Source organism: Phalacrocorax aristotelis, chromosome 2 (genome assembly GCF_949628215.1).
Source record: "Phalacrocorax aristotelis chromosome 2, bGulAri2.1, whole genome shotgun sequence".
Lineage (NCBI taxonomy): Eukaryota > Metazoa > Chordata > Aves > Suliformes > Phalacrocoracidae > Phalacrocorax > Phalacrocorax aristotelis.
This window is the reverse complement of record NC_134277.1, coordinates 35406893-35695250: the sequence shown is the minus strand read 5'-3', so window position 1 is coordinate 35695250 and position 288358 is coordinate 35406893. Positions and strand designations below refer to the sequence as shown.

General features: G+C 42.3%; 2 protein-coding genes across 3 annotated transcripts; one reads left to right on the top strand and one right to left on the bottom strand.

Moving 5' to 3' along the window:
* Nucleotides 1-6857: 6857 nt before the first annotated feature.
* On the bottom strand, nucleotides 6858-10177 carry IL6 (interleukin 6). Its single transcript, XM_075083018.1, is given in 4 exon segments — nucleotides 6858-7049; nucleotides 9312-9458; nucleotides 9697-9906; nucleotides 9908-10177. Coding segments are annotated over 4 exon segments (819 nt in total).
* Nucleotides 10178-101906: 91729 nt separating this feature from the next.
* Nucleotides 101907-262974, top strand: RAPGEF5 (Rap guanine nucleotide exchange factor 5). Of its 2 annotated transcripts, XM_075083017.1 has the most exons (26): nucleotides 101907-102202; nucleotides 130829-130879; nucleotides 132036-132142; nucleotides 133158-133279; nucleotides 134634-134802; nucleotides 140370-140436; nucleotides 147997-148045; nucleotides 163872-163948; nucleotides 169686-169811; nucleotides 196370-196476; nucleotides 196815-196903; nucleotides 225798-225876; nucleotides 227978-228122; nucleotides 229827-229924; nucleotides 230679-230709; nucleotides 231661-231739; nucleotides 234797-234946; nucleotides 237614-237711; nucleotides 239492-239614; nucleotides 240838-241016; nucleotides 244344-244434; nucleotides 246830-246880; nucleotides 247992-248079; nucleotides 251334-251398; nucleotides 255852-255906; nucleotides 259246-262974. In XM_075083017.1, the coding sequence occupies exons 1-26, from the start codon at nucleotides 101999-102001 to the stop codon at nucleotides 259362-259364; spliced, it is 2619 nt and encodes an 872-aa protein (XP_074939118.1). In that variant the 5' UTR covers nucleotides 101907-101998; the 3' UTR covers nucleotides 259365-262974. The 2 variants fall into 2 exon arrangements, with proteins under 2 accessions (XP_074939118.1, XP_074939117.1); XM_075083016.1 differs by lacking the exon at nucleotides 169686-169811 and having other exon boundaries at nucleotides 101928-102202.
* The last annotated feature ends 25384 nt before the right edge of the window (nucleotides 262975-288358 follow it).

Genomic DNA, 288358 nt, shown 5'->3' with positions numbered 1-288358 from the left:
GCCCAGGTTGGGAGGCTGTGGCTGGAGCCTGTTGTACCTGGTGACAGACACTTGCGCAAGGGGCCGAGGGGAATGTTTCCACCTGGACCAGTCTGAAGAAGTTCAAAAGTTGCCGTGGGACTTGGCTCACTGCTGCTTGCCAAAAATGAAGGCATCTTGAGGATTTTAATGCCAGAAAAATACCCTGTTGTCCGTCTTGAGTGACCTGCAGTCCCATGCCCATGCTCCTTTCACGTCAGGAAGATGTTTCTCCTTGTCATAAGGTGCTGGTTGGCCCCTCAGCCTCCGCCTGCGAGAGTGGCAATGGCAGCAACAGCTTTTGTTTGGTCACCGCGGAGGGTGTCTGAACAAGGGTCCTTAGCCCAGGGCTGAGGAAATGGGCTGTTTCTCATCCTCCAGCCAGACTGTGTGTCTTGCAAAGTGTCAGGAGGTTATGATGGGCAAGGAGCAACATGGTGTCCTGTCTTCTGAGTATCTTGTTCACTGGCACACTGACTGCGACAGCTGGTGATAGTTTTCCCATTCAGGTGTAATTTCTCTATTTCCTATCATTTCTATATTTTTCTTAAAATTGCTTTGCCCCGCATTGTATCTAGCTGGAGTTGGAAGATCAGTTATGACCAAGTACCATTGGGTAATCATGGTGGGCAGCAACTCTTCAGCCCTTGGCTGTGACAGCCCCTGTAGAAAAGCATCTTCTGCAAGCTTGGCTCTGAGGAGCTGCCCTCGGGTGTGGGCATGGCAAACAGTGCAAAGGGGGGCAAAGATGTTGGTCTAAAGAGAGGGAGGAAGGAGGGAAGGAAGTTAGGGTTCTGAAAAGAGAATAAAGACAAGGAGGCCAGTCAGAAGAAGAATATGGAGTAGGAAAAAGGGGATGAGGGTTTTAGAGGTGAAAGTCAAGAAGTGAGAAAAACACAGTCGTGGGCGTGAGCAAAGGAGCTGCGGAGCCGTGTGATACTTGGTGTGTGATTCTGAGGGAGTCTTGTGAGTTTGGTGGGTTTGGTGGGTTTCTTGGTCTTGGTGTGTGGACTGGATATCTCCTGGAAGTAGGATGTGAAAAATTGTGCCTTTTAGTCACTAAATGTGAGAATAATAATAATTATAGTAATAATAATAATAGTAATTTAAAAAATACATCTGGCTTTCAGTATAAATTTGTTCTTAATAAGTTAATCTACAAAGGTACCTACCCTTTTGCTCCAAAAAGTTTTCAAGGACTGGCCAATTGCGAGCTAAAAATGAAGCTGATAGGAACTTTGGAACAAGTATTTAATTCTGCTACAAATCCCAGGTGTAGAGATGGCTGGTATAACGTCACTGTACTGTATCTCATCCCAGTTATAAAACAGGAGATATGTGCTTTTTTTTCTTCACTTAATTCATCAGCAAAACTCATGTTAACTTAACCCTATAGCTTTCAAACATGAACACTCTGCAAACCAAAGCAATGTTCATAATTTTGTCACAACAGGCCCCTGTGCTGGCAACATATAAAACCTGTCCTTTGCTTCTTTGTACAACTGTCTTACAAAAAGGCTATAGATGACAAAGTGCTTCTTAAGATGTACTTGTGTTGTGTTGTAGGTGAAGCAGGGATCTAATACATTAGTTGTTACAAGGAAAAATTGCTAAAACTATATACCCTGGATATTTTTGGAAACATCTTGCCACAAACTTGGAATTTAAGCTATGATGATACTGCTGATATATTTGGAAATAAAAGCTCATTACATCTGGTCACACCACAGGAGTAGAGACCACATCCTGGTTAAATGTCATATGACTAATTTAATTTTTACAAATGACTACCTAATTGCAATTTCTAAATACTTTTCCATGATGATGTGCAGTGCAATAGCTGTTTCTTGGTCAAGCTTGTGGGTTACATGCACTGTTGCGTGTGTTAATTCAGGGCAAAGCAGAGGGGATGCTTATCTGCCAAGTGGAAAAGGGTATTTGCTCTTTTACTTTATTCTGATTAAGAATTCAATTACAAGTTTCTATCAAAAATAAGAAATTAGAGCAACTGCAGAGCAGGGAGCAGTTATTGGCCTGGGAAGTGAGATAAGCCCACATTTCCTGTTATGTTCCAATTCTGTTTCTCAGGATCCACTTTATTCTCAAAGGCACTCTCCCAAATGGTGCAATTTGTGACAGTGCAACCTGAAAGCAGTCCTATACATCTGCCTTCATCCCAAATTGTCACTCTTGTAACAAATGCCATTTTATTTTACACCCCTGTCCCAGGTCACCGTGCTATATGATTAGGAGGGGTATAGGTCTTACAATCTGAGGGACATCTTTGACCTTTATTGTTACTTAACATGCTAATGTGGGATCCACACGCGTAATCAATATATCATCAGTTTCCCCTTTACATATCTTCCCCAGCTGTTCCCAAATTTCCACTAAGAAGTGGAAGAGGAGACAAAGACTATTGCTGTGCAGTAGTGACAGCGTGGTAGGGAGTTTTTGTCTTTTGAGCTGAGGACGGGACTTTGAGCTTTCCCAAAGTGATTTTACTGTTGTGTGTGTTTCAGCTCTAAGTGGTTCTCTCTGGTAATAAAACTGTTACTATAATTTGCTTATACATCATACTGCTCCTTTTTGTGTGGTAGAGAATGTAGAACTGTATCTATTAATAAAGTTCAAAGGGATAAAGAAACAACTAATCATACATATATTTGCTGTTACGAAAATCAGTCAGAATTCTGCACTCCTTACAGGTAAAATGGGATAAAATCTTAAAGATACTGTGTTAGGTAAGCACTGTCTGCTAGAAATAAATACGGCAGAGCAAATCTAATCTCAGTTTTCTGAATTTGAATATTAATGTTTAATTTCTTTAAAATAGATTTTTCTCATTAAAGATTGAATCTTCTTAGATTCGGGTCACTGAATAGAAATTCAGATTGTAGTATTTCTGTAATGTGTAATCTGATGAGACCACCAAAGTCAGCAAAAGCACAAAGGAAGTATTCTGAAAGTATGGCGAGATTTGGTTAAATATGTTTAGATTACAGAAATTAGTGGATTTTCTTAAGAGCTCAGGGAGGAAATGGTATTTCAGTGTTGGAGCCTGCAGAGGTTGCATTTTCTGGGGGTAAGGGGATGGGTTCTGGTTTTCCTCTTATTAGGAAGAGGAAAGAAATTCACTGAGAGAGATCAGAAATTTTTATCTAATCATTTGACTCAAGAAGCAAGGGTTTACAGAAAGCTTCCCACCCAATATCACAAGGTTTGCAGCAATATATATATATTGCTATTTGGCAGCACTTCTTGACTGTAGGATCTGACTTTGAGGTGTACTGTTTTATACTTGCCTTTCTGCCATTTTGTCTTTTAAATTGAATGCGGAAAAGATTATTAGCCACAAATAAGAGTGGCAAACTTAGGGAGAAGTTTCCCCTTGAGCTAAGCTGACCTAATGGCTCATTACTGCTGAGAAGCGATCCTGCTCCCCTGGCTTCACTGCTGGTGTTAACTCCTCCATCTCTTGTAGCATCAGCTTTTGCTAACCTTACTTGCCATCAGACATTAATAAAGTCTGTGAAGGTATTAGAGATGGAGACAGCTTCTTTCAACAGCTGTTCTTTCTGCCAAAATTTAGCGTTTACATCAGTACATAGGCTTACTGGGTAGCGGATGGTACTGCAACCTAGGAAGTGGGTCAGACTGAAATGTTTGGGGTTTTCTTAAGTTTCTTACACATCTGATGAAAAAGTATGGTTAAAAAATAGAAAAATGATACTTCAGAGACTGTCACTGCAAAAGAATTTAAGTAATTCTGCATTACAGATTAGTATTAGGTTGCATTCTGTCTTTACTTTTTTTCTCTTGTCTAGCATGATAGTGTCACATCCTCAGCACTGAGGAATATTTTGTTTAACACTGTCTCTTAATACTGTGGGCTTTTTCTTACATACTGTAGACTGTATGCATGCTTTTTAACATAGCTTTACCATCTCTCTGCATTGGGAAAGCAAATTCAGGATAAAGGAAGTTAGTAATTTGAGCATTCTGAAATCTCTGTATGAGGTTAAAAAGGAGGGATGCAGTGCAAACATGGGGAAGGGGTACTGGGACCTGCGGGGAGAGGCTGGTCTTGTACAGCAACAGCGAAAATGCTTCTTTGCTGGGTAGTTTCCTAGTTTTTATAGGCAATTATTAGCAGGTCTTTTTGTTTTGGGGGATGTTTTTGCCTTGCTAGGGGAGTTAGCTGTCAGTTAGGAGGAGCTCTGTTCAATGGAAGTGTTGAAGTATTTCATTGGAGCTAAAAGTAGCACAGTTACTTTTGAGGATCGATTTATGAGAGTTAGGAGCACTCATTTTTACTGTGCTGGTTTTTTATGTGTTTGTGCTCATCTGCCAACTAAAATAAATGTCTATGTGTGTTTATTGATGTAAAATACTTTCTGCACAGCAAAGTGGAAAAAGGCCGATAAGTTGGTTAGTTTGAGAGGCTCCATAACATGCTCAGCGGTGTTTGGTTCTCCTCTGACTTCCATGTGAATTCCCCACTGTGAGTCTTCATGTGCCACAGACACCAGCGTGTGTAGATTTCAGCAAGTGGTGCTCATCCTGGGGACAGTCCCTGAGGTTGGCACAGTGACAGCAAAACGATGGCCAGCAAGGTGGCTGCTGCATTGAAGTGCCCTGAGAATTGCAGGTGGCTGTGGAGGAGCCACAGGTAAAATAATGGCAGCTCAGTGGCGGCGTCAGTGATGCCCATCACCGCAGGAAGGTCTTGAAGTTGACCTCCCCTCCCGGCAAGCTGGTTATCTTTCGCTTGGGTTCTGCATCCTAATATGTATTAGCATTTATGTCTTTACTGGAATGGTGGACAGCCTGGGGTAGCCACCAGCTGAGGGGTGCTGGTGGGAAGTGTGGACGCTTGTCTATCAATTGCCCAAGATTTCAGTACCCTGTACCTTAGATGCCTTCTGGGATTCAAGGATGAAATCGGCATGAGCTTGTTTAGCTGAAGTGTGCATAGTAACTAATGGTGATCTCAGGCAAGCACCCACTATTGGGAGAGGTGAGACCAGAAGATGCCTCTCTTTTTGGTCTTTCTTTCCTTCTTTTCCCTGCCCTGCTCTGTTCTCACATAGTGATAGTAAAGTCCTTAAAAGCTCCAACGCACATTTGGGTCTCACAGCTATTATGGACGTAATAAGGGTCTCTAGTACGTCTAATGGACATAACAGAATGGCCTCTAACCAAATGGTCGCTAAGAAAGTCTCTGAAAATGTCAGACCAGGCCTTCCTAATGTCTCCTAGAGCACATGCCAGGACAGCTAAAGCAGGATCTTATGTGTTGTGAGAAAAACCCCATTCACCACAGGCATCTGGAAAGCGACCACCTTGAGGCCTCCTCATTCCTTCTTAAGATGTTGCACAACTCAAGATGTTGGTTTTACCATATTGGGCAAAGCTGTGCTTATGTTGTTTTGAGCGTCTGAGATGCAGGCTCTGGGTGGACTGGTCACTGTTTTGGCATCCCCAGCGGCAGAATGCCTTGCAGATGATCAGATTGCTTAGAGGAAGAGGAGAATTTACTGACATCCTTACCCACATTCCAGGGCTTGCCTTTCATCTCTACCACCGTGCTGCTCAAAGGTAATTAATGTTCCAGCTCTTGTAGGGACAAAGCTTGAGGCGCTCCTTCCGCTTGCATCCCTCATGGGTGCTGGAAATTCCTCTGAGCTTGGGTATGCAAGGTAACTGCACAGCCACAGTCAAGGAGATGATGCAGCTGAGGAACGTGTCAGCGGTTTGGTACTTGGGCTTAAGGATGTGTTGGGTTTTTTTCTTTTCTCTCTACAGTATTCAAGAATTTGCATTCATATTATGTGGCTTGTCCATGCTAGTGGAATATAAGTGACAAAAGAGAAATGGATTAGATCGTCGACAGTCATTGTCACCTTAGCAGCAATACGTTGATTTATATCACTTCAAGAAAGAACTTCAGGGGTTTGGGGTTTTTTTTTCTGCTTCTTGGGGGAGGTGGGAGAGGTTTAATGGAACTTGGAAAATTCCCTTGGATGACAGCAATAAGACTAATCAGATTACAATGTTGTATCTTACCATTTTATTCATTCAAAAGACTGTTTGACTTGTTAGCATCTGCTTAAAAGCAATTACAATTTTACGGAGCCTTTATTAAATATAGGGGACTCATTGTTCATTTGTTTCTCAAGAGCAATGATGCTTTATCGTATTCATTCTGAAGAGCCATGTTCAGTGCATCTGGTTCCGTTCTATCCCATTTTAAGAATTATATGTTGATCAAGCTGTCTGTGTATGTGTGTATGTATGCGCTATGTAGATAACTGACGTAATTATACAGGTAAAATTTAAATTCTTGAAAGTGGTTATGTTGATAATTGCTAGTATTAAAAATTGGATATTTCAGAGTTCCTTAGTCCTATTTGAAGTTCAAACAGGTTAAACGTTTTTTAAAATCAGCTTTTATTTGTTTAAAAAATATAAATAAGTCATAAATACCATCTTAAATATTTTAAAAGCATAAGTTAAACAACAGTTTTTCTGGCTTCTGAAAATGTTGGGGTTTTTTTATGAATACATATTAAATAAGTTCATATTCTGAAGAATAACATTAGAAAGGAAATAAAACAGGTAATTTGTTTAAATTATTTCTAAATATTGAACATATAAATAGGAAACATTCAAAACAAATATTTTAAATATAATAAATAGGTTCCTAGATGGAAATAAGAATATATATCTATAAAAATGCAAACCATTGTTACTATTTCTGGTTCTTAAAACAGAACAACACTGTCGTCTGCCACCTGACAGATTTGTAACAAAGGATTGTGCCTGAATTAAAACATTCAGACACTGAAACTCCTGGTATTTTTCAAATAGCGGACGGCCCTCACGGTTTTCTCCATAAATGAAGTAAAATCTCGGAGGATGAGGTGGGTGGTGATTTTCTCTATCCAGGTCTTATTGGACTTCAGCTTTGCGTGGAGGGATTCCTGGGTAGCTGAGTCTGGGATGATCACTTCACTGGGGTTTATCACCTGTGAAATAGACAATATTGAGGTGCCCCAGTTAAAACACTGTAGCCGAGCTTGTTGGAGAGCATCAGTTTATGTGTAGAACACACTCCTGATCAGCAGCGTATCCACCTGTTCTGCGCTGCTGCTGACGGAGCTCCCTGGGACCTGCGCTTCCCTACGGCCCCGCTTCTGCAGCGGGGTTTGAGGTGCCCTGATACCTGCTACGATTGCTGCAGAAGAATCAAAGGGGCTCGTCTGATCTATACGTTTTTTTTCTGGTTTGAATGCAACAGCTGGCGCCACTGCACCGAGAAGATCGATGCACCTCTCCTGCTATCTGCTGACTCCGTGGTTAGTTGGGAAAGCTGCTGAACATGGTTCGTCCTAACCTGTACCGGCTGCTACATCCTGAGTCAGAAGTTAATTAGATGACATCGGAGTACTCTCATATTTTGTAGTGCATTAAAAGTTTCCAAAGATGTCAAACCTGTTTAGCTGCTTACTTATTACTTTCCAGGCATTTAGGCACGTGGGAGACTGTCACCAGCTTTCACTGATATGTGGGATCTTAACAGCAAGATGAGTAAAAGGAGCTATGTACCTACTGCTGACTGACAGCGCTGGGCACCCGTTACACTAATGCCTTTTAAGAACTTGTCCCGTGAAGTGACTTCTGAATATGGGAGCAGCTCTAGATGATTTGGGGTCTAGAAGTCTAACAGTAAAGTATCTGCTTCATTCTGAGTTTATGATCTCTCCTACCTCTTAACAAGTCACAAAAGCATGTGCACCTCCTTCTGGAACTTTTTTTTTTTGTGAAATTCAGCAAGATATGAATATTCTCTCTGTCCAGACTACTCAGAATTGGATTCTCATCACACACCCAGTTCCTGGTGTATCCAGCTCCTTGCTGCATGCTGTAAAGGTTTAAGGTTTGCATCTGGATATCCAGACAGGCATTGTGCTGATGGATCTACCTGACCACCAGTGACAGATTCTGTCCTTGCTCTCCTTGCCTTAAAGAAAAATTTCCAACCTGAACATAAAGACTCCTCTTTCTCTCTCTCTCTCTCTCTCTCTCTCTCTCTCTCTCTCTCTCTCTCTCAACCTCTAGTTTCTGCAAGTACAGGTTTTGCTTTTGATCACTGTGTTAATTCTGCCTGTTCCATTACCTCTGTCCTACTGATTTTTCCAAAAAAGCTACTCTCCCCCAGTTAAGAAATGAACTTTTGGCAAACTAGTATATCAAGTTGTAGCCAATAGTCAGTTGGTGTCTTATGACAGGACTATTCTTCTTAGCTAGCACAGTGTGAAAAAAGCAGTTCAGCTCCCTTTCACTTAAAGAATGATGGACATAAATAAATACGTTAGGAAGGGTATGGCAAACATACAATGGGCTTTGCAGATGCCAAAAAACACCCTGAAGGAACTAATGCTCTGAGATTTCTGCAGTCCTTACTCACCTGGCAAATAGTTTCCCTGATGACAAAGGAAGTATTCATGTTAAGGGTTATTAACATGAGCAAGAACTGCAGGAATGAAGTGAATTTTTCAAGTGTCATCTTCCAAAGCTCTCCAAATCATAGAAAATGAATTTGTCAGAAACGAATAGCATTTAGTTTACCCAGTCAAAAGAGAACTGGGTATTTGTAAAGAAGGAAGATATTTTTCATGATTACAAGCAAAATGTGTCATTTCCAATAGGCAGCACCTTTTATTTAGTCAAGTTATTAACTTATGGTCTGAATTAAACTGTCTTCCTTGATTTTTAAGTTACTGATATCTCAATATACTATACAGCTTGGCTTAAAAGTTTGTTTTGGAGAGTTTTAAAGATTAATAATACTGTAAAAATGTATTTGCTTTTATTTATGTAGCTTTTTTTTTTTTTAAAAAAAGTTACTTATTTCTACTTCTCAGGGGTTGCAATGCTAGAAAGCTTGGACCGAACCGCAGTGCCACAATTAGGAACAAGCACCCTGAGAGATCTTATTTCTAGTATAGCATTAATATATTTGTTCTTAAAACACATGTAATTGTTGGTTTGGAAATTAGAAATAACAATAGAAAGTAAGAAGAGGACTTGTCTCTTAAGAAAAGAAAACAAAACCGTGTAAAACGTGGAAGTTGTAAGGGTAAGTATCTGAGCATAAGGAACCATCACCTGTTCCTGCTGAGAAGTGAAAGTGGGAGATGTTCGACTTTGCATAGCACCCTATTTCTCTGCCTACACATCAGTGCTAAGCCATAACCATTATCGGAGGGAATTTAAAACAAACTCACCATCTGTCTTATGGTATGTGCCAGGTGCTCCGTACCAGAGCACAGCGATTTGACATTTTGCTTTTCACTAGTAAAAGTTTCTTGTACGTATTTAAGGTATGTCTCAAAGGTATAAAGCCCGCTGGAGATTTTCCTCAAGCATTTATCCTGAAATGAGAGAAAGGTGAGAAGGTCACTTACAGCTCGGAAATGCCCCTCGGTGGCAATATTGCACGTACAGTGCAGGTAGGCGGATGATGCTTATAGGGGGAGCGGAGGTCTGTGCCATGCTGAAGCCAGCTGGAGCCGGCACAGTTCTTTAGGTCGGCTGCCGCAGTTTTTTGGAGCAGGCAAAAATTGCCCGAGGTATATAGGATTAAGAGCAGAAAGGAGAGCGGTTCCTTGCCTCATCAAAGCCGGCGAGCAGACACCCATCTTGCTCTGTCACTTTGGGGAGGTTGAGGTTGTTCTGGATGAGCATTTCAATGCTGTTCTCGCAGACGGTGAACTTCTCGCACATCTGGGGAGAGACACCGAGAACTTTCGTCGCACCTTGGCCGGAGGCGGCAGCCTCCCCGGGCCGGGTGTGCGTCCGCGGGAGCCCCCCGGGCCGCCCCCGTACCCACCTCCTCCTGCAGCTGGGCCGCCCGGGCGTGCAGCAGCTGGGCCAGCCGCAGGGAGTCGGGCAGCGCCGCCCGCCGCACCGCCGCCTCCTCCAGCTCGGCCTCCCCGGAGGAGTCGGCGGCGGGCAGCGGGGCGGCGGCGGCCAGCGGCAGCAGCAGCAGCAGCAGCGGCAGGGCGGCGGCGGCGGCGGCGCGGAGGGCGGGCGGGCGGCGGCGGCCCCCGGCGCGCTCACGGTCACCGTCGCAGCCCTGGGGAAACTTCATGGTGCGGCTTCTCGGCTGTGGCCCCGGCCTTTTCTCCTCGGCGCGGCTGGCGGGTTGAATGAGCTCCGGGCATCCCTGAACGTGTATTTATCGAGAGGGGGCTTCGAGATTATTCATGGCCCGGGAAAATCCGGCATGAGAACATGGGGGTGTGCACGGCGGGCTTGACACAGCGTTCGTCCCGTCCGAGCGCGGCGGGATTGTGAAACGGGGCCGGGGGGGGGGGGGGGGGGGCATGAAGTCATCGTGCTCCTGCACCGGGGCTCCCCGAGGGCAGGGCAAACACCACCCCCCCCCCCCCGCCTCACCTGGGCCGGGGTCGGAGCCTCTGCGCCTGCCAGCTCCAGCTGCGCAGAAAGTCACGGAAATCCTACATACGTACATACCTATGCACCTACACACCTCGTGTATTTTCATATGTCTTAATATATTTTGATATTTTACAGTCTTACAGCTTTCTAAATTTTGTGTTATGTATATTTATCTCTATATTTCAGCTATTGTTATTGTTTATCTGTGTGAAACTAAACCCGCCTGTTTAGCTGCTGGGCACGTAACTCCTGAGTTACCTCTCTCCCTGTGAACTGCCTACGGGTGGGATGAAACACATCGCTTTAAACGCACAGGGGATGGACCAAAGCCAGCTCCATCAGCTCTGACAGTAGGGTGGCCGCAGGAAATGCCACGCTGTTCCCCGTTATCTGCCGCCTTATCTCTTTCTGCCGGCCTGGGAGGTGTGGCAGGAATTTTAACCTTTCTGCGGAGGGACTCTCCACCCTCTGGGCAAGTGTGCCCCTTTGGCTCAAGCATATAGAGTGTGGACTGAGTGAAACCGTGCAAGGCATGCTGACACTGAGCTTCTGGAATATCTTGAACTGATTTTGGCCAAACGGACTGTTTCATGAAATCAGTGCCGTTTTCTCATGTAAGGAAGACTAGAGAAAGACCTGATTCTGCTTCGAGAGGTCTTGACAAGAGAGTGCAGAGTGGGGAGGACAGAACATGGGGCATAAGAGAGACAACAGAGAGATGATACATCTTGGGTGTCCTCATTTGGACTCTCCCATTTACAAAAAGAACAGATGCTGCTAATTCTCCTTCTAAGAACAGCCTGGATAGAGAGCCTCAGGAAAGAAGCAGGGTACCGCTGTGTTTTTATTTAAAGGCCCATTCTGCTGGTAACAGAAAGGCAGCTGCAGTAGTTTTGCCCAGCGGAGATATGTTAGTGCTGAAACACAAGTGTGAGAGAGCAATTTTCAACAGCAGCAATCCACCTCTGCCCAGTTCCCTGAGCGTGGCAGAGGGAAGCCATCTTCTGTAACGTTACCTGTCCTTTACCAAGTCTGTGGCGTTAGGCATAAGAATAATGTGTACCACTAACGGAATGTTTGACTAGTATCAAACTGAAAGATTGATTGCAAGGTGCCAACGGATTCAAACAGCCAGATCAGATGAGCTCAGTTGCTCCAGACAAGCCCAGTTTGCCTTCTGATAACCATCAGGGGCAGATACAGCAGGGATGGGAACTGCTGCCTCCCTCTCTCTCCATTCGTGGTAGCACATGTACATGTCTAGGAGAGGAATTTCCTTCCACTGCCAGGCGGCTCGCAGGCTGTTCACTGCAGACAGCCAAACTCTTCCTTTACCTGACCCAAATGAAAATACCGACTATTCCTAAAATTGCCAAAACTTGGTAGAAGACTACATAGAATAATATATTTTCAGCGGGCATTCTGTAAGTTAGTCGTGTTTGTAGCTCTGTAATTTTTAGGTTTGTAACCTTGTTTTATGAGGTAATTTTAACCTTATTTTATGTCCTTTTCACATTGTGTCATGGAAATATCTGTTCCTTAGCAATTTCCAGAGAACCTTTTCTTTGCTGATCACTGTTGTACGGGGATCAGCCTTGTTGATGTGTGCAGTTATATCTTCAGAGTAAAATAAAAGCAATTTTCAACTGTTGTTCCTCATCTAAAAGCTTCTAAGCCTTCAGTTATTATTGTTTCCCTTTGTATTTTGGGGTTTTGTTTACTCTTTTACAAAAATGATTGTCCGTGTGACTTTTCAGAAGTACAAAGTATACTTACATGCTCCAGTGGAAGTTGCTCATTAATGCCTTAGAAACTCAGTTTGATAATCTAGGACAAAGTGTAGCATTCAAGGGAAGTTGAAGCTCAAATTTACACAATAGCATTAAAATACTTCTGCCATTACTCTAGGCAGTTTCTTATGGAAAACCACTTTCTTAATTGGGACTGCACATAATAGAAATACTTTGTGCTGGTCTATCTATAATGATGTTTAAAGGGGGAGGGCTTAAAGTGGGTTAATTAATCCGCACTGGACTACAGTGAGCAACACCGATTCATCAGTAGCCGTGTTGTTCAAAATGTAGCAAGCTCTGAACAAACAGCACTTGCTCATGAGTTAGCTACAGGTCAGAAGATTTACCTGTTGGTACTTTATAATGCATGACTAGTATTACTGAGACTCTAAGGTATACTTTCTGGATACAGATTAATTGATTTCCTGCATAGCATCTTTGTAATACTGCAGTTTACTGTTCGTGAATCCTTTTATTGCTATTCTTCATTTCACTGTACAGGTTAATTCTTTTTTACTTGTCATTTATACTATAAAGCAGGTGGCTGCATCCTGACATACAAAACCTTCCTAAGGTGGGATTTCAGAAATTCTCAGTGTTTATCCAACTTTTTCTCCTTTCTGAGCAATGGACATTGCTGCTATACAGTTCTGTGGGAGCAGAGGGGCCAGTTCTGAATGTTGTTGTAAAAAATCCTCTCAGACACATGAAGATTACTCCCAATTACAGTCGAGGGTGAGTTTATAGCCAGGGAGCCGATCCAGAATCATCCCGTGTGTCAAAGTCTGTTTTCTAGGATCAGTATAGCAACTCACACACCCATTCCAGAATGTTTCTTCTAGGATTGCTCTGCCAGCAAGCAAGCCCACGCCACTTTTGCTCCTGATAACCTGGGAGATTTGCAGACAGGAGGCTCTTTCCAGGAGAGGTGGGTGACACCAGCATGGAAATGCTACTGCCACTGAAGAATTCAAGACTGCAGAGCCATCATGGTAAAAGCTTGTCACCTCTCTTCTGTCAGCCATCAGGTGTGTGTCTGAACAACTCACCTATTCTAGACCTCGATTCATTTAAGAATCTTTATATTGAGCGTTCACTGACATTACAGGGTCTGTAAATGTTTACGTGCCTCTCCTCTACATTTTCTGGAGTTTTCATGGTACAAAGCATTAATAGTATCTTCTTCAACAGTCTCCATCAAAAATCCCAAGCTTCAAAAACTGGAGTTTTTTTGTTGCCCATGCATTTTCAAATAAATGGTCACCACTGGCTCCACTAAGAACTTGAATGTGTGAGTGTTAAACCAAGCTGCCCTGTGCTTTATTTGAAGTGAACAGGTTGAACAGGTCATTAATATACTGTGTTCACATTTCTTATAAGCAAACATTGCTTTGAGAAGCTGCAAGTCACCGAAGAGTGACTGTGCACTTGACTAACGGCCCTTTGCTTTTGTGGCTTTGCAAGTTCTTTGGTCCTCTGTTGGTTGTTTGCCAGGCAACTGTAGAGCTGTTTGGGGATTTTTTGGTGAAAACTCTGGGTATTGCTCATTTTTCTTCCCTAAAGGCAGACTTGCATAATTTTTAAACAAGACTAGGCTGTGTAGTAATAGACTTGATTTTTTTTTCTTGATTGTTTCATATGCAAATACCATGAATTTCCATCATCAGAAGTTTAGAGGAAAAATTTTTAGTTAGCTTTAAATTATGTTCTGATTTTCAGCTTTATCTACTTAATCTTGAGAGGATAAATCATGCCATGGTCTTCTCTAGTCAACTTCCAGGCTGGCAGGTATGCAGTCCTAGATGAAAGAGGCTCTGGAGATAGCTGCCTTGGGGAATATCTGAATGCTACAGGTCACTTTAAATAGACACATCTTCTTCAAATCAAAACAATTGCGGGCATTTGAACTCCGGAATGGGAATTCAGCAAACCTAGATTTGCACTAGGAGCACTTTGCTGCTGAGGCTGCACTGATAAATGGCATCAGGAAACAATTCCACAAACTTTTCTCATGGAAGGAGGGTAGCTCTTGCTTTGTCTCCACCAGAGCACAGTGTGCCTGATGTGGTGGTTGATGCCTCCTCGCAGGGCTGCATGAGGCCAGAGCAGAGAACTGGCTGAGTTAGAAATACCCCAGCGGCTTTTTGTCTTTCACAAGCATGATACCTGCACGTTAACTATATTTGGCTTGTTTGTGATCATCACTCACTATGTCAACACCCTGTTTTGACAAGGATCCCATTTTGTGAGTTTTGTGTTTGAAGTTACTGTTGGGCTGTGCTTCTATAAAAAATCTCTGTCCCCCTTTAAAAAATAAATGGACTGTAAATTCCACTTGTGTTTAAGGAACTTCTTGGTTCCCTTTGAGCTCTCTTCTAAGCGTGAAAGATGAAAATTGAAAGAAGTTGCATGACAAAGGAGCAAAGGAGAAGAGGGATGTTTTTCAGTCACCAGGAAGATGATGAAGCTGAAAAGAGAACACAGTGAGGAGCCTGAGTATATAGGAGGTATGGAATGGTATAAATGTTTACCTTTATTGTTTGCTCTTTTTAACATAGAATGTTGGATGTAGATTGTGTTTTACAAAGCATTCAAAAGGCAAGCTGTCTCTTTGAGGAGCTTGCTCAGTGCCAAAGGAAACCAAAGGGGTGTCAATGTTTATCCATAAAGTAATCACACTTGTCCAGTTCAGTAACCATGGGATCTATTTCACTCTTATATAAAAGTTCGACGTGTTGCTCAATGAGACACCTGTAGATTTTAATGTGTTCACCCTCATTCATGGCTAGTTTTTTGGTGCCCATAAGCTCTTTATCAGACTATTGTCTTGTTCAGCCATGACATTTGGTCATGCATCCTTGTTCTGCTTTTCCTGGTGGTTGCCTTTCCATGACATTGTAAATTACCTTCACATAACCCAAATCACTTAATATTTATGTATTTTTTCCTGGATAGCAGCAGTTTCTTTCTGCACGGAGAACAGAAGTTGGGTGGTATCAGTGGTTATTTTTGCCACTGTATGCAAAATTATGCAAGAGAGTACTTCTCATGCTTTGGAGAGCTTTATTTCTACATCTGAGCTTAGAATAGGGAAATATAGCTGAGTGTGGGTAGCTGTAATTTATATCCCATCTGAGGATAATGAGGCATGTAGACTGTCCAGCTGGAGGGCTAACTTTTACATATGCTGTAGTGTGGTAGCACTCCTTATCAGGGCCACTGATAAAAGTATTGTAACTCCATTGCCAGAATCAGATGCAAGGCTTCAGTATGTTCCTTTAGGGAGATAACATTTCATTAGTAGTTTATGTGTTGGAAATTTTTCTTGGGAGATGTTTAACTAGGAAACCAAAATGCACTAGTACTGGGTGAGTTTTAGCACACTCCTTTATTGTTCTAAACTGAATTTGTGACAGAGAACCTACTTACTATACTGGAAGCCCTTTCTAATTACATGCCAGCATACTATAATAGGATTAATAGGTTTTGCTGGGTCTGTAGTGTTCACTCTTTCCACACTGCTGTTATTGAAGCAAAAGTATCCTGGGGGCCAGGCTGGCTATAAGGACTTTGATCCCATCACCAGAGTATTCAAGTGGTTGAGGTCCAGCTAGATTTTTCCTTCAGATGGCCAATTCAATGGTGTGGTGCTTTTTGTTTAGATTGCTAAACCAGGATGTGGGAGATGTTGAATCATATCCCTTCCCTATCTAAAGGGATTATGAACCCAGATTTGCCACTTTACAGGAAAGTACCCCAACTCCTAAGACCGATCTTGGCCAAGATGTTTTCCAATCCCTTCTCTTAAAGTGAACCATTTTTTTTGTCAGAAGCTCAGGACTCCACATGCCACCTCGGTGGGCTGACCTGGATTCCAGGTGGTATTTGCCCAAATACGTAGTACAAGCAATTCAGCCTTTGGGCAGAAATAGAAAGAGATTTCCAGGGAGTGCTCTGACCTCAGAGCTGTTGGGTAAGCCTGGGCAGGGGTGAGGGCCTCGCTTCCTTCCTGCGCTGCCTTTTGGGAAGAAGAGCTGGTCTGTATGGTGAAACCCAGGAGGGTTGGGTGTCAGATCCTCCCCGGCAAAGGGTCCTGGCTGCCCAGGAGAGACGCCTGCTTTCTTGGAGGGGGAAAGTTCCTCTCCCTGGAGTTTCTTAAAGGCTGGTGCAAGGTCTTTTGCAACAAACCAGCTCTCGCTTACCCCTTCCTCAGCAGGGGCTTTGCCCGTGCCTGGCAGGGGAACACCACAGCTCTGCCTGCCCTAGTCGGGCGCTGCTCACTGTGAAGTCCCCAGATAACACTCATCCGAAACGCAGAATGTATTCCATTTCCCCTGCTAATGTTAAAAATACATGTGAAACCAAACGTTAAAAATAAAAACCAGAAGCACTGTGGTTGAACCGCTCTTACCCGAAAAACCCCCGTCTTTTCCCTATGCCTGCAGCTACATGCGACAATGGGAATTCTGGTTTGGAGAGGGAACACGCTGGGTGTCTCCCTTTGTACTTTAGCTCTGCAGCATCAAGCATCACTCCCTGCCGCTCTTACTTTGATCTTCTTCATTGTTATGTATAAATGCTCAAATCTTGGCATTTCTGTGGTCTACTTTTTTCTGATACTACTTGTCTGGTCTTGTCGGGATGAAGCGCTTAGCTTTCAAAACATGTCTATGATGTGAAATGCAGCAAAGTGTATTCCTTTATTCCCCGTGAATACAGTAACTATTGGCAAACATGAACAGAGAGCAAAGATTTGGTCAGAATTACAGGCACTTTTAAGAAAGGATAAATTAAACTTTTGTGTTTCATTTCACAATATTTTCATTATGTGTTTGTAATAGTCTATGCAAAATTTCAGGTGTGAAGTTGCATATTTTATATATATTGTAAAATTGCTACTTTCTAAATTTTATTTTCTACTAATTTTTTTTTAAAAGACTTTTTTTGAAGACATATAGAAGACATTCCTTGGAGACTGCTATGCAGTTATCAGCTATGTGCTATGTCTCCCATTTAGCCTGGGTTTCACGTGCCTATTTAGTGAAATCTGCTGCTTTCTGCCTGACATTTAGCATGTGATTCCACAACTGTTATGAGCTGATATCAATGTGGGAAAGATGCTCCGAAAAAAAGCGTCACTGCCAGTCCGTAGTCTGACTTCTGCCACTAGTCACTTTTTCTCACCACCTCCCATGTGTGTCAGGTCTGGCATTTGACCAGCTGTGTCAGACTTGGGAGAAGATCTACTTGGAAACTAAGACACCAAAGGAATTTCATAAAAAGTTCTCATCTGTTCTGTGATCTGAGTCACTACGTGTCTGCCCAAACACTTGTGTCAGTATGATGGAGCCAGCTGCAATGCCTGACTCCTAGGACTCTACCAATAACAAATAATGAAATTCACTGTGGCTTTGTGTTAAACATTAAAAATGTAATGTCAAAATAACATTCACCTCTCACATCTCCAAAGCAGCACATATTCTTGAAACGAGATTCAAAAAAGAGGAAGTTTTAAGACATTTATGTGTGCATCACTTCTTATTAACAGACAAAGCTAGTAGCTAAATTCAGTTTGAATTCGTGAGGACTTTTGTCTCCCCACCTGCTTTCAGCTCCAGATTATGTTTTGGACATATTTGTTATTCCCTGAATGGTCTTTGTGGCCAGCCCTACCCCCTTGTCCATGGAAAGCCATTGCACATGTTCTATGCTGTTGTAATTCCACCGATATTGACAGGATGCCTCTTGCCTGGCGAAAGACCAAAGAGAGTCAAGCTGAAGAGTTTTGCAGCCACAGACCTCTGTCAGTGCATACTTTGCCACCTGAATAGGTAAGTCCACAGCTGACTCTTTTTTCTACTAAGCAATGTGATGGGGTTGCAAGTCCCTTTAGACTGCAAATTTCGTGAGCTCCTAACCTCTGGAAAGCAGAGCTTTTGAAGGGAGCTCTGGTGTGTGGACAGATGGTATAGAGCCAGAGCTTCCAGTGTTCTTGGGTCTACTGAGAACCCCTGCAGAATCAAAAGCCTGCAAACAGTCAGCAAAACAAAGCTGATGTTTTCTGGCTTCTGACAATGGCAAGAAATGCTTGGGAGGCTCCTTTATAATTTCTAGAATTCCATTACTTTTTGTTTCATGTTTCATGGCTTCATTATTGTGTCCATATTGGGCAAATTTTGGTATAATGATTCAGAGAACTGGTCACAGGAGTAATGAAAAGAACTGCTTCTCAAAAGGGAAAGATCAGCGTCACAGAGAGGGAAAGCTGTTTTAAAACTTTCTCAATAGTATGGTAAAATTACTGTAAAAGGGCAAACTCAATGGCAACTTTTCTGCTGAGTTAATTATGAATCTGGGATGTCAATGAAAACAAGAAGGGCTTCTTTAAATACGTCAGCAGTAAAAGGAAGACTGGGGATACAGTGGGCCCACTGCTGAACAAGGTTGGGGCCCTGGTGACACAGGATGCAGAGAAGGTGGAGTTACCGAATGCCTTCTTTGCTTTACTGCCAAGGCTGGCCATCAGGCATCCCAGCCCTCAGAAGAGGGAGAGAAAATCTGGAGAAAGGAAGACTTCCCCTTGGTTGAGGAGGATTGGGTCAGAGATCACCTAGGCAAACTGGATCCTTGAAAATCCATGGGCCCTGATGGGATGCACCCATGAGTGCTGAAGGAGCTGGTGGATGTTCTTGCCAAGCCACTCTCCATCATCTTTGAAAGGTCATGGAGGACAGGAGAGGTGCTGAGGACTGGAGGAACGCAAATGTCACTACAATCTTCAAAAAGGGCAAGAAGGAGGACCCAGGAAATTATAGGTCAGTCAGCCTCACCTCCATCCCCAGAAAGGTGATGGAGCAGTTCTTCCTGGAGGTCACCTCCAGGCACGTAGAGGAAAAGCAGGTTATCAGAAGTAGTCGACATGGATTCACCAAGGGAAGATCATGCTTGACCAACCTGATAGCCTCCTACAACTGCGTGACTGGTTGGGGCAATGAAGGGAGAGCAGTGGGTGTTGTCTATCTCGACTTCAGTAAGGCATTTGACACTGTCTCCCACAGCATCCTCATAGACAAGCTTAGGAAGTGTGGGTTAGATGAGAGGACAGTGAGATGGATAGAGAACTGGCTCAATAATAGTACTCAGAGGGTTGTGATCAGTGGAGCAGAGTCTGGATGGAGGACCATAACTAGCAGTGTTCCCCAGGGGTCTGTGCTGGGTCCAGTCCTGTTCAACACATTCATCAATGACGTGGATGATGGGATAAAGTGTAACCTCAGCAAGTTCGCCGATGATACCAAGCCGGGAGGAGTGGCTGATACACCAGAAGGCTGTGCTGCCATCCAGCGAGACCTGGACAGGCTGGAGAGCTGGGCCGAGGGGAGCCTGATGAAATTCAACAAGAGCAAGTGCAAGGTCCTGCACCTGGGGAGGAACCACCCCACGCACCAGTACAGGCTGGGGGCTGAACTACTGGAAAGCGGCTCTGTTGAGAAGGACCTGGGAGTGCTGGTGGACAACAAGATGACCGTGAGCCAGCAATGTGCCCTTGTGGCCAAGAAGGCCAACAGTATCCTGGGATGCATTAAAAGGAGTGTGGCCAGCAGGTCGAGGGAGGTTATCCTCCCCCTCTACTCTGACCTAGTGAGACCGCATTTGGAGTACTGTGTCCAGTTTTGGGCTCCCCAGCTTAAGAAGGATGTGGAACTCCTTGAGCAAGTCCAGCGGAGAGCTACAAAGATGATCAGGGGACTGGAGCATCTCCCATATGAGGAAAGGCTGAGAGATCTGGGTTTGTTTAGCCTGGAGAAGAGAAGACTGAGGGGGATTTCATCAATACCTATAAATATCTAAAGGGTGGGTGTCAGGATGATGGGACTAGGCTCTTTTTGGTGGTGCCCAATGACAGGACAAGGGGCGATGGGCTCAAGCTGGAACACAGGAAGTTCCACCTCAGGATGAGAAAAAACTTCTTTCCTGTGAGGGTGACAGAGCAGTGGAACAGGCTGCCCAGGGAGGTTGTGGACTCTCCTTCCCTGGAAACATTCAAAACCCGCCTGGACGTGGTCCTGTGCCCCCTGCTCTAGGTGTGCCTGCTCAAGCAGAAGGGTTGGACAAGATGATCTCCAGAGGTCCCTTCCAACCCCTACCATTCTGTGATTCTGGCACTGCCTTACATGTAAAAGGAAAGACATACAAATAGATAAAATGGGAAATGGCTTCTACCATCCCTCCTAATTTCTGTACAATTTTTCACCTTCTGAGCCTCAGCTCCTTCTCGTCAAGCTCTGAGAAAACTTTTTGAAAAGTAGTACCATCAGAACAAAGGCTAGCACAGTAAGAAATATATCTAACTTTTTGAGCTACCACAAGGAAGTAGATGACTCAGATCATATCAGAAAAGGCGGAACTACTGGTTCCAAACATTAGACGACACCTGCTTTGCCATTGACGTGGGACACTCTTTGCCAGAAGACGAAGTCACTCTGCCTGTTCTGCCACTTACTCCTTTGAGTTAGCTCCTTACACGCTAGTAGTCTTGATATAGTCTGGAGTAACAAGAAGAGTGTAATGATTAAATGTCACAAAGTAGACAACGGGACCATGATGTTTCATAATTCCAAATTGAAGTCCGAGGTTTTCTGGAGTGACAAGCATTTTGTTTTGAAATAGATTTTCTGTGCCACTTGCCAGAAGTGATACCTTTTTAAAAAGGTTTTAAAATAGGTGATTTTTTTTTCAATTTGAAAAAATGTTGACGCATACTTAATTGGTTCAGTAAGGGCCTTTTCCTGAATAGCTCCTCCTGACATCTGTAGGAATCTGTAATCCCACAGTGCAATGTCTCTTTATACTCCTGAAGCTTGCTATTAATTCCCTACTGATATGTATCCTCCAAACCCACACTGCACTTAGGTTCTTATTCACCAAAATGTCTTTTCCCCCAAATCAGCTTTTGCCTAGGATGTTCCTTCGTGCATATGTGGTAGGCTTGCTTTTTGTGTTAATACAGCATCACACTATAACATAGAGACAATTTCAGGTAGACCTGACTTTGACCTGGACTGAAAAATCCATGGGATGCCATTTCCTTGGTTAGCATCAGACAATAATTGTTCTTCCTGGTTAAGCACTGGCAAAGTCCTTTGCAGCAGCTTGTGCAGGTGTTCATTCTACTTCTGCTCTCTCCTGTTTTATTTTTCTCTTTTGCCTCCACTTTAACACTTCTAACCTGCCATTCTCAAGCAAGAGTTTATTAAGAAGAAAAAGGTCACATGAAAAGCATCCTTATGTTACACTACAGCAAACCACAGCTATTCTGCAGCCTTACAAAAGAAATATCAGTAACAGTTTTGCATCACCTTTATTTTCTTCCCTTTAGTAATCTGGAATGGTTTTAGTAAATCAGAAGTTATTTACATGAAATAGAAAATATTCTTTGTTAGCTGGGAATGCTCTAAAAAATCAGGAGTGTCTCCAAATTGCAGGACAGCTGTGATAGCTGCTCAGCTTTCTTGTATTGACCAGAAAGAGATTTAGAAATGAGAGTCTTGGATGGGGTTTTTCTTTTTGTGCTAAAATTGGGCACATTTGAAGAGGTGGCTATTTACAAATTTACTGTAGATTAGGTGTCATAGAACAGATCATTACAGGGGACCATCGGCTCATGATGTCCCTTGCTCTGGAGCTTGGTAGCAATGCTGCGTGGATGACGTTATACCTCAAACGTAAATGCGCGGGGCCAGGGATTGGGGCCTGCCTGAGTAATGCTGCGGGGCCTGGTCAGCACCGAGCGCTGCCGCGAAGCAGATAGTGAGGAAGCCACAGTGACAAACTTTCTGAACCACAGCTCCCATCATCCTCAGTGACACAGCTGTCCTCTTCGTGATTGCAGAAAAGGAGCATAATTCCTCAGCGATACCCCGTACCTATACTATAGACAGCATTTATACTACGGTCTGATACAGTCAGTTGTATTCTATGTCAGCTGTACTGACAGTGACAGGAGCAAGGGGAAGCTGGAGCTGCTTAGCCATCCGGGGGCATTCCCACCCCTGTGGTTCAAGGTCCCTCTAGCTGATTCATAGCAAAGCTGCCAAAAACTCAACATGGTGTTTTACAGACCCAGAAAGAGGAGGAATTGGGTTGTCTCCCTGCTGTGGGACAGACAGCAACTATGATCCACTTTGTAGTGGAGAAACTCTGGTAAAGGGACGGTCTCTAATGTAAATTTTAGCCTTGGCTCTGAAAGGAGCCACGCAATGGCCTCGGGCACTTCATATGGCCTGGAATTGTTCTTGAATGTTCACCAAAACCTCACGTTGTGAATGCTAGCTTGAGATATTTAAGCGTCTCCCAGTGCATTTCTATTTCTCTAGCTCCTTTCACAGCGTTGTCTTAGATGTGGAAGATCTGGAAATAGGTCCTTAGCCCCATGAAACAGAAGAGGATGTCCGCTGGACCAGGGCTGTGCTATGACACAGCTTTTTTTTTAAGGTATGTTGCCTGAAGCCTTTAACTTCAGTGCACATTTCTCAGCCATGTGGAAATGGCAGATGTAGTTACCTTTCTCTCGGGCAGAATTTTATGCAATGTGGCAGAAATATGTTAAATGTTTCCTCAAAATAAATGAATGCTTTACAGACCACAGAATCACAGAATCACAGAATGGTAGGGGTTGGAAGGGACCTCTGGAGATCATCTTGTCCAACCCTTCTGCTTGAGCAGGCACACCTAGAGCAGGGGGCACAGGACCACGTCCAGGCGGGTTTTGAATGTTTCCAGGGAAGGAGAGTCCACAACCTCCCTGGGCAGCCTGTTCCACTGCTCTGTCACCCTCACAGGAAAGAAGTTTTTTCTCATCCTGAGGTGGAACTTCCTGTGTTCCAGCTTGAGCCCATCGCCCCTTGTCCTGTCATTGGGCACCACCAAAAAGAGCCTAGTCCCATCATCCTGACACCCACCCTTTAGATATTTATAGGTATTGATGAAATCCCCCTCAGTCTTCTCTTCTCCAGGCTAAACAAACCCAGATCTCTCAGCCTTTCCTCATATGGGAGATGCTCCAGTCCCCTGATCATCTTTGTAGCTCTCCGCTGGACTTGCTCAAGGAGTTCCACATCCTTCTTAAGCTGGGGAGCCCAAAACTGGACACAGTACTCCAAATGCGGTCTCACTAGGTCAGAGTAGAGGGGGAGGATAACCTCCCTCGACCTGCTGGCCACACTCCTTTTAATGCATCCCAGGATACTGTTGGCCTTCTTGGCCACAAGGGCACATTGCTGGCTCACGGTCATCTTGTTGTCCACCAGCACTCCCAGGTCCTTCTCAACAGAGCCGCTTTCCAGTAGTTCAGCCCCCAGCCTGTACTGGTGCGTGGGGTGGTTCCTCCCCAGGTGCAGGACCTTGCACTTGCTCTTGTTGAGCTTCATCAGGTTCCCCTCGGTCCAGCTCTCCAGCCTGTCCAGGTCTCGCTGGATGGCAGCACAGCCTTCTGGTGTATCAGCCTCTCCTCCCGGCTTGGTATCATCGGCGAACTTGCTGAGGTTACACTTTATCCCATCATCCACATCATTGATGAATGTGTTGAACAGGACTGGACCCAGCACAGACCCCTGGGGAACACTGCTAGTTATGGTCCTCCATCCAGACTCTGCTCCACTGATCACAACCCTCTGAGTACTATTATTGAGCCAGTTCTCTATCCATCTCACTGTCCTCTCATCTAACCCACACTTCCTAAGCTTGTCTATGAGGATGCTGTGGGAGACAGTGTCAAATGCCTTACTGAAGTCGAGATAGACAACACCCACTGCTCTCCCTTCATTGCCCCAACCAGTCACGCAGTTGTAGGAGGCTATCAGGTTGGTCAAGCATGATCTTCCCTTGGTGAATCCATGTCGACTACTTCTGATAACCAGATGAGCAAGAGAGCACCAGGAGAAAAAGACGTGATATCCTGGCATAAAACATCATGCTTAGGCATAGTAAATAGGCGGTTTTACGTAAATAATGTAGTCTTATCCTATTACAAATTACCATTCACATTCGTATGGTTTGTGTCATTTCTCTCTACTGGCTTCTAACTTTCCAGTCTTCTGCATTTTATTCATTACAGTTAGTTTACAGTACTATAAATCTGATTTTTGACAATTCATACCATGTAGGTACCATTTTTCCTAACTAAATAGCAGTGCCCACAAAATTTAGCTTTTAAGCTTAGTGTTCTTACCACTGAGCTGCAACAGAAGGTTGGCGTTATTGTTGGTCGTGTTTTTTTTCCTGTGTGATGTTTTGGAGTTTTTTTAAATGACGGTTTTGTAAGGGACTGAGCAGATGAAAGAGTTATGTCTGGTTTAAATTGCTAGGATGAAATTACAGAATTTCCACTCAACATGTGGTAGGAAGTTTACAGTATGTTTTGAGCAGAAGAGGATCAGGGATTTTATTCACGACTGTATTTGAACTTAGAAAGTGAAACTATCTAAATATCACTTTAAAAATTGTTTAAAAGCCTGTTTCTACATGTCAATTTCTTAAAGATTACAGGAGAAGAGGTTTTCTTGTATAGGCATCTCTTGTACCAAGGGATTTTTGCCACTTCAAGAAGTGTCCAAGAAGAGTTCAAGAAAATTGGGAGGAGGCCAACAAAATCAGTTTTTTTTTATATTTCCCATATTGCAAAACTATTTTAGCTACGGGTACTATAACAGCAGTGCTGGTAACTTTTGCTGGGAATGCTGATTGGAAAGGATAACAACTGGAATAAACAGAGATGTCTCAACAAAGAAAGAGATTAGAAGGAAATGGAAATCTTGCCTATTGGTACCTAACTCCTCATCCATGATTTCTTCCCTTCTCCTCACTGTTTTCCCTGCTAGTAACTCCAGAAGTGAAACTACTATGGCAGCACTTCGGATCCCCATGACCTAACAGATAAGCTCTGACAATAGAGATATAGTGGAAGAATTTACTGCCTCCGCAGCTATGAACATACTGCCAGCTATCGCTCAGTTTGTCTCTTTTTGCACATTTCTGCGATGACCATAAGTAATTTTGGATCTCAGGTGTGTCATCATTTTTCTGCCCCTTCTGCTGTTTACGGTACAGTGAATCTGGCATTTTTCCAGAAAACTCCTGAATTTTTGTGAAACAAAATGTGCCTATGAATTTCGGAGGGACTAGTACATGGAAGCACAGCCCTGGTGTCAAGTGTTGTTATTTTCAAACCCCTCAGATGAGGACAATAACACTCATGTGAAGAAGAGCAAACCTGGGCCCTTTAGCTAAGAAGGTGGGAGAGAAGGTGACCCAGGTAGTCTTATGCAGTTGGCTGCAATGGTATGCAAAGCTCTCGAGAACATTTTGAATGAAAGGGCAAATAGAGGTTAGGAGGTGAACAGGATAAAATGAAACAAGACTTTACAGTGTTGGATTGTGTCAGCCCAACAGACTCTTTGAGAAGCTATTTCCTACACAAAGGAAACATGTTTCCTTCCTGGGAATTCACTTAAGCCTTTTCATGGTGTCTTGTCCAATGCAGTGATGAGGGAGCTGTGAGAAAACAGGGATTACGTGTGCACAGAGCTGGCTAAAAGGGAGAGAGCACTGCTGAGTGTTAATAAGTATGTGGCGAGGAAGAAATTAATGAGCTGGGTGCTGTGATGGAGCGAATATGCTGAATGGAAATAACTGTGGAAGGGAAGGACCCTGGTGTACCCAGTGGATGTGCTGCTAATGTGGTTTTAGAGTCGTCTGGTAAGGTATATCCAGCAGAAAAGAGGGAAGCTCATTTAAATTTTGCTCAAGCCTGTGATTGCCTATGGTAAAGATGGACTGAGACTGAAGGGTGCCCAGAGTGGTCAGAGGGATGGAGAGCTTTGTGTTGGAAAAGAGCTGGGAAGTGGACGATGTGTTTAGTTTACCAAAACAAAGTCTCAGAGGGGACCAAGACTGCTTCCTATCAGCAGCGTAAATACCAGTGAACACATGGGACTAACCTAGCTGTGAATAGAGATGTGTGTTGCAAATAAGAAAGTGCTTCCTAACCTTGGAACAAATTTCCTAACCAGAGAAGTTTCCCAGTGGGATTAGTCAAGCACCGGCACAGGTTCCCAGAGGCTGTTGAATCTCCATCCTTGAAGATGTGCAAAGCTTGACTGGACAAGACACTGAGCAACTTGATCCCATTTTGAACTGGATGTTTAAGTGAGGGGGTGGCCTACATGACCTCCAGAGGTGCCTTCCACCGGAATGATCCCATCCTCTATTAGAACGAAAAAGCTGCCAGGTGCCTTTCACAGCACATTACTGGAAATGCAAAAGGAATGAAAGAAAAAGTCCTCAAAACCCAAAATGCTGTTAAGGCAGGCCTTTACAACAGGATTATTTTGTACATGTAAGTGGTAGGCCGGAAAGAGACCTGAGGACCAGAGTGTTCTTTCCAGGCTGTAAGCCTTACAGGGAAAAACATGCAAGGGCAAGATGGGAGATGTCTTGTCATCTCTTCTAGTATTGGGTCTCACAGCTTAGCAGCAGCAATGATACCTTCTCAGCATTTTTTGATACAGAGGAACTTCGCGAATTGTTTATCGGTTGTCTTTATCACTCCTTTTCTCAGTATAGTTTTCACAAGATTCAGGGTATTTTGCAGGAGAGCTGAGAATGGCCAAGTAGTGAATAAAAAGAGATGCTGAGGATTGGGGAAAAAAACCCTTGTTTTTCAGTGAAAAATAGTACAGCTGAGGCAGAATGAGTATATAGAAAAGGAGTGGGAGGAAAAGGAAAGAATCAAAAGAGAATTAAAAGGAAGAAGGAGAAAGAGGAAAAAGTCCAGATTTGCTAAAACAATTGGCAAAATTGAATTGGCAGGTCCAATGGCACAGCCCCTCCTAAATCATTAGAAAGTGAGATGAAGTGGAAAAGGAAAATTCACATGGCTTTTATTTATGAATCATGGAATTACAGAGCTTGCAAAAGATGGGGCACTAGCCTTGGCAGAGTCAGCAACAATTTGACTCATCCCTCTCTCCCTAACTCCTTATCTTCCCCAGTGAGCCTACATGGATTTGTAGGACCATCTATAGGGGAAAGAGGCAATTGATTCACCAGGCCCATCCATCCCTGAGTCTATCAGGAAAGATCACTTTCTTATTTGTAACTCAGTTTTCTGCCAATGTCATTCCGCTGAAATAAAGGCAGGCAATTTGGCCCTTGGTCTAACAGACCTACTATTAACACAGAAACACATGTGTAAGGACTGGGCTGATATTTTACTGAGCTCAATAGTAATTTTTTTTACATTGAAGTAACAGGCAAAAAGTATACAGGGGGAAAACAGAGTAACTCAAAAGATATTTTCATGTGAAAGGTTTTCTTATTCACTGTTTTCATTTGTATAGGAAAAATTACATATGCTCATGGTAGTCTGTAGATTGAGCTACAACTGTCGTTCCTGATGCTAAAGAGGTACGCAATGAGTTGTGTGATTTCCAGGACTAATGCTTAGCTTGCCCTAAGCTATGTATCTAAAATATAAGTATAAACCTTAATTGAGTCATGATGTAGTTCTCCTGGTATGGCCAATGGGATGCACCCTAAAAAGCTGCAAGTCTTGGTGTCTATATACCTGCAAGGTGCAAAATAGCTAAATGTGCAAGATGTACAATTCTGCATCCTCTCCCTGCAGCTTCTTTCTGACTTTGCACGTGGATGGATGCACTGCTTCAGCCTTGCACAGAGAGCCAGGGCACAGCTTTCTGTCTCCTGGTATCCTGCAATCTGCCACCTCTCAGGTGACCATCTCCATTGCATGGGTGGCTCTGCGTGACCCAGATGTTCAGCTCTGATGATGTCTTTATATTGCAGACATTTCCTGTCAGGACATGTTCATGTTGTCTTTCTCACCACAGTTATAGTTAGTGAGATTTATAGTCTGAGTGGCTAAAAATTTGCTTTGCATCCTCTTCTGAACCCTCCGGTCTTTGAGGATCACTTCTTGAATACATCCTTGATACTACCCCCTCCAATATCTCCTTTCAGCTTTAGGAGCACTCAGTTGCAAATGGTCCCTTGATCTATCTCCTGCAGTGTGGTCTCTGTGTCTGTCTCCTGCTTTGGATCCCAAAGACCTTCCCTTATCTGGTCCACCTTTCCCAGGTGGACTGGCTGTCCTCCACCCCCACACCCTCTGGCTGTGGCTTGTCTGCCTTAGTGGAGGATGCAACGTAGCTTGAAGACAGTGCTGCTGCAGGACCCCCGAAAACCAGTGAAAGGAAAGCTGTACTAGCTCTGGGATACCAAAGACTTCTGCAGTGGCTTGAATTCAGTGCTGGACCTGACTACCACTGCCTTGCAAAGATCAATGCCACCTCAGGAGATAAGGGTCATCCTGGTGCATGGTCCTCTATGGAGAGGAAGAGAGAGGAAGATGTTTGGTCTGAACTTGGTGTGCGTGGAGGTAAAAGGGAGGGGAGTGACTGGGGATTGGGTTGGAAGTGAGCCCACAGGGACAGGGGGAGGTTTTGTCCAAACACTATACGGAGAGTCAGCCATAGGCAGCATCACCAGCCTCATGTGGGGTACACAGTGGATGGATCTCAGGGATCTCAGACACACCTAACAAGTGGGGATAATTATTACACATGGCAGTTGTGTTCCTGACATGCATTCACTGTTGGGAGAGGCCAACATTGCTTCGGAAGGAGAGATCTGAATACTGAGGGAAAGAGAAGAATGAATGAAATGAATCAATAGCAGGCTGTGTCTCTGCTAGTGAAGATGCCAGAAGCTGCCAGAGGGTGTCCCTGAGCAAGGAGACTCAGGCCTCTATGTCGTTCAGTTATCAGAATATACCCGGTCCCAAGGCAGGCTAAGGAAAATATCACTCTCCAAAACAGTTTTTGGGCATGGTTTGCGGGGTTGGACCAACCAATGACCACTCCTAATAGGCAGTTTGTGAGCACCCATCCTGTTTTGGAAGGTGAGATGGTTTAATAATGTGAATACGGTCTTCAATGCCTGCGAATGGCTTTATTCACATTTAATTAACTAATACAGTTGTAGCATTAGATGTTTGGTAAAGTTTCTGGCACCTAAATTAGAGTGAGCAAATCCTGACCAAACTGCCTGAGAAATGGAGAAGTTATTGAGCTAATCTACTGCATTTGGCAATGGCTTGACTTGTTTGGCTCCTACCTTGTAATCACCTCAGACCAGATCTGTACCACCTTTGCCATGCGCTGCCACAGTCTTTCTTTGTTTTGCTGACCAGACGTGGCACTTCACAGCAGCCAAAGGGTGCAGTGTAGCAAGGACCTGTAGCCTAGGCACAGAACTGGAAGGCACAGTCCAGGTTTGCAACCCAGCGCAGAGACCTGCCCTTCTCATGCCACTCAGCACAAACCTGGTCACTTCACCTAATCCCATGCTTGCACTGGAGAAGTCAAAGTCTTCATTAGCATTGTTGGAGAAGCACCACCGGTGCGTGGTAGGTCAGGTCAGTCCTTTCTTCTCCCTTCACCAGCTCTCAGGGGAAGGACTGTTGGTCATGAGGGACGCAGGACAGCCTCCCTGCACAAGAAGGTAGCGGATGGTGTGAAGCTTGAAATGTTGGGAGCATTTGGCTACTCAGGGTCTTTTCAGGAGAGTCTGGTCTGAGATGGCACGTAGTGAACAAAGTCTTTACCAAAATCCCCTTGTAAAAGGGGGCCAGTCGAGGATGCACTGCCAGGTGTGGAAGTTTGAATGGGTGTTTCGGCTTCTAGGTCAGGTTTTACTGCTGTGTTTTCTGGATGACAGGCATTATAACAGAAGCACCAGTCACTTCAGTGTAATTATCTGGATTGTAAGCATAGGCTCCAGTAAGCACAGTCTCCATAGCCTTGAGGTCAGGAAAGCTTGTGCTTCAGTTAGCCTCTATTCAAGACAACAATTGAATGCACACAGAAGTTAATATGTATGCCTAAGATCCATTGAAATTGAATCCATACTTTAAATTTTTTCTTGATCCTGCTTTGTCCAGTCACTGTTTCATTTATTACCTCATGATATCGTTGTCCCCAGACTAAGCTAGAATTACAGCCCTGTAATTTAGGGACCAGACTTTACACCCGAATGCCTAAAAATATCAAAATAGCTATTATAAACCCAAGTTACACAACTTGACTTTGCACCTCCGCTACACACAGTGAAGGAGCAACAGAAAAAAAGATGAAAGAAAAATTGTTAGATGTGTTTGCCCTCCAGCTGGACTATGTTCTTGTAAAAGCAATAATGTACGTCAAAGTGATCTAAACAGAGCAATCAGCAAAGGAAGTTAAAACTGTCATCTTTGACATAGAATACCACTCAATAAGAATGCAGAACAGCTGTAAGCTAAATGAACCACCTAATACTTAATTTTTAATGTTGTCCTTTATACAGACTTCACAATAGTGTTACTTGCCTATGGCTCTTGTCTGGTAATTAAATGGTTAGTGCTGGTAAAAGATTTCTGCCATTTAAAAGCATATTTTTCATATTCTCTTGAAAAACAAACAGGATAAACTGTAACTGGTAACTGCTCTTGGAATGTGAATCGCTTTCTAAGTCTTCTGAGAAAAGAAGATGCAATTTCCAGGCCCCAGCCCTAGAAAAGCAAAAACCGAAACTAACTCGCTTGCATTTTACATGCATGTTTTAAGAGAAGAAGTTTTACTTATTATTCTTTCCATTTCATCTGGAAATATAAGTTAGTGCATACTTTAAAAATGAAATGAAAAAAAGAAAAGACAAAACCCCTCCAAACTATTCAATCACGCCCTATTCTTGCTTTGACCTGGCTGCTTGCTTAGTTAGAGAAAAGAAGAACTTGGCAAGTGAAGAAGGTAAAGTTTTCCCATTCTAAAATGCTTTATCTTTTAGCTTTCTTCTATTTTTGCTATAATTTCAGGCAAGTTTACAAGAACTATTTCCTGGACTTTCTTTGCGTTGCTAAAACATGTCCCTCCACCCCTCACCCCTCAAAAAAGACCTGCTTCATGCTCTGCATTGAATGGCTCTTACCTTGAAAGGATTTTCATTGCCTTCTCCTTTGACTTGATGCTGCAAATAACATATAGGAGCCATGGAGCAAGTCAGCTAAGGAACTGCTCTCTTTACTACTGCTCCAGAATGGAAAGAAAAATACCCTCCCCATCCCTTATGACAAAATGGCCGTGGAAGTGTAGGCTGCTGCACCAGCCTGGGTGCCGGCGTGTGCGGTGCTGCCAAAGGAGCTGCCAGGGGAGGACTGAGCCTAGAGACGGGAAGAGCGAGAGGATCCTCACCTCTTTTCTCCCCCCTCCACTCAAGCCTCCCCAGACAAACTCACCACCTTTCTGCTCTCTTTCCCAGCCTCCTGAAGAAGGGAACTCAGCTAATACTATTTGTCCTCTTCTGTTCTGTACCCAAGGTAGTTTCACAGCATGAATCTTATCAAGAGGGTACAGTAGCAGCATTGCCACTCTCACACACCATGAATTAAGCAAACATTCCAGAGAGCAAGAGGTTAAATATATAATATTTGTTTCTTCCTCCATTTGCTTTACTGGGTATGAGCCTCTGGGGTGTATTTAGTTTTTTTCAAACTCCTATGTCTCAAAACAAGGCTTGACAATTGCTTTGTTATTATTATTGTCATTATTATTGTTATAATATATAAAAATCCAGTCCACCTTAAAGACTCTAAGGCTATTATGGCTCTAATAAGCATACCATCCATACTGGAACTCTTAATAAAGTACTGGGAGCTCATGAGGCTTTAAAGAGAATGAGACTGTAAAGAAATGTTTGCCCTTAGCATGCTTGTAGTCATTCTCCCTGAAGGTAAGTTGCCTAAGGAGGAAAATACAAGGTAACCAGATTTGTTATTTTATCTCAATATGCAATATGCAGGGAACATTACTGGCACAGCAAATTTAAACACCCTGTTAAGCAAGCATAAAGACTTCAGGCCACCCTTCAACTGAGGAAACATCTTTGCTAGTGTCAGTCTAGTATAGCTGGGTTTTGCTCCATAAAATCTCAAACAGTTCTCTTTCTGCCATTCACAGTATTAATGCAAGGTAAGGATTAATGAAAGTTATAGAACTTACAAGAATTGAAAATTCCTCAAGAAAATTATAATTTTGCTTCTCGGGTGCATTCAGGGTCTTCTGCGTGTGAGGGAGTCTGGGATTCTCCATTCGGTAATGTTACTAGTGTGTTTGGGAATTAGTAAACAAGTTGGTAGAGATTTTCAAAAGCATAAATAACAGCAATGGGGTCATTTCCCATGGGTGTTACAACTCATCTTGACCAAATTTCTGAACCCAGGGTGCTTCCTGTGGCTCTTCTCTGGGCTGCTGTCCAGGCTGATGCGGTAGTCCTGGTGGTAAGAGCCCTGGTCACCTTAGGGCACTCTCCTTGGCACAACCTCATAAACCTCACAGATGAGGAGACAAGAGACTTACCCAAGGGTGTGGGTGATCTGCCTTCAGGAGGAGACTAGGAGCTGACTGTGAGCCTAAACTCACCAGGGTTTGTTTTTTTTACACCTGAGCATTATGGCTTGCTGCTTTGCTTTTGTGCCCTTCTGCTTGTGTCCTTCCCCCACTGGACCACAAATTCATTCTCTGGGCACTGCTACCATGGTTAGGGAAGACCTTAAAGGATTGACACTCACATCAAATTGTGAAATAAAAGACTAGAGCTGTTTGGGACATCTGGTATAACTTCAGCTCCTTGTCACCCTGTTGCAGCCCAGAAGCCTCTGAGATGGTTTGCCAGTCTTTTCTTCCAGCCTGGCATGTTTTCCAGGGTGCATCAGTGAGCCTGTGATGATATACTACATACACCAGCCTTAGGTGACAGAGAGGAACTACACAGAGATGTGAATTTCGAACTATGTAGCAAACAAAACTCTGTGTGAAGGTGTTAAAGGTTTTTTTCTCTCTCCTTGATATTTTCTTGCAGTTCATTTTAGGGAGCAGTGTTGTACCTTTGGATGAAAGTAAAGGAATCGCAATGCGAGTGGGTCAGTAGACTGATTAATAGTCTTGTAGGTTTTTTTTTTTAACTGAATTTTGATCTGCATTCAACCTAACAGAAAGCCCCCAACAAACAGAAACACCTGATGACATGGATTTCAGCTGAGTTTCCAGGTCTGGTTCATGCCTCTGCTGCTGATGGAAGGGGGGCAAAAGAGAGGGGGAACAAGATGAACAGAGATGGGAATAAGGAATGTGGGACTGGATGGATTATTGATACCTTTTTTTTTAGGCACAGACCCTTCCTTAACACATGGTAAGCTATAGCCTCTGTTTTAGTTAGTGCTGAAGAGAGGGCTACTTTTCAGAGTGGACTCCTAAAAGAAGATACAGGCAGCTTTGAGCTTGCTTGCACAGCTGTCCCCAGGAGAGACACCAGTGAAGTCATGGTGGTCCTTGGATGACCTCTGGCAGCCTGGGTTGGAAACTGTGCAGCTTAGACAGGACAGAAACCAGGGCCTGAGCCAGGAGCCTGACCTGGCTACGCCTGCGGGTGTGCAGTCATGCCTAATGATTGCAAAGTTGAATTTAACTCACTCCTTTAATTTCAGCTGTAAGGTCTGGTGACGCTTCCCACAGCCATTTTCTTGGCTCATCCTCTGGCAGTGGCCCAACACCAACAGTGTATTCTAACACGTCGCCAGGATTTGTCAGCAGAAATTTAGGGAGAAAACCCACAAGCATTGCTCATTTTAGTCTTTCAGAGGATGTCAAAGTGCTGAGCAATAAGACCTAAAAGAGAAGAACAGAAACGAGGAAAGAGTGATTGTTCACCATGACTGATGAAAATAACATTGCAGATCCCAGCTTGAGTTTCATGGACTTGTAGTAAACCCATTAATCCATCCAGTAAATAAAAAAACCTCACAGTTTTGCATATTGCACTATTTTAGATTCATGAGAGCACCACTTTGTCTTCACCAAATCCTGCCTTTTCATGCTGTCTGCCACAAAAATGATCCGGAAACAGCTTGTAATTACCCAGGTCTCTGTGGTGACTAGGTCATGTAATCACACCTGTAATCACTGTCACTGTGTATCACCTTTCTCTTGTGATACACAGCTTTTGTGATGCTCTTTAATTTTGTTTAGGTTTTATTTAGGCTACTTATTTTATTTAGGTTTCATTTCCTCTTCACCTGCTGCCCATTGTCTGTATCTTGGGTTATAAAATCTGGGGGGTGAAGTCAGCTTCCTGGTGAGTTGTAGGCTGCCACCGACTGTGAGATTTACTTCTGGTATGGGTCTCCAGACTTTCACGTAACATCAAACAGTGAGAATAAAAACAATATGTGGGTCCATCTGAAGGGTTTAGGGAAAACTAATGTTTCCTAAAAGTGGGCAGGACAGCCTAAAAATCTGAAGAACTCCTTTAACTCATGCTCTGAGTTAGTACTCAGATACCATTCATTGCTCTGCATCACCATTTAAGTAAATCAACAGGAGAGAGAAAATGCATAGCATCCTATCCTTGCAGTGTCTTTCCTGGGGATGAAACTTATTCCTGTCTTCTTCTGACTCCATGAGATGAAAGGTCAAGTTAGGTGACCACCTTGGAAACACACTTTATCGCTACAGTTCCCTTGTGGTGGTTCTCAGAAAAGCTGACACAGTAACTATTACAAAGTATATCCTCTTTTCTGAGGGATCTTTCCCTAAAAACACCATAGTGTATAGGGCTTTGGTGGTACGAAGTTTTCTTCCTCATATTTTTTTTCCTGTGGAAAAGCTGGTGATCTAGGTCTATGTTACTATGAATTTAGGCTACTGTATATACCAGAGGGCTCATCTGTAGTTCACCATCCTGTTTTGCTAGGACCACAGGGCAGGAGCTGCCGCAGAAAGATCAGTGCCGAAAAGCACTTCACAAAAAGGGGAATCATGTTGTCTGTACCTCTATTGGTGCTGTGCTTTTTATGGGGTTTTTCTTCAACGTGAACTGCTGTGGTAGCAAAGTGCTTGTAGTACTCCTGCTGCCTTTGCTGCTTTTACTGTATGTTGCAACAGCTTGCACAGCCAGTTTCCATGCAGTGTCACATGTTAAATCAGTCTTGATATCCGCAGACAAGATTTCTAGTGCCTAAAGCTCAGCTGCAACCGAGCTGGGACAGGAATCTGGGTCCTGAGCTGTGTTTTCTCATTTGAGCATTATGAAGTACTTTGGACTTGTAACACCTCTGGGCTCACCTCACTTCAACTGCAGAGTAAAGCCACTAAGGATCACACCGACCTCCAGAGGCACGGAGCTAGACGCACCTATTTGCAGCAGTAGCAAACAGTGTGTTCTGAAGCAGGTCAGATTCAAAAGCAAACCATGAGGCCGAAATCCTGCTTTTAATAAACCAGGTGCCAATATGGGGCAGTGATTTATTTTTTTATTTATCACATATTTCAGAGAGAAAAGCATTGTTTTTTTAGTTTGTTTTTTTTTTTTTGGCTAAGATTCTGTAGAATGCTCATCCAGCAAAATCTGTGATCTTGCCTATAATAAGTTTACATAGCTAATGCCTCAGCACATCAGCATGCGTTAGGCACCTGAAGGTAGCACAGCTTGGGCAAACATTGCAGTATGGAGGCCTGTGTTTGTGGAAGGTGTTGTCACTTCTGACACTGGAGGGGGAAAACAAAGGTGCTTTCAGTTAGAGCCTTGTGGCCAGGGCTTGATTAAAAGTTTAAAAAATGCAGAGCAGTACAAGTAGAACATCATGGGTATTGAAAAATAAGGGTTCCTATACACGTTGGAGAGCTGTCATAATTTAGCCATACTTGAAACACAATCCCTAATTTCCTTTGTATAAAGCTGGTGTCACAACAGCCCTTCTGTCATATTTATCTCATCCCCCTGCTCTCCCAGCCTGTGGGTCCTGAGACAAGAAACAGCTGTCACAACACTGCTGCAAACAGAAGGTTAGGATGAAAGGATGTTTGTATGTGAGCCAAATCTACTGTATCTGAGGTCTGGAGTAAAGTTAGCTGGTCAGGAAGGTGGGGGGATGTGGACAAAATTTGGCAATTCTTGTTGTGAAATTTCCAAATATCCTAAACGTGGACAGAAGAAGAAACAGATTTGATTTAACTTCCCCGCCCCACCCCCCCACCCCCCCACCCCCCCCGATTAACTGCCCTTGCCAAACATTGGACGTCAGAGGCAATAACTTCAAAGCAATGAATTAGTGTAAGATGTCATTGGAAGAGGTGTGTTGAATGATCAGAACTTCCCCGGGCAGCCTGATGTTGCAGCAAGATGTGCTGCTGCTGCTGCAGAGGCTCGCAGAGCTCTGCACAAAGCGCTGCTGCTGCTTTCACATCCTGTTGTGTTTCAGGAAACCTCTCTCAGTCTCACTGAAAGTGAATGAAGTGGTTTCATTCTCATTACTTTGCAGCTGTCTACATTTTGTTTCATTTCAGGGGAAAAAGGGAAGGTGAAGGGCCATCCCTTGAATCAGAAACCAGATGTACCTGCTGAGAACAAAACAGAGAAAACACCAGCCTTCCAGCTGGCTGAAATGCTGGAGGCGCTTGCTGTATTTCCAGGGAAGCCAGTGAAAAGGAAAAAGGGAATGTTATCTCCTTATCTCCCTTCCCAGTTTCCTAAGCTCTATGATCTGATTTTTCACAGGCTGAAGACGACTCACTGAATAACTGACCCAAAGGTGTTTACTGCCTCTAGAGAGCTGTGGCTGGTCAGTATAACAGCAAGCCCGCTAAAGGGAAAATGCAAGAGAACATGGCCGTGACTTCTCCCAGAGTGAAAGCAAGAGCCGTTCAACACTTTCCAGGATTGTGCAGGGTCCTCTCTCGCTTCCTTTTTCTGTGAAGGGGACTGGGGTGCCCGGCTGACTCTGTGTCTGCTAGCTGTAGCAATATTACAATAATTAATCAAACCAGCAGTCCCTAGTAGATTTACTACAGCCATTCCCTTCACTGGACAGGCAGAGAATTCAAAATGCAAGCTGTCTTGTCTGAAGACACCTAATGAATTAGTATCAAAGCCCACATGAAAGACCTTGAGGCCAAATGCTAATTTCAGATGCCCACATTACCAGTTTTATACATCTTCAAAAGTACTTAACTGATGTTTTGCATGCACATGTCTTTGCTGATAGTTCAAGCCATGTGACAATTTTAATTTATATGTCTAACCTTAGAATTAAAAGTAAGAAAATCTCAGGCCTGGAGGTTAATCACAAAATGCAATGAACCTGAACCCAAGGGTAATTTGCTGCCTGTTTTCTAGAGATGGTGTTTCAATGACCGGGGTTTCTTAAAGAAATAACCATACCCTTGATGCTTCATCTGCTGAATGTGAATATGCAGGTTTTCCCTCTGGTATTATAGGCTAAGAGAGACCCCAGCCAGCTCTAATCAGCAAAGCAGCAGAGGACATTGCAATTACGTAGCAGGTTTTTCTCAGCATTACTCAGAGTGGGACTCATTACAGTTGGACTCTATACAAAAACACTCTTCTTAATATTCACAGCACTCTGTTATAATTGACCAACAGGTGTTTGGAGTTCACACACATATTCGTTAGGATTGTGACAGGCATTTTGTCATAGCACTAAATGTTATGCTCCATTCTACCAGCTTCAGGGTTTGCCACAAGCCACACTTCCTCCCTATAGCTTTTAAAAGATACTGATTTTTCTGAATTTTCTCTGTTAACATAGATTGTATCTCAAACAAGTGGGGTTTCAATAAGTTTCCAGGTCTTGCAGGCTAGAACAGAGTGGAGATGGCACTCTCTGAAAGAAGTTGTAGGAGTTAGAGTTGGAAGATACTTAGCCTATACTGCAGCTCGCAAGTACCATCACATTCCTCTCTACAGTTGTGTATTCAGAGGTCTGCCAGTGCAAGTCTAATCTTTCTTTTTTTTAATGTTTGTTTTGCAGCAATGTCACAGGGTCATAGACACCCGCCAAAACTGGACAAGACCCTACAAGCGTTTTGGGTTTGATTAGAAGAACGTGGAACATGGCTGTTTCCTATGAGAGCGGCTGATTGCTTCATCCCAGTGTCACTTCTTCCAGCCTCCCTCCTACCTCCTTACCATGTACCATGCTAGGTAACCACAGCTTTTCAGACTGGTTTTGGGGCTTTGGGCCTTCCAGCAAGGAAAGTTGTTCTATCTCTTAATCTTTTCCCTGAAGCTGTCATCTTTCTTAATTTCCCTGTACATCCAGGAGTGGCTCACATTAGCACTGGCTAGCGTCGTGGCGCGCTGCTAGACTTTGCTGCTGAAACAATGACATTTCTGTCCTTATGGGTAATTCTCACTGAGAAGAAATCTGGCTGCTTCTTCTTCTTGGCCAACAACAAGGGTTAACTGAAAAATAAATTTGGTAAAGCATATTCTGGGGCAAGAGGGCTGGGAAAGTGCTGGTTCCCCAGCATTGGGCAGTGGTATGAAACGCCCCCAGTTCTCACATCATCTTGGTGACACTCGCCAGGGTTTTGACAGCTCTGCATACCTGCATACGCCAGCAGCAGAAATTTCTGAGTGAAAGTATGGCTCACTGCCATCTCTTTGGCTGTTGCTGGATTTCCTTGAAGTCAGTGAGATCACAGCCTCTAAACGCTGCAGCTTCCCAGCAGCATGCTGGAGGAAAGGACCTGGTCACTAAGTCTTTTATAATGTTTGGCTTCATGTCAGTTGAAATGAAAAACAAATTACATACACCAACATCCTCTCTGAAATAGGATGACCTTTTCCTGCAATGGTCTGAAAGCTGCGTACTCTTGTCACATCTCCCTGTTTGACTGCTGCGTTTGTTTTTCAGTAGTGATGGGGACTGTGTCTCAGTGTCCATAAGAGTATCCTGTACACACAGCTTGGGTGCAGCTCTTGCTTTTTACCTGTTCTGACTCTGAAATGAAGTTGTGCAGAACTCAATGCACAGGAAATTGTAACTGTTCTGTAGAGGTCTAGGTTTTGTATTAGGTTAATTATTTCAAAGAATACATCTCTGGCAATCTGAACTTCAGTTTTGAAAATCTCATGGTATCCCTTTCAGTGAACCCTAACCCTCAGAAACATGTTTTCAATAGCACCCTAAATTATTCTGGAGTCACCCTCTCAGGAAAGCCTTTCTCACTTTTCTGGAAATGACACCTTTGAATACTCTTCTGGAAATGGTGATCTAGTGGAAGGGTTACGTTACTGGGTCACTGGATTGTCCCCCAACAAGCAAGTCTTTCCACTTCTGAATGTGTTGTGGTGTTTCTCTAGAATAAGTCAGACTCAGGTATTTCTACTCAATGTAGTGGACATTAAGATGGCTGGCTATTTTTGGCACACAGAAAGCAGGTGGGTATTTCTGTGAGCAGATAGGAAGTGATTAAGTTGCTCCACCGGAGCTGTAGTGGAACAAATCATGCATCAAGGCAGCATGGGGCCTGGAAAGGCCCCAAGCATTCCTAGTGTCTTCATCCCATGTAAGTCTTACAGAGACAAGAGAAAGCTCCCTGATCAAGTTCAGTGGCTACCTTAGTCCCTTCCCACACGCACTGTATTTTTTCCAACCTTCTTTTTTCTTGTGTAGCAGAATCAAATCGCAGCAATTAGTGTCTCTTTGACTGCCAAAGGTTTACAGGGGTAGTGGATGCTCTCTCTGATTTCCTACCTTTCCCTGGCCTTTACCGCACTGGGCAGTACTGGCAGCAGGGGAAATATGTGTGCGTGAATGCATTATTCCTTTTTGGCTGGCTCATCACAGTATTTTGGCTTCTAATCAGGCTGAATAATACAGTTGTGTTCTGGCTCTTTATTATTATTCTCTCTTCTACTACCCTGAACATTGATGTAACTGCAACAAGTTGTTGTCTTGAGCTACCTCTTGTTCTGCCATGATTCATGTGCTAATGGGTGTTCTGCTCGGACCATGCTGGCTGTGTCAGGCTGTGAAGACAGATGTGAGCTATTTCCCAGGAATGGCTTAGTGCGCTTCTAAAAGATCTGCATGTACTATCTGTTAGCAGCCTGACTCACCCATTTCTTTGGCCAGCAGAAAAACTCCATGGCTTTTGGAAAATGAAAACTTGATAAATGTCTCCTTCGTTTAGAAGGAGAAAAATCAAAACTCATTGACAGTTGGTGGGTGATATTGTTGCCAATCCCATTACAGTGAGATAAAATAGTACAAGGATCACTCTTGGGCTGACTGTGGAAAAAATAATGACAAGAGAATAAAGCGCATTTGCAACATGAACTACAGTATTAGTCATCTACAAGCATGCTGTGTGCGTGCCTGTTCTGGAAGGGGAGTTCAGCACTTTTTGCAGGGAAATGAGAGGGCTGAGAACGCTATGTGTTCACATTGTAATCTGGGGTCAGGCCTGGACAGTACCAGACCAACCCTCTTTGACCTCTACTTAGCAGGGGTAAAAGCTCAGGTATAGCAGGATATAGCTATCTAAAATATCAACCTTACCTTGTTGGATTTAGGGTCTTACTCTTGCCCTATATCTTATGTCAAAAAAAAGCTGCTAGAACAGAATGGCAATACCGTATGTGTTCTTTCCATTGGGTTTGGAATGGAGAAGCACATGACAACATCCCCTTTGTGGGATTTTACAGTTGATCTTTGGCACTAACTGTATTTTGTATTGACATTCATGGACAAAATAAAGGGACACTAAATGTGCTGAACACTAAACTGTCTGTGGAAGATTGCCATGCAGAAAGGTTACCGAGACCAGCAGCCATCTTCATGTATAGCCTCCACAAGTTTAATTTATTCCTCTGCTACAGAGCTAGGCAAATGGTCCTCGCAAGCAGTTCAGTTTCAGTTTCCCCACCAAACGTGTGTATTTTCTCCAGAGTGTATGGCTCATCCTACATCTCCTGGGAAGGCAGGGGAGCTATCTTGTGGGCAGCCACAAGATACTCCCATACCTGCTCTCCGTTGGCTCTGCAATGCCTCTGCCCCAAGAGGAGGCCACGGGGAGCCGGGGGAGGTGGCGGCAATGGGGCTGGGGCTTGGGGGAAGGATGAAGAAGGCAGCAGTAGACGAAGGACATTTGCCCCAGTTTGGGGAAATGGTAAAGCACCTGCAAGGTGGTAAGTTTCTTAGCTGTAACGGAGTTGTACTAAGTTGCTTTTTAGGACCATCTGGAGTACAAGGAACATAAAATGATCTCTGATATAATGCGAAAACAACTATCCCCAAATGAGTTACTTGGTTTGGAAAATTACTTCTTTTTTGGCAGTGGAAAACTGCTTGGAGGAACATTAGAAAAAAAAATTATCAGCCTTTCAGAATATTTTGCATTTCCTAGGAATGGCATGGGTTTTTTTGATCAACGGACTAGGATTTTTAAAATAGCAACATAGACTCCTACTGCCTTTCTAACAGCTAATCAGTAGTTTTATGCCAGGATGAATTTTTTTTATCAAACTGACATGAGGTCCTCTATGGCTGCTCAGTGATAACTACCTAGGAAGTCCTAAGAATGAACTGAATTTCCTGAGTCATATTTAAATAGCAGAACTCACTGTGGATCAAAACAGTTGAAACATTTTTCTTACCTTAAGATATTAAAGTTATTTTTACTCTTTTACATTGCACAATATTGCTACAAAACCTGCCTAGCAATTTTTTAGAAAGAGGCTTCTTTCTAAAAATGTGCTTTAAATATCTTGTGAATTCTCTGGCTGCTAATTTCGACGAGCAAGATTCATACTTGTGCAAAATCATGCTTTGCAGTCCAGCATTAGGTTCCGCATTTAATAGATCTCTTGTTCTTCCTTCTGCTCCAACACCCACAAAAATCCTATGATGACTCCTGAATAAGATGCCCTGGCTGATAGACCATATTAAGCAGGTGAGATACTGTATATAGGAAATGCAACCTCCAGTTTATATTTTGAAAAACGTTTTGTGTGTTCGTTAGGGCTTGTCTAATATTCTCTTAATAGCCATTTTAGGTATATTGTAATGATCTTGAGTTTAATCTCTAAAACTCGTATTAACTCTGCTCTGACTGTATTAAGGAAATTATTTTGGAAGCACAGACAGAGGAGAAGGGGTGAATTCAGCTGTGATTTGAGAAAGTGTGGTAGCTGGTTAGTCTGGGAAGTTATGCAGAGATCGGTTTAAGATAGACATGACGACTGTGAATTGTGGTGTTTGTTACCTATGTTCTCACATTAGGGCATGCGTTACTGGGCTTGTTCATCAAATTGTAAAATTAATAGCTTGCGTAATCTATGCAATTTGTTCTTTTTAAATTGCTTCCCTTTGAGTCTTGATGATAGTGTGTTCCAGTAAATCAACAGCAGAGATTTTTTTTCCTTCCTGGTATTTGTCTGAAGCTTCAAATAATGTTGTTTTAGCCCTTACAAATTGAGAGCAACCAATAGTAGTTGGACACATCTCTCATTTCAAAGTTGGCAGAAAACCCTGTGAAATCCCACACGCATACCTCTGCCAAGTGGAGAGGGAAAACAGAATGAGGGAAGGAGAGCCACTGCTATACTGTAGAGCTGGCTGGTTGGAGGTGCGTCAGCAGAATGACTCTCACTTGACACAATCAAGTAGGAGACAGTGGGGGCCATGTACAAATAATTAGTTTTATTTCTCCTCAGGGCTTTATTCACTGCTGGAAATGATATGTAAAACGGAAGAAGCAGATTAGGAATGAGGTCTAGGGATTGTTTGGGGACACTGTTTGCAATTCTGTTCGCACTATAACCACCTTCACCGGAAGAGAGGTCCCCAAGGGTTGATTTGCTTTTGCAGAATGGCCTTAACCCTTTTAAAAACAATGAAACGACTTTGAAAACGTCTTTTTTTTTTTTCTTTTTTTTCATATCTTCTTGTTTTGGCTTAGTCCTCAGAGTATTTTAAAATGTAACCTTCCCTCAAGTATTTTATAATAACTTAGGGACTAATCATACACTGCATGTTAAGGATACAGCAGCCGCCTTCCAAAGTTTAGGATGCCAAATGAAGGTGTTCAAAATTAATCCCTCGCAGTCAAAACCTAAACTTAATATTGAGAGACATGCTTAGTTCAAAGTGAAAAATCATAAAATCATAGCATTATTTAGGTTGGAAAAGACCTTTAAGATTATTGAGTCCAATGGTAAAACTAACACTGCCAAGTCCACCACTAATCCATGTCCCTAAGCACCACGTCTACACATCTTTTAAATACCTCTAGGGATGGTGACTCAACAACTTCCCTGGCCAGCCTGTTCCAATGCTTGACAACCTTTTCACTGAATAAATTTTTCCTAGTACCCAGTCTAACTGCCCCCCTTTCCCTGCCCTGGCACAACTTGAGGCTGTTTCCTCTTGTCCTATCACTTGTTACTTGGGAAAAGAGACCAACACCCACCTCACTACAACCTCCTTTCAGGTAGTTGTAGAGAGCAATGAGGTCTCCCCTCAGCCTTGTCTTCTCCAGGCTAAACAACCCCAGTTCCATGAGCTGCTCCTCATAAGGCTTGTGCTCCAGACCCTTCACCAGCTTTGTTTCTCTTCTTTGGACACACTCCAGTACCTCAATGTCCTTTTTGTACTGAGGGGTGCATAACTGAACACAATATTCAAGGTGTGGCCTCACCAGTGCCAAGTACAGGGGCACGATCACTGCCCTACTCCTGCTGGCCACACTATCCCTGATACAAGCCAGGATGCTGTTGGCCTTCTTGGCCACCTGGGCACACTGCTGGCTCACATTCAGCCAGCTGTCTGCCAATACCCCCAGGTACTTTTCACCAGCCAGCTCTCCAGCCACTCTTTCCCAAGCCTGGAGCGTTGCATGGGGATATTGTGGCCCAAGCGCAGGACCCGGCACTTGGCCTTGTTGACCCTTGTACAATTGGCCTTGGCCCATCAGTCCAGCCTATCCAGATGTCTCTGCAGAGCCTTCACACCCTCAAGCAGATCAGCACTTCTCCTGACTTGGTGTCATCTGCAAACTTACTGAGGGTGCATTCGACCTCCTTGTCCAGATCGTTGATAAAGATATAAAACAGAACTGGCCCCAACACTGAGCCCTGGGAAACACTTCTTGTGACCAGCCACCCATTGGATTTCACTCCATTCACCACAACTCTTTGGGCCTGGCCATCAGCCAGTTTTTCATCCAGCCAAAGGTATGCCCGTCCATGCTGAGAGCAGCTGGTTTCTCCAGGAGGATGCTGTGGGAAACGGTGTCAAAGGTTTTACTAAAGTCCAGGTAGACAACATCCACAGAGCTGTGTTCAGACAATTGAAACAAGCTCTGATGAGAACACCTGCCCTGGAACTGCCAGACCTGTCTAAAATCTTTGAACTTTTCACTTATGAGCAGCGAGGAGTGGCATTAGGGGTCCTGGCACAGTTTCTAGGAGGACAATGAAGACCAGTAGCATATTTCTAGCATTGGAACTGAAGGAAAAAGTTTAATATCTAATTCTAAGATTCTAAGTATGTTTTTGGAGTTGTACATGCCCATGGAGCCATCTGGAAAGAAAGTGGACTATTATCAGCACAAGGCACAAATGCAAGAATTACTAGAGAGCATCCAAAAACCAATGGCAGTTGCAATAATACATTGCAAAGCCCACCGAACAGAAAAGACCCCACCAGAAATAGATAATCATTTGGCAGATAAAGCTGCCAAAGTTGATGCAGAAACTGGCATCTTGGCATTATTACTAGAAAAAGAAACAACTCTACCTAAGACACCACATCAATATGATAAAAAAGATGCCAAATCAGTAAAGACCTTACAGGTATAGGAACAAATGGATGGGTGGGCTATTACACCCACAGGGCACAAAGTAATCCCACCCTTATTAATGAAAGAAATTGCTAGGCAAGAACATAATGAAGTACATTGGGGAACGGAAAATTTAGTAAAGCATCTTCTGAAAATAGGGCAATGACAGAAATTACAGAAAGATGTGAAATTTGTTGTAAAAATAACTCAAATACTAGTAATAGATTGATTTTCAGAGTAACCAAAGGAAGAAATTCCCCAGGGGATTATTGGAAAATCAGTTGCACAGAACTACCTAGAAAAGGATACAGGTACATCTTGGTTTTAACTGACAATTTTACTGGATGGCCAGAGGCTTTTCCCTGTCGCATCAATAAGGCTAGAGAAGTAACTAAAGTTTTGTTAGAAGAAATTATTTCAAGATTTGTTATTCCTCTAGGGATGTCATCAGACCAGGGACCACATTTTGTTGATGAAGTTATAAAACAACCGAGTAAAATTTTAGATATGAAATGGGATTTACACACACCGTACAGGCCTCAGTCAAGTGGAAAGGCAGAAAGAATGAACTACACTCTTAAATCCCAAATTGGGAAAATATGCCAAGAAACGTCAATGACCTGGGCACAAGCTTTGCCTTTGGCGTTACTAAGAATTAGGACACAGCCTCAGTGTAAAAATAGCTTGAGTGCCTATGAATTGCTCTATGGGAGACCATATCAGGCCCTTATATACCAGGGGCCATAATTATTATAGGGGTTATAAAACAGCAAGTCAGCATAGTTAAACAAATACAGGAGGATGACACATCTTTAGGGTTTGAAGAAATTTGGTGCAAATTAACCTCGTGATTGCCCAGTTGGTCCCGGTTAAAGAAATTGTTTTTGTTGATTGTTTTCATCATAGCTGTATGTATAATTTCCTGTGTAATGATACTGTGTTGTAACTGTTGCTCCACCCTTTGCTGGAAAAAAATAAAAAACTAACATGATGAATGTTGTAGCTTGCTGGCTACAAACCCTCAAAAAAAAAGGAGAGATTGATACCTGATACCAACTTCAAGATGAACATATGGTCCCCTCTAACTGGAGCAACATAGCTAAGTTTGAAATACTTGGAATACTTTGCAAATAAGATAGTCTTAGAATTTGCTATATGTGATTAGATGGAAAGAAGTCTGGAGACACTGTATCTCTGAGTAGAATAAATAAGGGAAATGTACTAGAATAAGCTAGTTTAGTATCAGTAAGAATTGTGTAACCAAACCAAAAACAAACTGAGCATGCCCAAAGACTGAGTTCCACCAGCAGACATGAGGGGGAAGACTATCGACGACCACCAGAGGACCCTGGGAGACCACCAATGAACATGAATGCGCATGCGTTAGGGACATTTGTGTATATTAATGAGTTCCAAGAATAGTATGAATTTGATAATAATTTCCTAGAAATCTAATGAATATGTGTATTTTGATTGATTATAACCCCTGTAGTAGAGCAACTCGGTGCGCACACTAGGTGGCCTGATCCCCTGCGCGCCTGGTGCCATAATAAAGAATGCCTGCTTTGTAAACCTACCAACTGAGTTTTAGAGGGTTCTTATATTTGCCAACTTATGGGATCATGTAGATGAAGTATTTCAAGACGTTTACGTTGTGCAAAGGAAATGCTGTGCCATGAAAATGTTCTTGAGACCCAGAGCTTGGGATCTTGCCCTTCCCTTATCCCCAGAACCAGGCATCTCATCAGAGAAGGTCAGATTAGTTAGCTGTGATTTGCCTTTGGACAATCTAGGCTGACTTCTCCTAATCACCTTCATATTCTCCGTGTGGCTGGAAATTATTTCCAGGAAGATTTGCTCCATAACCTTCCCTGGACGTAAGACAAAGCTGATTAGCCTACATTTCCCTGGGTTAATCTTCTTGAAGATAGCTGTGATGTGTTTTTAGAAAACATCAGGCATCTCCCTCAATCACAATGACCTTCCAACGATGATAGAGAGGGGATGCGCAATAACTACCTCAGGACTTTCAGCTGCATTCTATCTGTCCTGTGGACTTGTATCTATCCAAGTGGCTCCAGTACTCCTTAATTGTACCTTTCTCAACTGTAAGCAACTTTTCTCTTTGCTGGGGGCCTGAGTGTATAATAGGCTGTAATTGCCTTGACCACTCTCACCTGGGACCTTGACCCACACACCCACTGACCATGGGGCCAGGAGCTCTCTTAAGCTCAGCCTCAGGCCATAAGTCCCTTCCTGAGCTATGCTGCAGCTATAGGACGTGTGTTCAGTCCTGTTTCCTGGTCATCATGAGCAATTATTTGGATTTCATGTGTTGACCTTGGATCTGACTTGTTACTTTGTATTTGCCTGATGGTTGCTGGGACCTGTTGCTGTCAGTGCTCCTGCTCAGGGGCTGTGGGACCCTGCCCCAGTGGTAAGATCCCTGCCTGTGCTGTCCTTACCTGTGGCTCATCCTCCCTGGTGGAGCAGCCTTCTCCTTGTTTCCTGCTGACTTGCTCCCACAGGCTAGGCTAGTGGGATCAGGGAAATGGGAGGTGAGATGGCAGACTTTACTGTTGAAACTGAAGGCCAGAAAGAAAAGTATTGACTGTTTCAGCCTACTCCATGTCTTTTGTCACTAGGTTCCCTGCCCCAATACATAGCAGGGCTGTGTCTTCATCAGATCTCCTTTTGCTGCCAGTGTGTTTATAGAAGTCCTTGCTGACCAATGTAGTGTCTACATGTTCCAACCTAGCTGAGCTGTGGCCTTCCCAGCTTCACTCCTGCAAATTCAAGAAAAATTCTTATATTCCTCCTGGGTAGCCTGTCTCTGCTTCTACCTTCTGTGTGCTTTCCTTTTGCATTTGAGCTCAGCCAGGGGCTGTCCGACTTCTCCATGGGCCCTTTTTGTCATGTGTGGTTCCTGCATATTAGAATGGGCTTTACTTAGTTCAGAATTCTCCTTAACTCTCATCAAGGTTAATTGGGGACTTCTGAGTCATTTAATTGCAAGCCAAATATGTTTCCAGGCTTTCCTACAAAGTAAATGTCCCTTGCTAAGCAGAAACTGGAACAGCTGAGACTTCAGTTCACCGTAAAAGATATTGTGAGGTGGTAAAGGAACTAGTGGTGGACAGAAATACGAATGCAAAATCATACTGTGTACTTTCAGTGTGAATCCCATGGTTAAAATGCTAGTCTTGCTCAGTACTGTCTCTTCTGATCTTCAAGCAGAGCTGCAATATATGTTCTTATATGCCGAGAATGTCCTAGGTTTTCAGTCATTTCAGTCCACTCATCCTCTAACACAAAACTAAATGTCTGCTAGCCATAGTGCCAGTTCCTGTCATGCCATTGTAGGCCAGGATAGCTCTCCAGAGCACAGCTGAGGATGGCAGGAGCTTGAGCAGAGTTGCATGGGTCCCTGCTGCCTGACTCTGCAGGTGGTAGCGGTAGCCAGCTAGGATGCTTGGGATGCAGCTGGGTAGTGGCTCCTCTGCATGCCAAGTCCCTGCTAGGGCTGTACCATGCTCACTGCAGAGCAAAAGCTTCAAACCCTCTTCTCCCTGGTATGGTCCTGCTACCTGGTACAGCTGCTGTAGCTCACCCTCGCTCTTTGCTCGCCCTGCCTGTGGACTGTGGCAGTGTACTGTTAACAAAAGCTTTGCCAAAAGCTTGTTAAATTCTATTAACTGATGAAGCAGCAGGGTTGCTGATCTCTAGTAGCTTTATACAAATCCTAGCCCATAATCAAGTTTTTATATAAACCTTTATAGGAGGAGCCTTAATTTGGAAAGATATGAGGTGACATTGATTTCCTGCCCACCTCCTGTTGCAGTGGAGACCCCCCAGTTCTGAACACACAGCCTGACCCAGTCTTAGGGGGAAAAAAACCCATATTGTACAGCAGTGTATATATACCACCACATCTTCTCAACAGGAGTATTCTGACATCAAAGAAAACTACTGGTTACAGAAAATGCAGCCAAACCCCTTTGGTGGCATGGGAGTGACGGCAGTGCATGATGTGCTCAGCTGCATTCAGAGGAGGGAACTGGGGAAATGGCTGATTTCCCACATTTGCTTTATAACAGCTTATGGGCACAGTGCAGGCTAGTGACTCATGTCTACATAATGATATTATTAGGGTTTGCTGGACAATGCCTTGGGTGTCAGTTAGGTAGAACTGGGAATACTAAGAAGTTGTATCAGGCCAAATTTGCATGCAGATGGTAGATGATAAAGCAACTGGGAATAAGGACAAAAAGGCCCTAACTTCAAAGAAATAATGTCAAAAAGATGGTTTAGTTTGCCTGTGATCTCCACAAAAATATTTTTCATTTGATATTAGCCCAATTTGTGTGAATAACAGCTAATTATGGAAAAAATAAAGGATGAAAAAAAAATTCACATAATCTATTAAATCCCCTGAGAACTTATTTTTTTAAAGAGCTAATATGTACTTAATGGAGGGGCTAAAAATATAGCTGCATGTAATTATGGCAGGAAAAAATTCCCAAAGCTGAACTGCAGAGCTTCCCCAAAATGATAGTCAGTAAGGTATCCTTAGGGGGACAGAGGAGAGCAGGTTTTACATTACATCCTTCACATGCCTTACGACAGAACCCTTCCAGCCCCACTCCTCATGGGGCCATAGGATCTCTTTTAATCCCAGCCATCAAGGTAAGAGGATCCCTCTATCAGCCCCCGAGCAGATGGCTGGTGCAGCCAGCGTTTCCACTTACTGTCAGCATCAACTCTCCATGGCAGCTCCTTTCCAGCCCCACCATACCTGGAGCTCCAGGCTTTTTCTGTCTTTTCCCAGCTCTGAAGCTCGGTGGTACCATAGTGAAGCCCCCCCAGCATTTATCAGAGCAGCAAGTCTTTCAATTATTTGTTTGGGAACTTGCTTTTTGAAGTATGTTTCTTATGCCTCAATCTAGAAATAGGGTTTTTTAATTTAAAAAAAATAAATCTTGAAGTCAGCTTATTTCTAATTTTAAGTTTGGGTGTGGTTTTTTGGTGTTTTTTTTGTTTTGTTTTTTAAATTACAGAGAATTTCCCTGTGTTTGTGAAGCTGCATCCCTGTGCTTCCCTGTCCGGGGCCGGGGGAAGATGGGGCGCAGCGGGCACTAGGTGGAGCCAGCCGTCCGTCCGCGCCTGCTGCCCCTGCATCCCGCTCTCCCTGCGGCAGCGCATGGGGCTCTCCCTGGAAAAACCCACCGTGGGAGCCTCCCCTGCCTTCCAGAGTCAATAATGCCTTTTGAGCTAGCGGTTTATTTCTCCGGCAGCCGAAGAGATTGAAAGAGAAGACGAAGTTTAGTTTAATTAAAACCGGAGCATGCCACCTATTGCTTAAGGTAAACAAAGATAATAAACATTTATGTTTCAGGAAAGCAGATAGTGAGGTTATGGTAAGGAGATGGGAATATAAATATTAAATAGTTATAAATAATACTTTAAACAGTATTATTTAAGTACTAGTCGCTACTTAAAACACCAGCCCACGATGACCAAAACTTTCATGAGTGTGTGATGAATTGAGTTACTCAGCCAAACATTCCCCAGGGTTTGAGTTTTCACAGGACTGTTCAGTGGTGTAGAATAATTTGGCCTCTTTAAAGTATTTAAGGTCAGAAACCAGAATCACTCATCTTACTGGAAGAGGTTATCTGAGGTGATTAGTTGGGCATGAGCCTTCCCAGAGTGAACAGCGAGCAAGGCAGCTCTTCGGTCCCATACTGAAACACAGATGGGCGTTGGAAATCGTTCTCTTGAAAGACAAAATCTAGGCCAAAATTTATAACTGTATCTGTACTAATAGAGTATACCAATAGATATTAAAAGTAACTATACTAATAGATAGAGGGAAAAAGAGTTAAAGGAGGTTGAAAGAAACCTTCTGGTTTAATTCAAAAGCTTTTTTTTTGTCCATTTATCTTCCAATGAATGGCATATAAGCAATGGAGGAGGGGGAAAAACCTGAGAAGTTTTACTTGACAAAAATGCCAAGTAGAGTGCATTAACAGAGACCAACAGAAAGGCACTGAGTGCAAATTACACTAGCCAGAGATAAGTTCAAAGTTCTGGATTTTCAGCTATGCCCTTTGGTCAAATGTGGAGTCATTTATGGTCAGAGCTGGTGCTTTATTCTGCTGAGCGCTCTGAGGTGCTGAGCTCCCTGCTTTACCTTCAGCTAGGAGAAGTTACTGGAGCTCATGCGGGGGAAAGAAAGGACATTCATATACTAGAGTATTAAAAAATTCTATATAAAATGCTACTTCTGTGTTAAAATTAATGGAAAACTCCAGAAACATTGAAGATGCTGTTGGAAATGCATCTCGCTTGTTCTTACTGTGGCTGGATGGCATCACCCCTGTCTGGTGGTTTGGCTCAGCCACTGTGGGAGTCCTGTGTCGGCAGGGCTGGATGGCAAGCGTAGGCTGGCGGCAACTTCGAATTCAGAGGGGAGATTCAGCCACCCAAGCTACACATCCAACTTGGTATTGCAGGAAATCCCACTTTCGCATTTTCTGTAGTCAAAACTTTGTTTTTTATTAAAAAGTTGGGTTTTTAAAAATTGTGCCCTGGAACGTTACCTGATATTTTTTTAGGAAAAAAATTATTTCCTAGAAATAATAGCAATTACTAGTAAAAAGTTAAAATCTTTCAACTATCCATGAAAAAAGTTTTAACAAAATTTCTGGCTAGTGTATGATTCAACTGCTTTTTCAAAAAAACTTGGTTAATATGACTAGCATATATTATTAACTGTTATCTGTGTTTTACAAAATCAAACACGACGCGTTCTTTGCAGACAAATTCAGAAAGCATTTCCTTTAGACAAGACAATATTTCTTGCTTACGTGAATTTTTAAAGTAGAGAAATCAATTTAATCATCTTCTAACTGCAGTTACTTAAAGGTTTTTTGACCAAAAATAACTATGTGGAGGTGACACTTTGTAAAAATTATCAATGTAAAGGACACCTTTCAAGAAAGTTGTACAATGATCTGTCTTTTCATTTTCAGCGTTTTATGGCTCTAAGAATCTCAAGTGTACTTAGTGCTAGCTTTGTGTGTCTCGCTGTTACGATAAAGTGAAATCCTGACACTTATTCTTTGGTATAATGGAGAAGAAATGGATGGCAAAAACTTGCAGTTTTTACTTACTGTACCCAGATTAAATTGCCTGCCCCTTAATCGAATTACATCTCATATAGTTTATTTATATACCTTATTTACATAGATAATTCAATGCAAAATCATGGGGAAACACAAAATGATTTTTTTAAAGTTAGCTAAAATTAAAACAGTCCATATTTACAGTAACACAGATGATGTATTTGAATTTAAATTGGCAGAGTACAAAACGACTACCCGATTATTAGACATTATTGCTAAATTAATATAGGAAAGATGAAGTGATTGATACCTCTGGGAGACTGGCTAGGAGTGTGCAAAGCAGACAGCAAAGCTGGAGAGGAGGCCACAGGTCCTTGGCTAATCCAGGGCAAGGCTGCATTGCTATAATAGAGCTATAAGGTGACTGCTACCGACTGTAGCTGATCCATTGGTTCCAGATATGCTCAACAATCAGTATGTAGATATGCTAATTTACAGTATATTACTCAAACTAAAGGATGTTTCTATGCTCCACTAATAGTTCCAAAAGATTAATATTTTCTAGCTAGCAGAACAGACAAAGCCAGACCCCAAGTGGTGGAGAAGGTTTATTTTTATGTAGCTTTGATTATGTTCTTTAACAAATCTGCATTAATTCAAAATGGTGTGTAATCCACCAGGACCAGATTTTAATACCATATGTGCCAAGGCAAAAACATTGTGGTAGGACACAAGCCAGATCAGGCAGAAACTATGTGATGAATATAGAAAAGAAACTAAGGTAGGCTGGAAAGCTGAAGTGAGCCCCAGATAGGGACTTAAGGGAATGCTTTAACTGGCAATTTGCAATTGGAGCACGGGAAATGCCAGAATGTAACAATTTAATGTAATGTTACATAGTATACAAATCAGTTAATGTATTATATTGCAGATCATAATTATGCAATATTATGATACCAATTTTATGCATTATAATATTTTGTAATATTTATGTAATTATATAATTACAGCAAATTATGTTACATACTATACTAATACATAAATCATTAAGACCCTAAAGCACATGGAGCAGTGCTGCAAAATTCTTTTTCCTTACTCATGGGCTTCTTGGAATATTTGGGTGATGCTTATGTAATGGGACCAAAATCAATATATTGTCACTTCTTCTCACAGTTCTTGCTTGTTTCTCATCAGCTGCTGCTTATCTCTGGCTACATTTAGCACTAGATATACATAAAAGAATGATCTGCAGCTGCCATCTAAGGCCAATAGTTAGTTTCAATGACAAAGCCTCACACTTATATTTACAGTCCTGAGCTCCCACCACACAGCTGGCTCTAAACGGCTGAAATGGCATGAGGAACTAGAGGCATGTCTTCTGCACAGCTGGTAAACCCTCAGCTCTTGGCTCCTAGCATGCCTCCTGCTAAGGAAGGTATGCTTTGCTCCAGGCACTTTTAGAATGTGTGAATCACTTTTACAGTATGCCTTACATGCAAAATTACTATTTAAATCTAAGATGGCTTATTAGTAAAATTGTTCAATAAACACCGCTGCAAAATTCATTCCATACACTGGGAGCTTTTAAGTCTAATGTGCCACATCATGTGCTGTGCGCCTCCAGTGGAATACAAATACAGGCAGTTGGTCTCTTTTTCAGTAGTGTTGGCCAAGTCATTATAACATCACTGTTGTTGTCCTAAGTTCTCAGCAACCAGTCAGTGCAGTTTCCCACCTGCAGACCCCTGCTGGCCCCTCAGATTTCTGGAGAAAATGCAGGTGGAAGGTTACAGCCCTCAGAAATGCTTCTTTGGTGCTTTGTGGTAGGGGTGAGGTCCTTGGTCAGATCCTTCTAGCATGTTCACTCCCAGTGTTTGTCATTGACATAATTTGCTTACCATAAATGTTTTTAAGGTTATATTTTGGGCTATTTCAGGAAAGTGTTAATTTTTTTACATTTTTTTTCTTACATGTAATAAATTAGTTGGAGATTGTTTCAGTAGGAAAACCAAATATTTCTGCTTTGTCCATGTTTTCAATGTTCTTTCAACTAATTTAATTCTTAAAGGTCAGAAGCTCCAAGGATGTGTGATTAGTGCTAGAACTCATTCTGATGTTGATAATGATAATATTAGGAGTAGATTAAGATTTAGGTCAGCTACCTCACTGATGGTCACTGTGATATGATAGGAAGTTGCCATATTCCCAGGACAGAAAGTCCAAGGACTATGTTCAGAAAACTTAAACTCTACTAGCTTTGTGAACCTAGTATTTCCTACTGGCTAGATGCCTCTGTCCTTGGATCAAAGTAAAAAAGCAATGAAAATATGAAAACAAGGTCCTATGGGCTTCCTCTGGGGAGGCAGAACTCAGAACTGCCAAACTCTGTGAACTGCATTTAAACCAACAGAACTATTAAGGTAATCCAGACACCTCCACAGAGACTTCCTCTGCAATAACCTTCTGGTTCATGGCTTGTTTGATTTCTACTGGCTGAGTTTTGATATTTCTTTGACAGGTTCTGTGAGTTGCATTCTAGCCTTGTTTGGCTGGTGGTGATGAACACTAATGCCAGGGAGCCTGGGAGAGCACGAGGGAGGTGAAAAGAGTCAAACTGTAAATGATCCTTGTTAACTCTGCCTCTACAGAGGGAGTGCACACAAAGGAAGAAGAATGAGTCTGAAGAGATTAAAACTAACATAATTTGTGAAGGTAATCCATGTCTGACCTATATGTCACTGTCTTGCTTTCTAGTCTTTATGTGTCCTCATATAGCTTCTGCCAACATACCGTACTTCCAGTCTTAAGATGTAGATACTGCTTGGTCAAGTTGTTTGGCAGCTATTGCATTTCTGACTGACTGCTGTGTTTATGGTCGTGTGTCCTGCAGGTTGCTACTGCTGTGTAATTCACCTGTGTAAGGCAAGCAAAGAAGAGAACAAATTATTTCAGGATGTCATGAAAACTAAACTGTAAATAGCATTGGCGAAACATCTTTAGAACACTGAGATTTTGCAGTAAAGTGTATAGAAAGACTGGTCTTGGAAAATTGAGGCTTGACTTTGATTGGAATTAAATGAGCAATTTTATGCTGCTGGGGTATGGGCAATGGCTATTAATTATTCAGTTGATCCGTTTCAGAGTGCTTTGATCCTTGCAGAAGGAGTTGCCGTAGTAAGGCTTCAGCCATCTATGCATTGGATATTTACGATATTCTGTTGTGTCGGGTGGTTCTGGTTGCACCACTGAATACTGATTTCTTAGGGATATTGCTGCTTCAGCTGCATCCAGGAAAGAGAGCGCCAGACAGCAGTCCTTTATCTCTTGGTTCAATTTCCTTGATTACCTCTCTTCTCCTTTCAGAACAGTAATGCATTGATGATGCTTTGGCTGAATGACTTGTATTTGAAACCCGTCTTTATTATTTTGTTGTTAAAGAACATCAGCAGTTGCTGTGTTGAAACCTGTCAATCTTCCATCACAGTCACAATGTCGCAATGCAATCCAGCAGTTCCCATGGCCTCATCCAAAATGTGTGATTTGTTTAACACTGTAGTCATGCAAGCAGGCCAGCATAGAATGACTATGTATAGTCTTCCACCACAGCCATGATGGAGGGAAAAAGAGAAAAACAGAAACAACTCTTCCCTTAGTGAGGCAGCAGTTCATAAATGAAGATGATTTCCTGGATGACCAGGTTGCCTCCTTTCCACCAAAAGCAACACTTGTTGGAAGGAGCTGTCACAGATTTGTGGATGAGATTAGTAGAGTTGGTGACAGCAGTCTGGCCATGGGACTGGAAATACTGATGCCAAGATAATGGCAACTCATAAATTAAGAGAATAAATTAACGGGAACTTCATGCACTGAACTGACAAGGAAACATTTAAGTGCATGTTTCCTGACTTTTCACATGAGGACCCAGCCCATGGAGCTTGCTATGTGGTGGGGCAACCAAATCCAGACTTCTTTCCCATTCTCTGATTATATCTTTTTACTCATAAAGACAGTATCTTACCTACTCTCACTCCCTCCAACTCCCTAAAATTGTTTCTCATTACTTGCTGTTGGGAAGACAGATAGAAAAAAAAATTAATTGTAACTCACAAAGTACTAAATTAAGGTCAAGGAAATACTGCTGTGAAGATTGGAGGCATCATTGACGTCGTTTATTTTAACTTCTTTTTGAAATAAGGTCCCCCAGTTTCAGGGGAGAACTCAAGATGGCTGAACGTAACATTAATAGCATACAACAGAACCATTGCCTGAATGGGAACAACATGTGCCTGGTTGTGGAGTTTTGAATATGCCCAAATTTTCCAGAACTGAAATGTCCTCATTAAGCTACTTTTTTTGAGAAGTAGCTCATAGCCTATTCATAGATCCTGCAAACTTTCATGTGTCAGTTACTCCTTCATGATGCCAAAAGCAAGCAGGCCTCCTCCCTGTCTGGAGTTGTTCAGCAATAGCAATGGAATTTCATCTGGCCTGTACGGAATGATGGCACCTTAAGTGTTGTCTGCGGTAGTTACGCACTGTGGGCTAAAATCTCTTCTACAGTATGTAAATGTAATCTAAAAAATGCTTCCTTCTAATATTCTTCTAATAGAAAAAAAGATGCAGACTTTGGAGGGAGAGTTAATATTTTTCTAAGACTAGTGGATGGAGTTGAGAGAATTAAGAGAGAAGGTTTCAGGCAGATACACAAAAGGTTCTTAATCTTGACAGCATCCGTGAGAGGAAGGAGATATGAGTGTCACGGAGAACAATGCTGAATTGGAGCCTACAGTGGAAACAGACACTGCCCTCTTTGAACAAAAAGGGATGAGGTCCTCTGACTGCAAAAAGCCAGATTGAAATGCCATTGTGTTGGGCGGGGGAATGTACTGGTTATGGGATGGATTGTTGTATTTAATTTTCAGCTGGATCAGCTTTTCAGCCTAGTCCACTGCAGATAGTAGTGCTGGCAGCAGAGGCGACTGCAGCACCTGGGAACAGGAGAGTCCAACTCTCCTTTCATGGTGGTGCCAGTTTAAGTCGGCTTAAGGAGCTTGTGAGCCTGTGATGGCATGGTTCTGATGGTCACAGGCAAGCTAATGCTGTATAAAGTGTTGCATATATTATGCCAAATCGTTTTAGTATCTGAAAGCATATGATGGCCAGCCCTCTACCAAATTGTAATAGTATACTTAACTTCAGCAAGGTAGTTAATGAGATAGGCCATGAAAATAATTGTTTATCTTTATTTTCTAAATTTCTTTTTGAACTCTCATGCAGAGGGGGCAATCAGTTTAATCTGGTATTGTTTTTTACAGGAGTAAAGGTGTCTGAGAAGGGCTGAAAAAAAAACCCCACTAACTTTCACCCTATGCTTTGATAAACTAATTCAAGTGAAAACACCATTTGGAGGTCAAACATAAGAACTGGCTGACATTTTCTGACTGCCTCAGAAAACCCAAAATGGCAGTTCAGGATGTGTGGGTTGTTTTTTGCTTTGGAGGTGAGTTATGTAGAAATGCTGAGAAATGTCCATTATTCTATTTTGAAGGGGTAGGAAGAATTGCTGCAGTCAGAAAAAATTATGCAGGGGCCTTCAGGAATATCCTACCCTGTCTGTACTTCTGGTACGTTTTGCCTGTATGTTATCTGTTACTTATTGTGCTTTTGTTCTTATTACAGCATTTCCTACTGAATTCATCCTAGACTATAGAAGTTATTTAGCCCCATAACCACAGGTTTTAGGGATGTTTTTAGATATCATTAGCCTATACTAATGACTACTTTCAAGGTAAACATAAAATTATTGTAGTTGGCTGAATAGCCTTTGGGGAGTCCATTATAGAGGTTTTTTGCTTACAACTGGTGTTCTATGTTTTAATAACCAGGGCAGGCTGATCTGTAAGAGTCTGGTAATTTTTTTGTTATTGAAGGGTTTTTAAACCACAATTCTGATATAATTAATTATTCACTTGAGATGACATTAGAATAAATTAATATTAAAATATTTAACTGTAGAACAAAGTTTGGAAATTTAGAGATTGATCACCCGAGATACAATGTTGGTGCTTCATTAGCTGTGGTTCTCTGTTTCCAGGGTGAGGAACTTCTGTTTTACCTCATTAGCAATTTTTTTTCTTTAATGCTGACTGGACTGTATTCAGGTTGTGCTGTGTACAGTCTATTTAATAATGGTTCCTATTGATAACCTGATGTGCATGTGCAAACTGGAATACTCTTCACCTGAAAAAAATATAGCAATCTAGAATTTTATAAAAAAAACCAAAACACAATAAAATCTTCACATGGCTTGATTTTTCTCCTTGCTAGAAGCTGAGATTTCCAGGACATTTCAAGGTGTGTTGGTGAAGTTGTTGATTCCAATACAAGAAAAGATGCTTTGCAAAAACTAAGATTTTTGTGGTTAGCCTAAAATTCAGGAGTAGTGGCACTAATGGAGTGAGAGGAATGACATCTTTGCTAACAAGGCCAAATTTTTTAGCTGCCTTTGGTGTCAGCCTCATCTCATATGCAGAGAGAGGAGGTTTCTCAGCTTCCCTAGAAGCTTAGCCCATCCTGAATAAATAACCGGTGCCATAGCCAGCCCACCTTGTCCACAGCTCTGTGGCTGGGTAGAGAAATCCCTTCTCTCCTGGGGACAACATGCTCCACTCCAGGAACAGCCTGCAGTGGTGGAGCTGGGGCAGGGGACAGGCAGAGGGAACAGGTGCTGATGGCTCAGCAGATGGCTTGAAGTCCTTAATCTCAGTAATAATACTAATACAACCATATGGTCCAGAGCTGTAGGAGAAGCCATTTTTCTAATAGTAGGCAATATCCAGAGTTTAGCTGGGAGGAAAAAAAGACAAGCTTTCAAGCAGTTAAGCCCTTTGCCACGTGCAGTGTTGAGGAAGACCTGTGTAGCTATTCTGAACCATTCACATGTTGACAAGTACAAATCAATCAGCCCACTAAAAATTATTATGCTTTTTGTGCAGAAATCTTGCCCTCCAGCTGAACTAGGCAATGTTAATCCCATAGATGGCTGTCAAGTGGATGGGATTTAGTGCAGACCTCAAAGGAAAGCACCCTGCTCCTGGGGCATGCGAGCTGGATGGGAGTTTCAGCATCAGCACATGGGAAGTGAGAGAGTCCCGGGGGAGATGCGGTGCCCTAATGCTTTCAGGACTGGTGTCACCTCAGCCAGACACCAGCAGGAGGAGACAGGGGAGAACCAGAGCCCCTCAGCAGTGGGCTGAGAGCTGCAGAGGGCAGGGGTTATCACCATGGAAGTGGCTTAGCTATCCTGCATCATAGTAGGGGTGCAGTGTGCTCATCCTGCAAAGTTGCTCTTGTAGCTCTTGGAATTTCCCTTTATTCTTAGTTTAGGACCACAGACATAAATCTGAGCCTGGCTTTCTTCCCAAAAGGATGTTTGTAGGGGCTTTCCTCTGGAAAATCTTCTGCTTCCCCCTGCTATTCCTCCCTGGCCCAGGGCCTGCAGCCATGATGCAATGCAACCTTTCTGGGGTGCTGGGGCTAAATCTGCCAGGTCTGCAGGTGTAAACCCAAATGCAGGACCATGAAACACAGTGGCTAGCAAACGGAGGAGGGGAGGAGGCGGCGGCAGAGGAAAGTGTCTGCCACTTCCATGTGAGGCCACCTGGAGCTGTGGACCTGGCCTGGCAAAGGCAGTTGCACTTACCATCTCCTGCCCACAGGCAGAGGCAGTGGCATCTCCTTCAGCTTGGGGAGGTAAAACAGGCATACAGAGCTATAGCTTTGTATTCCTCTGCCTCAGTTTTTGCGGTTTTGGACCAGTTTGTTTGTGATTGCATGTGATGCCAGCTTGATCTTTGTTCCTTATGTACTTTTCAAAAATTTAGGTTACAAAAAATACGCCTACCTGTGGTTTTAAAAAGTCCTTTCTGCTAGGAGTTGTCACTCATTGTATTTATGCTGTATTTGCTGCCTTTAAAGCCTCAGCAGAGAAGCATAAGGTTTTGCATTTGCAGCTGTGTCGTGTTAATTCATAGATAGCTTTAAAATGAACCCAGTGGAATTAAATGCAGGCAGAAGACTGAGTGACTTCTGTTGATGCATAGATGTCAAAGCGGTGTAGGTGTCATTGAATGGGCCTGATTTTGCTTGTGTGGGCCCTGCTGGGTTCATGATGCAGTAAGATACAGTGCATGCTGTGACTGAGGCCTGTTTTAGCTTCTTCTTGATGTGAGATATTTAGGATGTTCAAATCCATAAACATAACAGCATGTGCCCTCGAAATGTTCACAGAATGTTCCCATGGCCTTTCTAGCGTCCTGGAAAGTGTGATGTGCAGCTGAGGCAAACATGGCAGGCCAGGAAAGTTTGTAGGTTAGCGGTTTGTGTGGTACGAAGGGTTAAGATAGAGGGGAAAGCTCCCCCCTTTTCCAGGCATGTAGCCTCAGATCTCACGCTGTGAGGAAATAAACCTTCCTGGGAAATGTAGTCTCATGGGAAGAGTCTTCTGCTCCACAAAACTTCCTGGTCAAAGGGGAACAGAACTGAGGCTTTGGTACTAGCTACTGCCTAAGAAATATAGTTTGATGCTGTCTTGGTGGAGTCTTATCACCCAGACATTAAAAAAACCCAACATTTTAAAATTAGATTTAACAACTTCTGGTTTTCTCTCTCTTTCTCCACTGGAGAAAGTTTCCTATTCCCAGCCATTGCTTAAGCCCATGCAGAATTATCTGGGGGATTAACAAATGCAGAGTACGCAGCAGGATTTAGAGGAGACGCCCACGGGAGGAGGAAGACTGCTGAGATGAATATTTCCAGGAGACAAATTATGTAAAACCCTCTGCTTTCATGAGGGAAATCTAGCACTGGTTGCACAGGCATGGTGGTGGAGAGATCACAGGAGTAGAGGGATTGAACCAGGTTCAAACTGTGCAGCCAAAAGAAAGCTTGCTGATGGGGAGGAGGGAGCCTTCAGATCCTTCCAGCACCCTCAAGTCTTCACATATGTTCCCTATCAACCCCCTGCATGAACAGGATGTGGTCAATACACTCTGCATGCACTTAACTTCCTTGGGTACCCAGCAGGCTAATTGATTCAAATACTCTGCTATTCCACAGCCCTGTGCCAGAGAAAAGGTTTTTTATCCCTTAAATGTGATGGCAACAAACTTTGGAGCCATCTCCCATGTGCCCCTTCTGTGCCATGGCCTTATCAAAAGTTCATGGGTAACATTTCTTTGGGAGGTGTGTTTAAAAAAAGTTGGCAGTGCGTTACTGCCTAATTGTTTAAACTGGTGAAACAAAGAAGTTAAAAGTCAAAGCTGAGGGACTCTCAAACAGCTGCAGGTGTTTCCTTCTGACAGACTGCTGTTTTGTTTCTTCCTTAAATTTATGCTAGCTGGCAGAACTAATATCTATAAAATAAAAATCCAGTTGGTTCCTACCTTTTTCTTCCCCCCCTGCCCCATACTCTGTCTGTCACAGCTTTTCACAGGTCCATCGCACTGCACCCACGTTTCCTGAGCTGGGTGCTGCTACTAACCAAAATCCCAGAGGGCAGAACATGCTGTTAAAGGGAAGGAACACCCTGGAAAAGCTGCAGCTGAATGCTTTTTTCTGCTGCCTCTTGAGATGTGTAGCTGAAGTATATTGCTATCCCCCTCCTGTCTAACTGAAATATTGAGAGCATTTTGGAATTTGGCCAATTTAAAAGCTTTGATACCCTTTTCCGCAACTTCTGTTGGCAAACGTGAGAGGGCTTCACAGCTTCTCAGGACTTGGATTGTACCTTGCCAGCATCTCTAGGGAGTGGAGCAGAAAAACCAAGTTTGGCGTAGGACATGGAAAAGAAGGATCATGCAGCTCATTGCAAGACGGTTGCTGCAGAGGAGCAAAGTGTCTGTGCTGAGCTGCTTTCCCACACTCAGAGAGGAGCATTAAGCAGAGCTCCCACTGGAGTGACAGTGACATTTTTAACAGGTACTTAGGCAGAGTCAGGTGCTTGTTAGTGGGCTTGTTATCTGCCATGAAGAGGTGTCAGAGCAGTTAATATAGCTTACGGGGGGAGGTAAGGCTATAGGTATGCTGAGCAACATACCCTTCTGCCTGCAGAGAGTATCTTACCTATTTGTAGTAATTTGCTTTCTACATTAAAGATTATACATATGATGTTGGGATTGGATACTAAAATAATTGTGTTCTAGGTTACAAAAATGAAGTGTTGGCATAATAGCTAACTACTTCAGCCACAAGAAAACCTGGAAATATTTTTTGTCTCATGCTGATGCTGTGAGTGTAATACTTTCTTCTTGACCAGAACGGGCCCAGTCTTATCTAATGATAGACTAAATCCATGGGACGCCCCAGAGAGGCTGCTGCTTAGCAGGTGCCGGTCTGGATTGTGGGGGAACTTAGCTGCCTTCCTGTGTGAACACAACACTAAAAAATTCTCTGGGACTGCTGGTGGAGCATCAGCCAAGAGAAGCATCACAGCACATGGAAAGGCAATTGCTAAGGATTGCCGGCAGAGCCTGGAAATCAGCGTGCACAGGGAAGGCTTGAGGCACATAAAGGTGCATGCTTGTGTAGAGTCAGAGACATTGGTGTGCAACGGAAGGCTGTTGGAAAAGCCTAAAGGCAGTGGTCAGAAAAGCAATCATTTTGCACAGGGGCTTGTCTGAAATAGCATCCAAGTTGCTTTGTCAAATCTGGGATGGAATTATCTTAGCAAAACTTTTATTTTTTTTCTCTAAGTGGATTAGTTGTTGTTTGGGGTTTTTTTAAGTAATAAAGCTCAGGAAAGAAAAAACAAACAACAACCAAACAAAAAACCCCAAACAAACAAACCAACAAAAAAAACCCAAATCCAACAGTGGAAGAAACTCACCTAACATTTCTTTCTTTCCTTTTTCTCCTAAATCTGAGAATGCTGAGTTCTGGGCCATTCCTAGGGCTTCTAAGTTTCATCTCATCCAAGATAATATGAGCACAGATGATGACGTTGGTCTTAATCTAAATTCTTCATAAGGTTTCAATGTATTTTATTGTTGCTTGTTTTGATATCAATATATATTTTTTAAACCATACTGAAGGAAGATAACTGCTTTAATTACTTGGTGAAAACCTCTGTTGAGGTTGTGAGAACTTTAAGTCCTGAAGGATCATGTTTGTATGCTGTAAGTCCTATGGATCAAACAATTGCTTAAACTGTGGACATTTTTTATTGCAAGATAAAGGCTTATGCTTTTCTGAACCTTGGGACTGTTTCCACCTGTATCTCCGGGCTGAGAAGGATCTCTGTAAACATTGCTCTACTGCAGGACATAAATCAGCCTTTTAACCTTGGGCTTTCAGAGGATTAATTTATAGTGGCATTGGCATTGCTGGAGACATGTCTACTCAGGAGCTGGACACTGCTTTCAGGTCCTCTGTCCATGGGAAACAGTGTGCTCTGTTCCTCCGCTGTAAGCAGGTTAATGTACTCGCTTTAACAACTGATTTATAGTTTAATTATTAATAATTTTTGTTTCCTATTGTTACTTTTCCAGTTAAGAGACACTATTACAGGTAAAGCCTGGTCATTGTACAGAAAGCATTCAGCTGGGAATCTGCACAAGGTCACTAAGTGTGTTTGCGTGTGTACTTTTAAAGGAATTAAAGCTAAATTGAGCCACGTATGTGGAAAACAATGTAGAAAAAGTGTATTCTGCAGTGGTCTTTTCCAAGAACAGTATTTAACAGCAAACAACAAAGGGCACAAGACATGGTTACTTCGTGACCTCGCAGAGGATATGATACTGTTATTCTCTCATCGTGCAAAGAAAACGATGAGGGCTGCTCATCAGGCCCTCCTGGGCTCAGTGTTTGCTGGTATCCCCAGCCATCCTTGTCTCTTGCTGGAAGCTCAGCTTGCACATTCCTGGTGCAGGGCCAGAGCCAGCCCAGGGCACGGAGAAAAGAAGCAGCTCTCTGGGGCTGCCAGGGGCAGTTCTGCCCTTGCCTCTTGCTGCAGAAGGGGTTGGTCTGGGAGAGAAAGGCTGGCTTTTTTTACCCATGCTTCGGAGGTGCTCAAGGGCTGGGGTGTTTTGGTACCCAGGCTGGCCACTGCCTTCCTACAAGATGTGCGTTGCCAAATACAGTTGGCTCTCCTCTTCATCTCATTTTGCCACAGAAACTGCTTAAATTTTTGGCTATTTTCTTTATTATTTTACTAAGGAGTGGTGCCCCATAATGAGCATGGTGGCATCCACAGCTCTTCCTTTCTTCTTGTCCTTGATTATCTCCTTGTGGTGTCTAATTATGAAAAGAACTGCAGGAGATCAAGCCATACAGTAATTAAACCCATGCTAAGGATTAAATGAAAGTGTTTAACCCTATTTGAATGTGCTATTCTAAATTTCATGAGGTGAACTCTTTATTTGGGAAGGAAACTTCCTGCGCTTTGCTGAAGCAAATGATAAATATCCTGGACTTTTGGGTTGTGTAAGAATAGCAAGGACTTGGATCCTGGATTACATAAAGCAAGTAAGTCTAGGAAAACATTTTCACCACATTTTTGATGGTTCTAATATCTACTAGACCTATTTTGTTAAACTATATTTAAAAATACATTTGTCATAACTTGCTTATCAAGATGCACGTCACGTGCATCATCATGCTGATCAGCCCGAAACAGAGCAGTTTCTCAGCTGATAATCTGCTGTGCCACAAGAAGGGCAGGTTAGAAGTCAAGAATCCAGGGATTAAATCACGGTCCCTTTGAAATTGATAGGCATCTTGCTGATCACTTTGGGTTCTGCTCCGTTTTGCTGTTTCACGTGGATTCTGTTCTTGATTCTTATCAGTGACTTGCTGTGGGACTTCAGGAAGTTATTTAAATCTTCTAGTCTTTTACCTTCTCCAGCAGTATTTCACAGCATTTTGTATTATATGTATCATAGTAAGAACAACATGTAAATACATTAGCTATATGTGTAATATAAAAAAAAATTATGATGACCAAACATCCGTCTGTGATCACTCTCCTGACACTGATTTTCTGTTCAGGATTGTGGGTAGGAAAGGCCAAAGGTATTTCCTACATTGGGAAATATAATTTGGACAGGAGGACATTTTCCATTCTGTGGATAATTTTCTGAACTCTTCTTTCCATAAGTTCTGTGGGCAAAATTCCTTTCAAGGTCAGCAGCAGGGCTGTGTGGGTAGAGCCTAAGGACTTCATTTAGCGCTTCATGCACATTGCAGGGTGCTGATGGGAAAGGTTTGCAAACGAAGATCTATAGCAGCATGTTTTCTCCAGGTGGTGTAGGACACAGCAACACTGGTGCAAAGAACAGCAGCTGTGTTATTCCCTAAGAAGTGCAAATCTCACTTATTTCTCCAGTTGTACTTCTTACATCTAAAATAATCCATCTGCTGCCTGTAGTGGAAAGGAGCATCCCCTTTCTCCTTCACACCATCTTTGGCTGAATGCCACACTGCTTCCCCAACCAGGCATCTAGTGATCATGTCCTTGCTTGGTAAGTTGATTGGTGTGATGGGAAATGGAGCCACCAAAACTGATATGAGTGTGGTGGAGAGCAGGACCGTCCCAGTGGAGCATGACATTTAACTGTGACATGAAATCATCCTCCCAGCATTATGGTAAAATTCAGTGTCTTTTTGGTTTTTTTAAGGTACCGGTGTGCCTAAAAGGAAGCTGAACACTTTAATACCTTCAGCTATATCTGTGCTGCTAGAGGCATCTGCCCCCAGAAGCAGTACCATGTTCCCATGTGAAAGCGTGTGAAGAGGCTCACCAGGGGATATGTCTGGGCCTCACATGGTCACCCTGATGAGCAAATAAAATGAGCCATGTCCTGGCCATCCCAAGGGGATGCTGCACAGCTGATGGATGAGCTCTTTCTATCAAGATCAAGGTAGCCTTGACCATCTTCTTTCTTAAGAATAGTCACGACATCGTAGTGTCCCCTGAAGTAAGCCTGGGCATTGCCTGGGAGACACAACTGGGCCAGGGAACCTGCTGAAAATTCAACAGTATGGGCAGTGTTCAAGTTCATGTCCTGGCCCTGTTTAGCTCCCTAGTATCTGTGTTCCTTCACAACATAAGGTGTCGTTATTTTGCAGGACCTTTGCAGTTCAGAGAGCCTGAGTGCACGCTGCATCACAGCCTGCCAGATGCTGTTTTGGTAGCATGATGCCTGATTTTATGGTTTGTGTATTCTGTGAAGTGGCAAATAGGCAACTGTGGGGTGTTTTCAGGTTGCAAAGCCAGCTACGGTAGTGTTGGAAGATCGACATAGGAGGAAGGAGCCAAATTTGTAATGATTTCTGTCATGCTTTCAGCCTGTGAGATCATTGTTGTCAGGTGGACTGAGGCAGCTTTTGATGCATTTGAGGTGTGGGTGATCAGGGGATTGAGGGAAGGAGCTAGGAAATTACATTATTTGCAGCATAGGTGCCCCTAGTTTTGTGTTGGTGGGTCTTGCTGTGCCCTGGGATCCTGGAATGGATGCAAAGTGCTGTGTAGGTACAAGGCAACAGGGGTGAGGGCAGCAAGACTGCAGGGGAAGCGGGGAGAAGGAGCTTGCTCTGTGAGCTGCTGCAAGGCCCCAGGGCTGCCTGTGGCCATCTGCTTGCACACGACCCATTCAGCTCTCTTTGTTTAAACTGAGCCAGAGCAGCATCAGTGCCCCCCTTTTCTGCCAGGCCCTGCAGGTGCTGCTCCACAACCTGAACCGGAGAAAAAAGTGTACATTTACGGAAAGTCCTTTTCCCTCCCTTTCCTTTCCCTTTTAAGGCTCTTGGCCAAGTTGTGTGATTCTTATCTGGTCTCTGCAGAGCCTTTAAGTGAGGTCATTCAGGAAGTTTAATTAATCCTGTACAATTGTCACTACATCCTTGGCTGTGCATTGTAGTAGCGCCCAGCCCACTACCACAATGCATCTTACGACAGCTGAACATCTGTTTAAAAATTGATTGCCAAGAAGAAGTACTTGCTAAGCCTAGTTTTTCCTCCGGCTGTATGTATGCAGTTCAACACAATATTGTATAATGCTGTTAAGAGGAAAAACAGAATTTCCCCCTGCACTTGGGATCAACTGGCAAAACAAACTAAAATTATCTGGGAAATGCCAGTTCTGAAACATCAGTGGCAAAGAAATGGACCAGCCTATGTGTGTCCCACCAGGCTTACTTCCCAGGCCGGTACCATCCAGGGTGCTGGGTTGTGAATTGACACCGTGTTAGATGGGATTTGTTGGGATGCTGGGGTGGATTCACTGGTGCCTAAAGTCTGCAATTGCTGCTGCTCCCCCACCTCAGTTTTGGGACCTTGCACGTCCCCAAGGGTGTGTGCTCTTCCACTCCTTACCCTCTTGGACTGCAGTGAAGGACTTCCCAGCCTCCCAAGACAACCTTTAAAAAAATGATACTCTGGAAGAGGAAGAAAATGAGAAAGAGAATGATAATGAAGGAGCGAGGAGGAATTGCAAGTCCTTTGCAGGGAAGAAAGAGAACGATAGCTGCTGGGAGAGGAAGGGAGCAGGGGGTGTGGGCACCAGAAGAAATATGGGGTAAGCAACACCCGACGCCATAGGGGCAGAGTAAATATGATGGGGAATGTAGAAGGCACAATGTCATGATGTGCCTTTATATGACAGAATAGTAAAGTGTCCTTGGAAACTTTTAATCTGTTGTCTTCCTTTATTTGCTCTTTTCCCTCTGAGTTTCCTCCAAACATCTTAGTGGTGCAAGAATATGAAGAAGCCTGGGGTAAAATCCTACCAGGAGTTGCATTTTGTAATGGTAGGCAAGTATTGAGGCCCAAAACGGCCCAGCTTGTCTTTCAGGGAGAAGCAAATCTTGTCCCTGCTCCCACAGGCAGGAGACCTAATCTACTGTGCCCCAGAGCCTGCTCACCTGGGATAACTGCTCCTGGTTGAAAAAGGTGGAGGTGGGTTGGTGTGGTCCCCTTGTCCCCAGCACATACCTGTGCTGCACCTGCCCTGATGTCCCCTGCCCCCTCTCTGGCATGGCGGGCTGTTGCAGCTTGCATAGGAGTGGTCTGACATGAAAACTGTCTAATTTGGCATCTGTGATGAATAATGGATGGAGAGAGTTAACGTAGGAAAAGAAAGACTTTGAGTCTCCTGAGGTAATAAATGGGAAGCATGGATTCTCAAACGGTCCAGCCTTTTGGTTCAGTAATGAAATCTAGTTTTCATAGTTTGGCCTTTTTGAGTTATCTGACTGGTTTCACTCTTTGCATCTGTTCAGAAAAAAAAAAATTATTTATTTAAGGTTTTGCAGAGTGATTACACAGTTGGATGGACAGAGAGGTGTATTTACATGCAGGCAGAGCCTTCAGGATTATTAATCCTGGGATACTAACACTTAACTCTGCAGGGCCAGTCTTTTCTATGGGTTTATCTTGAAATAAATTCTTGCCCAGATATCAGATTGTCCTTTTCTGGGGTTATTAAAGTTAACACTGTATATTAATTACATTTTCTTAGTTTATGCTTTTGTCTTGCAAATATAGGCAAGTTCTAAGCAGTAAACAGTTGACATAACCTGCAGTATATAAAGGTATAATCTATAATTATGATGAGATAATATATATAATTATATATATAACTGTGTCATCTCTGAGGAACTGAGATCTGTACTGACTTCACACACAGAAAGAAGCCTGCCATGCATTGTCCGAACAGAAATGTCAGGGGGTTGAGCTTTCCGAACATGTCTGTGTACAGATGTTAAATGGATGGCACAGGTGGTGTCCTCCTTAGATGAATAGCACAGCTGGTTTCTCTACAGCATAGGGTCAAAACTGTGAGGCCAGGAACCACTAGACTACCAGTGACAGATATTTGCTGGCAGGAGGTTCCTCTCTGTTCCCACCCTTACAGCCCCTCTCTGAAGGACAAAACCAAACCCAAAGGCCATCATCCCTCCTAGGGATGCCTTACTTCTTTTGGACTTCAGGCATCCTGCTGTACAGGTATCCTGCTGTATAGGTATATCCCAACTTTCTGCCTAAGAAACATGTGAAGGCCAATTTAAGGGAGAGTATAAATATTAAGGAGGACTAGAGGTGATATCTAACACTATCTTTCTAGGATAATTTATATTTATTGATTTCTAGACAGTATTTTCCTGCCTCAACACAGTCCTCTCAAGCACACTTATGGGACTGCATGTTTTGCATTTTAGGGTGTTTATCCATCTTATTTTTTGACACTGGCACAGATGTGTCTAACTCTGATTTTTGTGCAGAACCGTTAGGAGCCAGCATAGGCTGGGCATGTGTCTTTCATAGCTTAATAACTCCCCTGTTGTCCATACCTCTATTCTGTAGTACTTCTGCCATTTTCATGTTTTGTGTGTCTCAGAGCTGCCTGAGCTTGCTTCCTTCTCAGAGTATCTTGTACAGTTTTATGGCTTGTGTGAAAATTGTAGGCAAGAGAAAAACTGCTTTTTTTCCTACCTTGCATTTGTATAAGAAAAGTTTGTTTCATCTGCTTTGGGGTAGCGTTTAAAGTCAGGAGGAGACGGCAGATGGTGAAAGCAGTGCTTTTAAAGTTTAAAGGCCAAATCCTGCCCTGATCTTATACCTTGTCTTTATTCAGATCTCACAGCTGAAGCCAAAGGGAATTGTATTGGCACAGTCAAATACAGAATATGCCCCACTATACCTGAAATAACAGCTGGCACTGATACACACAATACTATATTTCTTCAAAGAGCTTACCAAACATTAACTAATTAATCCGATAGTGCTTTTATTTAATGAGGTCTGAGTACCAGCATGCTCACGGAAGAAGTCTGTTCCCTAAGCACTGCTCTCTGAAGAATACCGCCTTTTGTTTTAAGTGTCACATGCAATAGTATTTTATTGATTACTGTTTTTCTCCTACAGTGCCGTAGGGTTTTCACGTAGCAACACGCTGGAGAACCAGCTTTACCTTGCATTGTGTTAGGTGCCATGACCTGCAGTTTGCTAGTACTTTACATTTCCATTTAAATGGTGCTTAAAACTCTATGAATTCTCACAGAAATGAGAAAAAGAACTAAGAAAACCATCAGTCCTAGGAAAGGTATCTTGTCTCCTGTTTCAGTTTGGTTCGGTTTGCTGCAATGTGTCAGGTATTTTAGCATGGTGGCTCGGAAGCTTTGACTCTGGGATGAATCTTTTGTCTCCCCTGGGTGCTGTCTAGGCCTGTGAGGTTTGTTCCTCTTCTCGGCACACAGCCCTTGCTTGACACTGAGAACAACCCCCCAAGGCTGCCTGCAGCACTTCGGGGCTCAGCAACCTTATCACCCCGCTGATTGACAGTGTCTGAACAATCCTTGGCCCTGGCCAGGATGAGGCAGCTGTCTGGGGCGAGGGGAAACGGCCACGGCCCGTGGTGGGGTGCCTGCTGGTGTCTGCCCGACCTCGGGGCCAGCTTCACATCCTGCTCTGGGCGATGGTTTCACAGCTGGGCGAGGGGCGGATGTGTCGCATTCAGCAGGAAAGGCGGCTTGGTAGGCATCCGTTTTTACGGATCGCTTAGAGTCACATTTTTATCTGTGCATGCAGAGCTGCGGTTATCAGCTGTCGCCTCCAAATAACTTGGGAACAAGACAGATTTGAGGCTTTCACCAGACAAGTTAAATCGTGCATCAGATTGGTTGGGATTCTGCTCATTTAACAGCCAAGGTTTGGTTTATGGGGTTGCAGTGCCACTGACATGCCTCGTGATTTATAGTTACAAAAGACTGTTCAACTGCTAAGCTTTTTAAAAGCTTTATAAATGTGTAATATAGGGAAGTTTGATTAAAAATATGTTTCTGGAGCAAACGGCATCATATACTCTGTATATTAGCTAATTGTATTTTTTTCTTATTTCTCCTAGCCTCCTGTATCATGAATTCTCTAGCAGGCTTCTTCCTCCTTTATCAAATGTGTTATCAGGTCTTGTTTTGGCTGAGCAGTTATATTTTCATACAAAGGTTTTGCTGTTTGTCCCCAGTGCCTTAGCACTACTGTTTACAGGATGCAACAGGTCCTACATTCTCTCCCTAATCCTTTTTGCTTGCTTTACGCTGAATTTTTACTGACTAGAGGTGGCTGGTTAACAGTCACGTATACCAGAAATTTCTACTTACCTATATCATACTTAATGCACCCCTGTCATGTTCCCCAAACTGCCCTTTATATGTTCTCAAGGCCATAGCTCAAAGCAGAGACATGGAAAGAAAGGGATTTCTGTCCATTTCCCTCTTCTCTGAATTGTCCGGTGTTGGGGGTGTGTGTGTGGCGTGACAGGAGTGGGCTCATGGATCAAAGATGTCAGTGCTGGGACCCCTGCACCTCCACTGAAAGCAATTTGCCCTTTTACTCCAAAGCAGGGTTAGGGTTAGTCTGGTTCTTCAGATGAATGCAACCAGTCATTCATTTGGGCTTTTGCATTCTCAGCAAGGCCTTAAAGTACGTTTTCCATTCTGCACACCTGGATCACAGCACCTAGTTAAGTTTCCTCTGAAAGCAACCTAGTCTGTGCCCACCAAAGCATCCCCCCTGCCCCACCCCACCCCGCCCGAACACCACTGAGATGTGCCCTGTGAGGACGAACGTGGGGCTGCATGGCTGCTCTGTGCTACGAGTGCAGTCTGAAACGCAGACATGCAGATCCAGCCTAGGCAGCCTAAATAATATTGGATTTGTGCTGAACACAAGCAGCAGATTTTGTCAGGCTGAGGATAAAGCTGGCCTGAAATCACCAACCCATTTCTGCTGGACTACATCTGCCAGCTAGCCAGGCTGCCATTTCCCTTCTCGTAAAGGCTTCTTTATTGAGTGTGAAGTGCATGTATTAGGCATATGACATTTCCAAATGAATATTTGAAGAGAAACCAGGGGAACTAGAAGAAACACTGGGCTGGCTTCTTGCATGTACTGGAGAGCCATACCTCCTGCTTCTTCAAACCATGGGGACAGCCTCTGACTACAGGGCAGCATTTCCCTTGTGAACACCCCTTTCCCCTTTCCTCTTTTCCAGAATGGTGTGTTGGGCACAAAAATTGCCTAAGCCACTTAGCAGAAATGCAGCAGCTCCTCCATCACTGGGGGCTGTGAGTCCTTCTTCATCTCTGTGTTGGTGGCCTTGAAAAGTCTGAAGACAGCCCCAGTCTTACACTCCATGTCGGAGGCCTGACCTGCCTTGGGAAGGAAATAATCACAGTCTGTTCTGCCCTTGTCCGGTTTGGAGCCAAAGATGTCACTTCATCACAAAAGCAGAGAGGAAGAGGAAGGGGGGTTGACCTCACCCAGACGCAAGCAGAGAGCACAAAGGGGACAAAACCATTGGGGACAAGCTCAGCTGCTCTGGGAACTTCCCTTTCCCGGCCTTTCTGAAGGCGTCATCAGTATCTCCAACCAACCAAGCAATCTTCTATCTGATGCCTCTTGTCCATGTCCACTTACTTGCCCAGTCTGGCCCAGTCCCCTCTCTCCTCGCACAGCCTTCCCTTGGACACCCAGACCCACGCAATGTACCTCTCTGGCTCCCTCCCCACTGCTCCACTTTCGTGTCCTGGCACCGGCTGTCTTTGCTGCCTTCCCCTGTGCACGCCAGCCTTTGCTGCGCCTGCTGCTGCTCTGCCCAAGTACAGTTCAGGGTCTCCCCTTGGGTAGCAGTTTTGGATCTGACGGAGTCTTGGGCTAGTCATGAGTCCGTCCATCCATTTTTCATTGGAAGGTGGAAGCTTTCTTGGGGAAGGGCTGCTATAACACAGCCTGTATCACACATACATTATTGGACATAAGACAACTCCCAAGGAATCCAGATGTTCTGTGTTTTTTTTTTGACTATTAAGTAATGAATGAAAACTCAGCTTAAAACATTCAATTTTTAAGAACTTCCGATCTCTCTTGATGTAGGCAAAAAAAAAAAATAAATTGTAAAGGCTTGGTTTTGGCAAAAATAATAACAGAATAATGCATTCTACATGCAAAGGAATGAGAAACAAATAATAGGTGAGCTAGAGACGTGTACGTGCTGTAGCTGTAAAGACAAGCATCCCTTTGGATATTTGCTGCCTATTTTATGCCCGTGGATTTCCCTGTTTTCTTGATTCTGTTAACCTCCCAGGGTGTATGAACATTGGCAGGCTATCAGGTGTGTAAATACCAGGAGATGAGATCAGTTTTAACTGGGGAAACTAGGAGTGGGAAGTGAAATTACCCTTTTCTTTTCCCCCCCCCCCTACAATAGCGAAAAGGTTTGGGCCTTGTTTTACTGGAACTAATTAGCTTAGGTAATTAGAGACTGGTTTCGGTTTGTCCTGCTTGTACATTAGTCATCTGGTGGGAATAAAAGCAGAGAGCCCAGGGAGCAGAAAGACTTATCAAATTCTTTTATAATATCTCAATTGGCTTGTCTTTAACACATGGTGTGCAAAAAGGTATGACAGCAAAAGTATGATGAAGTATGGTCAAGACTCAGCAGTCATCTGCAAATTGCAGTTACTAAATCTTTCGTAGTAGAGGGTTTGGCTTCAGTAAATACTAAGATAAATTCAGGTACAGCTTCCAAGGTGTTTTTATACTGTGAGATCAGCTACCATAACTTGCAACGTTACAGCTGGTTTTTTTTCTCTTCCTCCATCCCTTCCTTACTGCAGAGGAAAATTTTTTTTGAAGTCTTAGGACATGGTGCTTCAAAGCAAAATTATAACCTCTAACATAAAGTTCCTGCAACTTGATTATCCCTGTGTCTTCTCAAGGTGATGAATTCTAACGCTATCGTCACTTAAAAGGCAATAAAAAATAATAATGAGCTGTCAGTCTCATCAGCTTTTTTAGACAAGTGATGAGGTAAATTGCAGGGTGAAGCAGTTAAAAGTTGGAGTAAAAATACATTCATTACCTTTTTGAAATCAGTGCATATTTCAGAAATGTTCAGCAACAGGCAGTGTACTTTGGACGGAGCACTCTGCTGATAGATTTCTAAACCTACTGAACTGGAATTTAAATGTGAATATGCATGTGTTAAGATCTAATAGGTGTCTCTAATAGCTAGAAAGGAACTGGTAATGCTCATCCTCAAATATCACAAAAAACCTAATCTGTATTTTCCCAAATACTGATCCAGACCCTCTGCGTGGTTTGATGATCATCAGGGGAGACTTCATCCTCTTGTAAGAGGTGGTGGAGGATGTTAAATGAAAGTATTGTAATGCCTTCATACATCAGCAAAGTACCTACAAAAATATTTTGAAAATAAGAAACCTTTTGTAAGCTAAACCTATTGCTATCAATATGTACTTCGAGGCTGCTGTTTCACTATTTTGATTTCCATTCCAACTTTTCCATTCCAACTTTTCCATTTAAATTATGTCAAAAGATGAAATTTTATATGGCCTTTCTCCTGGCCATTTCTCCCTCTCCTTCACCTCACCTAACCTTCATGGAAGAATAGGTATCTGGAGATCAGGAAGCTTGTATTTTGCTTCCAATTTCATTTAATGCTATGCTTAATGATGTCGAAAATTCACAGAACCTCTAGAGATCTCTTGGGTTCCAGGCTCTACATTTACAGTTTGCATGAAGGTAAAATTTTGTGGGAAATGCTCAGGAAAATGAGGTATTTTCTCTGCCATAGAAAATACCTTCCTCTGATAGCTGCAGAATCCTTGATTAGTCTTTGTCTTTCACATCCTTTTTAGGGATGTTATCTGTGCCTGGGTTGTGTATTTGTAGCAGGCTCCAGCGAGTGATTTATTTCCTACCAATTGTCAAAGAGGAAGGGTTATATCAAGACACTGATTGCTGAACTGTCCTGATTGCTTCGTTACTGGTGTTTTGGTGAGAGCTTCGAGAGGAAGCCAGGGTACTGGTAGCCTCAGGATTGACACTCTCTGAACACGGTGAAAAAGATAGGGCCGGGGGGGAAAGAGGGATTTTCTTGCAGCGCAATAGGAATTGGGCAGTTCCCCTGGCAAGAAACTGGTGTTGAAGGCAAGTTTGCAGCATCTGAAGGGTCTGTGTCCTTGAGACCGGGAGGCCAGAACTCACTCTCAGCTCCGTCCTCAGACCAAGCTGTGCAATGCTAGCGAAAGGCTTGAAGGAGATGCAAAGCAGAAAGCTCCCTTGCAAACTCTGCTCTCTCCGGCCAGCTGCATCCATAACAATTTTTTACCAGCTGGGTGACTGTGGGCTTGGCATTAGAACTCAGGAGACCATAGCAGAAGGTTCAGGTTGCGATCACCTCCATGGTGCTTCACCCTGGAGATGTTTAGTGCAACTGAGCTTTTGGGTGCTGTAAAATATCTCTGGAAGCCAGTGTCCCTGTTACCCAGGAAAAGGTTACCTCCTTAAGAAGCATGGCTTGAGCCCCGCTGCAGTACTGCAGGTAGGGAGAGAGAATGGTTTTGTGGGGCCTGAGGGCTGTGCCAACACAAATTGTGCCCACTGAAGGATGAGGAGAGCTTCCCTGTTTATCGCCAGCCTGGATGAGTGCATGGGGTATTTTACCTGCCATCTGCTGAATGTGGGAATCTCTGTTCCAACAGCTCTGTGTTCACATGCTGGTGGCTTAAAATCTGCTTCCCCGCATAGGGCTGAGTTTCCCCTCAGCATGCATGGTCTGGAAATAAAAAAGCAACCAGATACCAATTTTATTCTTTACTTCTATGAAATTAACTACACAGATTTCTAGACATTCTCCAGGGCTAAATTCTCAAGCTAAACCCAGCCAGTTTGGGAGACCAGGGAATGTGTGGGCAGGACTAAGCATGGGGTCAGAAGGGAGGGTCTCCTTCTTGGGTCTGGAGAGGTGGGAGAAGAGCTAACAAGTGTAATGATGGTGGAATGGTTCCCACGACATGGTCAGCCATGGAGGGAAGAGGAGCCTGCTGGGCTTTTGATATCTATTTTGGGAGCTAGCTGTAATTTTACCGGCCTTCAGCATAGCCCAGGCTCCTGTCTTGAACGATCTGTTCCTTCACAACAGGAGGAAGCGATTGCTTTGACTGCTGTAAAAAAATATATCTGGTGCAAAGTATTTTGGAGGTAGCATTTTGATTAGAGACAACCAAAATGGATGAACTGGTTTAAAAATGAAAGTGGCGGATGTAGGTGTAATTACTTCTCCCTTTTCTTTGATGTGAAGATATTTAAATGTATATCTCATCCAGCTGGAACTGACCTGGGGACGTTCAGATGAGGGTTACTAATGTAGTGCTGCCTCTTTTAAGTCTAGCAATACCTGTAGTGACACAGCCATGGCTCAGCATCAGCATTCTCTCTTTAAACACGCCTGTTTTCAGGTATTTATGTAACTGCTGCTGGAATTTCCTCCTGACTGGTTGACGCTTGTCAGATCTGTTGAAACCGTTTCAGCAAATCAGGAGAAAAAATGTTTTCTGTTGCCTAGAATGGAAAAGTCTTTTTTAAGTCTTTTTTTTTGTTGTTTGTTTAAGAGGAAAACTGAGAACCGTTATGACTGAAAAGGTTGCCCAGAGAAGCTGTGGAATCTCTGTCACTGATGGTTTTTAAGACCTGGATGGGCAAAACCGTAAGAAACCTCAACAGGAGGCTGTCTAGGTGCCTCCCAAGGTCTCTTCCAGCCTCAGTGGTTCTGTAATTTATGAACTGTGAATCTTGGCCATTGATGGCAATGTGCTTTCGCAAACTTATTTTAAAAATACAGCACTGGGGATAATGATGCCTGCTCCAGATTGGCAGTATGCAAATGCTTGAGGTGAGATGGGATATTTATTTGCAACGTCCACTCCCTGTTGAAAGGAGCTGGGTCTTGATGGCAGTGCTGTACATCTGTCAAAGAAATCCCACCATGCTGTTTACTGTGAGTACATAGTGCACATGTACATTGCAGTACACCTCTACAATACAGACTCATAAAGCATGCTCTTAGGAGAGTAATGTTCCTTTAGGCATTATCTGAGCTCATACCAATTTGATAAACTCTGTGAGATCTTCTCCCCATCCCTCCAGCAGAGCCTGCAGAGTGCCACAGAAGTGGCCGGGAAATTTTCTCAATGGGCAAAGTTCTACTTTTTCAGAAGTGTGTCCGTGTTTGCCACGATTCAATTTGTCAAAAGCTGTAATAAACACTAAATGGCATGGTGGCTATTTACTAGGTAGTATGCAGAGTGAGATAGTGAAAGCCACGCACACAAAAGGAGAAGGCTGCTGTTCAAGCCAGTATATAGCTGCATATGTACCAAGTGTCAATGCTGAGGTTAGTGGTTTGGCGTCAAATCTTAGTTACCTCATCTCCCTCTCAAACACCTTCCTCCCAGAGTGATGTTTGACTGTCCACCAGGAATAAGTAGTATGGAGGAAAAGCTTGTGTTTCTCTGTGCCCATGTTCCCATTGCAGGGTATCCTACTGGCTTCTTGGCTCCAGCTTCTTTGGAAAGGTGTCATCTTTCTAGTGATGGCTGCCACCTGCTAGTGATTGCTGCTGGAACAGTTGCTCTCCGAGCACCCCTGCAACCAAGATTTCATTTTGATGCATGTTCCTGCCATGTCTGCCTATGATTAAAGCTGAGCAGCCAGTTAGAGCACCAGCAAAAGCCGGTGAATGCCAGTGCTGTAATATTCATTTGCCTGCATTAAATAATACAATAATTTTGGATAGGTGAACCTTCTCCCGTTTACTTGACACAGCATCAGTATTGGCTCAGTTCTGCTGTTGTCACCTTCCAATGTGATTCTGTGCCATGAGAAATTATGCAGTCAGGTCCGCAGAGTATGGCCTCAGCAACAGATATTTGCAAGACTGGGTCCAAACTAAACTATATAAATTCTCTTCTGTTTCTTCACTTCCTCTCTCAAACGCCTTTCCCACCACTACTTCTTCCTATGTGTACCTTTATTAAGACAGCCAATGTTTTCTCCCATATTGTGGTGTTCTAATATTTCTTTATTCTATTCTGGTTCTTATGCCACCCACATCAGTATGGTGTCTAACTATCACATACAGATCTGAGGGGAAAAGATCGGAAAAAAAAAAAAGAGAGAAACAGCCCTGCTAATTAACATTCCTCTAGTGATGGAAGGGAGAGAAATTGTTCTGTTAGCATTCAATTTTTGAAAAGCACTCAGTGTAAAGGTTTTGGGAGGAACTTTCTAAATACTTTGCTTAATAAAGTGGCAATTATGTGAAAATGAGAATAGACAATGATTGCAGAGACAATGGAAAGTGATTTCTGGAAAAAAATAACAACCTACTGTGCAAACTCAAGTCCTCTAACATCAAAGAGAGAATGGCATCGATGCAGCATTGATAAACTACACTCAAGGAAGGTAAAATACTAGGTAATGGTCATCTGCTAGTCACTGTAGATTAAAAGATACATTTTTGTTGTCTTTTGAAGTTGGAACAGAAAAAAAGAGGTTTTACTGAACAAGATTATAGGAAAGGACATTCCAGATAGTGAGCCCTTAATCTGGTAGATATGGAAATCAAAAGACATATGGGGGGCTATCCATCTATCTGCCTATATGTATGGTAGTCATTACTCAGCTCTGCAGTTGGAGTTTGGGGTAAATTGGCATGAGAAGATGAGAATGGAGGATGACTGTGGGAAGCAGCTATGGCATGTAGCTGCCCAAAATGCTATCCAAAATCCGCCAACAAAGGCAGTTCTTCGTTGTTAATTTTCAGAGAAGGAAATGAGATTGCAGTGATTGGATAGTAGCCGGTAACCATGTAGACGAGATTAAAACAAATTGTAATTCAAGATATTCAGTGCCATTTCTAATGGCTTTTCTTGTGTCTTATTGTAATATTTCAAATAAACATAGACAGAAAAAAAGGGAGAAAACATCTTTTTTCTCAATACAAACTTCTCCTACAACTCCTACAATTATCAGCAGCAAAACAAATATTTCAGTAGCACCTACAAAGCATGAATAAACTTTGATCTTAGCTCTGTATTTCAGTACAGCCTTCACAAGAACATCCAGTACTGATACACTTTACCATTTACTTCTGAACACAGAGAAACAGGCTAAAATAAAATAGGATACAGAATGTATAAAGACAGCACAGGCAGAAATATAGCATACTGCAACACGATGTTGAAAATATTTTTATCGTAGCTCTACCTCTAGGTCTTAAAAAAAACACCAAACCCTCTAGTGCATTTTTTCCCTTAAATTTGTATTTAAAAAACTGATTAGAGTCAATGACTTCTGGTTCAGACAAAAGGAACTGGAAGAGAAAAACCACCATACATAAAAGAATATGGGGTATTACCTTTTCAGTTTTAATAAACTCACTGGCAGCTGCAAGAAGCAATGACAAAAAATTATTCTAAGTGCAATTTATATCTCATATCTGATGCCAGGTAAAAACAAAGCCACAATTGAGACAGTAAAACACGCCAGGTTAAAGTATAAGGAAATGAGGGCTTTTCCCTGCTCTATCCTTGAGTCTATAACTGGAGTTTATACCTAAATGATACAATGAATGGTGCATTAGAGGTAGCACGGGTATTTAGAAAACTCAGAAACATGTAGGGAAGAATTCCACACTGGAAGTGTACAGTAAAGCAAGATCTGACTGAACAGAGCCAGGCTTGCCTGCACAGAGATAAAAACAAATATTTGGATGATGGTACTGCAGCTTTTGCATTATTAAACATACCTACCATTTAGAAAAAAAATATCTCTTCTACATTGGAGGAGTCTGTTCTTCCTAGGGAATCCAGCTGAGATTACTTCAATGTCTTCCTTGAATCTTGTTAGGGCAGATTTTTCTGTTACTATTGTTTGCAGTGAGCATGGGATGTTATGCTGTGGAGGGGGTAGATGTATCCTTTGAAGCCTCCTTTTTTGTTGTTTTTAGGCTTGAGGGGGTTGCTTTGAAGACTGGTGCTAATACGTCTCTGAGCACGCACCCTCGTGAGCTGCATTGATCCAAGTTAGTCTTGCCTGGGCTATATGAATGTCAACAACTTAAGAAAAGAATGAAGCAATTCTTTCAACCCTCAGACCTCTGCACAAGGGTAAGGAACTGCAGAGATGCCTCCTATGGTATAGAAGATATTGTGCAAGAGGGAGGATTTGGGGGAACAAGGTAGTACTTGTAATATCCTCTGCCTCATGGTTAGTGGAGGGGACCTGTGCTGGCAACAAAGTGGCTGGAGAGAAGCAAGACAGCTGAGTAAGAAAAGAGCATGCCTGACATCAGAGAATCCACGTCTCCGTGGCTGGGCAAATTGGTGCATGTCCATGAACTATCTCATGTCAAAATCCCCACGTGTCATTGAGCATGAGATGAGTACACTGGAGGGCTGAGGGAAGGCCAGGGAGCGCTCATCTGAGGAAGACAGTCGTACCTTCCCAGGGGCACTTCCACGTGCTCCCTGTAGGAGAGTGCTGGCATGCAGCTGCGTCCCTGGGCAACCCAGTGATGTTGACCTTGGCTACCCTGGCTGGCTTACTTCCCACCTTGGCTTGAGATTTGGATTGCTTAACTATCCCCATGCTACCACATGCCTGCTGCAGGTCAGGCGACATAGTGTGGGCATAAGAACTCTACAGGGACTATGTATAGGGGCCTTATGGATCTCAAGAGCTCCATGTTTTCTACCCTTACAGGCCTGTAGGGACCTTCAGGTCCTGTGGTCCATGAGGAGACAGCATAAAAGCACTAACACCAATTCTCTTTCCCTTCTGTATTTCATCCCCCGCATATCCAGCCCAAACACCAGGTGCAGCAGGGAGCACTCTGCCCTAACTGCAGAATTATTTCCTTCTGCCATTAAAAGAAATTTTAATGCACAGCAAGCTCCATTGAAGTGCAAGTGAAGGGCCCATTTCATAAAAGATTTAGGCACTGTCTCGGTGCATACTTTTGATTTGTACAGCAGGGAGCTTGCACTTGGGAAGAAAAAGGGTTGGGGGTAGGACTTTGCTTTAAATGACAGCTTTTTTTTTTTCTCATTCATTTTGAATTCAAAAGCCCAAATATATTTTCTCTCTCTCTAGCCTTGATTTATGACCTTATAAAAATGAGATAGAATCAGCCCAGAAAGAAACAAAGGTTAGGTCTTCCCAGAGCCTGAAGCCTTTGTGTAAGTCCCTGAAGAGCAGCTGTGCAAATTACATTTGCTGCTATCAGATGAAGTGGAGACAGAGAGTAGTTTTTCTAGCAGGATCTGGACAAGATTCCATTTTATTTTGTCATTTTGAATGCAGGTTTGATTTTGTTTGCTGGTAATCACCGCCTTTAATGTTACCTTGCTAAAAATGGCCATTGCAGGAGAACTTACATCAATATGATATCAGTACAAGCAGAAAGAGAAACATCCTGTTTATGTGAATGTCCCTAACAAAAGGAGTCAAGATCTAAACAGATAGAAGAGAATGCCGGTAACCATGAAACAAGCTACATGCCAGATGTTAGTCATGTTGCTTAGAGCACTACTAGAAGTTGATCAGATATTATGTTGATGAGTGCAGCTTGTGAACCTGTAGAGAAGGAAAGCAGTAGCTGTCATTTGCATGATTAAAGGCTCATGTCGTACTTCTACATTAAATTATAAATAATTTCATTTTACCTGATTGTATTAATTAAAAGGTTACATTTTAAGGCATTCACTTTTCTTTCTTTACAAATTCATACAAAGCATTTTAAAGAGTCACAGAATCACAAAAAAATTTAGGATGAAAGGGACTTCTGGGGGTTGTCTGATCCTAGCTCCAGCTCAGAGCAGGACCAGGTTCAAAGTTATATCAAGTTGTTCAGAGCCTTGTCTAGTTAATTTTGGGTATCTTTATGGAGACCACACATTTTTTCCAGACAACATCTTCCACCGCTTAACCACCTTCACAGTGCAGTTGTTTTCCTTCCATGTGGCCAGAAATTCCCTTAATGAAACTTGTGTCTATTGCCTCTTCTCCCTTTGCTGTGCACCTCTGAAAAGAATCTGGCCCCATCTTCTCTGCAATCCCTCAAAGGCCCTGGCAGGCTGCTCTTAGGTCCCATGGAAGCCGTCTCTTTTCCAGTCTGAGCAATGCCCATTCCCTTGGCCTTGCCTCACTGGGCAAGTGCTCCAGCCTTAATCATCTTGCTGACCCTCTGCTCAGCTCACTCCAGTTTTTGATCTCATTGCTGTACAGGGAGATGTATAACTGGACACAGTGGCTCCACAAACACCAAGGAGAAAAAACTGTTTTCATTCCACATGCTGACTATATTGGTTTGATCTGTGCATTTGCTGAGAGTGCCCTCCATCCCACCATCCGGATTGCTGATGAAGATATTTAACAGTGCCAGCATAGGTATCACATTCATAACCAGATGTTAATTATATTGACTGTTGAACATTGTCTTTTGAACCCGATGGTCCAGCTTCTCATCCATCTTGTATCAGTTATTTCTGAACTACACATAAATTCTGCTGCTGCTTCTCTCTCCTATGATGGAGATAATTTGGAGCAGAATATTCAGGACTTGCAGAATTTAACCAGCTGTCTGAATAAAATTAAATTCTGATTATTCAGCCTGCTTTCCATTGTGAGACTCTTTCGAAAGTAGCTGTGTTTCTCAAAGACTGATAGGAGTTTATTTTTCTTGTTTAAATCTCCTTTGGGTTTCCAGAAATCTTTGAGGAAGTGGAGTGTGGGAAAGACTAAGGCCTAAAGTGAAGGGACTGAAGCCAAGACAGCAAAGTATGGATTTGTACAGGGATAGGGCCTGTATTGTCACAAATATATTTGTAGCTAGTAGTTGTGTGGTCTAAATGAAAAAATTTTATTCTGTGAACCCCAAATTTAAAAAACAGTGTTTCATGGGAGCTTTTGGAATGTCAGTTTTCTGTTTCAAGTAGCTTTATAACTTTCTGAAACTGCTGAGAGCTGAGGTGGACCACATGCTTCCAAGGTTCACAGTTCATGACATGGTGAGATTTCACTGTTTTGACCAGCCCAAGGTAATGGATGTGTCTTATGCCTCACTGCTCGAAGCAGCATTGATGGGTAGTTCTTAATCCCTGTTTTTTAATGTACTGTGATCTCATAATAATGAACAGCTCTTTGGGCTCTTTATTGCCTGGCATGTAACAGTGGAAATTTCCAAACTATACCAAGGTGACAGTTAAGCCTGTACTAAGACGTGGTGAGGACCGTAAGTTGTAGTAGCCACATTGCATCCTATTGACTGTTTGAGGGTGCGGGCACCTTCATGGTGGTTTAAACTAACACATTTTACTTTGTAATTGGGGCATGCCAAGAACATGCACATAGTCAGTTACTGTGATTCAGCTAATGGACTGCCTGTGCCATGGGAACTCGGTTGTTTTTAACCTAGTGCCTCTGTCCATACCATTTTTTATATAAAGCTTTGCCCTGGACAGCCTTTAATAAAAATGCTTATCATGGAGATTAATTGATGCTAATGACATAACCTGGGTTGATGCATATGTAAAAGGTAGTGTGTTTATATATTCTGTAGACAGTTTGTAGGGCCAGTAACGGGTAGACTGCTCAATGATTTAGAGATATCACTGCAAAAGTTACTTTCTTAATACGATTGCAGATGTGTATAGAGGTGTGTATATGAATTTATATAAAGGGACATGCCAAAAAGAGCCAAGGAAGAGTAAAAAAAATTTAAGACACTTTGAGGTGCATATGTTGTGTGCGTACATCTGTGCATTACCAGTGTGCTTATTGCACATTTTTCTCAGAAACTTCAGCCTCAAGAGCAAAGGTAAGGTGACATTGTAGTCCATCATGCTTTTCTAAATGTCTGTCAATGGGGTGTTAGATTTTAACTCTTTGCCCTCTTCAGATTCTTTTGAATACAAACCAGTTCCTGGTTGGGCTGTTTAAAATATGCATTAAAAAGTCACATTCATTTTGGTGATTCATTTGTAAAACTTCAGGTGAAGGAAAGAACAGCCTGTAAAGATTTTCCACCAAGGAAGTTTATGTGACGGGTTAGAAAACTATTTCCTGTATCGACCAAAGCCTTCTGCATGGCTGAGTGCGAAAATTGCAGCAGGCACACTGCGCTGAATCCTGCACTGGCGTTTTACTACTGCCCCTATATTCACTAGAGCAGGCAAATGCAGAACACCGTGAACTGGGTTTTTGAAATGTAGAATTCAATCTTTCAGAAAGCAAAACACCACCAACAAAAGACAGTGATTTTGCTTTATGCCACCTAGGAGCAGAGAGTGAGCATAGGCTCAATCATTCAGAAAGCCAAGGCAGCCCCGCATTGTTCTGCTCCTGATTTTGTCAGTGAGATGTGAAACAGTCATATTGTCGTTGATACAGAAAAAAATTAAGTCGTCTATCCATAATGACCTTGAGGGCCTGCTCTGCTGCTGAAATAGTCTGTCCAGTCTGTTGTTTCTTCTCCTGAGCCTCATGCTGAAATAAGACAGGAGAATGACGAGGGTGTGGGATGAGGGGACACAGTCATTGCCAGCAGCGTGGGAGTCTCAGCAGCTTTTGAGTGCCTCCTGGGCCCCTGCCTACACCAGCACAAACCAGTGTTGCACGGCTGTGAGAAGAGAGAGGCATCACATTTCTGGAGAGCAGCCTGTAGAGTTGCCCCAAAGTTGTATAGCATTGGATATGCTGGAAAACGGCTACAAAGAAGAACACAGCCTGAGTTTTATGACTGAAGGACTAGCCACTGAAGTCAGTAGATGGTGAACATGAGGCAAATCTTTTGTAATGCTGAATTTTGCCGTGGGACAGGAGAAAAGAAATGAAGCATGGGGAGATATGTTTGTTTTTGTCCAGAACTCCTGGTTATTTGTTTACACCTTATCAGAAATAAAAGAGAAACTCCAGTAAAAGCAAATCAAATGAAGCCACTTGAAACATTTGCCTTGGAGGACAAGTTGTCGGAGAAATAGGGAAGACGGTTGTGATGATTCCAAATGTTCCATGAAATGAACAATACTCAGGAAATCAGAGAAGCTGGAATCCCTCACACAGATGCGTGCCAGAGACAAAAGCATTGTTATAACAGCTGAAATCTGTTTCTACAGGCCCCACTGAGTGGGGCATAAGTATGTACTTAAGCATATCCCAAGCCAGCAAGGCACAGAAGGGTGGGCTGAAGTTCCAGCTGTGCTGCTGATTGCGTGTTGCAGTGTTACCATTCTCACTACATCCACAAACAGATTTGCTCTGCTTCAATGTTCCTCTGCTATATCAAAAGTAATTATGTGAAGGTGACAAACCTGAACTTGAACATGGCTCTAGGTTATCTTAAACTAACGAAGGCAAAGACAGATATTCACACTGTCTGATTCTATGCATCTATTTAAGTGCCCTGAGAGATGTACTAGTATCCATATCTTTTCCTTTGGACATGCACAGAAGTTGGGCTCTCAGCCTTACCTGTTCTGAATCACATTTTAATTAGGTGACTCAAATGCTTGTTATAAATGTCTTTCTAAAGAGCAAAGTTTTAACTGTGAGCATCATAATGCGTTGGAATCCATTTCAAAAGTAATTTCAATTTGTCAACACTTGCAGTCTTTCAGCTGAGCGTGGATGTTCGTAAATACATATGTTCGCCCTCCGCTTATGTGGGGTTCTTACACTGCAAACTGCCTTGCACATTCTCGCAATGTGCTGAGCAAATTGAGTCATGTCCATGGTCATGTGTGCTCCTCCTGAGCACCCCTCTCCTGATGAAAAGGTAAGTACCTGCACGAGGTGTGCACAGGTTGATGACATGTTACATCAGGTGGCCGAACTGCAGGAGCTGAGGCAGAGATAGACAGGTGGTTTCAGAATCATGTTCCTGTGGCAGACACCTCAGAGAATGAGGCACTGTGGACCCTGGTGACTCACGGAAGCAGGATTCCACATCAGCCTGCACCTTCCACCATCACAATCAGAAACAGATATGAAGACTTAACGACCGACGACACCCATGAGCAAGGTCTGCAAAGTCCCCTGCAAGGGGAAACCATACCAGCAACATACAGTGGACATTGTAAAAAGAAACGACAAGTGCTTGTGGTGGGTGACTCTCTGTTGAAGGGTACTGAGGCACCCATCTGCTGACCTGACAGGGAGTCACAAGAGGTATGCTGCCTTCCAGGAGCCAAGGTTTGAGACGTGGCCAAGAGGGTGCCACAACTTATCAGTAGAACAGACTACTATCCACTACTACTATTTCATGTAGGCATGAATGACACTGAGAGCCATAACCTGGGTAAAATCAAGGAAGACTTTGGAGCCCTGGGGGAGCAAGTGAAAAACATTGGTGCCCAAATGATCTTCTTTTCCATTTTGGGAAAAGGAGGGAAGGGAGCAGCCAGAAACAGGCGCATAATGTATATCAACTCCTGACTACGTGGCTGGTGCCGCCATGAGGGGTTTGGCTTTTATGACAGCGGGGTGTTCTTCAATGACTACAACATGCTATGGAGGGATGGAATCCACCTGTCTAAAAGGTGTAAGGGAATCTTCAGCAGTAAGCTGGCTAACTTGGTGAGGTGGGCTTTAAACTGAAAGACTTGGGGGGTGGGATCGGTTGCGAAAATGCTCACACCAGCATGTCCAACGGGGGAGTAAGTCAGGCCAAGCAGTGTGGTGGCAAATGTTCCTTAGCTGTCTCCCAAGAGGTGAAACAGAAGAGTAATCACCTCAAGTGTATGTATACAAGTGCACACATTCTAGGTAACAAACAGGAGGAAGTGGAGCTCCGCGCCCACTCAGAAAGGTATGACATCATAGGAGTAACTGAAACATGGTGGGACAACTCAGATGACTGTGGGATCACAATGGACAGTTACAGGCTCTTTCATAAGGACAAGCAGGGTAGAAAAGGTGGAGGAGTTGCACTGTACATTAAGGAAAACCTTGAATGTATCGAAGTCAACTACAGTGATTGCAACTGCTCCTATCGAATGCCTCTGGGTTAAAGTCAAAGGGGTCATCTGCAAGCAGGACCTCACAGTGGGCATCTGCTATCGACCTCCTAAACACAATGATGATGCCGCTGAAGCGATACTTGGGGCACTAAAGCAAGATCCTGGCCAACAGACCCTTGTCCTGATGGGCGACTTCAACTACCCAGACATCTGCTAGAAGAAAAATCCGGCAGCTCGCATGTCATCCACCAAGTTCCCGGAATGTATAGAGGATTGTTTCCTGATACAAATGTTAGATGTGCCAACCAGGAATGAGGCACTGCTGGACTTGCTATTCACAAACCGAGAAAACCTGCTCTGTAATAGCTCGGTTAGTGATAGCCTTGACTGCAGTGACTACAATATTGTGGAGTTCGGGATCCTGCTGAGTGTGCTGAAGGTCAGCTCTAAGACAAGGGTTCTGGATTTTAGAAGAGCAAACTTCAGTTCACTCAGGACTCAATTGGGAGGAATTAGATGGGAAGCTTCCATGGAAGACAAAGAAGCTAGTGAGTGCTGGGAGTTCTTCAAGAACTCTCTATTGGAAGCACAAAGCCAATTTATCCCCTACAAAGGAAAGGGAAGTAAGCAGAGCAAGAGGCCCCCTTGGCTCAACCGTGACCTCCTGGGTCTACTCAAATCCAAAAGGGAAGCACACCAGAGATGGAGAAGTGGAGCATTATCCATCAAGAGCTACAAAGGCATTACCAGAGCATGCAAAGATGCAGTTAGAAAAGCAAAAGCCCAGCTCAAATTGAAACTGGCTGTAGATGTCAAAAATAACAAGAAAGGGTTCTTCAGGTATGTCAACCATAAGCAGAAAAAGAAGGAAGACATAGGCCCACTGTTAAATGGAAAAGGAGAATCAATCACCAACAGTGCTGAAAAGGCAGAGGTCCTCAACACTTTCTTCACCTCTGTCTTTATCAGCACTGTAGGGTCCCAGGCTTTGGGAACGAAATTGCCGATTGATCCAAACACCAAACCACCATCAGTGAAGGAAGAGTTAGTACATGAATTACTACAGGAGCTTGACCCCTACAAATCAATGGGCCCTGACGCCATCCACCCGAGGGTGTTGACAGAGCTGGCTGACATCATTGCAAGGCCACTCTCCATAATCTTTGAGAAGTCACAGAGAACAGGGGATGTCCCAGAGGACTGGAGGAAGGCAAATGTTACCCCTAGCTACAAGAAGGGCTCGAGGGAGGATCCAGGTAACTATAGGCCCATCGCTCTTACTTCAGTCCCTGGGAAAGCTATGGAACGAATCCTCCTGGAGGCCATCACAAGTCAAATGAAGCACGTGATTGGGAAAAGCCAACATGGCTTCACTTAGGGCAGATCGTGCTTGACAAACCTGGTGGCCTATGACCGAGTGACTTGCCTGGTTGACATGGGGCGGGTGGTGGACATTGTCTACCTGGACTTCTCCAAGGCCTTTGATACAGTCCCCCACAGTCTCCTCCTGGAGAAATTGATGCGTTATGGCCTAGACAAGTGGTCTGTACAGCGCGTGGGGAACTGGCTGACAGGCCGCACCCAAAGGGTGGTGGTAAATAGCTCCTTTTCCAAGTGGCAACCTGTCACTAGTGGAGTCCCCCCCAGGGATCAACATTGGGCCCAATGTTATTCAATATCTTTATAAGTGGTCTGGATAACGGGATCAAGTGTAGCCTGATGAAGTTTGCAGGTGACACCAAATTCATTGGGGAAGTAGACACCCCAGAAGGGGGAGCTGCTCTGCAGGGAGACCTGGATAGGCTGGAAGAGTGGGCCAGCAAGAACCTTATGAAGTGCAACAAGAACAAGTGTAAGGTCATGCACCTGGGAGAACATAATCTGGGAGTGCAGCACAGACTGGGATCCACCTGGCTGGAGAGCAGCTCTGTGGAAAGGGACCTGGGGGTCCTGGTGGACAGAAAGCTCAACATGAGCGAACAGTGTGCTGCTGCGGCCAAGAAGGCCAACAGGATGCTGGGTTGCATCAAAAAGGGCATCACCAGCAGAGAGAAAGAAGTCATTATCCCACTCTACTCAGCGCTTGTCAGGCCACACCTGGAGTACTGTGTACAGTTCTGGTCCCCGCTATACAAAAAGGATGTGGACAGGCTGGAAGGGGTGCAGAGAAGGGCCGCCAAGATGATCAAAGGACTGGGAAGCTGCCATACAAGGATAGGCTGGGAGAACTGGGTTTGTTCAGCCTTGAGAAAAGGAGGCTCAGAGGGGATCTCATCACCATGTGCCAGTACTTAAGGGGCAGCTACAAAGAAGATGGAGACTCCATTTTTAAAAGGAGTCACATGGAGAGGACAAGGGGGAATGGACACAAGTTGCTCTTCGAGAGATTCCAATTGGACACAAGCGGAAAATTTTTCACATTGAGGAGAGTCAACCATTGGAATAATCTCCCCAGGAAAGTGGTTAACCTGGACACGTTGGACACCTTCAGGAGTCGTCTGGTCACGGTGCTGGGCCATCTTGTTTAGACTGCGCTCTTCCTAGAAAGGTTGGACTAGATGATCCCTGAGGTCCCTTCCAACCTGGGATTCTGTGATTCTGTGACTGCGTGCAAAAGGGTGGCTTCTTGTGGTAGCAAAGTTTGGCATGCTTGTGATAGCCTGCATTTCTGAGAAGATACTTGGCAGTATTTTACAGTAATTGCAATTTCCTGCCAACATATACTGGATGCTATAGTCAGATGAGGGATGATCATGAGGGATGATCAAGGCATGATTTACTAAAACCAGATTCTAATCTACCAGGGACAGCCAGGAATGACTGTTAGACGATGTTATGCACGGTCTTGATTTCAGAAAGGTCATACAAGTGACTTTCCAAGTAACAACTTGGACCTTAAGTCCTGGTTTTCCAACAGCTATATTGAGTGATTGCTTGTAGATGTTGAAAAAGAGCTGTGTGAAAGTTTGTGATAAAGCTGCAGTTTTCGCTCATTACTTTTTGAGTGCCCTGCTGCAGAAAGAGGTCAGACCATTTCATATTGTTACCCTGGACCTTGTGTTTCCTCTCAGGAAAAGGAACCGCATCCCCGAGACAGCATGAAATGCTTTAGGCAGTTCCAGGGGAGTGAATAAGGTTGTTTTCTGTCTAGCCACTGACTAGAGAAGATTTTGCATCTACTAAAGTGCTTTTGCATCCGAGTCCTGGATCTGAATACAGACATTAAGCTTCAATTATACAAGGCTACACTTCATCTTTGGTTATTTTATTTGTGAGCTTACTTAGGAATAGAGAGGACAAGTGTTGACCATAGTCAATAGCAGGCTGTTGTTACCCATGCATTTGAGACACTTTGAATGCCAAATTGTGTCTTTGAAGACGAGAGCCTTCTCCTGTGGGTTCCGTGTCAGCTATTTTTGTCAAGTGGCACCTGCTTACCATGATGGAGGAAAAGCAACTGTTGTATTCAGAGCTCTTCGTTCCTGCCCCCTCCTCAGCATGTAAAACTTTGTGCCGGTTGAAGGTAATGGGCACTGGCAGCCTTGGTGAACTGCTGGGTACAGTGGTCTTCTTTTACGGTGCCTTGCATTTCTGGTGCTTGTTCGATCACAAGATCTATCTGTTCAGAACTGATTAAAGCATCTGTGAATCACAGGAAGGCTTGGGGTGAGATTTGGCAGCATCAGTGGAGGGAAGTGGGCAGGAAGGTTTTGTGGGAGTGTGGGACAGCCTCAGCTTTTATTTTCTGCCACTTGGCACTCATGTTTCATGCCTCTGACAGGGGAACACATGCGGTGCCAGAAAGCTAGGGAGGCATGTGTGGGTGATAGGAAGACAGGGCCATATGGTAGTCAGTGTGCTGACTGTCAGTGGTGTCAGTAGTAATATCCCACAAGCCCCTCACGTTTTCCTCCAGGGAAGAGGACATTTGCATTTTAGCAAACCTTGGTGGTTGTTGAAGTATCTGTAGTCAAGTCAGAGGCTCTGGACTTACAGCTGGTGTCCTAATGAAATGATGGTCTGTCAATGCGATGGTTGTGATGTCCATAATATTGATAGCTGGGCTGGCAGGCAGCACCTGACTAGCTACTTGGCCAGACATTATCCGCTGCTTCTCTCCCCCGTTGTGCTTACTCACTGCGAGCAGCTGGAAAACGTGGTGAGTCCAACCAGCATCCTCAGACTAAGCACTGTTTATTCATCCACAGCAACACAGCCTCCAGAGAACAGGTTGAATAACAAATGGCCTGTTTGTATATGCCGTTTCTGAAAGTTAGTGTTTTCCCTATAACTTAGCTAGGACAAAGGTTTCAGACCCAGAGATTGTTTTGCAGACCCTACCAAACAGATTTACAGTCAGGTATATATCATTTTCTTGTGATGCACCAAAAGATAAAGCCTGTTTATTTAATGAAGGCATGTAATTGATATCCAACACAATGAACATGTAAGGCATGTATAGTATGTTTACCTGAGAGGTTCGTTAACATTGGCTGAAGTTATTCAAACACTTTTTTTTTTTTTGCATAAACAAGCCAACAACTGATATACTGATAAACTGCCAGTCACAGGTATTGTGCAATGTATACGAGATCAATACACTCTTGTTAGATATAACAAACTTCTTTGCATATGGATTTGTATTATGGAATGCTAAGTGACAGCGGATTTTGGACTTTGCAAAGAAAAAAGATAAATAAACCAGCAATATAGATGGATTCTGCTCTTAACATAAATCTGTGCAGCTTTTGGTAAGAATTTAATGACAGGTGGAGCAGGCCTATAAAGTCCACTTTTTAAATTCCTTGTACTGTATGTGATCAATCTGCATTGCTATGGATAATGTAAATGTTCCCTCCTGGCTTAGTTACATTTTATGCCCATTTTGCAGAAGCGTGAATGAAAACCCAGTGCAAAATTTAGGTGTCTGCAGTGCAGCTGCCTAGCTTTCAGCTGCTAGCCTTAATTCACTTTATAGTCAGTGGAGAAAAAATATAATTTTTATGACATGTTTCATCCAAAACACAGTGATTGAATCCAAATCTACAAACTCCCATTTTTCTCTATTGCAGGAAAGAGGGGGCTGGTTGATCGGTTAACATGTAGGTAACTGTAGATAAACAAAACCCAAAGGTAAAGAATCTATGTGAGAAATGTGTTTCATTCCACTTTTGTCCACTTTGAAATGCATTTATTTGGTCTTTAATGAGATCCGGTGTGCTTTGAAGTTCTCAGAGTAAGAAGTTCTCAGGCATCCTCCAAATTGGCTCAGTTTTTTCAGTGGAGCTCACAGGACAAATTGTCTGATTTTACATGATCCATTTAGTTGTAATAACTTCCCATTCAAAGAGCATTCTCACTTGCCGAAATAGAATTTTTCATTAATTAATCAGTATCAGTACTTACCGACTGGCAGCACCAGTGAAGGCTAATAGGAAGATGTTCTTAGTTTGTAATACAAGTCTAATATAAGCTTAGAGGGACTTACTATATTTCATCCTATTTTCATCAGCCTTCTCCAGCCACTTACATTCCCCTTTTCCCAGGTGCCTTTTATTATCTTGTTGAAAAAGTGTGGGAAGGGAGACAACTGAACCTTTCAAACATTCACAAGAGATATTTAGTCTCCTTTTCTAACAAGTCAGAAGCACAAAACAATACTAGAAATAGAGTCACTGCAAGCCAGTAGAAGTAGCTTACTAGTCCATTAGTTTATTATTATCAGAAAGCTGCCTAGGTCTTAATGAAAAAGGAAGTCAGCCTCCCTGAGATAAATGCAGTTTGGCAAGAATTGGGAAGCAGAAACTCAAATATATGATTAAGTATTTTTCTGTTTCCTTCTTTAATATCTGTTGAGGTTTTTTTTAGAATTGCTGCTGAGGACGATGTTTAGAAATAAGTGCCTAGCCATAAACATCTGACTATGTTGAGGCAGTCACATATAAGGTTGGGGCAATGATGTATGTCTTTATTATTACCTTAAAGGTTTGACTGTTAATTGCAATGTGGGATGCTGGGCTGGCTTTCAAGTTATGTTCTTCACAAATTGTGCTGCAAATGAGTAAAAATACTGGAAGAAAAGGGAAGAATTGCTATTGTCTAACCACAACAGTCTAGGCAGGCTGCCATAAGAGTATTACTGAAGCTCTAATTCAAAAATTAGTCTCAGCTACGAATGTATGAGTTTAGCCAAGTCCTCTAGTTGGCAGAATGTCTGTCTTAGATTTCCTTTGATACATGCTGTTGTTTGGGCTGTTAGCTTAATACATCATTAGATACTTTAGGAATTGCTTGTCTGTAAGTTAATATGTTCAATACCAACTTGTTAATTAGATTAATTTGGTTTGGCATTTTGTTAGAAATAGCGTAACGTTTATCTGACCTTATAATTTTATTTCATTACAGTTACAGATATAACATTGTTATACATGGTAGTGTACCCAAGTCTCAGAAAACACTGTAAATGTCTTGCAGGCAGAGTACAAAAAAGGTCTTTTTCCAGGGCTTCAGTGAGGGGGAACAGTTTTTTCTCATGGGCAAGGAAAATTCATCTTACGCCTTTCTCATGCATAGGTCCAGAAGAATGCTGTGCACTTTCTGGGACCCTTCTCCGGCAGGTTTTGCATAGCTGCTGATGCAACTTGTCAGGGGACTGGAACATGGGTGACATGGGTGTCCTGCTTTACAGTGCTGGGTGCTCCCAGGTGACCTAAACACATTTCAGACAGCTAAATGCATGCACACCGCAGAGCTAGTACTGTTCTCTCATACAAGTACACCTGGCAAGATCAAAAATCATAAACATTTTCCATCTCTAGAGGTAGCCAAGGGTCTCACTGAAACCCACCCCTTTTTACAAGCCAGCATCCATCACCTTCCATGGATGGTGTCTACTGGACCCACCAGTTTACACCCTACAGTAAACTGGTCTGCTCTCCCAATTTCTTTAACTCCCCAACTCCTGTTGCCTTTCAGAAGTCTCCAGGGATGTCTGTAAGCAGTTAGAGGAGGCTGAAGGGGGAAGAGATTGGGGTAGGCAGGACACAGCCAATTTCTTCTATCCTCCAGGTGTGCTGGTTATCTCAGCACAGGGAAAGCTGTTTTGGTGAGCCCTCTCCTTCCCTGCCCCTGCTGTCTACTAGTTCCTTGAACGGGTCATTACGAAAATAATGCCAAGATTGCTTTGATCATGTCTTTCCACAGACCCTTTGAACAGTTGTCCCAGAGGACAACTGAACAGCCTGGAATCCCAGGAGGGCTGCTGGAGTGAGACTTGAGAGCTCATCAAGCTGTAACTGTGGACACAGAGTTGAAAATGCCCTTGTGTCGGTCCATTCAAAAGCCATTTACTAGATCATAGTCACATGTTCACTTCAAGAGCATTTGGCCTTCCTGCAGTGACAGATGTGGAAGACAACATCTCTCCCTGGCCTTTGGCTTATGCCAGAAGACTTGCTGGAGTGACCCCTCCCTGCTCTACCAATGCCCAAAAGTAGAGGACAAACCCATCTGGATTTCTCTACAGCCTTATTACCTCTGCTGGTGCTAATCTGGCTGTACTTGACTACCTCTGCCAGGAGGAGATGTTATCCTTAACAAAACCAGAGAAACCTATCTAGTCACTGAGCAAACCCTGCACCATCCCTTGTACAGCGGAGACTCTCTTCTGAACCCCTGATCAGACGCGATTTTCTCTTCCAGTCATCTGCCTCGCAGTTCCTGTTCAACAGCTGTGGTGCTTTTATTCAGCAGGACAAATCAGGCACATTTAAAACAAAACAAAAGCCAGAACACAATACAAACAAACCAAATTAAAGAAAATGTTTTAAAGCATTTCATTACTCACAAGATGTTGTGAGATGGTTTTATGTTTAAAATGGTAATATTATTTCTGGCAATCGGTGTCATGCTATTCTTTTGTTGATTTTTCCAACCTCTCAAGAAATTGGAATGAAAATATTTTACTGGGTTTACTATCCCTGGGAAAAGCTTGTCAACATGGATCCAGGTTCATGCTGAAAACTCAAAATATTTGGCATGTGGTTTTGTATTTTCCCTTCATCAAAGAGAATATGTGGGGCTAAGGCCTGTTCCCATGGAGGAAGCAAGAGATACTGACGCTGTACTTAAAACAAAAGGTGACCTTGCACAATTGTGTGCATATATATGCAAATATCTCTTTTTGCAAATGGTACTATAATCATATTAGAAAGCCATTACTGTTACATTATAGTAGCTTGGTCATATGAAAGCTGAGTGGATGCTGTAGGGATGTATATGCTATAGAAACTTGTATGGGTGTGTATATATATCACAGTTCTGTAGTGGTTCTGTGAGCAGGGGGATCAATGAAGCCTGATTTTCTATGGATTTGTGTCTTGAGGTTGAGACCCTATCTGGATTTTATAAGGTCTCATATGAAATGCTGCACTTTTTACCTTGGTGAAGCATTAACCACAGCTTTTAACTGGCTGCCTATTTTCAGAATACTTTTAAAGACTTAATAGTTTTTGGATTTCAATACCTCTGTCAAATGTGCTTGACAAGCTTAAGTGTTTGAAGTTACACAGAGAGGTCTCGGATGTACAAAGCGGGAGTACAGTGTCTTAAACCCAGTTTCTACAAAATCAGGCTAAAGCATCCTCACACTTACACATATGGAGAAGAAACATAAAATATGAATTAAAACAGAAAACATGAATTTAAACATAAATACAGAATTTAACAGCTAAGAAAGAAATGATAATTATGCAGAATAACCATCAATCACACAGGGGAGATTTTCCATTGACTTTCAGCGAGAATTTAGCACCTAAATCCAATTTGTCTCTTTCAAAATTTCTTACACAATCTCTTCTGTACATGTATATGTACAGAACATGTATATGTTCTCACACTGAACATTTAAAAAAAAAAAATCATGCATATGCCCATGTGCCTGGTGGAAAAGGAACTTGAATTTTGGTTGCAGCTGTCAGAAAAACTTCCTGATTCCATGGGTCCATTTATGTGTTTCTTTTTTAATTTTTAATTAAAAGATATTGATTTGTCATTTTGAGATTCGTGTTTAGTTAAAGAAAGAAAGAAAAAAAAAGAAATACTGAACAAACTCCACTGAAGATCTTACTGGCTTTGGAGTTTAATTTTGGCCGGTAAGAGAAAGAGCAATAGCTCAATGACAACATTGTTTTGACAGAAAAGGCCAGACATGAGACCTTTAAGAGTTTTAATTTCCCTGAGGGGTCATAAGGTCCCCTGCTTCCAAGTATCTTAAAAAGACAAATCAAACTGAAGAGTTGAGTCGGGTTCATTAGCTCTGGCAAATCACAATTGCCACAGCAAATGCATTCTTCCTTGGATTTGTATTAAAGCGAAAGTTTTGCCAAGCACCAAACAATGCTTTTGGCTGTATTTACATTAGTTTTGCCCCTGTCGTCATGGCCCAGTGAGTCTTAAAAAGGACCAAATGACAAAAGGAAATGCAAAAAGAGATCCATCTAGGATTACAAACCTCCCCCTAAATACACCCCCCTCCCACCCATCCTCTGACCAGTGCCCCAGTTCCGCTTCAGACAACAGCAGGAGCAAAACCAGCGGCTCAGGATGCTCCTGAGCTCTGTCATCTCTGAGTGCTGCAGAGTCAAGAGCAGGGACCATGTCCTGATTCCCTGGCAGGACATGGGCTGAGCGGCCCATTTGAAAATGCCTTGATTTTTGAAGCCTGGAAGAGGTGCTGGGGGCAGAGGGGCAGGTGGCTGTTGGCATGACGCAGGGGCAGAAAGGGTCAGTGCTAAGGTGAAGATGTTCACAGGCCATCAACAGAATACTGGGGGTTGAATTAATAAAGGTGGCTTCAGCCATTCCAGCTGAGTCACACAAATCATGAAACTACTTGAAATATTTCACCTACTCATATATCTCCTTTATCTTTCACCTCTTCCCTCTTTTTTGTAGTTATTCTTCTGTTCCACTGTCTTTCAAGTCACACCCCGCGCTGATCTCCTGCTTCCCTGTGCCCTGTTCCCATTTTGGTATCTTTCTGCTACATTTTGCAGGCCTTTCACATCTCGGGAATGCTGCAAGCAGTGCTTCTGAGCTTAAGTCACTGAATATTTGTTCTGTGTGATGACACAGTACTAAACCAGCTGGAAATTTTTCTTGCAAAAAGAAAAAGATGTGAGAAACTAAATCAATGACTTAAAAAAAAAAGTATGCGTGACCCACATATATCCTCTGGATGTATGTGGCACTGATAATCAATTTACACTATTTATAGCTGCAGCCAGTTGGTGATCTCCAACATTTAAAATGCAACTGAGATCCCACTCTTTGATCAGGTGGAAGGGAGCTAACAATTCAAAAGCCTAAAGCCAGTAATTCAGTCAAAGAGCCGATCCCTAGCAGCTCTGAGGGTGAACAGATTGGTTTTGTTTTGAAGTTGGATGAACCGAAGATGACTTTCCAAAGCAGAAGAAGGTGAGAGCTGCCCAGACTTCTGCAGTGTGTGTCTCCAGCCACAACATGGTGCTTGGATGGTCACCTGAGACATTTGCGTTGTGGCTAAAGTGACAAGGGGCATGCATGTCCCTTCTCGGAACTGGGGAAATGTGCCCCAAAACTCCTTTGAAACACCAAAGCAGCAGGATGAAGCAAAGCTTTCCCCCAGCCCTTCTAATTTACTGCATGTGGCGCATTTAAAGCCAGAAATAAAAATCTGCCAGGCCAGTCTATCCCATGTCAGGGGCCTGAGAACTGGCAGGGTCTCAGAGCATGACAGAGACAGTCTGTGATTTGTATGCGTTGGGCCTGGAGTAACATTTGGCAAAGTTTGCAGGATACGATTCTTGTGAGAGCACAGGGTAAGTGCTGCAGAAGGGGACCTCCTTTGAGGTTCATCCAGATGTGGTACAGGGAGACCGGCAGCGCACAGCTTGCCTCCTCCTGCATGGGAGAAGAGGTATTATGAAGAAAAACCTGCTTGCTTGCTTCCTGAAGAGATGGGATGAAATAAATCCTTTCAGTTTCTGAAAGCGTAGAAAAGCATCGCCCTGCTCCCCGTCCCCACTCCAGCAGGACTGCCTGGGGAAGGGGAAGTGATGTTTGACTGGTTGTACAGCAGGTGTTGGTGCTTTGGAAAAAACGTGCTTTCTTCTGACCGCCTTCTGCCAGGTCAGGGAGAGCAAATATTCAAAAAGGACTGCTGCAAGCAGCTGGCTTGGGATCGCTGCCTGTTGATGGCTTCCTCACATCTGGCTCCTGCACCCCAGTACTCCCCAGATCTGCCCCTGCACTACCTATCTTTTCTTCATGCAGGGAAATCCAAAGCGGCATCTATCAGTTATTCCGAAAGTAAAGAACTCCTAATACTTTAAGTCCAAAATGAGCGTTTATTATGCTTTGTCAGGAAATGTCTGATGCCAGATAACTTTTTTTTGCAATGATATACTTAAAAACTGATATGAAACACATACAGGCATGAAACAACTTGTATTGGTTTTACTGCATTTCTTTTGATTGTGCTACACCACATAAGAAAAACAAACACATTCAGAAAAGCAGACACTCCCAGGCCCCACATCTATAAAGTTGCAGTAAAGTTGCTTAGGTCTCCAGACTCCATCCTGTACCCATTTAAACATACGTTTCCTATACTTTTAAACATACGTGTTCCTATATTTAGATGAAGTCTCTTGCAAGCGAGAGAATAAACCCTTGTCCAGACTCTACACTGGCAAGCATATGCAAACCTAGATTTCTTGGTAGAAGCACCGGAGGGAGTTATCTCCTTGGATTTGCTTTATATCGGAACAAATTAAAAGTATATAGTCTGGAGAACTAGAAGTTCCCCTGTGCCTGCACATGGTCAGTGGATCTGATATCCCTTCTGCATTACTGCTGGTGCCTGAAAAGGGCAGGAATCTGCAGTCAGCTGGAGGCCAAACCTGCCGTGAATAGGGACCCCGTTCCTGTAGAGCCTCGCTCTCCCTTCAGAGATGGTTCACTGAAAGCAAGATACTCTGCCCACAACATTTTGGGTGGAACAAACGGTTGTTTTTTTTTAATAAAAGTGTTTTGCCAACCACTTTCTGACCAGATCTAATTTTGCTCTCCTCCCCGCCCCCTTCCTGTGAGGAAAAAGAACAGGTATCAGGCTCATTCACCAAGCTTAACCTTCTGTGACTTCACAAAAAACAACCAATGTAAGAATTTTAAACAATTCCTATCACTATCTTCCTCCAAACTGGAATGATCCAAACTATAACTAGAAAGACCTAACTACTACCTACTCCATTTTCTTGACAATTGTTAGTCCAAATTATGTTATCTGGCAGCTGATTATTTTTAAACACACTGCAGAGCTTATTTATTTCTCTTTCAACACTGTTCACAAATTATACTTACCTTGCTCTGTTAAAAAAACAAACAAGAAATTCTGAGCACTGGCATAATTTTACCCTTTCTTAACATAACCAAAGTACTTCTGGTTAAACCCCAGCCTGTGATACAAAGTCACGCTTTACTGAGTTGTCTTACTGCTGTTCGTATTGTAGCAGCGCCCAAAGACTCGGACAAAGAACATGGTCCTTTTGTAAAGCCCGTAGACTAAGGATCCATTATTCTTTTGGGTGCAGATATACCTTTCCTCATAATTACATCCTGAGCTGTGACAAAGTGGCTGCCAGGCAACACAGCTGTCAAAACCACATTGCAGGGCAGTCGGAGAGCACAAATCAAGTGAAATAATGGAGATGTTTGGGACACGAGGCATTGCACAGAACAGCCAGTGCTCTTCGTGTTCCTCATGTCTGATTATGCAGCGTAGCCTTGGCTAAAGCATCTTTGTGGCATAATCCCACTTGCCCTTGCAAAAGGGCTGGTGGTGATGTTGCCAACATGGGCCCACATGTCTCCCTGGTGTTTTGGGGTTGAGGGGTCTGCAGCACACTTTTCCTCTGAGTTAGGACTGTCACATTCCCATCACTTTTGTGTCTTTTGTGTCAGCAATAGGCATCATGCGATTGGCCATATCGTTCCACTAAAACAGCTGATTCTTAACACTTGACTTTTCAGATTTGGCTCATGTAATGGGCAATGATTGTTGGTACCAGCAGGAAGGATGTGGCTGGAGCAAACCCTGTGCTTTTCACGGGTACCTGGGTTGGGCCCAGCTTGCGCTGCTCATGAAGTCATGCGTACAGGATGCAGTTAGGCTGATTTAATGACAGATGACTGCTGAAAGGAGCAGTTCTGCTTTCCCTCACTTCCAGCCTTCCTCACTTCCTCACTTACGGCCTTCCTCGATCCTGCGGCTGTGTGGTCACAAGGCAGATCAATTCAGCTGCCTGGCCAATGGAAAATCAATTATTTTTTGAGGTGTTATTTTTCCACCAGTTTGATCAGCTGACTAACGTCAGATGGTTACCAGATCCCACGTAAGGGGTGTGAAGGGAGTACATTTCCATGGCTCGTAGGCAGGATCACCATTTTGCAACAGCCTGCTGTCAGGTCAGTGTAGCTGAAACGCCAGGCTACTGCTGCTACATTCAGGGGACAGATAACCCAATGTCACACTGATGCTGGAAGGGCCCATTCTGCATTTTGGCACCCCGCCACAGATTGGGCGCCTATGCCACCTCCCTCTCACTGAGGGTGCCTCTGTGATTCCAGAGAAGTTGGTTTAGGGAGGATATCAGTGAGGAAAAATTTGTTCACTTTTTTGCAAGGTTAGTTTCACGGTGAAGCCAGTTGCCTGCAGGGCTGGATGAGTACTAGGGTCAGTCCCTGAAACCAACGGCACCTCTTGGTTGAGACAGGGTGACAGCTTTCCAAAATGTGCCTGTGAGATTGGCTTAACTTAAAATGTCATTTACCAAGACATTTAGGCACTGGTGAATTTAATCGGGAAGAGCAGGCCAGCCTTATCTGTAGCTTGAGGCAGAAGATGTATGTCAGGGGAGACACACCTTACATCCAGTTCTCTGATTCAAACAGATGAGATGAGTCTGGCAGAGAGGAACCAATGCCTGCACCACTGAGGTAGAAAAGCCAGACTCCAGGGACTAAAGGCCCCCGTAATTCAAGGTACTTAATTCTAGACAAGTGCCTTGTCCTTCTTCCTTACCTAAAGAGTAAATCCTTACATAAAGAGTAAAGGAACTGGTTTCTGGCATTGAGGGTTCACTTCCAGGGATTACCAGAATGACTGGAAGCAAGTCATTCACCTGAGATGAACTGCTCAGGGTCAATGCTGATAGGGAGAACAAAACACCTCACTGTGTCAAGAATCTGCTGGGAAGGGCGCACGGAAGCTCTTCTCCCCGTTGAGCCATAAACAAGCCCTGGGGATCACAGGGTGTCGCGGGCAGGGGGGGACCCTGGGAAGCCCCCAGCCCAGGCAGCCTCAGCTCGGGGACTCTTCCAGCCTGGCCTTGGCAACCCCCAGGCGCGGGCAGAGGCCGCCCAGCCCCCGGAGGAGCCTGACCTCCTCTCGCCTCAGCTCCGACCCGCCGCCTCTTTCCCGCGTTCCCCCGCGGGTGCGGGGTCCGTGCTGGGCGCAGCCCACCGGCAGAGGTGGGGACAGCGCTCGGGCGGCGGTCCCCGAGCGCAAAGGAGTTAACAGGACTTTCTGCCTCTTCCCGCCCGCGCCTCCTCCACCCTCCTCATTACCTGCACTTTATCACTGCCGGAGCCGCGGGGCGGGAGAGGTGGAGGGGCCGGCGGGGCTTCCTGCGCCGCCCGGGGCTGCCCGCGGCGGCGGGGCCGCGGCGTGCGGGGGCCGGGGAAGGTGTGCGAGCGGTGTGTGCGAGCGCCCGCCGCCCTCTGCCTCCTGCCTGCGTGTGCTGCCTGCTGCCTGCCTGCCTGCCTGTGGGTGGGAGCGGGGCTGGGGCGACGCGAGGGGAAGGCGGGCGGGCAGAGCGGGCGAGCGCGTGTGCGCGCCGCAGCCCGGCAGGGATGCGGCATGGCCGTGGGCTCCGTGAAGATGCCGTCGCCGTGTGAGGGCGCGGAGCTGGCCCGCAGCTGGAGTCCCGGCGGCGGAGCCCACGAGCCGCCGCCGCCGCCGGTGCAGCTGCGGCAGAAGCTGCGGGAGCTGCCGGCGCTGCTGCGGAGCGGGCTGACCCTGCGGAGGAAGAGCGCTGCTGCCGCCGCCGCCGCCGGCGGCCGGGTGAGTAAGGAGTGAGTGAGCCGGCGGGCGGCCCGGGGCAGCGCCCCCCCCCCGCTCCGGGGCCGCCCCCGCCCTGCCCGCCCGGCGGCGGTGCCCGGGGCAGGCGGAGCGACTCCGGCCGGGCCGCGGTGGAGGGGGGGGTGGGGGGGGCGGGCCGCGGGGTCCCGGCGCAGGCCCCCCGCGGGGGGCGGCACCTCGGCGGCACCAGGGGCGGGGGTGCCCGCAGGCCGGCCCCGGGCTCGGCCCGCCTCTGCCACCTCCGGTAAAAAATGAAATCCCAGGCCGGGTGAGCAGGCGTCCCCCTCCCCGTGTCTGGGTTCCTCCTGTGGCTCCGCTCATCCCTCCTTTCCTCCCCTCCATGTGGCAGAACTTGTGTGGGCCAATGCATGCTCTCGTCTGTCAGGAGATGCTGCGCAGGTGTGCTCCGACGCTTGTGCCAACGCGTGTTAAAGCCGTGAGCTTCAACGTGCACCCATGTCTTTGAAGCTAAGAGGCCTTTCTGGGCGTGCTGTAACCCCCAGTCTTGCGGGCCTCCAGAGACTGAGGCTGTGGGGTCACGCGGGTGTCGTGGAGATCCCTAGCCAAATTCACTCAGGTTCACTCATTTTTGGAAAGGGTGATGGCACAGGGGTGGTTTGGTAGGAAGCAGCACCCTGGCAAAGCACGGTGTGATGCTGCTGCAGCTGGGAACGGCAGTGGTGAGCGGCTGCTCATGCCTTCAATGTCTCCCAGTTGTGACTGGAGCCATATCCTGGGGGTGGGACTGCTGTCAGGTCGTGGCAAAATTTACTTGCAGGCCAAAACTGGACTGACACCCATCATCTGAGTAGTTGAAATGAAGGAGCTGGGTTCACCTACGTGGAGTTGGGTTTGTCTACGTGGAGAATCAAGCGAGCTGCCTTGTGGTTTTGGTGCACTGGTAAATGCCTGTGTAGGGAGTCAGTGCGGAGCAATCAGCATGATGTGTATTTGTACCCTCATCAACTTTGCAGTACTTTACCCGTGTAAATGAATGAATTCTCTGCACGGGGAAGTTCTGGTTAAATACAGTAGGGTGTGAATTTAAAACCAAACTTCCTGGGTGAATGGTCCGTTCTAAGATACGTGTGCAAAGAAGATAAACAGGATTTAGTATATGAATTTACAGCAGAAGAGCTATTTCTGAGTAACGTTTTGATTCAAAGTTCTGTTCTAGATAAGCTTATTTCCTCAAGTGAACTTAACCCACTGAATAAAGACTAGTCTGTATGGAGGTGCCTAATGATTTTTATTGTTCAGGTGAAATTGTAATCCACTTGACAAGTGTCCATAAGAAAACAGACCTAAGAGGATTCATACGATTTAAAATAGCCAAGTCCTGCTCTGCCCTAACAGAATGTTTACAACAGATATTTATCTCCCAGTGAAGATGAGGCCTTTTCTGAATTTAGTTTAATTTGTTCCACTTTAAAAGCATACTAGAAGTGTGCTTTGGAGTTCCGCTCCAAAGAAGTGGAGTAAGTGAGGAGTGTGGAGGTAAGAAGCAGTGCAAAACCGCTGCCGGTGACGATGCTGGTTTGTAGGCGGGTCTGAAGTACTGTTCTAGCACAACAAATTCATGATGATTCAGGGAGACACCATGCAGAGCAGGCTCAGGTTTATCCTCACGGTTATTCCTCGCTGCTGCTGAAAGCATTTGACAAGTGAGTGGTACAACAGTTACTCTGTAAATGTTTGGAGTGGGTGAATTAACACCTGGGTGAGAAGCCTGGGTAGCTCCTGGGTCATGCAGCTCAGTTGTGCTTGCTGAAGCCTTGGTCCCGTCTTGCTTCATGCAGTCCCAGCTGAGGCTCTGCCTGTCTTTACTGATGTGCCGCACTACGGCCCAGCAAACGCAGCGTGACAGATTTAGTGGCAATGTCATCTTCGGCTTCGCCTTCCAATTCCCTGTGGGTCATCCTGCAAAGTTTTTCTTGAACTGTCCATCCTGGTAGGAAGAAGTCTGGAGGGAGGATGGTGAGTTTGTAAGTTTGGAGTCAATGCAGCAGATCTTGTGGGTGATGCTGCGCGGAGATCCTGTATGGCTCCAGCAAGACCTTCTGGCTGGTCACCTGGTCCTGTGTGGAGAATGGGACTGCTGTGCTCTGCTGCCTCTGGGTTTGCAGGGATTCTCCTGCAGCTGGAATTATTCAGCAGTGCAGGTGCCTAGTGGGGTGTTCTGAGGCGCAAGTCATGCTAGGAGTCCAGTAGTGGTGTTAATGTCACTTGTTCCCTTTGGAAACAAAGTGGACGCTTGGGGTGAATGGAGGGTCTCTCCCACATGTGCGATTATCCAGGGAGCAGTCTGGCTCGGTTAGTAGTGCCCCGTGTTGATTCCTGTCCACTCCGTGCATGTGCCTTTTTCCCCCAGAAATGGAATTTTAGGGGCATGACCCTTTTCACATATTTCTATTTAATGTGGCAAATAACTTCAACCCTGAAAATGACAGTATTTGGGGGAGAGAGAAGGGTTATGTTAGAATAATGAAATGCAGCGTTTTTTTATACTTTCCCTTTTAACATGACTCTTAAATTTAAAAAAGCCTTAAAATAAGGTTGGAGGAAGGTTGATATGAAATGTTCACATTTCACATGTTCACATGTTCACAAATATGAAACACTCATTCCTTTGTTTCACCTCAACAAAACATTTCAAGTTAAACCAAAGTTAATTTTTGGAGGGTTTTGTTTGCTTATGAAATCTCCATTCCCTCTATTCCTTTGTAAAAAAAATTTAGTCTGATCTTCCTCTCCAGTGACTTTTGCTTTGTGCTTTTTTGTTTGTTCAAATGCCAAGCCAAGAGTCTTATTTGTCCAGCTGGTTTCATCAGGAATGTTGCTCACTTAGGTGAGCTGTTTTCAAGTAAATGTTGACCAGCTGAAATTCTGGCTTGTTTAATTTCCTAGAAAAATATTATGACCCCTGAGCAGGGGGCTTGTCTCTGATGCTGACTTGCTGAGAGACTGCCTGCAGTGCATTTTGCTTCCTCATCTATAAACCAGGGGTAATCTGTGTGCATGCATGATTGGGGACTATGGATAATAAAATATAACGCGTTAAGGGTGTTATAATTGTTTTAAGGATGTACTTCACTGCATGCTGTTCAAATACTTCCTGTGGTGTGGCGGGGAGGAAAGCATTGCATAGTAGAGCGTAGTATACAAAAAATGGAATAAATTCTGAAAACCAGTACAGGGTGGAATAATTTTTTTTAAATTGGTTTGGGCTTCTCAGTCCTTGGCCCTTGGCACTAGACTGTTTGATATCAGATAAAACTAACCTCCACTTCCAAGCCCAATGTTGTTTTTTTTTTTTTTTAAAGCTCCTGAACTTTGAACTGGATGCTGGCCTTGTCCCTGATGGTGGTTTTTCTTAAATTCAGTCTTAGGGCAGGTGCAGCACAGATGTCTGAGACGGCACTGGGGGTTAAGCTGCAGTTGCACAGTAAGCTGTGAGGTGTGGGTTTTACTCCTCATCATCTGCTCGGTGCTTCTTTGTTTCTGCTGGATAAAGCAGCAGAAAATGTTCCAATCTTTTGCTGTGGTAGTTGTGTGTGTATCTGTGTGTGTGTGTCAGAGCTTGTGCAGAGGCAGAGGAGGGATCTGTTGTGGTGGATTGCTGTACCCTGTGGAACTGTTCCCCTCTGCCATGTGCTTTATCAAAATCTTTGGAAAGTGGGACCTTTCTGTTTCCTAGTTTGCCTCCTTGAGGTATGTTAAGTGCACATGTATTAGGCATGAGTATTTTCGTTATGAAGTATCTTTGCTGTTCTTCCTGGTGCTTGCCAAAGATGCCTTTCTTTTCTCCCCTTTTTCTTGTAATTAGTGGTGAAATACGGGTCCCTGCCCCTGGAAGCAACAGGAACAGCAGTGGCAAGGTCCTGCACGCACATCAGTGCAGCAGTCACTCCATCATGCCAAAAATCCTTTTCACAACGCTCAGTTGGACTCAATGGAGCTAATGCCCCTCCTGAGTGCCTCCTGGGAGAGCAGGTGAAGCTCTGAGAAGTTGGAGGAGGAATTACTTTGCACACATACACAGACACATAGACATTTTTAATGACCTTCTCTGCTTTGTAGGTTCACAAAGTACCGTTGTTATACGTGAGCATGGATGTTGCTCTTTGCCACAGTAGTGGAGCTGGAAAACCTTTTGGACATCATGGTGTCAAACCCTATTACTCTGATATTATGAAAGATCTTGATGGCCTGTACCAACCTTCACCATGGGACATGCCTTTGGCTTGCTGGAGGTTGAAGAGATACCATGACTATTTTCTTTTCTGAGACTCTGTAATGACTTGTGCGGTTTCTAGAGGTTTTTGGCCAGACAAATGTTCTCAGACTGTCTTTTCCTTAGCTCTGTTTTGAGTGGCAACTTTGCTGTATGTGTATGTCAGGGTGTAAACTGACTGTAGGATTATAGGTAGAAAATAAATCATGGGAGTTAAGATATGGACACTAAAAGTTTACATGATTTCAGAGTGAGACTGGAGAAGTTCATAGAAGAGAAATATATTGAACATACATAATCCTCATCAGGCACAGAAGGTTCCTGAGCTGAAAATAGCTGGAGGGTTGGAGCATATTAGAGATATCTATCATATATTCTGGCAGTGGCAGTTGTCATGCTGTTGGAGACAACTTTTGTTTGGCACAGGGAAAAAAATAAAATTATATGCAATCTGTTTTAATTAAACGAAGCATCCGAACCTCTCAATCTATGTTTTGCTGAATTTTTATTCATTTCATGTAAGAAGCTTTCAGTTGCTTATGTCATTCAAGTTACTTTCCTCTACTCAGTTAATCCTGGGATAGGGGAAGCCATAGTGTTGTAGATGAGGTTTTGCCAGGACATTAGAAGTTCCTTGCTGGAAATACTCAGAATTTCCAGTGCTTCTTTCCATGGCTACATTATGTTGGTGGCTAATAGATACATTTTGTTTGAGCCGAGCATATAGATCTACCTTTTAGTCAGGTAATCTTCCTGCCAACGGCTGACGTTTATAGCAGTCTGTATTCTTGTTGGCAGCTCCTCATCCTAGTAGTGCCTGAATGACCTTGTCTTTCATGCTGCTGGATTATGCTTTTTTCCTAATATTCTAGTCCTCGAAGTCACCTCATCTTCCTGTAGACCATTCTGTTTACATTTGTTGTGACAATGCCATCAACATGTTTCATTAGGACCTTTATGTTCATTTGACCAGTGTTGGTAAAGACAAGAGAAGAAAAAAGTCAAGAGAACAATTGCTCTGGTACCTTTGTTTATATATACTATAGAGGCTTTAATTTTGGTGTTTCTCCTGCATTAAAAAGATGCAGCGTTGTGTTATGTAGATGCTGTACTGGCTGAAATCAGCGCACAAAAATGCTGGATTGGCTCAGTGAAACAAAAGTTTTGCTGTCAGAAGTATTATCAAAGTAGGCTGATTGATATTGGTGGCATTTTGCTTTAAAGCCTGCTGTAGAGGTTCTACTCAGTAACTTAATACTGCCATCACTTTGGCAGTTATTATGTGACTAGAAATAGTCGTGGTAAGTAGTCTTGAATTTTTCCTATTGTAATCAGGCTTATTATGTATTCCTGTTAAATGTATTTGATTAAGATAATTGTCTTTCACAGTATCCTTTAACTTGTCAGGTCTGTGACTGGTGACACATGAAATGTTGAGTAATGAGTAAAATGGCTTAGCGACAGTGACCACGGTAGGTGATGGGGAATTTCATTGTCTCTTGTGTTTATTTGCATAATAATTTGTTTCATAGTCAGTGTTCAGTGAATTACTAAATTGAGAATACTTAATTAGCCCATGTGTTATGACATCTGAGAAATTATGCCTGGGTTTGATTAACTACAGTTGAATGAAATGGAAGGCTAAGGCTAACCCATTCTTCTGCCCTAGGAAGTAACCTAATAACTTTTGCAGAATGCAGAGTTATTTTTCTCCCGAGGCTGGGGATTAGTCTGATTGCCAGGGTGATGCCCACTGCCTGTGGTCTTACGCTGGCACTGGGTGTGAGGCTGGCAATGCCTGGACTGACATCTCAGCTGCTTGCTAGCGTCCCTGGGAAAGCCCAGGTGCAACACTAGCAGGTGCTGCTGGCAACGCATGGGGAAGAGGTGCCATCATGTGGCTCGTGCTCATGGAAGCTGCATAAAATAGACATCGACCCTGTGACACAGAAAATGCAGTAACTTGCTCTAAGCTATGGGACAGGTTCTGCGTTTCCTTTGTCTATTTTGGCCAGAGTGTATCCTGATAAATCCCGCTTTGACCTACAGTCAGCTGCTATGAAACATGGTCTTGTCTTTAACCCCTTGCCCACACTGCAAACGAAGCTGAAAACTTGAGTTAATTTTGCCCACTCTCAGTCTTTAAATGCTGCTTTTCTTGTGTTAGAAATAACACCTTCATTTAGGGACTCCGAAAGAAAATATCGATCAGCCCTGCACGTTTTTGTAATTCTGGTTGAACAAGAATCTCACTACTTTCACTTTTGGCTTTGCTCCTATTTCTAAGGGACATAGCCTGCAGAGCCTCAGATGTGGTGCTGCCTTGTGTGGCTTGGAAACCTATCAAGGAAATCTACGTAGGAAATAATATCAACGCCATTGTAATTAAAAGGAATGTATCTCAGTATTTGCAAAATTTCTGCTAGTGTTACATCTTGATCAAAGGCTCAATTTAAAGGTGAGCTGATTGTCCCCTTAGTTGCGTATTTAAAGTGGAATAAACAAAATTCACTTTGTGGAATTGTATATATAAATTTGCTTGGTTGCAAACCTGCATTATTGGTTAATTCACGCTAGATTTCCCAGCCGCTAGGATGAATGAACAAGCGCTGCACTGTACAATTATGACAGACTCCTTTAAGGTTTGTATTCAGCTGTTGCTACTCATGTGGCCCCAGTGGTGTGAATTCCATTTGTGCCATGAGGAAATTGCAAAACAAGCTGTGCATTTTTATGCTGATGAAAACGCTGAAAATAGGAGGCAATAGGTTTTTAAAGGCAAGCAGGATATGCCATCTTTTCAACTTAATTAATGGAAAGTTATTGTAGTAAAACAGATGTTTTATCCTAAATATGTAACAATTAATTCACATATGGGAAAGGAAGTTGCTTTTTCTTTATACTTATACTATGTAACTTATTGACTATAACTTTATAGCGATAACTGAATAAGCAAGCTATATAGTACAGCTGAAGTGCTCCTGTCCACCCATGGTTTCTGACCTCTCCCCAGGCGGGTTCTGGGTGTAACATCCAGTGCATGAAGCGATGGGGTTCAGCAAACTGACTTTTGGTCTGGCTCTGTTCAACTACTCAAGATCCCAGATGGGTCTCACAGCGATCCTGTGCCTGATCACCAGGCACCCAGGTCTGGTCACACAGTTGTATCTTTGGGAAGTGAGCCATCTTCTATTAGGCGTCCATGTTAATGCTTAGAAAAAGAGCCTTAGTGTTGGTTGGGGCTCAGTATGGAGCTGCAGGACTGAAAATAAAATGGGATGCCTTTTAATTCTGGACAGAGTGAGAGTGCTCTGTTCTTCTGTAGACTCTCAGGGCTGGCTTAGCTGGGCCATCTGTACATTGCTGTGCTCTTTGTGCACAAATTCTGAAACCTCTTTTTCCCCAAGTCAAGCTGCCTGGCAGATCCCGTAGGATACATCTACATGCATCCATTTCAGTGGAATATTTTAGGTTGCTTTTCGGTATCTGCTGTATAAACTCCATCCATATGACACCTTTTGATTTAAACATTTTTCATTATGTCTGTGCTTTTGGCAAAAGTTTAAGGATAAAAATGAAGTCATTGGGCTGTAAAGTTGAAAGCCATGGAAGCAGGATCTGGATATTTTCAAGTTCCAGGTGTAAAAGGCAGTAGCTATTCATAACTGACACGATGTCTTTTATCTCAGTTAACTTATGGTTTGACTTGGGTTAGTCTGACCTTGTAAAATGATCTGCTTATGGCTGTTGTATTAAGCTAGGGTAAATTATTAGTATTTAAATACTATTGTATACAGTTCATTCTGATTAATTCCTTTTTCACAAGATATTTTCCTGGAGAGGACACAGCAGGCTAACTGATTAAAAGTCAAGATACTTTTTATACTGCAAAAAGAAAATATTCTGCTGATTGAGAGGAAGAAAACTCTTCAGTCTATATAAATACCAGTAGAGCTGTATTCATAGTATCAGTAATCATTTTTTGCCTTCAGTTTTAGAACTGAATTAAACCATTAAATCTTAAAATGATGGATGATTTTTTGTTTGCCTTTTTTAAAAGATTAATTGTGAAGAATGCAACTTTCTTTTTCTCCTTGATTTAGGGGGTGTGGGGGGTGTGTGTCACATTTCTTTCCTTGCTTCCTGGAACGCATACCTAAGTATTTATATGGCTGAGATACACATGGGCTACGTGAGCAGTAAGGAAAGAAATAGTTAAGAGGCTCTCCAACAGTCTTGTTGCTTAATTATGGAGTAGGTTTTATATGCGTGTGCTTTATTGTGATCTGCTTGTAACTTTTCCCGCAGCTGGCCCTTCTGAGCATCTCTGCAGGTTGCGTGTCAGCATCATCACTGGGACTAGCCCCAAGCAAGGGCCTGTGGCTGCTTGCAGTGATACTACAGGCCAAAGCAATGTATGTCAAACCATGCCCTTCATGTTACAGTAGATGGTATGCCATCTGCAGGGCAGTACTCAGGAGCAGTAAGCCAGAGAAGTCCTGCATTTTAGATTAAGTTGTGTCATGTCCGTCCCATCCATCGTTGTGTGTGTCCCCCCCCAAAAAAAACAAAAACAAAAAAACCCCACAACCAAACAAAAAGGAAAACCAACCAAAAAAAAACCCTCCAACAGAAAATTGAGGTCCAGACCACTTGTGAGCATCAAGAATTTATGATGTTGCCTGGGGTAAGGAGCGGGAGGGAGAGCAGGTGTTTGGGTTTTATTTGTGTTGTGTTTTTTTTTTTTTTTTTTTTTTTAAGATGATAAGCACTTCATTGTGGTTTTCTGGCCAAGTTCTGGCCGAGAGATTTAGACTCAGTGATCCTAAACCACTTTGTAATTTCAGATGCATGTGGTAATCATTTGCTGTCATAGACTGCTACTGCACACTGTCAAGCAGATGCTCCATTTCATCCCATAGGTGAATGCGCTTCAGTGATGCATAAATTGATTTTTAAAATATGGAAAGAAGGGGAGAAAAACAAAGCACACGCATGTTTAGCTCTGAAAGTCGCAAAGCTGTTGTTTACTGGATGGCAGAAAGAATGAGCTAAAAGAATCCCTTAGATATGGTCTGGGTCCCAGCTTGTGTACAATCCAGCGCTTTGTTGCGGTTTGTCGTTTCTGCAGTGCCCGAAGCCTCTTGGCAGTGAAAGCAAATCTGGGGGTGTGGGCTGCGAGTCTGCTGCTGAATCTGTGTTGCAGGACGAACTGAGATTTGTGGTGTTTGTTAAGGAAGGCCAAACTCATGGGAGAGGCAAGTTTTAAAGGAACAAAAGTGGAATCTAGTAGTTAGCTGCTAAAGAAGAAAGGTGAGGACGCAGCACATCCCAAGCTTAAGTGTGTTTTGGCTTAAGAAGGATAAATTGAAACATCTGTCAGTGCTAGTATGGGCTTACGCAGGGGAATTCTCTGAAGTAGTCTTCCTCAGCATTTGGTGGGAAAAAAATTAGTTAGGATAAAAAATTCTGATAATCCTGCTAGATTAATTGAAAACTTAACCAGATTTTAACTTCTGTTCACAAAGAATGGCATAATCATGTCCAAAAATGAAACACGGATACTTAAAAAACTTACACCACGCATGCCGGCACACACACACCTAAGACGGCATGTCACTCGAAGACTGTTTACAAATGATTAGCAGACCCATTCTTTTTATTCCTCAGTATCCACATGTATGAAAGAGATTGATAAAACTGGTCAGCCTGTTAGAGCATAGTTATTCATAAATATTGTCTTTCTAATTGTCTTTGACAGCAATTGCTGGAATAAAATACATAAAATGCCAAAATAATAATGGTAGTTAAATTGATGCCTCTTTATTTATATTTTCATTATTGTGTTGAAGGATACAAAGAGGAACATTCAGCAGATATTTAATTTCTTGTTTTATCTCATTAAACAGACAGTCTCCAAACAAACGAGTTTCAGATTAGTTTTACCAAAGCTATTTATCTAATTATGGCTTTTACTGCACTTGAATGAATGGCTGCAAATCAATAGGTCTCTTAGGTTGCCAGGACATGCATTAAAACTGGTGAGCCTCCAAGCTCACCATTTTTTTTCCATTGAGGTATCTGTCCTCAGTTTGTACAGTATATGCATAAACTGAGAATTTATCTGAAGTCCTGTTTAAAAAGTCCCATTTTTGAGTTGATAATTTGCAATTCATTGCGGCAATAAATATTTACATTATACTAGTAGAGGTTTTATTAAGAAAAAAACAAAAACATTTTTTCAGGGGAAGCTAATGTAGATACAAATCATGTTGTAGTGGGTCAAGATTATGGTTCATCTAGTCCTATATCTATAAGTTTTAAGCCTGATCTAACAGGTAACTGTTTTAGCCACAGATATAAAGTTTCTTGTGCTTTCAAGAGAGTGTGTGGGCAAATGTTGTATAGTCTGCCTTCCACTCTTTTTTTTTTTTTTCTGGTTTCAAATAGCCAGAGATACCTTATACTCTGATGCTTGGAGATTGTTACCATCAATCATTGCAGTTATAGCTTTTCATGTTGTTCATATACAAATACAGCCTTTTAATGATTCTGGCTAGTATTTTGGCTTCAGACTAATTTTGGAACTCACGTTTACAGAGCTTGTGTGTGGGGCTTGGTGATAATGACTTTACAAGAGAAGGAAAAATATGTTTTGGTTTATTCTGTTGTTAATGAAAGCATTCCTTTTTGATCAGTTTTGAATATCCCACCTTTAATTTCAGTGACCCTTCTGTTGTTCTTACGAGGCAGGGAACTTCCATCTTCTGTACAGTTAGTTTTTATGTATTCTTTTATACAGCTGTTTTTTAAAGCAAGCAATCCCAGTCTCTCTAGATGACTCTTTCCATGCTGTAATAATTTTTTTTACCTTGTTTTGAACTCTATCTGGTTTTGCAGTGTCCCTTTGAACTTGTGATGGCTTGTGCCGAATGTAATATTCTAGATGAGACTGCACTGCTGATTTATATAAATCATGCAATTTCCTCCCTCTCTCCATCATGTAGGCTTTTCATCCTAGCAATTTGCTATCTTTTTAGAGTTCCAGGTGGAACAGATTAGTTCTTCACTGAAATGTCTTCACAGCCATTCAGGTTGCTTTCTTTAAGTTGATGTAGTTAATTTAAAACCATGTTAAGTTGTCAGCATTTTTTCCTTCCAATGGGTGTTACTTTGCATTTGGCATGGATAAACATAGTTTAACATGGAGTTGTCCACACACCTACCTTGACTAGGTCCATCTGAAGTTGTTATAGATTTCTGATTATGACTAACCAAAATCGTATATGGAAAATTTGCTTGTCTTGATACTGACGTCACAAATATGTTTTATTAAACAGCAATCAGCCTAGGATATAACATTGGGACATCTTCGTATTTTCGTTGTCTTAATGGGAATAGCCTGTTTAACCCTCTTCTTGTCCTTCATCACTTTGCTATTGCTTGATCATTTACAGAGTTTTTCCTCTCCGAGAAAGACTGCGTTAGCTTCTTTAGAGGAGTTCTGTGTGTTAGGGTGAGTCTGTGCTATGTCTGTTGAAGTTGGAGGTACAACTGTAGAGTATTGCTGCGTAGATGGTCTCTGAAAATACAAGAAAACCAGCTAAAACCATGTCAGTCTTGACCTTGTTACAGCATACTGTGTCAAAGGCTTTCCTGTTCTTGTAAGAAATATAAGAATAATCCTGACTGGTGAAGCTCCTGTTCAGTAGGTGGGCATTGTTTGGAAAGCTCTACACAGACTAGTCACCAACAGCTTTGTCAAATAATCTCTGAGCAGGGCTCTGCAACAGTATCACTTGGCTCTGCCACTACCAGTTTTTTATTTAAAAACAGCAGTGATAGAGTATGTTTGTTAAGAAGTAGCTACCTGTCCAATACATCAAAGAAGAAAGAGCAGGGAGGGAAAGAGAGTCTTTTGTTCTTATTTATTTATTTATTTTAATTTAAAAAAAATATTTCTGCTTATGCAACTTTACAGCAGAACTGCTGCTAGGAACAAAACTTATCTACAGGCATATCACCAAAGATTTTTGAAGAATGTCACATTACAGACAACTGCTCTCTGATTTTGTAAAGCTCTTTATTAAAGACAGGGACAGAAAATGTCCCTGTAGTGGACTTCTGTGTTTAAACACCAAAGTGTAGCTAGCAGAGCAACACTACCGTTAAATCAAAGTTGTGGTCTTATTAAAAACCGTTAAAAAATTCAAACTTATGCTCTTTGAGAATCCATTTATTGTGACTGTAGAAAAGGACTATTTCAGTTGCTTATTAATAGCAAAGCATGTTACAGGAAATTTATGGCAGGTTGGTGGGAGTGGGTAAGGCAACATTACATTCTTCCATTCTGTAAATAAAAATAATTCCAAAGAAGCTATCCAGGGACAATAATATTTTTTTTTTTAATAAACCTGAGTTGAAAACTGTCCCCTCCCACTGAAGACCTAATGGTAAATTTTGTGAGACCTCCCAAACTAGAAACCTGATTTTTGATTTTTTAATTTGAGTTGGGTAAGAAAACAGATTGAATCTTCATCCCTTGCTTTAGCATTTCTTGGTGTTATCTGACTTTTAGAAACAAAGCCAAATACTGAGGGTCTGTGAGTCATCTTCTTTTCAGACTGAGCCAACTCCAGTTTCAGTATGTGTATGCTTGTTTCCTTATACTGTGACTTTTTGCCTCCTAAGTTAGTCATTGTTATCTCTTGGCACAAGTGGAGAAGCTAAAAACATCAACAAGCATGAGGCACGCTAGAAACATGCAAACAAACCTCCAATGTAATCTTCCAAACCCCAGAGCATTCCCGTTGCCATTGCTTTGCTGTCCATGAACCCATCTGATCTTTTGATCATATCCTGGTGGAGGGAGCAGGGAGGTCAATTCCAAGGCAAGGGTTTACTGTCGAGGATGGGTGTCCTAGAGGCCCTGTCCAGCTAATCTCTGCTCGTGTGGCCAGTGCCCACAAGACATTATGTCATTGCATAGATAAAAGGCAGCATATATGTTAGAGGTGAAAAAACTTCTGTTAACCTTTTTGCAAGCTTTGCTTTTTGAAAGTCTCTGTGTATCTGTGTACCAAGAAGGTGGTGAAAGTCTGCTTAATTTTGCTACAGTTATTTTTGGCACTTGAGAGGTGACCAAATAGATATGTTACCCCATAGGCTTAGGCTGGCTTAGGTGAAATTGGTGAAGCCTATGTGGTTGGTTTGTGGTAGTGGTTCCACTGAGACAAGGGCTGTTTTGAAGTAATCTCTAAAAAGCTGGCATTGGAAAGGATGGAGCAGTAAGCAAGTTGATTGGGGTGAGAATCAGCTGGTTTTTGGAGACAGTGTATCTCAAAATGAAGGTCTCTTACTGTAAGTGGCAATTTGCCATCAATCTGCCCTAGTGCCAGAGTTCAACTGATGGTTCGGGTGTCCCTGCTGCAGAATGGGTTATCAAGCACAAGGGGCTTTTGAGATTGTCATGGCAAAGGGGTTGGAAGAGTCTGAACAGGTATTACCTACTTTGATAGGGCATCCAGGCTGGCCTAGGCTTCCTTGGTGAATTGATGAGGGCAGACTGAGCATCACAGCGGACTGCTAGGAGGTCACCGACATCTTGCTCTCCGTTAGTGTTTATAGAAACACAGGTGGAGTATCTCTGCTACTGTCTGACAGATCAGTCACTGCAGTGAGGAATACTGCAGTATATTAATCTTTTAGATAATTTTTCTTCCCTGATTTCAGCCTAAATTCTCTAATTACTTACCATCTTCCATGGGCATATTGCTTGAACCAACTTTTAAAGGCAGCAGTTCCCCATCTCTCCCCCGCTTTCCTTGCTCTCTCCTGCCTCCTGCTTTGTGTAGGTCAGAAAACATTTGCTGACTGAAAACTATATTTATTACTGACTTTTAAATCTGGGTGGGTTGGTAACCAGGATACAGTGGGCAAGTGGAAGGAGGATAACAGCATGTTGAAGTGATCAGTGTTGCAAGCATTGTCTATGATGCAGAATATTAAAGAGGAAGAAAGTTAATTCTCTTTGCCCCTCGACCTGAAAAAATGTGGTCAGTCTTCACCTCGGGTGCTTTTTTTCCCATGGGACAAAACAGCCCTTCAAGGATCTTGGGGTGAAGACTCAGTCTGGTGAAGCAGAAGAAGGTAGCTCAGTTCTACGTTGCTGCTTTATGTGGATATGTACTGGAGGATCTTGGAAGAGCACTGGACAGTGGTGTGTCTGGTAGGGCAAGGAGAATGCAGCTCTAAGCACAGGGAATGTGTGAGCTGCTGCTCAGTCTGATGGTCAGGTGTACCTCAAATGTACTTCTCTTAGCACCGGCTGCCAGGCCTGACAGTCCTCAGGTGGTGGAAATGTGACCCTGTAGAAAGTCAGTGGTGTGTGAGTCCTTTCCTCTGATTGTACTACGGCATCAGCAGACCATTCTGCTGGCTCTTGGAGGTTTGAGGATATGCTCAGCTGTACTTCGGCTGTGAGTAATGCAGAGGCTATTCTACTTTTCTTTTACACGCCCTGGTTCCCACAACTGATAAGCGTGCTTATGTTCACATTGTGTTTTTCTGCTTCTCTCTTATGTGTTCTAATGAGTATTTCCTTAAAAAGTTATAGTGCTACCACTGCTGTCTTCAGTGAGGGATAAAATACTCGTCTGAGTGCAGTCTATGGTTTTTGCCTCATGTACGTTTGAAACAGCCTTAGAAAGTTCATCCACCATTATGGCTGAACACTTAGCATGAGCTTCTGACATACATTTTCTGGACTATCTCCATACCCAGTGGATGTCTGGCCCATTACACAGTACGATAAGTAAGCCCTCAACAGTTCCTCTGGAGGAGTAATCTTCCTTACAGCACCTGATGTACACAGATCTTGTTGAAATCACGCAGAACTCAGTCTCTTTGTCAAGACGCATCTGACACAGGCATGTATGTTCAACTTCGTAACACACAATTCATCTCAGATCCCTGCAGTGCTGTAATACTACGGACTTCTTTTTTTCCACTGCACAAGTTTTTCATGCTAATTTAGACTCTAGTACTATTTTTTTTCTAATGTGCTTTGGAATACGGGAATGAGATTGACTAGGATATAGACATCATATGGTGGGACTTCTGTTGGGATGCAGAACTAGATAATAGTTGCAAATGCAATTAAAGGTTAATTAATTCAGATAATTTAATCAGATGTAAAAATAGAAAAATCTAATCCTTTGGCTCTCAAATTGTGGCTTTTTTTCCCTGTTTAAGGAATAGTACATTTCTTGTAAAGGGAAAAAAAAAATGTGTCTTTATATTGGTTTAAAAGACTTCTAATGCATATAAGGAATGAAGCAAAGGGATAAAAACTTTATGCTTTAAATACCAGGTCTAGTTTTGCTGGAGGGTCTTTTTTTGAGGGCTGGGAAGTGACAAGGATTAATGACCTCATGTGGGACAAGAGACTGATGTGGGACCAACTGAAGGAAGGTTGATTGGTTGGTTGGTTGGTTTGTTTATTTCGTTAGTTAGGCTGCCTAAAATAGTTTTTTCAACTATACTTTATCAATAGAAAGTTTAGTGCAACACAGTTTAATATTTCCCTTTTCTATGAATTTGAGTAGGGTATCATCACAGAGGGAGTTAATCTCACAAGAGTAGCTTGTCAAATTTTGTGGCTTTTTGCTTAAACTGACTTTGGTTGAACATCTGATTCTAAGCCTGAGGAGAGGTGCAGGGATCACCTGTGCAGGCCTTGTCTGATCTCAGCCATCCTGTCTTGAAAATAAATTATGAATGTGGAGAACCTTTATAAGGACCAGTACTATTCATGATGTTTTCAAATGTCTCTTGCTGGAGCAAGGTCCTACCCTTCAAAACTGTAGATCAAAATGAGAAAACTCCCTGGTACCAGCTGGAAAATACCAAGAGAGAAAGAAATCCTCAGCCCTCACACAGAGGAATCAAACTTCCACAGCAGTAGGAAAAAGGACTTGTAGACTTAACTGAGTTTAGATGGGGTAAATCTACAGCAGATAAATTCAGAATAATGCAGCATAGACATGATGTGACATATCCATCTGCTTTAATAGTAACTGTGTTCACACAATTGTTACGAATAAAGAATGGAAATAAAGATATATATCTGAAGAAAGGCAGGTAATTAAAATTAAAGGTGAAGAATTTCAGTAAAGAAATCTGCCTCTTTAGGGCAGAAGTCTTGCTTAACTTCAAAGGCTGTGGTGTTCTTTTCTTGAACCTATGTCCACAAGGGAGGTTCCCATCTAAAGATGCCTGAACTGTTTCTATGACATTATGGCAGTGCACATCTTTTACTTTCTTAATAGCTTGATCTGCATAAAGTATGTCATTTATATTATTTGGTTAGGATGTTATCTTACTAAGTAAGACTTCTATCTGTTAGATACTTGGCACTTGAGCTGTTTTCCCATGTCCAAAAATTTACAAGACTCATCTGTGTCTGGCATCTGTGATATTTTCTGATTCTGTAACTTCTCAGTCTAGTGAAAGCTAAATTTACCTAAGCTGTTTTAGTGGTTGTTTGTATATGTTAAACTCCTGTTTGTATTCTAATCCTATTCCATATCTAATGGTTATTGCTCACTACCTTGCATGTTACTCTGTGCTCAGTCATCAGGATTGAACGATAGACGTGCAGGGGTTTCTGGCACACCGGCAGAGACTTCTGAACTGCCTTGTTTTTCTAAGACCCTCCCTATCTCAGAGGTAACAAACCTCCCTTTGCAGATGGAGTGCACTTCAGTTTTCATTTGTTCCTGCTTCAACAGCCAGACCAAAGGTTTTCAAGCACAAAAAAGATGTTATCAGGGTTAGTGTGATCCCGTTCTGCAGGCTGTTTGAAGGTGTTGGTAGTGGAGCTCCAAGTAGTGCTGAGGCTCTGCTGAGAGCAGGTGAGGAGTTCTTGGATCTACTTTGCTGAGGAATTGCTTGTGTGATCAAGGGAACAATTTTTTTCTTTCCTTGAATATTGAGTGCCTTTTAAGCTCTCGGTACAGTGAGGCCTTGACTGCTTCATGAAACTAAAATAGTTAAACTTCAATTTTTTTTTTTTTCTATAAAAAAGTAAATTACAGCTCTTCTTCTGGAAGTGGTTAAGAACTCCCACTATTCAGTCCGTAGTAGGTTGGCACCGGCTTGTGCCAAGAGCTACTGTCAATGAACTTAATAGTGTTCCCAAGAGAGCACGTAACGGAGTGCTGCCAACACAAACAACGGTGCTGTGGATTCTCAAACTGTTAAGGCTGTAATGCAAGCTTCTTTAAACAGAGCTTGTTCACCTAGCTTGGAGGCTGCTCCTGCTGTCTGGAACCTCAGAAGCAAGAAAAGCACAAGTCAGCAGTTTATGATTTGCTTTGTTTTAAATGTGCTATAGGTATTTGAACTTAGAGTGGGGCTACCCTGGCTATATGGCTTGCATGCTTCTAGCCCTTAGCTGATATCTGGTCTTTTCCAGTAAGTCTCAAAGTGCTTTGCAGAGCAGAGTGGTCATCATTGTTCCTATTGTGCCAGAAGGGAAATGACTTGCTGAAGGTTGCGACCACACCAGGTTCAGGACTAAAACTAAGGTACAGTGAACAGACTGGTGTTTGTTCCGTGTGTCAGTTGGTCTCTGCAAAATCAGAAAATCAGTTTCTCAGAAAGAAAGTGTAAAGAATTTCAACATCTTGCACTTGAAAAGAGTAACTGTGCTCTAATTCTAGGAATAAGGTTTGAGAAATTACTGGATGACCTACCTTTTGTGCAGACAGTGGTAAAAGTGGAGCTCTCTGAGAGCAAGGACATTAAAGAAAAGGGGCATTAAAAACATACCTTTGCACACTTGTAAAGCAATTAATGGACTATTTGTGTGCAGCTCCTGCAAAAAAAAAAAAAGTTGCCAGAAATATAGGCATTTTTCAAACAGTAAACTAAACTGATGCAATTTACTGCAAGGTATTCTCATAAATCATAATCAAAGCATTGAATTTTAAGTTTGTCTTTTTGTACTTGAAACACTAAATATACTTTTGTTATTGAAATCTATAAAACTGGTTCTTTATTTGCAAATCGCTTCTGAATAGATTAAGATTTGAATGGATTTTCTTGTTCAATAATATATATACTTTGTATTGACATTTTTAGCTACTTATTGTCAGCATCATTCACAGGCTATTTGCTGAATATTTGCTAATATTTGAAATTTTGTTCCTGCCATCTGTGTTCACTGAAATAGTTGCAGCAATATTGGATATTTTTTCCCTTCTGCTGCTTGTTACAATTCTTGTGGCAGAGGTGAGCATCCTTTCAGGAGGGTCATGGGGACAGCTCACAAGAAGGCTTCTGAGCCTGTACTGGCTGTACCAGTATTATCTGCAGTAATGTTGACAGCAGAGGTACCTCAGCTCCTCAGCAGTTGAGACCTGGCACGTTGGGTAATATGATGGGGAGAAGTTTTGGTGAAAGGCTAACATGAAAATGTGGGGTTTTAAGAGCTTTAAGAGCCTTCTTTAAACACAGGATACATCTATGCTCTGCAGCTTCGCAGACTTTTTTTCCCATGCCTGATGCAGCTGGTTGGAGGAGCCGGATTGTGTCTGGGAATGATGGAGCAGGAGAGAATTACGGAATAATTTGGGTTTGAAGGGACCTCCTGGAGGTTGTCTGATCCAGCTCCTGGTCTGAGCAGGGCTAACTTCAAAGCCAGAGCAGTTGTGCAGGGTCTTGTCTGGTCAAGTTCTGAAAACTCTGGGAAGGAGACTGCACAGCCTGGGCATTAGTTCTTGTGCTTGACACACAATTTCCCTGTGAAATTCAGTTTTACTAATGCATGCTCGTGCATCAAGCTACTTGGCTTGCAGAATGTCTTTGCCAAGTTGATGTGCCATCCTGCTTGCTTTTTTTTTTTATTTGGAAATGTGTTGTGAGAAGGTATTTTGCTGGCAACACAAGAAATGTGCCAACAGGGGTGCTTTGAAAAGCTTTTAATGAAGCAGACACTCCGCATTTTCCTACTCCTGATCTCTCTTTTCACTGTTTTGTTGATGTCTTCATTTAGATCTATCAGAAGAGAAATGGCAACCTGTCACTGGGAACATCTTTTTAATTATAGTGTGAAATATCCAGTGCGCATTCTTTTGAAAGCTCCAAATAATATATTATTAAATTAAGACTTGCATCATTAGAAATATTAATTGTTGCATAAAATTTTAATAATCACTAAAAAAACCCACCCACCTGCTCTTGTGTGCTACCCTCCAGATCAAAACCAAACCAGATGCTGATGGCCAGGAACACAATGGTATATCACAAAGACCATCTACTGTATTTATTAGGTGCTGAGTTTTAAAGATAAATAAATGCAGAGGTATTGTTACATTTTTACTGTGACAGTCTGTACAGTGCCTATGTTGTACTGAAAAAAAAAAGGAGGATTCTGCTTTCCTGTGAAATGTTGCTGACAGCCAGGAAGCTTTTAAGGTAGCATTAGGAAAGGTACGGCTGAAATGGCAAACTAGAGCACAAATGTTGCAGTAAAGTTAGGTTAATGACGGAACACGAATAGTCAATTAAGTGTATGCTGCATGTTTTTGTTACATAAAGCGTGATAAAAAGCAGTAAAATTCTGTTTCTTTCCTCTTCATATTTAATGACCTCTCATAGCAAACATTATATTAGCATGAGTTTAAAATGTCCATAACGTTTTTGTAAAAAAGAGAATACTTGTTTAAGCTCTGTTTCTATATTGTAAACTATGGCTGTAGCCCATGCAGTCTACAATTGATCTATGGATTTAAATGAGATGGGATTTCTGGTTCACTTAAACTGATGCACTTATGTGGAGGTGGGAGGTGAAGTTCCTCATTACTGACACCTTTGAATTTTGTCTGGTCACTTTTTTGTGGGCCTTGTTAACTTCATTTTTATGTTGACAGAGCAGAGACACTGAGGATTTATGCCATCATTCCTTGGATAGTTTTAATTCAGCATAAATAAGTGCTTCCTCTGAGCACAGCTGTCCCTTCCTGCCTCCCTCCACATTCCACTGTTTTTGCCTGTGCCCCTGCTGCCCGCTTTGCTAGCGATCATGTTTGTATGGCTCCCCAGGGACCTGGTGGAGGGAAATAATCTGGGTTAAAATGAATTGGTGTTTAATGAGACAGTTTGATGCTATCAGTCCTTCAGCTTGGTTCAGGACGTGGCTTCACAGACACGTGTGGAAGCACAAAGCAGAAGGGTGGTGCGGCTGGGAAGGCGAAGCAGGAGGTGTAGGGAGGACACCACCTGCTTGTCAGCAGCCTCCTTTTACAGTACTTTATTCTAGTTGTGGAAATGCATCATCAGCAGGAAAGTGGCTGTCTCCTTTTTTCCTAAGAAAGATAAAGTTTCTCTAACCCAGGCATCCCTGTCTGCCAATTCACCACTCCTCCCTTTCTCCCGAACTGAGTTGGCTTCTTCCATGTCAGGGTACTGCAGCTTTATTTGAGGCACAGGATACAGACAGAGGAGGTTCAGGCCTGAGTTGGTGCCTTCCTGAAGCTGGATTTATCCAGGGCTTTTCTGCCATGGTAGGACTGGGAAGAGGGAGGAGAGCAACCACCCAGTCCTGCCATGTTGCTTTCTGTGATACTCTTTTCTACTCTTAACTTCTTTTGGATAAAGAAAAGGCCATTGCAAACAAAATCCACTTTTGCACACTAAATAATGCTCCTTGTTAAGCTATGGAGACTTCCAAAATGGCTGGCTTATGCCAGATTAACTAAAAAAGAATTTTGTTTGAAGCATAACCCCATTCAGCCATATTTAGTTTGGTAAGGTACTGGAAGATACAGAAGTATTTCTAAACATATTGCTTTCCTGACTGTTGTAATCTCAGAAATAAGTCTTTAAACATAAAGAGCGCTGCTTTTCTTTATAAAAAGCAACCCTTTTCTTCACAGATCCCTTTTTCTTTTTTTGGGGGTGGTGAGAATGAACCACGAGTTGTTATTTCACAAAAGGGAAGCCCACTTGTTCAGATTCATTGCATGTTCTTTTTATACAGACAACAGGTGAGAATACACTTTTCCGTTTCCTTTCACTAATGACCCATCTGGGTTTCACCAGAAAGAGACCAGGCTCACCTGGGAACCCTGCATTGCAAGCTCTGCTGAATCCAGATTTATCTTTTTACAGCTTTTGACCTTTTTATGCTACACCTAAGTATATGAGGTTTAAGATGATCAGGGGAAGATCTTTCCCTTATAAAGAAGATCCTTTATAAGGACTTTTATATTTAATCTTAAATGAATATTAATGGAGAGAACTGTTCCATTGGTTGTTCTTTGTTACCCATGAATTCTGACAGCAGGTTTCAAGAGGAGCAGTGGGGGGAGGTAGTTTGTTATGAATATTATTTGGCAAAAAGTCAGGCCTATTCTATGGTTTCATATGAATGATATCTGCTGAAAGTCAGCTAGCTTCCCAACCAACTCTGCTTGCTGTGCCTTAGCAACCACAAGGGAAAATCTGCTGCCACATGGAAACGGATTGGGATTCATGACAACACTCCCTATATCCAGCCACCCTCAAACAGCGGTAGCATTTCAGCTAGTAAGCACAGCACCCATGTCTTATTTCTGCTTAAAACTCCTGTAATTTAGACAGCAGCAAGCGATGACAAATACAAAAAATTCAAAGGCAGCAAGGTGATAAGCTAAATTGTTCAGTAATTTTCTCTCCCTTCCCCCATGCCTTGCCTGGCATGAGCAAGGTCTGGGAATAAATGAGTATTTACTCCTGCAGAAATTGCTGCCTTCTTGTGTTGCAGGTTGAGGAGGGTGTGTCGGGCAGGTACAGCCCAGCTTTGTTCCAGGATTCATGTTCAGATCAGTGCTGGAGTGGAAACTCTCTAATTACTATAGCTGCTGGCTTTTACCAACTCTGGCAAATCTTTTTGAAGGAAAAACGCACAGGGTTCCATCAGTTGTAACAGTTGCAGTAGTTTCTATTGCTGTTACGGCATTATCATTGTCATGGTTCCTAATGAGAGAAAGAAATCTGTCTAGGAAAAAAAATAATTACTTTTTGATTTGTGCATGGAGTGGGAGAGAAGCTGGAGGGAAATTAAGTAAATACCCCTGGTGGATTTTTTTTTTTTTAATTTTTCCTGAGCCGCAGTGTGGTTGGAGTTGAATGATTAGTAAAGAGAGAAAAGCACAAACAGGTGATTGTTTTTGAGAGTGAATTTCGATTCAGCTTTATCTGTGATCGTTTTCCATACGCTGCCTCTCATGGTTGGAACGTGAGAAGTTTCCAGCACAAATACTTGTGAAAGTGTATTTTAGGCTTGGATGCTTAAATGCTTGTTGGAAATCTGTCTGAATATATAATTTCCTTTGTGGTCACATTAGCCAATTTAGGATTCAGGTGTTGAGTAGTTGCAGAAATCCCCCTGTCGGTGAATAGAAACAATCTCATTACCAGGTATCTGTGCTACACCATGTGCATTTCAAAATGAGATTTTTTTTTTCCAGGCTATTTATATTTAGGGAATAAGCCCTGATAGAGTGCAACACTGAAGCGTTTGCTTAATTTTAAATATACTGAGTAATCCAATTAGGAATGCACAAGCGCTATACTGAATTCATTAGGGACATAGCGTTAGTGCCCTGCAACTATGAACAATTGTTTTCTTATTTTGAACACAAAATAGTTCCTAGAACTGCTCAGCAGTGTGGAGTTGATCATGGGCATGTTTGCAAATTAAGCCCTGATCAAACAGACAAATATTGATTAGTGTGTTGTAAACTGAAAACAGATAAAGTTTGATTGTGCATTGCAAACTCTTATTGTGGCATTATGCTTAGTTTTTGGTAATGCAACTAGTTAAAAACCTAGTTATTTGAAAAACCTGAAGTGGGAGCTTAAAGAATTTGCTGGGGGGGAAGAGCCCGAATTCTGTCTTTTTTCTTTTAGTTTTAATAGAAATCCCGCTGTAAACGATTTAGAAAAAGAAATAATCTTGATTAACAAAAAAAAATTCTTCCCTATTTTTGCCAAAGATTATTTTTTTCTTTCTAACTGCACAGCAATATCAGAAGCCCTTAGAAGAAAGGCAAAACACTTGTGTCCCCTATTTGAAATGATTATTTTCCTACAATTTCTATGGCCTCTTCTGTAGCGTTACAGCGTGACTTCTAGTGCAGACAGGTTGCTGGCTGCTACCACTGTACTAAATCCCAGCTGAGGAAAGCACTTGAACTGGAACTCCAAGCACTCTTGCTTTGTTTCTTTCTGAGCATGATGGTGATTAAATTGCTAGCAGATGTATGGAGCATTGCTGATGCTACCGCAACTGCAGTGCTGGCAATGGCAGAAATATCAGCAGTTGTTGGAACAGCTTGGGCAGGAGGCAAAGCACAAGCAACTTGTAGGCAAGTCATCCTCTGAAGTTGAGATGAGGCCAAAGCAAAATCCTAGATCTAAAAATGAGGAGAAAATTCAAATGTCTCTCTAAAAGGTGTGACTGAAAGCATGCTCTACAGTACCTTTAGCCCTTGGTTAGAACATAAACCAGGTTGTAGTAAATGTATAGGGACTTGCTATATTGGAACTGAGTAAGAACTAAGCATCTTACAGTAAGATACAGCTTGATTTTTCCAATGAAGACCAAAATGTGCCTTCATTAGACATTTTACTTGTGTAGTATGTCATGGGGGAGTTCCATTCCAAACTTCTCAAAAATCAGTTTGTGCTCATATTTTAATATATTATCATCAATATCTTTGCCTGCTTAGCTTTAAATAATGACAGATTCTCAACTTGTTAAAAATAATTGTCCAGTTGAAGCAATACTAATTTAAACCCAGATATAGACCTTGCATAGTAGTATCAGTCGTTGAATTAGCTACTGCTTTTAGAAATCTAGCTGGAATATTTGATTCTTTGGCTAATAATTCCATGAGCTGGTCATATGGATTGTAAAGAAGTTTTTTTTGTTGTGGTTGTTTTAAATGACTTGCTGGTCACTTTATTCTAATTCTTCTGTTCTTTTAACACAATTGCTCTACTCCCTGCATTTCTATTGGTTTAAATACATACCACAGCAAACTCCTTTATGATTTTTCCCAATTGCAGACTAAATTATTGGTGGTTTATTCAGATTTGGATCCTACCAGTCCTATTCCAGAACCTTCTGGGCCACCTGTCCCAACTGTCCTCTCCTGTCACATGCAAGTTGTGTCCCCAAGCTAGGATGCCATCCCTGTGCCACGTTGCTGATCGCAGAGCCCAAGGCACCAGCTCCCTGGCTGTTTTTTTTTTCCTGCATCCCCAGCAGGGAAGCTGAAGCCAGCTATGCGCACCTACTCATGTACAATGGGAGAGCCCTCCTGGAGGACACCCAGTGCTCTGGATCTGTTCCACGTGTGGTCTTCTGTCCTGGGATCATATGTGCTGCCACATCCTCATCTCTTCCCTAACACGTGGTTTGGCAAAGCTTCTCTTCCAGCTGGTGAAGGGGGACGCTGGGGTGGTGGTGCCTGGAAAGCGGTACTTGGCATGGGCAGCAATAGCTGTTCCAAGATAGTTTTCATGAGAAATGAGTTGTTTGCCTGATGGCTAATGAATTTACTTTAAAAGAACATTTTGGCTCATTCTAAGAGTTATTTGCAAATGTATTTTGAATTGGGGGTGTGTGTGTCAAAATAATTTTGGAGGAGCAGCCCATATTTACCAAATACCTTCAGCGAGGAGTGGTGCTTTTCCCCACACAGCAGCCCGAATGCTGGGGTTGTCAAAGCCTGGACGCCCGACCCACTCCCTCTTCTTCCTCTCTCTGGAAGAGGGCTGCCCAGTTTGTCCCCAACAGCCAGAGTCGAGTCTGCTGAACAGAGGTGTGCTCAGTAGCACAAGACTAAGGGATTTTGTGCTATTTATTGAGACAAGTTTTTAAAAAAAAAAAAAAAAAAAGGAAGGAAAAGAAAAGAGAATCTAGCTTGGTAGCTAGGACATAGACTCCTAAAATTTGATATGAATCTCAGCCTAACTGCAGTGAGTGTTTCAACATTACACAGGCTGCACTAGCATCAACAGGAAAGATAATTTTTTTTTCTATTCTAGAATGCCACTTCCACTTTTTTTTATTTTCTCCTATGCAATTGCCATTTTCTTATATTTGTAGAAGTTTCCTTTGTGTAGGTTCCTGCATAGCAGGCTAAATGTACTCTCCTGGGCTCTCCATTGTCTTATGCTATCCAAGCTGATATGGTTTCAGGCTGCCACCAACAGAAGCTGTTGTCCTGTCTTCCCTTCTCTCATTTCAGGGCTGTGAATTGCTTCTTTCTCCCCTGCACCAGAGCTAGCACTGTGTGGTTTGAAGATAAACCAGAAGATCCTTTTTTTTTTCTTCCACTAGTTTTCAGCCTCAGTCACCTTTTGCAGACTTCTTGGAATTCCTTCCTAATATCGAATCTAAATCTACCCTCTTTCAGTTTAAAACCATTACTCCTCATCCTATCACTACATTCCCTGATAAAGAGTTCCTCCCCATCTTTCCTGTAGGCCCTCTTTAAGTACTGGAAGGCTGCTCTAAGGTCTCCTCTGAGCCTTCTCTTCTCCAGGCTGAATGACTCCAACTCTCACAGCCTGTTGTCATAGGGGAGGAACTCCAGCCCTTGATCATCTTCGTGGCCCTCCTCTGGACCCACTTGAGCAGGTCTACATCTTTCTTATGCTGGAGGCCCCAGAGCTGGATTCAGTACCCCAGGTGGGGTCTCACCAGAGCTGAGCAGAGGGGGAGAATCGCCTCCGTCATCCTGCTGGCCACACTTGATTTGATGCAGCCCAGGGTGCAATTGGCTTTTTGCACTGTGCCAGCTCATATTCAGTTTTTCATCCACCAGTACCCCCAAGTCCTTCTATGCAGGGCTGCTGTCAGTCCACTCATCACCCAGCCTGTATCTATGTTTGGGATTGCCCTGACCCGGGTGCAGGACTTTACACTTGGCCTTGTTGAACTTCATGAGGTTTGCATGGGCCTACCTCTCAAGCCTGTCAAGATCCTTCTGAGTGGCATCCCGTTCTTCTAGAGTATCAGTTATACCACTCAGGTTGGTGTCGTCTGCAAACTTACTGAGGGTGCACTCAATCCCATTGTCCATGTCCCCGACAAAGATGTTAAATAATACTGGTCCCAGACCCCTGAGGAATGCCACTTGTCACTGATCTCCACCTGGACATCAAGCTGTTGACTGTAATTCTTTGACTGCGACCATCCAGCCAATTCCTTATCCACCGAGTGATCTATCTGTCAAATCTATGTGCTTCCATTTTAGACACAAGGACGTGTGTGGGACAGTATGAAATGCTTTGTACAAGTCCAGCTAAATGACATCAGTCACTCATCCCTTATCCACCAATGCTATAATCTCATTGTAGAAGGCCACCAAATTTGTCCTTTTTGTTGAGTTTGGTCTTATGCTGTCATGTAACTGTACCCTGCAGTAGCAGTATTTTCTCTGGCTGAGGCTTAGCCATCTTCTGAATGGTGGGGACTGGGCCAGTATAATGTCAGGGGCTGCAGTTCCCACCGGTATTGCTGGAATTAGCTCGCTGATGATAACGTTATTGCCAGCCTGGGAGTGGAGTGAGAAGGGGGAAAATCAATGTATGAGCTTTGACCATGCTGCTGCAGTGAGTGAGGCTTGCTGAATGAAAGACTTGGACAGAAACCAAGTGAAGTGGTGGTATGTAGGGCTGCTGCAGAATTGAGGTGTTAGTGGCATGCCAGCTAGGAGGAGTAAGTAGGATCTGAGGCAATGTTGCACTCTTATGGCATCTTTGTTGGGTATAGAAGAGGGGAATTAAGCTTTTATGTTACAGTATTTCCATATGGAGCTAGTGTTACCCATGAAACTACACTAACATTTGTGATGAGCATGGAAGGGTAAACAGCATTAGATGCTTCTGTGGTTCCTTGTCACTTCCGTTTCTAAAAATACAGTAACAAGAATATAAGGGGGGGAAAAAGCAGGTGGCATTACTGAAATATGGATTCTGTAATTCTTACAGGGTATGAAGGATGGTTTTTTTTTATGATTACAATATACCAACTGTGCACTGGATCCTTCTCAAAGTCAAGGAATTAATTATGCTGCCTACAAGTCGGAATATGTGAGGGAGCACCACACAGTCCTCCCATTGTGCTGCCAGTGCACCTGCACAACATCTTCTGTTCTGCTTCCAGACTTCTTTTAGGCAATGTTTATTTTTGTCTTGTGTGGCTTGTAGTAAGGCAGAAGTTGCTGGTAAGCATCGGAGTAGACAACGTCTTGTCTTTTAACACTGGCAAGATATGGAAGTATCATGGTGACTAAAGGTGGGGTAACCTGACTCTTGTAGAGGTGTTTATCCTGTCTCTGTTTGCTTTCCAGAGTTCTTGTTCATTATTTATTTTATAACTAGATCCCCAATCTTTATTTATCAGCGATAAGGTTTTGGCATTTGCATTTCTCTGCTGTGAAGAGTTATGTGTCATTTTCCTTTCTACCTCCTCAAATATGAATCCTCTCTAATTTCATGAGTGATTGGTTATTCTCATGTTACATAAAACAGAGCACAGAAAGTCTGTCTTTTCTCTGTGCCATTTCATTGTTTTGTGTAATTGCATTACGTCTCCTGTAATCTCTTCTTTGTAAGGTAAATAGTCACAGTCTTTTCTGTCTCTTCTCATATTAAAATTTATCCAAATCCTTTATTATTCCTGCTACTATTATTGTCTGATTGCCCTTTAACACTGGAGGATCCAATTTTTGAGATGCTGTCACCAGTGCAGCATGTGGCACAGCAGAGATAATGCTGATCTACATTAGAGCAATGTTACCTCCCTGCTAAACACCATTTTATTCCTCATTTATCCTAATATTTTTTTAACTATGGTTAAGAATTTAATTTAGAAGAGTGGTCTTCCTTGAGAAGTGTTCTGTGACCTTGAGGTGTCTTTATTGAATTGATAAAGTTTGCTTTAAGAGGTCTTAGAGCATGTGTAATTACATTTTCTCCCTCTAACACAAGCTGCTTTTAATGTTGAGCTCATCATGGTACTGTCTTTTCACGTAACTTTTTTTAGGTCTATCTTGAAATTCTTCACTGTCATATCTGGTCTCTCCTCACCCAAATAATTGTGTGTTTTCTACAGACTTTGCCACCTCATTGTTCATCTTCTTTTCCAGATCAAGAATAAATATAGTAAGCAGCACAGATGTGAAAAAAAAAATTGTTTGGAGACTTTAGTTAGACTACTCAGATGATTTGATAAATTCTTTTAGTTTTGTTCTGTTTTGTTTGGTTGTTTGTTTTTTTTTAAACAAAAGCTCTACCAAATTCTCTTACAGACCCTGTCCAGAAGAATTTCAAATCCATATTTGGAAGCTCCTTCGAACAAGGTACTTGTCAAGCTTCTTTTTTAATTCCATTTCATTAAACAACATATTAAGAATCTTTTTGCTTTTGTTCAACCTGTTAATCATTGCTCTGAAAATACTTGTGAATGTGGCCTGCAGTTAAATCCAGTTAACAAGTTATAATTTATGTGTGTTAGAAATTGTCTACTTCTGTTACTGAATTTGTAAGCTGAATTGTTGTGAATTCTGATGTGCACTTGCTTCCCAACCATTGAAATGATTGCTACTGTTCAGCTTGCTTTTGCAATATTTGAGAGCTGTTTTTGCATCTCACAAGACTTTCCTGTCTCAGGACTATTTTATGTTCCTTGACAGATTCCTAAACATAGGAAACAAGCAAACAAAAAAAGGTGAAACCACAGCATTGTTTTTCTTTCAAGTTAGTTATTCGTGTTACTGATGTGTTTTGTTGGGACAGTGAGGAAACATCACAACAGAAGCCTGAGTTAAATTCATCAGTAACAAGTGGTATACGGAGTCCAGGTGGAACATGGTTTTATGGAAAATGGAGTCGGGTCTTGTTTTGATAGACATATCTGCAGCCTTGAGGTGCAAAGTAGAAATCAGGTGTGGGGGAAGTCAGAGGGGTGTTCGTTCTGAGTGACCACATCCTTCTGGCAAGGTATGGATGAAACGACCTGTAGCTATCATAGGATTACCTCCAAAGTTTCTAAACAAAAAGAAAAAAAAAAAAGCCTATGAAATGGTGTTTCCATGTGTATGTTAGACTTGTATTAAATTATTAAACCCAAATACATATGGAATAATGCTTAATTTTAATGGTATTTGTGCAGTTTTGCAATGGTTAATATAGCCTTTTTGCTTTGCTAGGATAACACTTGTTTTCATTTGAACTTGTCTGTTGTTCAAAGGTAAAGCTGACAGATAGTAAAACCTCTGCTTTTCTATGGCAGCAAATGTAAAAGTAGTCCAGCTCATGGGGGCATCTGCAACCCAGGATACAACTGGGTATTGCAGAAGTTGGGGTGCATTTCCTATGAGGCTTTGACTGCTTGCTTGTCATTTAGCTGGGGGGAAGGCATTGCTCAGAGGGAGGGAGCGGACAGTGGCAAGGCAATTTACTACAGCAGGAGTAAATCCCTGTTTGTCACAGTTTTCAATTTCTCTTTTCATTCAGATTTATGGAGAAAGTTCTTCCTGTGCTGGGAGAGCTCTCAGGAATATTTTTACTCTACAAGCACCTGACCTGATTAAAGACAGGGTATACCTTACTGGCATTTGCAGGTAATCTGAGATCATTCATTTTAATCAACTGGACGGGCTTTATTTGCATTTGTCTCTGGCCTGATTTGACAAGAGAGTAAATCCTGAGAGTGAGATCTTGTGTGTTACTAAGAATAGAAAATATTAATTAAAAAAAAAATCTTTAAAATCTCATGTATTTTAATATCTTTCCTTATGTTACTTTGTCAGTTGTCAGAAAGCAGCGGTGGCCGGATTGTATGTCTGTTAATTTAATTGCTTATGATTTCATATACAATGTGATTGTCTGTTATTTTGTTGAAAAGAAAGAGTATTAAATTCAGCCCTGGTCTGGAGTTATAAAAGAGATTAATTGGATTCCTAAGATTTAGTTACACAGTGATTTTTGCATGTAATTTGTGGAATATTTTTGTAATGAAGCGATTTTCTATTTGTGTTGCATTACAGCATAAATACTTCCTCCTATCTTCAAATATGCCAAAATGTGCAGACCTCTATTATAGCACTATTCATTCGTATCTGTATTTAAGAAAAAGCCACAAGTTCTTTTTTTTTTAAGATTTAAAAAGATAAGAAGATAATGTGAAAGATGAAGTCCATCCTAGAGCAGCGCTTAAGATCTTACACATATATTGTGTAGCTGCATTGCTTATGCCTATGCTCAGAAAGGAAATAAAATCCTGAGGCTAAAAGCTGGATTTTATTTAGCTCTTGTACATCTTTGGATGACTGTCTGTGTGCAGCACAAGCTGATAAAAATATTATGTATTGTAAAATGTGCCACATGAGTTAGGTATGTAACGGAACTTATCTAACAGGAGTTCCCTTGTTGTAACTAGTGTCGTCCCTTGACACTTGCCAGAATAATTTCTTCCCTTGAAATGAATAAGATTACAAAAATTAGTGATTGAGACAAAGGGTTTGCCCTGCTGAACAAAAGGATTAACTTTTAATAGCTTAAGAAATAGCTCTGTATTATAAAAGAGCATTTTTAACATTCCTGTAGTGCAAGAAATGATGTTTTGCTTATTTTCAGGAGGAGCTGTGTTGGATCGGAACTGGTAGACTGGCTTTTGGAGCAGTGCCCTTTTGTTAAGTGCAGATCTACAGCAGTTGGAGTGTGGCAGCTCCTCCTGGATATGGGCATTATATTATCAGGTCAGTTGTGATAGTACTACTAGTGTGAGGAAGGCTATCGGTTTCTTCTTCATAGCATAAGATGCATGTTTTTGATGGGAGGGGAAGGAGGGAAAGGAAAAAAATGCAGACTGGTGCATTTTTCTTGACAGATGTTTATTTTACTATCTCTTTGGTAGGGTCACCTCCGTGACCTTTCATTTCATAAATACCAAAGATGAATCTCTCTTTTTTAGGCAATTCCTTCCTTTTGCTTTTGCAAATGTAATTGCCTGTTGCCAAGTTGCAGACAGCGTGCGTGTCTTTTCCAGCCTATTTTTTTTCTTCTGAAGCTCTTTTAGGTTTTTCACAAGACAGCAGCTGCTTAGTCAGTGCAGATCATGGCTTTGCCAGATGTCTTCTCTAGCTGTTAGTGATTTTTCCCTTCCTCTCTCTGTTTTTCATAGTTTTAGATTACAACAGACAGAGAGGATTCAGATCCTTGAGACGGTGGTGATGCCAGGTTCTATCTGGCTGTCCTCACCTTCCCCACCAAATTCAGGGGTTTGGTCCAGCTAATGTGGTTGGCAATAATAACACTGGTAACCAACCTCTGGAAATCTGATGGACTTTACTTTGTAGCTCAGACTACTACTTGGTAGCTCAACTCGGAGCGTACCCCGCCCTGGGGTTTGTGCTAGACACTTAACTTTCCCCCTTGTGAAAAGGTGAGGCATTATGGAAGGCTTCTGCTTATGTACACTGACAGTATACCTAAAGGTTTTTTTCTGCTTCAGTTGCACTGACAGTATGTCTGATCATGCAGCCTCAACAAGGGCTGAATGACTCTTTTGGCTTTGGACCTCATCCTTGGATGCCAGTTCAATCCTGGTTATGCCAGGGAAGATGACAGCTGTTGTACTGGCACATCATCTTACCCAGGTCTAGACTACAAATCCAGTAGCTCTGAACTTGAGGAGAAGCTGGGATTAGAATGGGATGCATCTCCATTATTGAAATTTGCTTACTAGTGCCTGGCCATTAGTGAGAACAGATTAGAAGTTAATAGAAGTCAAGGCTCAGAAATCTGATAAGTGGAAGGTTTTTATCCCCTAATTCTGAACAGATTCCAAAATTGATTAAATACTCAGCAGTCTTAATGCTTGAATTTCAGGAGCCTGGAGATCTTAAAATTGAGGGTTTGGGGTTGTCCTGTTTAGGTGCACTGAGTTAATATGAGAGGGCAGGATTGCTTCTATGCTGAGTTTGTGAGCCTTTTGCCCTGTGTGGTGGTGCAACTCAGCATTAGTCAGGTGCAATACAGAATGTGGTGGGGAGACAGAACCTTTACATGGTGAAGGTTTAAAGTCTATCTAATGTTGTTTTTTTCTAACAGTGGACAGACAACTCTATTTTCGAGACACTTATGCTTTCTACCAGTTCTCAGCGGATGAATGTACCTACCTTTTCTGTGAATTTGAGAAAGAAGAAGGATGGAAGAATGGAGTAAAGCTTCTGCTTCAACTACTGCCATTGTCTCCTCCCAGGATTGACATGTGTAATCTGTAAGTGTGCGTATACAGCTGTTTGAAACTTCTGCTCACTCCTTTGTAAGTGGGTGGCTTATAATGACACTGTTTCCACCCAAATCACTGTGCAAATGAACCAGCTTTCTTTTCAGGGTTGACAAGCTTTGTAGAGGTGGGCTTTTCATCTGACAAAGTCAGCGTGGGTAGATAATGGAAGGCACTCGACTTGGGGTTTTTGTTGTATTGTAGTTCTTATGCACTAGCTTGCTGACTCTGGTGACTCTGGCTTGCTATGCTACCTGAGCAAATGGCTTTATTATTTTTTTGGTCTCCTCTTACATTTGGAGGTTTGGAATGAATTTGGCAGCAGGCGCGGTGTCGCGGTGTGGAGCTAATTGACTAGCAGATCAGATGCCCTTGTGCTGTGTCAGGATCAGCTATCAGATGGATAGAGAGGATGGGTAGAAATGTCGTGGCTTCAGTCTTCAGATTTTAGTTTGCTACTTACTGCATGTTTGCCAGAGCTCTGTAGTCTCATGTTATTATTCCTTTTTCAGAATATGCCTTTTAAGAGTTTTGCTTCCTATATGTGTCCTCTTTCACCTGACTATTGGATGTTATCATACCCTCTGCACTGATACAGCTGTGCTCTAAACGTTGCCTATTGAGAGCAGCTAGAAGAAAACCATAGTTATTTGTGGCACAGTGAGAAGCTAAAATATAGGAAAAAGGTGTCAGTGAGAGGTCTGGAGGCTCGTGACCCCTCATGCCTTAGCAAATCTGCAGGAGCTGGCCTGGACAGACAAGTTGGGTTAAATCCTTTCATTGTCCTTAGCATGATGAGTCCTCAAACCTGATACTTACATTGTGGAGAACTATTACTCTGCAGTACTAGGATTTATTCTCTTTGGTGTCAAAGACAAAACTTTCTTCTATAATTACTTTCCTTCTCTACATATTAGATTTCAAAAACACTTTCTCTCAAATAAATGACCAACGGAAGTATTTTAAAGGAGCACAAAGCAAAAAGTCCCTGTAAGCTGTCTCAAGCCCAGCTTCTTAAATTCAGACACGTTGAGCTGGTAGACAAAGATCTCAGTAATTTCTCTACATGGCTCAGGGCAGAAACTTGATTCCTTCCCCTGTTGCTGACTGCCCTCACCAACTAGAAATTGGGAGTTCTGAAGTGGGGATTCCCTTGAAAATGCATTTATTTGGTCAGCCTGAGTGAGTGTAGCCAGGTGACAAGGACCCCAAACTAGCTAGAGCAGGGGACTGAATGTGATCATCTAAGCAGATTACTTATGTGAGAGAACACCTTTGGATATTTTTGCAAATAAGAAATACTTGTCTTCTAGCCTACTCTGGTGCTAAGCAGTTTGGCTATCCCTTAGTATCAGGGTGGTTTCATCTTGATTTCAGTGGGAATTGGGCTTTTCCTCATTATCTCTGCAAATCAGGCCACTTTTCATGGTTCATGACTACTTGAACGAAGGCTTTGAATCAAAAGCAGATAGGTCATATTGATGTGTTACGTGAAGGAGGCTGGGTAGGAAAATGGATTGAAGACTTCTTAGGTTCAAGTTAAAAATGCATCCTGCATGCTAACCTTGGCCGGAGAGTGCCACTATTTTACAGTCTGCTTTGCAGTTTTATCATTCCAGTGCAACTGTCACTTCTAGCGGAGGATGATCCCTGTCATATGAATGGAACGATTATTCATTAATGTACATTTCCAGCTCCTTCCTGCTCACATTATTCAAATTTTAGTTGAAGCTGGATTCCTTTTGGGAATATTGTCACTGAAGAATTATTTTCTGGAGGTTTTACCTGTCAGATTGTGAGGGTGCTTTTTGAAAAAAAATATATATTGAAGGAATCAAATTTTAAATAATGGTATATGCTCGAGGGATTGTGATATTAAAGGGAAAGGAGGCTTTTCGAGGTTCAAAATTCTCCATGCTTGATGCAAATAATACACTGCTAAAACACAATCTGAAAGGGAACAGATGTGATGAGGTGTTTGTTAAAGTTATCTGACCAGGTTAATTAAACCCATATATTCTTTTTCATGAAGAAAGGGGGCAATTCTAAAAAGTCTTCCCTGCAGTGAGTGTTTCTTTTCTTAAATATATAAGCTCTTTTGTATACCATTAGAATCATAGTCTTTCTTGTAATTTAATATTTTTATGTTTATTTTTCTTAGTTTTTCTCATAGTCTGCATTAATTCTGTATGTACACCAGGTTAGAGAAAGTCTTACCTTATTAATTAGATTCCTTGCTTTTGATGAAATCAGAAGCAACTGCCTACTTGTCCGATGTTGCCTTCTGCTGCATGTCTCCTGGTGGTCCCAGGAGCCAGAGGGGCTCTGTCTCCTCCGCAGATGGTGGGCAGCAGCCTTGCACTTGCCTGGACTTCTGGGTCCATCAGTGGGTCTCTATGGAGCACCATGGATCTGCTCTCCCAGGAGAAGTCAGTAGACCTGAGCAGACAGTAGCAGCTCTGGGGACCTTCTTCTGCAGTTCTTGGGGAAAACCCTATTAAATAAACGTGGCCCAGTCTCGACTTGCTGTACAGATTTTTTGATGGATTGTATTTGTTTCTGGTCAGTATTAGCAGTGTTTCCAAATAACACCATAGTAAGTTCTACACAGAACGCTATCTTCAGAAGCCTGAGATGTGCTTACGGTTCCTGAATAAATGCTTCCTGCTGCATTTTGACCGTGGCAAATTCCCTACATTAAACATAACATTGGTGGGAGTCTATCGTGGAAAACAAGATGGGACATGGCAGATTTTTAGCAGCTCACACTAAATTGAAGGTGTATGTTATGTGTATTCCACAGGACCGAGCCCCTGTAAATGTTGTCCAATGGGATGGGACTGATGCAGAGGCCTCTTGGGGTCATTAAACACACTATGTTAATCACAGCCAATTCTACCTGAATAGAAAAGAAGTGAATATTGCAATAGCCTGGGAACAAAAGATCTGTATTGAAAGCTGTGCCGTGGACTTCCTTACAGCCTTGAGCAATCATTTAGGCTCTCATCCAATGCCTCCTGAATTGTTTTCCAGTGACTGCAATGGCTTTGTATCAGGTGTTTAATCTTTGTGTGATTCTATTTCCTTCTTTATAAATGGGGGTGTTTATAACAACATCTAATTCCCAGAGCCACTGGGTAGATTCAATGAACATTTCAAGAATGCATTGGGTACCTTAGACTATTGAACTGTATCCCATAATATTTTTTTAATTACTTGAAAAGATAGTAACGGTTTTTTTTTTCTTTATCTCATGTTGCTTGTTATTTTCTTCTCAGAAGCGTTACACTATGTTCTGTATCTTCTGTCCTGAAATAATTTACATTTTATTAATTTCAGAAAAGTAACCATTCTTAAAAGTAATTTGTTTTGAATGCAAATAGCCAGGGTGGGATATTCATTTAGTTACTGCCTTATGGAGTCCCTGGGAAGCTTTTGTAAAAATCAAGCAGCTCTCAGGTATCCATGGGTCTTTTATTGGCATTGTAGGTGGATTGTAAAGCCAGCGTAGAGACATATGTAATGGCTCTACATTGGCCAGCTGAGGTCCAGGCTGAAGGGCCATGGATGTATCATATTCTTTCCTCCGTCAGTGGGTTGGGAAGCACTGTAGTTGCTTTCATGTGGTGTACAGTAATAATTATGCTGGACCTGACTTGCCTGCATGCAGATCTAGGGCAAGCATCCCTGCATCTCACTCTGCTTAACACACTGCTGACCCCATGGACCACAGAGCTGCATAAGCATTAGGCTTGTTTGCCTGGGCTTTGTAGCTCCTGTTTGGTACCAGCCCTACTCGGTCTTAGCTGACCCCTTTTGAAAAAAATAAGGTGATATCTGTCCTGAATCGGTTCCTCAGTATCCATTATGTCTTACTTTTTTTCCATTAGCCTGGATATCATACTCTTCCTTTCTGATTCTGGAGAGCTGACTATAATTTTTAGTATATTGTTGGTTTCAGGAGTACTCGATGCTCATATGCAGATGAATACTGGGAATATTTTAAAATAGAAGATGAAGTGATAAAGGTCCAAGATGGAAATAGCTATGCTATATGCTGTTCTGGCTTTATTGATTGCATCTGTGGCTGTGTCTACCAAGCTGCTATCTTTCGTCTCCAGTTTAGAAGAATCAGGTCCTAGCCTGGTTCTGAGAGATCAGAAGAGATCAGATGTGTAGGGAAACGTAGATATCTAAAATGGTCAATTATTTTAACCTCATTCCAAATTATAAAGAGAAAGACTCAGTAAATCAGTCTTTGTAAATGAAACTACATTCATTTATTTCTTTTGGGCTGTTTATAACACATAAAATGTTAAATCACATTTTTCTTTGAATAGGAAAGGCAGTTGTGAAAATAATTGCGATTTCTAATATGAATTACCATTTTGGTTTGAAATTGCTTGCCCCAGGATGAATGCATGTGTCATTCCGTGCTTTCTGACCCAAATTTTTTAATCAGGGAAAGAAATTTTTGGACATGGGATGTAGAATCACAATATACCAGCTGCATATTCCAGACATGTTGTCAGCTCTCTCCCTAAACACATTAAGGTATATGAGCAATTAAATAATTTTGTCAAAGACAGAAGCTTCTACTAATACCTGGGATTTATGTTTATTACAGCAGCTGGAGTTTTGCGTATCTGCTCGGTTTGCTGGCATGCCGCACTTCTTCAATACCATGAAAAGTAAAGATCTCAAGGGAATTTTCTTGTTTTTCTGCTCATAGTAATAACCCTATTATATTGGTATCTTTTTTCTGATTATCAATAAACCTGCCAGAAGGCTTGCAGATGTTTTGGTTATGGGAATTAGACTGTTTTAAAGAAAAACACAGTCCTAACCCATGCTGTCCACAGCAGCTTTTGCGTGGCATTTTCCACATGGGCCAGACTTCTGTGACAGTTACCAGAAGGGTTCTTCCTGCACTGCCCTGCTTTTGCAAAGACTCATTAGGTGTCTCTGTCTTGTGAGTAACTGTCAAGACAACCTAACAGTGTTCTTGGCCGTTGCTTTAGTTTGCTAATTTATGGCTTCTTACATGTATTATTTTCATTTTCACCTATTTTTTTTAAAATATCAAACTTCACGTATCACATAAAGATTTTGATGTTGTCTGCTTTTATCTATGTGAGCTTGCATTTCCTGGGTGGTGTTCCACACCTTAGCAAAGCTGGGTGGTGGGCAGATGGAAAACTCTTTGCTCTGTTGGAGTATGTTTTTAGCAGAACAAAATATGCATTCAGATAAGCAACTCTGAGCTACAAGGGTCCTGCATTCTTCAGTTCTTCATGATATTTTTATAGCTGAAGAATTCTCTCACTGTTTTACATTAGTCCAATCAAAAGACTTCTTGACAGCAAGGGGCAAAGGGGTGTACTCTGTTGTTACTGACACAATTAATTATTGACATGTCGCAGTCATCATTTTGATGTGGAATCTCAAAAGCCCTTTTACATTAGTGCCTGTGGCTACACAGTTCCTTGCTTTCAAGGAATCAAAAGATGTTGAAACAGAATGAAAGAAATAATAAAATCTTATTTTTATTTTTTAAGGCCTGATCAAAAAATAGAAGATACGGCAGAAACCAATGCTGAAATTCTCGCTCGTCTCACTTCTGCGGTAAGGTCACTGCATCAAAGTTTGTATTGATCATGTCTGAAATGTTGTCGTGTTTTGGATCCTTTCAAATTGAAGACTTAGTGAACAGGTGTTTGTAATGCAAAGTACTTTTTTGTCTCTGAAAGGAGGAGGCTTTACTGAGGTCTTAGTGTGCAATTCCAAAGCGGTTAAAACCAGATGGATTAAAACCAAACAGACAGGACTTCAGAAGGTTAAGCTAGATTCACTTGATCTAATGTAATCTGTACGATGGTACAGAGTGCACCCTCAGCAACGTTGCATATGATGCAAAGCTGGGAGGAATGGTTGATACACCAGATGGGTGTGCTGCCATTCAGAGGGACCTTGACAGGTTGAAGAGATGGGTCAGCAGGAATCTCACAAAGCTCAACAAAGGGCAATGCAAGGTCCTGCATCTGGGAGAAATAACTTCATGCACCTCTACAGCCTGGGAACTGACTGACTGAAAAGCAGCTTTGCAGAAAAGGACCTGTGGGTCCTGGTGGACAGCAGGTTGAACATGAGTCAGAAACATGCCCTTGTGGCAAAGAAAGCCAGCTGCTTCCTGGGCTGCATTAGTAAGAGTGTTACCCTCAGGCTAAGGGAGGTGATCGTTCCCCTCTACTCAGCAGTGATGTGACACATCTGGAGTATTGGGTCCAGTTCTGAACTCCCAGTACAAGAGGTACATGGTCGTACAGGCACATATGCGAATGACCCTGAAGATGATCAGGAGAGTAGAGTATCTGACTTACAAGGAGAGGCTCCAAGAACTGGGAGTTGAGCTTGGAGAACAGAAGGCTATGGGAAGACGTTATCGATGTGTATAAATACATGATGGAAGGGAATAAAGGAGACAGAGCCAGGCTTTTCTTGGTGACAGGATAAGAACCAGTGGCACAAACTGAAATTCAAAAATTCTACTTAAATATAAGAAAAAAACTTATTTACCATGAGGGTGATCAAACAGGAGAACAGGTTACCTGGGGAGGTGGTGGAGTCTCTATGCTTGGAGATGTTCAGAACTCAGCTGGACATGGACCTGAGCAACCTGCTCTAGCTGACCCTGCTTTTCAGCAGGGGTTTGGATCAGATGACCTCCAGAGGTGCCTTCCTACCTCAACTATTCTGTGAATGTATGGTTCTGTGAACATCACACCTAAATCATGGTATCAGCAAAACATGGAATTATCCTAGTTCTGTTTCGGATATGAGAAAGTACGGAGATGAAAGTGAACCAAGCAGGGTGAAGTTGTAATGAAAAAGACATGAGGATAAGAGCTATTTGAAGTAAAATGAATAAAGTACTATGTTGAAATTGCTGAAAAATGGAAGGGAAGGAGAATTCATGCTATCTTTTGTAAAGACGTCTTTACAAAAGACATTTTATATCGTGTTTGGAAAGCCAGTGGTTCTGCATGCTCAATCTTATCCAAAAATAATATAAAATGTATGACATTAGAAACTGTGTTTTAGAATAAGACATTGTGTTTTAAAATTGGGGTGTTTTTTTTATTTTGTCAGTACTCAAATTCCTTGTTTTCGCTACCTTTTTTCCTAACTGGTAATGAAAGAACCCAGAACCTCAGTATCCTCCATTTTTAGTTTGTAGAGAGAAAAAAAAACAGAAAAACATCAAATACTTTTTGCAAAGTTATATCTCTTTATAAACCCACAAAACTATCAACTTTATAAAATGTTGCCAATATCCCTCAAACCTTCACCCCTCAAAGGAAGCACTCAATAAAACAAAGTGACTTTCTGAGTTTAAGAACTGGATCTAACTGTTGCTGGATACACTTGAGTAAAATGCATATCCTTAAATATGTGAGGAATTGACAGTGAGTTCAAAAAGCTTCACATCTAGCTTGCAAGGTCAAACCTTTGAACTACATCCTGCATGATTCCAGCAGCAGGGCACACGGACAGTGGTGGTTTGGTGTTTTGTTTTTTTTTTTAAATGTACCATTTTATTGCTGTAGCTAACTAGTGAAAGAAAAATTAGGCAGTTGTATCTCCAGATGGCCTGAGATTGCCATGGTGGTGTCAAAAAGACTGATCTTTTCTCCTGCATTTTCTGATTTTCCACAAAACTGCGTAGGCTCTCTGTAACAATTTTCTAGTCTAACCCTGGAGAAAAGACATAAGACCAGAGCAAAATACTCCAAATATTAACATCTGTATATGAACTTCTCCCTCTTATCCTTGCAGAATATTGCTTTTCCTCCATACAGTAGACTAGGACTGTGAGTTTATGGAGAGCCTTTAAGTGTCCCAAGGGAATTTGAACCCTCAGCTTGCACCACTCTGCAGAGGGCTGGACTCGCCAGGATACAGCGTCTCTTTTTTAATTTTTTTTTTTTTCCTGCCAGCCTCACAATTTGTATGGAAAAGAGTCCTGTGAGCAAGAGCTGGGAACTAAAAGTGAAGGTATTAGCCGTGACTGGAAATGTGTACGCACTGTCTTGCTTTTTGGCTCACTGAATGTTTACATATTTTTGTACAGAATCAAACAAGTCTTTCTTGAAGAATTCGTAATTCAGAATCCTGTTCACAATATTCTTCAGACCAGTGTTTCAGAACTGGAGAAAACAAACCCAAACCAAACCTTACTTCCGGCCCAGCACTAAAGCAGTCAGGGATTAGAGTTTACTTTTTTTGTACATTTCTAGGTTTGGAGGTTCAAATCCCATTGGTGTTGATAGTACCACCCTCTCTTCTGCTTTTCTTTTTGCTTTTCTTGTAATGGAATAAAACATTCTGTGTCAGGTCAGAGGGATAATTCTGCATCAGCTTTTCTTTTTTTGGGGATTAAATTCCCAAATTTTCAAACCTAAACTGGCTGTGAAGATCCAGCCCAAGTAACGTCGGAGGAATCTGTTCCGAAAGCACAGGAAAAACTGTAAGCGTGCATGCATGTAAAGTCTAATGATATATTTCTGTAACTCTATAAAAGCTATTGTTGTTGCAGAGGGTGGAACTCACCTCACCTAAATATAATTGGCCATAAGGCAGGCATCTACGTCTGAGCTAGCTTCCCCAGGCAGTCCTGAGAGCCAGGGAGCAGAAACAAGCACTTTTAGGATGCTGAATGAATGATTCATTTTGAAAGTCTACTTTAGGGAAAAACAGTCATACCTTAGGCTCTGCTGGTAAGGTATGCACTCTCTATGAAGGGTTTATAGAGTGACTAGCACAAACACAGGCATCTGTACAAGTTTGATGAATTCCTCTCTCCACCTCTTTTTCTTTACTGTAGCCTGACTTTCTTTGTTGGTCTTTCTCTTATAACTTATTCCCTACTGCTTTTTGTTACCAGGTGTTGCTTCTCTTGTAGAGTTCTACTTTTCACATTCAGTGCACGATTTGTGACTAGTTAGGGAAACGTACTCTTGGTTTTAAACAATGGTTATGGAGATTGTAGAATAAAATAGCAACAGCTGTGGTGAATGATGCCAAGGCAGAAGGGCAGTGGGGAAATACTACAGAGGCTTCTTTATCATCTTAACTTGTGCATAATGTATGGAATACACCTCTTTTAAGAGCAGAGTCAGATACAAAAGATAAGAAACTACCTTGTTGGGTGTCTCACTTTTTCTGTATGCTTTATTCTATGATGGAAGAAGCAGAGTCAGTCAAGATAATTGAATGGAGCCTATTGAATTATATGTTCATATCATATGCGCCATTACGACGAGGCACTGACAACACCATCAAACTTAAATTGTAAAGGCAGCTGACATGCAAGCAGTGCAAAGTGCCATTTGAAATATGTTTGCATCAGATAATCTTTTTGGTCATTAATTTTTAAGAAAATGCAATGATTACTGCTGGGTTTAAAGAAGCATTCTGGAGCTGTCATGCATCCAATGTCATGTCCTAAAGAGCAGCTTCATATTCAATGTCTTGTCTGCTAAAACCGGAGCACAGTGGGATGGCTATGAGTGTTTCCATTGCAAAGCTCTTACCTTACTTTGTGATGGACAGAAGAGAATATCAGATGTTAATGCAGTGTATCTGGGAAATACAGTTTTCTGGTACTACTTTTATTTGGAGTCCATCAAACAATCATTACTTAAGATGCAGAAATATGATCTAGAGTCTTTTATTTTTTAAAACCCTCCTGTTTAGAGCTTTTTGTTGCAGGATTACACTTTGAAGTTCTGTAAGGATTGCCACTTTGCGTCTAGGTCTGAAGTCCTATTTGGCACATTGGTATCTAGAATACTGTTTCACAGAAGACTACTATAGGTACAAAAAAGAGAGGGTAAAAAAGTAGATGTGGTATGCATCGTCTACTAGATGCACAACTCTGCCTTCTATGAAAAAATGTCCAGATTCATGGATAAGAAAAGAACAGTAGTTGTCATTTACTTTTGAAAAATCTCTACCTCTGTCCTTTGAAGATGAGAAAAGTCACTATATAAATATGACATTTGTATTTAATCAAGCAGAAGTATATGTGGGTACCACTCTCTGCACACTCTTGCTCTTTCACACTGCAAAAAGAAAACTTATTAAGATGTGGTAACATACCAGCAACACACTCGAAATGTTCTCTTTCAGACTTCCATAATGTTTCTGTAAAAACTGTGTGGTAAGCTGGCCTTTAAACTGCATCAGTTTTGACATCTGAAAAGCTACTCAAAATGGGATACTATTTAGATGGCATTAGCTTTGTAGTGGCAAGCTATACGTATAAACCAATTTTTTGTATTTAATATCTCAATTTATTGTGGTAGGCATAACTCTTGTTTGAACGTGTATTTTACTTTGAGTCCACATTATTATCTTCAATGTGATGTGCAGCTATCGATTTTGTCAAACAGGCAGTAACTGAAATCCTATTAGGAAGAAGTATGATAATGTGTAGCACGTGTGCAGTGAGGAATGAATGCTGTACACCGATTTCCATCAGTGTAGTGATGCATAGGAATTGCACGTCCAGCAGAGATGTCGGGTACATTTACGTTAAAATAGAGAAAAGCATATAGATTATAAAACCTGGGGACACCAGGCAAATCCAGCAGGATGCTCAGCAGTACCAATTCTTTGTGATCTGATTGAGTCTTATGAGAGGGGGCTCAGACCGTAAGGATGAAACCCATCGATGAAGGAATGTTTGCTTAATATTAAGACTAGAGGAACATCTTTTTTTTTTCTCCTGCTTTATCTGAACAATTTTGCTCAGATTAAGTAATATGCCACTTGTATTCCTGGTACAGAGAAAACAATTAGATATTTTCCATAACATAGACAAAACACAGAAAAACAGCCTTTTTATTGCCTGCGATGTTAGCACTGTCTTTCAAGCTTGAAAAGTGTCACCTTCTAAGCAAAACTGATACTGCAAATACAACCGCAGGATGCCACAATGTGGCTTTTTCTTCTGAGAAGATGGGCTTTTCTTTAGAGTCAGAGATCTACATTTTTCAATTGTTTGATTTGGTTTATTGGTATGTTTACAACTGTCACAGACTGTAGTGTCTCCTAAGGCTCATCTTGAGATAACGTATTTATTAAATGCTAAAAGATAAAGATGATACATCAGTGCACTGCTTTTTACTGTCAGTAACCTGAGAAAATAGACCAGGATTGGGACATCGACATTGGTACCTCCTGCTAAGTTTAATGATGGGAGAGGGTCTGACCAGTTTAGCCATCAAGAGTCGTGGTGATGTAATTCATAAATATCTTGGGCTTTTATTGAGAATCCTACTCTAACTCTGGATAGCTTGTATTTATTATATCTAGAGTATATTAATTGCTGCAAGCAAGCAAGCACACAAGTTGTTTTTTCACAGAACTGTTCTTTCCCATCTTACTTGCAGTTTATGCTTACATTAACCATGATTAACGGTTCTCTAGACATGGGAATGAGTGTACAGGAAGGAAGGAAGGGAAGGTAATACTGCCAGCTTGCACAATTGTGCTGGAAACAGGATGACGTTTAAGAAAACTGTGGCACTGCCTTAATATTTTCCTGCTTGGAGTGGCAGAAAACTCTGTCCCTCTCAGTGGGGCAGCATCAAGGAGTAGAAAAGATCCTTCTACCTTGCAAGGACAGCAAAAAAAATGGTCTCTGGTCCTTTACCACAAGGGAAGGAAAGATGCAAGCAGAGGAAGGATGTGGCCTCTGGTATGACTGCCTTTTGCCACACGTAGAATGTACTGCTGGGTGGCTGCTGAGTATCTGGCCAGCGGATGCTGGAGTTACCATTGTACTGAGATGTCCTCAGTGATTTTGTCTTTCTGCTCAGACCAATATAACATTAACTATTCTTGTTTCACTTTTTCAAACTTTTCTTCAGAGTTGTGAGAGTGGGATGCTGACAGTTGTTAGTAATGGTGTTACTTTGGAGATCCTTCATGGGCTTTGTGCCGTATTCCATATTCATACCACATGTCTTGTGAATGGTGTTCTCAGACACTGGATGTGACAACTCCCACTGCAGAATAGCCTTGAGCTCTGCATAGGCCTGTTAGACAAGATGGCTAGCATGCAGTGCAGGAAAGTTTCTACAGAGAGGTAAGACAATCCCTAGAAAACCAGTTGGAAAGTCCCATCATATTTTTTTTTTCTAAAGACAGGCTGTCTTGGGAAAATTAGGGAATTGGAAGAAGCTGAGGGGTGTACAGAAGATTCTGAGAGAGTAGATGGGGCAGAGAAAGGGAAGAACTGAGGTGTATGCAGGGGAGAGTGTCTGGGGAGCTGTATGGCAAGTGCAGGGCACTTGAAGCAGCTGCAATGGGACAGACAATGGCAGTGAGGAAACATGAAGCATAAAAATAATGCATAATACAGAATTTTACTGATAGGAAAAGACCTATGGAGAGAAGTGGGTGTAGAGTTGAAGTGGCTAAAGGGACAGTAGCTGGTCATGTAGAGATTATAGGGAAAATACAAAGGATGCAGAGATGAGAGGCTGAGGAAGAGAGCTGGCTAGCATGGCAAGGCTGTTTCATCACAGACTAGTGAGATAGCCTGTAAATCTGGAAATCAGATAGCTCTTACTTTTGCATGTTCATCTCAAGCTAAATTTTGGTCCTGAAAGGCTCAGCTGTGCTATTAAGAGAGGTTGTTTCCTCCTGAAAGCTCCAAAAAGCAAATGCCAATTATATAAGGGAACCTCAGCCAAACCTCAGTATGGAAGAACTTGCTGGCATCACACAATAAATCCAGCATTACAGTATGCTCAGCAGAGGCAAAATAAACGTTTAACAAGGAAAGGAAGAGGCTTCGAGTGTGTGCTTGTGAAAGAGATATGCTGTGCAAATAAATTACAAGTTGGGCTACTGAATTGCCCTCTCCCTAAGGAATGTGCAGTATTTACATGAAATTAAGGTGAAAAAAAAAATTGTTTTTACAGAATTCCCAGCTGAAAATGAAATAGATTTGCTAGGAAAAGTGACTGTAGTTTCAAAACCAAGTACCTGCATAATTCCATGTGCAGTTGACTGCTCCAAAGGATTGATAGCTGGTATCTAACCAGGGTTGCATTTTGTTTTGTTTGACTGTGCTAGTAACTATAACCATCCTTTCCTTTCCTTGTATTTTAGGTACAGAGAGAACTGGCTGCTGTCATTGCCTTGAAAGCAAGGAAGTCAGGTGAGTCAGGCTGGGCTTTAGAGGGGCTTTTGTAATGCTGTTCCCTTTTGTCATTTATTGAAATATTTGAATTGTCATTGCTGTCTTCTTAACATGGGGAAGCAAAGATAGCAGACCTCGCTCCTCTCTCACTGGAGAATCTGTGTATATAGCACAGTGCAATTACTGTCAAGCTTCGCTTCCCCTAGCTCGTCACGTCTAATGACCTAGCTGATAAAATCGGAGTGTTACAGTTGGATGTGAACTTGGGTCTCTTTCTGGCCAAAATCACTGCTTTCTCTGGGCTTGCACTTTATAAGAGAAGCTTATGTCTTTATTTGACTTACATTTAAGACAAGTAAGTTGATAATTTTCCTATGTTTTCTTTTATGGCCCAGTATCTCATGCCATCTTTGCTGTGTTTTACCTGCCCAGTCAGGTGCATTTCTTTATGCTAAATCAAAAGGACAACGTCATGAATGAAGACGTTCTTTCCTGGAGACTTGTCTGTACATCCGTATAGTTATAGAGGCAAGTCCCTGTTATCAGGGTAGTAGAAGGGGAAAGGCAAATGGATAATAGAAAGTGTCTAGCAGTGTAAGCTTTTACAGCAAATGCTGGCGACACAGTGCAAAGGCACTGAAATATGTGGTCATCTCAGCCCTGTCAGGGTTTGGTAGCACAGCCTCTTTCAGAAGGTATCTGCGTTGCTGAGCTGGAGTGGAAGCAAGAGAGCTGTATTTTCTGCGCACTGCGCAGGAACTAACAAGACCTACTTGGCCAGACCTGGCTCTATACAGGGTTAACTCTCTGGTGTCTTCACGTGCAGTGCAGTTCATCTGCAGCAAGGGCAAACTGAGAGTTGAATGTATTTCTAGAGTAAAACAGAGGTGGTGTTGTCTTAAATTATTGGCATGTTCCCAAAGCCATAGAGGTCTTTGGGAGCATTTTCACTGAGCATTTCTTGTGATCTTCAGCAATTTTGCTAGAAACTGAGGTTACAGATCTTGCACTTTTTGAGCTGCTTTCTGACCTGTTAATAATATTGCGTCATAATATCTGTACCTGTCTCTCTGTGGCTTGCAACTACAGCACAGAAATTATTACACACAACACACACACTACACACAACACGGTATCTTAAGCTGCAGGCACCAAGACGATGTGGCTGGCATACCTGCAAATATTTTCTTGTGAAAATGTAAGTATTACAAAAATATTGTAGACACAGTTTGATGCATTTTTGTCTGGAAATAGAAGTACCCATAGGTTATATCCACAGTCATCTGTAAATGTAATCTGCAGAAAATAAACACAAATTCAAGTGTGAATTCAGACCTAAATTGCTTCTGTGTAATAGCTTTGCTTCTGAAACTGCTGTATTAGTATACAGTGTTAACACCCCTCAGCTGCTTGCCCTTACCCGGTATCACCCCCATCCCACCTGAATTATAATGGCTGAACATGGAAATGATTCTGCTCTGGTTCAGCGCAGAGAAAAACAGGCTGTTTTAAGGAAGGGCTCAAGGTAACCTTTTGTTTTGCTGTAAAATGAGCTAAGAGCATGGTGCAGTGTACTGTTTTACTTAGTGCTTATATACAGTTCTAAGAAATTTCTTTCCCAGCTTCTCAGCAGTTGTATTGGCAAATATTACTACTGCTACTGGTAATAAATAAAAACCTCCATTCTCCAAAAGAGTTGATTTTAACCTGAATTAGCCTCTCATTTCCTTTCAGTGGATGGCTACATAAACAATTTTGTCAGTAGAAGGTGAGATGGGGCTTGGATTAGGAATGAGCTGCAGGAGATGAAAATGGGAAAGAAGGATAACTCTTGGACTCTCCTTTATACTAATGTAATTGCAACCCACATTGAGCAGGTTAGAAATAGTTTAGTTAAAAAATCACAAAGCTCCCTATAGAGCTTTGAAGTGCTGACCAGCCTTTCCTAATACATTAATGTAAACACTTAAAATATCAGTTTAGATCTGAACAAAAGATACCTCTCTAGTCAGTTTAACTAGTGCATGCTTGTTGTTGAAATTTGCATTTCTTTATGCCTCATCTTGGACAACTGTAAAAAATGGCTACATGATCAGGCATAACTGTAAGGTCTAATTTAAGTTAATGCCTTTACTACAGTAGGAGCAGAGTAAATTAGGGTGGTTGATTATTATGCTTTTTTATTTTATTGCTGATGCTTAAATTCACAGCGTAGCAGTTACTGTTGGCAATCAAGCTACGGTATGCTGTGCCTGGCGAAGTGAAGCATATTTCAGAGAAAGTACTTCTGGAGCTAAAAGCCACAATATCTTTCAAAGATAATGTTCCTCTAACCCTCTCCAAGACTCTGTATAATTCCAGGAAATAAACCAACAAAGATCAGACAAAGAGCTTATTTTGGCATGAAAAGAGTGGAACATGGCTATTGGGCCAGCTGCCCTGGGTGGCTTCCAGGCTGGTGTGAACGGCGTGGGTGTCTGGCTCATCCACCCTGGGATTCACGAGTTTGGAGCGCAGGCGATGGGCACAGTCCTAACCTGCTGGCTGGGACCGGCCTGCAGTGGATAATGGGTTCATTAACCAAAAGCTTTCCTAGAGATCGGCAGCCCAAAAGCCAAAGCTGCTGTGCAGAAGTTCCTGCACTGTTTTTGATGCTTTGGTGGTTTTTAAATTACACCATTTCAAAATATTTCCTCTAGATAGCTGGTTAGCGCTAACTAGCTAAAACAAGGCGGGGAGGGGGGAAGAGTATTCTTGCTTAATGCAAGGACTGTGTAATTTGTTCCTGAATTACTTTAATTTCTGGATATACCTCTGCCCTTAGAGAGGCACTTCACAGTGATTTAATTGTGCTAGAAAAACTGTCTGATTAAAGCTTTCATGTTACATGCCTAGGACTGTTCTAGTAATTACCGGGTTGTATTGCATGGGAAGTGCTATACAAGCCCACAAACACCACAGGTCCCTCTGCAAGATGTGAAGAGGGTCCAACTAGGATGGTTTGCTATGCTTGGAGGGGGGAAATATTGCCTTTGGTTACCTGGGTGAAACGGTTTATTTTTGTTTAAATGAAGCTTGGGTTTGCTACCTAGTATATGTATACAAGAAGTAGTAATTACAACTATTTCAGTTCTTGGGCCAGAATGGCTGCCTCAGAGATTTAAACACTGTATCTACTGACAAAATGCTTTGAAAACCAGGGTAGAGACCTGAGCCTGCTGTGGGGTAGGGCAGAGTATCAAATTCTTGCTAGTACAGGATCTGACTTGATGGAGAATGTCAGCTACCAGAAAATAAAAAGTCAGTAGGGTGTGGGGGAGAATGCCTTTCCCCAAGAGGTGGTGTTCTGGTTTTATTGTGGGGTAAAATAATATGAGAAACACATAAAACTGACAGATGGCTGAAGGAAAAATGCAGAACCTGAAAAATGAAAACCTTCTGTGCTGTGGAAAAAAAGCTCTGTTTTCATATTTCAGATGTGTACTGCAAGTATACCATTCTGATAGCAAGGCATAAGCTGTTAGAGGGGTACTTGAGAGCCCTCATGCAGAGGGACCTCAGCATTTTCAGCTTCTTCACATATAAAACTAAAAAAAGGGTAAAATTAACGTCTGTAATCCTGAAGCTTTGACGGACCTCAGTAACACTGTTGACTAGAAAGCACGTTTATGTTTCATTAGAATAAAGCTCTCATGATAAAGGTGACCTAAGAGGAGCACTTCTCTGTGGCTTATAAAAATGCATTAAAATTGTTCTTGCTTAACCTTAGAAATAAATATATTAAATGCTGTCTTCCTTGGTTTGGTAAAAGGTCTTGGGGAAGCAAGTAACTGATGGCTTCCACAAATGTGCTGAAACATAACAGAAATGCAGCCTCCCATCTGAAGGTTTACAGGGGTTGGCATTTATCTCAATTGCTTGTCATGGCTCATGACATGTTTCTTATGTGTTAGAGGTGGTAGCTAAAACAAGGATAAAAGCAGCAAATAGCCTAAGGCTGGAGGCTTTAGCTGGTGGCGTAACTATACAGGTACATCTGAACTGATCAAAATCTGTCAGGTAGATGCTCTGAACTGGTGGTGATCCCATCCACAAACAAGATGCCTTGCATCTCTGTGCATGAACCTAGCTGCACCCCATGGCATCATTGAGCAAATTCCTTTAACTTTATGTATAAAGGAATTTCTATAACTTTATTCATGCAAAGGGCCATTAGTAAAAGCATGGCTCTGGTCTTTGGGTTTCTGAATACAGGGGCTAATTAAGACAATAGCTGACAGAGTATCAGTGATGTGGGAAGAGGGTGACTGCAGCTTCTCCCCAGGCATTGCCGGAGCAGCGGCAGGGCTGTGGATGCTTCTCCCTCCCACTGGGAAGGGCAGGGCAGCCACAAAAGCCCTGGCACTTGTGTGTGGTTTTGCTCCCTCGTAAGAAAGATATTCATGTTTCCACAATATAGTTAGATACTTTTTAGTCATGCCATTCTTAAATTGACAAGTTCTATTAATTTTTTTTAAATGGGTCATTTACATTTTACTTATAATAAATATGACTTTTGCAACATATTAACTTTTTATATTTGAGATCTTCTGGATTACCTCTGCCCTATTCTGACATATACGTATCCATATCCACCCTTCCCCTTTTCTTTTGTATTGCTTCTGTCAGGACTTAACTGCCTATGGGATTTGCCTAGTATTTATATTTTAGGGCAGACATTTCAATATTAAACAGTCATTGGGGCTTGAGCTTTGTGGACGTGAATGAAAAACAAGCTGTGAACAGCTATTCCTCTTCTCAGCCACCGCGCCACCTCTACAGCACTGCTGTCAGAGCTGATTGCATGACTTGACTCGAACACACTCCAGGCAATGTCAGCCCCGTTAAAAACATGAGAACAGCCAGGCTGGGTCAGGTTAAAAGTCCATCCAGCTCTGATCCTACTGTGAGTGATGAGTAGGGGGATGCTTAGAGCAGAGAAACAGAGCAAGTACAAACAGTCCTTCTGATGTGCATACTCAGCATCTACCAGTCTGTGCTAGAGGGATTTTGCTGTACCCACGCTGTTGTGTTAGGCAGCCCTTGGTGGGCCTTTTCTTCATTAATTTATCAAATTGCTTTTTCAGCCTGCTTATACTCCTGACCTTCATGTGAAAGTGTATTTGTTCTTGTTTGTTTTAAACACATTCCCTCACTCTGTTGTAATACAGTTCTTTGGTGACAGAAAGTGGTGAATAATCCATTCCTAGTTCATTGTCATACTATTCAGGACCTTGTGCACCTCTGTCATACCTCTGTGAGTTGTGACATTTCCAGACTTAATCGCTAGTCATTCCTCATATCAAATCTATTCCATTAAATCTCATCATCTTTGCCACATCTACTATATTACTTTTGAGATGGGGCAGCCAGAGCAGCATGCAGTACTGCAGCAGCACGTGCTGGAGTTGGCACAAAGTGAGGGTGGCAGCTTCTTATCAGGGTGGGGAGGTGGAGGGATGTGGGAAGGAGCCCAGTAAGACCCTTTTGGCAGCATTAAGCTGTTTTATCAGCTTAGTTAACTCAGGAAGCTGCATCTTTTACCATTCAGACCTTTTCCCCAAGTAGCACAGATCCTTGTGAGACTTCTTGGTAACTTTACTCCACAATAATTAGCAAAAACATTGTCATTTGGTGCTCCATGAATGCCCTATGTTATGTCCTTAGTTTTATTTACTTGTGTAGTTTTTATATAGACCATGAAAATCACTGTGAATTCAAATTAGATTTGTGCACATACTTGAAAAATGAGGTTACAAATACATGATCAAAGGTCATTCAAGAATGGAGCAATTCAGTATTGTGCTTAAATCTTGAACCTATTAAGTACCTTTTGAATTTACAGATTTTGAAACAAGCAGATATACAATATCTCTGGTGTAAAATATGTGCGGTTTATTATAGCTCTTTTTATGCCACTGAAAAAGGGCATAAAGAGGGATGAAAAACTTGCTCCTGTTTACAGAATAAAGTGGCATTCATGTGCCAGGCAGGTGTGCAGAAAAATTGAGAAAGTCTGAAGGGTGTGAAAAGGTTATATCAGTAGGATCTTACTGCTTTTCTATGTCCCCTTATGTCTCTTTTCAGTGGGTTTATTTACTTGACTTGAGTAAGACCTTGTTTCATTACAACTTTTAATTCTTCCAACCATCCACTTCTTTAAAACAAGGGTCAAACTTAGCAAAATGTGTGGAATAAGAGTTATACTGCAAGTGTTACTAATAGCATTCATCCTGGAGAAATGGCTGCTCAAAGTAAAGGTGCAGGAGTGTCATGCTTCTGGTAGGTCTCAGTAACTTCATCTTTACTTTTTCTCAGCCAGTTGAAACACATTCAAAATAAAAATTGCACCTGAAAACATGCCTAGGAATATTTTAAAAGTTATGTTGTGCGCTTTAAGGATTTCATGCCTTGAAGTAAGGGAGGTAATCATGTTGCCTTCTTTAAGTGATCCTTTTTAAACACTTTATGCCTTATTGAAAGGAATGCCCACGCCTAGGGACCAATGTCTTGTTGCATCCCTTGGGATTCTTCCATTACTCCTGAGATCATTCATACCAAGAAACAGGCAGTGCTTCAGAAGGGTATGATCAGACCCCTTCTAGCCCTAGGGAATGGCGCTCATTGTATGGCTGGTTGGGAACACTGCACAACACACATAATCAGAGCTCTGCTGTGCTGTGGCTGAATCGGTGACCACCTGCTTTGAGCCCACCGTGGGCAATGATGGGGGTGGGAAGTGGCCTGGGCAACATCAGTGAACAGACTACAGAGTTACGCTCACCAGCCTTAGTGTATTCAACGGCTGGTGTAAAGCTGAATGGACTCTGAGTCTGGAAAAAGAAGGAAAAGGGCTCTAAAGAGCTCTCTGGTGGAATTACGTTGAGAGAGATTTTGGCAGCTCATGGTCTGGTTTTTGCAGTTGTTGCAGAACTTCAGGTGTAGTTCTTTCTGTGTGATCTATAAGGCACTTGTATAGAAGAAATGAGCAATGCAGGAGAGCTGTGTAGGTGACAGATGTTTTGCACATATGCAAAAAGATATTGTACGGTAAGGTTGGAAAGACAGCAATTGTGCAAAAAAAAACCAAACCAATTCCCAGGTGAATGTTTTGTTTCCAGTGCTTTGGGAGAGTCATTTACAGAGGGTTCACAGAATTTATTTATTCAGTCTCGTCTTTGTTTCCTGCTTCTTTCCTGGCCGTGGCCAGAGGATGTTTCCATGGAATAGGGAGCAGTGTTTCATTTTGCACCAGCCTGCTCAGCGACTGCCCGTACCTCCTTGTTTGATCATTTCTCAGCAGTCATTTTCCCTGTGCCTGCTGATCATGTAATGGGCCCTTCTCCACCCTTCCAACATCTTGTTTCAGGCAACACTGCTACAGATACCTTCACTGCTACTTGGTTTTTTTAAAATTTGAAATACCATGCACATAAGAATGAATGTCTAAAAGCACTGGGTAAAAGTTAAAGCTTTCTGCGTTCAGCTGTTGAATGGTTTTCTTTGAGCTGCTGTTGCTACAAAGAACATTGCTTTTCTGTGTTCCTGTAGTGAACCTACAGCGTCTGCAACTCATTTTCCACTTTTCTCCTTGATAAAAAATTATACGAGTTCATATATTCGCAAAATCGGGGTAAAATGTGGCTTTTCCTTTGTATGTACCACAAAGTGCCAGGCATTGAAAACCAAACCTCCCCTGGCCACATGAATCACATGAATCCCTTGTTTAGCCAGAGGTGTTTTACAAATTATGTTCTTCTAATGCACCACCACCTTGGATGAAATATGGGCCTTCAAACCTAGATGAAAGGCTTCAGTTCTGATAAACAGAACGTCCTAACAAAATCAGTTGTACAATACTGTGGAAGGAATAGCAGCAAAGGCTCCTGGCCATTATCAGACTGAGTTGGGAAACAGCAGTGGGTTTATTTGGTACGCTCATTTTTTAATTTAGAATGGCTATATAATATAGACAGGCCTGAGTCTCGTTTAAACTGAGTTTTGTCCTTCCTGTGGTCATGCAGATGCAGTGGAAAGGAGCGGTGCCTCAATGGTATGTGGATCAGCAGGACCAAATCTACATCTGTTAGCCTCCTTTCTTACCACACTGGCTTTGCTCTGTTTAGATTGTGGATTCCTACCCTTGCTGTTATCTGTTCCTTTTGATAAACTCTGCAATGAGAGGAAATGTTTTTGCATCATTTTTGGGAGTCCTGTTTCCTATTTGAGATCTGAGAAATGGCTTGTAGCACTAGGACCCTTGGGAACTTATTTTTCTACGTGGAAACTAGATCAGCATAATGAGTACCCTCTGTGCAAATTCAATATTAGTTCTACACCTAAGGTCAAGCAGAAGTTAATGACCATTTTTTACATACAGAAATCAGTTACGAAACCAACATTACATTTCATGCTTTTGTCATTTTCAAATGAAATAAAATGCTGGAGTAATTTATATTAAATTGATTTAAACTACAAAGCATAAATATAATGAATTCCAGATTAGTCTTTGAGAGAAAATGGCATCATTGTCACTTGTGCAGTAGTTCATTTCCCCATTCACCTTTATTCCATCCCGTGCTTGCTGTGCTTTTTTAGATACAAAGGTGCTGAACAATGCTGTAAACGGGAGCCTGTCTTTAATAATTTTTGCATTTTCTTTGTTTCTTTAATTAGCTGATTTACTCAGCTGATTGCACAGCTGTCTGGGCAACACCCCCGAGGGGCCTGCCAACTGTTTCAGAGATACGTAGTGTACTCAGTGAAGGGAAATCTGTACAATAATTTGCATATATATATGCAGAAATAGTGGAAAGGAATAAGAAAGCTCAAAGGCAATTTTTGTATTGCTAATAAAAGGAAACATGTTAAGGATGAGCTTAAAGAGCTTTCTTTTTTCAGTAATTTCTGGGAAAAGATTACAGTTTCATGGTAAATAAGGAACCAATTCTCAGTTGGAGGGTTTTATTCCTGGCATTATCACTGCCTCTTATACGTAGCTTTTGGGGATTTCAGAGGTATTCAGTGATTGTTGGTTTTTCCCCTTTAATTTGGAAATAGGACTTGGAAAATACAGGAGTATGCATGAGGACCTGGTCTGGCTTAAAATGGTCCCCAAATCTGAGGTTGGTAAAGCATTTACTTGCTGCTCATCTTCCTTTCCACTGCTCAGCGCTAGTGCCTTATGTAAGCTAGAGGATTTGGTGTTTAGTTTCCCCAGTGGTATCAGTATGAGCTATTCATTTTTTTCCCACTCTGATAAATTAATAAGCATCAGCAAACATTATAGCACTGTCAAACAGCTCAGAGCTGCCATAGTAACCAGCCTCTCTAGAGCTTGCTGTATACCCTCCACAAAGAATAACAAGAGATACCACAAGCTCCATTGTTCAAAATAACAATAAAGTTTTCAAAAATCATGAAATTAGCTTAGAATTATGTGATTATTTTTTAAAATGCTTTTTTGCTGTTTGTTTCATGCTAGCAACTTCCTTTGGAAAAAAAAAAAAAAAAACAAAACAGAAAAGAAACATGCCTCTCAAAAAACTTGGGATATAAGAAGAATGCTAGAAGTTGTGAGCTTTCCAGCAGCTGACGATAAATCAACTGGTGCAGGCTGCTGGCAATTCTGAGCACTGGAGCCTTCCCTTGGGGAATATTCTTGTAGATTCCTGAGGTCTTTTCAACAGTGATGGTTTGACGGGGACAGAACAACAGGCTATAACCATCCTGCAGGGATGAGACAGTGAAAATCTGTTGGCTTGTCAAATAAACAAAGTTCTGTGGTGAAGAGCCTACTTCTGAACAACTTCCAAGGTGGTATCCTATCTGTAGAGGGCACGTAGGTGCCTTTTGCTTACTGGCTAGAGAAAAGAGATGCATATATGAATTTTGATCACACAGTACTGAAAGACTGAAATCTTACAAAGGGCAGAGTGGTTTGATGTTCTAGGATGTTAGCACGTTAAAGAACAATACTAGATAATAAATGAACACCCTCATTTGGAAGGAACATGAAAACATGAGGGACGTAGCCCAAGGGGTGACTGACCTTTGCATGGTGAGCACAACTGCCTCTGGAGCAGCTGTGGGGACAGTGAACTCCTGGCCGTGCACAGGCTGGGCCACTGAGCCTGGCAGTGTTTGCGCAGCTGGAGTCCCGTGCGCTCAGCAAGTTCGGTCTTGGGAGCAGCCCAGGGCAGTGCAGAGGCAAACTATGTGTCTGCCAAGGGCAGCGTTTATGGGCTCCCCATCCCCAAAAGGCAGGCAATTCTGGTCCTGCAGTTGGACTTCACAGCAAGGGTGGAAGCTGGAGTTGTGTGGCACAAGGGGGTCTGGGAGCAACACCGGCTTGCAGGGTGCCCTGTCCGCTGCTCTACCTGCTGCCTGGGGGCTCTGTTCTCGATCAAGTCATCAAACCCAGCCAGGTTAAAAGTAATCCTTTGCCAATCCACAAACCCCAGATGCTTTACAGTAGTACAGAGAGGGAATAGCAAATACAGGGGGTGCAGGACAGGCAGCAGTGATGGGGAGCTAAGCTCGCTTTGTATCCTAGAATGGCCGTGTGGGTGCCACCCAGAGCGAGTTGTGTGTCCCTGCCTGCTGTTCGGCAGGAAAATGGTTAACTGTGATGGCAGTCCTCTCTTAAGCATTTAAATAATTAGCTTTCAAAGTTAACACTCTATTAAGCCAAAGGGAGGAAGTTCACACCTCTCCTGGTGTTATTGTTCCAGTCTGGCTGGCTGCAGCAGCAGAATGACGCTAGTGGCTCGGTTTGTGTTGGGAAGGTTATCTTTGCAGCCAGGAGTAGAAAGAAGAAACTTCATTTATAGAAAAGGAAGAAAGCACAATACAGCAAAGCCTCTGGGAAGATTGCAAGGCAGCGGGTTCCAGGAGTTGGTTTATGTATAGATTAATTTTTCAACTGTCCTTGCCACTTTCAGTTGGGTAAAAGATTCTGCTATTTTGAATAGGACAAAGTATTAAAATGAAATAATTTGCATTGTATTATGTGACTTTTAAAAATCTTACTCATCAAAAAAATTAATTTACCTTCAGTTTGGGGCCATACAGAACAGCTTATTGTGGAGGTGCTGCTCTGTGGGTAACGGTGACACCTTTGGCAGGATTCTTCCATAGGCAGGAGAAGGTGCATAGTGCTGCAGGTGGCTGTTGTGACCCTCGCTATGTGCCAGTCTGTCTAGCTAAGGTGAGCCGTTTAGCATGCTCTATGCTGGTGAGAAAGCCAGATCCCATCCAATGGCTTAAATCTACTTTAAACTTTGTAGTGTGGCAGTCAGAGCAGGGGAGCACTGTTGGTCAGTAATAGTGACACAAAGGATGCGCTTGGTTTCAGCGTGAGCGATGGTTACGTTCTCTTTCCCTTCACCCCCACCCTATGTGATGGCTGATTCTGCTGAGATAGCTAGTACAAAATGATATAATTTTGTTTTTTATTTCTTTGTTATTTTTTCTACTGATTTAATAAGCTGAAATGGGATTACTAAAGGACAAGACTCTCCCCCACAAGAATTCTCTGTTCCAACATTAGTTCATAGAAGAATCTGCTAGCAAAATCTCAGCTCTGGCCCGTGGGGGCACAAAGAACTCAGATCAGATGATGGCCCTTGTGATCCTTAAGTGACCATAAAAAAAACCCAACATCCTGAACTCCCTAGGCTAATTTGCAAATGGACACATTTGAACTGCACATTAGCAAGCTAATGCTCGTTTAACATCTTTTTTCTTACATTCAGGATGATCTCTCCTCCAAAGGAGGAAAAATGCTGCAAGTACAAAAAGGAATTAGTCACTATATATTTGTTTGCGTTTTTTTTTTCTGTCACAGGTCTCAAGCCTGAATCCAAACATAACATTAAATAGACACATATAGATCAGGGTAAACCACCTTTGCCTTTCCCTGGTGTTGCTGCTTTGTGAAACGTGCTGCGGTATTTGTACCAAGGAGAAAAGCTGGGTTTATGCTAGCAGAGAAGGAAGTGTTTGGCCCAGCTCCAAAGTTCACAACTTTTTTGTGTGTACATGTTACAATTTCAGGGAACTGTCCCAGAATCAACACTCGCCTGGGAAATACTTTCCCATCCCACCCTAACCTTCCGCTCACTTTTCCTACAGTTGAATTTGCAACGTGAAGCCTTTTCATTAAAAAATGAAAGACCAACTGACAGTAGGTGGGAAATTATCCTTGAGTTCTTTTTATTTTGTGATAGAACTTGTATTGCATGCACAAGAGTCCATGAAGGCAGCACCTGGGCCAATTCAAGGGGTGTCTGTGTGTTGTCAAGGGGTTAGGAGGCACACTGTGTATAGAAATACAGCAATTGGTTGCTTCTCTGTGTGTGATGACCCCTGTGACCGTAAATTTCTGAATGCACTGGAATATTTTGAGATTTGTGTGTTTTCTGTATTTTATAGACAAAACACATAGTCATATTTTCATACAGAAACCAAGAAAATATAATTAAGGGTTGTTATTTGTCCGTGTGGCCACTTTAGCCTTCAAGGGTCTACAATCTTGAGATGGTAGGATTCCCTGGGTATTGCTCCCTGGGTGTAGTTAAAGGGGTTGAAATTGTGGCTAGTTCTTATGTGTTTGGATAAGAGGCAGAGAGGACACAAAAATCAAGTTTATGATGGAAATTTCATGAAAAGGGCTGGTTGCTCCCTCTCTCCCAAGAGGGCTGCGAGAACGTCAGTGTGAGGTCTGGGATTTTTTCTTTTCCTTTAAGAAAATATTTACTGGTTCTTTTCTACATTCCTTACACAGTCTAAACAACATTGAAGCCAAGGAGAGCTGGGTTTGGATTATGAACTTTTTCAGCTTTTTTACAGTTGAGCTGTGAAATTGCTCATAAAAACAGCTTTTTTTTTTTAAGTTGTTCACTTAAAGTATGTCTAAACCGAGGTTGATTTCTCATCATCTTTAAACTTGCTCATGCTAAAATTCTTCAACACCAAGTATATCTGGATCCATTGGGATTGTGGACGCATACCCTCTTTCTCTTTGTGCTAGGTAAACCATGCTACTGCCCTCAGCCCAGGGTGTTTGCTGCTTGTCACTAGCAGCTCCCCAGCCAGATACTGTCCCTTCGCTAATCTGCCAGCCCAGCCAGGATAGCAACAGCGTGCTGCTCCTTGATGGTCCACCTGTTTACTTTGGTTGAAGATGCTCTGGGGTGCTCACCCTGGCACCAGGCAGCGAATGGGACACTTGTAATAGAGGCTGGTGACAAGAAGCCAGTTGGCAGCCACTAACCTTTTCCCCTGGCACATCTGTTTGCAGAGCGCCCATCTGCTCAGACTTGTTGGAAAAGCTGGCTGGATCAATGTAAATCATTTAAATCTGGACCTGTGGCCTTGTTACTAGCGAGGTGCCACTCCTTTAAATGCCATGATTAATAGCCAGTGTCTGTGGGGATATTTTGCCCATCAGTGGCTACGGCAAATTGATTTTAGGAGAAATCACAAAATTGAAAGGAGAGCTGAGGAAATGTTGTGTTTCTGCTAACACAGCCACAGACTTAAATGATTTGCAATTGCTCAAACAACCATTTTTTAGCATTCATTAATGCCTTCTGTCGTTGCAACGTTCTCAGCTCATGCTGTTTGTCCTGAATGCTTTGTGTCCCCTGCCGCGTCAGTGGGTAGAACAGGGTCATGCAGGTGTGGGAGTGTGCAGGAGGGTGAGGCAGCTCTTGGGGAGGAAGGCTGGGAGGCAGGTTACAAGGGAAGGGACTGCACGGAACCCTCAGCCTGGTTGGATGGAGTAGGTTGCCTTGGGAAACCCTGACCTGCCCTAGGAAAGCAGGGGCCATGCGGGCTCTTGAGGCAATCACTCTGGTTGCTGCTTCGTTGGGACCTGGGCCAGAGATATGCCACAATGTCCCGAGCGTGTTTTGGCTTTGCCTACCTTTAAATGCTGCTGTGATTTAACCCCCATTATACATGCTTTCTGTTCTAGCTATAGATTGATGCTGCGTTTTCAGCATTCATCTTGAATTTCAGAGGTTGGCCGATAAAGTGATGTCAGCAAACCCACTAGTGAAAATTTATACCAGACCTCTGTTTTCCTTTGATAATGGATTAAAAAAGATCCCTGAATGAAACAAACTATATTGACAAAATGACTTTGGTTTTCCCCTTTTATAATTACATTTTTTTTGATAGCATAACTGTGAGGGAGGAAAGAAGAATTATACCCTATATGGCATAGCAGTATCAGCAGAAATCCTGCAGTATGAAGAAAATAAATCCCTATGCTTTATTTTAAAGGTCAAGAACAGCATAAAGTTACTTTTCTTTTAAGTTGCTGGATGCTGCCTAAAGGTTAGGCTGTTCTTTGTGTGCAGCAGACCCAGAGCACCCACGCAGACACACCAGGCTCCTGGCTCACGTTACATGTATAGCTCAGCCATGGTAACCTGGTTGTATGTCTAAAGATTCAGGCTGAGTTTTGAGGAGAGCTTAGGTGAGGGTGGCTGATCATGGCAGTACTGCTACCTCTACAGTCGATCTGTTCATCAGTCAAATCCTGGGCTGCCTCAGCTCACAGACATAGCTTTAAGGCAAAACAGAACTGGTGATCCTTGTCTGAAAATACAGTGCTGTAAGCTGCGGCAGTTCAGGTGCAGCCTGACAACCAGCCCTGGTACTCAGCAGTGAAGGAGAGAGGAGGTTGACAGGAGGAAGCACACAGGCTGAATCCTCCTGCCCATCCATCAGAGCCATGAGCCTGGTGTTGTTCAGGAAATGGATTTGCCAGGTCTACTGCTCCAAGGACCCTTTTGTTTTCACAACTGCTATGGCTACACTGGCAAATCATTTGATGTGTACACAAGATCGATACTTGAGTGTGGTGCTTGCAAGTAAATGAGTACGGTGTAAGGTAAAGTCACTTCTCATGTGTTTCATCAGGTCTGACCCTCCTAACCTGCCATGTGTCACATTTCAGAATGGCTGAGGGAGGGCTTAATGTCCCACTGAAATACAGCGGGTAGGGGTGTTGACTGGAAGGGAATCTTGGGTTATAGCTAGTAAAACTACCTATAGATATAGCTGTTTGCAATACGGAAGTCTGATGTGTGTCTTCAAAAGTGGTCCTTGTTTCTTTAGCTAGGTAAACTTATAACTCTGGTTTCCCCCCATCCAAAGCTTACATATTTGATCCAAACCTTTTTTTCTTTAAAGTCTGGAAAAACTCGTTGGTGCTAAACAATGATAATTGAGTTAAGTTACTGGTTTCTCTTACTGTGCCAGCAGTAAATAACCTCCAATAGAACATCTTCTGCTACCATTCATTTCCAGAGATGACTTCCATGGTTAGTGGTGGTGTTTAAGACTGAGGTCACTTTGCTTGCAAAGAATTTTCCAAGGCTAATGTTAGGGATAAATCTGCTTATTTTGTTTAGTCTGAATTGACCTTCTGCAATATAATGAAAATAAAGAGGTATCTGATTTTTTTATTCTTTGAGTCATCAGATCTTGTTATAATGTATGGAAAAGTGGAGTTTCCTTAAATGTCACCATTTCGTCAGGATTAACAGTAGCAAGAATGTAACTATTTAGTACTGCATTTTACTGCCTACCCTAGTTAGGATTTGTCCAAACCCAATAAGGTATACCTTACAGGTTTTGTCCAAAACCACTTGATGAATTAACTAGAAAGCTAAACTTGGGATGAGGTTTCTTGAATGGTCATCCTATTTGATCTGAGCTGGGCAATGCTGCTTTGCTGCTGCTTGTGATTTGAACCTGCCTGCTTCCAATACATTCTCTCTTATTTTAGCAATTCATCAAAATGAAGAAAACAGCAGTCAAGAAATAAGAGGACTAGAAGAGCTCAAGGACACCTCTGATACTCAGGTAAATGTGCAAGATTAATGGCATCTCAGGGACTTTTTCAGATCTACAAGTTGAAGGATCTGCTTTCAATAGCTCTGGGAAATGGATTTTCCTCGATGTTCTGCACAGGGAGCCTGTAGGAAGGAGAAAGTCTGCTGGATCTTGTCTTACTTGACTATTTAGAATAAGATTGATGATTACCCTGGGAATTAATCCCATGATGTTGAAATCGGACAGCATTCTTAAACTATCTCCCTGCTCTTTTTAGATAATACACATAGCATGTACCAGATGTGAAAATAAAATGAGATGTTTTAGGAGGCAAGGGCATGTGACATTTTGATTGGATTTTAATCACTGTAAGTAGACATGCAATGAAATAAGGATATTTATTAGTCACTTGAGTGTAAGCAACAACCTTTTTCTTTCCTTCCCTAACAGGCCTCATTTACAACTAAAGCATATTTCTAGATATTGCTCAGCAGAAACTTAACTGCATTTTGGAATATTTTTATTGTGGAATTGCTTACCCTTTTTAACTCTAATTAATTTTAATTTAATTTTAATACCCTTTTTAATTAATTTTTAATTAAAAATTTATTTTTTAATTCTGAAACTTTTTTTATTAATGTCCAGTTTGTTCAATCATTCAGTTTGTGCATTCAAACTGTGCAAGTGTAACTATCTTTCTCATTATATGGGTACTGATTATTGCTTTTAATTTAAAATTGATTCTTCCCAGTCTTGACCGGTTTTTTTTCTTCTATTCCTCTTGAAAATCCTATGTTTCCCACCAGTTGCCACCTTTTCTCCTTCCTACATACGCAACATGCAGTTCCTGTCTCTAATTTATCCCCTAACACCTTGCCCTCTAAAAAGCTGTGTGCGAGAAAGCAGGATTTGCATTGGTGTCTGTGGACAAGCCCAGCTGAAGGGGTACAAGCCATGTAGCCAAGTTAGCAGTACCTATATCTTTCTAAAGGTAGGGGCTGTCTTGACCACATTGAGCCCAGGAGGGGCTGTAGGCAGCTCTGACAGCAGACCTGGGCCATGGCAGACACGTGGAGAATGCAGGCAGAAGAGTTGGGGACCGCGCAGATATGCCTACTGCATCAGTGTGTACATGGGCTTTTCTAGCACACTCTGAAGAGTAATGCTTGAGCAAGATGTTCAGAAATAGCCTGCTCTTTTCTTAATTGCACACAATTTCAAATCTATTTTAAAAAAAGTGTAGTAGGAGCCCTAATGTGTGAAAATTTAGTTACCTGACTTTGATTCCTAATTCACATCAGTGTGAGGTTGAGGATCAGTCTTCTAGAGCTCAGCTGCGCATTATGGAGCTATAGAAAACACCCAGGGGGAAATGCTGACCTCACTGCACAAAAAAATCTGCCTTTCTGTTTTCTTTTTTTGGGTTTCTTATATGCTCAGTTCTACTTGATTGTTGTAGTTATTATTTATTGAAAATGTTTGTTCACATTTATGTCAGAGATGTAAAAAGAAAGACTACAACGTGTGCTTAAAGTTCCTAATGCGCCAGCTAATAAGATTACATGGGCAGATTATAAAAAACCCAGCAGAACTGATTATTGGGATATTGATTTGCTCAGCTTTTGTTTGGCTGGAAACCAGCTTCTAAAATTTGAAATAATTTGAAACACATTTAAAATTAAACGATGATTAAGTAAGCAGTTAACAAAAGTGTTCAAGTGCCCAACTGGGAGGAGAGCAGGGGCGTTATCAAAGCAGCTGTTGCTCCAGTTTGTTCGTCAGCACCATAAAAATGACATCCTGCAAACACTGAATGCAGTTTGGTTTAAGGGTGTGAATGATTTTTTTTTTTTTTTTTTTTGCTTTAGTGAGACTCTGCATGTGGCTGGAGCAAAGCAAATGATCTTTTGAGGCAGTGGCGTATGGTTTTAAGTTTTCAGATTGATCAAAGGTGAAGCCTGTAATAATTATGTTGTTTTCACCAGACATAGACGGAGACAGAGGTACAGTGGAAAAAAACCAAACCACCACAAACCTCTTCTGTTAGCAGGATTGAAGGGTGTGGTGCCCGATCTAAACACTGCTCTGCAGTGTGGAGGCTTGACTTACATTGGAGTTAGTTGACAAGACTGGTAAAAGTGTGGAAAAAATTCAGTTTTTAAAAGTGAGCGCACTGTAAACAATGTCAATAATGTAAATAAGAAATCCCATCCTGTCTGCCTAGGGCAGTCTTAATTCACCTCCATGTCACTGCTAGCATATTTATTTATGGCCTTTGCAGAGGAAATACTTTCCAATGGATGTGCCGAAACAGAAAATGTGCTGTCAGCATCTTTGCTTTTCCAGCCTCAGTAGTGACTAATTTATTTTTCTTCCCATTAGACTTTTTTATTTCATTTCAAATATTGCATAAACACCTTTAATTATAGTAATTTTGTGCCATGAATGGTAGTAAAGTCTTACTATAAAGCTCCTACGTTCTTTTATCATTCATTAAATTAAAGCCAGTTAAAATATGCAGCTTTGTGATTTTCACCTTCACATAAGTTAGTACTTGTATCTCTGTTGGTGCACATGATTTAGAGGACTAAGCACCAACATTTGGGCATGTGGGATTTTGGAGGGTGTGTGCCTGCACAAAATACAAATCGAAATTGCACTTTGCAAGTAGGGCAGCTTACCTTTTACCCTTTTGCCTAACAGCTTCAAAGGCATTGCTTGAAAATTAAATTTATATTGACAAGTGAAAATGACCAGTAATAAGAGACTCTTAACAATATCTTCCCAACTAGCTTTTAGAAGCTGTCATCAATTAATTAGTTAGTTGACCTGGATGCTTTCTTATAAGGATTTAGCAGAAAGGATTATAGTGGAAAGTCAGCATAATTGAGAAAATCAGAATTAAAAGTAAGGGAGTCGTACTTTTTTTCTTAGTTATGAAAAAGCATGTTTAACCTTTTGTATTTCAAGTGCATTCTTTATTCCCAGAGGTAAGCATGTACACTTAACTTGATCATACCTTAGCCCTCTCAGAAAATTTTTAGTTGACCTTTAATCCTCTGGAAACCCAATAAAATAAATATTTTTTTCATGTTCTCTGTAATTCTTTAAGTTAAAGAATAGTTGGGGAGGAGGGGACATGTTAAAATGTAAGATTTCTTCTTAGTGGTTATTTGAAACAGGACAATATGACTCTTCAATGAAATCGACAGTTTGAATCCAGATGGTATTCTTGCCAGGCTTGTATCTAGAGTTACTTTTTCCCTGGGGTGCTCATCAGTGCAGAAAACAATAGTATGCTCTATCTGAACACAGGGTGAGGGGGGAAAGAGAGCGAGGCCCATGTGTTCAGAAAGTTGTCTTTCTCCAGTATGTTTCTTCCACTTGAACATGCTGAAACCGGTTGGTTCCCCCCCAGAGTGAAACCCCCCTCCCTCAGCTTAAAAAAATAGTGGTTTTAACCATTGGGCTTTGCTTCATACACAAGATCAATAAATATTTGTTCAGCAGAGTGAACACTTTATTTCTGTCAATGTCCATCTTACATTTGAAGTACAGGGACTTGTAATCTTCTATGCCACTCATAGGTCATGGTCTGACTTGGCTGGGCACAACATGAAGGTGGGAAAAGTTCCTCCACAGTAGTTAGATCCCAGATCCAGAGAGGCTGTTAATCTTTATAGTCCTATAAGCCTGATTAGTCCCAGAGCCCTAACAGGCCATAACCCTTTGAGTTGTCCTTAGCCTACAAGCCTGGGGGGATTGCTGCACCCAGATGTTATACTCTCTGCTAGAAGCATCCGGAAGCCATGAAATAAGCAGGTTTGGCTCTAGCTGATGTCCTCAAGCCATCAAAGTGTCGTGAAGCACAGACATCTCACCTCAGCCAAATTTGTGACAATTGCCTACATTTCCTGTGTAAATTACTGGAAAAAAGGATGAATTTTAGGAAACAACTCATCTGACTGTTTTTAAATGTCTATTGTAGAGTAAAAAAAAAAATTTAAGTACCTCTTTTTCTCTACTGATTATAAAGAGAGCCAGGACAACTAGTTCATTATATTCTTCCGTATTTGATAAAATCAGTCTCAGTCCTGATCTGCAGGTGATAACAGTGTGTTAGAACTGGTTTATAAATCTATGTCCTTGATTTAGAAGATCAGGAGCTAATCTCATAGAAAATATAAGGATCTTCAGGTTAAGCACTGCAATTCCTTGTTTTCTTGGTGGATTCGTGACCTTCGAACCAGCGTGTAGGTTCCTTATGTGGGAAAGCTGCGTGCCTCAGGAGGCCGGGGACTTAGCATAGGACATGCACAGCACAGGCTGTGTCTGAAATTCTTTCCTTCTTCAGAGCACAAGTGCCTGATGCAGGCTTGTGAGGAGATGCCTTCATCCAGACTGGAGGAACGTAGGCACGTAAAAATTTCTTTCAAATAACTTGCTAAGGATGACTCTTCGGATTTGGTCGTGGAACCTATTTTTTTTCTGTCAGCGTTAAAGCACTTACTCAGAAAGTGCATTTGTTACCCTCCTCAGCTGAAGAAACCTTAACCCACATTTTCCTCTTTCTTGGAGAAAAGAGCAGACTGTAGGATGATTTGGGTGGGCACTCTTACACCTTCAGCTGTCATGGGCAGGGGTTTCTCAAGGCCGAAGGAGTGAAGCCTGCATGGCACTACGGGTTAGTGATCAAGGCATCCCTGGCTTGACTCACTAGAAGTTTTATGTATTTTGGAGTAGATAACAATTCAGTTAGACTCCAGATGAACAGTAGGAAGAAAAGGGTGGAGGAAGTGAGGGAAAAAGGTTTATTTGCAGATTGTCTTTAAAGTCATGTGGTGGTACAGTATCCACGCCACATGCTTGGCCCTCCCAGGGCATATGCTGTTCCCATCAGGAAACATCTGGGCTAATAAAAGCTGTGCAGTATCACCAAGCCAGGACTCAGTTATGCAGAGGCTGTGTCCATGACCAAATTATGGACAGTGATGTTAGTCACTGACTTTGCAGGGAGCAATTTAGCCCTCATCGGCTAACTTTGTGATGGGTCTGGTATGTCTGTGTGTAAGCGTGAATCTGTCTTTATATATATGGCATTGTTATAACACAACCAGTGCTGAATGTTGTGACAGAACACTATCAGCATAGCTTGAATAACTGGCAGAATATTAGTCAAAAAAATAGTTCTAACATAGTTTTTAAAGCAAGCCTCATTTTTTTTCCCTAAACAAAATCAGGAGATATTGCTTCGTTATTTACAGAATAAATAAATGTGGCGCAACTGTCTTCTGACTCTTGTGGCTTGCATACGTGAAAAATGGTTGGAGCTGGAGCAGGGGGAGTTGTAGCCTGTTATTTTTAGGAGTGCCTTGTGTTGCGCTTCATTCTTTTTCCAGGGCTGTTCCTGGCTAACTTTCCCATGAGTTTTTAACCTCTTGCTCTTGTTCTCTTATGTAACAGGAAACAGGCTGACAGGAACAAATAAAACACAGCGTATCTGATAGTCACACTCAGAGGAGCCGTTGATTTAGTTAGCCCTGCCTTCATTCCTCCAAAGTAGATACATTTGGAGATTTGGATGTGCCTCAGCTCCTCTCCAGTTGTCTCCCAGGAAGCAGAGACTTGTTTGTGTTCAGCAAGTGGCACCGAAGTACTGCAAATATGAGAAAACTGAAGTGTTTCTTTTAAGGTTTAAATTTGTGGCGGTGTCATGTCCTGGGACTGTGGATTTAAGTATCTGTTTGCTCTTTCTCCCACCCTTAAGGCAGGGGTTTTGTGCAAGCTTCAGGGAAGAGATGACATCGGACGGATTGAGCTGGTCCAGAAGCTGGCGAGAGAAAACTGCCAGTTTTTGCAGGCGGACAGAAAACCACCGGAGAAGGCAGAGCAAGTAAAGACATTTCTTGTTTGGGTTTTTTGTTTCTTTCTGGTAGGGGAGGGAGATTTAGGTCACAAAACTGAAATAGCAAAGCTGATGGTCAGAATCCAGGGCACACATTAGTCATGGAGCTGTAGCTGCTCTCCTCTGGCATTTACGTTTCTCTGAAGTGCGTTCAGTTCAATAGTTGTCAACACACTTAAGTTATTATGTTGTCATTAGCTGTCAGTTACTGTACTAATATCTTACAACCATGGGAAGTAGCAGATGATTTCAGGATGCTTTCTACCAAATTGTTGTTAGTGATTATGAATTATTTGGTTTTTAGGGTGTATTTAAATAATGTATAAGGTATATAAGTGCTTCATGGACTTAGTTTCAATTGTCTTAAAATTACTTTGCTGCTGGTATATTTGGATGCAAGTATTGGCTGGAGCTTTTCAGAGTGAATTAAAAAGAATGGTCTGGGTACAGAATTCAGCAGTTTCTTTTAAAAATTTGTGTTTTCAACCAAAGGTTACACTGAAGAAAGCATTATGTTTAATGCTTCTGAAAGCACTTACTCAGTTGTTAATAACTGAATTGAAAATGCACTAAAACTTGACTGCTCTGCTTATAGCACAATATATCCTAATTTTGTTCTCCTGGTAAAGATTTCTATTCTGATTGCATATTCATCTAAAGGTGCCCAGGATAATAACTGCAAGAAACAAGAAAAATCCCACCTAGTCCTCATGTGTCTTCTTATAATGTATATGTAATTTATTCCATTTTCTGCTCACTGGACAGTAGAAAAAAGGCATGTGCTTTAGAAAAGAAATACTTTTCAGCTCATCAGCAAGCTCATTCCTACTGAAGTAAGGCTGCACAAAAGAAAAGAGAAAGATGAAATCTTATTTCAGAGCTTCATGCTGTTCTGTTCAGCAGCATATAAAGTCTAGTCTGGTGTGGTTAAATATGTAATTGTATCAGTAGGTGTGCACGAGGGAGGAGGATAATTAGCCAGGCTCAGATCCCTGAGATTGAATTGTTCCTCTGCTGATCCGCTAGCCATGGACATCTGGCAGGATTTCCATATATCTTTAAACTGTATCAACAAAGCACAATTAAAAGTTTAGGTGCTTAAGTAAAGAAGATTTTAAGCCAGGGAAGGTTTGTAATTGTGTTTCAGGATTTGGAAGACAGATTACAGATGCTGTGGGCGTAGGGGAGAGGGGAATGTCAGGACTGATGCTCCAAAAATTCAGTGGATATTTTTGCTGCTTAATCTGGTCATTGCAAAGGGTGATGTGGTGTCAGCTGCAGCTCTGTAGCTGCGCAGATTACAGTACAGTTCCAAAAATGGAAAGGAAAACTGCTCAGCTTTTCTTCTCCTTTGAAAAGTATGGTACTTAGCAATTGCTGCCTTTTAGGAGATGAGTGACTTCAGTGTAGCAGGAGCTAGAGCAAACTGCTCATACCCATACTGAGTGGTACAATGCAGCAGTTACTGCTCTTGGGCATGGATATGCCTTTAGACCTAGGAGGTGGCAGGAAAGAGGCATGTCGCCTGAGAGACTGCAGAAGCACAGGTTATTCCTCATGTGCCCTTTATATCTGGGCAGGGTGTGTCTTACAGCTAGTGCTGGCAATAACGTTATGGTGTGCTCCCCCCACCTTGTTCTGCACATTGCTGGTTGTTGTAGGGTGGGGGGTGATGTGGCTCTTCCCTACAGTTCAGGCAGCCCATGCCCAGATGTAAGAGAGACCTGCAGTCCTCAGTGCGGGTGTATTTGCTAATCCTCCAACCAGTCTACTGATTTCAGTAGGAATAGTCACCAAGGAGGCATTACTGGACATGGGCAAGGTATGTCGCAGGGTTCTCAGTTTAGCTGACTCAGGTAATTTACTTTCACTGGAAAAAAACACACTTTGCTGTGGTGGGGGCGGTGGGTTGCATACGTTCAGGAAGATGTGAGCTTCCATCCCTTCCTCTCCCTCCCTTGTGGCCCGAGAGCTGCTCTGGCGCATGTGCAGGTGGCAGGATCTGGCTGGCTGGGCAGGGTTCGCTGCTCCGGGCAGCTGTTCCCTCTCTTCTCTGAGGAGAAAAGTAGCAGGCTGGATTGCAGTGAGTAATGCTCAGATGCAGGCTTTCAGACCTTCCCGTCTCATCCTGCTGCTACAGAAGTGATGGCAGATTCATTGGCATCGGCTTACTGCCCAGTCCCTTGTGCTCACTGTAAATGTTAGAGGAACAACGTGTTCAGGGTGTGGTGTCCTTACAAAATGATAAGTAGCGTGTCCATCTTTTGGTTTTTTTTTAGTTTTAAAAGCATAGCTTACTCTTACATGACTTTCTTAGAAACACAGGGTAATGGGCACTTGATGTAGCCAGTAAAATGGAGCAGCTCTGCGTGTTCTCCACAGGAACCTCATTTCTCAGCAAGTATCCCTGTGCTAAAGCTTTCACCAGCTTTCCCTCCTGGGGAGCTCAAACTGCGCTTTCACAGATGATCTGCCTTCCTCAAAGGGATGGCCTTCGGTCTGTAAATGAGACGTATGAACACCCTGCCAGGCTCCTCTCTTTGCCTTTCAAGAGCCAGCTATCTGGGCTGGCCTCCTGGCGCCCACATCAAAGCAGAAATGGTGGTGGTTGGCGGGGCTGTGCATTTCAGTCAGCCTGGGTCAGTGTTGCTGTTCAAAGCTGGGGGCTTTGTAGCCCTACTGGAAGTAAAACTGCTCTTCCCAAGATGGCCAAAGTGAATTTTTGCCCAAAGTGGAGTTCTGGTTTGTTTGTCTAAGAATATGCAAAAAGAAAAAGCAACCTGAACACAGGTTAGAATTGTGCATATGCATACTTCTGATCTACGTGTGCTACGTCCCACCCGTGCAAAAATGTCAGGGCAATGGAGTGGTGGCTCCCCTGTTGCTACCTCCCCACTGTGTTTCTAAAGCAGGTCTCTTCACCCTAGAACCTCACTTGGTTTTCCAGCATTAACAGCAAACACAAATGTAGTATGACTGGGTTTTGCCGATTCTTGTACTTTGTTTTGAAGGAAGAGCTCTCAGCTTAAGTGAAGAATTGAGTACCCAATGAACCCAATAGCTTTTTTCTTACACAGCGAGGGAGGTGTGGAGCTGCCTGGGGAAATGACCCTCTCTCTGTCTGTAGCATTTTGAACGTGATGGGGAGCAGTAACGGTGCTCACAGACTTGTAGAGGAAAACAAAACCTAAATTATAGTGATTTTTTTCCCTATTCCCACTTGCTAATGTGTTAGAATAAGGTTCTTAATTAAGGCACTGAACCTACCATATGTGTTAGGTTTCCTAAAACTTCAGTTTTGCTAATGAGTAGAAAGTAAATAGTAGTAAATAAGCTTCTAAATAGGCAGGTAAGATTCTTCTCTGTGCTCTTGCATTCCTACAACGAGATTCAACGTATTGATAAATAAATAAAATGAAATGGTTATCTAAAATGCACTGAAATTATTTTAATATCAAATGTGGGCTAGAGTGAAAACAACTATGCAAGCTTGCAGTTCTAATTTTATCATTACAGGCAAACCACACTCATGAGCCTAGGGAAATGTAAAACTTGGCATTTGTATTTTTGTGTTATTAAAATATTTCCTTCCCTTAAAACAATTGCTTTGACAGACAACAGATTAAAAATCTATATTGAAATATTAAACTATAATATGAGCCTGCTTTTCTGAGAAGTTTGCTTACTGTTAGCATTAATTATAATATAGAAAGCAAGCTCTGCATGTAAAGCCATTTGAAGTAATTTGTCATAACTTTTTTTGCTCAAGCATACTTTTGAGCCATTTGCACTAAATCGTATTTTTTTGGAACTCCATTTAAGCAACTACAGGCTCAATTAAATAATGCCTTTGTAATAGATGCGATACTGTTTGTACAGTATTTCCAGTTATTATTTCAATGAAGCATTGCACTGATTGAGAAAATCACGTCTGTTTATAGCGTCATTGTCTTAGCAAAATCATAAAAGTGCTTTTCACCTTAGCAACGTGAGGAAAATATTCTTTAGATTATGCTACTGTTTTCATAGTCAGATCAACTGAATAAGGTTTCTACAGATTGACACTAATGTTCAAAGGAAATTTAAGATTTTCTGTGTGTTCATTAGAGAACTAAACAGTATGAATTCATTTCTTCAACTATGTAAATTATATTCTAGGCTGGGGCTCTTCCAGTACTTCCATGCATCAGTGGGGAGGGGAATGTTTCCTAAATCCACATCTACAGATTAATGTGTATATTCATTAGAGTTACATACTGTTTAAAAGTATATGAGTGCATACAGCGTGAATGTATTGATTCTGTGACTTAGCCAGTTCAAGATGAAAGATTTATATTGTAGAGGGACAGGTATGTTTTCAGAAGGACAACAGATACTGAAGAACAGTTTTGTTAATTTACTGGGTACTAACTTGTGTGATCAGTGGTCTCATTAAGAAGACAGATGATTTGCTCATTGGAGCAGGTTAGTGGTTGGGCTGAAGCTGTTAAAAGGCTTACAAAAGAAGATTAACGATTTAGAGCCTCAGGTTGTATAGATTACTCACGACTGAGGAATTTCTTGAGGAAATTCCAGCCATGACACGTCAAGGTTATTTTAGGGTGCACGTACCTGTCCAGCTGGGCGCCTGCAAGGAGACAAAAATGAATGTCAGGACATGTCCAGAGCTGCAGTTTTTGTTAACTTGACAAAGCTATGGCCTTGCGCTGATGTACTGTTGAATTGACGGTCAGTAATCAGGCCTCCGATGGAAAAATACTCTTTAAAACGATGACGTCAAATGACATCTGAATGCAGTCAGTGACTAAAATCTGTGTTTTACTTTTTTAAAAAAGTCATCGCTGCTTTTGTTGTATCTGCCCTAGCTGGGACAGACCTAGGTAGCTTTTACTGCTTTTGGCTTTGGGATGCTATTCTGCATCTCTTGCAGAACTGTGGATCAAGTGGACTTAACAACTATAGCACAGTCAAAGTTTTTGCAGAAACTTTCATGGCTTGGATAGCCATGAGATGGTATAGATGTCTGAAGTCATTGAAACAGAATCGATTTAGCACATCAGCACAGGAGTTTGCTATTTCCCTTCCTACCTCTTAGATCTGCCAGTGTTAGCAGAGAGCACTGTACCAGGGTAAGATGATAGTTTGCAATTTCTGCTTAGTCTTCAACTACAAGCCAATGAAAAAAATGAGTCTATCAGTGAGGTTGTCAGTTTATAGCTCTGTGTTGAGTAAGAGTAAATAATGAAGAGGTAGGTACATGCTTGCTGTGGGGGTAACGTGAAGTTCAAGTCTCTGGTCTGAATCAGGAGGAACAAGGACTTGAATCTAGTTCTGTCATGTTCTGAAGAGAGTGTCCTATTCCAGACGGTCAGTCTTTCATCTGCTGGAATGAATGCATAGCCCCAGGTGATCACCTGTTCTTCATAAGCCAACCTCTTTATCTTTTGAGAAGAAAAGACTTCTGCAGGTCCTAGGACTTTTTCAGTGCAGAACAGGCATCTTTTTGAAATGGAAAAAGTTTGTCAGAGATAAGGATCCCCCTGCGCAGATGTAGGACTGCTTTGGCTGCTAGGAAAAGCCTTGTTTGTGTCTCGTGACACTTTTGTTAAAATAATAAGAAAAGTATTTTTATTTACTGTATACTTTTAAGAGTGCTTACTATTCCTTTTGTTGAGTCTATTTAATGTGGCCAGAGTTTTGGAGGAGAATGTCTTCTTGCCAGGAGTGCAAAATAACGGTGAGATTATATGGTCCTCCTTCCTGTAAGAATAAAGCACTTGAGAGGAGTCATGCTTATGCTCACATGTTGTGAGCGCAATATAGGAACATGTTGAGTGGGAAGCTCACTCTTTTCCTTTGAGTTGTTATATATTCCCATAATACTTTCTTTCCTCCAGATGCTTGGCCTAGTGTTAAAAGAAAAGAAAGCCTAATTTGCTCCTCTTTGATTTATTCTGTAACATTAAACTACTTTGTATAGAAGGAAATTCCACGGGCACATTTTGCATGCTGGGCTTTCTTTGGTGTGGAACAGTGACTCATTCTTGTGTGGGACAATACCGTAGCTACTGGGCTGAAAGGGGTAAAAAGGGCACGTGGCACTTAGCAGGCTAAAACCTGGGAGCCAGAACATTGAATTTTTTTTTTTGACTCTGTCAGTTATTTAACATGTAACCTCCTTCAAATCACGTTACTTCTCTGCACCTTTGTTTACCCAGATATAAAATGGGGTCTTAAACATGTAGGACCTTGAAGGGGTGCTATAAAACCTGCAGTCGTTAATGAATGTTGATTAATTGCTTTGGGATCCTTGAGAGGTGGTTTGGAGATCCCAGCAAGCTGGAAGTGGGTTGGACTTTGAACTGCTGAGGGCGAGGGGGGCATATTTTTAAAAAACACGAGCAGACTTGTGGCAAGGCCAAGCAGCTGCAGTCACTTTGCAGTCTTTGGGTCCTCGGCCATCGCTTCCACAGCGGTGTCGTTGGCAGCATCCCTGCCCCAACTGCTTGTCCCCGTCCCTGGGGTGCCCCATGTTGTGCTGCTCTGTGAAGACACACAGGGAAAAATCCAGCTGAAAAAGGAAATAAATACACCTTTCTTGTGGGGTTATTTTCCAGCTGGATCAGTTTCCCTCATGGTATAGGGATATATGGGTATGGGGTAGGAACAAGACGTAGTGTCAGGGCTGACCCTTGCTGGCGAAAGCTATTCTGCTGATGACAGTGAAACACAGCCTTCCTCCTTTATTCCCCAAAGCCTTGTGACTTACCAAATCCAGAAACTGCGCGGGATCAAATTAAATGTTCTTGTGTTTTTTTGGTTGGTATAATTTTGATCTAGATCCTGTGCTTCACCATGTGGCTTCATGAAGGCTTACATACACAAAGAAGGGGGTGAATGATGAGTGGGGGTCAGCATCCAGGAGCAGGGAGAGGACAGGATGCTCTTTTTTTGTGGACAGTGGAACTACACAGTTCCTGGTAGCACCAACACTGAAAACATTGTTCCTTGGTTCTGCCTTCTGCCCCATTTATCAATGTGAAAAAGCAGAGAAACCCTCCAAAAGCTTTCATCAGCAGGTTGTCACTGCCCTCTACTTCTGTGTTTCTCTGCAGATTTTGAACCACTTACCTGTTTATGTTTCTAGACTGTCCAAAGGCTTACATAAAATAAATCTATCGCTTTCTCCCTTTAGAGAAGTAGAAATTACCAGTTTATGAATTCCAAGCACCTGCTCTAATGTTTTCTAGCTTTAAATTTACACCTCTGTCCCTCTCTTTGTACGATCAATACATTTTATGACATTCTGAACTTTCTTTTCTCCATTTTTCTGGTTTATGACATTGATAAACTCCCAGTTATGCTGATAATACAGTGCCTGTATCCTGCCATCTACTTCTGTGCAGTTACTTCTGTGCTTGTGCTGATAACTCTGAATACCAGAAGTGCCTGGATCTCTCTGTCAAGTTAGGGACTTTGTTATCTAAATTCATGAAGATTAAAAAGAAAAGTTGATAATGCTTTGAATATGCACCATGCAAACTTAAGTCAGAAATTCCAAGCAGTTTCTGAAATACAGGAGAAGTAATTTTGTCCTTCACCTTTTGTGGTGCAGATCTTTTAAGTCATTCATTGTTTTACTAGATTTTTCTCCTGGAATTGAAACCAATCAAGGACATCTGGCTTTGGCTCATAATGTGGGCCTGGCTAAGAGGACATAGCCTAGATAACTGGAAAACTTTGTTGATAAGCCAGAAGCCGATGGCTGTCCACCACATCATCCTCTTTGGAAGTTGTCTGAGATTTGGTAGCCTGTTCAGAGATCAGAGTCATGTAAAAAGGATTCAGTGCTTCAGGTCTCCCTTTTTTTTTCTTATTTTTTTCTCCTATGCTCCCGAGTAAGTTCAGGAAGAATCTTCAGTTTCATTGAAGTGGAGATTTGAGCCATTAATGCATAAGATACATGGCTGGTGTCATTAAACAGGGGAATGTGTTTCTACATGTCAAGCTTTGCTCCTGTTTGCACCGGAGCAAATTCTGTAGTAAGATCTGCACTCTATGCTAAGGTCAGTGTGCTTCCAGTGGCAGGATGCTCTGGAGTCAGTGAGGATGCCTTTGATTTCAGGTGCTGCTGTGCTGGCACTACAACCCTCCCCAACTGCCAGAGCAACCTAGCTTTCTTCAGAGATCTGACAGCCTGTATCAGGACCTCACTGGAATAAATGCCACCAGCATTCGTTGTCATTTGTTCTGCAGGCAGACTCTGGAGACCACCTGGAGCATCATGGTGTGAAGACTCAGCCTTTCCCTTACATTCAGCTGCCTGCCCTGTACCAGAGTCAGTCTATCTGCACTGAGGGCTTTTTGGAAAACGGGCAGCTGTGAAGTGTCTATCTCTGCCTACATTACTGAAGTCACCTCCACAGCAAGAAAGGAAGAACAAATTGACTTTGTATTTTTTTGCAGGCTTCTTTTTTTTCCATGATTTATTTTAATCATGAGACATCCCTTAAATCTCCAAATGTCCTTTTGCTATGGCCATTCTGTTGCTCACCCTGCCTGCATTTTAAAGCTTAATTCAGCTCCTGCTGATGTTAATAGGTATTTTTTGGTGAAAGCAGGGTATAGCCCTTAGGGTCCAATGTTTCTGTTGCACCGTAGCCTTGAAGGTGGTGGCACTTTGCAAGATGTGCTTGACACATGGTCACCTGTGGAGAATGCTGATTTGGTAGCAGTTAATACACCACTTGCATTCATTTTTCCTGGTTGTATGTGGCAGCTCAAAGAGCAAAGGAATGAAAGCCCAGGCGATTAGTGGTATTCTTGCTGACTGTCTTCCTCTAAATCAAAGCAGGTATTCCCCTCTCCTTCCTCGATTAGTGTTCCTACCGCTGTGTGCAGCACCTACTATATTCTAATTCACAGCACGTGAAAATGAGGTCTCAAGTGCATATGCATGGATTTCATTTTAACTACCCAGTGAAAAGTTTTAATTAGATGTTTCATGTGGAAACATGAAACAGGGTTTGAAATTAGCAATGACCTTGCGGCTTTCCTTGAATATATTTTGTGGTACCATGTGGCAGGCAGTTCCCAGCTTTTTTTGTCAGTGGCTGGAACGTGCACATCTGAGCTGGGAGCGCCAGCAGTTGCTCATTGCAGGAAAAAGTACTTTAGCCTCATTTGGTGACTGGGAATATAATAGAATGACCTAACTCAGGAAGATCATGAATAGCAGCTGGTATTTCCTGTAACAGCTTGCTGGAGATCAAACCTTAGATGGATTTCCAAACTCTGAACTAGGGTAAGCCCTGAATAGGGGGTGATGCTGAACTACACAGCCTTGTTTGATCAAAGGAAAGGCACGTAGCTCACATCCCTTGTTGGTTGTGCTGTGCATCAGCTCTGTCCCCTGCCAGCCTGGCTGACACTGCTGTCTTACCTGGAGTGGCTGGACTCAGAGCACCATTCCTTAATTCATCTCCATTTTCTCTGGGAGGTGAGGGGAGTAGACCTGTGCATGCTCTATCAGGAGCAGTGTTTCTACTTAGCCCAGTGCTGAGAGGAACAAAGGAGAACCTGCACTTTTGGTGGAGTAGGAGACAAGCACAGAATGTGAATATGCATCATGTTTTTGCTTTGCAATACCACAGTCTCATCCCTTTTTAGAGGCATCGATATTTATCACATGAATACAGTATCAGCGTAGGCCTTTTTGCCAGATACTTTCGGCGTTGCAAGCAGGGGATTATTCACCACAGGAACCTTTAAAACTTATATGTGGATACAACTACAGCAGTTACATTGATTTAGTGTTTGCAAAATACGCTGTTTGGCCATATTTAGCAGGTTAATAGAAAGAATTGATGTGGTCAGGGTCAGGGGAGAAGACAATAATCAGAGCTGGCTGGAGAGAAGAGGCCAGAATTTCAGTTGTCACAGGCAAAGCCTGGTTGTTCAAGTTAAAAACCAGACACATTCAGGCCTGGATTTCCTTGTGTAGATGGTACATGGCTGGAAAGTGTGCCGACACTCAGTGTTGTCTCCTCATGCGTGAAACCTGAATCTTTTCAGTGGCATCAACACATTGATTCAGTCTGTCTAGATAATCTGTCAGTCTGTACAAAGTACCTATAGCGAGCTCATCATTGGGCTATATTGATTTCTTTTTGGTTTCCTAGATTTTATGAACTTGTGTAAAAGAAGCACATGGCTTCTAAACAAAACTCCCTTTGCAGTGAGTTCTTTACTCCTCTTCCCCACAGGGGCAGAAGCAGTAAATTAAGCCTGAGCCTGCCTGCTTTATCATTGCCATTGCATGTTTTTCCAGAGTATTTTGAGCAGTGCCCAGTGCCCCACTGGGAACCATCAAATCCTGCACATTGCAGGTGATGGCATCCTGCATCTGGGGCCTTTCTCAGGATTTCACCAAGGATATGGCAGAATCCTCCTCCGAGAAACTTGGGGTGCTGGTGGTCCCCCAGTTCTCATTCTGTGGAGATACGTGCCTTTGTGCTTGTGCTGTATGGTTTTATTTACTCATTCATTAAACAGACTGCAAACCATGCTAAAAGCGAAGCTGATTGCTTACAAGGGCTACTTATGGAACCTTTTTTCACAGTGTAAAAATAACCAGTCATTTATGCACAGTCTCAGTTGGTAACATAAAGAAGCTGCTTTCTCCTGGTGACCCATCTGTTCTGACACTCCTCTCCTCCTCCTCTCTTCAGATTGCATCAGGTTTTCATCTAGCAGTTTCCTTTCAATATCCTTTTCAGTTCTTCAGACCAAAACCTGAATTCCAGGCATCCCATCTAAGACCTGTACAAACTTCTGTGCCCCTACCTCGGGGATGTCAGGGCTGTGAATGTCACCTTTCCCCTGCTTTTCATGCAGTGCCTGCTGATGGAAAAAGTGATGGACACAGGCTGTCTCTTCACTGGGTTATCTTGCACGTAACTCTTTGTAGGTACCATAGCTGCCTCCCTGTAGAGGAAGGGTGGGTGGTGGAGTTCAGGTGTCAGACGGGGCCTTGGGAGCTCCTTGTCCTGTGCGGGCTTCCTCTGAGACCTTGGGCTAATGACTGAACAACTCTGTGTCCCAGATCCTCATTTGTATGTGGAAGTGCTGCCTCCCTGGTTTGAGGAGCATTGCGAACTTAGGCTTTCAGGGTGCTCTCCCACACGGATGTGGTGTTTGAGTGGTTAGGGTATACTGGCTAGCTGAAGGGTGCTATCAATAGGTTAAAGCAGCTTCCCTTTTAAAGTCTGAACGGATTGCTTCAGGTAACAGATTTTTAATGTGGAACCCCCAAATCAGGTACTTTAATGTTTGGTTGATTTTTGGTTTTGTTTGGGTTTAATTTCATTTTAGACATTTCCTTGTACCAACGCAGGAACTAAAGAAACAGGTTCCAATTTTACAACAGAGCTGTGGGTATCTGTGCTAATTTTTGTGGGATCTGCAGCCATCCGTAGAACGGAGTTACTCTGTTCTTGCACTGGGTGGCCGTATGCTCCCTGTAATTCGTCTGTTCTCGCTCTCCCACCCTCAGCTGTCACAGACACACATATATACATACAGATATGACTGTCTCTTCCCTAGTGCAAAACTTACTTTTGTACTAAGTAGGGAAAAAGGCTACAATTCCACTACACCATTTTCCTTTTCAGCTGCTGTAGCAATGCAGTTAAATTGTGTTTAATATTTACTAATTAATCAATTGACACGCGCTGTTTTCATTGCAGTGACATGTAAATAGTAATTATTTGCATTAGACAAAAGCTATACAATAAATACTGCATATAACTGTTGTTTTAAAATGCTATCAGTTTTTAATTTGTGTGATGTTCAGTATGTATTAAGGATCCTCTAAGAATAGAAACAGTGAAAAAAAATTAGCAATGTACTGATTTAATTATGGTAGAAATTCATGTCTTACCTGCTGTAAGAAGAAATAAAGGTTTAGCATTCCAGCAGAAATGTCAACAAGCTGTAAAAGTTGCTTGACCATTATAATGTGAAAATTAACTATAAAATCATAAGAATTTGCAATTTTCCTTGTAATTCATTAATGCTGCGGTTTCCAGTATCCCAGTGCTCTCGTGAATGGAAAAGGTCTGCATCAAATGGTCGGGCGCCCAGCCTACTTAAAAAAAATCCGATTGATTAAGATCTAATAATACTTCCCATTCTGGGGATTCTTCATTTGGGCAATTTTGCTAATGCAGCATGACATGTAATATCAATATGCCCATATAAGTTTTGCTTTTATAACAAATAATTTGTTCCAATCCTTTTCACTTTTTCCCCCTCTGATTTGCTGTGCACACGTTAAGTGCTTGCTACAGCAAAACTTGTTCGCTTTCCTACCTTAGACAATATATTTAATGAACTTTATCAGCATTGCATTGTTAAGGGCAAGGATCTAGGAGGTAGCTCTAAATAGACTAGGGCTTTTAAGAAAATTAAAACCCCAAAGAGTTGCTTCATCATGGGAAATCACTGCCAAACGTCGTGTGAGCTCTTGCTTTCCTGGCACACACAATGTAGAGAAACATTTTCATTTTTAGCATCTTAACATTCAGCTTTTTTACTTCTATGACTTTACCACTTTTTAGTGTATGAATATTTTCCATTAAAATGTATTGTTATGAATTTGCTTATATTGAAGTAACGATTGAGATAATATAGAGATATACATAATTAGAGGCTTATATCATGCTGTACAGAAACATCTTAATCAGATCAAATAAAAAACTGCATTTTATTTTCAGCATAGTCTAATTTTTAATAAGCTAAAGCTTAAATCTGATGAATTGGCAATGATTTTGTGATTTGATATTCAGAAAGAATGCATCCTGAATACCAAATGAATGAAAGTTACTGAGGACTATCATTGCTGCGTTTTTTATTTTGACCTTGAAAACTGGGTTAGTTTAGTATTTTCCACATTGCTGACCTTGAAACACAATAATTGGAAAAACAGTGCAGAAGGTTAGCAGTGCTTTTACTTCAGTTATCATGGGGGAACAGTTTGAAGTTTATGGGGGTGGAGGGGAATTGTCTTCAAGATCTCCAGATAGCCTGAAAGTTCTGGTGATGACAGCACTTTAAATTATCATTATCCTAAAAATGTCGTCATGTGCCAGTGAAGCCTCACATAGCTAAAAGGAAAGGTGACTGGGGAATGGGTTTAAGTAATGTCAGGAGGATGGAGATGCCTGAGAAGCTGCTAACCAAACCCTTTGGTTGCTGTGCAAACACATCCTCCTGCATCATGGATATGTGTCCTCACAAAATATCCTCAGGCGCAGCATTGTTTTGGTAGGTCAGGTGAGTAACTATGTGTAAAGATTATACTTCTTATGTCAGTAAATGCTCATGAGCCTAAGGTCTTGTCCCTCTCTTTGCTGGTTGTTAACAGCCAGCCACTGTACCAGTGCTGAATAAGGGTAGATAAAGAAACACGCTTTGCATAGGGAGAGTTTCTTTTGGAATAGATAGAGGTATAAGACAGAAACAACAGGGGTTTTTTGTTTTTACTGAGTGGGTAGTTAACACTGTAAAATGCACATTCATTACTTACACTGGGGAAAAAAAAAATCCTAACAATCTTCAGGAACATTAGACTGTGATCACTTGCATTTTAAGGGAACAGAGGAAAATGTAAGCAACTTCTGCCTAGGATCATCTGAAAATTATAATTCATTTTATGAAAAATCTAATAAAAACCTCATATTTTAGATACCCAGGATTTTAAAGACTTTTTTTCCCCGTCAAATCATTGTGGTCTCTGTGTTTCTGATTGCCGTCTCCTAATCCTTCAATGCCTATGTTGAAATTCGAGGCATCGTAAGGCACAAGTCCTCCTGACCTAGTGCTGTGGTTATGATGATGCATAAAATAAATCATTGCAATTACTGAGGCAGTCTCAAGCACTTAGTAACTCAGGCAATTGCTTCTTGAAACATGACTGAACTGAAGAAAGGATCATTAGTTATTTCCCTGGAGTACTTGGTATTGTAACCCTCTCCACAGGGTTCTATTAGGGACTTAAGACCTGGCCATTTGTTCACACACCTCATTTTATCTTTCCTTTACTCAAACGCTCTGTGACAGCTGATAAATTCCAGAGCATGTCTCTCTTTCACCTACAGCATCTCCTTACCTGTCAAAGTTCAGGTCAAATAGCAAATGACCAACCAGGTGGGAATGAACAGCCCAGCAATGACAAAGTAAACAGGTTTAAGAAGTCATTACCGGAAGGACTTAAGAGATAGGGTGACTTTCTAAGACATATGACATAAAAATAATTTCCTGAGTAAGGAGGAAGTTGGTTAGATGAGATCTCAAGGTTATACACAAATAGAGTATAAAGCTGTAGAAAACTATATAACTTGTATAAAGCTATGAAGGTCAGGAAGGAATCAAAGCCAGAAATGGGGGAAGGGAGGTCAGGATCTGAGATACATGAGATACATCATAGGTGTTGGCAGTGTCTGAGTAGTCTGTACTATGCTGTCTGATGGTAATGGGATGTGGTGTGAGGAGAAGAATGGGATCAGGAGAAGATATATGCCAGTGGACATTTGTATCCTCAAGTGGAGCCCTTGTTGGCTGACGAAACCACTGTGCGTACAGTGTGGTATCAGAAGCTGGCAAGTGACATCATGGTGTGGCTCACTATCTCTCCCTATAGATAACACCACTTCTGGTTGCTCAGGAGGTCAAGAAGGAGGAGATATGTTGAGGGAGGAGAAAGGGAATGATTCAATGGAGATTACTTGGTCATCTGGTGTTGATGCTGCTCCTGGTGGTGAATGAAAAGGATGGAGAAGGGAGCCTCGTGTGGGCGCAATAGTGGCTGGAGAAGAACAACTAGAAAAGGGCAGCAAGAAGGTACAGTCAACGCCCAGTGGCTGATGGATGTTTGACCCTTTATGGATGGGACTGGCAGTAGAGCAATATGGTTTGAGGGTGTTGTTCTGGAGAGAGTTGTCTTCATTAAGAGCAGGGAGGTGGGGAGGCCCTCTCAGGGAGAGGTTGTATGTTAGCTGCTGATAATATCTGAGCCCGGCAAGACATGCAGCAGCGTGGTTCAGGGCTGATTCAAGGGTAGATCAGATGTCCTTGTGCTGGGGGTGGCAACATCCATCAGAAGGGTGGGGCAGATGGCTGGAGGCGGTAACAGCTCCAGCTGCCCCAGTGCGATGTGCTGCTGCACGTCTGGCAGCTCTTCACGCTGTCAGGAAGACTTTTTTTTCTAGTGCTGTTGTGAATGGTCTTCTGGTGCTGAGGTACAAAGTGAGTTTGAGAGGTACACTGTCATTTGTAAGGTTTCACAGTCTTGACTGAGGCGAATCCTAGAAAAACATTCAATATGTGATGGGTTTTTTTTCCCAGTATTTCTTCCTATTCTAATGATAGATCTGGTTAAAATACCCCACAAAAAAAATAACATTTTTGGATTACTTCCATCAACTTCTTGTAGAAGAGACAGTGAAATCTGGACTATGCCACGCTTCTGCGCATGTTCCTCCACAAAGGAACCATTCTGTGCGGAGGAGGACACATGCGCGCACGGATGAATGTTTACTCAAGATGCCTTGCATCTCACTGCAGATACCATGTGATTTACCAGTTGCCATAGTAACGATGCATTTTTCATTCCATAACTTGAATAAATGTTGAGATTGCCCTTCATATAACTAACTTACCTCCCTCCTAAATTTGGGCATGATTGTATTATCTAAAGAAAGCAGAAATGAAACTCCTGACATTCGTACTGAAATAAATTTTTAGGGCATATAGTTAGTTAAGAAGCAGGCACGTGATTCAGTCTGAAACAATAACTTAATATGTAACAATATTAAGTATTAATATTAATAGTAAGTATTAATAGTGAGTATTAAGTATCAATAGTAAATATGTTATTTAAAATAATAAAATGGGAGCAATATAAAATGTTAGTTCATAATGTGGTGACTGGCATTGTGTATTTTTCTGTAATTTTTATTGTATGTGACACTGGTTTCCTTCAATACATAAAAAATTAATTAAATTTATCATATTATAGTATTATTCTTTACATAGGCATGCAAAAGCACTTTTCTTCTTTTCTTTGTCATAATTTTGCAATAAAATTTCTTTCTTTCTTGTGTTTCCACTTCCACTTTTGAATGAATTATTGCTGACAACAGCTGGTTAATTGTTAACCTGCTCTTTCCCACCCCCATTCTTCTTTTCTTTTTTTACTTTTGCTAAATGTGGACAACAAACCTTGTACCAAAGAACAACAAAAAAAAAGCCTTTAATTTGCCTCTGTGCATGTAACATTAGAAAAAAAGCATCTTGTATAGAACCATCCCAATTTTTCTCATTTCTATAGTAGACTATTTGTTGCCATCAGTGAGCATTTTATCCTACAAAATGAATGCAGAATCAAATCTCCTGCTATTAGATGAAAGGCGTGAGCTTTATTTTTCCTTCTAACTCCTTTTTCTTTTCTTTTTGGCAGCCTTATTGCATGCTCTACGCATTACTCTCTACTTAGGATACATTATCAATTCTGCGAGTGATTAGTGGCTTATCTATTTTTGAATGATTTAGATGCATGAATTAATTGGCAAGAAAAGAACTGTTAGAAAGTATTAGTAAAAAGGCTGGTCATTTCATGCTATTTTGGAGGGAGTTAAAGCCATCATCCGAACGCAAGATAATTATAGTTGTAGTGATTCACCACACTATATCTTAACTTAGCTGAAAACAACCACCAAAACACAGCATATATATTCTACTTTGTGACTTCTACTGTTCAGCTAGAAGTTAAATAAATTGGTTTTATTTAAAATGTTAGCTTTGGATCTTTTTTTACTCCCTTACTCAGTGCTTTTTCACACTTGCTGTTAGAAGCCTGTGTGAAATGCCAGTGCGTTTGAGAGAGTTTGGTTCTGGAGATTCTGAGAATGAGCTCGAGCTTTATATAGTATTCTTGGTTTTAGAGCTTATCTTAAGCCTTTTGCAACGCCAGAAGCAGTTCCTGGCCTTTGCTGAGTACTCTCTCAGGAAAAATCAGTTGCATCCTTCTGTGAACATAGTGCTTCAACAAAAAAGATATATGCCTTACAGTGATAAATTTAATGAGAAGCACCTCAGTTTAACAGACAAGTTTTAGTCTTCCTAGTTTGGAATTGTCATTTATAATCTGGATAGTGTATATATTTAATTTTAATTTTTTTTAATCAGAGTAATGGCACTGTCAGCATTGAGAGGTGCTATGGACATAAGGCAAGAGACAAAGGTTTCTCTGGCAGACAGTGAGTGGATAAATCAGGTTTTTAAAATAATATTTTACTTCACACCAAGTATGAATTGGAGTGAAAGGCAAAGAAAGGGATCAGCAATCTTGTCTGTTTGACTTAGAAGTTGTATGTATCCAGCACTGGTAATCAGAGCAATATAAGGCTGACAGTGTCATATATCCATCTCTCTTCCATTCCTTCAGGAGACCTTATTTATCACTATGTCCATTATAAAGTTTGTAAGGTCTTTGTACACATGTCCTTACCATAGTGAATATTAGTCTATGTTAATAAATTAAATCAGTTAATATTAGTGAGCTATATCCTGCAGCTTTCATTCTTGTGTGAAAGCAGTATGGGGGCTGCCATAGAAGCCAAGTTCCAGCCCTGTTGGATATTAATCAAGTTGTTATCTAGTTCCCCTCATATCCCAGTAATTTCTTGAATTTCACCCTTCTGATGTTAAGATTATTCTCGAGTATAACTTCTGTATATCCAGCAATCATCTTCTGTTCTTCTTTCCCTGAGGCATATGGCAATAGTAGTATGTGTTATCAGTCCTAGGATATCTGGGTTAAGTCTGCGGTCCTCAAATCCTCAGCAGTCCTCCCTGCTTCCTGGCCAAGACATAAATCCTGCAGTTCTAATATAATTTCCCTCATGCTTGACACTGCCACTAAGGTTTGATCCACTGCCACTGACATCACTGGAGGACACTCTTTGGTAGCTGGCGGATTGAACTGTTGCTTCATCTACATATGTAAGGGAGATGCCTCTGGCGCTTGAGTTTTGTCCTATAGAAGCTACATTCTTGGGGTGAAAAAAGTTTCCATTCTGATTCTGGTGAAAATAATACAGTTGCAAAACTCTCTTAGGGCAAATATACAGATTTAATTTTCCTGCCACTTACGGTAGAAACCTTGGGACCTGGACCTTCAGACTGTAGCTCCAAGCCCAATGAGATCCCGGAGGGCAGGGGATGTGGAAGCCCTGCCACCCTGGGGCAGGCAGTATGTGCAGGCAGTGGGGGGAGCCCAGCAGGCTGCTTTCTGTTCAAAATGACATGTTCTGGCACTGTTTCAGTTGCAATGAATCGGCATTTTTTCAGTAGAAAAAAAAGTTGTCCTGGAAAATTTCCAACCAGCTCCACATCCCACCATACTGATTGCAAGCCCACTGGAAGGGATGGTTGGCACCTGCCCTTTTTGTTCTACAGCCACATTAATTTGCCCTGGTGTGGTACAGGTTTTTCTACAAATACGCATCCTCCAGGGCTGCAATTCTACCATATCCCGGTATTTCTGAAGTAAGTGCAGCCCTGCCAGCTATGAGAGAATGATAAGAATATTAATACTGTTCTCAAGTCTTTTGTCTCTCTCTCCCTACTCCCTCCTCCATTCTTTCCCACCACTTTTGTATGGTTACAGAGAGAAGTTCTCCTAGGTTGTCCTTGCCAAGGTGGCACCTCTCTGTCAGGCCTGTCAAACTTATCTACTAACAGCTATGAAGAGCATGTGTTCCAAGAAAGGGAAAATCGAAATACATAGCCTTCAGTTGTCTTAAAAAGACATTTTTCATTGACCGACAGAGAGCTGTGGAGTGTTAAGGTTATGGTATCATTACTTCAGTGGCTGTGACACCAGTAATGTTTTTTTTTTTGTGTTATTTTAGAAGTGTGCCCTTTTTCCCTGTGTTACACATATTGCCTCCTTTCATTAAAGCCTGATCCATAAAAGCACTCTCACCTTAAATGATTATATTTGGAGGTAACTGGGGGCCAGTCAGGGGTGTGGACAATTCGGTCTTGATTTAGAGCATTTCTTGTCACTACCCTGCTGTGAAATGCCATGTGATGCTCCTCTTCTCTCACTCCTTTTGTCTTTCTTGAACTACACAGATTTTTCATGTGTTTTAAGTGGCATGGGCAACAAAACCCCAACCTTGCTCGTGATGGGACCACCACTTGGGAACATCACGCGACAGAGTTGTTTTTTGCCCGAGGACCCTACCACAGCCTTTCTGCTCACATAAGGACTCCCGTCTAGCAGTGCCCTATTCCCATGAGCGGTTTCTTTCTTCTTAGTAATAGGGAAAGCAGAAATAATCCTACTCTCAGCAGTTTTGGGATTATAGGCAAAAATTGAGCTCCTTGATGTATGACTGTGTAGGGATATTAATCTTTTCCCTGATGCCTGTTGTCTGTCATCTCTGTCTTACCAGCACTGTCCTTTTGACCCCTCTACAAGGGTAACTTGTTATTAACATTGCCTTTGCTTGCAGATACTTGGTATGCAGATGACAGCATCAACAGTTTTTCTAAAAGGTCTTATTCTGTGCATTATCAGATGTGATATTCAGAATTGGTTTCAGCAACAAAGGATTTTAATTTTTTTTTTTTTTTGTGATGTGGCTTGTGCTCATTTTACCACCATTTGCGAAGCTGATAAATTCATAGGAGGTTGTGTTGAGCCGAATGTCGGCTCTTTGTCGTGCATCTCTGAGACAGATAGCTCAGCATGAGACCACTGGGAAGCTTTGGTGTGACACCTGGATGACCATTGTTGGGAGAGGTGGTGGTCGAACCATTTAAAGCACTTTATAGTTTTATAGACTGGTCAGAAGTTGCTGAGAGCCAAAAGGAGGTCACTGTGTAAGCCATTTTAATTTTTCATCAGTAGATTTCTGTTTATCCGAGTATACTATGGATTAGTGCATGCTTATGAAAGTAGACTTAACAACTGCAGAGGTATTAGAGTACAAAGAAGAACTGGAGAAAAGTTCATGAGACGAGAAAAATCATAAAATGTAATATTAATATGCCACAGGCAGTATTTTATGGTGAAATAAAATAATACAGCCTTATGTGAGAAATTTTTTTTTGATTCTTAAGAGTTGTCAGCTGAAAAGCTGCCATTGATGTTCTTGCAGTCCTGTAAGGTAATTTTTCCCTTGTAATTTGGAAAAAGGAGCAATCATGCAACTGACTACGAAATACGCAGTCCCATTTAAAACATTTTGTGCTGTGGTATTTTAAGTAGAGGTAGAATAGCAGCTATTTTTTATTTTTGTCCTTCTAGAGTAAAGAGAGGGTAATCACTGCAGAAAAAAATACCATTTTCCTTGGTTCAGCTGTGCTAGTGACTTTGAAATGCTTTTCTCGTGCTGTAGTTGAAAGTCAGTGAAGCCCATTAATACAGATTTTCGTCTCTCTCAAATCTGTGTGAAATACAGTAACATATTCTGAGATGGATTATCCCCAGAGATCAGAGATATTGTCGTCCATCTCCACTTTAATTGTGCTGCATTCATTTCCATTTTCTTGTCAAATAAAGAGGAATAGCCTGTAAAGAACAGGGTCATTTTTGTACATCTATTTGTACTTTGGTGACTTTAAACCTAATTCTGCAGTTTCCACAAGAACAGATTCCAAGGAAAAACAGAGTGAAGTGTAAGCAGGCAATCATCTTTACTCTTTGATAAATGCTGTCTGAAAGAGTGTCTCTTACAGGAGAAGCTGTTAATAGAATGTTGTTAGGATTTTTAACTTTCATTTTGTAATATAAATGTGTTTGTATTTTATAGCTAGGACTCATCTCATTGTCTATTACTAGCATTGGCAAATGCCGCACACTGTAAGACTTCATTTTCAGTTGCTTCTAAGAGTTGTTGCATCTTAACTGTTTATTCTGAAATGTATCTGCCTTAGCCTATTTAATTTTTAAAATGAAAAATACAGGTAGACAGTTCAAAAGCTGCTAAGAGTAAGGTTAGAGGTATATACTGTTTTGCTATGTGTAAAAAAATTCTGGCAGTAATTCTCTGAAACACTCTTATGTCCTTACATTTCTGAAGTGGGACCTGAAATCCCTTTGGGGAGGAGTTTTTGGTTTTTTGCCATCTTCATAAATACCTCCCCAAATCTGGCCTGAGGTAGAGGCCAAAAAATGCAGCTTGTATATGCTCTGTAAAGAGTTTCTAGAGCTTTGCAGGTTAATAGTTGAAGGATCAGTAAGCTCTGAGCATGCTTCAGCCTGAGCTGCAAAGAGTTTTCTTTACAGCTGTACCTCTTGGCTGTTACGTCCAGGATCTGCTTGTACCATGTAATGAGGCTGGACAGAGCTCTGAGCTAAAGCAGCTGTAACTCTGTAACTTTTGCTGAGTCCAAGCCAGTTTTCAGTGGGCAGGTTTGGGGACCTCAGTGTCACACTGTGGAGGAAGGTGCTTCCAGCCTTTGCAGTGGGTACAGCACGGTCCCAACAGACAAGGACGTTTTGTCTCAACTTTGACCCAGTCCCAGAGAAGGCCTCAACATACGCTGGACAAGGCAGAGCCGTAGGGATGAGCAGGACATATTTAAAAAAAAAAAAGGGGGGGGGGGGGAGTGTTTTATTCAAAGCAGCTAAATTAAAGAATGCCAGTCAGTGGTTACCAGTTTTCGTACTTGATCTTTCCATCTTAATCATGTCCTTGAAATTCTTCTTTTGCATGGGTAATATGCACCAGGGATTGATTATGACATCCAAACAAAAATATACCTGCCCAGGAAAACAATCAGTCTTCTGAAACGAGGATCTTGTTATTTTGTGGCTTCTGTCCTGCTCAGTCACCTGTTTGAGCACCTTCCTTGCACTGCAGCGGAAGCCTGTCTACACTTGTGCTTCTGAGCCCCCTTCCAGCCTCTGCTCTTGTATTTCACACCTCCTACATGGAAATATTCCCATGTGTGTAGGGAAGCTCCATGCATTCACTGTTGGGGAAAGCGGTCTCCTCGTCAGAACAAAAACAGCCCCGGGAATCCTTCGTGTATGACACTTCCTGTACCTCTCAGGGGCATGCCCTGGCACCAGCATCAAAAGTCATAGAGGCAGAAGTGATGAGCATCTGATTGCATCAAGGCAGTTTTATGAAATTATGCTATGAAAACAAAATGTTCCTACCCTCCGTAATTCCTAGAGGAGGCAATTCCTTTGTTATTTAATGTGATTTTGAAGCAGATAGCCTGTGTAAAGTTTGCTTTGTTGCATGTTGCCCAAAGAAGATTCTCTTTGCGTTTGTGTGGTGGTTTGGCAGCAGGAAAATCTGTCTGCAGACTGAATTTTCAATGCTTCATTAAGTTTATAGGTGCCTTTATTCAGGTTATCTCTTAATTGCTGTATTACTTCATTACCCATTGAAACCAACAATGTGGGAGCCTCTCTGCATCTGGGCTTTGCTGGGGTAGCTCTGGGTCAGGTCCCTTTTTTTTTAAAAAAAAAGCAGGCGGAGAATTATTGAAGGGAAGTTCTGTCAACGGGAAGTGGTGTTCCAGTCTAACAGGCACTTTAGTAATGGGTAAGATAAAAAAATAGATCTTTGCACAGGTGTCCTGTCCTATGGAGGAATGATGTGAAAATGCACTTTCTTTTCAGTGAAGCAGGTATCTCAATATCCTGTGTCTGTTGCAGAGCATACCGGGTTTTTTTTCTGTTAGAAAGCTGTTAGAAAATAGAGCATCTTTTCAACTTAATTTCTAGCAGTGGACGTTTCTTGTAGGAAGAGGGGAGGCAGCACATTCTGGGTGTTGGTTCCTTTTTTAATTGATTAAAAGGCCAAACTCAGAAATTCAAGGGACACAGAAATATCCCTGACTGATACCAAAGTTATCGGTTGTTTTGATAAGATCCAGATCCAGAGATCGGATTTTTCCTGCCAATTGCAAATAACCCAGAAACCTAACATCTTCCATAAGAAAGCCATCAGGCTGTGGCTGTTTTCAACACTACCGTATGTACCTCTGCTTTCTTCTGCCTTGGTGGTAGTTCAGAGGGTCATATTCCTACTCATGCAAAGCGTAACCTGCACAAGTTAAGGCCCGCTAAGCAAGGACTTCCAGCTGTTTCATTCCTATAAGCATATAAATATTTATACCACCCCAGGGTTCCTTTCATGCTGAAAATAAAGGTAGCACTTGTCTGCTGTTAAAATATATTACCCAGGAGATAAATGGCTTCTCTTAGTGTTAGGAAGATGGATGAGAGGAGTTGAAAATTGACCATAATACCAGTCAAAAGATCCACTGAGTCCAGAGGGCCTTACTGTTTTCTTGAAACTACTGCTGGGAAGTGACGTAGAGGTTGACAGAGCTGTGTTAAACTATTAAGAGATGATTAATTAAAAGCCGTAATAAATGTGAAATGTAATGGTTGACACACACAGCGCTTCATGGACACTAGCTAAATTTCCTAATATCGTTAATCTGCACTAGGGATTGAGTGTAACATCCAAGCAGGATGCAAATGGTGCTTTTGAAGGGAGAACTGAGGGAGAGCCTACACAAGTGACTTGCTCGAGGCCACATGTGGTGAGACAGCGATTAACCTCTACAGCCCCTCTGGTGCTCTACCCACTCCTGTCCCACCTCTGTGAAAGCACAAATCCAAATGTATTCTGACCCAGGCTGCTGGGAGTCACTTCCCACCCTCTGTCTGCACCGGAGGAAAGTAAATGTCAAATAGGCAGCGTGGGGAGCTCAAACTCAGGTGCCAGTGTAGCGTCAGCAGAGTTTGAACTGTGATTCTGCTACTGATCTGCAGCACAACCCTGCGGTTGCCCCTCTGCCCCAATTCATCTGCCCGGCCATAAAATGAGAGAGACGGTAACGCTGAGCCACTGTGCTCCTGCCTGGTCAGTGCAGGTTGCTTAAGCAAGGGCTGCATAAGGGTCTGAGGAAGTGCTGGGAGGCTTCATTGTCAATTGGTGGTATGATAGAAGGTCTCTTGAGTCAGTCTGCTGAATTTTAGGGACTCAGCTAGGGTGCTGCCTTGCTCCTCAGTACATGCCGCTGTCACCTGGGGCCCCCTGCATCCTCTTCCTCATCTGCCCCTGGATTTAGATGGAGCATGTTGAGAGCAGCCTGGTTTTCTTCCAGCGAGAATTATTCCACGGACCATTCAAGATTCCGATAAATGAAGCACGCCTTGACGTCATTTTAGAGTAATATCTGTAGTGAAATCAGAACTTGTAGAAATTGGGAAAATACATAGGATTTGTCTTTGTGCTTTCCTTTGTTCAGGTTAATTGTTGTTGCTTGTGGTATGATTAAAGGGTCTGACTGAACGCAAAAATACATCATGCATAAGTGGGATTTTAATGAAATAACAATCCTTCCCTTAAAGTGAAATAGTTTTTAATAGAAGATGGCAAAATAAAGAAATTCTCTATCCCTCACCTTTTTTTGGAAGTAATTATTATAGGTAGTCAAAATCCAAACTGAACCTGATTGGCCTTGGTTTTGCACAATTTCTGTCTTTCCTGATGAAACACATTGATTTTTCTCTTCCTTGAAATTCATAAAATAGGCAAGGACAAGAGGAAGGGCCTTATGAAAATCTCACCATTGGGGCACTTTATGCAGTTAATTTGCATAAAATTACCCAAAAGGTTTTCTGAATATGTTTCTGCTTGGTGAGGTGCTGAAGCGGGTTACAGTGTCTTCCAGAACAACCATTATTAATGTCATTTAGTATGAGAGCTCTTTTGCCCTCCCAGTGCTCCCTGTTGACTTGCTGCCAGCTGCTCATGTATGTAGTGTATATGGGTACGCTTAAAATCCATGTCCATATATGTGGGAATAGATGGTTGGTAAAAATACAGCACCATGCATAACATATATGCCCCATATGTGCTGCAGTTTGGAATGTCAGCGAGCACAAGGAAAAGAGTGTCAGGGCTCTTGTAGAGGATGCCAGAGAAAAGACAGAGAAATTGAGAGATTTATTTGTTTGGATAAACCTCCCCATTACTGAATTGCTTTAATGCTGCACCTGTTTCTTTTTCTTCTTCTTTTGCTGCTTCTTTCATTGCAGCTTTTCAAATATGTAGGCAACAAAAAACCACGGCCAGTGAAATGGAAGATTACAATTATGCATCAGTATTCCTGTAACGCGGCTGCTCAGTAATGTCCCCTGGGAGTGTTACAATGAATATCTGACATTAATTGCCTCGGTACCTGTACGTTTGACCTTGCAGAAATTTCATAGATCAATTCTACATGTTGTTTACTGATAAAGAAAACTTCTTCAGGGCAGGGACTGCATCTTTGGACATGCCTGCACCACAGTGACAACCAGAAGCAGCGATCAGACTCAACTGGGTTTTGGAATAAGAAATAAAATAATAGCAAGAGGGATCATAAAGTGGTTTCTCTCCTTTGTTTTGCCAAGATCTGTACCTCAGCAATTTTTAGCCCACTTGAGGTCTTTGTCACTGCTGGATACTGAACACTCAATTCACAAATGCTGTTTTTTCTTCTTCGAGTAGTCTGCGTATTGCCTTCGTACGTGTGTTTGACATACTGAACGATATAACTAAACCAGGTCAGAATTAGAGGAACAGCACCCACTGGATGTACTTGCATTGAAACAGCTGCCTCTTTTGTGTCGCTCACCCTCCATTGACTGGATCTGCCAGGAGGATCTCTCGGGGGGCTGTGAGCAGCCCTTTGGCAGTCGCCCTGTTTCAATGCGCCCTGCTCAGTCAGCAGCAAACCCTCATCTCCTGCGCTGCTCCGTCAGCGGGCTTTAGCTGCTCTCTGGATGCGGGCTGCGTGTGCAGAAATGGATGATTGTTCAGCTCCCTTCCGTTTAAGGGAGCCGAGAGGGAGAAAGTCAGTGTCCAAATTGCAGCGTGGCCGAGATTTACGCTAGGGGTGGTTGATATCCCTAAGTCGGGATAACATGGACACTGGGCTTAACTTTCTGTGGGGGTGCTTGCTTCCCAAGTTAAAAAGTTGTTGAAAAGAAGGGAGATTTGTACACAGAGCATTGTCAGAGATGCTCAGGGACATACCTTGCATGCCTGTCCCACTGGTTTTATTGCCATTGTTGAAGTACAGGAGAGAAGCTTTACAGAAGGTGTAATCTGCTGCGTATTACTGGAGTGCTGGGGGGCGCTTGCCGCTTTCCCACTATTGTTACCTGCCCCCCTCTTTATTTGACCGGCTGGAAATTAAGCAAGCCATCACCTCGGGGACACGGAAACCCTCACTGCACACCACCCCACATCCCCCCCCCCCGCTCCCGCGAATTAAAATCCAACATACTATGCCGAGCGCCGCTCACAAAGGGGAGCCCGTTCCTTCCCTCCCCTCTGCCCCCTCCTCGATTCAGAGCCCCGGCAGCGGGACCCTCCCGTGCGGGGCAGCAGCCCCCGGCCCCGGGCGGGCACTGACCGCGCTCCCCCTCTCGCTCTCTCCCCTGCGCGCAGAAGGCGGACGATGGAGGCGGCGGCGAGCGGGCGCGGGAGGAGGCCGGCGCAGCGCTGGTGCTGCGGAAGGTGTGGTCACGCAGCCCGGCCCCCGAGCGGCGCGGGAGGTAAGGCTTCCGCGGCTCCGGGAGCGCGGCGGGGCTGGGCCGGCCGGGCCGGCATCGGCGGCGGCGGCGGCGGGAGCGGGGCGGCCCCCGGCTGGGCGATGGCCCCCGGGGGGCGCGCCTAGGGGGGGCGGCGCGGCGCGGCGGGAGCGGGACGCTATGGGGAGCGGCGGGGTGCGGGTGCCCGAGGCGCTGGCGGGCCGCGGCGGGGAGCGGCCGCTGCCCACCTTCGACGTGCCTTACTTCAAGTACATCGACGAAGAGGACGAGGAGGACGAGTGGAGCAGCCGCTCGCAGTCCTCCACCGAGGATGACTCCGGGGACTCTCTGCTTTCCGACAGATACGTGGTGGTGTCGGGGACGCCGGAGAAGATTTTGGAGCATCTGCTCAGCGACCTGCACCTGGAAGCCGCCCAGGACAAAGAGACGGGTAAGGAGCGAGCCTGGCGGGGAGGCGGCGGCCGGGAAGAGGGAGAGCTCCCGGTGCCCGTCCCGGTGCCGGTCCCGGCAGAGCGGGGCGCGGCGGGGGTCGCTCCCGGGCACCCCCGGCCGCAAGCCGGCTGCCAGCCTGATGCTCAACCCGGGGCATCGTGGGGAGGGAGCGGCGAGCCTGCGGCCGCCGGGGGGTGGCGGAGCGGGGCGCCCGGCCTGGGGCAGGCGTGCCGGCGGTGAGCGAGGCCGCTCAGCAGCCGCCTACTTAGAGCAACTTGAGCCTTTTTTATATCGGGCTTTCGCTGCTGCCCGGGTAGCGCAGGCTGCGGCGTGCAGCAGCACCCCGTCTTTTCAGACGGAGACTGCCGCTCCCCGTAGCCTGCAGCTGTTATTATATTGATCATGATACTTGCTGTGCGCTTCAGCCTCCTGGCTAACTACTCGTTTTGCCACCACCCCGGTACTTTGGCACATCTTCTGTTTCATAAGCACGGCTTATAAATTTCCTCGCAACCCAGGCACAGCGTATAGCCTGACGCTGTACTTGTGTGTCTTCAACCAGAGACTGTCATTTGTTCCAGCCTAGAGCAATTATTATATTGATCGGGCTACTTGACATGCAGTTTAATTTTCAGCTGTATCTCTTGGCTATATGCACAGCTTGCTGTCACCAAGAGCTCCTGGGGTAGTTCATCAGAAGTGCCTGCGATTTATAGATAGTTTTAATGAAAGCAGCCAGGCTGGTGGGACTTTCGGAGGTCCCGAATACTGAAGAGCTGAGGAAGGCAGCTGGCTGTAAACGGAGCTCTGCATTTCATCGTTCCCAATAGGGTGAAAACGCATACTCCTCCTGCCTGTATGTATCTCTCTCTACAAATGAGATTACTGAGAATAAACACACTAATCCTTTTACGTGACTGAAAATATAAATAACATCTGTGATTCCCAGAGGAACGTCAGGACTGGGTTCTCGGAACAAGTCGTTAGTTTAATGTGGGACAATAGGCATCTTCCTAATGCTGATGTGTGAATGCCCTGAAGAAACATACAGAATGTCTGCTGGTGATATTATTACGGTATTCCTAGTGCTGCTTTTGTCTGCCTAGAGATTAATATTTAGTGCAGAGAGGGGCTGCGATTGTTTTCCTTCCACAGATGCCCTCAGACTAGTTCTGGGTGTAATTTACTTGAGCCAGCTCTTAGTGTAGTGAGGGTCCTTCCTTGGCCCTTTAAGGTCAAATGTTAGATCCAGAATAAGTTTCCCCATTAACATTTATCATATGTAGATTGAGGGATGTTAGCTGCCCATCTTCATAGTCTGCTTTATCTTGTTTTGTAAGCTCACAATCTTGCTGGAAAAGAATGAGATTTTCACTAGTGATATGCATCATATTTTAGTGTTTGTAAAGACAAAGCACCCTGTACATAAAACATCAGAAGCTGTGTACATTCTCACGTGTACTACCTTTTCTTTCTTTTCTCTTTGCTTTCCCTCCCATCACCAGGAGGCTGTTCATAAGCCTGTGCTTATTGTTATAGAGAGGGGCTGCTAAACTGCTCTCAAAACAAATGCTAAACCACTACTTGCTTGGTCGTTAGCAGATGGTAATGCATTTAAAGGTTGATTGGCTTCCCCTCACCTCTTCTGCCTTATCCTGCCTCCTTTTAGAAAGAAACAATTAGCTCTGCCCTGTAGCTGGGGTTAACTGGATCCTAGGGACAGAACAAAGTAGCTGTGGCTTCAGTTTTTTGCCATCACAAGGAGGCATGTTAAATGTTGCCCAGCGGCCCTCAGCTTCCTCAAGGGTAGTTCATCATATACTGTTTTCTTCTGACTTCATTAATCTGGTGATGTAGAACTTAATCAAAATAAAAGACTTTGGGAGTTATGTTTCCCAGTGTTTTATGTGGCGGATGCCCCTGTAATGGTTTTGATTTGAGTCTGTTTTGCAGACTCGGTGGCATTTGGCATGAGGAAGTACGGGATATCAACTGTACATATGTACACTTTGTGCACCTGAAGGCATCATTCTGCTGTTTGTGTGCTTGGATTTGCTGTTCTTTGTATTTTTTGTAGTTCTAGTCTGGCCCATCTCAGAGGACAGTCGAGTTGCAGAGTCCCGCAGGCTTGTGTTTTACCCGGCATAACTTTACAGAACATAAAAGGATGATGTTGTTGTACCCAGCTGCTGCTCCTGCTGTCGGTTTGCCAGTTCCAGGATGACTTCCTTGGCCTCTTGTTTTCCCTGCAGCCCCCAACCCGGTTTGCTTATTTGTATCTGTAAAGAACATGAGAAAGAGCTGTTCTTACATATGCTGGTGCGCAGGGGGCTGTTGTTCTCTTTGACCCTTTGCACTGCTTCCCAAGGAGGGATGCTCCGCATGTTTTCATTCCCACCCTTTGTATAGCAGATCATAACTGCAGTCCTCTGTGGTCATTAAAAAAAAAAAATCCACTGTCTCCTGGGGCTGGCGTGGTCATGGGGCACTGCTTTTTATAAACATTGACATGGCTGAATGGTGTGCCATATATTGCTCCCAGCCATCCTCTACTTTCTCGCCCAAGTCAGGAGGTACCGCTCACAGCTGGCAGAGTAAAGGGAAGCTTTGGGGCTGGGCTGGAATAAATTGAACTGGGGTCCAGCCCAGGCCTCAGGGCACCACCCTTCAGCTGCTGCTAAACCTGTAGCGAGATACTTTAAACACTCTGCTGCGGCGTGCTGTTCTATAAAAGGTAGGTGGGGACACCTCTTACCCAACCTGAAGAAGAGTCCCAGCATCTGTGATGTGGCTGAACACATTATAGCAACTGAGGACACTAAAGGGGACATTGCAATGTGCACAGCTAGACTAGTCTGTTGCTCAGATGACTTCTGTAGGCAAGGATGTCTTGAAAGCCTGAGGTCTGCAAGACTCTTTAAACTTAGGTACTTAATAACAGTTTAATGATTGAGGTTTTTTTGTGATGACTAAGTCAGAGAATATATGTGAGTTCTTGCGGCATCATCTTAAATCAGGGCTTGCCAGTAACAAAGTCTTGCCAGCCTTCCATCTCAAAGGGAGAAAGTTTTCATCTTGCTGAATTACGAGAACCTGTAATATACCAACCCCCAAGAGGACTGTTCTTGTTTCCAGCCATCTCATGTAGGAAATCTTAAATTTCTGTAATGAACAACTTTTCTGAGCCATCTCTATGGTTGTTGGAGTCACTGAGGGATGTCTGCTGAATGCATACTTTAGGGGGAAGTTTGACGTTTTAAGAATTGAACAGAGCGAGACACTTCAAATATGTCAATATCCAGGCAGAAAATGCAAGGCATACCTCCTGGGCCAATCCTCGTCAAGGATGGGGATTTGAACAAATAATCTCCAAGAGGCTAAATCTTAGTGTCTCAGGATCTCTAATCTCTTTCCACAACATTTCTTTCAAAATTGCTGTCCTTTTCTACAAAAGCTTTTATCCAGAGAAAGAAATGCTGCTAGTGCCTCAGAAATAACATTCAATTCAATCACTGCAAGGCAAGATGGTATGTTTGAAGAGAAACCAGTCAGAGGACACTCCAAAGACTAGATCATGTTTGGCAGCCTCTGGAGTGACACAGTGGACATCACATACACTGCTACTTCTCGGGGCCGGCCTGGATCCCTGAGACCATTTCCTTCAGGTCACTGGGCCACCGCTCTCAGGCAGCTTAAGCATAACATTGCTGAAGCAGAACATAATCTTCCTCATCACATCTGATGACACTGAGTTCTTTACCTCCCTACTGTGAGTTTCATTTTATGGAATGAGTAGGGAGAAGAGTAGAATGATTTGTGAAGGTCTTTGAGAACAAGAAGCAGTGAGAAATGGAGATCTGGAGAAAGGATGTGGGGAATGGTAAGACTGGACCAATGTGATGGTGTCGGTCTTAACTGATGTATCTTTTTGGTGGACTGGGTGAAAGAGATTGTGGAAAGGGATTGTGACACTTCTGTTAGACAGGCTATCACAGAAGTTAGAGTGGAAAATGGTGAAAGGGCTAACAGCACAGAAAAAGGGATGAATCCTCATGATGTAGCTAAAACAGATGCAGAAAGGTGTAAGTACGGTCTGGATTTCTCAGGAATAGGAAAAGAAAGGAGTAATGACCTTTGTACCATGCTGTGTCACCTTATCTGGGACTGTGCATGATCCTTGGATTAGTGGGAACTCTCCCATCACACACAAACAGTTTTAGCTTTAGCATCATAACGTAGCATCTGGAAGGTGTCTTCAGACTGTGTCCATTTGTCCTTGGAGTCTATTCTGTTTCTACACTTGCACCAATGGTGCTGCATTGATGTTGGGTAGTGGCACCCTCTGAGGAGCTGTATGTGACCTTTTGGGAGAATGGTTCTTCCTTGCATGAGCTGATTCTAGTCAGCAAAGAAGGGATGCAGCTCTGCCTGTTCGAGGTGTTGTCTTTTGTTTAATAATCAAAGGAAAAAAAGCCTGAGTGATTTTTGATATTTTTTGTTTGTTTCTTAGCTCTAAAGGATACTGTTGGGACTCTTGCTCACTGTGCTTTATTACTTTATTACTGATGAGTAAAAGGTGTCTAAGAAAGTGTGCTCCTGTGACTGCTGCACAATCAACATGAGTGTATCTGATGCATGTGGACTGAGGTCAAGGAGATTAAGTATTTGCCCAATGCTTTGTAATCCTATCTTCCAGCTTTTAGGAATAAATCCCTTCCTCTTACCATCATTTTGAGGGATTTTGTAAACTTGTCACTAAAGTTTTAGGGAAACTTGGTGAACTGAGTTGGCCAAATGCATATTGCTGCCATGCCCATAGGATAAGAATATGAGTTTAGCAGAGTGCATGGAGTAACATCAGTGTAAGAATAGCAGAAAAGCTAAAATAATTATTTAACTCACTGTTCACTGTGAGACAACCTGGAGAGGTTCTTGCACAGGACCATGGCTTCATGCAGCATGAGTCTAAGCTGTCTCAAATGGGAGTGTCAGTAGAAGTAGGCTTAGAATAAATCAATAAAATGAATAGTAACAAATCACCAGGATCAGATGTTACTCCCCAAAGACTTCTAAGGAACTCAGATATGAACTGCTGAACCTCTAACCGTCATGTGTAATCTATCGTATAAATCAGCTTCATTGGCAGAGGAAGGTGGAAAATGTGATGCCAATTAGAAGAAATGGTTCTATTTGGGGAACATCTAAGCAATAAGGTTGTTATTTTACCAGTACATTATTCCAGCATAAACTGCGCCGCAGTCAAGCAGCTCAGCCACTCATTCCTGGCACTGCACTGATCCCTCTGTGCCTCTGTCGCCTGTTGTGTGATTCTGTAGCAGACACAGGGAAGGGGTAGCAGGGAGCGGGAGACACACAGGTGAGGACCGCAGGAGGGAAGGACTGGTGCCTTTAGCAGCTAAACTTGCTTGCAGGACTTTGATTAGATGCAAAACTGGCGCATGAAGTTATGACTTTGGGAAATTGGGTGGCAGTACAGTAAAAGTAGAAGGAAGAAATGCATGCAGAAATATTGTACTGAGGGAAAGGAAATGTTTTTGGTTTTTGTTTGGGTTTGTTGTTTTTTTTTTTCCAGAAATAAGTCAGATCTTGTGTATCCTGTAGAGCTGTTAAAGATTTGAAGGTGTATGAGGGTATATATGGTCTGGTCTGCCTATATCTTATATTTGTATTTCCAGAATGCTTTTGATAAAGTTCCTTGCCAAAAATCCTTAGAGAAATTTAAAGATTCTTTTGATATGGACTGATGATGACTTAAGAGAGAAAATGAAAGGTAAGAGTAAATTGTCAGTGTTTAAAATTGAGAGAAGTCACCAGTGAAAGGTGGGGTGCTGCTGAATGTGGGATGAAAACTGAGGTAACAGTATGCGCCGATAATATTAAATGGTTGAGGGTCTAATGATAAATGAAGCCATGACTTCACCTTCGGTGGCCATGCAAGATCATGTTCTTGTACACCCTATTATCCCCACCTCTGACTGCTTGTCTGAGGTGTTGTGTTGTCCTGTTATACTGGCAAACTTCACTTGGATGTCTCTGCAAGTTGAGTTAGATCAGGAAGCTGATCCAACTCAAAAATAACCTCATGAAAGTAGAATGGGGCAGTGGAGGACTGGGAAAATGAGTTGGGAGTGGGCCCCCTCAAACCAGCCCTGTGGCTGAAGAAAGTTGAAAGGAATAAAAATCTGCGTGACTGCGTGATAAAATTGCAGATGAGATCCAAGTTTGAAAAATGCAAAGTAATGCATTTTCTAACATGGAGAAAAGGAAATCATATTCTTCATATTCAGTGGAGGTGCTGAATTTGCTAATATGCAGAAAATAGGTCTTTGGAGATAGTGTGGATAGTTCTTGGAAATTTTTGGTCAGCTTTGATCAAAAAGGCAAACAGTACTTAGGACAATTAGGACAGAAGGCAAGTAAGAACCACGGTTATACCATTGTATAACTGTGTAATACCGTATGTATAATATGGTTCCTTTTTCTCCCCAGGTCAGAAAGGTTGTAAATGAACTTTAAAAAGCTTGAAAAGGGCAGCAAGGGTGATAGGAAGTGTAGACTAAATACATCTAAGAATAAATAGTCTAGGTCTGGTCATCATAGAAAAGCAATTTCTCTAAAGGGGGCATAATGTGGTCTATGAGACTATGAATTGTGTGGGGAAGGTGAGTATGGAAAAACTATTGATTGTTTCCCATAATGCAGAAAGTGTTTTGTAACACAGTAAAATTATTTGGTTTATAACTAATAAAGAGAAGTTTTTTTCTGATATGATGCACAGCTAAACCGTGAAACTCATTGTTGTGAGGATTTTGTGGAAGCCAAAGATTGGAAGGGTTTAAAAACAAATTTAGGCAAAATCCTGGCAAAAACTCTCACTGCAGTGATGTCAACACAACTTCCCATTTGGAAAGTCTACATTGCCAGTTGCTGGAAGCTAGGAGGGTACATCAGAGAAAGATAACTCTCTGTTTGTCTCTTAGGTTTTTTTCTTCCCCTGGGCATCCTCCGTTGGCCCTTGTCTCATTCCATTCTATGGGAATCTTTGATCTGAGCCGGTATATCACATGCACCACATGCAGTGTGGGAACAATTAATCAGAATCTAAGGTTATAAGATCATGGTTCCCTCAGGTAGGAAAACTGAGTATGTTACCAGTTCAGCTGGCAACAGAGAGTGAAGAGTTTGCTGAATGGCTTTGCAAACAGCATGGTGGGGCCTGGAGCTGAGACAAGAGGCAGGAACCCTGGGGAAAGCACGAGGTTGGGACCAAGGCTGTCGGCAGTGACACTGGCTTCACATGGGAAGATCTGACATCCTTCAGTTGTCCTCCTGTTCATTGCCACATAGCCCCTTCTCCTCTGCTATACTTGGTTTGACCTTGTGCCAAGTAGATGTATCTCAGGAAAGTCTATCTTTTTTCCTTTGGTAGGCTTATTTTCTGTCCCATTAGTGAGCTCAGTCAGCTTTCAGAGGGAGTGCTGTGTCTAGGATTCACTACAGACAGCGTGTCACATGCTGCAGTGCCTAAGCTAATGGGAAATGCCAGCGAAGGGAATATGTCTGAGATGCTGTCTCCTAGCAGGAGCTCAGACAGTTATTTCTGGGAAATAAGGAGCCTGAAAAACATCTGAATGGTTTTTTTTGTGGTTTTTTTTTTCCCCTCTTCTTTTCTTCACTTGGGCACTAAAGCTTGTTTAGGGCAAACTTTTGGAAAGGCGGAGTCTAGGGATGCTGCTTCTGGATTGTCTTGCCATTATATCCAATGGCTGGGCAACTAAAGGCAGCATGGGGAATGTTGAACATCCTTAGTGATCAGGACTCTCTCTGTAAATACTGATGGTATCTTTTCAATTCATCACCACAAACAGTTTTCATGGTGAAAGCACGCCTAGCATAGTAGACCCTTTCAAGAAGGGAAAGGAACTGAGGTGGCTGTCAGACAAACATGGTTTTCACTATGCCCAGGAGCACCTAGAGCACCCTTTTGGCACCTCAGACACCCAAATAAATTTTTTGTACCTTGTGCCAGAATACCTTGGCACGATGGTAGGGCCCAAAGTGTTTAATGTGGTTTGTGTTTGAGTTAAATTTGCAGAAGAAAAAGCTACCCACTATATATGATGATCAATTAGATCATAGTAATCTTAGTTTCTCAGTCTTTTCTCTGCAATTCTGTTGTTCATTATAGCTAGTTGTCACCTTTTGCTATGTGAGAAATTGATAAGGAGCTGTCATGAAAGTCTAGTGTGAAACCATTTATTATGAAGATGTGCACTCTAGACAAGATGAGGTTTTGATCATCTTAGGGGTTTAAGTAGAAAGGAATTGGGAAGTGCAGGTCTAGCAGAGGAACTTTTTTAGGGGTGAAGATCAATAATTTTCATCTGACAGTGAAAATGTCAGATGAATGTCTTTTAATTCTTTTTTTTTTTTCAATGTCGTAAAAGGCAGGATGTGTTAATTTGTTGTACTGCAAAATAGGCTTGGGTGGTGTAAAGGTTTTGATGAGGCACCTGTGAGGCAAGTTGTTGTGACACTGGGAATTTGGTAAGGCTTCTGGAAAACCAGTGTGACCCTAAAGAGTTTTAATCAGTTATTTGCGATACTTTCCCCCTAATGACACTGGAAGTCTAAGTGATACGAATGAATTGTCAAACCAGTGGAACAGGTATTTCAAATATATGAAAGGATATATGGTTGCATAGATCTCTGAATTAACAAATGCATGAAGTAGCTGAGATTATAGAGAGCCATGTTTGTATATTTGAGAAATACTTCTTTAGAACTTTTTTCATAACAGGGCTTTTGATAATTGCTGATTATCTTGTGTTCTTAAGCCAAGAAGTGAGTATGGAAAGGATAAAAAGATCTGGAAAGGTTCTGTTTTTTAAAAATGCTTGTACTGTAGCAATAAAAGAGTAGTAGAGGTTGCCTCTCAGTTTCTGCCTTAGTCTGAATCCTTTTCTACTCACCTGAGTATGGCTGGTCAGCATCAAATTTAGCACAAATAACTAGTGTTTCCATGTCTGGTGGCTAGGGCTGAGGGCCGTAAAGGCAAAAAGGAAAACTGAGTCACTGCACAGTGGTGGTGCCAAAGGGATCTCTTTTGACAAGGGAAATATCATCTTAGGAGTATGCGAGTCACTTGTGTTGTTTCCCTGTCTGGCTTAAACACTACACTGGAGGCTGAGTCAGTTCCACAGCTGCAGGTTTGCAGGCAAAGCAGGCCAGATCCCTTCTGTTGCAACTAATGTCATATGTGAGCCGTAAGAAGGTCAGAGGCAAAGGAAGTCAACGTTTATTGGGGCTTAGCAAAAAGTCATAGCCAAATTCTGAAGTGAGTCTGAACTGTGGTAACTCTTACTGACTTATTTCTGCTGGAGATCAATTCCCCTGCAGCAGTGGGGTCAAACCACTAAATGTGAAATGTATGAAGGGAGAGGACAAGCCCTGCTGTGAAGGTGACACAACTCTGTAGATCCTCTCAGCCCCAGATACAGCCCTATCTTCTTGTTTTCCCAGAATGTAGCTCATAAAGCACTGAAGCTGACTAATAATAAAACAGAGGGTTATCTCAAAGCTGGTGTTTCTACTAGAGAAAAAGTGAGACGTGATTTGTAAGAGTAGCACAACAGCAGCAACAGATAGTTTGTGGGTTGGCAGGTCAGTTAACTGAGAGTAGGAGCTGGAAATGCAAAACTGAAATATCAGTGTTGCTGCTTCTTATGAAGTGTCTGCACGTCCTGTTCCTTCAGTGGGAGCCACAGACCATGCAGTCCTTCAGGAACCCAGCCATGATGCCCTTCGCCACAGGTCTCCCATCTTCCCTGGGTTTTACTCACCCTCACCACTTAGTGTTGTTCTCCTTCCTGTCCTTCTTAAGGCTTTTTACTGTCAAACCCTGACCTGCAGACTGTTGAAACGCTCTCTTCAGTACCCTCTTCTTATGTTCTTCCACAACGCAGGGGTTCACCACCTGCTGACATAAGTGGGGGTGCTCGTCCGTTAAGACTCCTGTGTTGCTATTAGCACTTAGTGAGATGGCTGTTAAGTTGGAAGCTCATTCTCAGAATACAGCAAAGCACTCCTTCTCAAGAGCCGACTCTCTGTAATGTTATAAAACTTGGACATGGTGCTCTGAAATTCAGATTTATTTGGAAGGAAGCTTTCACAGGATGGGGGAATTTTTATGTAAGAATGTTGAAAACATAAAACTGTGTCTTGACGTACTTGCTGCATCTTTGAGTCCAAGAATACAGTTCACGCACTGTCTTCAGGGTTTGAGTTCCAGTGTTTCCAGAGCTCGAAGTTGCTGTAATACAATGATTTTTTTGTGAGTTTAACATTTTCTGAGAAATATAAAGAGCGTGTTCATTCCCCGCCCACAGGGTGGAAGGATGGATTCACTGAAGACCTGTGCTTTGAGGTTGTATATTAAGAATCTGAAAGAAATCTGTTCTTCAAAGCTGCTTTTTTCCCCTTGTGAACTAAATTTACTCTCATGCTGTTAATTCCTCCTTCCCCCGCAATCCTTCTCAACGTGCCCCAAGTTCAAACGGTTTCACGGTATTATGGAAGTGGCAGCCTTGGTCTTTTTGTGAGCACGAGAGGGTCTGGTGTTGGCTATAGCCAAACTGCAATTATCATTACTTTGCTAAGCTCCCTGTCATGCTGCCTGTTACTACCGTTAGGTGATACTTTGTTGTACAGTGTGCTGATGCAATCGTTTTCTTTCCCACCTTACCATTTTCTGTAAATCCCTGTGCTCAGAGGACACCCAGGAAAATTAAAAACAAAAAGCCACAATCCAAGACCTATTTGTGAACTATAAATTGGAATAGACTTCTGGATATTTCCCGATATGTAGTGCCTGATGAGACTTTCTGCGAGCTCTTAAGATCTCCCTTAATAGCTGCCAGCCCTGGACTGCATTACAGCACCAAATGCCTCTGCTTGTCATGGAGTTGCATAAATGCTGTTGCTTGAGAAAGCCTGTCTGGCGTTGGCAAACTGGTGCCAACACACTCCAGATTATCAAGTGCAGCGGAGCTCGGCTCTGCCTTGCCCTAACACTGGCTGCTGCCTTTTCTAGTGTATCCAAGGAAAAAAAGAGAGGAAAGAGCAGCTGTGGCAGCAGCTACTGAAGGCCAGATTTGCGGTGTGCTGCATGAGGTTGGCAGGGGAGTCTGCTGTGGTTTATGTTATCTTGCTGGGTTTCGATATTAGTGGGCAAGTCAGAAGGTCAGATGGTAGATGTAGGAATAGATGGTTGTAGTAGGAATGCTTTTGTGAAAGCAGAGGTGCCTGTCTAAAAAGGAGATAATGGAGCAGAATGCACTTGGCATAAATTCATAAGCTTTGTGCATTAACTGCAGTTGGTAAGCTCATAATACAGGCTTTAAACTGCTGTTGCTTTTTTAGAAGGAAAGGCTTGATCCAGTTTGGTATCAGTTGGGGTGTATAACACCTTTTAGGAGAGTCTATTTAGTTGGCATTGGAGACAATCTCTTTTTTTTTTTTTTTTTTAAGTCAATTTTGATCCTCTCAGAGGTTGAAATGGGAGTAGAATTACAGCACTTTGATAGCCAAAGGTTTCTCATGAGATGCCAGTTACCCTTACGGAGTATAGCTGGTTCTGGCAGAAACAGCTTTTCAGAATAGCATTAGTTACTGCAATAAAGTAAATTGCTTGTCCCATCTTTTAGACAAGGTAAAAAATACCAATGTGAGTTGTAGCTGTGGTAGCAGTTTGCATAGCGGTCTCCTGAGCCAGGCTGAGATGAGATAACCTTGTCTCAGATCAGAAATGCTTGTGAGATCCTTCTGAAAACAAATCAGTACCTTCCCTCTGAAGTGAAAATGTGATGGCTAGTTTTCAAGGACACTGGGGGCAAAAAAATTGGAGGGTGGGAGGACGGGGGAAACAGATCAATGTAGATAAAGTAGCAGTGTTGATGGATCTAATTTTAATGGAAGCTAATAATAAAAAACTTAGTCTTTCTTGTGACAACATTTGGGATGAATTGTGATTTTATTCCTTTGCTTGAACTTGAGTTTTAATGGAGACACAAATTGCCAGAATCAGGGATGTAATCATGGAAAAATCATGCTGTCTGACCTGGGACTGCTAGAGGCCTTTATACCTCACCTTTCACTGCTTCTCAATTTCTTTCCATTTTTTTCTGTACCCATCATCCCCCTCCTGCCGTTATCCCTCCTCCTCCTCCTGCCCACAAGGCTCTACAATTCCCTAAGCAGCCTTTCTTTAACCCTCCCCACCCCCATTTCTTAGGATTTAGGGCTTATTGACCTCTTTAGGAACTACTGCAGCTAAAACCAGAAAGCCAGATACTGGTTTTGTTCTTTCCCAGTCGTGAATTCAGAGCCCTGGCATCAATACAATAATGAAACCCTTGTTGGGTTTCGTTCCCCACCCCAATAGGAGCCTTGTCCATGGGATTTTGTTTGTTGTTACTGTTAGTACATCATGGGGGATGCACAGCCACAAGCTGGAAGCAAACAAACAGCAGTGAAAAACAACCACAAACAAATAGCATTTGTCAGATCCCTGTTGTCAAGAGGTTTTCATTCAAAGTCTTAAAGCAGCAGTGAGCATGCAGCATTGCCCCAAAGCATGGAAACCACCAATAACAGGCAAATGCAAACGTTTTGCCTATTAGGGTGTCTACAGCTTCTCTTCTTATTGTTGCACTGCTGTCTGTAGAGAGGACTCTGTACCGTGCAGGTGGAAAATTTCTGTCCTGGTATGTGCCAGCAAGGAGTGGCAGGGAGGCAACAACTGGATGATTTAGAAATTAAGCACACGCACATGCACCCCACTTCCCGGCAGATGAAACGCCTCCTCACCTCCACCTTCAGCTGCATGGAGACGAACAAAGAGGCTGCACAGGGCAGCTGAGTAATTCTAACTTAGGAGGGGCAAACAGAGACCTCTGGCCTGCTTGAGCCCAGCCTGACTGTGAGGGAGCACCCTGGCCATGCTGCAGGCTCCTCACTGTCCTCTCCCCGCTACCCAGAGAAGGGATGTCCCCCCAGGCAGGGCCTGGGAAGCAAAGGGGTGTTGTCGGGTCCCTCCTTGCTCTCCTTGTGACAGTGGTGTGGGCCTTGGGCCACACACAGCTTGCAAATGCTTTGAAGACAGTGTCTGCTGGCGCTGTGTGCTCTGCCCAGCGGGGCTGCTTGGTGGGCAGGGAGCCCTTCCCCAGGGCAATTTGAGACCCTGCGGAGCCATTGCTATCGTGGGGTCCCCCTGAACCCCTGAGGTTTGCTGAGGGCAGAAGCCCCAAAGCACACACATGGGGATTTTGGGACGTGGTCAGTCAGGAAACCTGGGCATGTTGGGCAAGCTAAGTCTAAACCTGTAGGCAGGGGAGGGTCTCTGCCAGCTGAAGCTGTGCTTCTCTCATGTGATCCCCAGACCTTCAGTGCTCTCCCAAATATTTCTCTTCTGTTGCAAAGCAGCAAGAAAGCATTTTCCTGAGGTCTGTCCTGGTGCGGTGTGATGGGATTGAGGCAAATTTTGTTGCAGTCTGCAGCGTGATGGCCCATCTCTCTAGGCAAAAGTTCCAGCAGATCTTATGGGTTGTTTGTGCAGCTTATGTAAATATTTTCAACAGGTTTTTTTTCTTTGATGTGTGCATACAGATTGTGTTAGTGTTAATGAGAATCTGATCTCCCTTCTTGGTGAGGGTTTTCACATGCGGATGGGCCGTAGGGCATTGGATTTAACACCGCAGTTTAAAGGATTGGAAAATTGTTCAGGGAATCAAGGTTAGTGAGATGCAATTTGGGAAGTTACAACTACGTTCTTGATTACAAGAAAGGATAAACCTTTAATAACAATTTTCTAAACGTGTCTAAAAAACATGAAAATGCCATCAGCTTTGCAAGAAACTGCTGTATTGGGTTTTCTTGACAAACGGAGAGCATTCAGATCCTCCTAGAGGTCATGTAGGTCTGGGATGAGGGAGTTTATAGCAAAAGGCAGGAGTGGTTGACTGAAGTGCTGCTATTTGTAGTGTTAGCAAGAAGGCCAGCTCCTCTTCTGAACCTGCGTGACTTAGGGGAGTCCTGGCTGTCAGTCAGGGCAGAGAGACTAGGTAAGTTTGTCATTAGACCATATACAAGCTCCGCTGGGGTCAATGTTTGTCAGGATTTTGTGTTCCCTACTGCAGGGAATGGCAGGTCTGTAAAATCAAGCTCCAAACTCAACAAAAAAAAAAAACCAAAAGGCAGCTTTTGTATTTATCTTAAAATAATTAGATGATGTTAACAGGTTTGGGATATTCTCATTTCAGATGGGAAGTAAATGCACCACTTCCCCTGCTAATCTGTGAAACCAGAGATTCACAGCATTCGGCTTGACTATTCATGATTTATTTACTTTTAAAAATTCAGACATAGGCATGTGTGTGATGATTTATTCCTCCTTGTAATTGGATACAGTGATTAAATGAGCTTGCATATTATACTTCATTGTCCTTCTGGGATGTGGGCTGCTGTGTCTTTAAAACAGCAGCTCCTAATAGAATTGATTCCAGCTCCTGTATATTTACTGTAATCGGTGATGTGTTTCTAAAAACTGATTTGGAAAATTGCTTTTAAATATATGTTCTTATATAGGAAGTATTTAGCTAGCTGGAGAGTGGTACGTAATTCTCAGAGTCTTCCTTTAAGATGTGCTGACAGGCACTTTTTAGTAAAAATAAATATATGCTCGCTGTTTTGTAACCTGAAAGAAGCTATAGGTAGTGTTACACGAAGCAGAAGTGTTTACCAGCCTGCAGCCACAGACAAGTGATTGCAGTCTGTTTAAGGAGACTGTCATCATGTAATTGATGATTTTCCATAGACTAGCCAGGGATGATATAGAAAGGATACCGCTTCTTAGTATGGAAAAAAAAAATTAAAAATGGATTTTTATTATCGGCCTTAATGACTGAATAAGCAAAGCAGTTTAATGAAAAAAGCCTTATTTACAGAAACAAATGCAGAAAGATAATGAGTTACCATTTTACATCTCTACAGGCATTCAGAAGCCACACTGTCTGTGACTGGTGCTATGCAAACAGAAAGTAAGAGACAGTGCTCTGCCCTGGGAATTTGTAGGGTCCACTAAGAGGAGACCCAGCAACCTGGTGCAGCAGGGAGATGGGGAAAGCAGTGATGGGAAGCCTTGTTAGAGAAACTGGGTATGGACACAGTTTGCAGAATTTTAAATACGGAGGATATCTCGGTGATGCTAGTAGTCCCAGTGTTTGAGATTGTATCTTTTAATCAAAAAACCCCAGTCCTACCAGCAGCAGCTTGAGGCACTATCGCTACGTATCCTTTGGCTGAGTTATTTTATGTCTACAAACATAGCTGTGCTTACACGGCAGCCTTTACTTCAATGAGACAATAATTTGTCTCTCTCTCTCTTCTACAGATGCACTTACTCCCGTTACTTATAGGGATATGGTGTCTTTGAGAATTTGCTGTCCTGTCTCAATTTTGGTTGAAAATTGTCAGCAGATTCGAAGGTTACAGGGATAAGGGAGAGCAAGACTTGCAGACAGTTGCAAAAGCCGTTTTCCTTTGGGCAACAAGAAAGAAAAAGAAATTCTGAAGGAGAGTAGAAAGTATGCTGCTGTTAGCCTATCTCATTTGAAAAAGGTTTGGAAATATGATAGGGAAAAGTGATTTGCAGTGGGGTCACCCTCTGAATCTCACATTTTCGTGGTTTTGGCCTTACTGGCAGGAGGTGAAATGCACTAGTATTGTCTGTGTGGGACTGCAGAGAGATGAGCAGAACTGGAGTGAGGACACTGGGTTTGTACTCTCAGCCTCGGTAGGTGCCTCCCGCCTCAGCTAGTGTAGTCTCTGGGCCTGGGTCTTGCCCCCCTTTTGCTGTACAAGGGAAGAATAAAGCTTGCGTGTTTTGCAAAAACCATGCTGGCATTTATGACCGAAAAAAGCTATGAAGATGAAAGGTGGCAGCAAGCACTAGCACAGCCAGATGATGTTATGTAGAGTGGTGAAACATGGATATGGAGCAGATGAGCCAAGAGGCCCGGTTTAATACAGTATCCTACCTGTTACTGCAGTTCATGATTTTTACATTTATCCTGAACACTGCATTAGATTCACTTATGCTTGTGCAGAAAGGTATGGTTTACATCTTGGCCAAGGCGATTCCTCTCTGCTCCATGGAAGCCCAAGGAACAGCTGGCAGTGTTGATGAAGGGGTAAAAGCTGAACAATTTCCCCACATCTCTTCCATTAGATGCTTTACAGTTAGTGCATGAAAGACACAGTATCTTGTAAGACTTGGAAAAGAAAGATACCGAAGAAGAAAGCTGGGCTATACCAGTCCAAAGTTATATATACAAGAGTTGTGCTCTGGGTGTATTTTATGTGACTAAATCAATAAATAGCACTAAAAATATGAAATAATGGCAAAAGTAAATATACACCTTTAGAAAATTACCCCACTGGGCTTTCATCCAGTAATTGCTTAATATCCCTGCTTTATTTAACTGAAATAAGCAAGGCCATCAAATAAAATCCCCGAGTAATTACGGTACAGCTGAATCAAGGATCTAACGCTTAAAGTGTAACATTGAACTACTGTGTATTGCAATCAGCACAAGGTCTTTGCACAAGAACACAGTTCTGCTGCCACAGGGAATTGTGCCCATGCAGGAATTTTAATACTCACAAGCAGGTGAACTCCAGATAATGTCTGTTCCTTGTGTCTTACCCTTGTATGATCTTTAAACAATGCAAGCAAGAACCTTTATTTCTTTCATTCTGCTGTCAGTACTGGGTTGTACTGACAAACCCATAGTTTCAAGATGTTCTTAATACATACACAGACTATGTACAAGGCATTTTTTTTATTGCTGTCTTCCATTAAGTTGTAATTACAGGGAGAAAAGCTGTCTTTAATTACATGTTAACCTGTCATTGGAGTGATTTGGGTGTCTCGGTATAGCAAGTGCAATTTCAGGTTCATAATTTAAGGGCATATATCATGTAAGTAAGTCTACAATTAATAAAATATTGTGTTTTAACACCACTGTCATGAAACACATTAAGTTTTTTTGGAACCCATTCACCACATGAGGAGGCAAAATGCAGCTGCCTTATGAGTTCTCCGACGCTTGTTGTTCTGGTTTTATGCTGTGAAGCCGTGCTTCACTGCCACGGGGGGGAAGGTAGGTGTGAGCAGTGCAAGATGCAAGTATGGCCCTGTTTTGGTTTTCGAATTCTTTAAGGTGTAGTGTCCCTTCTGACCACTCACCCCTCACCCCACCTACCCCACCCCCCCAGTACAAGGAGGTGTCTGCTGTGTTTTGTAGGTGTTTAGATATTGCATTTGTTATTTCAGAGGTATCTGAGCAGTCTGTGCCCATCAGCCTAAAGTATTGTACACCCTGGGGCAAAATGTTGGTAGTGGCATCCTTAAAGCACTGCAGCGAGATTCCAGTACGCTAAAGACTGTCGGGTCTTCTGTGAGGTTTGCAAGATCTGTTCCCTCCTCCTCCTTGTCCCCTGCCCAGCAGAGCCTGTAACACATCGCAGCTGTGCTGTGCCTTTGCTGGGCCTTTCGCCTCCATATGTCAGAAGGTGTTGGCAAGTGAGTCGCTGCTTTTGAGGTTACATGACAGTGAGGCACAGCTGCAAACCCTAACCTAGTCTGTGCGACCCGATACAGCAAAACTGTCCTGTGACTTGACCCAGTGCATTGCTATTTCACATTCTGGAAGAAGTCAGTGTTCTGTCCGTTAGTCTAGTGCATGCTATTGCCATCTTATGCGGAGATTTGGACCAAATCCAACAGTTCTTGCTCAGATGAAAATGTCATCATTCCCTTTGTAGGCAGTTCTGCCAAATCTACAGAAGCCAAGAGCATTATGCCAGTGGAGGCTTTGTCGTGCTAGGCTTCCCTGAAGAGTCGCTGTGATTTACTGCACATGCTCCAGTGCCACATGTTGGGGAGCTTGCACTGCTTAGCGTATTTATGATAATTTGGCTCCCAGGGGAAAACAAGTTTCTACTTATATCTCCTTCCCTGGGCCGAAGCACAAAGAGATTTCCCCTTGCTGCTTTGTAGGGGGAAAAGAATAGATCAAAGCTTCTTGCTAAACACTTTTAAAAATACACAGTGTGGATCTGTACATTTCTGTTCCCTTAAGGGACCTATCCTTCCAGTTGGTATGGAAAGCAGTTAGCAGCAGGTGCTGGGGATAACACTGCATGCTGAAGTGTAGGCATTGCACCTGACCTGCAGAGCTTTAGATGTGGCATTGCCACATGTAGTTAGACATGTCCTGTATCCATATTATGTACTGGTATGGAATGTATTCTGGTCACTATACTGTAGTTGTCATAATCTGCTGCACTGGATATTGTCCAAATACAGTGGATTTTGGAGCCTGTCATTAGGTTAAAATTGATTGGGCTAATAGTCTTAACTTATCATGTATTGGAAAATACTGCCAATTAAGATTTTTTTTAATATATACAGATGTTATTTTTGGGTTGCAAACATAAAATTTGGGTTCATGCCCTAGTGAGACCACATCTGGAGTACTGTGTCCAGTTTTGGGCCCCCCAGTTTAAGGACAGGGAACTGCTTGAGCAAGTCCAACAGAGAGCTACAAAGATAGTCAGGGGACTGGAGCCATCTCCCTTATGAGGAAAGGCTGAGAAACTTGGGTTTGTTCAGCCTGGAGAAGAGAAGTCTGAGGGGGATTTCATCAATACCTATAAATATCTAAAGGGTGGGTGTCAGGATGATGGGACTAGGCTCTTTTTGGTGGTGCCCAATGACAGGACAAAGGGCGATGGGCTCAAGCTGGAACACAGGAAGTTCCACCTCAGGATGAGAAAAAACTTCTTTCCTGTGAGGGTGACAGAGCAGTGGAACAGGCTGCCCAGGGAGGTTGTGGACTCTCCTTCCCTGGAGACATTCAAAACCTGCCTGGATGCATTCCTGTGCCCCCTGCTGTAGATGTGCCTGCTCAAGCAGGGGGGTTGGACAAGATGATCTCCAGAGGTCCCTTCCAACCCCGTGATTCTGTGATATTCTCAGAAATTTCACTGAAAGTAGGCTCTTTTAAAATATCACATATTGAAGACCCAAACCTGAAGAACTCAATCTTTTTTTTTTGAAGATAGGATATTCTTATATTTATATACAATGTTAGATTTGAAGGTTACTGTTTCCTAGGAGCAGATTTTCCAATTCAGCAGTGAGAAAGACATGCTGAACTTGAAACTTGGCTCTTCTTCAATGCCATATGAGTGTTGGATAGCAAAGGTTAAAAAAATGAAGATTAAGTAAATTTTCCTTTGTATTAACTTCCTGAAAGTTGAACGTTTAGTCTAATTTTAGAGTTTCCTTTAGATTCAAGTGTCTGTTGGACATGGGGAAAGGCTTGAGCAGCTACGAGCACCTCATAACCCACTTGGTAGGACCCACTTGGTCAGACCAGGCTTGCAGTGGCAGAGGGGGCAGGTGACGCAGCCTTTTTCATGTGTGCTGCTGTCTGTTGCTGGAGTACAGCTGTGCTGCCACCAGGTCTAAGTGGTCCTACTGAGGCAGTGACAGCTCTTGCTGGCACCTGGAATTTGCGTCATTGAGGAGTCCAGGCTGGAGAGCATTGCATCTCTTTGGGTGCCTGGAGAAGAGGATGAGGCAGGGATGCAAAGAAGTGCAAGTGCAAGGCAGAAGCAGAAAAGTAGAAACTTGCATTTGCTCACACGACTTTCACTGAGACATGCTGGTGACTGTGGGGTGTTGGGCGGTGTGCCCGCTGGGGGTGAAAACCTGTGAGGGCAGACCAGCAGCATGCTGTGCTGTTACTGCTGCATGCCTGTCTCTTCTGCCCCGTAAGGCAGCTGGACTTGGGCAGAAGCATGAAAGGGAATCATTAAATGTTTTATCCTCCATCCGTCTGCTCCGGGCAATCCTGGCCTGGCTGGCTTATTTTAAAAAAATCAATGGAGAGAGAGGATGGGTTTTTCTTCTAAAGTACTTCGGGAGGTGCCTGATGCGAACAAGGAGTAGTCTTCTGCAGTGAGGCTCATGTGAGGACTTCATGTTAAAATACCTCAGTTTATTGTCAGGTGACGTTTCACTGCATAGAAAGCTTTAGTTGCAGTAGTCAAAGGCTTTTTTTAACAGAAAGTAGCAATATCTTAGGATGACTGCTGTAGGCAGTACTTCTAATATTTCAAAATGTATAAGGTGTAGTGGATTTGTCCAATAATTTCAAATAACCCTGGCCATTATAGCTGCACATTAATCACGAGGGCTCCCTCCTACCTGGGGAAAAAAAAGAGCTTCAGATTTCTATGTGGAAAAATTAGTGCCTCATTAAAGCTAGACAAGTTTGACATTTGCTCTCTGCCTGTGGTTTCAGGGCTTTTTGTCCCTCAAACAAAATATGAAACTGCTCCAATACATGTGATAGCAGCAACTGGAATGCAACTTTAGGAGGATCTTTGACCTTACCAGACAGAATGTGTTTGATTCATTCTGCAGATGTTAAAATACTGCCAGAAATCTCTGTGAGATGACCTTAGAAATTATTCCTTATTCAGATTTTTGTGCTCTAATAAAAGTTCTAGTTGTACAGGTTAAATATCTTGCCCTTACGTATATTCTTTTTCTAACCTAATGCCAGAAATAAATGGCTTGCTCTTTATTCCTTTGGGCATTGATTTCTTGGTGCTTCAGTGGTTAGATGACATAACTACTATAATTGTTTTAATACATTAGCAGCAAATTATATATTGATGTTCTTTTTTCCATTGACCTTTTTTTCTCGACATAATTTTCATTTTTTTGCTTCATGCTGTGTCCATGGTGGCATAGCATTTTTAGAGGATTTGATTTTTGGATTAAGGGCTAATCCTGCAAGGTCCTGAGCACCATTGCCATCTGCTGAAGTCAAGGGAGATCTGGGACTACTCAGCACCCTCTCAGATGTGAGCAATATCTTGCTAGATCAAATAGTAATGATAGCAGTTTGCATTTACTGTTTGTACTCGGAGACATCCTGACATTTTTACTAAATTGCTGTGGAATTACAGATTATTGAGAAACTCCTATCTTTGAAAAGAGTTGCCCTCAAATCGTTTTTCCATTTCTGCAGAACAAGCAATTTTCTGATTAGAACTACAACTGGCTGGACATGCATTTGCATTGCTGAAAGGTTTCAGAGCATTGCATAGTGTTATGTGAACCAAAACATGAAAAAATTCTACATGTAGCAGTGTCTGCCTTGAGGTGTGATTATAATTTTTCTTATTTTACAGAAAGGAGCAAGAGGGATGACAAGAATTATTTACAACAATTATTTTAAGAGCTTTCAGCACTGAGAGGCTGAAAAGCTTGAAAATGCTGTGCTGTAGCCCTCATTTAGTTTAATTTGAACTCAGTGAGTGAATATTTAAAATAGCAAAAAATGTCTGTTCCCTATAGAATAGTAAGTAATCAGCATCCATTTTACTCAGGCACAGGGAGCTCATCTGCCTGTTTGCCCAGCTGTAACCCCATCTCATAGGGCTGCTCTTCTTGATGATGGTGAGAAACCCAAGTTTTAACTATTTCTGCGCAGTTATGGTATTGTTAACCCCCTCAGTGAATATTTTCTGTAAAAAAAATTATCTCCAGTATGTGCTTTGAAGTCATAAGGTGCATTAGCATTATGGAGGCCAGCTTTTCAGTCATACACAGGATGATAAAAACCCCAAAGGACTCAGTTGGTTTGGGTGTCCCCCCCCCGATATACTCTGGAGGATGAGCCTTACTAAATATTAAAGAGAAGTGGCTGGTCCTGCTAGGTGGCGATGATGCAGTGAATGTAAATGAGAGCAAGTTTTGAAATTTTTGGTGACTTTTAAATTCGTAATTCTGGCTAATACTGGTAAGTGTATTAAGGTAAGGGGGTGTCAGGAGCTGACCATGTGGTCATCCCATCATCTTTGCTGTAATCACAAATGGGAAATGGCATAGCTAAAGAGTTTTAGAATTTGTTGTACGTTGTTTAAAATACATTTATTTCTTTCTTCATCTTTGTGTTTCTCAAACTGCCCCCCCACCCCTCCCCCCAAACTCCAAAGATGTCTTGTTATTGCACGAAACTCAGATTTTGCATTGATGGTTGAAAAATGCACATGTAACCCCCATTCACATTTCATGCTGCTGCTGCCCACAAATACATTATATTCAGGTTCTAACATGCTTCAGGATGAAGATCTTATGATCTCTCCTTCTATTTGCTATGTTTCTGAAAGATAAATTGAGCAGTAAGGTCATTTAGCAATTTCCTCAGCTTGGAAAGCAAAGAGTTGAGAGTAATGTTTTTAATTCAGTACATGAGTTTTCATACTTTTGCTCAGTTTAGTTCTCTCACAGTGAAAACCACAATTGCTGTGTAACAGGGTAAGGGTTGCTGAAGTGACAGAACAAAATTGCCACAAGAGTAGTTTTAACCCATGAGTTAACTGTGAATTGCAGTAGCTTATTCATTCAGGCATATCTTTTTTTTTTCTTCTTTTTTTTTTTCCCCGCCCTCAATCTCCATACAGGTTTGGTCTCCTCCAGCAAATCCTCAGACAAAGCTGAATAGCTACTTTGCATAAAGTGGAAAAAGACTTGCATTCCAGTACTTTATCTATATTTTCTTATAATCCGATTTAGTGTGGAATACAAGTCTAAAAAACCCTTAAATCTTTCTGTAATTCTTGCACAGCCATTCACAATGGATTTGTACAGTGCAAAGTGGAAGAGATTTGTGTTCATAATGGTGATAAGTTAAAACAACTCATCTGGGTTGTTTTTTTCTTTCATTGCAGTTTAAGATTATTATTAGTACCCTCTCCTCAACTAACAGTATGTGATACAATCTGCAGATAAAGGAATATAGGGTCTATATGTTTATACTCCTCTCTATAGTTACCATTTGTAAACCATTTAATTATAAGCAAAAAGATTTCTGCATTGCATATTTAAAATCCTGTTGGCCTTCTTGTTTTGCATAGCTTTATTTTTTCTTAACATTTCAATAAGCATGTAATGGCAAAGAAAGAACATGGAAACAGAAATGCTATAGAGTGGGAAGAACAGGGTGTGCAAAGTTGCCCTGTAAAGTCCGATATGAAAAAGAGAATGTTTCTTGGTCACCTCATCAATCACAGTTTGCCACTAGAAGTGGGAGGACTTGTTTGGCTTTTTTCACCTTTTCCACCCCAATTTCCCCCCCCCCCCCTCCCCCGGTAGCCATTGAGAAACAGCAAAAGCTGCTGAGGATGTAACAGGGTGATCAGAAAGCCAGGACAAACTGGAATTTGTCTTCAAGTTACCTCTTCTTGTGGGTATAAAGGGATTAATGACTCAGTGCTGGCATTAGGCATGGTTATATCTGGCTTAGCTGGACAGGGTGTCTAATGTTAGCAATAGAGCGATAGGTATATTCTGAATACAGTTTGAGCTATTGAACATGTTTGTAATGTAAATGTGTATACAGTATTGTTTCAGCTGTGATGGTCTAAAGACACTGGTTGGTGCACATGCATACTAGTAAATAATGTGTGGACATACAAATTGCTAGGTGGGTAGTTAGGTGTATCTCTCTCTAATGCTGGAATATTTCCCTACTTTTCCTTCTTTACTCATTTTGCATGACAGCTGAACTGAAATATTTGCTTTCAAAAACTGTCCTCAAATACGTTTAATCAAAAGATTTTGATTTTTACTCCATTTGACAAAGGCATTTCCTTTAGATTAAGTCTCTTTTCATGTTCAGGTAACAGGTTTTTAATGTGAGACTGCTCCACTGATGTCTTGTACCAATGTGGTAGTTTAAGAAAACACTCAAGTTTGAGAAGACCTTACAGGTGTTAGATGTGGCAACACCACGAAGTGTGCTGCCTGCATGATTTGTTAAATGTGCATTGCGGACGATTTCTGGCTACAGTCTGTCCTAAGGCTTAGTGATTGATACCCTGCCTAGAGAAGGAAGGTAGAGAAGGGAGAAAAAAACCTGTTTGTTGAAAAGTCAAATTTGGTGTGTGAACCCATGTGAGAAATGTGTTCTGCCCTCCTGGCCTTAAAAACATGCCCTCACGTTGAGTTAAGATTTGTAGTTGCCCTCTTGGAGAGAAAGGGTATGATCTGGTTAGAGGGGTGAGTGGGCACATGGAAATCGGCAGGGAATCCTCTGGATTTTTTAAGTACATGGGAATATATGCTGTGTTGTTTATGCAAATATATGACTATTTGTTGCCTCTGGGACTCTAGGTCCCCCTTCCACACCAAATACACCATCGTTGCCACTGGCTGTCATCACCTTCTATATGCAATACAGTAGCAAGTTCTCTTGTAGATGTATTGCTGGGTCCTTTAGTTACCAGCTGAAAGCAAATGTTCCCTGGGTAATTCACATGGGTCAGAACATCCCATGTCTATATACTGCTTTTTTCATCCTTCAGCCACCCTGAATGAATCTTACAGAAGGACTTGGATATCACAGAAAGATGGGAAGAGCAGCACTTAGTGCTCCTGGTAAAGGTGGTGCCGCCCACGCTGCCTTATTTCACCTGGGGAAAGGAGGGGATACACTCAGCCTGTGAGAAACTGTCTCAGCAGAAGCTGGTGTGAATTGATTATTCAATAACAGACAAGCACAGTGCCTGCTTTTTTATTATTTTTATGCCTATGGTACTCACACACATTCAGTGTGGCGAGATTAGTGCCTCAGGCTACCCCCAAAGAGCTGCAAGAGCAGGAGCCCATTGAACTCGTGCTGGTTCTGTTGCAGGTCTTAATGAAGCTTTAAAATGCTTGAAATTGTCTTTGAAATGAAATATTCCGTAGCTGCAAGCTAACGGCATACTTTGTAATAATTGCTTAGCCAAATAAAGGAAAATTGTGAGGAACAAAGAAAAATTAGATAGATGGCTGGAAGAAAATGATTAAATAAAAAATTCATGAAGAAGAGAAATTTAAAAAAAAGCATAGCATAGCATCACAGGCTTTTGCACAAAGACTCCCCTTCCAATGGGAGTTTTTCTTTTCCAACTATTAGTGCGCATTTGATTCTCCCTGTTTGCTAAAAATACTAGAAAAACTTTTCTGTGGTAATGATGGGGAAAGTGGTCACAAATTTATCCAGAAACTGGGACACAGAGTAAAATTTAAAAGCAGAGGTATGCATTTCACTGCCATTCTGAGTGGGGGTATGGTGCACTATAAATAATTAATGGTTTGACTGGAATTGCCTGTTCTATTTTTAACTCTTAAATCAACTGTGACTAAGCAGAAGAACCCCAGAAAGACTTCTGTTCGTAATTAGCAGCCCAACTTCTACCCGTAGAGCCCTCCCTCATCCAAATTTACTGCTCTTAGTGGCTGTTAGTAACACAGAATGAAAAATTTGCTGTGAATGAATTCTCTCATCCTTAGCCTTTCTCTCGGTTTTCAGGTTAAGACCAGCAAATCGTTATTTGTGGACAGGTATTAATGTCCGAAATCATCTGAGGAGTGTGCAGTTGTTTGTTTTGAACAAATTATTTTTGAAGAATCAGTACACCCTCAGGTTTTGTGTCCTTGCTATGGCATAAAAAGCCATTCTGAAATAATTTTAAATTACAGTTCATTTAGGAAGAAAAGACAGAAGATGGTTTCGGTGAACAGTAGGACTTCAGGGGAATATCTACAAGCTAGTGCAGGCATTTTAAAATATGAATATTACTGTAAAGTTTTTCGGTGATGTCTGGTAATAGATATTTAATCTAGGAAAAGCACTTTCATTGCTTACTTGTTAAAGTAATTTAATGGATGAGTGATGCTATTAATGGACCACATGTAGAATCCAGACTTTTGTTCCAAACATTCCTTTAGGGTTTACATTTCTAAACAAGTTCAGAGGCAATTTGAAGAGACCTAGTCTATATACAAGCTATGGGAATCATCATTTGTGAACTTGTCCTTTTCCTCTTCGCATTTCCTCTGCATTTGGAAGAAAAGGGAAACCAGTATATACATATGTGCAACATTACGTCAGCTGAGTGATATGCCTTGTTTTGAGAAGGTTGTTAGAAGCCAGAGACTGAACAGATAGATGTAGGATTGAGCATGCAGAGAGAGGGAGATAAACATAGAGCTTAAAAACAGTTACAAGCTGTCTGAACCAACATATAGTTTTAATCTTCCATTCATTAATTTTTTTTGAGAGAGAATTGCATTAGTAATATCTGTAGCATAGTTCTTGCAAAAAGTTTAAGAAAAAAACCAAATACCTCAAATCATAGCAAAACTGGCCTTTCCTCCCACCCCAGCACTTCGGGGAGCTGGAATAATTGAAGATGGACATCTGTGATCAGGTATTAAAAATAAACTTCTAAATTGGTATTTTAACACCAGTTAGTAAGATAAAATCACGCTATAGAAAATTGGGGAGATAATCTGTTGTAAGTGTATCTTTGATTTCTTGAGGTTCACTGCACAGTCACATAGTTTAGTCAAGAGCTAAAATGTGGTTGTTGACTCCAAGAGCAGCAGTTTCCAAATAAATGTTTGTGAAACCTCCAACTTTAATAGCTGCATTGTATCATCTGAAAGATGTGCAACAGAATGAATAGATGACCTTTCAGATAGAGAACAAGCTGTTCACAATGTCTTTTCATTTACTGAGACAAAATATTCTTTTTATGCAGAGATAATACTTTCCACCGTTCTTAACAATGTTGGTGAAATATAAAGAATTTAGTTGTTTTGTTTCTGAATGCAAGGGGTTTAACTACGCATCTTCAGATCAGGACTCTTTCTAGACCAGCTGTGTTAAATGCATTGATCTAGCTAGATCTATTTGTCTTTTTTAAAGACAATGGAAGGATTTTGAATCCCGTGCTCACAGGGTGGGATGTCATTAGCTATCCATCCATGTGATATCCACATGATATCTGGCTTTGAATGATATATGGATGAATTCTTATTGCCATCCTATACTGCAACTATGGGGTCAATGATACACTGACAAGGAGGTCCAAGGCAGCTGTAACTGAAATTGGTCTAAATTATTGTGAAATTGCAGCCTTGGCGTGAAAAGCTGCTGGCATGCCCTCAGTTGCACATGCGTAGACAAGCACTAGCTTGGACTGGAACAGATCACGAACAGATAGTGAGAAAATCAGGATAAGGAAATCAGGGCTCAGCCTTATCTTTTTAATTCTTTTTAATTTTTCAGCCCTTAGTCTTTACAGTTGTAAATCCATCACTTCAATCACAACTGGATAGCGGGTACTATCTAGTAACGCTAACTAGTAACTAACTAGTTATACTGGTAGAGCATTTTTTGCTCTACAGTATAACCGGTATTACTTCTGTTGTCATTCAGCCTCTGTCCATGTGCCTGTTCCCATCTGAAAAACCAGGGGGTGCAAACCTGTTTTCTTATTAAAGGGAATGCAGTATATCTGCTGGAATTCATAGAAATACAGTGAACAGGATCTCCTCAAAACTTGAAGAAGATCTTAGTACTTTGGGAAGAAAAAAACAAAAACCTGAACACAAACATTTTTATTTTGGGGTTAAAAAGATCAATATAATTCTCTTGTCTACTTGCAGAAAACTAAAGATTTTGGGTTTTGTGAACCAAATGCAAATTCATTCCTAGATCACACATCTTATAGGAGTAATTGACTAAAATTGGAAGCAAATTTGTTTGAGTTGTAGAAAAATTTCAGTTGGAAGGGATCTGTGAAAGCATCTGGTCCAACCCCAGCTCGAAGCAGGTCCAGTAAGACCAGGATGCTTCGAGCTTTGCTCAGGCAAGCCCTGAATATTCCTGATGTTGGAGATTCTGCAGTCTGTCTAGGCAACCTGTCCCAGTAGTTGACCCACCTTATAGGAGGAAAAAAAATCCCTTCTATCTAGACAAGTTTTCCTTTGTTGCAATTCTCGTCATTTTGCTGCACACCTCCGGGAAAAGTCTGACATGATCTTATCTCTACTGTGCCGTTGGCTTTTTGAAGACCACCACAAGATTACCCTCGAGCCCTCTCCTAGGGCAAACCCAGTCCTTTCCGCCTCCCTGCTGTGTGCTGTAAAGGTTTAGAAAAATCCTAAAACTAGCGTGGCATGGGAATGAGAAATGAGAAAGTTACACTGAGATTTGAACTGGCGGTGCTTTCATCAGTTGTAGCAGCCTGAGGCGCTGCAAGTGCAGTGGGTGGAGATGGTCTGGCTGGAAGTACCTACCTTCAGCCCATTTTTGTAACACTGATAGAAACTAGGTGGAGAAAAAAAAAACCTTCCATAATGTAATTAAGTAAACCTTAGAGAAAACTTCTCAGCACTTAAGTGATGCCCACAAGACTAACCAGCTAAAATTTTTAGTCTATTTATTTCATGGTTCTCAACTACTGTGCATAGATGTTAATCACAGTACATGGCAATCACAGTTTTCTCTCTCCTATTACTAAAAGCTTTTCTTCTGAATTTCCAGAACAACATAGCTGGTGGAAGGGTTGCTTTGCATACAGCAGAGCAAATCAGGGTGGTGGTGTTCATGATAAGGACTCTTTTTTTCTTGGTTTCTGAACTGTGGCTTATTTTGTGCATATTCATGCTTGGTTCTTTGAGAACTGGGAATGTGTGTGTTAAATAAAAGAACTGATCTCTGCAGTGACAACATATTGTTAACTGGTTGAAGCTTAGTTGGGTGTATTCTGTATGCTTTGGACCACTTTGGGGGTGTGTGTGTCCTATTCCTGCTATGCACACTTAACAGGAGTAGATACTCTCTTCTTCCTCTCAATAACATATAGTTGGGCTTTTTTGTCTTCTTCTGCAGAAACTCTCCTGGATGACTTCCTTCTCACGTACACAGTCTTCATGACGACTGATGACTTGTGCCAGGCACTTCTGAGGCAATATCCTTTTATTAAGTGTTGTATTAGCCAGGGTCACACAGTTATACCTAGGTTTATATATTGTCAAGCCTTATATCAATTGCAGTAAATTGCATGCCTGGGATAATTAGTTTTGCTCTTTGCATATGGATATTATTGAAGTATAACCCCACATCGTTATTTTGAGGTTGCATGTAAGAAGGGTGAGGAAGGAGAACAATTATCTAATATTTTCTATGGCATGCTTAGAAGGTGGACTATACCTGGGGTTTTGGCATCACACCGCAAGAAATACACGAACAAATAGGAGAAACTACAGAAGAGAGCAACGGGAATTATCAATATTCTAGAAAAAAAAGACCTACAAAGGAGGATTGAAAGTATTGGGATTGTTTTACTAGAAAAGGAAAACTATAAATAGGACAGTCTTTCAGGTAGGAAAGAGGAAGGGAAGAATCTGTTCCCATATCAATGCCAGATGGGACAAGAGGCAGTGAGATTAAATTGCTGTAAGACAGTTTCATGTTAGATACTAGGATTTTTTTTATATATTAGGAAAAGAAACACTGGGGTGGAAAATGTATGAGGCAGTAGAATCTTAGATATTGGAGACTATTAGGAAGAAGAAACTAGAAAATATATTCCAAGGGTAATATAGGGTATACTTGAGCCTCTCTTAGGGTCGTCTAGTTAGGGTGGACTTGGATGGACTGGCTTAGCTGATCTTTCAAGGTCTCTTCTTCTCCAGTCCAATTTTCATAAGGTTTTATGATACTTGGAATTCAGTTCAAATCTGTAGCTTCCCAAAGTTCAGGTTCTATTGTTTTCTAAACTCAAATAGGTGTGGAGGAAGAGATTCAAACTGGAAAGATTAAATCGAAATTTGGGTATAAGTTCCCTTTATTGGCATGTGCCTGTAAACATATATAGAGATATGTACATTCACCTATTAAAACATTTAGAATTTGCATAGCTGAGGAATCACTAAACAGAAAATTCCTGCTCTAAAGTTGAATGTACAAAGCTAAAGCTGCCTCTGAATAAACCTGTATCCAAAACATACACATTTGTGTATGTGCATACTTAATTCACAAGAATGCTTGAAAGATGTATTGAAACAGATGCCTAACTCTGTGCAATCCTACATCTGCTGGTTTTGTTTAAAGATATATAAACCTTTAAAACTGTTACAAAATAACCCATATAATGGGATTAAAACCTATTCAGACCATATGTTAATTCTTAGAATACCTATATCTATGTAATACATTTCAGAATATGCGAAAAGAAAAAAATTAAGAATAAGAATTTTACAATCTCTGCTCCTTTTATCATGGGATGCAGTATATAAGTCTAACCCATTCTGAGATAAAAGAAATTTTTTTCTTGCGTTTCCCGTTACTTCCACAGGCTATGGAGTATTGTTTGAATTATCTTGTATTATAAAATAAACTTGCTTTTCTCTTTTTTGTCTTTTCTTTTTTTCCTCTGTATCTTTTGTGGTGAAAACATCATCTTTTCACCTAATAAAAGAAAGAATAGCAAAGGAACAGGACCGATGTACAAAGTGGGTATCTTCTGTCATTCGGTGTTTCTGCTTTGTGAATAGAGGACAATGGTGGAAATGGATTCTTTCACCTTCTTATTTATTTTAATAGTGTTATTTCTGCAGATAGTGTAATTTGCCCAGGGAAAAAGAAACTGACTTCCTCTGCCTGGGTTTTTTTTTGTTGTTAATGATGCATTGTCCTCCTTCCCGCAGACATTCACGTTGGCATCTGTGTGGAGGACAAAGGTTTGTTCCCAGTTCTGCAGAAAAGATATGACTCAACATTGTATAATTCCTTTTGAATTGATTTAGCTTTTATAGACTTGCCTCTCTAATCTATAAAGGAAAAAAACCCCTGTTGGCACAGGGGATGAACTGACATTCCTGTTACTGAGCATTTCATTCCAAAGAGTTGATGAAACTCCTAAAGCTCCAGAGAGGATAAAACATTCAAAACTGAGCGATGTAGTAACAAACCTTTCATTAGCCAATGAGACAATTGCAAAATCTTTTCCGTGACTTAATTTGAAGCTTCAGTGAAACCCATAGTATTTGTTCCTTAACCTAGTGTACCTATTGTGCTAAGAACCACCAAGGGAAGGAAGATGACTCTGATGTATCCTGTAGGAAACGAAAAGTCTTGCATTTGGTGTCTCAGTGGACTTCTCTCTACAAAGACTGGTTACACGAAGATGAGCATTTAAAACAGTTTTTAAAGGTATTGAAACACTTTCTTATGCATTTCAGCGCTGTTTAATTATCATACTGTGTCTAAAAAGCCCCAACAGCAAAATCTAAAAGCATAATTTTTCATAGTTAAATTTTCTCCGTAAAATCTATAATATAAAATTATTTACATGTGTCTTCCTTGAACGCCTTAGAGACAGCCAGTTTTAACAGAAAGCCTGTAATGTCAATACATTCAATGTTAAAAACATTACTTTCTGATATGAAAAAGAGAGTTTTGAGGTCATTGTAAGAGATGCTACTTTGACTGAAGAGTGAAATGCTATTCCACAGTGTTTGTCAGGTGCACATGGAGAGCAGCACAGCTTTATGTACTTTTAATAAATAAAATGATGTCCTTACTTATTAGCAAGGATGTTCCGATCTTTCTGAATGAGTTCCAAAAGCTTTTATAATTCTCTTGTAAATTTGCAAATAGCCCTGTCATCACTGACCGAGATCCATCTGGTGGTTGACTTTTTTGATTTGTTTTTTTGTTTGTTTGTTCCACCTGATGGTTGAAAGACAAAGGGATGAAACATTGAACTAAATTTCAAGAAAGTCTTGAGCTTCCTTTTTTATTTTTATTTTTATTTATTATGTTTTTTTGGAGTAGGACACACTGCATATGAAAGCAGAGACCTTAGGATTTTTGCTGTTTGGTACTAGATGGTAGTGCTGTACTGGAAAGGGGACATCATTCCCGCTGTCACATAGTTACACTGTGTTTACCTATCTTGATGCTGGGCTTTTTTTTCTGGCCATGGAGGTGTGTGACTGTGTATTGCCACATAATTTCTCTGCTTGAGGCTTCTGTGCAATATTAAGCAGAAGTAACTTGAATGATAGTTGAAGTTATACATGCAAAAACAATATATAGGATAATAAGTCAGAATCATTCATGCTGAAGTTTATGAATGTAGGATTGTTAATTGGGCTAAAGCAAACCTGATGACTCGGCTTATACATATGATTGTCATTTTCTTGGAAGGGAAAGAGAAGCAGCTGTGAAGGTTCTGAAAAAGTATAGAGAAAACATTTCCTACAATTTCGGTCATGAAAGCTGATTCAAGTTATTTACCTCTTAGCTGAGGTAGTATCTTTTACATTTAACTGAAGTTCCTGATTGATGATATTCAGACAGTGCCTCCCCCAAAAATAAGAAGTAGGGTTTGTTTATTTATTGATTGATTGGTTTACAACGAGGAGTATGTTGTTATTTGTTTGAGACAGACATCAACTTGATTTAAAATGCATGCAAATGTGAGGAGAAGCAAAGGAGACCATCCTCCATGTTAAAAGTCTCAATCAAATGAACCTATTTGTTATCATTTTGGATAAGTGATGAAGGTGTGGCATGTTCTTATGCTTCAAAATGTGTTGCTCTGATCTAACCCACATTTCATGTAACAGCCACAGGTGCTGTTTTAGATCTTCCTGTTTGTAGACTAGTGAGCATCAACATTTTGCCCTCTCACTTGGTGATGACACAAAGAGTGTTTTGCCAAAGGCAAGGTGAATATTGACCAGCATGGAAATCTAGACAGGAACATTCTCTTCTTATGGGTCTTGCATGAATATAACGATGAAATTTGTTTCAGTAGGTTAGTGCTTGAATTGATTTAGACCACTGATGTGATGCCTTAGATTTATGTTTCAGTTATCAGGTTTTTGCAGACACTGTTTTATTTTGTAGACGATATACAGGAATGTGTTAGATGATGTGTATGAATATCCCATTCTTGAGAAGGAACTGAAAGAATTTCAGAAGATACTTGGGATGCACCGTCGTCAGTAAGTATTCATTATACTTGTGATCAAGTCTCCTTTTATTTAAAGTGCAATTTATTTCTGTTGTCATCTTGCTGTTATTCAGTAAAGCAATGAGTGATACAAGTACTATATTTATTTTTACAAATAATCTCTTTAAACTAAAACTAGATTATTCAATCTTCTCTGATATTTGTTGGGTGGTGTGTGTGGTTCAACAGTCAACCCCATCATTTTTGATTGGGATGACTTGCAAGTAGAGTGATACTTTATGGAAAAGCTGGCAAAATGTTCTTCGGAAGCTGCAGTTTGTGGCTTCAGATGGTACATTCATTCTCATTCTGTCTCTGCAATCTACAGTACTGAGAAGCAAATCTCTTTTGCAATAGTTATCTCAGGGTTAGTATTTTACTAATAATTTTGCTATTGGTAAAAGATACTTCCTTGGCATGGTTTTCCAACAAATGAGGTTTGTTTCTGTGGTTTGGCCATTGGGGAAGTGGAGAGAGCTGTGTCCCTGAGGGTGACCCTGACTGCTCACGCTGGGGGGGCCCGCACTGTGTGTTCTCCAGCAGCTCACAGGTTGGCAGCATTGCTTTTTACTACATCAGTTGTGCAAGTCACAGAGAAGTTTTCTGGCTGAGCCAGGTGCCCTTAGCTTTCCCTGAAGGAGCTCTGCAGTCATTCTTTCCAATGTTATAAGCTTTGTAGTAGCTAAAACTTCCTTTTCCTAATGTTTGGCTGAAAAGAATAATTTGGATTTTCCTTTTTGTTTCAGCACTGTAGATGAGTATTCACCTCACCGAAAGGTAACGCAAACCTGATTGTTGCTGGTTGCTAGATAACTTACCATCTCAATTTCTTCCCCTGTGCCCACTTTCCTCTCTTTTCTTGGCTTCTCAATTGAAAGTGACTGGTGGCCGAAAACATGACAGGATACATCAGTGAGGTTAGACCTGCAATGTTGCTGAAGGAATTTTTCTTTTCCTGCCAGCACAGCCTGGATATCAGCTTCATGAGCTAACCTGCAGTGTCTGTGACAGTATTAACATCTTAACAAGATGCTCTGAGATGTCAAAATTCAGGAGAGGCCTGGGAGCACGTCCCCACCGGGCTGGAGAGACGTAGCAACCTGGGCAAACCAGGCTGAGCACAGGCGTTGCCTATTGATGTCAAGTAGACAGAGCAAAGGGAGGATTTGTTGTGGCAGGGACAGAGAAGGAAAGGGAGGAACATGAATCTGTCTCTTTAACCGGAGGGAGAAGATGCAGCCAGAGAAAGCTGGCATACAGACTGCACAGAGGTGAATTGCTGTGGTCATCAAATTTACTGGACTGAAGCTGAAGTGTGTAATAAGCTTAAAATGTTACTGCAGAAACGTGGAAGGGGGAATATGAGATTGTAGCGAAACTGCTAAATAGGCTGATTCATAAGTATAGGAAATGTATATAAGAATAAGTGTGTAAGAAATGGGCTCTGAACATGGTTACAGAGAACCTTGGACTGCACAGGCTACTTAGCCTCGGCATATCCCGTTTCCTTCAAAATCCCCACCTTGGCCATTATTTATTAAGGCAACTCCTAGTTTACTGATCCAAGAAAGGGTGGGTGGATTTCCTATAAAGAAACCTTTTTGGCCAGACGTATGGGCTGAATGCTATGTTCTGTGAATTACTGCTTTGTAAAGGGTAGGGATGCAGAGAGTCACTGTTGTCTCTTTTTTTTTTTCCCTCTTTCTTTCTTCTCCCACTCCCTCACAGAACAAAACCTTTTTCCACCAGTTCAGTCTAAAGGAGAACTGGCTACAGCACAGAGGAACCATGAACGAAACAGAAGAAAGTAAGTATGATTGAAAGAGTGGAGGAAAAACTCCAAAACTGCAAAATTGTTTCTCAAGGGCTGCCTATAATGTAAATTTTTTTAACTGACATGCAGCTTCTGAACGGGACCTTAGGGCCACAAAAGAAGAAAGATTTGACTGTGTAAGGTAACCTTCCTGCCTCCTACTTTGCAGGGGTTCAACAGTGACATGGTATCTCAAGGGCTTTTTGCCCCAGCCTGGTTCCTGCAGCAGCCCTGTAGCAGAGCTGTGTACCTCCCAGGAGTGCTGGCAGCCCACCCACCAGGGGTTTTTCCTGTTCCATTTCATGCTCTCAGTCTCTTGACCTAGATCTTGGTTGCAAAAGGTGAATGAATAAGGCTGTCACATGAAACGGGCCAGGATCTGCTAACTCTGGGAACCCGCCTTATTCCTTCTCGCCTCGAAAATGCCTCTGTGTGGAGTGCAAGGTGCCACTTCACTTTAATGTCAACCGTTTCAAAATGCAATTTCCCTTCATCACTACTAATGCAGTAACACAGTGAGGCTGTCACCCTCCAGTGATGCCTGTATGAGGAAGGAGGCAGAGAGGAGGATAACATTGTGTACACAAGCAGAGAACAGGCAGAAGGACCTCCTAACTGGAAGTCTTGTCCTTTGACGATATATCTTTGTTTCTCACCGCGAACAAAACTCCGGAAGTTCACTTGGAGTCAGGATATTTTTAGTGCTCATTTGTGACAGAATAAAAACTGAGCTTATTCAATGCCAAGTCTTTCTGCGCAATATGTGCTGCTGATAAATATCCTCTTTCCGTGCTTCAAATATAAGTTTGTTTGAGATTTATGTTACCAAGGCTGCTTCTAAAAATGTCATTGCTGGATGAGAACTCCCACACTCATTCTTCTTCTTAAAAAGTTGGACATAGCTTGTGGGTGAATGGGGAGGGAAATCACTGGCACCAGAGAGGGGACAGACTGCGTGGCTGTCGGGACAGGAAGGGCAGGACCCAGCAAGGCCTGCCCTGACTGGGTTAAATTGCTTTTATCGCACTGCTTGAGAGCATGAGCCATGGAAGATGATGGGATTGAGGGAATGAAATACCAAAAGTGGAGTTGGGGAGAGGTGAGACAGGTGCTGAGAGTGGACATCTAAGTTGGTGTGGTGGAGTGCTGCCAACTGATAGCACGTGTGGAGGATGGGTCTGTCCAAGCCACACCGTGCCACTTGACCAGAGGCATTTGATGCCCTAACGTAAGCATTGCCAGGGCAACTTGCAACCCATGGCCACTTCCTCCCACTGGCGTTCCCTCCTGCACCTCGCAGAGGAGCAGCACAGGCTCCTGGAAGTGACAGCATGGTCCATGGCAATAGATACCACATGCAGAACATTGGAAAGGTGCACGGGGGAACAGGCTTTGCGAGAATCAGTATGATGTTTGTTCTTGAGGACCTGACCTGTAGATTGGTTTATTTCAGTGCTAAACAAAGGATATGCCAATAGCCTAGTGATAAATTATCATATTGCTGTCATCTTCCCCTCCCCAATGACAGAGAGGAGGAGATTTCAAACAAATTCACTGTCAGCAAGTTGTGTTGCACTCTGCATATGGAGTCCAAATATTCTTGTCAGGTTTTTTAAAATTTATTTTTCTACCTAGTAATTTACAGTGCATTTTGATGGCTCTATCTTTTCATGAGTTATATGCATTCTGAAGAGAGATTCTGCCATAGGTTGAGCATCTGATTTACTGTCTCTCAGCAGAGACAGGTTAAGAAAAAATTATAAAATCAAATTACTTTTCTTCCCCAAGGTTAAATGCTAAGTTCCTCCTTCCTTCTCATCGTCATTTTTTTCTTTACTACAACACACGCAAAAAAAAAAGATATTCATGAGCATAGAGTTCTTAGCTGCTTCTGGCATGGTCTCATTTAATGAAAGTGCCCTGAAGCCATGAAGATTTGTGGGACAAGCAAAGAGGTATTTCTACATACATCTGTCAATGGAAATAATTTAAAATATACAGCATTTCTGGAGAAGAAAAGTTTTGTCTTACACTGACATGGTAGCAGCCTGTCTGCAATAAGAAGTACTAGAGTAGAAAGAAATGGAAAGTTCAATCAAGCACTGAAGTGAGTATGAAACCAAGAGTTGTGGCAGTTCTTATTATCAGATGTTGTAATTTTTGAAGTATTTATGCAAGTCTGCAGCTCTGTTTTTTCCCTTTTAAGTGTGGCAGCTGTATTTCAAAGAACTGGCTACAGCAAACTAGGCAAAAGATGTAAACCTAAAATTCTGGCAAGCAGAGAGAGCATACATCCAGCACACATCCCTTTTTGTAGCAAAAACAGTACTGCCTGAGCTGACCACAGCATTACTGCTGGGAATCTCCCTCTCAGAGCCTAAACAACTCGTAGACCGCAGTGGAAGTGATGAGACCATGGAATTTCTCCAAACTAGTCCCTTTTATGTGTGCTGCTAGTGAGGCAGGGAAAGAGTTGTCAGAACTAATTGCATTGCTGTTCAAGAAACCTCTGCTGGTGCTAAAATACCCTGGCACTACAAGTAGTTAAGATGTCTAGACAGATAAGCTAGTGGGAGTGGTTGAAGACAGGGAGCTCTGTAAAGCCTCCTGTTCCAGGTGAAAATGGAGGTCCAAAATAATTACTGCAGCAGATAAGAAATATACTGAAAGGGTGGTGATTTATCTGAACCTAAAGTAAGGCGAGAAAAGATGGCAACAGGTGAGTTTGCAAAGAAGATAGGCAGTAGAGGAGTTTGTCCGTGACAAATCCTCATGGGAGGAAGTGTCAGATAGGTATCGCTGAAAAGCAGCCACGAGGATCTCTGTTTCCATCCGTTTGGCCTTCTCATTTCCCAGGGTGAGGAGGTGGGAAGGGGGAAATGGTGATGTTTATGTTCGTGTCCCTGTAGGTCAGGGTGCAGCAGCCGCCCTTCCTGCAGCCGCAGCAGCCAGGCAGCCGAGGCATTGCCGTGGTCGGGTCTGCAAGATTCTCCCCTGCTCTGTTCCGGTGTCTCTGCCTACTGCTGAGTGTGTCTTTCTTTCTTTGTGCAGTTTTCTGCCGTGTGTATTTAACAGAGCACTCCTATGTCAGTGTGAAAGTTCAAGTATCCACTTCAGCTCAGGAGATACTGAAGATTGTAGCAGAAAAGATCCAGTACCCAGAGGAGGAGTTGGCACTGGTGACAGTCACGTTCTCTGGCGGTAAATAACTTCCCTTCATCTGATTACTTACCTTTTAGTGCATCATGGAAGAGAGGGCTGACATTTTCTGGTGCAAGGATATAGCTGTTCCTGTGCGGGCCCACAGCTGGATGACCACGGGAACAATGAGGAGCTGCTTCCCAGAGAGTCGTTTCCATGGCAACAGCTCATTCTTGGGTACCGTGGGATACAGCATCTCCTTGCTGGGAAGGGAGCGCAAAGGACCCTGTCTCCAGCAGTGCTGCAAGATTTTATTTTTCCCCCAGAGATAAATCTCCTACTTATGCATTAAAATTAATTTGGAAGGCCACAAGGCATGGTTTGCTTTAAAAATATAAAAGGGGATAACAAGTACTGTGTGCGTGGCTGTTTCCTTATTTATGGCATGGGTAATGAATATTCTCCAGCAGAAAGGAGGGAGACATGTATTTGCCCAGATGAGATACTGAGAGCAATCAAAGCAATATTTTGTAGCAGTCTTGCTTACAACTGACATTTTTTGCTTATTTAGTATTTCTCATTGAACAGAAAGGCTTATTGTCTTTTTTTTTTTAAGGAAGACGATGGGCTGATATTAGGGATCAGCCAAACCCCCAAGATTTGCTTTTGTGTCTGTCAGGTCTCAAGGTCTTCCATCAGATTGTTTTTCTCGTTGTGGTGCCTTTTGACTCTTAGGGAATATAAAGGAAGCAATTTAACTTTGTGCATAGAAATGCCAAGCTGGATCTACAAAAAAAGGTCTAAGAGTTCAGAATACCTTGGCCATATTCTCAGATAACGTTGGTGTCGATCCCCTGGGACAAAGGATGCACCCTTAAAGATATGGCACTCATTCTTCTTTTTCAGTCTAGTTAAATGAAATATAGACAAATGCTGGGTTGTTCTGTTTATTTATTTGATTCAGAAGTGGAAGGTCACATTTTTCTCCCCCATGCTGAGCTCAGTTAAACAACCATTTTTCTGCAGGGCGTCAGTGTGGGTGGCAGGGAGACGGTGCCCTGCCCCGGCTGTCGAGAGCCTGGGCACGGAGCAGCCACACGGGAGCATTGCACGTAGGCGTCCTGGCCAGCTGGGTTACATCATTTGCAGGCACGCTCCTTTTACCCTTGTGTGTGCCCAAACTTGCCTCCAGTGCGTTTTGCAGCACTGCAAAATCACTGTGCTGCTCTTGTTTTTCAGGTCTTGCGCTCCTGTTGAAGAGCACGGCAAGTTTTGCTCTGATAGCAATAAATCTGGTGCTAACTGCCTGCTTAGCTAAAGAAAACCAACAATTCATAGATAACTAAACACACGATTATCTCTAGACCACATTGGTTCCCAAGAAAGCTACAGAATAGGAGTGGTTGCCACGTGGCGGTTCAATAAGAAACAATAATTAAAATGGAGGTACAATAGGACTGTCATTTGTACATGACCATTATAACCCCAAAATGTTATTTAGTCACCTTGCCTGAATTAATTGGAGTAACCACAATTTCAGTATCCTTGTACGTATGCATTGGTACTCCTCTGCTGCGAGCAACAAACACCAGCATGCCACACATTCTTTTTTTCCCTTATTTGCATGACGCGACTGTCATCTGCCATCCTCTTGGAGAACATGTTTTTATTGTACTCCTGAAATGAGTAAGGAAGCTCTTTCTATTCAAAATTACCTTGAAAAAAACCACTGGTAGTTCAACATAAATGTGTCTGGTGTCAGTGTGAGCATGGATAAGAGGGAAAACAGACAGTTTGAAATGGTGTTTGGCTCTCAGACTCCTCCTGGTCCTATTCCTCCCTCATGGGCAATGAAAAGTCCAAGGTAGCTCTCAACATGCTTGTAGTGCTTTTGGGTCTACACGAATACAGTCACTGTAATCAGCTCATGTGTCAGGTCTCCAGAAGATTACTTGGAACCTGCAGGAAGAGACGGTTTTCCTAGGACGGTTTTTTAGTTGGGTTCTGGGTTTTGCTGCATTTTTCTCCACACCTTTCTCTGGTACATCCAAGAATGCTGAGAGCTGAACCAGTTCTCTGGAATGGAGGAAAAAAAAAGTTCCTTGTTCTTTGCTGTCAGTTTGGTGTGTCCTGCTTTTTACTCAATTGTTTCCTAAATTAATTACTCTAGGTCTAGAGGAATTTCTGTACATACCATACTATCAAGGACTCTTCAGCTTTGCTCCATGAGGTGAATTTCATGGTGTTGTGATCCTTTCAACTTCTTTTCCTGCTGAATGGTCATGTCTGATGACTTCTCCCCCCCTGCTTTTGTCTGCCAGTGACATGTAACAGCTTAGTCTCTGGTGGCCAAGACACTTTGCTCTAACAAAAGCCACTACATTTACAGTAGACACACTAGATTTAAATGAAATGTTCTATAATGCCTAGGAGATTAGACTAGCTGATTGAAGGGTTTCTTTCTGCTCTATCCTATGTGAAGTCCAAGCTGAAAGCAGATGCTGGAAGTTTTTGTGCTCTAGTCCAGCATCAGAGACAGCTCACCTTTATTGCGCCTGAATAGTGCAGAGGTGATGATCCCATGTTTGGCATACCCATAGGGGCTGGGTTTGACGCTTAGTTAAATTCTAAACTGATGTGGCTTTACAAATATATTTGTAATGTTTTTGTCATATTTAGATACAGCGTTTACTCTTTCTGAAGCTTCTGTGTTTTGTTTTCTAACAGAAAAACATGAACTACAACCAAATGACTTGGCGATCTCAAAATCTTTTGAGTCATCCAGTCGTATGTTTGTCTACCGAAAAGATCTGACTGATTCTTTGGTAAGGATGTGTATTGTATACTTTCCATTTTTGATTTGTCTGACTCCAGATCGAGGACTTACTATTCCTGTCAGAGGGCTTTTTCAATACAGAAATTATTTTTTGCTTCCTCAGTAAAGCTTACTGAGCTGCTCTATACCTGAAAAAAAGAATCTTGCATTAACAGCAGTTATTTGACTGAACAGTAATGGAATTTCTTCATCTATTTCAAATAGACCAAAGGTTCTGTACAGCTTAAATCTTTCAACCTACATCAGCCTGGAAAAGCTGACATGTGCTTGTACAGGACTGGACAGGATGAGGATTATTCAGGGCCCATGTGACTTTTTTGTTCCCCTCCACCCCACCCCTTGTGCCTCTGAAACAATTAATATGGCTGGTACATAATCATACAAGGTGATGGACAAACTCCATGGAATTACTACATGTAGAAATAGATGTTGTGCGAGTTCTACCAAAACTAATGGACTTCAGTGTGATGCCAGTGTTGTGGCAGTGCATGGTCAGTTTACCGCTGGCAATATATGCTAGCCACATCTTCTCTTCCCTTCATCTGTCTGTCTGTCCCTCCATCCTCTCACTGGTGCGGGGGGGCGGCGGCGGGGGGGAGCAGGTCTCATTCCCTGTGTCATCAGAAACTGGGACTGCAAACTTTCTCTCCCCCTGTGATTTCCCAAAACCTCAGTGAGGCAGGAACAGTCAGGTGCTCAAAAAATCGTTTCAGTAGCTTTCTGCTAATTATGCATATGTTTTGAAGAAAGCACAGGGACAGTCTCGCGGCTGACTTTTACATGTTGTCAGTACCACTAGGATCTGTGCATTCATGCGAGGGATGAGAAATGTCTATTTACATTTTGTTGGATCAGTATGCCCCGAAGAGCTGACATGCCGCTATCATTGTAGTCTGTCATCCCCATTATCTCCAGCATTCTAGCCACCTCTAAAAATGCGAATATTAAGGGAAGGTTTCCAGTGCGGACAGGTGACAGCCAATCTAGCTTCATTAGTTACATAATAAAAATCACAAAATTTGCAGTAACTGTCAGAAATATAGCACCGAAGTAATGGCTTAACAGATAAGACTAATCTTTCATCTTGGCAGATGGTTCATGTGCCAGGTTTCAGTCTGATGAAGTAAAAAAAACCAAGAGAAACGCAAACCATTGAAAACTCAAGCTAATAATGGAAATTTCAAATGACCCTTAATACCAGCAGTACCAGTGTACACCACAGTAGTGTGCTAAGTAACTTTCATGAAGTTACGCAGTGTTTTATTGGTTGTTGGCGATTACATTTGGAGTAAATTAATCATGAAATGGATGGATTTATGTTATTTGTAAAGGTGGATTGGTGGGCAAGTTGTGTGTATTTATTCTAAATCCGGTGTGTTTACAGAATGATTCTTTTATCTTACAATACAAAAATTTCATGGTGTCTTAATTCAGATTCTATTTTCTGATGGCTTCAGGGATTTTGTTTTCATTATGCTGTCGGCCTGGTCAGTGTTTTATACTCAAGGGTTAGAGAAAGAGAGACAGAGAGGCAGGCCTAATCCAATAGGAAGTCATTGATCCTATTGACCCATTTCCTTTTTCAAGCTATTTATTAAATAGGCTATAACTCCTTGATTTTGATTAGTGGGGGATAAAAACCCCTCAGAGTGCACTTAGGGAAGATTGCTTACTCAGCTCTGTTTTGTACCTTGGTCCAGTAGCTGTTTCATTGCAGAACTTTTGGCATTTGCTCAGGACTTTTTTTTTGCTCTTGGCTGTTGATTCAGAATCCATTTGCTGAAAATGAGGAATTGCAGCAAAGGTCTGTGAGAATTTTGGGAATCAACACCTGGGATCTTGCCTTAGAACTTACAAACTTTGACTGGAGCCTCTTCAATGCAATTCATGAGGTAAGATGCACCATGTCCACTTCCAGGTATATTATTCTAATGCAGCGTTGAGCCATTATGATTTCCTGATATGGCACCAGCATTTTGGAGCATCAGTATTCCTTGGTGCTCAGTTCATCATCATGTGACAGTATGATTTGGCAGCTCTCAGAAGTGGTGGCACTGAATCAGGTCCAAGAGATGTGTTGCAATCCTTGATACTGGAAGAAATTGTTAAAGGTTTGTAACTTCCCTTTGCTAGTGTGTCTCGTATGTTCCCTGTATACCTGGTGGGTTTTATTGAGACTTGCCTCAAGAGAGTAAAAAGTCATGATTATTCTCTAAAAACTGTGTGAATGTGTGATATATGCAGATTGTCCTTTGCACTCGGTAATGTTCCAATAAATATAGGACTCCGCAAATAGGTGTCCTTGATACCACGTTAACTGCAACAGAATTCACAATTTCAGCAATTTAGATGGTAACATAACTGTTCTTGTTAGGCTTCAGTGAGATAAATACTGGGCAGGCTTTATAAAATGGGATAATGGCCCACTTCAGTGCCCATTGGGTTGGTTCAATTACATTGATAGGTTCTGGCATGAGCTGCTGAGTAAAATACACAGTTAACAGTACAAAATGTCGCTTGAAAATATCATTCACTGAAAAGCATGGTGACTTTCTGAGAAAATGTATGGGAAATTCCCTTGCTTCTCATCAGATGCTTTACTTGATCTTTCACTTCAGGTTCTTTTATTCAGGTTAGACACTTTAAATCTAGAGCTGGTCAAGTAGGGTGGTTTTTTTTTTCACAGAAATCAATACCCGCACCTCTGTTCCTGAGAACTTGGCTATTTTTAGGAAGAAGTTTGAATGGAAATTTTTCACATTCTGCAATGGTCTGATATGGTTGCTTTTTCATACTGGAACAGAAGTGATGAAATACAGAAAGAGAGAAATTGTTTATGTCCTATACCTGGCTGTAGCCAGAAGTGGAACTGCAGGAAATCTCACAAGAAAAGCACATCTTGTAGCACTTCCAGTCCACCTGCCTACTGTAATAAGCCTCCAGACTTTGCTAAGCCAAACTTGGACCCTGAATCATTTGTGAAGGGTTCATGGATAATGAAAAAATAACCATCTGTAGCCAAGTCTTGTTTCAAAAATATACTTCTAAATAATTTGTAGATCATTTACATTTAAATTGCTTTTATATCCCTAATAATGTTGTCAATGTCTTCCAGCAAGAGCTGATATACTTCACGTTCAGCAGACAGGGCAGTGCTGAAAACACAGAGAATCTCAGCCTTCTGCTTCAAAGGTGCAACGAGGTCCAGCTTTGGGTTGCCACTGAGATACTCCTTTGCAGCCAGCTCTGCAAACGTGTACAGCTACTCAAAAAGTTCATCAAGATTGCTGCCCAGTAAGTTACTAAAGCTACAAAAAAATCCTTGAATTCGCATGCTTTATTTGGTGGGAAAGGCAAAGTAGGTGCAAGAGCAAAGAAAGAAAACCAGTTTGTCTTCCTATGTTTTAGCAGTGTAGTAAGCATACCTAGATAAAATTAACACCAACAAACACTGGCCAAACCTAGACGTGGTGGACCATGTGCTGCTCAAATCTTCCCCGGCAGCCTAGCAGCTGCGTCTGCAGCATCAGCTGCAAAATCTCTGATGGTGCAGAGATATCTCCTTTATTAGCAGAGATAACCGGAGGACCATATTACAAATTTTTTTGAGCATCAACACGGTTATTCATCAAAGACTACACTGAAATCAGAAAACTCTGTTATAACCTACAAAGTGTCCTACCTGTAAGGAGAAACTGGCTGTTTCTCCTGTGAGTGAGCTGTTGCCCCGTGTTGTCCTCTCTGGAGTAGTCTCTTATTTATTGGAGCGGGGGTTCTTCATTAGTTAGATTTGATGGTCTGTTCTTGCACTACTCCTAAATAGTGCTGGCATTTATTCTATGCCCTGGAACAAAGTGCAAATATATGCTATACACAGAGAGTTCTTTTCTCTGTAGTCACTCTTATTTTAGTAACCAAGGGAATGGAGCAATTTAAATATGCGCAACCATTTTCTTTGCCTCTCTCTCCACTTGTTAGTCTTCTGCAATATTTGAATATGCATGTTCATGGAAAATGTATAATTTGTTCCCTTCATCGACTGGGTTGATTTAATTTGCAAAGCACTTACATAGAAAGGACTGTTCTCTGCTGAAGCAGTGCCTTTGGTGAAATGAATTCTTCTAATCTAGTGTAACTCATAAACGTGATTTGATTTAGTTTGCAAGTTGTATTGTATCCAGTAATACGTTCATTTTCTGCCTTATCTTAATGACCATTCATTTTCTGCCTTAACTTAATGACCAAGTTTGGTCCAATTACGTCAAAAACGGTTGGTTCTGTGTGCCTTGCTTGTACCACAATAGCATTAATTTGCATTCCAAGAAAAGTTTCATGTCTGTCCCACATGAATAGGGATATATTTGTCACCAGAGTAAAATCTTGCACTATTTGAATTAATTCCATCTCTGTTAAGTGAAAAGCCGAAGTTGTGGAGACTAAATACAGTTGTCAGTAAACAATAGACAGGCTTTCCCAGTACATTGCGGAAGCACCCATCATCGTAGCCTGTAGATTTTGTAATAATGGATACGCAAATAAGGAAGTGTGTAGTTTGATTGGGATCTTTTTTTAATCAGAAAAGCTGCTTTCTGAAAGAAGCCATTATCATATCTCATCAGTTCTGGAAGAGTTGATGAAAGAGGAACAATTAGGGTGGAGGGGTGGCGTGCTAAGCAGAGGAGTGCATCATGAGGCGCAAACCAAGCAGCCCTGCTATTTTATTTATGACTAAGTCAGAAATGTAGGGAGCTGTGAGCAGCTCTGGGTGCTCCCTGTTCTTTGCTCCCAGATTCAGCCAGGAATCTGTGTCTCTGACTTTCAGCTTGTCAGGAAAGCACCAGGACTAAGATCTGAAGAAGCTGGAAGACTTACACAGTGTGCCAATACATAAAGGAGAGACAGAGGTTTTGAAACATGAATACCTACACTTCTGTTGATGAGCTAGTCTAAAACAAAAAACAAGTGTTTTGATAGAGAAAATTAATTAGCATGTTGTTAGAAATTAACATCCTGAGGAGTTACAGAAACAGGTCAACGTAAGGTTAGAATAAATGGATTAAACAGCAGCCTTCTTGCTTCCCAAGTGGAGGCCAACTGTGAAAGATGTACCATCTCTCTAAGGTTCTTTGCGAGGAACGGGCCCATCCAATAGACCGTTCATCCAAGCTGTGCTGAACACCTTTCTTGTTTTGGAATTAATTACCTTTGGGAGCTGCCTGACTTTAATGATAAAAGGAGTCTAAGCAACAAAGTTAGGATTAACTTTAAGACAGCTGAAGTGAAGTGAGAAACACTGTCTCAAGATAGTACACAGTGATGAGTGCAAGCTTTATAAAACTTGTAACAAATGCTGCCTGTTTCCAGTCTAAGGCCTTGGCACATACTTTTCCCTGATGATAATTCCCAGTGAAGGCAGTGGATTCACTTGTACTTAAAATTATCTTAAAAGAGGATTCTCTGTCACTCACATACACACACATATGTTTATAGTGGTCTTCAAGTATCTGCAAGAGAAAGTGGCATTTTTTTGTTTGAAAAGGACTCGATATTTCAGGATTTCAAATTTCCTAATGGACTAGGAATAAGCAGGGTCTGATTGTATATAGTAAAATGTCAAAAAAATAGAGGTATCAAGCAAATTCCATAGGGACCTGTATTGGAGCCAGTGCTAACTGCAACTGATTTATAGGGATATGTAAACTGAACATTAATCAGATTTTCAGACAATAAAAATGATGAGGGATTGCAAATACATTGGAAGAGAGGAAAAAAAGAATGATCTAAGGAGTCTGGTGGCATGTGCAAACAACAGTAGGGTAAGATTTAATTTAGATAGATGTAAAGTAATTCAGCTAGGGAATGCTAATACTGAGCTGAAGAAATAAATGCATGATTGTAAAGAACAGTACTGTGACAAAGGTCCTTGGGTGATAATAGATGACAAATTAAAGGCAAGGACAAAGTGGGATGCTGTTCCAAATAAAAAATTTTACATTTGTTTTATATTTGCATAGGAGAAAGGTGTAAGAACTTAGAGCCAAAACAGTAATTATGTTTCTCCTTCCCTGCCCACTGTCTCACAACATCTCCTTGATAGGAAGGAAATGCATGAGAGAAAAGTTAAAATAAATTACAAAGAATTCAATGAAGGATAATAACAATATGGAAAAGCAGATTGCAGGCCATGGCCACAAAGAGAAATTGAAGGAACCAATAATGTGCAATTTACAGAAAAAGATGAAAAAGGGGATGAAAATATTTGAAATACAACAGAATAGAGGTCAGGGATTTTTCTGTATGGTAAAGGACAGCTGAGAGTAACTTGAACATTGAAAAGGGAAAATTACTTTTGACAGCAGAGGGAAGAAAAAACAAACCTGCCAACAACAGGGTTGATGAGGCAGTGGAACGTTTGCTAAAAAACTTCTTAGAGACCCCATCACCTAGACTGCAGGTGGTCATGAGAGGACATTTAATGAGTTCATTATGTGGAAGATGACTGTATGTTAGTGCTGAGAGTTGAAATGGGACTTAGTAACCTAGGATACCTGTGCATTCTATTTATCTCTGATTCTGAGTGCAAAAATTCAGAATACGGCATTCATATTTTTTATTCCACAGCTGTAAAGCCCAAAGAAATCTGAATTCATTCTTTGCTATTGTTATGGGTCTCAACACTGCATCTGTCAGCCGGCTGTCTCAGACCTGGGAGGTAAGACACATCTTTGTATCTTTTAGACTCTGTCAAAACCATTTCTTACAAAGGTTGTGTACTGGTGAATTACCTTTTCTTTCTAATTATTGGTTTTTCATGCTGAAATCAAACAGGGAGCAAGTGTCAGTAGAGAAACTTTGCTGTGACCTGAAACCTTAGATACACAGCTATTCAGATAAAACTAAATGTGTCCTTCCAGAGCTTTTAAATAAGGACAAAGCAAGGAGATCTTAAGCTCTTAAAAAAAAAAAAAAGTCAGGTAAATGATCCTAGCATTAAAATAGATGTCAGAATAGGAAGTTTTATAAAGGTGGCTCCAAACAAGCAATACCTTATTATGGAATAATTTCATTGTAAAGAAATACAGAGTAGAAATAAACCCTCTTTAATCCGCCTTTGTCAGCTCTTTTGTAGCTGCTCATCTTGAACAACAAAGTTAAGAAATGGGCCGTGAATAAGGAGCGTACTGGAGAACAGAGATTTTCTGCTAAAGATGCTACCAGTTCCTAGACAGATCATGGGATGTTTAGAGGAGGGTCCCACTGGGACCTGTGTTTATATTGTGGTTTTGTTTTTCCCATTCAAGTATTGAGTGGTAGTATCTGCAAGCTTACTATATCTGCTGATGAACCAAAAATTGGGGAAGGAATAATTTAGTGTGATGGGGTGAAGCTTCATCCCTCCCCCATGTCCCCAACACCAAAGTGGGCAGTACTCAAAAAAGAGCCATCTGTAATACAAAGTGATGGAGAATGCCTGTGATCTCCTGCCTTGGAGATAATCTTGAGCACCAACAGGTGAAACCAAATGGCCATCAGAGACTTACAAACCAATCTGACATTGTCCAGAGCAAAGCCTTCCCCTTTAGCTGAAATCACGCATATGGAAACATTGCTGCCTGTGTCAGTGGCTTTGGCACACCGAGAAACAAGGGCAGTGACTGCTTCTGCAGGGAGGAGTTTACAGGGACTCAGGCAAGGAGGAGCTATCTTTAAATAACAGGTAAAGCAAAAAATTTAGAAAAAAAAATACATATGGGAGGGCTACGATACAGAAACCCTTTGTCTCCCCTATTTTTAAAATGCCTCACCCGCTGGGAAACGTTTGCCCCTGCCTGCTTTTATGGGTTGCCTTCCTCCCATTTCTCTGGGCTTTGAGTGGAAGGGACTAAGTATTGTATCAAAGGCACTCGGCAGCGTTGGTGTAGATCTCTCCCGCACAGAAACATGCAGAAGTCAGCTGTGTGATGGGACCTCTGGAGATCATGCGCTGCTAGTGGACTTCTCTCAGGAAGAGCAGAATATATTCCTTGTCGGAGAAGGAGTGCATCTGCACTCCTTGCATCTTTACACATATTTGCACATATTTACATCTGTGCACATATTTGCATCTGTAAATATGTCGCATTTCTGTGTGTAAAATATTTATGTAGTCACATGCATTTTTTTATTTGTAAAACTTCACTGCACTAGAAATTTCAAAAGCAAAAAGTTGTTTGCATTAGTAATGTGACTTCTAGAAAGTAGAGCAATGTTTATATATTAATTATAATTACTTACACATGTAAATGAAGCCACCTAAATTTAAGCAAACCATTTGACACTAAATTATACTGGCTCTGCACTTGAATTCTTAAATAAGTAGTATGCTCTCAAGCATATTCTTCTGCTTTTTTTTACCACAGTATGCAGTGTTTTAATGAGCCTAACTTTCTCTGATTGAAGATACTAAAAATTTGCAATTGCAATTCCATGTTCAATTATTTTAGCACTTTAATCATACAGCACATCCACTTAATCTTAATTGTTCTAAATCTGTGTTCTCTTGGTAGTGTCATTGTGGCTGTCAGGGTGTAAGGACAAAGGCAAGGCAGGATTTGTATTAAGAGGGGTATCTTAATAGACTAACTAGTATGCTTGGAAAAAATAGACAGGCTTTAAGGTCCACACACTGTTCTTCAAGTCTGAAATACCAGCAGCAAAATTCAAACTGAAGAACAATTGTGTTTTAGGGGAAGGCTGATCACAACAAATGATTTAACCTGGATGTTGATTACAGCCTGTGTTATTGCTTCTAACTTGATACAGGTATTAAGGTAAATGCAGCAGACATGGAAGCTAGGGAAGAAAATACAACAGCTGTTAACAAGCAGTTTCCATAAAAGAAGGATGCAGGTCCCCGAGGCAAGGCTGCAGATCTGGTGCCTCACTGGCATCACACGGAATGTGGTCTGTAATTAGGGCTCTTGTAGCTGAGGAGCGGAGGTTAATAGTGGCCTGTTGGTACTTACAGCAGGTGCTTCACACACAGCAGTCTCATGGAAAAAAAATGCCTCAGTATTTTTCTGCCTAAATCAGCTTTCGTTTTTTTTTTTTTCTTTTTCCCACTTCAGAAAATTCCCGGGAAGTTCAAGAAACTTTTCACTGAACTTGAAAGTTTGACAGTAAGTACAGTGTTGACAGCAGAATAGCATTGCTTGTCTTTACCTGTGTTCCGTCTTCCTAATTTATTTTGAGGCTGCCTGTCATTATTGTCTGGAGCTGGAACTTGTCATGTCAGGTCTGTGATTTGCCAAAGGCCATGCAGCCCCCCCCAGAGCTTAGAGGTGGTCTCCAAACATGAAAAGGAGAAAGGCTGTATTCCTGACAGCTGGAGGAAGGGCAGAGAGAGGCAGATGTAGTGGCAGTTCCCCAGCATCAATTTGGAAGCCGTTCTTTTGCTGTGGTGGTTAATCAGCCTTTATCCAAAGCGATGTGCTGCGGACCAGGAGAATGGGAGGACAGTTCAAGTTTGGAGGAAAACAAAGAAAAAAATCTAAATCTGAGGCTAAGGGTCTTTGTCACCATTATCAAAGCTGAATAAACAAGTGTTTCCTCTAGCTGTCATGGAAGTGGGTACATGGTGAGATCACTGCCTGGCGCAGGGAACATGAGATCCAGCCTTTAATGGTTGTCACGCTTCTCTGCTTGGAGTCCTGTATAAGTTAATGTGTTTTCAAGATCATGTGTGAGCTGGTGTACAAAAATGTTCATTTATATAGGAAATCGAGATGACTTTTTGAATTACTTAACACCACTGAAACATACTCTGTTATTTTCTTTGAAAATGTCCAATATGCTCCATTGACCTGAGAGCAGGTTTTGTTGGGATTTTTTTGTTGTTGGTTTTTTTTTTTGGGGGGGGGGGGGATGTTAAGAAATTAATCAGCAATACATTCTGGGATACATTTTGTGCTAGATAGTAAGCTGAAGAGATTTTGCTAATAGAAATTTGTGGCAAAATTACAGAGCAGTCCCAGTGAATCTATTCTGCAGCTTACTCCCATTTTAGCACTGCTTCATCTAGAGGAATGTAATTGCTTTTGTTCTGTTCACTGTTTATGTTTCCTGTTCAGTTTAGTAAGTCACCTAGCTTAGAAAACCTTTATCTACCTCGTTTCCTGAAGAAACCTTTTATATCTAAATCATGTTCAGATCATAAGCCCGTAATGGATTTAGAATTGCTCTTTTTATAGCCTATTGATTTTTCTCTCTATTACCCAAATGGTTTTGTAGGACCCTTCTCTGAATCACAAAGCTTACAGAGATGCATTCAAGAAAATGAAATCTCCGAAAATCCCCTTCATGCCCTTACTTCTGAAAGGTAATGTTAAAGCTTGGCTGCTCTTCTTCTTTCTGGTTAATTAAAATAAGCGGAAGGTTATTCTTCCTTCATGTGGCCTTATGATAAGTATGTGGCAGATGTAGGGATATCTGCAAGGTAGCGCTTAGTCTGGATAAGAAACAGCTGCCTTTTAGGACAGGGGGAAGATGGCAATTTTCACACAGGTTTTCAAACTTCACTACCTTCCCATCAGGTGTGGGCAGAGGAGTGTGCTATTGCTTTGGCCACATCCTCTTTGGTGGAAGAGCGAGACCTTGCAAGCCTCTGAACAGGCTGCCCAGCGGTGCTGGGTGCACCTGCACAAGCAGCCTCAGCCACGCTGCTGGTGTGATGTGCTCGCCCTGCCTCGCCGGGGTGGAACTACCTGCTGTCATCCTGAGGGTGGAACCTGTCCCATCTGTCAGTTCTCTTATAGGACTGAAAGAGATTTTTAAAAAATCTTGGTATTAAAAAAAAAAAATTAGAAATATTAAAAACTAAAACTACTTGCTTAACGCCGTGAGCTGGGCAGCCAATTAAGTGGCAGGTATTTAAAATATTCCATTGTCCTGAAGTCATAAATTATTAATTTCCATGTCTTTGAACATGGGAAATTCATTTGATTATTCCTGTATTCCAAAAGTGTTCTCTTTAGGCTGTTTATTCCAACCTGCTGCTGCTGCGAGTTTAAAATGTTTGAAGACAGTTCTCCAGATCAGTCGGTGACAGTTTGGGAGCCATCAGGCACTTCCCCTCTTTGCACACATCAAAGGAGTTTGCATTAATTCAGTTGGATACAATTATCAAGGCTTCAAAATCCATATTTTTTAAGTGTTCTCAAGTATGTCTTGCCTGCAAACAAAAGCAGGAAACATAAACAAGTAACTTGTAACAGTGATGTTTGTGCAGCACTGCAATATGGTGTATAAGACCGTGCACGTAAAGAGAATGTATTTGAGATAGCAAGGATACTTTACAAAATAATACAGTGATTTTCTTCAATACAGTGATCCTTAAGGAGGTGCTGCCCAGGTTGGTAATTCCCAAAGTATCACACAGTACATAGGACTGTGTCATTCCGTGTCACGCATGTTTGTATTAATGTTATTTCCAAGACCAATAAAATAAGCATTGATAGCATAGAACTCTCAGTAACAGCAAATTGCTGTCTTTCAACATGAGAGGATCAAAAGTAGTTTCAAGAAAAAACTGCAAATCATTAATAACCTTTTTTTAATTATGAAAAAGAACTTTAAAGTGTCCTTTTAAACTTAATTAAATTTCAATGTGGAGCTCTCTTAGAGCACACATACAGAGCTTTTGGAAATCAGGCAGATTTTTCAAACATAATAAAATACTGTGATGTACCCTTACAACATAGTTCAGATGCAATTTTCTGCTCCACTGAATTTATCTAGACTCTTAGTTGTTGGCTGCAAAGGAAATTTCTGTTCCTTCCACCTCAGAGGTACACACATTGCTGTCATTGACTCAAAAAGCTGTGTGGAAATTTCTGTTTCCAGTATACGTTTTTTCATCAGAAGTGATGGACAGGTTTTAACTGCAATGATACAGAGTCAAATAATGGGTGTGTCCTGACGCTGTGTCCTTTCCCTGTCCCTTTTCCTGGGTTCCCCAAAGCACACCAGAGAGGAGGTCCCACTCCCTCCTTTCCCCCTGACTTTTAGGATGCTGCCTAGGGGAAGAGAAGGTACTGGAGGCATCCCCAGCAGATGCCATGCCTGCCCCATTTGCTCAGGAGTGCTGGCTGGCATCCTGCACGGCCAGCCAGAGGCAGACCCCAGCCCAGCGCCCTGGGGGTGCAGGACCTCTCCATCACAGCTCTGCCTAATGAGTCCCAGCACGTGATGTGGTTAACATTTCCAGTCTAAGCAATTGCAAAATGCCCCTCAGGCACAGAGCGAGTCTTTGAAACAAAAGGAAATAAATCAGGTTGACTGTTTTGGAGGAGGATGAAGGGGCGGCAAGGTGTGAAAAGCAGCCCACCGTCTCAGCTGCAGGCTCCCAGTCCTAAAATCCCCTGAAACTAGGGGGACCAAGTGGGCATCAGGGAGTCCTACAGATGAGCACAGGAGAAATGCTGAGATGCACAGTTACACAGGTGGGTTGGAGGTTGGCACCTCTGCTGAGTAGGAGACGTCGCCCATTTACTGTGTGCTGTTTGCCTGCTGGCAGACACAGCTGTGACTTCTAAGAAGCAATGGTATCGGAGTGCTGTCTCTTTATAAAAATGCCATCTCCTCCTGGTACTCCTGGGTACCCGCACATCCAGGAGAGAGCTGATGGGGGGCATGGTGTGGTGCTCCTGCTGGTACTTCCAGTGACCCAGAGGATGCACTGTTGGAGGCAGAGCTTCGGTCCCCACGGAGAGTCTGTCTATGTCCTTGGTACTTCATGACAAAGATAGGTCTTACTTTGTGTCCTACTATGCATTATAAAAATGGAGAAAATGACCTCAAGTTACTGTTTTAATTGTAATCTTAATTTAGCAACATGTGCTTTGCCTGATATTCCCCTCTCTCCAGCTCATTACACTGTGTTCAGTTCCCTTCCTGGAGCCAAATATAGACCTTTTCCTTTTCCTCTCACTGACCTTTTTGGTTGCCTTTGCAAATTCTTTCCAACAACATTGTGTAGAAGTGTTTTTTCCCTAGCCATAATGCTAATTTCAAGGCTTTGAACTCCAGTTCGGTGGCTTGTGTTTGATTTCCCCAGCTGGCCACTGCTGTAGCCTGTATCTCTGTGGGGGACTTCAGAGTCATTGTGTCCCACAGAGAGGAAGGGATGTCAGAGCTGAGTGCAGTGCCTGGTAGCCTGTCCCCATGGCTTAGGGACCAGCCAGCCCCAGCCTGGGCACAGCCCTCGATGCCGCAGGGTGGGGACAGCAGGCATGCCATGCAGGGCTATCCCTCTGGATGCCTCTGCCTGCTCCCAGTCATCCTCCGTATGATATATATGCACCGCAGAAGTAACACAGACCAGGTTTAATAAGAAATCTGTGCTCCCACTTGAAAATGCTTCTGTTACGATGTGTACGTTATGTTGCTATCTGGTAATCTCTGCACATCATCATTGCACCAGACTTTTGTTCCACTGTTACAAGGTATTGTGTCAATCCTTAATGGGATGTTTTCCTCTTTTTTTTCTTTTTGTTACTGTTTAGTCATTTTATTTCTTTGTATTAAACAACAAAGTTGTGAAAAAATAATTATTTTTCCTTTATTTTTTTTCAGATGTAACATTTATCCACGAGGGAAATAAAACTTTTCTGGATAACCTTGTTAATTTTGAAAAGCTGGTAAGCTAATTTCATTCTTCCTGTTTTTCAGAGATTCATGTTTTCTTCCCTTTCCCTTCCTTATCTTGTAAGACTAAAAAGTTTTCTTCTTGCTGAATCAAGAGGAAGTACACAGCAGTAAAAAAGAGTGCACAGAGTAAAGGAGCCAACAGTTTATCTCCCCTGCCCATCCTCCGCTCCTCTCACTTCTCATTCCTTCCTGCCCTACTTCTGTATTAAATGGCTAAGCCAGTGATGGCCAGCATCACTGCCACACACAGTCCGCTCTTCCCCCCCACCCTTCCCAGTGAGATCTGTTCCTTTGCACCACGTCGTGGACTATTTCTCCTCAGTTAAGTTCTCCTGCTTCAGCTTTCTCTGAATTATATTCTTTTTTATCAAGGCACTAAAGAAAATGTTTCTCCAGTTTCTCACTTGCCACTGGTATTCTAATTCCTTTCTTTATTGATAACATTTTTGTAGCAGTGATAGCTACAGTTATATATCTGAACAGTGGTGGAGTGGAGAAACTTTGATTTTTTTTTTTTGTGGATTTTGTTTTTGTTTGGGATTTGGTTTTTTTTTTTTAATTTTTTTGTTTGTTTTGTTTTTGTTTGGAGTTTTTTGTTGGCCTGGAGTATTTGCTCAAGAAACCAAAATGTTCTTCCCGATTGCTCCAGATATGCCATGGGACTGTTACTCCAGACGGCTGTGCCTGCTCAGTTGTCCCCAACTATTTTCTCCATGTGTTCACACATTTTTGAGAATCAACGTGCAAAGATGGAGTTATTAATGAACCAGATGTTGAACTTATTTTCACATCCTATCGTAACATACATTGTCTTTCAACTTGCAAGCAGATGTAGACTTTGACTTCTGAACCTGAGGCCCTCTTCTTGTGTTTTGTGTTTGATTTCCATACCTTTTCTTGTTGCGGAGTTTACAAGAACACTGATTTGCATTTAATGAAAGGTTTTCTTGTCCCAAGTCCATTAACTGTTTGACCTTTAGGTGTTTGCATAAAACTCATTAGCATGTTCTTCTTCATTGCCTCTTGGAAGTACATCCAATTAACATGTAAATTAAACTGGCCCATGATGCACAATAATTGTTACTAAAATCCCCCCACTGGCCCATGTATTTATTTAGTGAATATGTAGGATTTGATTCGTGCTGTGGCTTTAGCCAGACCTTGTTAGTTTGTTTGGTTGTTGTTTAATCCTGTATGTGTTTAATGTATGCTGGGCTTGCTCGGTAAGGTTTCCTATCCTTGCTGTCACCATTGTGTCTCCAGAGGCAGTGGGAGCTTTGCTAATTGACTTCAGTGAGCCAGGATTTCACCTTTTCCATGCAAATGGATAATGGGCATTTTAAATGGGAAGGGAGAGTCTGAGGTGATGGTGGTGGGGTGAGGGTTGTTCAAACTGACACTTCCTTCAAATTATTAGTCAGATCACGCCCTCGGGAAATGCTGTCTTATGGAGCCCTGCACACATATGAATGCAGGCAATGGCGCAAGCTTAGGAAGTGGGGCTTAGGAGAGATTTAAATGAGTGCAGTGGAAACTCAGGCATTACACGTATTGCAGAGCTTCATCTGGATGCTAAGGTGTTTAGTGGGGATGAACTTACTAACAAGATGCATCACACATAATCATATATATATCAGTTCATGTTTCTTTTGTAATTATAAGGGCTTTATCCAAAGGAAGAACGTATTCCTTGGTTTTTTTTATACTGTGCTGAACACTTTCTGGCCTCTGCTGAGAAAAATTAAGATTGACATTGACTCCTGCTTGGTTTGGATCAAGCCACTGAACCTCACCTGCAAATTTGCTGTTGCATAAAAAGAAGAAAAGAATTATTCTACCATAGCAGATTACTGCTTGGGGAAGGAACTTACTGTCATAAATGCATAGAATTTCTACTTATGAATTTCAAAGCAAAGACGGCTTTGAAAAGATGTCTCCGTTTGGATCAGTATTTTAAAATATTTCATTTCTGCATTAAGCACCTGACCTGAAGGAGGACTCGTCAGTCTGAACCATTGCTTTTTCCAACTATATCAGATGGTTTAAAAAAACATCTCTCCCCGCAATCCCTACTTCCTTCATGTTCTTAGATCATCATGGCCACAACAATCCTACCGTGACTGAACTTGATTTGACATGACGTGATTGCGGTGAAGAGAAAGTTAATTCAAAACATAAAGAAGAGAATTTGCAAAGAAGAAAATTAAATTATCTTTTTTCTCAGGAATGTTGCCCAGTTTTAGCAAAAGTTCAAGGGATTGCAGCAGTTTATTTAACTCCATGTTTGGTAAACTCTAGTCTAGAGTAGTGTTTGATCACATTTTAGTATGATACTCACTTCTTCGACTAAATCTGAAGGAATAAATGAAAATATCGTTTTACACTGTTGTATCTCAAGGTATTTCCATGGTGTTTACTGAACTGCTTCACTTAAAACGTGGCTTTTTCAGGTTTTTTTCTCTAGTCAGCCATCACCTATATCTTAGCAATGACATCTTAGCCACACTCCAGCAAACTCTAATACAGGTCAATGGCCATTACCTTTTTAGATAACACCTTCTGACCAGTGCCTTCAGCTGTAAGGGCTGTGTACATGCAGCTGAGGATTCTCAACCCCCACCCCCAAATATCTGTGCAGTTCCCAAGCCTGAGTTTTTGTTGTGCCTCTGTTAAAGGAGTGCTAATGACCCTAGGTATCCCGTGGGCCAAAAAGCCCCAAGAAATGGGTGTTACTCGTCACACTAACAGTATGCAAGCACCTGTTTAAACAGTCAGGAAATAGCATTTGCTTTGCAGATGAAATAGCTGGTTTTCTGTTTTATAATTGGATGCCAGAGAATTGTAAATGGGTGGAGAGAAATGCCTGATTAGGCTAATAAAAGAGGGATATTTGGGATTCTGCTTTAAGAGTGTGTTACACAAAGAACTTCTTCCCTCACCTGGGCATCCCCTTCAGAAGTCAGTCTTGGGATGGACCCCCACACTGACTGACTGCAAAGGAGAAACAGCAAAGTATGACAGGGTGTGTGATAATGGGGTCTCTCTTCTAAAAGCCTGGTTCAAAGGGTATCAGCCAGAAAACATCACAGCAGCAGCACTGGTGGAAGCTGTAGCTCTCCCAGTACTCATACTGTTGACCATGAAATCTAGGATATCTCATTAGAACTTCATTATAATCAGCGCAAGCACATCAGCACAAGAGATTGTGTGATTTCATGGCAAATGAAGCACGTCAGGTAACAAAAAAAAATTATTTTGATTCACTGATGAAAAGAATATGAAGTTTCCATTAAATGTGCTGATCTTCTTGTGATGAGCTTCTCTGTGGAGGACCCTTGCAAGCCACTCTCTGGGTGTTGAGAGATGAGCTCTTCTGCGTCATTCTTGTCTTAAACATACTTTCCTCAAGACCGTTAATCCTTTCCACCTGATTATTTAAGAGGGAGATGTGACAAGAACACCAGCTGTTTGCATGAGCTATTACACATTACTGCTAACTGCAATTCGCTTAAATTAGTTACTAGATTTGGTGAAGAGTTGCTAAATCCAGTATGCTTTCACCTTTATACCAAAGAAGCAGTCAAATAAAGGAAAAAGGTAATGCCTCAACAACTTCATGGGCAATATTTAGTGAAAATGAGTACACTCCACTGATTGATAGTGAACAATTTCAGTTTTCAGAAGTTGAAGACCTGAGCCTTAATGAGAAACCAAACTTGAACCTTTTATTTCCTCTGCTTAATCTAAGTGAACATCCAATATTGCTGTTAGCACTAGCTTTTCGTAAAATAGTATAGCTACAGTATAGTCTTATTTGCAACATGTCTGTGGGTATGCCAGGGTGCTTGCTCTGCAGCATTTAGGCTGTGGGTTGTTGTTTTTGTGTTGGTTATCATACTGCAGAAAGCAGCCTAGCTGATACTGGTGCCTGATTGGGCTAGTCGTTACACAAGTATACGTTAAGGTATAGTCTGTGCCACAAAGGGCCTTACAGTCTAATTAGACAACACATGGAGACAGAAGGAGAGATTGCAGACTACCGAATGCCCTGGGTAATGCACTAAAGCCAGGGGTTGGACCCAGAAGCACCCACCCAGACCACAAGACTTCCCTACCATAGGCTTTCAGTTTAATAAAAGTTGCAGGAACAAAAATAAGCCGTTGTTTGGCAACTTTTTTATTACCGTTTTCCATGGGCTCTTAGGGAGTTGTTCTCATTTAATCTGTGTGATATAAATAAGGACCTAGACTAACCTTGTTTCATCATACGTTATCACTAAGACAAAGAGCAAAGTCTCTCTCCTACTGTCTTCATTTTTTACCTTACTACAGTTGCTTTTTGCTGTACAGTGTAGGGCAAGGAGATTTTTTTTTTTCAGGCTTTTCTAAAGACAGAATCCATCTCAGATTTTTGCACTGATGTTTTATATCTTGTCTTTGCAGCACATGATTGCAGATACTGTTCGGTCATTGAGACATTGCAGAAATAACCAGTTTGGTGAGTAGGCAAAATTTGCTACTTATTTTGCCTTTGTACAGCCTTGGGGCTTTTTTTTTTCTGCTTTCTTTCCACTTGCTCAGGTTTATTACAGCAGCAAAACGTGGATGACAATTATTGAACTAATTGGCAAGAGGGGCTGTCATTGTTGGAAGGCCAACATAGTTGAATGAAGTTTTACTTTACAAAATGTTTGTAGAAACAGCTGCTGAATTTTTAATAGAGTATTTTCTTGCAAAAATTATCACCTTTTCAAAATACTGCATAAAATCTGTGCCATTTGCACTTAATAATGGAGGCCTCTGATGCACACTGTTGTTTCTCACTTTCCCAGCTATAACCGAGTTAACCTCAGTCTCCCACTAGTCTGTGTTTTGGTAATGGATTTGCAGCTGTCTTGGCTTCCAGTAGCTAAAAGATGGTATTAATCACCACAGCTTTTCACTTGGTTTTTCACCAAAAGCAATTGTTTGCTTAGTTTGGGCTCTTAAGGACATTTCACAAACTGGTAGAAGTCTTGAAGAGACTAAGATCCTGTGGGTTTCATGAAAGTAGTTGACTAGGTAGAAAAGAGGAGAGTGTCCTAGTACCCCTGCTAGGGGAAGCCTGCAAATACAGCTCTGCCTGGTTTAGACACTGAAGGGAACAGTTACGAGTGCCTCAGCCATACGAAAGGCACTTTCTTTGGGTTTCCACCTTATGAGCCACCATGGAATCCAACCCTAAGGGACCATGCCAGAAGATCCCAGCTTGCTTTGTTCTGGTGCTCACAGGGAAGAAACCTTGGTTTTCCTCTTCTCAGCATTTCTTATTTTCTGCGGAGAGGTTAAACACAGGAAGGGGACAAGCACAACACTACTTTAGGAAGTGGTTTGAGTTTTTAAGCCAAACACATTAAACATGTCATTTATTGAGGCCACTAAAACCTCTTTTCCGAAGAGAAGTTCAGAACTGTGCTGTAGCCTTGGGGAAAAAGAGTCTGAACTGTTTCTTTTTTCCAGCTGAATTGTCAGCAGCTGTCATCATGGACTCCAATAAAAAGAAAAAAAATAATGATTTTGTGTATAAATACATGTACCTTGGAGAATGATAGGTTCTGCTGAGAGTTTTGCTGAACATTTGATCTGTAGAATTACCTTGTGTATGTAGTCTTTTTTAAACAAAGGCTGCTTACTATTATGGTTCTTGTTTTATTTTGAGTTATATATATGATGCGGGGAGAGGGAGAAGGTTGTGCTTTTTGGTTTTATTCTGTTAAACCAGATACTAAAGGAAATATTGATAAATCCAAACCATGCCTCTGTAAGGTAGAATGTTTCTTATTTGCCATTATAACATGTAGCATTGGTTCCTGTTCATTATGTGTATTTTCGTTTTTTGCATTTTCTCTGCAAATCTTTCATCTCATTTTTGCCTTTTTTTTTCCAAGTGCTTTTGTAAGTGTTGCAACATAAATCCAAGGTTAATACCTGAGATTTATCATATAATCTGGTAGTCTGAAGTGCATGATTGTTATTTTATTTTACCACAGACTTGATTTATTGTGAAGCTGGCATTGAAAAAGCAGCTTATACAGACATCCCTGTAGGCACTCCCCCCCCCCCCCCCCCCTCCAAATTCATGTAGGCATGAAATGAATTCACTGAATATTTATTGAGACTTTATGGACAGTTTCCTTTTCTGGTGGGCTTGTTTTGCTCTCAGAAATATGAATCTTTCTACTGCATCAACTCTCATCTTGGGCTAAGAGCAGCAGGCATCTCACTGTAGGAAAGAATTCAAACAAAACTAAGCAAGGAATATTATTGTTGTTTATGAACTGTATTACATGCAGTAAGCTTGCAGGCTGAAGTCCTGAAGGATTAGAAACCGGTTAGGTTCCAAGCAAGACTGAAATGCCTTTTTGATGGAATTAATATTTTTATATCCTAAATCCTGAAAACAAATAATAGCGTTTCCAAACCTGGGCAAAGCAGCCTGAACAAATAATATAATTCAAGCTTTTGTCATTTCAGGTGTTAATGAGAAATACAAATGTTTTTCAGTACATTCAGCACAGCTGCTGGGATCCTATTCCCTCAGAATGGAAAGGTCATCTCTGTATCCCAACACACATTTATCACATTGTCCTCTTCTCTCCCACATTTCTCAAGTCAAATAGCTGCTCAGAAATGGCTCCTGAAAATAGCTGTCTGGGAGCCCCTTTAGCAGCTACATGCAGACCTGGCTGCGTTGACATCCCATGTTACCTACACAGCGTCATAAAGCGCTCCTCAGAATCAAGTGGGGTGGTCAGTTCCTGGAAAGCTTCTGTAGCTGGAGAGCATGGCAAAAAGGATGATAATGAAACAAAGGAGAGGGAGGGAGCATGTGAGTTAAGCTGATTGGTTCAGGGAATTTTGAGAGGTTTTCTTTTTTAATTTATGGTAATGTTATTAAAAATTCCTTGAGGACATGGAGTAGAACGGAGCTCTCCAACCTTTGCTTGTTTGTCAGCAGTCAGCAACGTGTGGAAAACCTGTCTTATTGCTTTCTCTGCCTGTCTTGATGGGTCTTGTGGCCATGGGCTTAGCTTTTCCTTTTCCATTTCTGCTGGCCACCAGCCATGCTGGAGGGTTTCACAAGCAGCAAGTTCCCACAGGCCAATGTGGGGCGTAAAGCTTGTAACAGAAAACATCTGCTATTCAAGCCACCCTTCAATTTGTCTGTTACAAAGCTAATTCCTCCTGCTGTGTAAACTCCCATGAAATGAGAGCATGACTCTCGTCTCTGTTACTAGATCAGAAATCAAAAGCATAACAGATCAAAACATGGGGGCCTGTCAGAGCAGCTTTGAAGAGCTTTTGTACCCATCTGCTGCGCTGTCACCTTTCACCTGCTCTGAAGGAGATGATTCAGGGGCCTACTGTCTTGTGTACTTGTGTTAGGGTTGTTTAAAAGTTACAGGCTGGATCGCCCGCCCCTGCTCAAGGTCCCGTTGTGCTGCCAGAATGGCACAAAGGAAACCTTGCGCCACCCTTATAAGGGACAGACCACCTGTACTGTCAGCAGGAGTAAATCTTCCACTTGGGAAGAGTCAGCTTCTTGCAATCCGCTTGTCCCTCCTTTGTGCATGCTGGCTGCCCAGGACTGCCTGCTTCTTTCTTTCTTCTCCCCTTTTCTGTATCTAGCTGTTACCTCATGCACTGCAGTTAAACAGCAAGTCCTTTGGATAGCTGGTTGCTTTTCTGTGACTGTCCAGCACCTGGCAGGCTGGCATACCAGGGACTTGGTAACGCACGGACAGACAAGCAGACAAGGCATGGCTTTCTGATCCATCCCCTTTCTCCTGTCTTGCAGGCAATGAAGTTCCTTCAAAAGAGCATCACGAGCTGAAGCCATACGTCCATCACCTGCATGTCATCGACAACCAGCAAGCTCTGTTTGAGCTTTCTCACAGGATAGAGCCGCGAGTGTGAGCATACACAGCTTCATATAACCTTGTAACTGCAGCACTTTGAATTAAGTGAATGTTTATGCCAAGCATGTTGCTTCCCTATATAAGAACAGTTTACTGAGTTTTATCAGTAGCTCACACAACATGCACAGAAAAATCAGGCAAGAGCCAGCAAAGGAGCTGCTCACAGAGTTGCAGGTCAAGCTTGGTGCCATCCCTGCTGGTCACCAGGACAGGAAGGAGCAGAGCAGCATCCTTTGAGCTCAGGAGCTTGGTTTCTGTGAAAATATTGTTTGGTCCAGTGTAGCTTTCAATGCAGATTCTGCCAGTATTAGAATGAAAGGAAAAGTCGTGTTACAGCAGCAAAACATTTCAACAAGCAACATGCCGCAAGGGAATTGATTCTCAGTTCACCACAGTATGTACCTCACTAATTCAAGGCTGCCAAAGTATTGTTGCCAAAAATACCGCGCAATCCATGCAGCTCCCCTGAGTCCACCGGAGTATCTTACTGAGATAAGTGCGGACAACCAGGAGTAGGAATATAAAAACACAGCACACTGGATGAAACTCAAGAGTGCATCGTGATATGGAGCTCAGCAGTAAACAGTTCACACTGTTATGGCCCCTTAAGAATCTGCTTTATAAAACACACTCTTGAAAGAGCCAATCCACTTTTGTTGCAATTTATGGACGCAATTGTTTGTACACTGAAAACATGTTATTTTCTTCCTTTTCAGTTATCTCAGATTTAGCACCAGCTCCTGCAGTTAACAAGTTATAAATTATTATAGCAGGAGCTTTGTTTTCTGCTTGGATTACAGCCTCCTTGGTGTCTATTCAGAGGCAATGTCTAGATCCACCTACATTCCTAACTCACCTCCTGGAAACACTGATTCAGCAGGTAAAACTTCACCTAACTTGCACAAGCTTCTAGTTTTTAAAGAACAAAAGGGTACACCTTATAGGGTACCAGTGTAATTACCTGCGTATACACGGGGCTCTCAGCATCAGGGCCCCTTTACTGCTTCTGTCCCTCTCACACCCCTTCCCTAGCCAATTCTCGTGTAGCTAAAAGTACTACTTCTGGGCATGTACTGAGGCAGCATTTCTAAAGTCTTGTCTACAGTTGACCTACATCTAAGCTACGGTGATGGTGGTGCTCTGGTTTTCAGTGCTAAGACGTTGCCCTGAAATAGTCTAGTGAATACCACAGGCAATGTGCAGTGTGCTACGCCGTCTGGCACGTGTTTGTGCAGTGACTCACGGTAACGGTCCCTTTGCAGAGCAGGGTGGACATTGCATTGCTTTCCCATTTCTATTGTATGTTTTCCACATGACGAAGGCTTTGAAGAAAATGCTCCTATACTGATATGTGGGAATACTGAAGTAGCATGCTCTTCATCATTGTGTTATCTCTGGTTTAAAGGGATTAAAAAAAAAGCAGCTTTAACAAGTAGTCTCTGGGGGAATCTGTAGAATGCGTTTGGTTTTCCCATCTGTGATATATTGTATAGATCTATTGTAAAGGAAACAGATGTTTCAAAAATGTATTTGCTTGTACTTTGTTATTATCAAATACTATATGATTTTTTTTTTTAAGAAAAAAATCTTCTTTTTACCCAGTAAAAAGAAAAAAAAATAAACTCTTGCTGGCCATGGAGTAAAAATTTCCTATGTTCTTCCGTAGATGTGACTGAACATATTGTAAATAACTCTTTTCTGCAAACAGACCAAAACTGTTCAGATGAGGATACTAGCTGCGTTAGGCTCATTTTTGAAGTGTGAGAACACAAACCAGATACAATTTGCTGCTTGTGTTATTGCAGTCCTTCCTCTGGCTACAGCGCTCACCAAATCCCCACCCTAGACGCATTACCTGGGTGGTTTGCTGGTTTTTGAGCTCCCCCTTGTGAAATCTTTTTACTGTGGCATTCTTTTTAGGAGCCTGTATGTAGACCAGCCTGCATGCTTTAGCTCGTGTGGTGTAACACTCTAGTCCACAAGTTGTTCTCTTGAAATCTGTGGGAGAGGGAGCATGAGAAGGTATTCAGGGTGAGAAGGTGGGCCTGTTTCTCAGTTCACTGCATTTGGCTCTGTTTTGGTAATTACTGCTGATGAAGCAGCAGTGGTGCCAGAGGAGTTTAAAAGACAAGGAAATGAAGTTGGGGAGAGAAACAAAAAAGAAAACAGAAGTAGAAAGATGACTCTATGCTCAGGCTTTGATTTGAAAGCATGCTAGAACCACCTTGAAGGCTCCTCACTCTGCCAGCTCAAACTGGTTGAAGTAGATGGATGTGTTAACTTGTACTATTAGGCTTCAAGCCAGCTGAGGTATTGGCTGTCTACACTGCTCTAACTATACTAAATCAAATATTGTCTACCCCTTGCAGCTGGCATACAGTCAGTTTGAAGGCACATAGCCCGCATTAACCTCGTTATCTATGTTGTGACTAATGAGACTACTGTTTAAAACTTTACAAACTAGTTTTCATAGTGGCCCGTATGATTAGGATGTAACTGTCTGGTCTGAGGGGCCAACTTGGATGCATCAATTTCGCATTGAAAATATGGATATTATAACTGTTACCATAAAGGAAAGGCAAATAGTCCAAATCTGTAGCTAGTATGTCTAATAAAAAAAGGCCTATCAGAGTCTTAATTCAACAGGTGAAGCACTGCAGAGCTGGCCTGCAGACTGGCAAGCAGTTTGAAGGCGTGGTGGTTGGAAGAACTAGAAATAAACCCTGTGAAAGAGAGGGGGACGCTACGCAGCCTGGTCCAGCACTGGTGACACTGTCATTTTTAAATCGTTCAATAGCGCAATTGTTACATAGGATAAAATCCATTAATCTTATAAATTCAGTTTATCACAATCACACCTGGGGTTAAATACTCTGCATCTTTTCCTTAGTAGCTAGGAGGAGTAATTAGAACAAAGGAAAAAGCTGGGTCACTTCATATTTCTTTGATGTGGGATTTTGCTGCATCAAATTTAGATGCTTCTATGACACATCTTTTTGATTCCAGCCCCGTCTTAGATAGAAATAAGTTACATTTGCATGACAGTGGCCAAAAAATAAGTTATCAGAACTAATAAGATGTGCTGCTGTAAAGTTACAAAGAAAGGTGTAAATACTAAACATTTTAGCAGAGTAATATTTATTTACATAGCCTATTTATTGTCATCTTATTACACTATTAAGAAATACTGGGATGAAGTCAATGAGCTGAGGTAAGAACACCTGCCTGTTCCATTCTCTCTGAGTGCCATAATGCTGTCAGCTTGCATTAAAAGTAATAAAATAGAAAACCCCAAATCAAGGTATTTACCTAACTTCTCAGGGACTACAGCTGGTAGTTATCCACCGTTACGAGACCTGGTATATATGAAATGATCTGATTTAACAGAATCAATGTTGCCAATGTTTTCCTTTTCATACTTCATGCTTGTCTGCCTCTGTACATATTATTGTGTTGTGTATTTATGAGAGCTAGTAAGCAATAATTTATATGTCAAAATGGCCAAGCAATACAAGGTTAAAACTTGTAGAAGCAACTGTTACATTTATCTTGCATTTTCCAGTGTTTTTTAATATTGCTTTTCAAAATATAAAAACTACCTTAATGAATTCTGGGCTCTGTGCCTTCATGCCTGTCACACATACTTATTGTTCCTAACTGGAATATTTTACGCTCATTCAGTTCCAGAAACCCTTGCTGTGTTTGCAAGGTGGATGCAGACCAGCATTGCGCCTGGTTAGAGGCTTGGGAGCCTGACCCCCTTCAGAGCTGAACATTCATCTGTGGTCAGTGGGATTTGCTGGTACTGACGTATTCCAGGCAGTTGCAGAAGCAGAGGTGATGTTAATGGGGTCTCAGCTGTGCCTTATCACAGCACAGTCTAAGAGGGGCCTGGAGCCACCATGAGAAGTCCCTGTGGGAGAAGGGAGGAGTAAATCTATCTTCATAGCCTCTGGAGTCTGCTTATCAGCACTTGATCCTCTTACTGAGGACAGCCAATGCTTTCCCCTTTCATCATCCCTGCCAGTGCGGTTTCCTCTCTCTCTTCTCGGCTGGTCTGCAGTGGGGAAGGCAGAGCCCGTGATGGGTTGCGAGTGTGCTGTAATGCAGCTGAGGCTTGTCCTGTCCTTCCATCCCTTCCACTTGCAAGCGCTGTGAACCACTAAACCTGGCTATTTCACACAGAAGTACTTATAGCATGATGTCTTTTCAAAGTGCTTTACAAATAGGCGGTACTTAATCCTCGAAGTGCCTGCACTTTGAATAGCCATAAGCCTGACCTACAAAGTGTTTGTGCCAGTGTTAATATACAGGTGAATTTTAACTGGAAAAATTGAAAACAGTACAAGCTCTAATTGTTGACAGAGCTCTGTAATGATGTTTAAAGATACTTTACAGCCAGAAATCCTTTTGCAGACCCAGCTGTGTAAGCTGAGGAATTTGTGTTCCCAGTTGTTCATCAGTGTCCCCTTTATTGGAGATCATCGCTCCCCACAGTGTAGCCCAGAAGAAGAAGACCTGGGGAGTGTTGCCTAACCTTTTGAGGTTAGTCAGCTGAATTACTTCAGGCTGCATGGAAGCAGATAACTTTGCACTGAAGGGCTCTCCTTCCATCCATCAGCCTTGCTGGGAGGTTGTTGCAGGAAGCTAGAGTGACAATACCTTTAAGATGATTTGCAAATGGGAGGGTGTAGGGCTGAGGAGAGCTGCCCCTGCAGCTCTAGCTGTGCTACCAGAGCCCCAAGAAGAGGCTGAGGCACTCAGCAGCTGATCTCCAGATGTCCCTTCAGACTGTCTTGCTGAACTATTCCGACAAGGGCTCCTCCATTCTTGTCAGCTAAAGACACATTTAGTGGTAGAGAGCTGCAACTTAAGCTGCTCAATGCACTCTCTGCATTTTCACTGAAGTGAAAAGGGTAGAGAGGCCTGTGATGAGCTGTTACTTCAGGAGCTGTGTGAAGATGAGAGGCAGCAGGTGGGGGCAGTTTGCTCTGGGCCCAGCACAGCTCTCTGTGCAGAGTGGGACTGACCTGTACGGGGACAACTGCTTTACCCTATATAGAGGTTACTCCCTCCTCCCAGTGGAAAAACACCCACTCAGCCTGAAAAACAAACCTCCCATATATTTACTGTGTTTCACATCCCAGTGGGCTTTTATGCCCCACAGAGCATCTGCCCTGGAATCCTGCTCTCGTGGTGGCAGCCAAGATAGACACACAGCAAAATCTGAAGAAGGTAAGTCTTCCTCTGCCTCTAAGTACTGTCTACCTCTACACCTACAATGACCACCGTTTCACACTGGAGAGTTGTGCGATGGCACCCTACATCCCTGGTTACAATGCTATGAAACACCTGTAGCCGTATCAGTTAACTGGAGTGCAGTTAATATAAACTCCAGAGACTGAGGAGGCCTGCAAAGGTGGGACAAATGAACAATTTCTGAAGCAAGGAGAGAAGTGTTCTCCTCTGCATTCCCTCTTGTCTGGAAGAAGGTCAGTGGATTTCATAAGACCTTTGTAAATGTCCGTAAAGCCTAGCAAAAGTGAGCTTGAGCCTTGGGGCCTTTCAGAGTTCAAGGAACACCAAGGATACAGTCTGCACACTTTCTTTTAACTTTCATTGCCCATTGCAATGGGTGATGTTTCTGGTAAGCAGTTGTAGCGGTTTGTCCCCCCAGGAGGTCTGTACTGCCTCTTATTTGTAAAGGCACCAGGATCTTTGCACAGATCATCTCATACTCTATGCAAATCCACGCATGTTGGGAACTGGCTGGGATTCAGCATGTTTTTTCCATCCCTCTCCTATCCCAGGCAGACTATGGAAGGAGGAAATGGGGCACCGTCTTGAAAGCCTTGGAAAGCTTCTTTTCCTCTGAAGTGTGTGCTGACCTTTTCCAGGTTCCACTTCCTCAGGACAGAGGCAATTCTTGTCCTTACCTCCCCACTGAGAAAAACACAGCAATCCTAGAGAAACCATGCTGTTAAACCCAGGAAGAACCTCATTTTTGGGTCAAGAGAGAGGAGAGCCATTCAGGAGGTCACATAAACCCAGCAGGTGAGAGGGAAGCTCTTCGTTTGTGTTCTGTGTGTGGGACTGATTGATTGCACCTGGATATTTGCCTGTTTAAGTTATTACTTGGCAGGGAGAGGAGGATAGTGCTGGGTTTGTGTGTGAGATGGACTGTTTGTGGGCTGGCTTTAGTGCTCTGTATGGTCCTGATGCCATTAGTTCCTCTCCACAAGGTTTCAGCTCTTGTCTTTGTAGTAAGGAGTCAGAGCAGCCCTAGGGGTGCTAAGAAATAGTGAATCAACATAGTTTAGAATTAAATTTGATTGGAAAGCCAAACTTACTTTACCCTTTTTAGCATGAAAATATGGATTTAGTAGTGTAAGTTTAGAGAAGCAAGATGTTTTTAAGCAGAACCAGATGAGCTAAACCACACTGAAGGACAGTCACTGGGGTAGCCTGCCTTGAATAGAAGGATCTTAAATGATGGTTTGTGCAAGGAAATGAGTTATACATTGTGTGGTCTTTGGACCAGATTTTCTTGTGGAAAGTTGTCAGGGATTCTAAAAATGGTTAGCAATGGCATACAGCCTCTTCGTAAGCCACAATAATTAGGCGTGAGGTAAATGGCACTGCAACAACAACCAACCAACCAACCAACCAACAAAAAAAGGAAATAGAAGGAAAGGAAAAGTCCTGCCATAGACTCTGCTGAGTGCAGAGCTGCCTCTGCAGGTGAATGGGTTAGACAGGAGTATTACTTAGCAGGGAGAAGTGGCAGCGGCAGAACTCACTCATTTAACCTAAATGGCGAAGTGCCCCTTGAGAGAGGTACTGTCAGCTGTGACAGATGGCTTGAAAATGCAGAGCTGTGCTTTGCTGGAGGGGAATTTACCAGTAAATGTAAATAGGGATGATTCAGACCTAGAAATGGCAAAGGGTGGTGAAGATCAAACCCCAGATCAAGTGCCTCCCTGGTAAGTTACACAGGATTTTGACAAATGCTTGTGAGAGGTCTCTGTGACGCTAGGTGAAGGTTTGTGTTGCTTCATAAGCACTAAGCTGTTACTGAAGTCGCACGGCCCTGATTCCTGCATGAGCTTACGCCCAGCCAAGTGTGCCCGTTGATGGGGGTGACTGTGGTATAGACAAGTGTCTACTGAGTAATTTGGCTCAGCAGCTCCAGGTGACAGTCCTTCAGCCACAAATCCCTAAAAAGTTTGAAGTCTTCAAGTTATGTCAAACAGCTTGGAAAAACTTCCATCAAAACAAGGCCAGCTGCTGCCAGAAGGGTGTCCCTGTCATTCAGAAAGACTGTGTGAAGTCAAGTTGACCTATTGATTTGTGTTGGCTTTTAAAAACTCTGCATGCTCAGCCTGATAGCAGATGCTTGGGTCCCTGTCTATGCTACAAAACTAAATGTACTCTCCAAATCCAATTTGAAACACTGAATAACTGCAAACTTCTTTATCTGCTACCAATGCTGGACTTCATACAACGCTTGTACCTGTGGTCATGGCACAGCACCAGAAAAGGACCAGGCAGAGCTGCTGGGTGTTGGGTGCCCTGTCACGCTTATAGGGATGAAAACTGTGTGGCTGGTGCCAGCTGCTGGCATTGACCTTGGCTTGAGGCTACAGCTACATGCTCCAGCTTCAGAGCACGTTGTTGATTGGAGGCCACTTTTTAAGTCCAAGTAGATGATGATGTGATAGTAGGAGCTAGAAGAGAGGCATAAGACAAGACTGGGAATGGATTGAACAAGTCCAACATAGCAGAGGAAGAACAGGGGAAGACAGTTAGGGGAAAATAACATGCAAATCTGAAGAAAATTCACGTGTCTGAAATACATTTAGGCACTGTCGTTTAGTGCTTATTTTATGACGTTTACTTCATTTTAAGTGAGGTAATTCATTTTACTTTTAAATAAAAGTTTCTGCTGAAGAGTATAATGTAGTTTAGCCAATCAAATTTGATTTTGTGCTTTTGCTAACTTGATTTATTCTTCAGAGCAATTTGAGTGACTCCAGGGAACTTGGTCTGGCTTTATACAAGTGCAAATGAGGAAAGACTTAGGCTAAATGTTAAGATTTTGGAGGACAGTGAGAGAGAGCAACATGGCAAAGGTAGGTATCATTTCCCAGAAATAACTAGACAAGAAACTGCTGGAGCCATGTGTTACTAAAAGACAGGCAGAGTTCTGGTGGGGGGTGTCTCTGCAAAGAGCACATCACCATTTCGACGAAGCAAAGGGCTTGGTTGACTATGGTTGGTTGCAGCAAAAGCTGCTGCCAGCTAGAACAAACTTTTCTAACAGTTCACTTGCTCTTAGCAATGTCTTCCATTTTGAAAGCTCAGATACCATTGACATCTAGTGGTGAAATCCTGTGGCCAGAGAGCCAGTTTATTGCATCAAAACTGCCTGTGTGACCTCAAGGGACTGCAGGATATAATGCAGCAGTGAGAGGCTTCTCTGTCATCTGCGTGGTCCACTGACCCCAGTTTATTAGATTTGTTGACTCAGATTCCTGTTTAAGTGGACTGATGGGATTATCTGTTCAGCCTTTTTGTGCATGTTTCCCCATGGATTTAGTTTTCAGGCTTTATGATGAGAGTGCACATTCACTTAGGACAGATGCTAATGGGAATAAAGACTGCTGCCTTCTCATCTGTCAGTAGCCCCTGGAGTCAGCGTCTCATCCAAAGCTGTTGGCTGCAGTGTGAGCATTTGGTCTGGGGCAGCTTCTCCAAACACACCACAGAGTTGTCTGGGTGCATTTGACAAAAGCAAGCAAATCCCCTGTCTGCTGGGTTAATGGCATGAGGCTGAATTCACTGTTTAATTGAAGGAGTGGTTTTGTGAGCCTCAGGAGCAGGTTTTCTCTGGAAGGTGCTGTTGTACAGGTGCTCCTGGCAGTCTTGGTGATAATTTGTGGTTATGTTCACCCAATCTTTGAAAAGGAGAAGAGCTGAGCAACTTAAACTGCTCTGTGTAGTAGTGCTGGGTTTTGATCCCAAATACCATGTGTTGCAAATGAATTGAACTATGAAAGGAAAACAGGTTGCTCCTGAGCTTAGAGCCTTCAAACATTGCTGTCATCAGAGCATGAGGCAAGGCTGTGCAGATGTGCCGGGTGGTTTACCCCGGAGCAGGCACGGGGTACTGTGCTGCACCTGGGGAAGGGGTTTTGGGGCTGGACTGCTCTCCCTGTGTCATTATGGGTCATGTCCTCTTCACCCTGGGCAAACCACCCCGAATTCCCCATATCTGCACTACCTCCATGTGCCAGCTGGGTGAGGGACCGAGCACAGCTGGGGCCGGCTGGCTGGAGCTGCCACATGCTGTCACAGGGAAGCTGCAAACAGATAAGACGGGAGCATTTGGTAGTCAGCTGTGTTATAAGTTGCTGGTTGATAAGCCAGTGACTGTTAAAAGGAACAAAACTCAGAAAGGCTGAAAATGTCTGCTGTTGGTCAGGGACAGCTGCAGGCTGTAGGGACTCTGGCAAAAGTCAAAACTAATCAGATTTTGATGTAACTTGGTGAGTAGCATGGCTGTAAATTTGTCACATACATATCATATAGCTGTAAAGAAGCATCCGAAAGAGTTAAGATATAGCTGTTTGATAAACAGTGCATACTCAGCAAAAGGCTCCAAACAACTAATATGGAAGTACTTTAGGAAATACCTTCATGATGAGCTGACTTCAGCTGTGGGTTGGGACTGGGAAGAGCCCCAGTCAATCAATCCCACCACTGCATTGATGCAGCTGCTCCTGAGCCTGTATGCTAAGCCTGGTCATGAATCTGGGAAATGTTCACATCCAAGGCAAACCTCCTCTACATAATAAACCTCATATTTGAGATACACACACATCTTGCTAATTATACTTTATCCTGTTACTGGGCCTAATACATGCAGTTCACTCCGAGTCTCCCTAGAGACTAGTTGGTGTGATATTGTGACTATGGTCACAATGAGAGTCACTGATAAGTCTGGGGTGATAAAGGGCTGTTACCACTTGCTCTTCCATGGACACTGGAATAAGAGTGCTTATGAACAGCAGCTGAAAGAAATGTCAGTAAAACTTGTTAATTTAGTGCCACTCAGATGAATCTGAAGGCACATAGAAAATACTAACCAGTTAAAGTCACCAGGAGGAAGAGTTGCTGTCCCTGTTTCACAGACACTTCTGAAAGAGAGAGTATTGGCCAAGGTCATGCAGAGCTAGGACACCATCCAGATTGATTTTTCACTCATACTTGAGCACTTCGAGACCATTGGAGCTTCTCCCACACTTGCTTACTAAACCAATTATACACTGAACAAAAGTCAATGAATGCAAAAGAAGTGAGAGCCCGGCAGAGACAACTGGGAGCCGGAGCACAGCAGGGCACGGAGCGCTCATCACTGCTCATCCCAGCCGGCAGCACACGGCCTCCTCGTCTCCAGACAATCACCCAATTTTCCGCTTGGCACAGCAGCCGTGGCGTTGCTTGTACGGGCTGTTTACTCTGTGCACTTTGAGGCTTTTCATACTTTATTTTGAGGAAACCGGCATGACTTGGAAGATCTTCCCCTCTGGGGTAGAGACCCCCATCTCAAGCAGGGTGTCCATCTCAGCTGGTAAACTTTCCACAGCTGCTCATCCTCTGCAGCCCCTTCTGCTCCCTCTGGCTGGCTGGTGCCTGCTCAAGAAGCGTACTCTGGGAAACTGAACTTGTTTTATGAGCAGGGAAGGTGACTTGCACAGAGGTAGATGGCACAGGGTGTGTTTTGGAAGCTAGAGAAAGGTGCAGCACCTTTCTCAGATTCCTCGGAGCAATCTGCTTTGGTAGATAGGGAGCCCCCTCTTTCTGGGGGCTCTTTCTGCTGTGGGAGCCTCCTCGCTGGCTGCAGGCAGGCACGTCCCCAGTCTGCTACCTGACATCTTTCTCAATGGCCTGTTGTTACTGGTAGCTTATTCCCTGGGTCTCTTACTCTGCAAAACAGCAACTATCTTGTAATGGTTTGGGCTATATCAGTATTTAATTTATTGGTTTTAATTTTCCTATGAATCTCTTAATTGAAAGAAGGGGGCTTATGTTTGTATTCAGTATCTTGCAGTATCTCGGGCTGAATTCCAGCAAGAGCATACTGTGACCAAAAACCAGACAGCTTGACCTAGAAAATTATGTCCTGTCTTGTGTACAGGATTGCACCATCAGTTGATTGACAGATGAGGGAACTATGAGACTGCTTTTGAGCTTTGTCCTCCTTTATGCCAGCAGTCACTTCTGGAGTTACAGGCAGTACTTGTGGGAGCAAGAATTTGCTGCTGATAAAATTGAGGGGAGAAAAGCAGCATTTTTAAACCCAGTTTCTGAAGAAAAATGTCTTGTTTGCTTGTCCTGTCTTATCCCTTGTAAGCTTTCTAGGTATGGGAGACAGTATTGACTAAATCTGGAAGAGTAATGAAAGGCTCAGAAATATCTGCCTGGGAGAGAACTCAGAGTGCAGCTGGGAGAGATGAGGGGGAGTCAAGCAGGATGGTGCAGCACCGCTCCTCATCCCCATGGCGCTCTGTGGCCAGCAGAAAGCCAGCTCTGGCCTGATGCATGTCGGCTCTCGCCCGACTGAAATTTTGCAGGTCATAGGAATCAGCACATGGGCATGTTTGAGCAAGCTACCATTGGTACACCTTGCTTTTCATCCTGGAGGTTTAATGTCTGGTGGTGCTAGCAAGGCATTGATCCAGGGTCATAATCTAGTTCCTGCTTTTACCACCCTAAGCAAGTAATTTTTGCTCAAGTTCATTTGTTCCACAACATAGTCCTTTCCTCGTGCCTTTTTTCAGTCCTGCCCTTTTGTACACCCTGCAAAGAGGTTGAATTTTCTCTTAGTGTCACAGGCAGGAGACTGACCGTTTGTGAGCTCTGTGCATGATACTGATACCCTAGTGTTACTGCTGCCCCATTCCTAACCAATTACTACCAGTAAAGCAAGTGTCATTTTAGATATTTAACTGGCTGCTGGTGGTGTAGTTTTTGTTTGATTCCTTGCTTTTTAGGTCTTCAGCTCTAGTATGGAGGAGAGAGCAGGAACAGAATTTGAAAATCAGTCTTAATTCTATCCTGGATATTTTAACAGGTAAAGACCAATGCTTGAATACCTTACAGCATCTTTTCTGAAGCTCACTTAAGGAGTATAAGCAAAGTGCTTCAGGACCCCCAAAAGGAAGGAGCAACGGAGGTCAGAACTCTTGTTTGGCCAACCAAGACAATTTGAATATATCAGGATGGCACCAATCTGAGGCAGAACTGCTGTTACACAAAGCAGATGATAGTACAAATGTACTTTACGACATACACATATTGGCTTGGCTTTTAATTGATAAAGAGATGTTTCTAGCTGGAGCAGGTTGGGAAGGAATCAGATCAAGTTTCCTGTCTTGATTTCAAATACGTAATGTGGAAGTGAGCTCAAGTAATGTGAACAGTTGGCTCCGTTGGGTAGTGGTTTGGTTTGTGGTTGGTTGGTTTGTTTGTTTGTTTTGTTTCGTTGGGTTTGTTTTTTTTTTTTGCTTGCTTGTTTGTTTCTTTTTACAAAAAGGAAGCAGGCAGAAAAAAATCTCAGCTCAGCGTCGGTGGGTGGAAGCGGGGTTTCACAGTGCCACCTAGGGGCCCCTGTCCTTGAGACAGGACTATATAAGCCGAAGTTCCCACTAGCTTGGAGCTGACAATGCATTTCAGCTGCTCTCACCTTGGCAAGAGCAGTCCCAAAAATGGATGACACCTGTTCAATACTTAGCCCTCTATCACATGGGAGAGAGGCATACAATATAGAGAGACACGCTGTCAAAAGGTGTAGGCACATGTGTCCGATCCCTGGGAGATCTCAGCTAAGTTCCCCGTCTGAAAACTACGTGGATCAGTATTTACTATTTCCCTAATCTGGCTGCAAAAGGAAGGAGTGGCAAGGAACTGGACCAGACTTTTCTCTTTCTCCGTTCAGTAGCAGGGTCTTGGTATTGAACGGCCCATTTCTCTCCAGGAAGGGTTGTCCTCACCTCTTGTTTCTACGGCCTGGCTTCACATTTGCTTTGCTGAAAGCATGTGGAGAGCCAAAAATAATTTGTGGGTGAGGTGAGTGTCTATGGCAGAATTTGATTTGGGGAAGTGGCATAATCGTAATCTTAGTTCATTTGAAGCAAAATTGCTGGAACAAACATACAATAGTATCAAATATAAAACTATCGCAACACTAGTGGCAGGGATGACTTTGGGTTGTAATGATTAAACTAGAAGTGTATATCATCACAGTAAGACATGGGCATTTGGCATCCTGGGCTATTCCTCAGCAATAGGAGCAGAAGCTATTTTAGGCTCTTGTTATTTTTGTACATTAATGATTTTCCCTGGTCTAATGCTGTGAGCAAGAAGTAGGGCATTCTTCAGAGAGGCATGATATTTGGGGTATTTGTGATAACCAGAGTGATATGTCTGAATAGCATCAGCCAGCAGGTTATTGATGGCTGCTAAACATGTTCCCAGGATCACATTTGTTCTCGGGAGCTTCTGTACTCCCACGGCCCATGTTGTGATCAAAGCATTCCCAAGCATAGGTGTGCTGGACATGGCAGAAGAGTGCAGATAACATGTTATAATGAGGGTCACACTCTTTCCAACATACTTTTTATTGGCACCAGGTTAAGGCAGAGATTTCCTTTTATTACCAGAAATTAAGGTTAGATTCTTTGAGATTACACACACTTGATTAATCTTCTTTTACAAGGAAATGAAGTGAAGAAGTAACCTGTGATATTTGTCTGTATGTATAGTTAAATTCTGTGATAGGAAGTATTTAATCTTGTGCTTAATATGGGATGGTCTGTTGCTGAATGAGAATGAAAAAGGATTCATTTTCTGAAGTGACTCGCAGCATGCTGAACACTGGTAAGGAATTCGTCAAACAGAACAGCACAACAACGACACCTTCTGTAAAACACTAGAAATGTCTTATCGTTTCAGCTTCTGCCCTTGGAAATTTCTAACCTATGTGCTGGCAGAGAGCTGCTCACGCAGCTTCTGAAGCTGGCGTCTCTGCAGAGAAGTGGCTTCCCTACTGGGCTGTGCAAATGCATCCCAGGCTGACAGGTCACAAGCTGCAGCTTGACAGTAACAGGAAGTCTTCTGCAAAAAGATGAGAAACGTGAAAATCCTTTTGGCAATCCTATTCCACCTTTTTTTCCTGCTTGCCCAAATGAGTGGAAAGCTGAGTTCCTTACCTGAATGGCTTCAGGTTCACATCAGTGTGCATGAAGGCCCCAGCCCTATGTTAGGGGTGCTTTTAGTCCACCTGTTAAAAATATTCCATTACATCATATTTCCTAAATTAATTTGTTAAAAGGAGAGAGCACAAGAGGGAGCCAGACTCTGCATCCTGGTAAGGCTCTTGGCTGTGTGTGGGATGAGGCAGGGGGAGCCTGGGGCTTTGTCCTGTGCTCTGAGCTCTTTCTATATTTGCTCAGAGACTCCAGCCTGAGGTGCACAAAGACCTATGGACACCAGGTCAAGCCTTCAGGGCTCCCCAGCCTCCGGTGGCACCCAGGAACTTGGACTGCAAAGTCAAATCTCACGTCTTTCCCTCTGACATCAAGGGAAGTGGCAGAGTAGTGTCCCACTCAGGCCAGGCAAGCTGCAAGGAGGTGGCAGATGGCTTTGATCTCCTTCCTGTTGAGGAGGAAACACAACCCAAATCTTCGGTTTTGTCCCTCTGGTCACTATATTCTCATGGTGCAGGTGTAAGGTGGAGAGCACTGGCACTGCTGGATCAGGTTTACTACTTTGAAGAAAGGAGTACAGGTGCTGCGGGGAATTTGGGGTGGCAGTAGCGCTTGCTCTTCAGCAGGGTGCCCGAGAGCTGCTGGTGTGTGGGCAGAGGAGGCTTGAGCCTGAGCCCTCTGACCCCTGGTCTGCATGCTCTGGAGCTGCCCATCCCAGTGCCTGGAGCTCCTGTCACCCTGCCTAGGCAGCCAGCATGACAGCCAGCACTGATTTAGGAGGCAAACCCTAAGTTTTAAGCATCTGGGATTTTTACTGGCACCAATTTTAGCTGATGTGCCTCAAATAACTCTTGCAGAGTTGGGATTTGAATTTCTGCACCCTGAGCCTCAGACCAGTGTCTTTACCACAGGTCAGCCCTTTGGCTGCAGTGCTGTGTCCTGAAATAATCCTCTGCGGCCTCTGCTTTCTACTAAGGCATCATGCAAGTCCTTATCTGCCACTTAACCACTTTGCTGGGTTACTGAAAAGAACATGAAGAGCTCTGTTTATGAGTGGAAAATCAACCAGATTCCTTCACATTTGGGGCAGTAGATTCTGATAAGATATCGTGATGTTCAATCAAGGGTTTAATACTTTCACAGCTGCCTACAGGATGTTACAGGGTGAATACACCCCAGGGCACAATACGAGGTGGCTATACAATGGGACCGCAGGGTGTATAATCCTGCGTACAGAACCCTTACCATGCAGCTCTTTCACCACACAGGCTGGGTAGACGTCGGAGCGGCAAAGGCAGCTCTGCTCTGTTAACACCATTTCTCCCATCTGAAACATGCCAGAAGGTTTAGACCAGAGTCTCTAAATCTTCTTGCAAGTCAGCACGTTCTTATTTCTAAGAGAGCAAAACTAAGAACTCAAGCTCTGCTCTACGTCATATATCCTCAGGATTTTTTTTCTGTGTAACTTGGCTGACTACAGCAGTGTTAGCTCAGACTTTTTTCCTGTTTACTTTCAGATAATCCTCCTGAAACTGATAGACTCCCACGATTAAAATGTAGAATATTTAATAATTTTATTAATATATATTAGAATTCTTAAAGACACTGCTCCATTGTGACCCAGGTAAATGAATGTCACTTCACACATCAGGTGGCATTAGTCAGATTTTACCTTTGTCTCCGTGACCTGCCCTCCCTTGAGTGTACCAGGTATGATAAAGATTAAACTGAAAGAAAACTGAGAAGAAAGCATTATTTGAATGGTATGTCATGTTTGGCATATCAGATGCAATGTCAGGTGAAAGTTACTGTGGTGGCTGCCATCTGAAATTCAATATGGCATTAGGTTTAAATGCCAATCCATATAGATTTGTGTAGGTGAGTTAAGTTGCTGGCCAAGTCTCTGTTGACATCAGTGACACATCTGTATTTCAGTGCCTTTTGAATTTTACCCTTTCATTGCAGAAATCTAGTTTTTGAAACTTAGCCTCTTCCCATCCCTTGGCTACACAGCCCACGCACCCAGCCCATTGCCCCCGAGGTTCCTGGTTTCCCACTGCCAGTGGTGGATGCCAGGCCATCCCTGAGGGCAGGCATGGTCTTGGGCAGCAGGTCCCACACATCCTTGGCCTCAGACAGTAGTGTGAAGATCTTTTCTGGCACATTCTGTTTGCTTTGTTGTGTAGTCATGGTGGCCCACCATTGAGAAACATTGGTGATATTGCATGCTGCCTTGCTGACAAGAATAAAATCCCATTTTGGGCTAAGCAACGTCTATCACATTCTGAAATTTCCTTGAGGTACACTATATTTACACCTAGATGGATATCTACCCCCTTTCCTAATCTGGCACACACAGGCGCTTGCACATCTCTTATCTTAATAAGGAAAGGGCAAGATATTCACAGGGGCCCAGCCAGGTCAGCCACTGGGGCTTTTTGTTGGTGCTCCACAGGGTGCCTCGTTGCTCAGCAGGGATAGGCATCCACTCAGCAACACAACCTATAGTATGCAGTGTCACCTAAAAAAGAGCATTAATTAAAGGGTGTCAGGAGACGAAAAAAGAAAGGGTATTTTTTTTAGGGGAGGGGGAAAACAAAGAAAATAATTTTTTTAAGGAGGAAGAAATAAAGACATATTTTGCTGCCACCTCTAATTTTTGGAGGGAATTTTCCTTTTAGAATTGCATGTCTAACCTTCCGCCCATTTCCACGCAATTTGGCAGGGCAATGTTTGCAGACAACACTTAAAATCAAACTGCTGCTTCTAGTTTATTTTCCATACTTGATACAGTGCAAATGCTGTTACATGCTTCACGATCTGACCTGCTACTGTCTACAAATGTCACAGACTGGCGGTAGGAAGATGCAACGGTATTTAAGTAAAATTATGGCTGTTTTCAGCAGAGATGATTGATAAGATGCTATGATACAAAAACCTGCAATATATATACACATGTATACATCTTCAAGGGAAAAAAGAATGAAATTAAACAAGTGCTTGCTTTTTTTACAGTGCCATGAACCAGTTTTACACAGCGCAGCAAGTTTGCTAAAGAAGAGTAACAGTTCTACAAAATAGATTATCTGCTAGTAAACCAGAAAGCCAAAATTCCTGGGATTAACTACTGCTCTGAGCAGTGACAAATGTTCTCTGCACTGAATTACTCGGTGGGGCTGTGTACATCTCATATAACTGAGCTATAAGGGCAGCCCTCCGGATGCCCTTCCCCTGCCTTTGGGGGAGGAGGGCAACAGGGGAAGAGTTGTTTTCCTCTTTCTGGTTTTTCTTTTCCTTCCCTCATCTGCATGTTGGTGCCTCTCATGCCTCCCTGAAACAGATTTTTGAAAAGAGGTTCCAAGATGTTCTGTGGGAGTGCATTGGGATCACAACCACTTTCTGCATTTCTTTCAAAACTTCTCAGATTATTTTCTTGTTCCTGCTTCCAAGAGTTTCACTTTAACAAAATACCTACAATACTGACTAGCTGGGTTAAAAGTAAGCAGCAGTGCTACCTTTTACCTGTAGTTTCTGCATGAAGACATAGTTTCCTTAATAACTGTGGCTGCAAATTTCAGTGCTGACAACAGGTGCAAGTCAGGTTTGTATGAGGAAAATACAACTACTTTGGGTAAAATCCACTTCTTTCCATTTTCCCCTGTCATGGTTTAACCCCAGCCAGCAGCTAAGCCCCATGCAGCTGCTGGCTCACTCGCTCCCCCAGCCATGGGATGGGGGAGCGAATCAGAAGAGTGAAAGTGAGAAAACTTGTGGGTTGAGATAAAGACAGTTTAACAGGCAAAGCAAAAGCTGCACATGCAAGCAAAGCAAAACAAGGCATTGATTCACTGCTTCCCATGGGCAGGCAGGTGTTCAGCCATCTCCAGGAAAGCAGGGCTCCATCACGCGTAATGGTTACTTGGGAAGACAAATGCCATCACTTCAAATGTCCCCCCCATTCCTTCTTCTTCCCACAGCTTTATATGCTGAGCATGATGTCATACGGTAGGGAATATCCCTTGGGTCAGTTGGGGTCAGCTGTCCTGGCTGTGCCCCCTCCCAACTCCTTGGGCACCCCCAGCCCACTTGCTGGTGGGGTAGGGTGAGAGGCAGAAAAGGCCTTGACTCTGTGTAAGCGCTGCTCAGCAATAACAAAAACACCTCTTTGTTATCAACACTGTTTCAGCACAAATCCAAACCATAGCCACATACTGGCTACTATGAAGAAAGATAACTCTACCCCAGCCAAAACCAGTGCACACCCCAACCCCACCATTATAAAACCACTGAGATGCTGAATACTAATTTCTTTGTTAAACACATTGTTCTGTGAACAGTGAAATTAATGAAACCTGCCTTTCAGTTAATTAAATTGGCAATTTCTATGTTAATTTCTATACTTTCATACCCTTCACGTCCACTAAAACAGAGCCTGCTTCTTCCCCCCATACCCCATTTTATTCTCAACTTCTCTCCCCTCTGTCCTTGGCTCTGATTCTTCCCCCATCAGCCTCCCACACTGCTCAGCACCCTCAGCTCTTTGCTGATGGCCATCAGGCTACATCCATCATGACTCACCCCTAGCTGGGCATGAGCTGGCCAGGCTGCCTGGCTGGACTTGGGCCAGGACAAACCCGATGGACAGCGGGGTGGACCTCACTTGTCTGTTTTTCAAGGGAAGAAGAAAGATACTACCTTGGGTCTCTCCCTTCTCTCCAGCTGCAACTTTTCAAAAAATGTACGAGAAATTTATATGTCAAGTTCAATTGCATTGAAGAATTAACAAGTTAAAAGCGGGGGATTGAGTGGTAAATCAATAATGTGATTACATCCTTTCTTTAGACCACCAGGCTAAAATGGCTTGGGAAGCCCAAGCCCTTCACCCACATTAGTGTGCGAAGTGCACTTGGAGAACTTCTGGTGGCATACTGACTGAAGAAAAGAAATGAGTAAATTGGGGGGGGAGGGGGGCGGGGGGTAATTGACAATGTGAGACATTGGTAATGTAAGGAAAGCCAAAGGGAAATAGGAGTCCTGAAAAAAAAAACCTAAGATTGAAAAGTAGTGGCATAAGGGATGGGAGAGGAACTCGGTCTTCCTCCAGACAGGCAGCAGAAAGGTGTACATGCATTTGAAGCTGTCTTTCAGACTGAAGCGACTCCACACACTCTTTAGGTGTCAGTGCTTTCCCAAGAGAAATCAAAGCCAGGAGGCAGTTTCTGGGAGGAAAAATGAATACAAATGTATGTACAAATCCATTTTTATTAATTTCTAAAAGCATGTTTTGAGCCTTTCAAAATTCATGCCATGCTTCACAGAGAAATTGTGAATGATAAAGCTCCACATAACACTCATGGAAGTGCATTTGTGGAGTCATTCCTTTTTTCTCCCCAGATGGCAGCCCTGGTAAAAGTATATCTCTTGGGTATAGCACTAAGCTTTTTATTAGTGGCTTAGAAATATGATGGTGAGACATCTGGCACTGTGAGGGGGTGGAAGAAATGTGAGCTGTACATTGGGCAGAGACAGGGTCTTCCTGGGATTTGCGTCTGTGTTAAAATATTTCTGCTTTTTCCTTTTCATTGCCTCCCATGTGAGGTACCGGGGCTCAGGAGGCTCCTTGGATCAGGATTTGGGCTGTGACGGCTGGCTAAGCTGTATTCACACAAACAGCTGGCCCTTCTGAGCTCTGGTATCAGAAAAGCAGATTTTTAGTATCTATTTGGTGAAACAGCCCCAGATCAGACTGTGAGCAGAGCAGAGTGCATGCTGCTTTCACAAGCGAACTCGGGCTGTGTTGGCTACTTACAGACCCACAGTCAGGTGCGGCTGGCTTTGAAACCTGTTTCCTTCATAGGGACCCAGGTTGTGTCCTATGCAGCCTGTGATCGAAGTGGGCAATGGGTTGGGAATAACTGAGGTTTTCATCTCCGTTTCCCCTGAGAATTTGGGGACAATTTTGAAGAATTCTTCCGGCATTGCTAACAAGTCCTGTTTAAAACGATTTTGGGGAAGAAATCTTTTAATTCAAGCACTTTTTTGGCTGGCTGGAGGAGACACACGTGAAGTTCCCTGTTGAACTCACCATAAAAGGGGAATGTCTTCTGCGTTGGCCAGGCTAATTTTCATCTTTGAACCTCCTTGCATAGACAGACAGCACATATTAAGATAAGTGAGTCAACTAACCTGACTTCCCCTCTTAGCTGTTTACAGGATTAGTGCATTAGTAACTCTATGACAACCTGTACCATAGTAGCTCTGCATTCAAAGCCTCCTAAAAACTTCTGTGGGGACTGAAAGACTTCATAACAGTTACGAACAAGTGACATGGCATTCCCAGTCCCAGCTATACAGTCTGTTTTGCTCCTTTTTCAACCTTCTTGCTTATAACCTCAGCTTTGTACAGCACACTCCAGGGATGCTTGTACAAAACTGCTTATAAATAAAGGTAGTTCCATATTTAATTAGGGTAGGTGAAAGTGCTGAAGGCGTCATGCCAAATGGACAGGAGTGGGTGAAGCTGGAAAGGTTGAAAGCTTGTCTACTAAAACTGCAATTTATTACTTACACAACTTGATGTTGGTAGGGCTTTCCCAGAAAAAACTTCTTTAAACCCTAAACCCCCCAAATGTTTCACATTACATGTCTTTATTAGTAATAAAAAAAACAAGAAAGTGTAGCAGACTTCTTTATGCACTTAATTATGTAGCTGATGCAAGTTTCCTAAATTTCCAAATCTAATCTGCATAGATACAAAGATCACAGAACAATCTGGAGACTTGTTCTTTAACCAAGGGAAAAAAAATCAACACAGGGAGTAATTAAACCACAAAAAGTATATACAAATAAGATAGTGTCTGACAGAAAGCCATGGGGGGCATCTTCCTTTGTAATTCTTTTTTTAATGGCAGTATTTAAAAGAGAAGAGAGAAAGAAACAAAAGTCACTAAGACATATCTGAGCATTGTTTTCTAGTTTGCAGTAGCTAGGGAGGTTTTTTTTAAAATTTGTACCTTGTGCTGTCCTATTTTACCATTCTTTTGTCTTCAAATCTACTCTATAAAACATTTGAAAGATTCTTCAGAGCTGCCAGATATGGAAAAGGTACAACATTAATGTGTCCTGCAACTTCCCCACCTGCTCTGTAAATCTGTACTAGCTGCCAATAAATGTCTAGATAAACATGTATTCAAATAAGCACTAAATTATATTAAATAGCATGTGGCCCCCTGTGAAATCCCATATTTGCTGCAATTGGGATAAGCACGCCTTTATTTTCTCTGAAGAAAAAGGATCTTAGCTAGCGAGACATCCTGTGGAAGAGGCTTCTGGGTTACGGAATGGCAAGGGAAAAATGCAGTAGAAACAGGCAATATATTTGTTCCTGTATGTTGCAATGACTTAAACAGTGAACTGCAACCCTGGGGGGGGAGGAGGGGGGAAGTCGCTGCAGAAATATTTAATTCCTGAAAGGCATCTTTGCAAACTTAGGTACCATGTGGAAATTGTAGTACTAGAGTGACATTAATAAACAGGACCAAATCAGTATGTCCTTCGCTCATGTGGAGACTATGGATATGATACATATAATACTGATAAATATATGATATATAATACTGATATAATGCAGTAAGCCACAATATGATAGAAACAAAGAAGGCCTTTCCTACTCTTAGGCATTCAATAATTTATGCCGGTGAAGGCAGTGTTTTAAATTTTTGTAGAAGAATAGTAGCAAGGTATCTCACAAGTGTAAAATGAATGGATTAAAATGTCATTGGCTGGATTTTGTGTTGATTTTATCTGACATTTGGAACAGTACATGGTGACCAGTAGCTTAAGCAGCCCTTTGAACTAGAGTAAGTTTTCCAGAAATTAATTAGTGAAATTGATGTAAGATTTGTTAGTGGTCCACAGTCTTCAATAGATCATTCCAATTGTTAGTTATCCCAGCTGCAAAATCCATACTCTAAATGTGTTGAGTTTCCACTTCCAGCTTTTAGGTTTTATTATCATCTTTGATTGCTAGTTTATTACCACTGTTCTATAGGGCATTGGACGTGTTTGGGAGAGAGAAATTAATGGATGATTGTTAAATGCATAGAAACAACATAAGGCCCAGAAAAGTCCCTGAACTAAAAATAGACTAAAAATAGAGAAGTGTCATAATTTTGCTCTGTCCTCATACCCTCTTTTCCAGCCATCCACGTCTGGTGCTGTTGGAGAGATGATATATAGTTGAACTGATGTTTGTTTTGATCCATTCTGGCTGTTCTTGTTGTTGTCCTATAGGTATTTACAGGTTTTGTTAAGTAACACATTAGGTTTTTTATCTGTTTTGGTCTTTGAATATGTAGATGGTGTTCTCTGGCAGATCTCACTGCAGGGCACTTGTTCGATCCTTGTGAATGCATCAGTCGGGTCTTGAATTGTAGAAGAACTGTAGGCGTTGTTTCAGTAAGAAAAACAATATAGCTTTTCTCCAGCTATGTGACAGCCCTCTCTTGGTATACACAAAGGTCATGTTAGCCTTTTGCCAATGGTAGTATGCTTGGAAGACACATACTTTTTCACTGTCCACCAGGACTCCAAGATTTTACCCTAAGTTACTGTTTTGCCAGAGCAGATCCCCATTCAGTAAAGACATACTGCATATTTTGTTTCCAGATTTATAAATACAAACGCAAATTCCTTGCCTGTGCCGGTTCCAAAAACCACTCAAACTGCTCTGTCTCCATGAGCGCAACCTTGTACTATATTTGTAACAGAAGGATGGTGTGGAAGGTGGTCATCCACTATGATTGGCAAAAAGTACCACCTGCTCCCGCTTTGTGTTTTTGTCTGATAGGTGATTGATCCATAAGTATTCATGACCCTCCATCTCTGAACTGTCAATGACTCAGAAACCCATAAAGCTACTTTGACATAGAAGGTCAAAAGAAGGTCTCCTTTGACTGATCCTTGTTAAGAATTGTTTTTTACATTCTAATTATGCAAATATTTCCATGAGGTTTGGGAAATACCTGTGGGGTGACATTTATGCTGAGAGGTGAACGAGTCCAGTTCTTTCTTATCTAGGCTCCTACAATTAGTACATGAGCAACTTAATAAATTCTTCTCACGCCTCCTCATTAACTATGTTTGTAACTTCTCAAAATCTCGATTTGAGTTAAGTGTTCATCTATGTTCTGCCTTTTACCACGCTTTTGGATTTTCTTCATTTATTTACCTTAAAAAATTAGACTGGTTTGAGATTTTTTTTATTCTTGTGGGTTTTTTTCAGCTCCAAAAATATTTTTGAGTAAAGGACTGAAATAGTGTCTTCTTTTAAGACAGAAGGTCCTTTAGGCCTATGCTGAAGAAGTTCGTATAATAAGCTCAGAGGTCCTTTTTGTTACCTTGTCAATGAGACACAAACAGCTTGTGACTGAGCTGGCATGTAACCACGACAAAAGTAAAACAGTTGAACTAGCCAGTCAGGAGATGGCTTTAGCCTTTTTCAAATATTAGCAAAATTTTAATGACAGCAGGTGAAATTATTTTTGTACCTTTGACTTTACTACAGGTAGGCAGCAAATTTTATACTATTTTTTCATACAACTTTTAAATACTTTAAATATTAAATATTTTAATGCTAGTATTGCTGAGAAAAATATCTCATTAAAGTCAGTGAAATACGTTTTGGGCAGAGAGAAAAGAAAAATTTAAGTTCTGCTTTTGTATATGTATGTCTTCCCACTATAGCTATCAGAGAGAATTTTGCGTAGATCAGTAAGATCCCTACTTGTTCAGGCACACAAGTGCCCCTGCAATGATGCACAAATATGCATCTTTGGGGGACTTTACTTAAAGAGCTGTGTATTCTGTCTTGATAAGCATTGTGTATGTTATGTATGTTTTGGGCTTGGTAATCCACTAGTCATTTCTGTGATCCATACAAACAAAATACCCAAACCAATAAGGTAACTAAACCTTTAATTACTGTAATGTATGTACTGAGCATTTCTCCTCCTACCTACTTCCCTTTGCCCAAACCATCCTTAGTTCCCCTGGGCATCGTCTACTATCTAAAGCATCGAATCCATCACAGTGCACTTAAATGGCTGCAGGAAATTTGTTTTACAAGGCTGGTTTTAACTGAACTACCTGCTGTGCACCACATTGCTACTGTTTGTGAAATGAATGATGGGAAAAGCAAGTCTGTGATTTCATTTGTTCAGACCGATTAGTCACACGTTGCATATGGTATCATTTGCTTGTCACTTAATGACTGACCAGCCTGCCTGAATCATTAGTGCGGCAGTGCAATGAAAGGAAGACATAAACATAATGATGAGCTCAAGGAAGTGGAGTGCTGTTTTACCTAAAAGAAATGGTGCGCAGAAATCCAGCACAGCTGCAGGTGCTCCGACGACAATGTGGGAAGCAGTTAGCTTCCAATTTAGCAGAAAATTAAGAGCGAAAAAACTGTTATTTGTGAGAGAAGATACTCATGGCAAGCAATCATCCATGCTCTATATCCACAAGATGAGCATTCAGCTGTCTTTGTCGTGACTTAAAACAATTGGTATCTTGGGCTGCATTCAACACCAGATTGGTGCTTATTATCTGCAGTTTATTCTTTCTTGGGATATTTTGTAAGCTCCCCCCCCCCCTTTATTTTATGGTTAATTTGCTTGCTTGAATGTAAAGCCATTTAAGCTGAAAAATCTGGATTGCGGTTCATCATTGTGCCAGTGCTCTGAGCTGTGTGATGCAACATAATTGGCAATTTTCAAATTCATAATCCATTTTGTTTCATGCATACACACACACACACCCTGCCACTCCATCTCTTCAAATTGGTAAAAAAAGCAAGATTAGAGCATGCAAATTCCTTCAGTCAAATAACAGAAATCAACAAGAGGCATGTATGTATAAGGTTAAATAATAAAATCTCACAAGCCTAGAGAACATCATTCCCAAAGAAGAACTAGTTTTACCTTCCAAAAACTTGAAAGAATTCGTGGATCTGTAGTACCCTCATCCTTAGCCAGGCAAAGCTTCTGCCAGCTTCAGCAGAGCTTCACATTGCGCAAAAATGCTGGAAAATCTGAAGTTTTTAATTATGTCATTTTTAGTGATTTTGGTAGGAGGCTACTGAGAAAAAATGTGTTGGAGGGAGGGACTGGAACCTTGCATTGAAAAGGAAAATGCAATCTTTTCTTGAATGCATGGCTGTTTATGCTGATGCATATTGCTATTTGTTCAGCAGAACTTGAAATTCACTTTTTGTAACTGATGATAAAATGCAATTCAGGCCCAGAGTCCTTCTGTAAAAGCATTTTGTTTCTCCTGTCTGTTTCATATCTGGCCTTTGTTCCTAGAGATGCGTTCAGTTCTCCGCACTTGCTTACAGGACTCGGAGGCCAAGGGTGTTTCTGTGTCTCACCATCTTACCATAACATACGGCACTGGCAGGGTTGGTTATTTTTTTTTAAGCTTTATTGTTTCAAGAGTAACTTGGGTTTCTACAATAAACTCTGTCCTGCCTGAGCTTGTGATTTTACTACTTCCTTGTGCTCCCTTCTCACCAGCTGGCCACAGCCAATGTTCAGCTCCACTCTATTTCCTCCCAGCTAATGGCCAGCCACCTCGCCTGCCAACTCAGCCTGCGATCTGCTGATTCCTCTCCACCCGTTTCCAACACTCCTGTCAGCATGCAGCCTCTACTTCATTAAGCATATTCTCTGGTTTATCAGCAGTGAAGGATTCTTTATGATGATGGGACAGAAATGATGTTAGTCCACCGACCGTTTGAACCCCAGGAGGTGCCAGACCTCTGGATTTGCCATGTTGCACCTACTTGGGAAGGGATCACCCTGAACCATTTTCCTACTAGATCTCTGGTCACCCCAGTATGAAAACCTTCATACCCGAGAAGGTTAATTTCACCTAAAATTGATCGCAGCATTATAAATTTTGAGTCAAAATTTTTCAGTGGGTATCATAAATCCATACGTCCCATGTTTGAAGACTTACAGAGTTTCTCTGTTCTGCTCAGTTCAAATTCACTAAGCCTATGTACTCTGATTTTCTCTGTCTCCTGGCAATCTGCAATGCTTCAATGGGAAGCATGCATCTTCATGCATCTTCAGTGGGAAGGTGCTGCAGCCTTCAGACAAGTTATCTCATGTGAAAGATGACTACAGTGACTAGCTCATGTCTTTCAAAACCTGAGCACTCAGAGGCAAATGGAAAGTTAGCAATTACTAGGAAAGGAACCGAGAATGAAACAGAAACCATCATTTTTCTGCTCTGCAAACTACAGATGTGCTTCTACTTTGAGCACCATTTGGCTACCTAGTTGGTCCAACATAGACAGGGCAACAGAAGGTGTAGAGAAGGTCAACAAAAATCCCAGACTTGAGACCATGATTTCCATCTTGGAAAAGAGACACCAGGGTGGAAAACGAGAGACCCATATGATCATAAACGGTGCAGATTACTCTGATTTTCTCACCATACAGGAGCAATGTCAAACAGGACTTTTAAAACAAATAAAAGGCAGTACATGTCCACCTGGCACATGGAGCTGTTTTCCAGTAGTTGCTGTGGAAGTCGAAGCAGGGATATCAATGAAAAAGGAGAGTCTCGTGTGTTCATTTTGATTTGCAGGACATGAGGGATGTGGGTAATCACAGCCTCCCTAGCGAATTTCAGCTTCTTGCTTTACTTGCTATGTGAAGAAGTTTTGCATATCCTTTTGCAAATGCTTGCGACTGGTTGTGTCTCTAACTGGCCATAGAGCAGCATCTCACTAGCATGGCATTGAGACAGGAAAAAAATGCAGCATCACATTCAGAAACAGCTCGGTTATCCAAATTTAATGAAAAAATTGCTTTACAACAATGTTGGAAGTCTGCCTTTGAGACAGGCATTCGTAAGTACTGCAAGGTGAATTCTATAAAATCTGGCTAACTGAACAGTTGTTTAACCCAAATGTTATAATTGTAAAAGTTGTAAAATATTTAATAGAAGCTGGCTCGTGTTGAGTTTGTGAGTTTCATCTATTCAGATGGTGAGGTGCAGTCTCTGCATCCTAATTGGCGGCAACAAACTCACACTGACAGCTGCCTGTGTATAATGACTCATATTTAAGAAATGGTTTTACAGTTGATTTATTTACTCATTGAATTGAGAATATCTCTGGTGGCAGAGTTCCTTTTAAAAAAACAGTTTCTTTAAAAAAAGCAGTGGACTAAGCAAAAGAAACATTGCAGGATTTACAGAGAGTCTTCAAAAGCCTCATGACAGACCCTCCTAATGTCCTCGACCACTTTTTTTTGGTCACCAAACTTCAGGTAGGAAGCAACCTGCACACTCCCCACAAAAAAAACCTGTATGGAATCAAAGAGAGGGGAAAAAGTCATTATGACTTGACATTAAGAATTTGACTTTCAGAGAGAGTGTCAAAGGAACTTGTAGGTGTTAGAAATACCACTTACTGGTTAGATAAGCTAGCTGCAATGTTTGGACATGTATTTCTGGAGTTTGATTACAGGGCTTAGCCTCTGGAATCGAGGTACATTAATGTAGACACAGACACACTGGAACTAACTGGCTTGTTTTCAGCTCAGTTTCTCCGGAATCAGAAAGAAGAGAAAAACTGTGTGAATATGAAAATTAAACTAAATCAAATGAGGTAATTAGGTTTTGAAGTTCATGAAAATAGGACAGAAAAAGGGGCTTCAAAAAAACGATAGGGTGGGATGAAGAAATGGAAAGCAAGAGATATGTAAAGGAAAAAACACAATTGGTAACGAACTAAATAGGGAAACATTGTAATTTCTCTTAATTTCAATTGCTGTGACTAAAATAATGAAAAGCCATAGTCTGTTTATCAAAATGAAAATGTTAGCATTCAGCAAAATTTGAGCTATCTGGTGGAAAAGGAAATTTTCTTTCAGTATGGTTTTTAACTTGTTTCTACTTTCCTAACCAAGGAACTGTGAATGACATTCTTTTCCCCTAACAGCAAGTAGTAGCAAAATAGCTTCAGATCACCTTTCAGTATATTACATATCACCCCATAACCCATCCTCCTCTCACATTTAGACAAAGAAACAAGTAAAACCAGGGTGTACATCCAGAGCCTTGTTTTTCTTTTATTTACTTGAATTCAGAAAAAAGTCATACAGAGACTAACACTGCAAGCCAGCATGGGGACCAAACAAAAACTGGAAAAAACAATTATACTGCTGCTGCTGGCACTCCTGTACAATGCTCAAATTGCATGGTTGTCAGTGCTTCCTGCCACATTTCGTTTTTTATAAGCCACTTCTTTTTTCAGCTAAAAGCATTAGTATATTTTGCATCTACTCCGTATTCTGTACCATTGTAATTGAAATCTTTAGAAAAAAAATAGGTATTTGAATAAATCTCTTAAGCATTGAAAGTACTATCCAATAGGAAGTCATTGCAGAAGTACTTCTATATCCAGTCTAATTCTATAGCTACATGGATATCTCCTACTGGGTAGCTCAGGGAAGTCTCAGTCCACCAGACACTGGGTAAAATGCCAGCATCACTGAAGCTATTCACTCCATAACACAGGAAAGTCCTTAATAATCATGCAGTCTGGTCAGTAAGCAGTCCACCAGAGAACCCGTGCAGCACCAACTGTTTACGACCAAGATGCCTGGAGGCAAGTGAGCCATTCTGCTGGTGGAGCCAAAATGTC

What these genes read in the sequence shown, in the direction of transcription:
- RAPGEF5 (XM_075083017.1), top strand. Translation starts at nt 101,999, where the DNA reads ATGGCCGTGGGCTCCGTGAAGATGCCGTCGCCGTGTGAGGGCGCGGAG. An exon ending in ATTTAAAACAGTTTTTAAAG is followed by an intron (nt 228,123 to 229,826) that starts GTATTGAAACAC and finishes TTTATTTTGTAG; the next exon opens with ACGATATACAGGAATGTGTT. An exon ending in GGCTGTCTCAGACCTGGGAG is followed by an intron (nt 244,435 to 246,829) that starts GTAAGACACATC and finishes TTCCCACTTCAG; the next exon opens with AAAATTCCCGGGAAGTTCAA.